Genomic DNA, 243,793 nt, shown 5'->3' with positions numbered 1-243,793 from the left:
CCAGACATACTCTATTATCATTTCTTTCTCTCACATTTCCCCCTAGGAGATACAAATATATGTTTGGGCTTTTTTAAAAAATCTTGTTTTGATGTACTTTTCTCTCTTTCCCACCCTTCTTTAATAAGGTCAATCTTCCCTGGGGACTTTTCTTCAGTTCTAATTTGATGAAGGTTGATTCCAGCTTTATTCCCTTTCCAACTCCATTTTTTGTTCTAGCTGGGATGAAATTTGTACATGACAGCTGTTAGTCCCAGTCACCTTCTGATGCATGATGGATGGGAACAGGAGGAGCAACTGTTTCCTAATATCAGTAATTGCAAGGTTTTTGCAGGCTCAAAATGCTAAGAACTGACAGTTGCTTCCAACTGTTCCCAGCTGTTAACTTGGTTGAAGTGGTAGGGATATGAGTGCCCTTTAGCAAACAATCTGGGACAGTGCCTGGCTCGCTGTACATCTTCTTTTACAGCCTTTGAGATGCTCTATTTTGAAGTTCTTTGCCCTAAAAGTAATAGTTCAGGGGCTGGGAAGGTGGCACAAACCCATTCCAGTGTCTGCTATCCATGACTAGCTATATTCCTGATAGGAGTAACTTATCTTTGTTACTGAGTTCACATCTACAAGATGGGGTTACCAGCTTCAACACTTTCAGCTGCTGCCCCCAAAAATTCCATAAAGAAAATGGGATCTGTTATGAATATAATGAATCCCAGTCCTCTCTTTCCCCCAAAGCTCTTAAAGCTTGAAGGAGTGAAAAAAAAATCTGACCATGATCCTGAAGCAATAGCTAATCTGCTCCTGGGAAGTTTAAGAGCAACTGCTAGAGTCTGCTGTCTTTGGGCTTTGAGTTTTTAAGAACTGCATGCCACAAACTGCAAAAAAGCTCTTCCAGCAGGGAATGTGGCTTAGTGGAAGAGTGCTTGCCTAGCATGCATGAAGCCCTGGGTTTGATTCCTCAGCACCACATACACAGAAAAAGCTGGAAGTAGCACTGTGGCTCAAGTGGTAGAGAGCTAACCTTGAGCAAAAAAGCAGCTCAGGGACAGTGCCCAGGCCCTGAGTTTAAGTCCCAAGACTGGCAAAAAAAAGTCCTTGTTCCATGTTATCCCAACCAAAACTCTGTTGAAATTTAATCATCATTGTAAGGTTTTAAGAGATGTGACCCGTAGGACCTTTATAGGTGATTAGATCATGATGGCTCTGCCCTAATGAATGGATGAGTCTGGGTAAATACAGAATGAAAGGCAAGTCTGGCAAAAAGAAGTCCTGACAGTTATCTGTGTTTTGAGTTGGCCTCACCCATCTTACCCACCTGGAACCATTGTGTAGTGATTGACCAAGACCACAAGTATTCCCTCCAGCTCAGAAAGAATAAAGGCAGGAGATAGCGGGTGCTTAGGGAGCTGGAACTGTTTTGCTTTTTCAATGTGATACTTGCTAAAATGGAGAGAATTCTTTCAGTGTTTGGTTTTTCACCACTAAATATGATGATTGAGGTAGGTTTTTAAAAACATTATATCAAGGTATTTATTGCTATATAACAAGCCTCTCCAAAACATAATAGTTTTAAATGACAAGCATTTATTATGTTTTATAATTTCATGAGTTAGCAGAAGGGCAGAATTGAGACTAACTAGCACCAACAGAGCTAGCTGCAGTTTGCATGGAAGAATCCAAGGTGCCTCGCTGCAGCTGAGCTGTCTGGAACACTGGGACTTTCCCTTCCTCATGGTCTGACTTCTTCCAAGACTTTTCCTTCCACACCATCTGTCCAGCAGCACCGGCTGGACTTTCTTAAATGACAGTTACTCCTTCCAAATAGATAAGGTGGAAGCTACAGGCTTCAAAGCCTAGATGAAGAATTATAACATTATGTTGGTCAATACTCTGGTTTCTCTTCAGATCATACAATTTTTTTGCCTTTTACATTATGTTGGTCAAAGCAAGTCATTAGAAAATCTCACCTTCAAGAAGGAAAATAGAGTGGACTACTTGATGGGAGGAGAAGCAAAATACTAAGTCCATGCTTTACCATGTTAACTTATAGCCTATCTCTGGCTGACTTACTTAGAATTGTGACTGTAAATTGCACTTTAGGTAATTCTTTATCTCTTGGAATAATCATATGAGTATTCTTTAACCATTAACTATGAACTATGCCAATTAATTTTTTTTTTTTTTTTTTTTGTCGGTTGTGGGGCTTGAACTCTGGGCCTGGGCGCTGTCCCTCAGCTCTTCAGCTCAAGGCGAGCGCTCTACCACTTGAGCTACAGCGCCACTTCCGGTTTTCTGGTGGTTTATTGGAGATAGGAGTCTCACAGTCTCTCCTGCCCGGGCTGGCTTTGAACCGCGATCCTCAGATCTCAGCCTCCTGAGTAGCTAGGATTACAGGTGTGAGCCACCAGCGCCCAGCTCGCCAATTAATTTTTTATATTAGTTTTGGATGTTGAATGCAAAGCCTCATTCATAAGCAGACAATCTAGCACTAAGCCACACCCCCAGCCCTCTTAATGGATATTCTAATCAGTGAAGCTATCTTATATTTCAGGGATAAATCTAAAATATTTGTTCAGTTACTAATGTAGTTTTTTTTTGGTGCTCATTCTAGGTCTTGAACTCAGGCCATGGGCTCTGTCCATGAGCTTTTGTGTTCAAGACTAGCACTCTATTACTTGACTCAGTGGTAGAGTGCTTGCTTTGCATGCATGAGGCCCTGGGTTTGATTCCTCAGCACCACATAAGCAGAAAAGGCCAGAAGTGGCACTGTGGCTCAAGTGGTAGAGTGCTAGCCTTGAGCTGGAGGGTTGAGGGACAGTGCCTAGGCCCAGAGTTCAGGCCCCATGACCAACAACAAAAAAAAAAAAGAAGAAAAAAAAAAGAATTACCTCTTCTGCTTCAAATGTTCTGAATTTTGAAGTTTCCATATGAATTCAACACCATATTTCTGACTTGAAGCTTTACCCTTAACAGTAATTTTTAATATAAAACAAAAATATAAAACATAATATAAATAAGTAATGCAATATAAAACAAAAATTCAAAAAAGAACAAGGATTTAAGATGTTTTCATTAAAGCATTAAGGATCTTTTTTGGGGGGGGGTCAGTTGTGGGGCTTGAACTCTGGGCCTGGGCACTGTCCCTCAGATCTTCAGCTCAAGGCAAGCACTCTACTACTTGAGCCACAACCCCATCTCTGGTTTTCTGGTGGTTTATTGGAGATAAGAGTCTCATGGACTTTTCTGCCTGGGCTGGCTTTGAATTGCTATCCTCAGGTCTCAGCCTCCAGAGTAGCTAGGATTACAGGCATGAGTCACCAGTGCCTGGCTTTGGTTTCTTGTTTTGTTGGTTTTTTAAAATTTGTTTGTTTATTTGTTTTTTGTCTAAGACAGGGACTCAGACTTGGTATCAGACACTTTTGCTCACTGGCTGGCACTCTACCACTTGAGCTATGCCTCCAACCTCCCTCCCCCATATGTGTGTTTTTAAAATAATTTGAGTTGGGTTTCTGGCACTTGCAACTGAAAGACTCCTGATAAGTACAGATGTCTTTCTAATTTATTCATAGATGCAACCATTAACTTTGGAAGTGAATATATTACAATGAAGTACATTAAAAGCACAGTTTGAGTATCACTTGAACCCAAACAATATATCACAGCAATTAAGAAGTAAGTTCTGGAGTCAAAATGTCTGCTTGTCTGCAGTCCAAAAGTCACCTGGGACTGAGAAACAGTTGCCACTCCACAGGGATGCATCCTCTCTGGTTGCCATAGAGACAGCACACCATGGAGCAACACTGAATTCCATACTGTAGCCTCTCTTTTAGGCATCTTATGGGAAGCATCAACCATCTCTCATAAACTTTTTTTTGTGTTCCAGTACTGGGTCTTGGTCTCAGGGCCTGGTTGCTGTCCCTGAGCTTTCTTGCTCAAGGTTGCACTCTATCACTTGAGTCACAGCTCCACTTCTAGCATTTTACTGGTCAATTGGGGATATGAGACTCATAGACTTTCCTGCCCAGGCTGGCTTCAAACCTGACCTTCAGCTCTCAGCTTCCTGAGTAGTTCGAATTAAAGACATAAACCAGCTGGGAGAGAGTCTTTCTTCTCTGTATACATGGGAAGAAAATGCTCATAGGTTGTGTGGGGAAAGAATACAATCTAGGCTGCATGATGAAATCACCATTTCCATTTCCATCACCGACCTGGGTCCTGCAGACGTTTGTAGCTTCCACCCTGGCCTGGTAGTTGCCCAAACCTACCTGACTGGCTCTTAAACTGCCTAAAGTGTTGAAACTCATTTGAGCTAGATGTAGATGTATTCTATTTGAAAGGCACAAATCCTTCTGGGATTAGCATGAGAACATAGGCTTCCTCTCAGACGGTCTCTATTCAAATTCTTGGCATAATGACCCAGTGCAAGTCATTTCACTTTTCTGTGTCTCAAGTTCCTCTTTGTGGCATCCACTAATAATATCACCTCCCTTACTGAGCTGCCCACTATCTAAAGATTTGACTCATGCATAAAATTGTGTCACATACCCAGGAAGCTCTCTGTCAACTTTTATTAAGTTTAGGTGTTTAAAGACTACTTAAGTAAGGTTTCTTTGTCACAAATCTAGCTGAGAACAGCTTTGCTGCAGTAGGACAGGTAGGGGCAGGGTAGAGATTACAGGGGGAATGGAGTGAAGGAGGAAGAGGGGAGGAGTGGGGCAGGTGGAGAGAAAAGAGAAAATGAATAATTTTGCAGAGGGAAACAGGTCTGCTACAGCAGACCTTGAATAAATGACATTTCTAAGATGGAAGAAAAGACACAGACAGGAAGTGGAAAGGGGCCAAAATAAATAGCACTCATTTCCAAGCTCTGTCTAGTGCTGACTTGCATCCAGTAAAGGAAGAAGAAAATCTTTTTTCTTCTCTTTTACTCTTGGATTGGTATCATGATTTAACTATATTATGAATGAAATGGATTGCTGTGGACAAATATGAGGCCTAACCATTATTTATAACGTCATTTCAACAGGAAACATTTTCTGAGGTCCAAATAATAAGCTTCAATGGTCTTTTGGAATGAAACTCATTTGTAAATTGGGGCCTGACTGTTTGCTGAGGGGAGGCTGCAGATGAGAAGGTCGTAATCAAACACTCAGGAGCTTGTGGTTGGTGGACTTGTCTGGACAAGTGACATATTTGGAACTAGAGCTCAGAATCCCTGTCTCCACATTTCCAGTTAATAAATCTCTCTTTTTTGTGTGTGGCCAATCCTGGAGACTGAATTCAGAGCCTGGGCACTGTCCCTGAGCTTCTTTTACTCAAGGCTAGCACCCTGCCACTTGAGCCACAGCACCACTTCCAGCTTTCTCTGTTTATGTGGTACAGAGGAATAGAACCCAGGGCTTCATGAATGCTAGACAAGTACTCTATCACTAAGCCACATTCCCAGCCCCAATAGTTTTATCTTATTATCAAAAATGACTTCATTGGATGTACAAGACAGTATGTTGAAAACGAACTTTACAACTTTGGTGGGGGGGGGGAGGAGAGGAGGGATGAAAGGGAGGCATTGGGGAGGTAGAGAGGAAAGGGATGGTAGGGGAAATATAAAGGAGGGTGTAACAATGCTCAATAAGAAACAGACTCATTACCTTGCTCATGTAACTGTAACCCCTCTATACAGTATCTTTACAATAAAAATATATATTAAAAAACGAAAAAAAAAATGACTTCATTGAACATATGTTTCATGTACCAAATGGCACAGTATGCCACTGAATGCAACAGAATCTGAATTTATTGGCCACCTAGAGTTTGAGAACTAGAGAGCTGTCTTGTCTTTTACATGAGCTGCATGGTAGGCGTGAAACAGAAGCTAGATGACATTTTGCCATTCTTTGTAGAGCAATCCAAATATCAAGTAGGAGGAGGTGGAGATGGGGAGGAAAGTGGGGAGACCCTCACTTCTCCAAAGGCAAAATGCTTTCATTCTACATTGCCTAATTTTAGAATTATAGTAAGAATAATCACTTGTCTTTTACCCATTGGTTATTGCAACAGACTAGATCATGGTTTTCTTCACTGACAAAGATCAATTTGTATAAGCTGGCCTAATTTGTTGGGAGTATGTAGGAACTAGAAAGAACTGCATTAGGCGAGATAGGGATGTGTTCATTGATTCTTTACTAGCAAGAAAAATCCCAAGATCAATATTGTATTGTTTACTTTGCTTGACAGCTGTGGGGCTACCCAAAGAAGGTGAAAGGATCATGACAAATCCACAAAAAAAAAAAAAATCACTGGAGAGACTTGAGAGCTAAAGAGATGATATATAATTCCATCAGGAAACTATCTTCAGTGATTAATGGGGCACCAGTATCAGTGTAGGTAATAATCTGATCAATTTAACAACAGCATAAGAAGCCAACATCACTGATAGTTTCAGTGACAGGACACGCCTTCCAGAATAACTCTTTGTCTCAACAATAACAATGCAAACTACAAGCAAAATAATAACAGTTAGTACTAATTCATCACATACTATGTGCCAGACACTGTGCTAATCACTTTATCAAATCTCTGAACTTCACACTAACCTGCTCATGACTTTTTACTCATCTTTCTGATGGAGAACAACATAGCCAAGTGTGATGGTACACAACTATAATCCTGACTACTTAGAAGGAAGAGATAGGAGGGTCATAGTTCAGGGTCAGCATGGGAAAGTTATTAAGGTCTATCTCAACAAACAAGTAATACATACTGGTAGTTCCAGCTACTGTGAAGGAGCAGGTAGGAAGAACTCACGCTTGAGGCTAACCCAGACAAAAGTGTGGGACCCTATCTGAAAAACAAACTAAAGTGGAAAGGGCTGGTTGGTGTGACTCAAATGATAGAATACAAGGTGAAGCCCTGAGTTCAAACCACATTGCAGAGAGAATGGGGCATGGGAGTAGAGTGGGGGAAGAAGGTAGAAAGCATCGTGGGAATGAAATGCCAGCTAGCAAAATTGCACATCTTTTTGTTGTTATTGTTGTTGTTAGTCATGAAGCTTGAACTCTAGGCCTAGGCACTGTCCCTCAGCTCTTCAGCTCAAAGTAAGCACTCTACCACTTGATCCACATCACTACTTCCAGTTTTCTGGTGGTTAATTGGAGATATGATTCTCATGGACTTTTCTGCCTGGGCTGGTTTTTTTTTTTTTTTTTGGCTGGTCATGGGGCCTGAACTCAGGCCTGGGCACTGTCCCTCAGCTCTTCAGCTCAAGGCTAGCACTCTACCATTTGAGCCACAGCGCCACTTCCAGCTTTTTCTGCTTATGTGGTACTCAGGAATCGAACCCAGGGCCTCATGCATGCAAGGCAAGCACTCTACCAATGAGCTACCTTCCCAGCCCCCTGGGCTGGCTTTGAACTGTGATCCTCAGATCTCAGCCTCCTGAGTAGCTAGGATTACAGGTGTGAGCCATCGGTGCCTGGCTCACTTCTTCTAAAATTAGATTATTTTGGGTTTTTTAGCCCAGATGCCAAATGTGATTATGGATGAATATGAAGGGAACTTTTCTTTTTGGAAGGGCCTCAGGTTATGATAGGGAGTGAGACTAGTTCTTCCTTGAATTTGCAGAATGAGAAATTTAATTAGGCTACTTAGCTGACAAGACTGCCATTAAATGAACAAGAGATGAGTCAGAATGAGAATTTATTAGACTATCCAAACAACAGGACTGATCCTTATTCGGTTCTTGATTCTCCTCTCTCCATCTCCTCTCATCAGGGGAATAAATTAGATTCCAAGAGATTTATGGGTGTAACATCAATATTTTCGAATCTAAGAATATTTATTTTACTACTCTTTGTGCGTGCGTGCGTGCGTGCGTGCGTGTGTGTGTGTGTGTGGTGGAGTTTGAACTCTGGGCCTGGGCACTGTCCCTCAGCTCTTCAGCTCAAGGCTAGTGCTCTACCACTTGAGACACAGCACCACTTCTAAGTGGTTTATTGGAGATAAGAGTCACATGGACTTTCCTGCCTGAGCTGGCTTTGCTCAGCCTCCTGAGTAGCCACCAGTGCTGGGCTTCCATGACTACTCTTGAGCCACACAATTAGTTTCTATACTCCTCTTTCTATGATGATACATTCTTTTCTTACTTGAAGATAAAATTTTTTAAATAAGTTTTTTATTGTGAAAATACCAGAGAGGTTACAATTACATGAAAAGGTAATGAGCACATTTCTTATCAAGCATTGTTGCCTTCTCCTTTGTTCTTCCCCTACCATCCCTGCCCTCCCATCTCCATGACTATACTCCCCCCCCCAATTTTTTTTACATGTTACCATTTCCAAGTTTCTAACTTATTTTACACTTGCTGCATTTTTAGTTTTTTCTTGATGACACCTAGAAATGAGTTTCTTTTGCCTGTAACAAGGCTTTAACTCAGGACCTCAAGCTATCTCAGTTTACTTCGCTCACAGCTGGTGCTTTACTACTTGAGCCATGTCTCCAGTGTGACTTTTTCTTTCTTTGCTGGTTAATAGAGATGGAGTCTCTTGGATTTATCAGCCCATGCTGGCTTTGATTTGCTAAATCCTATTAGAGGATGAGGTAGACTGGATGGCTTTTTATAGAAAGCAAATACTAATCTACTAGCTTATTTTTTTTCCTGAAGAGTCCATCATCTTCCTGACGTCTTTTCTACTTTTTGTCCTAGATCTTGAATACTATTTTTAAAAGTTCACCTGTTTGCAAATTATATAACAAATTTTATATGGTTAATTGACTAAGATTCATATCTCATTTGAAACCTAACTCATTTGTTGCTAAGCATCCATTTGGCTGACCCTAGGGGTTTATATGAAATCTGAGAAAATCATACTGGCTTCCTGCTTATTAGGAAATAGTTGGATTCAGGTAACATTAAATTGAAAATATCAAAGGAAAAGAAGTTGAGATAAACACATGGAGTTTTTTTTGTTGTTGTTTGTTTGTTTTGTTTGACGTGGGGCCTTAACTCTGGGCCTGGGCACTGTCCCTCAACTCTTCAGCTCAAGGCTAGCACCCTACCACTTGAACCATAGCCTCACTTCCGGCTTTTTCTGCTTATGTGGTGCTGAGGAATTGAACCCAGGGCCTCATGCATGCAAGGAAAGCACTCTACCACTGAGCCACCTTCCCAGCCCGAGATAAACACATGTTTGCAAGAAGAAGAATGTGAAAGAGCTTTATCTTTCATGAATGGGGAATGGTGATTATTCTTCTAGTAACATTAGGTGTAAGAGACCTTGCAGAAATGTAGCAGGAGAGAGAGATTTTACAAAATGCATTTGGAGTCTGCCATGGGGTTATATTGACATCTCTGAGAACAGTGAGGAGGGGGTTTTGAATAAATACTACTCTGGTGAGTTTATCTGAATTCTGTTGCTAGGCAAAGTGGACCCATTTAGTTTCCAGGAGTATAGCACCAACATGGGTAGGGCAGGGCTAGCTAGGGCTCAGCCAGAGAATTCCAAGGTATTTGAAGAATCTTGTCGAGGTACAAATCTGGGCAAATACAGCCCAGACAAAGCAAATGCTCTCACTGTCCTACGTAAAATCTAGAAACAAAAAGAATTAAATGGAGACACCAACGTCACTTTAGCAAGTTAGCTTCAACTCAGGGCCCTGAACTCACTGATCTTCTTTTGCTTTCAGTTGGCACTATACCACTTGAGCCATATATGGTTAATTGGGGATAAGTTTCTTGATTTGTCTGCCCAGGCTGGCTTCAAATCTTGATCCTCAAATCTCAGACTCCTGAATAGCTAGGGTTACAGGTGTGGGCCACTTACAATTGACACATAAAAATACTTTGGTTTTGGGCTGGGAAGGTGGCTCAGTGGTAGAGCGCTTGCCTTGCATGCCTGAGGCCCTGGGTTCGATTCCTCAGCACCACATAAGCAAAAAGAAAAAAGCCGGAAGTGGCACTGTGTCTCAAGTGGTAGAGCGCTAGCCTTGAGCTGAAGAGCTGAGGGACAGCGCCCACGCCCAGAGTTCAGGCCCCATGACCAGACCCCCCCCCCAAAAAAAGAATACTTTGGTTTTTTTGTTTTGTTTTGTTTTGTTTTGTTTTGTCGGTTGTGGGCCTGAACTCTGGGCCTGGGCACTGTCCCTCAGCTCTTCAGCTCAAGGTTAGCCCTCTACCACTTGAGCTACAGCGCCACTTCCAGCTCATAAAAATACTTTGTAGTTAATTTTGCTTCTGTAATATTGTTTTATCCCCAGAATTAAATAGAAATCCAAAGAAGAGAATTTAAGTATTGTCAAATTAGCCTTGAAGTAACAAGAACTAGATAAAAAAGATTGAAGCTAGGTGCTAATGGTTCACACCCATAATCCTAGCTACTCAGGAGGCTGAGATTGGAGAATTGTGGATGGAAACCAATGGGTAGAAAAATTTCCTAGACTCAATTACCAAAATAACTAGCAAAAAGGGGGTTGGAGGTGTAGGGCTCAAGGCTCAGTGGTAGAGTGCTTGCCTTGCATGCATGAGGCCCTGGGTTTGATTCCTACAGCCAGAAGTGGCCCTGTGGCTCAAGTGGTAGAGCGCTAGCCTTGAGCTGAAGAGCTGAGGGACAGCGCCCAGGCCCAGAGTTCAGGCTCCACAACCGACAAAAAAAAAAAAAAAGGAAGCCCGGTGGGCCTGGAATGGGAAACCTGGACTCCTTGGCCTCTGTCCTGCTCAGTCTTCTTGTTTTTTTAATATTATTGTCAAGGTGATATACAGAAGGGCTTCAGTTATATAAGGTAGTGAGTACATTTCTTGTCTAACTTGTTACCTCCTCCCTCATTTTTCTCCCACTTTCCCTTCCCACCCTTGTTCCTCCCCTCACCCCCAAGTTATAAAGATCATTTACTCACCCTTCTCTGCAAACTTTGTTTCCCTTCTTACTAGTCTCTTTATTTCCATACATGTAACCCTCCAGGCTGTTTTTCAGGATCCCTCACTAAATTCCCGGGGAAAGCAAGGAGTTTGCAAGTAGCCTCAAGCATAGCTCCTGAGAATGGGGGAGGAATGTTTACTGGCTCAGTTACTTCAGGCCATCATTTTATCAAAAGCTAAAGATAGTGAGCAAAATGGGATTAAGTGGAACGTGTATACAGCTGGGGCTGTAGCTCAGTAATGCAGTGCTTGCCTAGAATTTACAATTGTATCAGGACAATTTTAAAAAAAATAAAAGAGGGCTGGGAAGATGGCTCAGTGGTAGAGCGCTTGCCTTGCATGCATGAGGCCCTGGGTTCGATTCCTCAGCACCACATAAGCAAAAAGAAAAAAGCTGGAAGTGGCGCTGTGGCTCAAGTGGTAGAGCGCTAGCCTTGAGCTGAAAAGCTGAGGGACAGCGCCCAGGCCCAGAGTTCAGGCCCTATGACCAGACCCCAAAATTAAATAAATAAATAAATAAAATAGGAGGGCACTGGTGGCTCACGCCTGTAATCCTAGCTACTCAGAGGCTAAGATCTGAGGATCATAGTTCAAAGTCAGTCAGAGCAGGAAAGTCTGTTAAACTTTTTTTTTTTGGCTGGTTGTGGGTCTTGAACTCTAGGCCTGGGTCCTGTCTCTGAGCTTTTTATTGTTTTTGTTTTTTTATCAGTCATGGGGCTTGAACTCTAGGGATTGAACTCTGGGCACTGTCCCTCAGCTCTTCAGCTCAAGGAGAGCGCTCTACCACTTGAGCCACTGTGCCACTTCTGGTTTTCTGAGTGGTTTATTGGAGATAGGAGTCTCACGGTCTTTCCTTCCCCGGGCTGGCTTTGAACTGCAATCCTCACATCTCATCCTCCTGAGTTGCTAGGATTACAGGCATGAGCCACCAGTGCCTGGTTTCCCTGAGCTCTTTGCCCAGCCTCCTTTAAATAGTTAACTCCAATTGGAGCTGTGATTCAAGTGGTAGAGCACTAGCCTCGCGCAAGAAAAGCTCAGGGACAGTACCCAGACTCTGAGTTCAACAGGGGGTCACATATTGAGAAGTCTCTCAGCTAATAGTTCTCCTTATTGGAAGTAAACACCATTAATAGTTCTGTTCTATTCACCATGTCTTGCTTTTCTAAGTATGTATTATAAATCTATATGAGAGAGTGGGAGTGTAGCTCAAGCAGTAAAGTTCCTGACTAGCAAGTGAAATGACCGGAGTTCAAATCCCTGCTCCCATCGCCCGTTCTCTCCCAAAAAGGAAAAGGCTATTAGAACATTAGAAATCTAGCTCAGAGATAATGCACATGCCTAGAAATCATTCTATATCAAGTACAGCTAGAGAGACTTCATTCTAATGGCTACAGTGTTCCATTGTATGGATGCCATTTAGGGACCTGTTTCCTGTTAATGACATGAACTTTTTTTTTTCTTTTTCCTGATACTGGGGTTTGAACTCACAATCTTTCACTTACTCAGCCAGCTTGCTCAGCTGAGGCTAACCCCTTTGAACTACCTACAGACTTACTTTTTGCTAGATAGTTGTTGTTGTTGTTTTGTGGAGGGGCTTGAACTCTGGGCTTAGGTGCTGTCCCTGAGCTCTTCAGCTCAAGGCAAGCGCTCTAGCTCTACCACTTGAGCCACAGCACCACTGTTGATTTTCTGATTTTCTGGAGATAAGAGTTTAATGGACTTTCCTGCCCAGGCTGGCTTTGAACTGTGATCCTCAGATCTCAACCTCCTGAGTAGCTAGAATTACAGGCGTGAGCCACCCAGGTGCCCGATTTTGCTAGTTATTTTGAAGATAGTCTCTTGGCTTTTTCTGCCCTGGGATGATCTGGAATTGCAGTCCTCTAGTTCAGAGCCTCTGGAATAGTTAGGATTACAAGTGTGCGTCAACAGTGCCCAGATGACATTTGGTACAGTTCTAATCATCTATTGCTATCCTTTTATGTACCTCTTTTTATATATAAGTAGTGAAGGATAAAATTCCTGCAAATGGAATTTTAAACATTCTTTATTTCAAAAGAAATTGGAAACCTTCCTCAGTAGAAATTTACCAATATCTGTCCAGTCATTTATAATAGCACTGATTTAACCACATATTTAGCTTACAACAGAATTATATTATAGTAAAAGTCTAGAATCTTACTGAGAAACCTCTCAGTTTTATTTTCTAACCTCCTATTGGCATTTATATGTTGGTTTTGTGTTTTTAACCTATAAGAAGTTTTTTTTCTGTTTGAAATATTTTCATAGTATCCTAGTCTTGCTTCATGAATGCAATGTTGAAACAGGTGCCGGTGGCTCACGCCTATAAATCTAGCTACTCAGGAGGCTGAGATCGGAGGATCATGGTTCAAAGCCAGCCAGGGAAGTCAAGTCCATGAGATTCTTATCTCCAATACCACCAGGAGACTGGAAGTGGCACTGTGGCTCAAGTGGTAGAGCACTTGCCTTGAGCTAAAGAGTTGAGGGACAGTGCCCAGAGTTCAAGCCCTATGACCGACAAAAAATAAATGAATGCAATGTTATCTCTTTCTATAGATATTAAGCTTTTTTTTTTTTAATTTTGTGCCAATCCTGGGGCTTAAACTCAGGGCCTTGGCACTATTCCTGGGTCTTTTTGCTCAAGGTTAGCACTCTTCCACTTGAGTCACAAGTACACTTCAGGCTTTTTGCTAGTTAATTGGAGATGAGTCTCACGGGCTTTCCTGCCCAGGTTGGCTTCCAACTATGACCCTCAGATCTCAGCCTCCTGAATATCTAGGATTACAGGTGTGAGTCATCAGCATCCAGCTTAGATATTTTTTTTAAGTCCTCTTGTTCCTGCAGATATTTTAAGAAGATGGTGGAAGGCGAGTACAGGGTGTATGTGGAGAATCAGAGGATGTGATGCTTTAGCTATCATATTAGAGATTTTCCTAAAATGTTCGTTGAACCTTAGCAGCTCATTCATAAATTAAGAGTCAGGTAGCTCTCCTCATTCTTGTTAGTTTATTTATTTTTTTTGGGGGGGGGCGGTTTATGCATTACATGTTTAATTACCAAGAATGTTATTTCAAATTTACATTCTCAGCATGAAAATGATATTCTGTGATTTTTATGCCACAAACACAAGTTACGAGTTCATTTAATAGAAAACAAACTGTACTGACTTTTCCTGGTTTATATTCCATAGAGTCTGTTCTTTGAGTAAGAGTGGCGTGATAGCTTGAAGTGAGACAGAGGCTGAGCAGCCCACTGATGGTCTTTATACAGTTTTATCTAACCCTGTTTTTAGAGGAATTTCTCTTTCCTACATTCCTCAGGATTTGGGGTATCCAGTTCCTAAGTTATCTAGAGTTCTTTTGTGCAAATCAGCTGGCTTATTTTCACCTCTGAGAAAGAGTAGTTTATCTCATTTATCTTTCTTTAGCCAAATCAATTACTGTTTACCTGCCCCTAACTTTTAAAATCTCTCATTTGTTATCTCCTCATTCTATTTGCTCTTTATTATGATTTTAGGGAAGTGTAGATAATGTGTAGATAATATGTATCTTCAATTGACCAAAGAAAGTTTTCCTTTTTTTTTTTGGTCAGTCTTGGGGCTTGAACTCTGGGCTTGGGTGCTATCCCTGTGCTCTTCAGCTCAAGGTGAGCGCTCTACCACTTGAGCCACAGCACCACTTACGGTTTTCTAGTGGTTTATTGGAGATAAGAGTCTCAAGGACTTTTCTGCCTGGGCTGGCTTTGAACCGTGATCTCAGCCTCCATAGTAGCTAGGATTACAGGCAGGAGCCACTGGCACCCAGCCATATACTTTTTTTTTAATTTTGGGATGGGGTTTGAATATGTAGCACAAGCTACATATTTATACTATGATCTTCCTGCCTCAGCTTCCTGATTGCTGGAATTAAATTTGTTTTTAATCTCAGAATCATGCTTCTGTGTGGGTATGTTTCAAAATTAATAACATCCATCTGAAAGAAAAGTACTGAAGCATAAGTAAGTTTGTGCAAGTATTTATGTTTTGTTGTAATTCAGCCCAAGGCAATTAGTTTTAAAATGGTATTATTTCAGTGTCAATGTGTGTGCTGGTAAGATTTATATTACAGGGTTGAGAATGTGGCTTAGTGGTAGAGTACTTGCCTAGCATGCATGAAGCCCTGGGTTCAATTCCTCAGTACCATATAAACAGAAAAAAGAAGTGGCGCTGTAGCTCAAGTGGTAGAGGGCTAACCTTGAGCAAAAGTAGTTCAGGGACAGTGCCAAGGCTCTAAGTTCAAGCCCCAAGACTGGCAAAAAAAAAAAAAAAAAAAAAGATTTTTATTGCAGTATATATCAGGTGATATTTTTTTGAAAAATTAACGCATCAGGCTGTTTTTACTTCTGAAGTCATGTTAATTTTTCCCCTCCCCTCATTCTTCTCAGAAGTCTTTTTCTAACTGGAGTCACAGTTTGAAAATCAATTATAACTAAAAAATAACTGTAACCACTTTCACATCACTTAGGCTTCCCCAAGTATAATAATTTTAAATAATAATACAGGTTCTAGCTATATTTGCTTTTTAAAAAATATATTCAAAGTTTAGTCTTTCTTTTTTTGTTCACTTTTTATATTATTATTATAAAAGTGATGTACAGCGGGTTACAATTACATAAGTTAGGTAATTTGCTTTTAATAGCAAATACAATTGTCAGTAATCAGCAATGAACAACAAATCAGTGATAAGGTTATATCATAATTATAAAAGACTCGTTTGCTAATTGAAGCCTTAGTGACACCCCAATATATTCAATGCTTGCTTCTAATTTAAAAACAATTGAAATACGCCAAGTAAAAAATTACATGAAACCTCTTGGTTGATCTAAAAGAAGTACTTTAAAATGCTTATGTCACTAATTTCCAGAAAGATTAAGAACATTCCTTTCTGGAATTTAAAACCACAGATAGAATTGCATCCCTCCAGGGAAATGGGCTCAGTGGTTATGTAGTAAGCCTTTCCCATCTGTAATGTGATCACCAACCGTAATACTGTGTTACTTTGGTAGAAAATTATCTCCTGCAATATATTTTTAAAATTGGTGGGAAAAATAAGAAATTAGACCTCAAATCACGTTTTTTCCACGGAAATTTTAGGTGATTAGATTTTGGAAAGGTTCAACTCTTTGGAACTTTTTTTTTTTTTTTTTTTTGGCCAGTCCTGTGCTTGAACTCAAAGCCTGGGCACTGTCCCTGAGTTTCTTTTTTTTTTTTTTTCATTCTTTTTTTTTGGGGGGGGGGTTCGGTCGTGGGGCCTGAACTCTGGGCCTGGGCACTGTCCCTCAGCTCTTCAGCTCAAGGCTAGCGCTCTACCACTTGAGTCACTGAGCCACTTCCGGCTTTTTTTCTTTTTGCTTATGTGGTGCTGATGAATCAAACCCAGGGCCTCAGGCATGCAAGGCAAGCGCTCTATCACTGAGCCATCTTCCCAGCCCCCTGAGTTTCTTTTGATCAAGGCTAGCACTCTACCACAGGCCCACTTCTGGCTTTTTCTGCATATGTGGTACTGCAGAATGGAACCCAGGGCTTCATGCATGGGAGGCAAGAAATCTGCCACTAAGCCACATTCCCACCCCTCTTTGGGACTCTTAAACAAGATTCTATAACAAATAAATTATAGAAATTATGAGTTCGGGGCTGGGAAGGTAGCTCAGCGGTAGAGTGCATGTCTTGCAAGCATGAGGCCCTGGGTTCGATTCCTCAGCACCATATAAACAGAAAAAGCTGGAAGTGGTGCTGTGGCTCCAGTGGTAGAGCGCTAGCCTTGAGCTGAAGAGCTGAGGGACAGCGCCCAGGCCCAGAGTTCAGGCCCCATGACCAGCAAAAAAAAAAAAAAAGAAAGAAATTATGAGTTCCAAATTATATCAGAGGTCCTATTGTGGACTATTCTTTGTTAGTTCTGCAAGTCTTGTTGATATAAAGGTCTGCTCTTTATTGACAATGTATACAAGACTTAAGAGTTTTTTGTTTTGCCTTTGTGCAAGTTCCAGGGCTTGAACTCAGAGCCTGGGCACTGTCCTTGAGCTTTTGTGCTCAAGGCTAGTGTTGTATCTCTTGAGCCACAGCTTCACTTCTGGCTTTTGGTGTTTAATTAGAGATAAAAATTTTGTAGAGTTATTGGTCTAGGCTTGCCTGTGATCTTCAGATCTCAGCCTCGTGAGTAGCTAGGATTACAACCACGAGCCTCCCACCTCCACCCCAGCCCAACTAAAACCCAGTTTTATAAGGAGGCAACAAACAAGCAGACTATAAGTCAGGTAAGGAATCCTACTGAGCATACTTCTCTTCACCTTTGTGTGGTCTTGATCGGTACTCTATCACTTGAGCCACACACCCCATAGCTCTTTTTGCTTTTGTTATTTTTGAGACAGTCTCAACTGGGTGGACTTGGATCTTGATCTTTCCACATAGCTGAGATCATAGATGACCACCAATACACCCAACTCTTTTTTTTTGTTGAGAGGCAGTTTTGCTAGGGCTGGCCTCAGGCATCAGTCCTCCCACTATCTGTCTCCTGAGTGTTTGTGTGTGTGTGTGTGTGTGTGTGTGTGTGTGTGGAGGGTGGGGAAGGGGGGGCAAGAAGGGGGGGCAGGAAGGGGGTAGGGATTTCAGGTAGGAACCACTTAGCTGGGCCTCACATTTTTTTTCTTTTTCCCTTCTTACTGTTTATACAGGGGTATTTTTCTTTGCTGTAGGTGGCTCGTACCTGTAATCCTAGTTACTCAGCAGGCTGAGATCTGAGGATCATGGTTCAAAGCCAGCCCACTCAGAAAACCAGAAGTGGCACTGTGGCTCAAGTAGTAGAGCGATTACAGTGGAAGAGCTGAGGGACAGCACCCAGGCCCAGAGTTCAGGCCCCATGGCCGCCAAAGAAAAAAAAATTTAATGAACAGTCCTTTGTACATTGCATTAAATATTTCATAGTACCTTTGTAGGGTATTCATTTATGAAATGTTTAAACCAAAGACTATGCCCATTTAAACACCTTCTCTGTGCTGGCAAAGTGTCAAAGAAATATGCTTGCTGGGTGACAATGGCTCATGCCTGTAATCCTAGTTACTCAGGAGGCTGAGATCTGAGGATCATGGTTCAAAGCCAGTCTGGGCAGGAAAGTCTGTGAGACTCTTATCACCAAGTAATCATCAGAAAACCGGAAGTGGCACTGTGGCTCTAGAGGTAGAGAGCTAGCCTTGAGCTGAAGAGCTGAGGGAGAGTGCCCAGGCCCAGAGTTCAAGCCCCACACCTACAAAAAAAGAAAAAAGAAATGTGCTCATTTATACTTCCAAGGTATGAGAATCTGTTGCTCACATCCTTATTAAAATACAATATTATAACTCTTAATGAGTTGTCTGTTAATGCAAAAATGTAGCTTGTTTTAATGTGTATTTCTTAGATTATCAATAGGAATGAATGTATTTTCATAGATATTTTTCTGTTGGATATTGAAAATTTTCCTTTTAGAGTTATTTCAGTCTTCTAAGAGCAGAATGTCCTGGAAGCAATAAGATGTGGTCCAGACATCTAGGTGGGAATACCAGTGGAGCAGTGATAGTTGAAGCAGTAAGCTCATATGAGTTCTCAGTACACACATAAAAAAGTAAGAATGCAGGAGGTGAGATTAGTTGGGATACATTGTAAACATGCCAGGAACAGTCATGAGGAAATCCCACAATGTATACTTTGGAGGAGAAATCATATATATAATGTGGGAGGAGGGAGGAAGAAAAGAGGAAGGAGAAGGAAGGAGGGAAAAGGAGCGAGGGGGGAGGAAAAGGAGGAAAGGCTCTTAGGAAATTCAGAAGAGGGAGAAACTGCAGGGCATGGTGGCACATACCTGTAATCCCTGGTACTGTGATGCTCACAGTTTGAACCCAGCCCAGGCAGGAAAGTCCTTGAGACTCTTGTCTCCAGTTAACTAACAAAAATCCAGAAGTAGAGGTGTCTCAATTGTAGAGCACCAGTCTTGAGGGAAAAAAGCCAAGTGAGAGAGTAAGGCCCTGGGTTCCAACCTCAGTTCCAGCACCAAAAATTTACCAGAGAGGGGGTGGGAACGTGGCTCAGAGGTAGAGCGCTTGCCTTGCATGCATGAGGCCCTGGGTTCGATTCCTCAGCACCACATACACAGAAAAAGCTGGAAGTGGGTGCTATGGCTCAAGTGGTAGAGTGCTAGCCTTGAGCTGAAGCGCTCAGGACAGTGCCCAGGCCCAGAGTTCAAGCTCCACGACCAGCAAAAAAAAAAAAAAAAAATTTACCAGAGAGTGAAACTGATAGAAACTAAGTGGTAGCTGCTTAGCAGCTGTACTAGGATCTTGGATTTGATAACTACTAGTTCAAGGACCTTGAACCTTTCATCTCTAAGCCTGTTTGTTTATAAGTTGAATAAGATGACTCTTCAATTATATATTTCCTGTTTCTATCATTTTAGCCTAAGAGATGAGACAGTTTCATAGAAGTAATAAGAATTTTCAGAAAGTCTGTGGGACTTGTCAGTTACATGGTTAATTTAAAATTAGGATGTTGGGATTAGGGGTGTAGTTCAGTGGTATACTGCTTCCTTAGTATAAACAAAGCTTTGAGTTTGATCCATAGAATCACCAAAAAAACTTAAATTATGATATTATAGTGTAGGAATTTCTTTTTTCTTTTCTCTTTTCTCTCTCTCTCTCTCTCTCTCTCTCTCTCTCTCTCTTTTTTTACTTAGTCTTGGGGCCTAGACTCTGGGCCTGGGCACTATCCCTCAGCTCTTCAGCTCAAGGATAGCACTCTACCTACCACTTGAGCCTTTAACTTAATATGTAGCCCAAGTTTCCTAGAAGCCACAACCCCCGTTTCAGCCTCCTAAGTGCAGACATTACAATTGTATATCACCAGTACCTGGCTCAAATTCTAATTTGCCCATTTGTTTTTTGGGTACTAGGTTTTGAACTCAGGGCTTTATACTTGCTAGGAAAGTGCATTATTGCTTCAGTCACACCTTAGTTTTTTTTGCTTTAGTTAGTTTTCTGATAGGATCTTGGAATTTGCCCAGGGCTGGGTTTGGACTCAGTTTTTTCTGATCTCCATCTTAGCTGGAACATCTGGGGAGCTGCACCTGGCCTGGGCTTGGTTTGTTGAGATTGGGTCTTGATAACTTTTGCCTCAGGCTAGTCTTGAACCAAATTTTCCAGATTCTCATCTCTCTAGTAGCTAAGATTAAAGATGTGAGTTACCTTGTCTAGCCCTAATTCAAAACTTTTTTTAAACTTTTACTGGAATAAGTTAAAATTTATAGAAAGATTGCAAGAAATACTTGCTCTTTACCCAGGGACATACTGTTAATATATTATCATTTTAATTTTCTCTTTTGCTATATATGCTTTTATTTCCTGAGCCATATATACATCGTAGCATTTTGCATCTAAATACTTAAGTGTGTATTTCCTAATTCCAGTATTTACTAAGTTCGTGGTTTTTAACATAGATGAAATACTTTTATCTAATCAATTTCTATCAGTCTTCCCATTAATCCAATAATATCTTTTCAGAGCATTTTTTTTCCTTTTCCAGGAAAAGATACAGTCTAGTATTTCATATTTGTTGTCATGGTTTTTCACCTGGGATATTTTCATAGCCTCTGTCTTATTTGACATCTTAGAAGAATATAGTGCCTATTAAAAAAAACAAAACAAAACAGAACATTCCTCATTGGGGATCCATCTGACATTTCTTCATTTAGAAGATGTGTTTGGAGAATCATATCTGGAAGCAAATAATGTCCTTTTATTTCTTATCTATGATGTTAATTTTGATTACAGAGAGTTTTGTCTAATTTCTCCAATACTCCTTCCTTCCTGCAACAAGTAAGAAGTGTGTGTGAAAACACACTGTGACAATAACAAATATCTTCCCCCATTCTTCCTATATTTAGATCCTCCACTGATTCTTACTGTACCCCATCTTTGCCATAATGGTCACAAAATTATTACTGTTTCCAACTCCATCAGTGTGTCACCTTTCTTCCTTGAAAACATTTTCAGTCTGGTGTGGGTGATTCACACCTGTAATTCTAGCTACTCAGGAGGCTGAGATCTGAGGATGGTGGTCCTAAGCCAGCCTAAAAAATAAGATCTGAGACTTGTATCTCCAATTAATCACCCAAAAGCCCAAAATGCAGCCTTTGTTTTTGACAACTATGATGAGTTGAACTGTTTGTCAATTTGTTTCTTACAGTGGTGGTCTGTCTTTGACCTGATTATTCTAAATAGTTCTTTAGCTTGCTATTCAGAAATAATTTGGTATTAATAAAATTGTTCCATCATGGTGATTCTTCTGAAGTAACTTTTGGGCATATTGAATTTTTATTGATTTGTATTTTATATAATAGTACTTCTATTTTATACATTAGCATTTTGTTACACTAAGCCTTTTAGCTATTTCTTGTCTTTTGCCAAAAGCAAATTAGCTCCATAGAGCAACACAGAATTTAACTGCTCTAACTGCTCTGGTAAAGAAATTTTAGTGCTAGTAGTCTTTGCTTTCATTTATATAAAGGGCACTGAAATGAACTTTTTTGTATATTTTTAATACACAAATTCTTAATCAGGATTAGAAATTTGAACTTAACAAAACTCACAAAGTTAATAAAAGTATGATTTTACAGGTTATCCACATGAGAAACAGATTTGGGGTAATTACTTCAAACTCAGAAAATATGTAGGCACAAGAATTTAGTGTATCTGGGGCTGAGCTCCTGAATCAAATGGCTTCTCTTCAAAGTCCAAAGGAAAACTTCACTGCTTTTACAGTAAACTGTGAAAATTATTTGGAGCTGTAGGAACACAGGCACATTTGTTGTTATGAAACTCTAACTCAAGTTGAATTGCAAGACTTTGATACAGATATAATTCTGATGTTCCTCAGCTTTTAAAAAAATCTAATTTTGTTATTATTATAAAGGTGTTATACAGAGGAGCCATCATTTTATATAAGTCCAGTAGTGTACTATTTCTTAAGAGCAGTTAATTGTTTGTGGTAATGGTATCTCTCTATGCATATAAATCACTGTAGGTATTATTGTTGGCACATAGCCCACTCCCTATTCCTTAATCTCTTACTAACTTTGAAAAAAGAATAAGCATTTCCCCAACTCAATAACTAGGGGGATGCTTTCCAACTGCTAACTCATTTTGCTTATTGTTTCTTTTCGCCAGTCCTGGGGCTTGTGAACTCAGGGTCTTGGCACTGTCCCCTAGCTTTTGCTCAAGGATATAACTCCACTACTTTGAGCCACAGCACTACTTCTGGCTTTTTCTGCTTATGTGGTGCTGAGGAATGGAACTCAGGGGTTCATGCATGCTAGCACTTTACCACTTGAGCCACATTCCCAGCCTCTTATCATTTCTTTTTACCAATAGTTTACTCCTCTCCCTTCTTATTTTCATCTGAAATGTTTTTTTTTTTTTTTGTCGGTTGTGGGGCTTGAACTCTGCGCCTGGGTGTTGTATCTGAGCTCTTCAGCTCAAGGTGAGTGCTTTACCACTTGAGCCACAGCGCCACTTACGATTTTCTGGTGGTTTATTGGAGATGAGTCTCATGGACTTTCCTGCCTGGGCTGGCTTTGAACCTCAATCCTTAGCTCTCAGCTTCCTGAGTAGCTAGGATGACAGGCGTGAGCCACCGCTCTGCTCCTTTTGGTTTCTTTTGCCAGTCATTTCACTGAGGCTAGAAGCTGGCCAGGTACGGGTAGCTCAACTATAAAGTAGCTACTCAGAAGGTTGAGATCTGAGGATTCCCCATCGAAGGCAGTCAGAAAAGTTCCTGAGACTCTTATCTCAAGTTAATTAGTGAAAAGCTAGAAGTGGAGGTGTGATTCAAGTGGTAGAGTGCCAGCCTTGAGCAGAAAAAGACAAGGCCCTGAATTCAAGCTCCTGTGCCTGCACACGCAAACAACCGAAACATTGAACAATTAACCTATTCTTGTTTTGTGGCTGTTACCTTACCTTTGGAGGAGGCGAGTTAAGGAAGTAAGCCTACTTGAGAGAAGGGGGCTAAAAGGGTATTTTAGCTTCCTCAACTAGAGTAAAAGGCTGTGGCAGAAAGTAGCCAATGAGAAAATAGCCTTCTTCTTATACAGGAGGGATCAGTTTTTCAGTGGCTAGTAAAGGAAGGAAGAGAAACCAAATGGGTTTTAATGAAAATAAAGCCCTTTTGGGGTTTATTCTCAATGCAGACTCAAGTTTTCCTTCTACATGCTACTACACGATGCCTAGAGGAAAACAGGTCTGCAGGTCATCAAGTAACCCATCCATTTCCAACCTGCCTAGTGACAGCAGCTACAAAGGCGGCTCACGGAAAGCCTTCCACTGAAAGTCACACTGCCTCAAATGGTGATGTTAAGTAGGCCACCCGTGAGGACGGGTGCCCTGCGCAGCCTCCTCCCCCCGCATCTACCAAATGCACCCCCTTTTCCTTCGTAGGAATTGTTTCATATTTAAAAGAATCGTGTTCCTGCAGTGATGTGAAAAGACCCATCGCCTGGAACTCATGAACCCGAGGCAGGCGGATGCCAAACTGCCTAACACCTACAAAGGCGCACTTCCAACACTTCCGGAATCCTAATGGGGGGGGGGACTGATCCCCATAATCTATGACCCTGTGACGGTGAGGGGGGTGACTTCACGCGTGGAGCCCCCTTCCCGTGTGCAGCCTGAGCTGGATATTTGATCTGGGGACAAGTGCCTTAAAGGCGGGGTGCGGAGAGGCCAGGCGCCCAGGGGACTGCACCACGGAGGCCCGGGGCGGGAGAGGGGGCTGCAGCGACGCCCCACCTGTCCGTCGCCTAGAGCAGCCTCCCTCGGCCAGTGGAGCCACTCCCCGCGGCGGGCGCTGTGCGGTGGGGCTGCGGCGGGAGGCGCGCGGCGGGTAGGGGCGGCGGCGGTTGGTCTCGGCCGGCAGCCGCGCGGCGGCTGGGAAGCGCCCGGGAGAGACCCCGCAGGCTGGGCGCTCGGGTCGCCCGCGCTCGCGCTCGCGCTCGGCCGGTGGGCGCGCGCGCGCCCCCGCCCCTGCCCCGCCCCTCCCGCCGACGCGCGCCCCCGCCAGGCCCGCTCTCCTCCCCCACCCCCGCGCGGACGGGGTGGATCCCGCGCGCTCCCCTCCCCCGAGCGCCAGCGGCGGGCGCTGAATGAGAGACGCCGGCTGCTCCGCTCGCCCGGCGCTACCCTCGGCGGTTGCGGCGGTGGAACGCGAGGCCGGCGTCGCCCTTCCAGCCCTTGAGGTGGCGGCCGCGGCCGCACAGGTCGGTGCTGTTGCGGCGGGTGGTGCGGGGGAGGGAAGGTGGGCGCGCTGCGACCCCCCGGGCGGCGGCGCGGGGAATGGCGGCGGCTCGGGCGATGCGGCGCGGTGCGGTGCTGCTCTCCCGGCTGCGGGCCCCTCCGGCGCGGGAGGGCTGCGGAGCTTTGGCGGCGAGGGCCGCGCCTCCCGCTCTCCCAGTCCCGGGCGGCCGTGGGGAGCCGGCCGGTTGGCTCGGGCCTCGGGGCGCGGGCGACCCTCGGAGCCCGCCTCGCCCCGCTCTTCTCCCGAGTGGCGGAGGCTCCCGGCCGCCTCCCGCCGCTGCTGCCGGCGCCTCAGCCTCCCTTCAGGTGAGCCCGACCTCGGCCGCCCCGCCGGGACTCGCGGAGCCGGCCACACCCCCTCCCCTGGCCCGGGCGGCTACACCCCCGAGGCCGGGCCGCGGAGGTGGCGGCCGGTAGACGGCGGTCGTCGTGACCTGTTGCGGGGCGCCGCCGTCGCCGTGCGGACGCAGCCGGAGGTCGGCTCCGCCGCCGCCGCCGCCGCCGCGGGGAGCGCGGCGTGCAGACACCCGAGGAGATGCCGGACGCGTCCGGTCGCACACTGGCCCAGCCGCGCTCTCGGAGTGTAAATATCCGGGATTCCAGCGCAGTGTCGGGTTCGGCACGCTCCTAGACGCCGGGCTGCGGGGACGGTTTGGGAGCAGGACCCGAGCCTGGGCCCGTGCGCGGCGGACCCCCGCCGCCCCACCTGCTCCCTGGCGGCCCTCGCCCGAGGCCAGTTGAGGGTACGTGGGAGTGTTCGGGGAGACGCCGCGAGCGCACAGGAGGCACCTTCGTACGAAACTGGGCGGGGTGACGGAGAGGAAGAAAGGGCCCTGCTGGTGGCTGTGGAGGAGGAGCTGTGGAAACGAGAAATTTCTGCTCTGAAAGCGCTCCCAAAGAAGTGCCCAACGCCCATTGTTTAGGATCCTGAGGAGAAAACTGGGGGGAGCAATTAATGGAGCTTTATCTTGTATATTGCCCTGGATTCCGCCCACTTCCCCCTACTCCTTAGTTGCCATAGAGAGCTTTGTTTTCGTACTGGTGTTTGTGTTTGTCTGTGGATTGACTTTAAAAAATGTTTACCAGCAGTTGGACTCACGGTCAAGTGTCTTTGAAGATGACCATAAGAATTTCGCAATCTGTGCTTGTGGAGTATTGATGTGAGATGTAGATCATAGCTTGCGAACCGTGAATGAAGCCTGTTCCACCCAGATAATTATGCTTGTGAAGGCTGTAGAATCAAATATAATAAGTGTGTTAACTGCTGAATATCTTAGCCTAGACTTTAAAATTATGAGAGAAATTGCATACAAATACTATTTTTTTTTTGTCGGTCATAGGGCTTGAACTCTGGGCCTGGGCGCTGTCCCTCAGCTCTTCAGCTCAAGGCGAGCGCTCTACCACTTGAGCTACAGCACCACTTCCTACAAATAGTATTATTTTAATAAAAATAACCTCTAAGCTTTGTAGTCAAGAAGTTGATCATGTAGCTCTAAAGACTGGAAAATAACTTTTCTTAGCCAGATCTGTTAATCAAATGTACGGATATTCATTAGGTGTTATATTTGAATGTAATTATTTTTAGCTTAATATTGTGTTTTCAAATTGCAGCATAATAGTGAAATGGTAGGCCTGTCTTTTTCACATTATACTCCACCTTTCTTTGATTTAAGAAATTTTATGTTTCAAAATACTGTGGTGTGTCTTTGGAAATACTGTTCACTTTGCCTCTTTATAGCAGATTGCAACAGAAATTGAAGGTACTGCTTGCTTCTCAAAATTGTAATATACTTTCCTGATGCTATTTGTGTGTTAGAATACATCTAAATTTTCTGAAAAAATAATTTTACAACTAGCTCTGTGAATCAGATATATGTGAGTAATGCATTTGTGTGTATTTAAAGATCCTTTTCAGCTTACTATGTTAATACAGTTGAAAGAGTAATTCATTCTCTACATCGTTACTCTCTCTCTTGGAATGATGGCTGTATAGGTGAAATTGTTCTGTTAAACAGAGGTGTAGCTCATTGATTCATTTTGTGTTTGTGTATGTGCTCACTGGTGGCATGCTTGGGCTTGAACTCAAGCCCTCATTCTGGCTTAGCTTTTTCCACCCAAGGCTGATGGCTTTATCACTTGAGCCACACACCTTCACTTTGCTGTTTTGGGTTGTCTCATTGGAGACTAGAGACTCTTGGTTTCTTAGGTTGGCTGGCTTTGAACCTTGATAAACAGATTTCAGCCTTCTGGGTAGCTAGAAGCTAGAATTTCAGCCATGAACCACCATCTCCCCGCACTCATTTGTTCATTTTTATACATACTAAGGACCTACTTGGTGTTGGTCCTTAGATATTGGGGATACAGTGGGAGGAGATAACTATGCTTTTCATGGAGCTTAAATGGTAAGTGGGCAAATCTGTTTAAAAATTTAAGGAGTGGAAACTCTTCTGATGTCTTTTGATGAAGGAAGGGCATTGCTTGTGTTTTTTTCTTCTGAGAATAAAGGCAGAAGCAATAAGACAGTTTTAAAAATATGCTTCTGGGGATGGGAATGTGGCTTAGTGGTAAAGTGCTTGCCTAACATGCATGAAGCCTTGGGTTCTATTCCTCTGTACCACATAAACAGAAAAGGCTGGAAGTGGTGCTGTGGCTCAAGTGGTAGAGTGCTAGCCTTGAGCATAAGAAGCTCAGGGACAGTGCCCAGGCCCTGAGTTCACAAGCCCCAGGACTGTCCCCCCCCACCCCCCCCCCCCCAAAAAAAATAAAAAGCTTCTGCTTAATACACACTATTTGGTTTCAAAGCATACCAAAGATAAACATTCTACCTGAAGTCAGATGGTGTATTGCTTACAAGTGGTTAAACTGTGTATTATTTACATTTTATATAGGCGTTTATTGAAAATATTCTTTTGGAATATATAAATAAAGCAGGTCTTTTTTTTTAAGCTTAAAATTTAATTTAAACTTTTTTCTAGTAAACTATTGTTTCACAGAATTGGATAATCATTGTTTTTTGGGGGGGGTCCAGTGGTGGGGCCTGGGCGCTGTCCCTCAGCTCTTCAGCTCAAGGCTAGCGCTCTAGCACTTGAGTCACACCGCCACTTCCGGCTTTTTTCTTTTTGCTTATGTGGTGCTGAGGAATCGAACCCAGGACCTCAGGCATGCAAGCAAGTGCTCTACCACTGAGCCACCTTCCCAGCCCTGGATAATAATCATTGTTAAAACTAGAAAAAAATCTGGAAGTGGTTATTTTTCTATTGTGATTAACATATGACAAACATTGATAGAGATCTTTTCAGATTTGAAAACTTTTTAATGCTATTTGTACTTGAAATAGTTTGTACTTCCAGTTGGCAGGATTGTCAGTAAATAACATTGCCAATAAATAAGCATTATCATCTTCATGTTAGATGAGAAACTAAAGTTCAGAAATGGTGAGCAAGGGCTGGGAAGGTGGCTCAGTGGTAGCACTTGCCTTGCATGCCTGAGGCCCTGGGTTGGATTCCTCAGCACCACATAAGCAGAAAAGAAAAAAGCCGGAGGTGGCGCTGTGGCTCAAGTGGTGGAGTACTGGCCTTGAGCTGAAGAGCTGAGGGACAGTGCCCAGGCCCAGAGTTCAGGCCCCACGACTGGACCCCCTCCCCCCCCCCCCCAAAAAAAAAAAAAGAATTGGTGAGCAAGTTGCTTGTAAGCAACCAGTAATATCAACTCCAAATTCTGTACAAGAATGTGATGCTCTAATTCAAGTCATCTGTGATACACACACACACACATACACACACACATACACACATGTATGTATACATATATTAGCATTTAGTTCACCATTGTTTTCTTCCAGAAATTCCTCACCAGCTTTTAAGCCTTAAACCAAGCTATTTGTTGAATTTGAGTTTATTTTCTCTAAAAGTGCTACCTTTTTTTGCTATGTAAAATAAATGTTAGTAGCTTGAGTTTACTTTTAATGGTACAAGTTTTTGAGAATAAAATTTATTAACATGAATCCTATTTTTGAATATGAGATTTTGTATTGTCTATTGACTATATTTGAAATAAAATGGTCACTTTTAGCTGAATACAATTTTTTTTAGTTAATTTTTTTTTTTAAGCAAAAGACCATTAGATCGCTGAAACTCTCAGCCTGAATGAAGTCTTTTGGAAAGGAAAATAAATGTGTTGCATTTCCCTATAAACTTCTTTAAATTTCTGTTGACTTCTGTTTAATGAGAGCACAAAGACTGGTAAACTTTACCACCATGTAATTAATTTGAATTTTTTCTTTTTCTTTTTCTTTTTTCCTTTTCTTCTTTCTTTTTTCTTTTTTTTTTTGATGATACTAAGGTTTGAACACAGGCCCTTGTGCTTGCTAGCCAGGTATGCTGCCACTTGAGCTACACACTAACCCCCTTATTTGCTTTATATATATTTCAGATGGGTTCTTTGTGTTTTGCCAAGCTGGGCTTTGGATCATAATTCTCTTACCTGTGCCTCCCAGTAACTAGTACCTCAGGTATATGATACTGTGGTTGGCTTATTTGAGATGGAGTTTCAAAATTTTGCTGGCATAGAACTGTGCTCCTGATCTGTTTCCCTAGTAGTTCTAATTATGAGCTATTCAGCCTGGCCCAGGTAAATTACTTTTAATCCTTCCCTTCGTTGTCCTGGTAATTTGGACAGTTTAAATCTCCAGTTTTATTACTCTCTGCTCTTAGCAGGTACACACTGCCAGTCATAAACATTATTATTCAAATATTCTTTGTGAGCTATTTGAGTAACTTTTGGGGGGGGAAACAAGTACCTCAGCAGTTATGGTGATCTTCCTTTTGCTTTTGATTTTACAACCCTATCTACCAGATTCCCAATTTTTCTGTTCATTTTGATTCTCTAGGAGAAACTGCTCCTAATTAGCAGTACCCACCATTCTATCAGGGTTGGGAAAATATCTGCTGTATAAGTAGCCAGAAAAAAAATCATTTGGTACAGGACAAGACAGGCATGCTTCTTCTCCTTGTCTGTTCTCAGCCATCTACCTGTATTGGTAATTTTGTATGGCCTTTGGGTGGTGTTACAAATATCCAGATGGTCCTTAGCAGGAAAAAAGTTCCCTAACCCTGTGTGGGTTCAGTCCTGGGTCATCTTTAAAATAAGCTGCTCTTTCCCCTACTTGACCCCAAGCTTTTTCACACAAACCATGTCAGCAAGGAGGCAGAGAGACTATAATGGCATCTTGATTAATCTCTTGAGACCTTTGATTTGGGAAAACATTTAACTACCTAATAAGAATAAAACACTGGAATTTAAAATATCATACCACCGTCTCTGGAAAGAAAATATTTAGATGTAAATTTATCCAGTCATTTTAATGTTTTAGTGACTAGGGATACTAGGAGATGTGATGAAGATACATAGATATACAATACATTATCTGTATGATATACATCACTATTAGTGTAGTTTGAGAAGGAAAGGTTGTAATATCTGCCACTGTAGAAAACTTTTGGTACTGAGTGTTGAGTGTTAAATTGCTTTGGACTGTGAGAGGCTTAAAAATGAAATTTTTAAACTTTTTTTTTTTGTCGGTCGTGGGGCTTGAACTCTGGGCCTAGGTGCTGTCCCTCAGCTCTTCAGCTCAAGGCTAGCACTCTACCACGAGCTACAGCACCACTTCTGGTTTTCTGGTGGTTATTTGGAGATGAGTCTCATGGACCCTCCTATTCGGGCTGGCTTTGAACCAAGATCCTCAGATCTCAGCCTCCTGAGTAGCTAGGATTACAGGTGTGAGCCCCAAGCACGTGACTTTTCTTTAGTTCTTGAAGAGGCATTTTCTGAAAACCCTATCTAAGGAGCATTCTCATCACACTCTGTTCCCTTACTTTGCTTTTTCTTTTCCCACAGTATTGATTGACGTTACAGCATACCTTAAATTATTTATTATCTGCCTTCTTCTCTGAAGATATACTTCATGAGGGCAAGGACTTGGTTTTGTTTATTGCTTTTGTGTTCTAGCACGTATAAAAATGCTTGACACATAGACAGTAATGCTCAGGTATTTGTAGAGGAGTCAGTTAATTGCTAATTGATATTAAGTGCTAACATTTTTTATTTGTTTAATTTATGTTATATGGGAGGGGATTTTGTGGTTATATTCTTTTTTCTTTTTTTAAAACCCTCAGGTCCTGGGAGACTGTTTTTCTGCTCATGGCTAGCATTCTGCCATTTGAGCCACACTTCCAGGTCCAGCTTTTTTCTAGTTATTTGGATTTGTCTGCAGTTCTGGCTAGTTCCTATGATCCTCAGATTTCAGCCTCTTGAGCTTTTTGTGTGCCCTCCTCCTCTCGCTTTCTCTCTCTCTCTGCCTCTCTCATTAATACAACTCCATAAAAAGAATGTTATATGATTTATAATGAAAACTTTTGTTTCCTGCTTCATCTGTTCACAATCTTTCCCCCTTACTCTGAGCTTACTAATACTTTTAATTCTTTCTTCTGATCTGTCTTTTTTTGTTTTCAATTATGAATGCATGATTCTACTGTTTTTCAATTTTTAAATGTTATCTAATGGGGAAAGTCTGTTTTAAGATTCTTAATGTCACACTAAACTTTTCTCTGCCCTATATAGTTACATTTTTGACTTTTACAATATCTTAGAGTTAGTTTTCTATTTTCTATTTTCCCTTAGCTTTCTATTTGTCTATTGTCTGTCTCTGTCCAAACTTGTGTTTGGAGATATTTGCTTGAGCATCCTTCTTGAGAGTTTGCTCAAACCTGCACTGTTGCTTTGCACTTAGGCTATATGGCTTAAGCTTGTGACTCCATTATGCTTCTCTCTCTCTCTCTCTCTCTCTCTCTCTCTCTCTCTCTCTCTCTCCTCTCTCTCTCTCTCTTTTGTTGTTGTGGTTGGTTGGTTGGTTGGTTGCTGGTCTTGTGTTCAGGGCCTGGTACTATCCCTGAGTTTTTTGGTCAAGGCTAGCACTCTACAACTTGAGCCACAGTGCCACTTCGGCTTTTTCTGTTTATATAGTATTTAAGAATTGAGCCCACAGCTTCATGCCTGCCAGGCTAGCACTCTACCACTAATCCACATCCCATAGACTTTTTTTTTTTTTTTTGGTCAATCATGGGGCTTGAATTCTGGCCCTGGTGCTGTCTCTGAAATCTTCAGCTCAGGGCTAGCACTCTACCACTTGAATCACAGTGCCATTTCTGTTTTTCTGGTGGTTAATTGGAGATAGGAGTCTCATGGACTTTTCTGCCCAGGCTGGCTTTGAACCAAGATCCTCAGATCTCAGCCTCCTGAGTAGCTAGGATTACAGGCGTGAGCCTCTAGTGCCGGGCGATCTTCCTTTTCTTATGCAGGGAGCTTAGTGGGCCCAAGAACTAGTTTACTACAGAGAGCTAGATGATAAATATTTTAGGTGTCATAGGGAATATAGTTTTTTACTAATACAGTTTGGTTTTCTATCATGAAAACTACCATGGGTGGTTTTTTTATTCCCTGAGCTATACACAGGTAGGATTAGCATGTACTTTTTTAGGAATAGAGAGTTACTGTAGAAATGGAAGAGATGGTAGAATATCTAATTTGAAATATGATGGTAGTGGTTTGATTGTTTCTATTCTAGTTTATACAGGTATCAGGGTTGTTGAAAATAAGAATGGGAGTATATAACAGATTTGAGATAGAGAAAATAGCAGTAATCAAAGTCTGAAAGGGGGATTGAAATAGGGATATATATTGTGATTGTCATGGAACACTATATTTTCACTGGAGAGAGAAAACTCTGAAATTCCTGTTTATGGCTTTAATAGGACTACTTCTAAAACTTCATGAAGTATAATGTGTTACTATTGATTTTTAATACTAAAGATAACTTTAAGGTTTCTTAAAACTTAAGGCTTGAGGGCTGGGAAGGTGGCTCAGTGGTAGAGTGCTTGCCTTGTATGCATGAGGCCCTAGGTTCGATTCCTCAGCACCATATAAGCAAAAAGAAAAAAGCCGGAAGTGGCTCTGTGGCTCAGGTGGTAGAGCGTTAGCCTTGAGCTGAAGAGCTGAGGGACAGCGCCCAGGCCCAGAGTTCAGGCCCCATGGCCGGACCAAAAAAAAAAAAAAAACAATCAAAAACTTAAGGCTTGGGGCTGGGAAGGTGGCTCAGTGGTTAGAGTCCTTGCCTCGCATGCATGAGGCCCTGAGGCTCTAGTGGTAGAGCACTACCCTTGAGCTGAAGAGCTCAGAGACAGCACCTAGGTCCAGAGTTCAGGCCCCATGACTGGCAAAAAAAAAAAAAACCCAAAAAACAAAACTTAAGGCTTTTGATGGATCAATAAATACTTTCTAGTGTTTTCTGAGTTGTTTTTTTTTTTTTTTTTTGCTGGTCATGGGGCTTGAACCCTGAGCTTGGGTGCTGTCCCTCAGCTTCTTCAGCTCAAGGCTAGTGCTCTACCACTTGAGCCACAGCGCCACTTAACAGCTTTTTCTGCTTATGTGGTGCTGAGCAATCAAACCAAGGGCCTCATGCATGCCAGGCAAGCACTGTACCACTGAGCCTCCTTCTCAGCCCATGTTTTCTGAGTTTTTTGTTTTGTTTTGTTTTTGGTTGGTCCTGGGGCTTGGGTGCTGTCTCTGCACTCTTCAGCTCAAGGTGAGTGCTTTACCACTTGAGCCACAGCACCACTTCCTGTTTTCTAGTGGTTTATTGGAAATAAGAATCTCACAGACTTTCCTGCCCGGGCTGGCTTTGAACCGGTATCCTCAGATCTCAGCCTCCTGAGTCGCTAGGATTACAGGCATGAGCCACCGGTGCCCAGCGTTTTCTGAGGTTTTAAAGCAAATAAAAATAAGTGTTGAATTCAATTTTTGTTTGAATTTCAATTTTTCTGTATTGGTGTGCATGATCATATGTATTTTCTCCATTAATCTGCTAATAAGATGTTATATTAATAGATGTCTTATGAGTTAAACCCTACTTAGCTGTTATGCAGCTTCCCCTCTGTTAATGAATTTGATTTGCCAATATCTTTTTTTTAAATGTACATTTATACATGAATTTATATGTACATGTTTTGGTTTCAGGGTCCTCCCCGCCCCCCCCCCCCTTTTTTTGTCAGTCCTAGGGCTTGAACTCTGGTCCTGGGTGCTGTCCCTAGCTCTCCAGCTCAAGGGGAACACTCTACTACTTGAGCCACAGCGCCACTTCCGGTTTTCTAGTGGTTTATTGGAGATAAGAGTCTCACAGACTTTCCTGCCTGGACTGGCTTTGAACCTCAGTCCTCAGATCTCAGCCTCCTGAGTAGCTAGGATTACAGGCATGAGCCACCAGCACCCGGCCCTGCCTTGGACTCAGGGCCTGGGCCCTGTCCCTGAGCTCTTTTGCTAGCACTCTACCACTTTCAGCCACAGTACTACTTCCGGTTTTCTAGTAGTTCATAGGGGATGAGTCTAATGAGCTGTGTGTCCATGGCTCACGACTGTAATCCTAGCTACTCAGCTGAGATCTGAGGATTGTGGTTCAAAGTCAGCACGAGCAGGAAACTCCATGAGATTCTTAACCGCCAGAAAATTAGAAAAAAGTGGAGCAGTGGCTCAAGTGGTAGAAGCGCTCGCCTTTAACTAAAAAGATCAGGGACAGTACCCAGGCCCAAAGTTCAAGCCCCACGATTGGCAAAAAAAAAAAAAAAAAGAAAAGGAAAAATCTCATGGTCCCCAGCCTTGCTCCTCAGATCTCACCCTCCCAAGTAGTTAGGATTACAGGTGTGAGCCGCTAGCATCTAACTTTTTTTTCTCTTTTTCAAAAGGGTTATTATAAAAGTGATATACGGAGGGGTTACAGTTGTGTAAGTCAGGTAATAAGTACATTTCTTTTTGGACAATGTCACTTTCCCCTCCCCTCTCTCTCCCGGTTTTGTCTTCCTGTCCCCACCTGCAAGTTGTATAGTTGATTTCAACATAGTGTCTACTGAGTACTACTGATCACACTTTGTTCCTCCATTTATGTGCCACCTCCCTCCTTTTTCCCTCCCAAAGACAGATAAATGAACAAACAAGACAAAAAGGAAGAAAACAAAAACAGCAATGAAAAAAAAAAACTTGTTTCTAGTTCCTGGAGTTGATTTCAATAAATACTATTTTATATGGCCAGGTGCATATAGGCATTGTGCTTTTGTGTGTCTCTCCTAGGAATAACTTTCTTTTCTTTCATTTTTAACCAGTTGTGGGGCCTGAACTCTGGGCCTGGGCCTGGGCACTGTCCCTCAGCTCTTCAGCTCAAGGCTAGCCCTCTACCACTTGAGCCACAGTGCTACTTTTGACTTTTTCTGCTTATGTGGTGCTGAGGAATCGAACCCAGGGCCTCATGCATCCTAGGCAAGCACTCTACCACTGAGCCACCTTCCCAGCCCCAGGAATATCTTTCTTTAGTCTCACTGTGTGAATGTCTAGAGTCCTGTATAATTTATCATGTTTCAGTGTATGTTAGATCTAGCTTCTGCGTATGAGAGAAAATGTGTACGTTTATATTTCTGAGCTTGACTTCACTTAATATGATTTCTTCTACGTCCATTCATTCTGTACAAATAGGTACAGGTAACACTTACTTTGATCCATTCACCTATTGTAGGGCATCTGGGTTGTTTCCATAGCTTAGCTATTGTGAATGGTTACAGCAAGGGACATGAATGTGTAAGGGTCTTTATGGTATCCTGGCATGTCATGTTCTGGGTAGATGCCCAGGAATGGTATAGCTAGGTCATAGGAAAGATACATGTTTAGTTTTTTGAGGAACCTCCAGACTGCTGACCAGATTGGTTGTACTGGTTTACATTCCCACCAACTGTGCAATAGGGATTCTTTTTCCCCACAATTCCACAGGCCTTTGTAATTTTTTGAGTTCTCAATGTTGGCCAATCTAATTGGAGTGAGATGAACTCTTAAAGTTGTTTTGATTTACATGTTCTTTATGGCCGGGGATGTTGAACATTTTCTCATATGTTTATTTGCCATTGTTTCTTCTGAGAAGTTTGTTTAGCTCCTTTCCCATTTATTAATTGGTTTATTAGTTTCGGGAAAGGTTAATTTCTTGAGCTTCTTGTATGTTTTGGATATTTGGCCTTGGTCAGATGTATTCCTTATAAAGATAGTCTCTCAGTCTATTGGCCGTCTTTCTAGTTTAAGTAACTATGTCCTTTGCTGTGCAGAAACTTTTATTTTGCTGTAATCTCATTTGACATATCTTCTGTGTTTCTGGGAATCTTTTCAAAAAGTTTCTGTCTATACCTATGAGTTCTAGTAATTTCAGTTTGAAGTCTGACACTGAGGTCTTTGATCTAGTTTGAATTGATATTTGTGCATGGTGACAAACAGATCCACTTTTAGTTTTCTAGGAATATAGATGCCTAAAGTTTTCCCAACACCAATTATTGAAGAGGCTATTGTTTTTCCACTGTATATCTTAGGCTCCCTTATCAAAAACCAGATAACTGTTAAGTGTATGGTTTTATTTCCAGGTCTTCTAGTCTATTCCATTGATCTTTGGGTCTATTTTTATGCCAATACCAAGGTGTTTTTATTTTACTTTATTTTATATTTTGGTCGGTTGTGGGTATTGAACTCTGGACCTGGGAGCTGTCCCTGGGCTCTTCAGCTTATGGCTAGCTTTCTGCCACTTGAGCCACAGCACCACTTCTGGTTTTCTGGTGGTTGATTGGAGATTAATAGTCTCACGGACTTTTCCTGCCCTGGCTGGCTTTTGAACCATGATCCTCAGATCTCAGCTTCTTGAATAGCTAAGATTACAGGCATGAGCCACCGCTGTCTAAGGTGTTTTTATTATTATAGCTCTGTAGAAGCACTTGCAATCTGGGATTGTGATACCACCACCAGCATTGCTTTTTTTGTGTGTTTTTTTTTTTTTTTTTTTGTGCCTATAATGCTCTGGCTATTTGAAGTCTTTTATTCCATATAATTTTTTGGATCATTTTATTTTATATCGGTAACTTCATTGGGGATGATCATTGCATTAAATTTGTAGACCATTTTTGGCAGTATGGCCATTTTATCACTGTTCTACCTATCCATGAACATGGAAGGGCTTTCCATTTCCTGATAACTGCCTTTGATTTTTTTTTTTCTTTCAAATTTTCTAGTGTTTTACTTCCTTGGTGGTTAGATTTATTCCCAGATATATTTTTTGAGGCTATTGCAAATAGATTTGTTTTCCTGATTTTCCTCTCTGTTTATAAATTGTTGGTAAACAGAAAGGCTACTGATTTTTGTGTTTTGTTTTGTTTTGTTTTGTTGTCAGTCACGGGGCTTGAACTCTGGGCCTGGGTGCTGTCCCTCAGCTCTTCAGCTCAAGGCGAGCGTTCTACACGTGAGCCACTGCGCCACTTCGGTTTTTCTGAGTGGTTTATTGGAAATGAGTCTCACAGACTTTCCTGCCTGGGCTGGCTTTGAACCTTGATCCTCAGATCTCAGCCTCCTGAATAGCTAGGATTACAGGTGTGAGCTACCGGCGCCCCAAAGTGGGTGTTTTATTATTATTATTATTATTGTGAAAATATCATACGGAGGGGTTACAATTACATGAGCAAGGTAATGAGTACATTTCTTTCTCTTTTTTTGGGGTCCGGTCGTGGGGCCTGAACTCTGGGCCTGGGCGCTGTCCCTCAGCTCTTCAGCTCAAGGCTAGCGCTCTACCACTTGAGCCACAGCGCCACTTCCTGTTATTTTCTTTTTGCTTATGTGGTGCTGAGGAATTGAACCCAGGGTCTCATGCATGCAAGGCAAGCACTCTACCACTGAGCCACCTTCCCAGCCCCATGAGTACATTTCTTATCAAGCATTGTTGTCTCCTCCTTTGTTTCCCCTTCCCATCCCTTCCCATCTCCCCCTTCCCCTGTTTCTCCATCCCAACCCCCCCCCCCCCCCCCACCATCCCGGCACCAAAGTTGTAAAGTTCATTTTCAACATAATGTCTTGTACATCTCATTGTTGCAATGGGGCCACCTGTATTCCTATTTAAACAATTTGTTTTTTTCCTTCCCCTTCAACATCAAATACAGTGAAAAAAGGGGTTATACCGTGGGGGAGGGACATACAAAGCAACAAAGAAATCATAAATATGTTAGAAACAATAGCAAGGAAAAAAACAACCATTTGAGTCCTTATCTTGGGGTTCATTTCGCTTAACATCAACTTATCTGACTGTTTCTGCTTGTCTCAGACATAATTTTTTTTTTTTTTGTCGGTTGTGGGGCTTGAACTCTGGGCCTGAGCGCTGTCCCTCAGCTCTTCAGCTCAAGACGAGCACTCTATCATTTGAGCTACAGCGCCACTTCCTCAGACATAATTTTTTATCCTGTTTCTTTGTTAAGAGTTATTGATTAGCTTGGAGATGGAGTCTTCTGGGTCCTTTAGATTGTGCTATCCACAAAGAGGGATGGTTTGATTTCTTCTTCTCCTATGTATATACCTTTTATGTTTTGCCCTCCTTGTCTTACTGTTCTGGCTAGGAATTCTAGGAGTGGATTGAAGAGTGGAGAGTGGATATCCTTGCCTTGTTCCTTATTTTAGAGGAAATGGTTTTAGTTTTTTACCATTCATTATGATGCTGGCTGTTGATCTGTCAGATATATTATTTTGATGTATGTTCCTTATATATATTTATTCCTGGCTTCTCCAGAGCTTTTTTTTTTTTTTTGGGGGGTCCAGTCGTGGGGCCTGAACTCTGGGCCTGGGCGCTGTCCCTCAGCTCTTCAGCTCAAGGCGAGAGCTCTACCACTTGAGCCACAGCGCCACTTCCAGCTTTTTTCTTATGTGGTGCTGAGGAATCGAACCCAGGGCCTCAGGTATGCAAGGCAAGCGCTCTACCACTGAGCCACCTTCCCAGCCCCTTCTCCAGAGCTTTTAATATGAATGGTTGTTGGATTTTATTGAAGGCTTTTTCTGCATCTATTGAGATAATCACGTGATACTTGTCTTTGACTCTGTTAATGTGATGTATTATGTTCACTGATTATTTTGGGGATGGGGTCTCACTTCTACCTGGCTGCTTACTTATAGACTTCATGTCATCGGTGGGATTATAGGTGCTCACCATTGTGTCCAGCGTTTTTCCAGGAAGGTCAAGCCTTGTAAACTTATGTCTGGGCCAGCCTTGTATACCCTTATCCTCCCAATTTCAGATGGAATAAGCATGCACCATTTTACCCTGGATGTCTTTGCTCAGGCTAGCCATAAACCGTAGTCCTCTTTGTTCTCAGTCTCCCAAGTAGCTAGGATTATAGATATAAGCAACTGGCACATAACTTAAAGAATACAATTAAGACAACAAAAAAGGCAAATTATATATTGGAAAGGTGCAATGCTTAGCTCTGACATTGGACTTGTATTGAGAGACTATTTTTTAAAATACAAAATCATCATTACCAGGTGCTGGCTGCCTTTGAGGTGGTTTGATCTTGAAGTTGGATTCTGGTTGTTTTGGTGGGCCGTAGAGAGTGACTTTTTGTTATTATGTAGGCCACAAAGGCAAGTTCAGTTATAAGTTCCTAGAGTTTGAGTTCTGGCCTGATGGGAAGTTGTGTTATGCCAATGATAGCTTACAAAAATAATCCAAAAGAGGCTTATGTATACAAAAGTGTGATGGAGGAACTGCAGAAAATAATTGATGACAGTGAAATTACCAAAGAGGATGATGCTGATGAGAGTAGGCAACAAAAATCCGGAAGTCTTAATGAGTTTTTATTACTGTGTTTAGGATCTGAAGTGTTTGGTCTTCAGTCTTTTTTTTTTTTTTTTTGGTCGTGGGGCTTGAACTGGGCCTGGGCACTGTCTCTGGGCTCTTCAGCTCAAGGCGAGCGCTCTACCTCTAGCCACAGCGCCACTTCTGGTTTTCTAGTGGTTTATTGGAGATCAGAGTCTCACGGACTTTCCTTCCTGGGCTGGCTTTTAAGTGGGATCCTCAGATCTCAGCCTCCTAAGTAGCTATGATTACAGGCATGAGCCACCAGCACCTGGCTGGTCTTCAGTCTTAACTGGATTATACTTCAAGATTAAACCAGTCTAGACTGAATATTGGTGTGGATCTGTTTTTTTGGGGGTTAGTTCTTTTTAATGACCGTTAACAGGAAATTTTGTGTATATTGGGCTTTTTTTTTTTTTTTTTTTTTTTTTTTTTTTTTTTTTTTGTGGGTCGTGGGGCTTGAACTCTGGGCCTGGGTGCTGTCCCTGAGCTCTTCAGCTCAATGCTAGCACTCTACCACTTGAGCCACAGCGCCACTTCCTGGGAAAATTTTTATAGACTATAAGTGATTGTCTTTAAAAAATACATGATGAACTAAAAAAAGTACAAATCAATATAAAAAAGATACAGGCAACTCTGTTTTAAACCAGTGGGTGAAAGGCTGGACCAGGAATTTGCAAAAACAAATTGTCAAAGTGAAAAAGTATTTACAATGGCAAATTAAAATTACAGTGTAACCCTACTTCATACCTATTAATGTGGTATTAATGAAGAAGTCTGAAATGCAAAGTATTGACAAGTTATAGAGCAGTTGGAACTCTCAGACATTCCCAGTGGGTTTGAGGATAAGTATAACAATTTTGGAAAATTCTTTGTTCGTAGCTGTTGAAGTTATGTATAGTATGTGATCCAGCAATATTACTTCTAGATACATGTGTACCAATCAGCTGACTGTCTTTTTGTTCTCTCTGAATAGAAATCATTAAGTAGGCAAAGAGAAATTCCTATAGCATTGGTAGTCCTAAGTCCCTCAGTCCCCAAAGCTTAGGAGCAGAATTGGCAGACTCCAAGCCTTCAGTTCTAAGCCCAGAAAGCAAAGGCCCTATTATGTAAGGCTTTAACTACTAGTGGTCCTAACACTGGTAGCTTTTGAAATCCTTGGATTCTAGCACCTTTTTGTGATGAGTGCTATGGCTCTTAGGCATGCCATTAAATGTTACAGCTGTTAGCCTCAGGTTGATGGGATTTCTGGTCCTTAAGGCTTGTCAGCTTGCTAGAACTCTTGCAGAGACTAGGGCCCATCGTTATTTGTGTCTGTTCCACCACTTCTGCTTGCTGTCATTTCTGGGCAGTTCTCTGGATTTCTTTGCCACTTATTGCTATACTGCTGGTACCACTATAACTATAGATATCACTGTTGCCTCTACTGCTACCACCTTTAGCCTTTGTTGCTGCTGTAAGTCTGCCACTACTTCTCTTTGTTACCAACTTAGCCTGTTATTACCAATAATAAAGATCAAAAGTAGGCAAGAAAAGACTACTTCAGAAAGGCCTTTTAATGGGCCAATATTGCAACACAGCAGCATGATTCCTAGTTGATTTGAAGTGAACAGCTTGCTTATAGCAGGAAGAGGATGTGTATGGCAGGGGTATTTCCCACCAGTCATAGCACAATGAGGGGACTGTGTTTGTACTAATCACAGACCTTCTGCTAGGCCACCAGGAAGTGCTTCCCCTGGGGCCGAGTGAAAGTGGCTGCTAGAGTTCTCCAAGGCTTGTGATGGCATATAGTATGGTGCAATCTGCTTGAAACAGTTGTGGCTCAAAAAATGTCCTCTGGAGCTGAAGTTGTGCTTCTGTAGTAAGCAGCTGTGGGTAGTTGCTGTGTAGCTTCCTCAAGGTGTCTGTGGAATCTTTGAAAGCAACTGGGCTGCCATGAAAGCATTCTAGGAGTCTGTCAAAGAGGGGCTACTTGGCTGAAAAGTCTTTTCAAGGCAGCTGGGCACCAGGTTTAACACCTGTCAATTAGGGCACTAAATCCTCTATTCTTCAGCATCTTAGCTCATTTAAAGGCAAAATAAACATTAAAAGGGATAACTTTTAACAGTTTTTTTTAACAGTGTTCTACTTTTAGGAGAGTTGGGTCATTTTATTTGTCTCATATATCCGCAATAGAAATCAATGTAAGGTTGCGAATGTGGCTTAATGGTGGAGTTGCTTGCCTAGAATGCGTGAAGCCCTGGGTTCCATTCCTTAGTACCACATAAACAGAAAAAGCCAGAGGTGGCATTGTAGCTCATGTGGTAGAGAGCTAGCCTTGAGCAAAAGCAGCTCAGGTACAGTGCCCAGGCTCTGAGTTCAAGCCCCAGGACTGGCAAAAAAAAAAAAAAAAAAAGCAATGCATACTTCAGTTGAAAAACATATACGAGAAAATGAGCAAATCTTCATGATCTTGGAATAGCCATAGCGAGACAAAAAAAGATAAATTGGACTTGATCAAAAGTAAAAACTAGCTGGTTGCTGGTGGCTCATGCCTGTAATCCTAGCTACTCAGGAGGCTGAGATCTGAGGATTGTGGTTCAAAGCCAGCTCGGACAGGAAAGTCCGTGAGACTTTTTTCCCCTCAATCCTGGGGCTTGAACTCAGGGCCTGGGCACTGTCCCTGACCTTCTTTTGCTCAAAGCTAGCACTCTACCACTTGAGTCACAGCTCCCTTTTCTGTTTATGTGGTACTGAGGAATTAAACCTAGGGCTTTGTGCATGCTAGGCAAACACTCTACCACTAAGCCACATTCCCAGCTCTCCATGATATTCTTATCTCCAACTAATCACAGAAAAACTCAAGGACAGCATCCAGGTCCCTGAGTTCAAGTTCTAGGACCAGTGCAGGGGTTCATGTGCACACACATAAACACAAAGGTAAAACCTTTTGCTTCAGAGGGCACCATCAGGAAAATGAAAAGCTTCAGATGTGGTGACTGACATCTGAAATCATAAGCTATTAGGGGACAGAAGTCAGGAGAGCCATTCTTAGCAAAAAGATTATGAGACCCCCGACATACCCATCTCAATCAATAAAAAAGATCTTGTGGCCCTTGCTTTGTCCTTACAGCTACATGGAAAGATCATTGTTCTGGTGGCTGCCCAGGCAAAATGTGAAATCCTATTAAAAGAATAATGAGCCTGGTGCAGGTGGCTCACGCCTGTAATCCTAGCTACTCAGGAGGCTGAGAGCTGAGATCCGAGGATACCCATTCAAAGCCAGGCTGGGCAGGAAAGTCCATGAGATTCTTCCCCAGTTAACCACCAGAAAGCCAGAAGTGGCACTGCGGCTCAAGTGGTAGAGTGCTCACCTTGAGCTGATGAGTTTAGGGACAGTGCCTAGGCTCAGAGTTCAAGCCCCATGATTGACCCCCCTCAATAATGAAAGAGAAAGGGCTGGAGGAAAGTGGTAGAATAACTGCCTGGCAAGTGTGAGACAGAGGGTCATGGGGAGGGAGAGATGGTGGGAAAGGGAGAAGAGTAAATAAAAGAAATAGAAAGGGAAGGAAAGAGAGACTCAAAAAATGGGGGAAAAAAGCAATCTGATGAGACACATATTTAGAATATATAAAATATGTAAAAATGTTTCTCCAGAGAAGACATACAACAAGCATATAGAAATTTGCTTATGATTGCTAATTATCAAGGGAAATGAAATAAAATACTGATGAGATACCAATATCAATAAGATAGCAAAAAGAATCTTTAAGTAATAATAAGACAAGGATATTGAGAAATAGATATCTTCATATATCAATCAGAAAGTAAAATGATGCGCTTCATTTGGAATATGGCCCACCTCTTCAGATGATTAATCATACAGCTGCCACATGATGCAGTTCCTTTCTATGTTTATAACTAAGAGAAATGAAATCTTGTCACTATAAAAACTCATACTTCAGTGTTTTAGAAGAATTATTCATAATAGATAAAATATGGAAATAACCCAGATGTTCATCAACTGATGAATGGGCAGACAAAACATGGAACACTCATACAATGAAATATTTAGCTATATTAAAGAATGAAATATGGATTGATACATGAGTGACACAAATGATCTTGAAAACATTATGCTAGATGAAAAAAGCGAATTACAGAAGACCATGTATTATATGATTTTTTTTTTTTTATAGAAAATATATGTAGAACTAGCTACTCAGGAAGCTGAGATCTGAGGATTGCAGTTCAAAGTCAGCCTGGGAAGGAAAGTCCGTGAGACTCTCATCTCCAATCAACCACCAGAAAATGGGAAGTGGTGCTGTGGTTCAAGTGGTAGAGTGCTTGCCTTGAGCCGAAGAGCTGAGGGACAGTGCCCAGGCCCAGAGTTCACGGCCAACAACAACAACAAAAAAGAAAATATAGAGTCAGAAAGTACCTTAGTAGTAGCTTAGGGCTAGAACAGAGGGTATGAGGGACTAATAAAGGATAGGATTTCTTTTTAAGACATTGAAATGGCCTAAAATTAACTGTGGTTATAGTTTTACATATTTGACTACTCTGTAAATCATTGAGTTGAATAAATGGACAAATTACATGGTATGAATTAGATGTTATACTATATTGGAATAATAGTCATGAGTTGAAGTCTTATAAAATGGTGTAGTAGTTGCATGTAACCTATAAATGTCCTTCTGTATATCTGTTTAAATAATCTAGGTTACTTAAAATAATTGATAGCATGCAGATAATGGGTAGATAGTTGTTATACTGTAGTAACAGTGTAATAAAAAATTTGGACATGTTCAATATACACATACCTTAACTAGAGTATACAAACAGTACCTAAGGAGAACAGTGCTCAGATAGAAAGTTCTAGAGAGACCCAAAGATCTGTGTCTAGGAGGCGATAGCAGGGTATGCTAGTAGATCAGTTTATCTGCATGGACTCACATATGCGCTCTGTATGCAGGAAATTTAAAGCTTTTTGGAACTTTCTGGAATTTTATTCCTAATAATTTATACGTGGTTGGATGAATCTACAAAGCCAGAACCCATAGGTATGAAGAGTTGATTATATTAAGAAATCTTGGTTATAGCTGGGTGTCAGTGGCTCATAACTGTAACCTAGCTACTTAGGTGTGAGATCTGAAGATGGTGGTTCAGAGCCAGTTTGGGCAGAAAGTCCCTGAAGCTTTTATCTCCTACTTAACCACAAAAAAAGCTGGAAGTGGAGCTGTGGCTCAAGTGGTAGACAGCAACCAGTCTCGGAGTTCAATGAAACCCCAGGCACACACACACACAAAATCTTGGTTACATAGAATGATGTGTTATAACAAGCTGTTAATAATAGTTGTTTATGTGATGGGCTAGCAGATTTTTAAAAATAAATTAGTTCTGGGGTTTGTACTCAGGGCACTGTACTCGTAATGCTTTTTCCTCTTAAGTTTTGTATTTTACCACTTAAGCCATACCTCCAGATCCAGCTTGGATTTGTCTTCCCAGGCTGTCTTCTATGGAATAGGAGATTTTTAAAAAATCTTTTCTGGTTGTTTCATCCTCTCTGTTAATAAAACTATCTGAAATTAAGGAAATAAAAAAAAGTTTTGAAACCTTAAAAACCAGGTATGCATAAATAAAACTGTCCATAATAACTTCATTATTATTATTTTTGGGGGGCGGGGTCCGGTTGTGGGGCCTGAACTCTGGGCCTGGGCGCTGTCCCTCAGCTCTTCAGCTCAAGGCTAGCGCTCTATTGAGCCACAGCGCCACTTCCGGCTTTTTTTCTTTTTGCTTCTGTGGTGCTAAGGAATCGAACCCAGGGCCTCATGCAAGGCAAGCGTTCTACCACTGAGCCACCTTCCCAGCCCAATAACTTCATTATTAACACCAGCTGGAAAAGACTAAATGTTCACCAACAAAAACATGTATAAATAATTTGATGTAATCTTACAGTGGAACACTGTCCAGCAGTGAAGAAATAAATCGTAGCCATATTCAGCAATCCGGTAAATAATGACAAAAGGATGATTAAAAAAATATATGATCAAAAGAAACCTAACACAAGTCAGGTGCCTGTGGCTCATGCTTGTATTCCTAGCTACTCAGGAGGGTGAGATCTGAGGATCGGGGTTTGAAGCCAGCTGGAACAGGAAAGTCTGTGAGATTCTTCTAACAATTTACTCAGAAAGCAGGAAGTGCCACTGTGACTCAAGTGGTAGAGTGCTTGCCTTGAGCAAAGGAAGCTCACTCAGGGATGGCGCCCAGGCCCAGAGTTCAAGCCCCAGGACCTGCAGAAAAAGAAAAAGAAACCAGACACAAAAGATCATATACCATATGAATATATTAGGTAGAGTTCAGAAAAAAACTAACCTGTGTGATAGAAGTGAGGATTGTGTTTTTAAGAAGGACAAGAGGAAGGAATATGAGGGGCCTTCATGGATTTAATGGATGTTTATTTGGGTGTCTCCTAGAAAAAAGTCATCAAACTGTACTTGACTTGTTTGTTAAAATCAGTTTTTGATTAAAATATTTCCCCCAAACACAGACTATCAAAAGCTCTTTGGGTCCCGATGACTTCACAAGTAAATTCTACTAAACAGTTAAGAAAGAAAGAAAAGTCCATTCTATAAAACACTTCCAGAAGATGTAGAGAAAATATTTTGTTAAAGCTAGCTTTATACTCTTATATGCAATTAAACAAAGATACTCTGAGAAAAGAAGATCATACAGAAATAATCCCTATGAACAGAGATGCAAGATTTAAAAGCATGTTTTAACAAATTTATTGCAGTTTATCAAAAGAATCATGCCAAGTGAGTTTTATTTGAGGAAAACATGCACTGTCAAAGATGGAAGAGGGGAAACTGAAGGAAAGGATGAAATTGTTCAAAACAAGAAATGTACTCATTACCTGACTTATGAAATGGTAACCCCTCTGTTCAACGCGTTGATAATAACAATAACAATTTGTTTTAAAAAAGAAGACATTTAGTGTGACAGGCGCTGGTGGCTCATACCTGTAATCCTGGCCACTCAGGAGACTGAGATCTGAGGATTCAAAGCCAGCCTTGGCAAGAAAGCCTGAGACTGTTATCGCCAGTTAATTACCAAAGAAGCCAGAAGTAGTGGTAGAATGCTAGCCTTGATCAAAAAAGCTCAGACAGATCCCAGACCCTGAACTCAACCCCAGGACCAACACACATACAAGCATGCACGCATGCACTCACACACGCACACCCAGGACCAACACACACTTTGTTGTATGTGTTTTGGTACTGGTGTTTGAACTCAGGGCCAGCCTGGGCAGGAAAATCCCATGACACTCTTTTTTTGTTTGTTTGTTTGTTTGTTTGTTTGGGTCCAGTCGTGGGGCCTGAACTCTGGGCCTGGGCGCTGTCCCTCAGCTCTTCAGCTCAAGGCTAGCGCTCTACCACTTGAGCCACAGCACCACTTCTGGCTTTTTTCTTTTTGCTTATGTGGTGCTGAGGAATTGAACCCAGGGCCTCATGCATGCAAGGCAAGCACTCTACCACTGAGCCACCTTCCCAGCCCCCTCCCATGACACTCTTACCTCTAATTAACCACCAGAAAACCGGAAGTGGCACTGTGGCTCAAGTGGTAGAGTGCTCTACTTGAGCTGTGAAGAGCTCAGGGACAGCACCCAGGCTCAGAGTTCAAGCCCCAGGACCGACAAAAAAAAGTGTTTGTGCTTCAAAAAAGTGTTAGGTGGGCACTGTAATCTCAGGTTAGAAGCTAGTCTGAGCAAGAAAGTCTGTGAGACTCTTTATCCTAGTGGACATGTGGCTCAAGTGGTAGAGCACCAGTTATGATCAAAACAAAACAAAAAACCTAGGGATAGTGCCTAGGTTCTGAGTTCAAGCCTCAGTACCCTTATTCCCCCCAAAGGTAATATTGAGTGAAAAAACAGGTTGTATAATAGGAGAAAACTGTTTCCAAATCAACCACTGGATTAAGGATATATAAAAAATCACCAAACTCTCAGTACTAACCAACAACCTAACATCTAAAAATGTGAAAGGTTCAATAGACATTTCATTAAAAAATATATATACTAAATACATAAAATGTTTAGTTTCACATAGTATTATTCACTAAAGAGATGGAAGTTAAAATCACAATAAGCACCACTGTATAACTGAAAGACCATCATACCATACCAAATATTGCCAAAGATGTAAAATAACTGGAATTCTTTTTTTTGTTGTTGTTGGTCGTGGGGCCTGAACTCTGGGCCTGGGCACCTGTCCCTCAGCTCTTCAGCTCAGGGCTAGCACTCTACCACTTGAGCCACAGTGCTACTTCCTGCTTTTTCTGCTTATGTGGTGCTGAGGAAGCGAACCCAGGGCCTCATACATGCAAGACAGCCACTCTACCACTGAGCCACCTTCCCAGCCCAAAAGCTTTTTTTTCTTTTTTTTCTTTTTTCTTTTTTTTGGTCTGTTGTGGGGCTTGAACTCTGCACCTGGGCACTGTCCCCGTGCTCTTCAGCTTAAGGCGAGCGCTGTACCGCTTGAGCCACAGCACCACTTTTGTGGAATTCTGTTTTATTTTTCATGCCAATAATGGGACTTGAACTTAAGGTTTCATGCTTTCCCTCCGCTTTTTCACTCACAGCTGGTACTCTACCACTTGAGCCATACCTTTAGTCCAGGAACTAGAATTCTACACTTGGTTGTTTTCTTAAAGTGTTGCAGTGGTTACATTCCTAGATATTTGCTGAAGTAACAACTTGTATAAACTAACATTAACAGCAGCCTTTTTTTTATGATGGCTCCCAAGTGCCCAGGAATAGATAAGTAGATGATAATCTATCACAAATTTGAAGTATAGGACTTAGCCAGATAAGAAAGCATGAGCTATTTATAGACAAAGCAACAGATGAATATCAGATATGCTGAGTGTGCTCTGGGTGCAGCTAAATATATTCATTATCTTTATTAACATTTTTCATGGTTATATACTTAGAACATGTGCAGTTTGTTACAGGTCACCTATATATAAATAAAGCTGTTTTCAAGATGTTTTAAGAAGTTATACATCCAGTGTTGGTGGCTCACGTGTATAATCTTAGCCACTCAAGAAGCTGAGATCTGAGGATCGTAGTTCGATGCCCACATAAGCAGGAAAGTATGTGCATCTTCAATTAACTATCAAAAAAGCTGTGCTGGAGGTAGGGTTCAAAATTCCAACCCAAAAGTATATCCATGAGTTGAAGCTCTAGTAAAAACAAAGATATCCTGAGACTTGAACTCAGGGCTTTGGTGCTGTCCCTGAGTGAGCATCTTTTGCTCAAAGCAAGCCCTCTACCACTTGAGCCACAGCTCCACTTCCAGCCTTTTCTGTTTATATGGTGCTTAGGAATGGAACCCAGGGCCTAATGCATGTGAGGCAAGCAAGTACTCTACCACTGAGCCACATTCCCAGCCCCATCCCTAAGATTTTCTTTCTTTCTTTCTTTTTTTTTTTTTTTTTGCTCATGGCTGGCACTATATACTTGAGCCACAACTCCTCTTCCAGCTTTTTGGTGGTTATCTGTAGATGAGAGTGTTTCAAAGACTTTCTTGTCCATTTTAGCTTTGAACTATAATCCTCAGATCTAAGCCTTTTGAGTAGCTAGAATTATAGGCATGAGCCACTAGCACCCTGCTCAACAGCCTGTCTAATATACATCATTACTACACCTTTTATATAATCAATTTATTTGTTTGTTTGTTTATTTAGACTCCTGGTTTGAACTCTGGGCCTGGGCGCTGACCCTCAGCTCTCAGCTCAAGGTGAGCGCGCTTCCACTTGAGCCACAGTGCCTCTTCCTGTTTTCTGCTGGCTAATTGGAGATAAGAGTCTCCTGGACTTTCCTGACTTGGCTTTGAACCGTGATCCTCAGATCTCATCCTCCTGAGTAGCTAGGATTATAGGTGTGAGCCACCAGTGTCCGGCTTTATAATTATTTTAAATATGTACAAAACAGAAAACATTGAATGAAAATTTGTTCTTATAAACTATCAAAAAATTAGAGTTCATTTGGAGAACAGACTTTTAACTGGGGGCAATTAGTCTCCCTTGGAGACACATAACCATCACTGGCATCTAGTGAATGGATAGAAGTCTGATGTCCTGCCAAATAGCTTATAATAAAGAATTAGCCACTGTATGTTGAAATGCCATTGTTGGAAAACATTGAGATAGGGTATCTAATGACAATTTAGCTGCTTGACATTTGAATTCTGTTATACATTCATATGTTATTGGCAAAACAAAATACTAAACAACCTTTGTTAAGATTGTCTTATGCCTTTGGGAATATGTAAATTATGTGTTGTTACTTGCTTGTTACTGTTCATTCTTTTAGAAAAATCAATTACTAGCTATGCAACCAGAGACATGAATGTTTTCAATTGTGTGCTCATATATGTAATTTTTGAACTTTTGGAGAGTTGGAAAGTTCATGGCCCAGGAGTTTCACTCATGGTCTTTCAGTTAATAAATATTAATCTAGGGAATAATATCCATGCTTCTACCTGTGCTCTTGTTAGGTATTTTATGATCTCAAGGCTACCTTGCAGTTTTATCTTTCCTTTCTTACACATCTTGCTTTTTCTGCAGTGAATGAACCAACATTTCTCTTTGGCCTACCACTTTCTTCATCCTTACAGATTTGCAGACAGTAAATAATATTTCCTTTTACTGGAGCTGCCCTTAAATGTAAATTTCACCTCTATTCAGTTTCTATTTGTTAAAAGTCATCTCAGACATAAAATTATTTGAAGATATTCCTCATATCTCATTAGCTGACAAATAAGAAATTCTTAGCAAGTGAGACACGTAAGGGGAGCCTTTTTCCGATGAGATAGGAAAAGAATAGGAGAAAGAAGTTTCTAGGAAATAATTTCATTGCTCTTCTTGAAAACAACTTCCTCTTTTTTTGGGGGGGTGTCCGGTTTTGGGGCCTGAACTCTGGGCTTGGGCGTTGTCCCTCAGCTCTTCAGCTCAAGGCTAGCGCTCTACCACTTGAGACACAGCGCCACTTCTGGCTTTTTTCTTTTTGCTTATGTGGTGCTAAGGAATCAAACCCAGGGCCTCAGGCATGCAAGGCAAGTGCTCTACCACTGAGCTATCTTCCTAGCCCAAGCAACTTCCTCTTAACCTGTTGGAGCCAATTACCTAAGTTGAATATTAGAAATATTTATCTTAAAGTTTCATTAGAACAAATTGAAGAACGATATTCAGGTCCCCACAATACCTTAATATAATTATAAAGGAAACTACCTTCGCACTTGTTGCATGCCCCTGGAATTTGTGTAAGAGTAAAGACTCATAAGCTTGCTATGGTCAGCTCCCAATTAAATGTTCTTTTTTTTTTGGTCCATCCTGGGGTAGAACTCAGGGCCCAGGGATTGTCCCTGAACTACTTTTGCTCAAGGCTATCACTCTACCACCTGAGCCACAGTGCCACTTCCAGCCTTTTCTTTTTATGTGGTATTGAGGAATTGAACCCAGGGCTTCAGGCATGCTAGGCAATCACTTTACCACTAAACCACATTTCCAGGCACTAAATAAAATTTAAATGTCATATTTTCAAACAACGTATATACTTCTTCCTGCATACTTTAAATCTCTAGATTACTTATGTTCTTTAATTCAATGTAAATGTTATATAAATAGTCATACTGTGTTTAGAGAATAATGACAAAGCTATAAATGTTTAAAGTACATCTGGAATTTCCCTCCAAATTTATTTTTATTTGCAATTTGTTGAATTTGAATATGTGGAACACACACAAATGCATTGCTACTTTGAAGGTTTTTAATATTAGGTAGTGGAATCTGCTCTTTTTCTCTTTTCTGTTTGTGCACATGTGTATGTATGTCCGTGTGTGCACATGCGCATGCGAGGGCCTGCCAGAAATGGGACTTGAATTCAAGGTCTCTAGCTCTCCCTTTGCTTTGTCACTCATGGCTCTAGTATTTGAGATACATGTCTACTTCTGGCTTTTTGCTAGTTAATGGAGATTAACAGTCTTGTTCTGTCCAGGCTGGCTTTGAACCATGATACTTAGATCTCAGCCTTCTGAGTTAACTGGAAATAGAGGCCAGCACCTGTCAGCTAGTAGAATCTTTAATATTAGAGTACATAATATTTTGGCTAGTTAGTGCTGATAAGATTAAACTGTTAGCTTTCACAAATTAGCACTTGTGTTTTTCACTAGTCTGTGAGTATATGGAAGGGCTCATGACCTATGACAGTTGTAATTGTGCTAAACACAGATTTGATCCTAGTCTACCATCCAGTAGGCTCAAGTTAATATGATTTGTTAATCTACTATTCTGTGAGATAACTTTTGTTGACAGTACTACGTTCCTGCTGAAGGAGCTAACTTCTGGTGACCAAAGACAAGAAAATTGCATTAGTTGTAGAAGGAGAAATGTAGAGTAAAGAGAAAAATGGTAGGATTTATGTCAGTTTAAGTTGATGAAACAGTGAGTCTGTTTCATAAAGTATATGACAACATGAAATATAAATTCAGAATTTTAGGATCATTAAAAATCTGTAAGTAATTTATACATTAATGTTTTATGTGTCATGGTAGTCTTAAATTTTAAGATCTACAAGTTGTTGAAACATATCCCTCATAGTATCAAAGATTGGTTATACTTGAAGTTATCACATAGGTATACATTTGTTGAAACTTCTAGATTCAGTAGGAATGAGTGATACTAAATCTCTTCTGTGTGTATCTCCTCTTTCATTCCTCTGAACAAAACTTGGAAGATTTTTACAATTTAGTGGTCCATTTTTAAGGATTCGTCTTTTTTATTGTGTACAGGATAAAATATTAGCTTTCTTTTATTGTAACAAACATCACCCTTTGTGCCTATTTCTCTAGACTGATACATCTGTTTCTCCTGAAATTTCCCTCTATGCTGTACTCAAACACTTGGTGCACTTCTGTTGAGAAAGGAGTCCACCAGTCCTAACCTTTGTGCAAACTACTTTGTCATTTTGTTCACCTATTAAAACTATTACAAGTGTAGAGAAAGAAAATACTTATTCACCTCTGCCACACCCTCATTTCCCTAGTATTTAAACATTGAAATAAAAGTTGATAGGGAAAGGGAGTTCAGTGTTGTAGAATGCGCCAAGGATTAGCAAACAGAAGATGTGCAATTAAGATCTATCTGCCGTTAACTGGTTATGTGAGTTTGGCCAGATCACATGACTTCAGCTTGGATTGGTGTTCTTATATAAAACCTGGAGATTGGGATGAAGCAGTAAATTAGCAAGCTTGCCTTTTTTCCTTTCTCTCCTTTCCCCTTTACATTTTTCCTTCCTCTCTTTTCATATGGCCGATTTGAAAGCTATATTTTCTCATCACTTTACAGTAAATTCCTACAGCTATGCTTTTTGAAGACTAGGGGTGGGGCTAGGGATGTAGTCTAGTGGTAGAATGCTTGCCTAGCATGCATGAAGCCCTGCGTTCAGTTCTTTAGTACCACATACACAGAAAAAGCTGGAAGTGGTGCTGTGGCTCAAGTGGTAGAAAAAAAGAAGCTCAGAGACAGCACCAAGATCCTGAGTTCAAGCATCAGTACAGGAGAAAAAAAAGGACTAGAGGTAAAAAAGTAGTACCACCTTGGGATGAAGGGGGCAGTTAAATGAGGGAAGACCAGATATTTGAAATTGTTATCTTGAAAGTACATTCTGTCTCTGTCTCTTTTTTTGGGGGGGGGTCGGTCGTGGGGTTTGAACTCTGGGCCTGGGCACTGTCTCCCAGCTCTTTAGCTCAAGGCGAGTGCTCTACCACTTGAGCCACAGTGCCACTTCCGGTTTTCTAGTGGTTTATTGGAGATAAGAGTCTCATGGACTTTCCTTACCCAGGCTTGCTTTGATCCATGATCCTCAGATCTCAGCCTCCTCAGTAGCTAGGATTACAGGCATGAGGCACTGGAGCCCAGCCTACATTCTGTCTCTTAATCATTTTTTGCATTGTTTCTTATTTTTTCTTTTGGTATGATCAAAAATACTTGTATGTTTGTAGCTTTGTTCCAAAAAAGCTGTACTTGAGCCTAGTTTACGGCCCTCTGGTCCAGTGTCCACTATTGCCATCTGTTGGTAAGAGTTGTACCTTTTTTTTTTTTTTTTTTTGGTAGGTCGTGGGGCTTGAACTCTGGGCTTGGGCGCTATCCCTCAGCTCTTCAGCTCAAGGTGAGCGCTCTACCCACTTGAGCCACAGCTCCACTTCCGGTTTTCTAGTGGTTTATTGGAGATAAGAGTCTCATGTCCTTGCCCAGGCTGGCTTTGATCCGGGCTGGCTTTGATCCGTGATCCTCAGTTCTCAGCCTCCTGAGTAGCTAGGATTACAGGTGTGAGCCACCAGTGCCTGGCTCAAGAGTTGTACTTTTTATTAGATGTGTAGCATTCTCAGTTTTTGTAAAATTTTGCAAGTTTTGGGGTTCATGTATACTTCAGGAGAATTTAGACACCCTTCTTCAGTACTTATTTTAAAACAATTTTGAACTGGTAGTAAAGTTATGAGAACTGCATATTAGGGTTCTCTACAGAAACAACCAATAGGATGCACGTTCTATATGTATATATATATATATATATATATATATATATATATATATATATACACACACTCCTTTTATATAATACATGTATATATATATATAATTGGAATGTCATGATATACATACATGTAGTTATATTTCCTTTAAAATATAAATACATTATACATGTGTGTATATGTGTGTTTATAAAGAATTGGCTTACATGATTATAGAGGCTAGGAAGTTGCAAGATATGCAGTTGACAAGCTGGAGATGTGTAATTCAGCTCCCTTAACAATATGTTCCATTCTTTGACCATTTTTAGATCCACAATGGCACACTTCCATTAGATATTTAAAGCTTTCTGATTCAATTGGATTTTCATGTTTTGTTTATATAAGCATATTGGGCTTTTCCTTTTATTTCAGACATGTAATATAATGAATAAGATGTATTTTTCCCCCTTCTGGAATGGGGGCCTAAATCCAGGGCTTTGGACTCTTGCTTGGCTTTTTCCACTCAAGTTATACTTAAGCTATACTAATACTTCTGGCTTTTTAAAAACTTTGATATGGAAACTTTTAAGACACATTTTATTTTTCTAGCTGTTATTATAAAGGTGATATAGAGAGAGGGTTACAGTTAAGTTAGGTAAAGTGTACATTTCTTTTTGGACAGTGTCACCCCTTCCCTCACTTTTTCCTAGTTTTCCCCTCCTGTCCCTACCTACACATTGCATGGTTCATTTTACTTCTGGCTTAATGCTGTCTAATTGAAGATAAGAGTTTGGTGGACCTTCGATCTCAGCCTCCTTAGAAGGTAGGATTACAAGCCATAACCTTGGGCTTCCAAGTTTTAGTGTGGGGGGGGGGTTGGGGAGGGACCTGATCTGCTGCTTGAGCTACAGTGCCACTTCCAGTTTTCTGGTGGTTTATTGGAGATATGAGTCTCATGGACTTTCCTGCAAGGGCTGGCTTTGAAGGGATCCTCAGATCTCAGCCTCCTGAGTAGCTAGGATTACAGGCATGAGCCATCTGTGCCCCACTTCCACATTTTTTAAGGCCAATGATTTTAATCATGTTTTTCTGTGTATGATTGCAATTTTTTCATGTGAAGTTCTTGGAAAGTAATCTTTCTTAGTAATTGTTTAAACTTGGGTGTGTGCTTACAAAGTTGGTAGTAATTTTTTTATATTGTTAGTAGAACTTTATTTGTGGGATTGTCACATTACCTCTTCATCTCAAATTTTTTTTTTTACTATTTGTTTTAGGTTCTAGGAGTTTTGCTTGTGAATATATTTTATGTAAATTTCTTATTTTGAGGGCCTTGGACCATGCTAGTATTATAAATTTAAATTCTGTATCTGTATGAGAACATGCCTAGTATTATAAATTTTGGTGGTACATATAATTTTCCAGTCTCAATATTAAATCCAAGACAATACAGACTAGTTTTCTCACATTTTTGTATCAGGATACATTCCAAATGCCTTCATTTCTCCCACCTTCCACTGGAGGAACATCTTAATCACTGATAGATTAGATTCTGACCTCTCTTTTTTTTTTTTTTTTGTCAGTTGTGGGGCTTGAACTCTGAGCCTGGGCACTGTACCTCAGCTTTTCAGCTCAAGGCTAGTGCTCTACCACTTTGAGCCAAGTGCCACTTCCAGTTTTCTGGTGGTTAATTGGAGATAAGAGTCTCATAGATCTTCCTGCCCGGGGTTGGCTTTGAACCACTATCCTCAGATCTAGCCTCTTGAGTAGCTAGGATTACAGGCATGAGATACCAGTGCCTGGCTGACCTCTTTTAAAAAAATGTTTTTTTTTGTAAAGGTGATGTATAGCGGTTATTACAGTTACATAAGTCAGGTATTGAGTACATTTTTTGTTGTGAGCAATGTCACCCCTCCCTCATTTTCTTCTACTATTTTCTGTCCTGACTCCCCTCTCCAACCAAGTTGTATAGTTCAATTCCAATATAGTGTCTAATGATTATCACTACTGAATTAGTTCACCCTTTGTCCCACTATTTCTATGCTTCCCCTTCAGATAAATGCAAAACAAATAGGGTACAGAAATTAAAAAAAACAGTGGACCAAAGGGGAAATCCAAAAAAGAACCACAAAACGTAAAATTAAAAAAACCTCATTTCCATTTCTTGGAGTTCATTTTGATAAGCATCATTTTATAAGATCATATGCACATAGCTATTGAGCCCTTACAATCTTAAGAATATCCTCCTTTGGTCTCACTGTGTGAATATTTAGAGTCCTGTTTAACTTACCATGTCCAAGTGGACAAAAAAATGACACTGGGCTCTGATCTCTCTTGCCTTTACTTGAGGTAGATATGTATGAGCATGGAGGGGGGGAGAGTGTTTTAATTCCATTCTTCGGTCTTAGAGGCCTTTTTTCTCTCCATCTAGTATCAGAATTCAAGTTATTGTTCTAGATTTTGTTAGAGCACAAAGATTGTTTTGTCAGTCTTGCTGCTACATGTAGAAAGCCTCACCTTACTGTTAAGTCAGGTGACTGTCATTTAGTCTTGTGTGGATTTGAACAACATTCTTCTGTACTTTTGTCTTTGAGTTTCTAAACTTTGTTTATTCCTGTATTATTAGCCTGACACTCATTTTTTCAGCAAATACTGATTAAGTAATTGAAGGTCAAGTATTATGCTTTATATACCTGAATATAACGATGAAAGAGTATTTTATTGTTTCTTTTTTGTTGTTTCATTTTTTAAATACAGTCTTTTTATCTTTTGTCGGTTGTGGGACTTGAATTCTGGGCCTGGGTGCTGTCCCTCAGCTCTTCAGCTCAAGACTAGCACTCCATCACTTGAGCCAAAGCGCCACTTCTGGTTTTCTAGTGTTGGAGATAAAAAGTCTCATGGACTTTCCTGCCCCAGCTAGCTTTGAACTGCAGTCCTCAGATCTATTCTATCCTTAATCTATTCTGTCTTCTGTCATCTTTTGCTAGCCCTGGAACTTGAATTCTGAGTCTGCCCTGAGCTGCTTTTGCTCAAGATTAGCACTCTTAACACTTGAGCCACAGTACCACTTGGGGCTTTTTCTGAGTAGTTTACTGGGGATAAGAGTCTCAAGGAGGGGCTGGGAAGGTGGCTCAGTGGTGGCTCAGTGGTAGAGCGCTTACCTTGCATGCATGAGGTCCTAGGTTTGATTCCTCAGCACCACATAAGCAAAAAGAAAAAAGCCAGAAGTGGCGCTGTGGCTCAAGTGGTATAGCGCTAGCCTTGAGCTGAAGAGCTGAGGGACAGCGCCCAGGCCCCACGACTGGACCCAAAAAAAAAAAGAGTCTCATGGACTTTCCTTCACTGGTTGGCTTCTACCACTGTCCTCAGATTTCAGCCTCCTGAGTAGCATTACAGGTGTGAGCCACTGGTGCCTGGCTTTAATATTTAAATGTTACTCTGTGCTAACTTTTAAATATTGAATTGCAACTATGGTGTTTTAATTTTGTCTTTTTTTTCCTCTCAAAATTTTATAAGACTAGTACAGTAAGATTTAATTTCTATTTTTATGTCTGCCATTTTTATGTCTGTTGTGTAATTGTCCATTCAAACATTTTTAGATGTATGCCTTTTCTTTTTTCTGAAACCAAAACACAAATACTTTTTTGTTTATGTGATATATTTTACATCAGTTCTGTTAAAACCTGGAAGTAGTTTGTTATGCTCAGAGTAGGTGGCATAAGGTTATTTTTGTTAACTCAAGATCACACTTTTATGAATGTAATACAAATAAGACAACAAAGCATTTAGAGTTATAAGCTCCTTTAATGATAACTCTACTAGAAAGTTTTATTAACCATCAATCTACATTTCAATCTTATTTATATATACCCAACATTGTAGTCGGTTAATGATTTGTAGACATTTATTATATAACATACAAAAGAAGTAAGGATGAAATTTACAGCTAAAAACTGAGGACAAAAACTAATTTTTAAAGTTTTCTGTGTGAACTTCAGAGGCACTATTAAGAATGGAAATGGAGAGGCAACTAAAATCTTATTTTCAGAGTCTAGAGGTTAGATTTTTTTTTTTAAATTTGGAGTTGACACTAGTGAGTTTTTGTAGCAAATCACAGTTAAGTTTCTGACCTCTTACCCCCAGCAGATATCTAAAAAGCTGTGTTTCCTACCAAGTATTGCAATATGAAGTTCAAAGCACAAGAGAGAAAAAGAATAGACACATGCTAATGCCTTTTATACAAAGGTATTAAAGTTGCTTCTAATTTTACTATTGCAAATAGTATTCCTTTTGAAGTTTTATAAATGTTCCCAAAGAAAGCATACCAAAATTACATTTACTACCTGTTTTTTAAAACTGTTCTTCTGGAGTATGTTTTGTAAAACTATTACCTGGTTTTTTTTTAGCATAGTATATTAAATAATTATAGCATAAATTATCTTAGAAAAGGTGTGATTGATACCACAAAATAAGTTTAGTTGGTGAAGAATTCTTGCTTTAAATGTTTCCCTTGTTCTTTTTTTTTGGTTGGTTGTGAGGCTTGAACTCTGGGCCTGGGCACTGTCCCTCAGCTCTTCAGCTCAAGATTAGCCCTATACCACTTGAGCCATAGTACCACTTCCGGTTTTCTGGTGGTTTATTGAAGATGATAAGAGTCTCACGGACTTTCCTGAGCAGGCTGGCTTTGAACCACAATCCTCAGATCTCAGCCTCCTGAGTAAGCTAGGATTACACATGTGAGCCACCAGCGCCCGGCTCCCTTATTCATTTATTTAAAAAAAAACAATCATTGGCTTCTTGTTGGAATACTATTGTGAAGTATGCAGTTATGCTGAATGATTATACCTGAAATTACATAATTTATTTCTGTGAACCCAAGTACAGAAATGAATCTATAAAACATATATTTCAAGATTTAATGGTTTTGGATTATATTGCTTGGTAACAACCAATACCCCTGTTAGGGGATTTAAACCCAAAAGACAGCTAGAGTAACTATATTTAGAAGTTGAAAAGAGTTAAGTTCAAAGTAATAAATTTAAAAAGAAAATAGTTGAAATATGTCAGGGAATGTGGCTTAGTGGTAGAGTGCTTGCCTAGCATGCATGGAGCCCTGGGTTCAATTCCTCAGTACCATATAAACAGAAAAAGCTAGAAGTGGTGCTGTGTGGTTCAAGTGGTAGAGCACTAGCCTTGAGCACAGAGAGGCTCAGAGACAGAGCCCAGGCCCTGAGTTCAAGCCCTAGGACTGGAAAAAAAAGTAGTTGAAATGTTGATAGTCACTGTGAATGATTGTGCCATTTTATAGCATTACAATAGCTAAGCCACTAAAATATTTGTCTAATTTGTCTTGAAATACATGCTAAAAGAACAAACTCATGCTTCTTTTAGTACTTAAGTTTTTTATGTCATATGTTTATGTTCTTCAGTATTGTTAAATACTGTTTAATACAAAAATACATTTGCCAACAGTTCTGAGTGATTCTTTAAGGTGCGCTTTGCTGTTTCTTCTTCTTAATACATAATGAATTGTAATATCGCCTCTGTATTAATAGAATATTGGAATGACAGTTGCAAAGTAGACAGAGAAAACTTGATTATTATAATTTACAATCTGTTACCCAAATCTCTAAAATCTCTTCAGTAAATATTATAGTTTACATATTTAATGTGTAAAATAGGTTAAGGATGCAATACCTTTAACATTTAAATTAAAATCTTTTTCTTAGCACTAGGGGGCACTCTTGACTTACGAATTCCTGTCATGTAGTCTGCATGGAATATGAAATTATTTGAAAATATTTAACTATAAGTAATTACTGCCAGAATCAGAATTATCAAACTGGTTTTGTATAGCAGTGAAAATATAGCTGATCTCTAATACTAGTGTTGTAAGGATAACAAAGTGTATAGAATATGAGATAATATATATACATATTTATATGTGTATATGTGTCTATATTAGAAAGAAGGACAGTATTTCTGTGCTTTTTTTGGGGGGGGGGTCCAGTCGTGGGGCCTGAACTCTGGGCCTGGGCGCTGTCCCTCAGCTCTTCAGCTCAAGGCTAGCGCTCTACCACTAGAGCCACAGCGCCACTTCCGGCTTTTTTCTTTTTGCTCATGTGGTGCTGAGGAATCGAACCCAGGGCCTCATGCATGCAAGGCAAGCGCTCTACCACTGAGCCACCTTCCCAGCCCAGTATTTCTGTGCTTTATTTTCACACAGATTTTTTTTTGGGGGGGGAGGGTGCGGTCGTGGGGCCTGAACTCTGGGCCTGGGCGCTGTCCCTCAACTCTTCAGCTCAAGGCTAGTGCTCTACCACCTGAGCCACAGTGCCACTTCTGGCTTTTTTCATTTTGCTTATGTGGTGTTGAGGAATTGAACCCAGGGCCTCATGCATGCAAGGCAAGCGCTCTACCACTGAGCCACCTTCCCAGCCCCACACACAGATTTTTTTTTTTTTTTTGGGTCCGGTCCTGTGGCCTGAACCAGGGCCTCTGGGCCTGGGCGCTGTCCCTCAGCTCTTCAGCTCAAGGCTAGTGCTCTACCACTTGAGCCACAGTGCCACTTCTGGCTTTTTTCTTTTTTGCTTATGTGGTGCTGAAGAATTGAACCCAAAGCCTCAGGCATGCAAGGCAAGTGCTCTACCACTGAGCCACCTTCCCAGCCCCACACAGATTTTTTTTAAATGAGCTCTAAATTATTTGAAAACACAACTATTTCAAATATCATCTTTCTTTACAAATTCTATTATGAAGTTCTCCAAGCAGATGTTTAATTGGAAGAAATAGAGATAGATTTAAAGTGTGACTAAAGGATGTTCTCATTAGCAGTAATTTTTGAGCATTTGAAAACCAGGAGAACATTTTGCTTCATCTAGGACATATATTTAAGGTATTTACAAATAGGATTTTGTTGACAACAAATGTACTTCTGGTTGCCAAGAAAGATATTTCTAAGCTTTTTTCTCCCTCCCTCCCTCCCTCCCTCCCTCCTTTCCTCCCTCCCCTCCTTTCCTTCCTTCCTTCCTTCCAACCTTCCTACCTTCCTGCCTTCCTATCTTCCTATCTTCCTTCTGTCCATCCATCTGTCTGTCTGTCTCTCTCTGTCTGTCGGTCAGTTGGTTGTGGGGCTTGAACTCAGGGCCTGAGTGCTGTCCCTGAGCTTCTTTGTGCTCAAGGCTAGCACTCTACCACTTGAGCCACAATGCCGCTTCTGCTCGGCTTTTTGTCTTTTCTTCATTGTTGAGATGACTGCTAAATTTAAACTTCATGTCTTATTAAATAGATAACAAAGTCTACATCTTCACTGCATCATCAAAAGTAAACACTTAGCTGGGCTCCTGTGGCTCATGACTGTAATTGTAGCTATTCACGAGGCTGAGATCCTAGGATTATAGTTTGAAACAAGCCTGGGCAGGAAAGTTTGTAAGATTCTTAATCTCTAGTTACCCATCAAAAAGCTAAAAGTGTAGCTGTGGCTCACATGGTAAAGCACTTTGCTCAGAGACAGCACCCAGGCCCCAAGTTCATCCCCCTACCCCCACCAAAAAAATGTGCACACTTAAAATTTCTCTTGTAAAAGCAGTGTAGAAATTTAACACTGAAAAGGGGATCTTAAATTTTGTTCACTTCTATCATTTTACAGAGAGGAAATATATGTTTGAAAGGTAAATTAGGGCTGTATGGGAAGCTAATTTGTGGAAAATTAGAGATTTTGATTATAAAGTAGGAAGGAAGAAATGCAGGTCATGAAAAGAACATTTGACTAGGTTTTTAGATAGCTTGAGTTCTGAACTGGCTTCTCATTTAACCACTGTTTATTGCCAAACAATCTGTTTTTCCAGTTAATATGTCATATGTATAATATTACTAATTATTTTATCTTATTTTATTTTTGTTGGTCATGGGGCTTGAACTCTGGGCCTGGGCATTGTTTCTCAGCTCTTCAGCTCAAGGCTAGCGCTCTACCACTTGAGCCACAGTGCCACCTCCAGCTTTTTCTGCTTATGTGGTTCTGAGAAATTGAACCTCAATGCATGCAAGGCAAGCACTCTACCACTGAGCCACCTTCCCAGCCCTACTTTTTTTTTTTTTTCTTGAACCCTGGGCTTAGGTGCTGTCCCTGAGCTTCTTTTGCTCAGTGCTACTGTTCTACCACTTGAGCACCAGTGCCACTTCTGGCTTTTTTTTGAGTAGTCTATTAGAAATAGGGGGGCTGGGAAGTTGGCTCAGTGGTAGAGCGCTTGCCTTGCATGCCTGAGGCCCTGGTTTCAATTCCTCAGCACCACATAAGCAAAAAGAAAAAAGCCGGAAGAGGTGCTGTGGCTCAAGTGGTAGAGTGCTAGCCTTGAGCTGAAGAGCTGAGGGACATCGCCCAGGCCCAGAGTTCAGGCCCCAGGACCGGACCCCCCCTCCCCCCAAAAAAGAAAGAAATAGAGTCCCATGGACTTTTTTGTGTGTGCTTGCTTTGAACCACAATCCCCAGATCTCAGTCTTCTGAGTAGCTAGGATTTACAGGTGTGAGCGAGCGCTCTAATTACTTTTATTGGTACTTTCGAAAATCAGTGAGACAATAGATTGAGGCTAGTCAATAAATCTTATAGCCCTATACATATGGGTATATATTGTGGTATTTTTGTAACATGTCCAGTAAGCTTTTAAATATTATGATATGCTGGTAAACTTGGCCACTAGTAATTGGTTTTGAGGTGTTATTTGGACCTTAAAGAATTTACTGTCGGGCTGGGAAGGTGGCTCAGTGGTAGAGCGCTTGCCTTGCCTGCATGAGGCCCCTGGGTTCAATTTCTCAGCACCACATAAGCAAAAACAAAAAAGCCGGAAGTGGCGCTGTGGTTCAAGTGGTAGAGGGCTAGCCTTGAGCTGAAGAGCTGAGGGACAGCGTCCAGGCCCAGAGTTCAGGCCCCACGACCGGACCCCAAAAAAAAAAATTTACTGTGTATGGCATATGCTATCTTACCATGTGCCTTTTATACTTGTTATTTAGTTGTTCATGTTTTTTCTTTGTTGTTGTTGTTTCACAATTTCCACTTAGTGATTGAAAAAATAGTATTTCTACTTCACTTATAAACAATATAGCAGTAACTGCCCATTTGGTGTTTCTAATAGTTTTCTTCAACCTAGGTTTAGTCACTTAGCTAAAATAAAATTGTATTTAGAAATTTGTAATGAGTATGGATTTGTTTTCTTATACTCCAAGGAAGACATACATTCTAATTTTTCTGTTTTTTTTTTTTTCTAGGAATAATGTATTTGTGGCCTTGGACATGAAGTAATCAGTCCTCTGCTGTTTACATAGATCAGGGACTGATGAGAGAAGCATGGACCTAATGAACGGGCAGGCAAGCAATGTTAATATCCCAGCTACTGCTTCTGAGGTAAGATGTTCAAGAAACCTCATTTTAAAATTTCTTACCTGGCTTTCTGAATTTTCAAATATTGAGGTTGGTCACATTTTCAAACCAAAATGTGACAAAAGGATTGCTTGTTTGCTTGCTTGCTTGCTTGCTTGCTTGCTTGCTTGCTTCCTTCCTTCCTTCCTTCCTTCCTTTCTCTTTCTTCTTTCCTTCCTTCTTCCCTTTTTTACTTCCCCTTCCCCTTCCCCTGTCATAGACCTTGAACTTTGGGCTTGGGTGCTGTCCCTGAACTCTTCAGCTCAAGACAAGTGCTTTACTAATTGAAGCACAGCAACACTTCCAATTTTCTAGTGGTTATTGGAGATAAGAGTTTCATGGAGTGGGGTGGGGGGGAGTATGGGAAGGGATGGGAAGGGGAAACAAAGGAGGAGGCAACAGTGCTTGATAAGAAATGTACTCATTGGGGCTGGGAAGGTGGCTCAGTGGTAGAGTGTTTGCCTTGCAGGAGGCCTTGGGTTCGATTCCTCAGCACCACATAAGCAGAAAAAGCCGGAAGTGGCGCTATGGCTCAAATGGTAGAGCGCTAGCCTTGAGCTGAAGAGCTGAGGGACAGCGCCCAGCCCAGAATTCAGGCCCCACGACCAAAAAAAAAAAAAAAAGAAAGAAAAGAAAAGAAATGTACTCATTACCTTGCCCATGTAATTGTAACCCCTCTGTATGGTATTTTCACAATTAAAAAAATAAATAAAAAGTAAAAAAAAAAAAAAGTGTCGTGGACCTTCCTGCCTTGCCTGGGCTGGCTTTGAATTTTGATCCTCAGATCTCAGCCTCCTGAGTAGCTAGGATTATAGATGTAAGCCACCAGTGCCCAGCTAAATAAACCCTTACAGTTTATTTATTTATTTATTTATTTTTTATTTTTTTTTTCCGGTTGTGGAGCCTGAACTCTGGGCCTGAGCACTGTCCCTCAGCTCTTCAGCTCAAGGCTAGCGCTCTACCACTTGAGCCACAGCGCCACTTCCGGCTTTTTTCTTTTTGCTTATGTGGTGCTGAGGAATCGAACCCAGGGCCTCATGCATGCAAGGCAAGCACTCTACCACTGAGCCACCTTCCCAGCCCAAACCCTTACATTTTAAAGGCATATTTAACTTCCTATTTAATGCCTATTTAAGTTCTTATTACTCAATATATCATATCTTGCTTTCAGCAGAAAATAAAGAATGTTAAAAGGCAAGAGAAAAACATACAACAAATTAATAATGTAAGAAAGGATACCAAAACTTAAGAATTAAAAAGAAATACTAGAATTCACAAACATTGTGACAGAAGGGCAGAATGACTTTGGTGATCTCTTAGACATGTAGGCTTGAAGATAAGTTAGGAGAAACTTTGCGAATTGAAAGCCAAAGAGAAAATGGAATGAAAAAATGGAGGGAATAGCCTAGTGATAGCCTAGTGATAGCACATAATGGTAATGGAAGAGAAAAGAGTTGGAGAAAGTTGAGGCTAGCCTGCGCTATAGTGAAAACTTACTTCAAATAGAGAATATGTAAGCTGGGCGCTGGTGGCTCACGCCTGTAATCCTAGCTACTCAGGAAGCTGAGATCTGAGGATCGTGGTTCAAAGCCAGCCCGGGCAGGAAAGACCGTGAGACTATCTCCAATAACCCTCAGAAAACCAGAAGTGGCGCTGTAGCTCAAGTGGTAGAGCGCTTGCCTTGAGCTGAAGAGCTGAGGGACAGCGCCCAAGCCCAGAGTTCAAGCCCCATGACTGACAAAAAAAATTAATAAAAATAAATAAAAGATGATTGTAGATAAATAACCTTCTCTCTAACTTTCTTTTACTCCATTTGAAAATCATTAAACTGGGTAAAATCTTTTATTTCTATTGGAAATGATAAGATGTCTGGATAAAGGAACTGGCAGATAACAAAAAGACTCATTCAAGAACCTTTAATGCAATGTTAAATTTCCAATTAGCCAGACCTTTTATCTGTTATTTTTCTAAATAAACAGCATGCATGCTCTGCTCAGCTTTCTGTAGTATTCATTCACTCACATTCATTTATTCATTCATTCAAAAGCACCACATTCAGCTTTCTTGCTCATACCTAGCCCTTTACCACTTGAGCCACACCTCCAGCCTGGCACTTTGCTGATTAATTGGAGATGGATTCCATAAAATTTAACACTGATTATATTTTCTTACATTTTAACAGAAAAGTAGCAGCTCTGAATCCTTAAGTGACAAAGGTTCTGAATTGAAGAAAAGCTTTGATGCTGTGGTATTTGATGTTCTTAAGGTTACACCAGAAGAATATGCGGTAAGCCACCTGCCTCTTTGTGTGTCTGTGTGTCTGTGCTAGGATTTGAACAAAGGGCCCAGAAGCTGTCCCTGAACTTTTTTGCTCAGTGCTAGCACTCTACCACTTGTAACTCCTCTGTGTGGTATTCTCACAATAAAAAAAAACAGAAAAGAAAAAGAAAGATTAGCTTTTTGTTTAGAGCAGCTTTATAACTTACACCTTTAATATGATATTATGAAATAATTACTTTCATCACTGTGTGAACTGTTTCTCCAAACCAACTTATACTTTCTTTTTTTTTTTTTGTCGGTCGTGGGGCTTGAACTCTGGGCCTGGGCGCTGTCCCTCAGCTCTTCAGCTCAAGACGAGCACTCTACCACTTGAGCTACAGCGCCACTTCGGGTTTTCTGGTGGTTTATTGGAGATAGGAGTCTCACGGTCTTTCCTGCCTGGGCTGGCTTTGAACCACAATCCTCAGATCTCAGCCTGCTGAGTAGCTAGGATTACAGGCGTGAGCCACCAGCGCCCGGCTCCAACTTATACTTTCCAACAATCTTTCTTTTTCTTTTTTTGTTAGTTGGTCATAGGGCTTGAACTCTGGGCTTGGGCACTGTCCCTCAGCTCTTCAGCTCAAGATTAATGTTCTGAGTGGTTTATTGAAGATAAGAGTTTCAAGGCGCAAAGCTGTCATGAGATAATGAGAATTAACTATATCTAATGGCACAAGGACTAAATTTTCATTTTTCTTTGAGCCCTTATTAAATTGACTATTCAGTAAAATATTTAGAATATCATGTTACGGGGCTGAGAAGGTGGCTAAGTGGTATAGTGCTTGCCTTGCATGCATGAGGCCCTGTATTTGATTTCTCAGCACCACATAAGCAGAAAAAGCAAGAAGTGGCTCTGTGGCTCAAGTGATAGAGTGCTAGCCTTTTGCTGAAGAGATGAAGGACAGTGCCCAGGCCCAGTCTTCAGGCCCCATGACTGACAAGAAAGAAAGAAAAGGAAAGAGAGAAAGAAAGAAGAAAGAAAGAAAAGAATATTATGTTACATCATAGAGTTAGACAGGAGAAATTAACTTTAGTTTAAACTTTTTATTTCAGGGTCAGATAACACTAATGGATGTCCCAGTATTTAAAGCTATTCAACCAGATGTAAGTAATTTTAAGAATATTTTTCAAATATAGAAAGTAATTAATTATAGTATCCTAAATTAAATTTAAGAACTTCCAGGCTACATTTTATATTCATTTAAGAATGTTTAAAGCTTGATGATGTAACTTATCTATACCACTTAGGCCTTAGAAATTCACGTGGCTTCCATCACAGTATGTTATTGAGTCATAAATGGGTCTGTTTGAATCATTTTGGTTGATTTGGTTTCCTTACTGGATGAAGAAATAGACTTAGAGAAGTTGGATGTATAGCCTTGAAGCTTTTTAAAATGCTAAGTTAGCAGTTTAGAAACTTTCATAACTCACTTCAGTACATAGCACAGTAATAGCACATGTGACTATGTGCTATTACTTTAGATCAGAGAAAGGTACTAGAGACTACCTTACAAAAGTTGTGTTTTTTGGCTAATATGGGGCTTAAACTCAAAGCGTCATGCTTTCTTGGAGCACTTGATCAACTGGTGTTGAGCCACATATCCAGCCTAGGGTTTTGCTGATGATTTTAGAAATGGATGATGATGATGATTTAGCCATTTTGCTCAGGCTGACCTTAAATTACAGTCTTCCAGATTTCAGTCTTTTAGTAAGATTACTGAGGATTAGCTTATATCACTGGCTTAGTCTGTTTTGTGCTGCTATAACAAAAAGATGCTGAGTACTTAATACAGAAAAGAGGCTTATTTAGCTTACATTTTTGGTGGCTGAATGTCCAAGATCAAGAAGCTCTATCTTTTTGGTCTTGAGTAAGGGCCTCTGTAGCTGCTTCACAACATAGTAAAAAAGTAGAAAGGCTGCATGTAGCTGGGCCCAAGCCTGTGTGATAGCCTAATTTTGTAACAACTTGCTCTTGACAGAGCTAACTCACTTCTTGAAACTAAATTCCTTCTGTGGGTGGTACACCAATTACCTACCCACCTTCCATATGACTCTACCTCTTAAAACTTCTGTAACCCCCAAGACTACAAATACTGGAGAACAAGCTTCTAGCATATGAACGTTTGGGGAATGTACTCAAACTATATCCTGACTACAACCACACTAAGTATTGGAGCTGAGTTTTAAAACTGATGGCTTTTCTATTTTTTCCAAATAAAAATATAAATGTTTTTTGTTTCTTAAAGCTACCTGTAATCCTGAAACTTAGTAATGTAAGACAGATATTATGTCTGTTTTTAAAATAAAGTACAGTGTATTTATGTATGTAAATCTGTGCTGGCTTTTATGACTATAATGAGTTTCTTTGTACATCTTATGTGATATAAGAGTGTTTGATAGGAAAGTGCTTCAGTCAGAGGAACATCTGGCAAAGGCCATTGAGTATGGGTGGCATGGGGGATATATGGGAAGATGAACTGTAGAATAAGGGCTAGATGTACACATACAATACAAAGCCATTGAGGGTGCAAGGCCCTCAGTAAAGTGCCAGGATAGGCACAAAATTGAATAGTAAGATATGAATGAAGGAACTATTTTTGTTAATGTTAAACTGTGTGTGTGTGTTTGTGCACTGGTACTGGGGCTTGAACTCAGGGACTCAAGCTCTTTTCCTAGCTTATTGGCTCAAGGCTGGTGCTCTTCCCCTTAAGCCACACCTTCATTTCTGGCTTTTTGCTTATTAATTGGGAGAGTCTCATAGAGTTTACAACTTGAGCTGACTTCAAAACACTATCATCAGATCTCAGCCTCCTGAATACCTAGGATTACGGTCTTGAGCCTACAGCCCCTGGCTTACTAAATTTACAATATGGAAAAATAGCACATATATGATTTATTTTCATGATTCCATTATTCCAACATCTATTTTTCTATATGTAACTTCTTATAAAATTTTATAAAGTGTCTACATATACTTCATGAAACTCTTTCAAAGATCTTTAAGTTATACCAAAACTGTTAAAGCTCTCATTGTGTGTGTGTGTGTGTGTGTGTGTGTACGTTCATGCGTGTGTGTGTATTTTTCAGCCTTCCTTAACCATGGGTTCTGTGTTTGTATATTCAACCAAACATGAATTTTAAAATATTCAAAAAAAGGTGGATCTGTTCCTTGTTTCTTGACTTTACTTTCTTAAAAGTAGGATGTAACTGTTTATATAGTATTTACATTTTATTCAGTATTATAAGTAGTTTATTCATGATATAAAATATTGAGGTAGATATTCATACTTTGTGTACAAACACTATATTTTATACAAAGGATTTGAGCATATGGATTTTTGGTATTTGAAGTAGGTGGTGTCTTAGAACAGGTGCCCCACAGATAAGAAGAAGCTGTGCTGAACTTTATTTCACTGAAGTGATTTATTCACATTCACTATGAATAGTGATCCCCCTCATACAAATCACACTCCCTGTCATCAAAAATCGTGTCCCCTCTCATACAAAATCAGGCTGTTTAGCTATTTTTCTCCCCTTCCTATCAAGTTAGATGTTCTATGTTAGTGATGTAGACAAAACACAGTAAGGTAGCTCTAAGGGTGGTGATTACAAAGAAGGAAGGTTATAAGTAGTTCTGTCATATATGTTCAATCTTCATTAACACATCTTTATAATTCTTTATTTCCAGACAGTTGATCTTTCACTCGTTTTTCTTTTCAGTTGTTTTTCTTCCTGTAGCCTGGTTTGGGGTTAAATTGCTATGTTTTGTACCCCGTTTCCTTTTAAGTAGGTGTCCAGCATATGATTTTTGAGTGAGGGCTCAATTAATTCTTTCTTGCTTAATTTTATTTACTGAAAAAAGCAAACTCTTTGAATTATAAAATAAAATACTTTTAGTGTTAAAACTGTCCAGGGCAAAGGTCCAGAAGACTTGCCATTTGTGAATTGTGCATTTTTTTCTTATCTTTGGCTTAGCTGTGTGTGTGTGTGTGTGTGTGTGTGTGTGTGTGTGTGTGTGTGTGTGTGTGTGTGTGTGTGTGTGTGTGTGTGTGTGTGTGTGTGAGTGTGTGTGTGTGTGTGTGTGTGTGTGTGTGTGTGTGTGTTCGTTTGTTCTAGGGCTTGAACCAAGGTGTGTGTGTGTTCTAGGGCTTGAACCAAGGGCCTGGGTGCTTTCCCTGTGCTGCTTTTTTTTTTTTGGTTTTTTTTTTTTTGGGGGGGGGTCCGGTTGTGGGGCCTGAACTCTGGGCCTGGGCGCTGTCCCTCAGCTCTTCAGCTCAAGGCTAGCGCTCTACCACTTGAGCCACAGTGCCACTTCCAGCTTTTTTCTTTTTGCTTATGTGGTGCTAAGGAATCGAAACCAGGGCCTCATGTATGCAAGGCAAGCACTCTACCACTTAGCCACCTTCCCAGCCCCTCCCTGTGCTTTTTTGCTCAAGGTTGGTGCTGTACCACTTAAGCCCCAGCTCCACTTACAGCTTTTTGCTGGTTAATTGGAGATAAGCATCTCAATTGTTTGGGCTGGCTTTGAACCAAAAGATCCTCAGATCTCAGCCTCCTGAGTAGCTGGATTTCAGATGGGAGACATGGGTGCGTGGCTTTTTTTCTTTTCTTTTCTTTTCTTTTTTAAATCTTGGCAGTATTTGTATTTTGAACTCACAGGTGTCACTTTCCATTTGAGCCATGCCTGATTATGAGTGGTTGAGCTTTAAATTACCTTCTAGATCTTTGAGAAGTTACTGGGTAACTTTAGAATAAAAGATAATGTTGAGTAGTGTAGTTGCAAAGGCAATAAGAAATTATGATTAAAACTGGAGGAATCTTATTAGGTGATAAAGGTTAAGAAACAGTCACTACTTAAATGCTTACAAATTGGGGTGGTAAGCTAAATTACAAAAGGGCAGGAACCTTTGTTTCATTCTTTGAAACATATGCCTAGCATAATACTATTGCCTGGAATAATATCTATTAGCCTGTTCTGAAGTCAGGCTTGATAAGTTATCATTCCACTGTTCCACACTGTGTAGTTTACAGATTATCATTTCCTGTTGTTTACCATGAATAGACTAATTTCTGCAAAAGTTTTTAATAATTCAATATGGCTTTTGAAAAGTAACAGTCTTTCTGTAAATAGAATTTTTCTGCTTGTAATTTAGAATGTTTTCAAGCTTCTTTTCTAATGGTAATACAGCAGTTAAGCTAAGCTAAAGAGTTCATTTCATTCTATACATTTATTTCTTGTGTGACTCTTTTTTGTTTGTTTTTGGTCAGTTGTGGCACTTGATCTCTTTGCCTGGGTGCAGTCCTTGAGTTCTTCAGCTCAAGGATGGCACTCTGTCATTGAGCCACAGTGCCATTTCTGGTTTTCTGGTATTTAATTGGCGATAAGAGTCTCACAGATCTTCTTGCCCAGTCTGGCTTTGAACTGCAATCCTCAGATCTCAGCCTCCTGAGTAGCTAGTGTTACAGATGTGAGCCACTGGCACCCGGCATCTTCTGTGATTCTTTAAAAGATTTTAAGTAGTAATACAGAGGTTACAGTTCTATAATCTTAAATGATTGTGTGTGCGTGTGCATGTGTGTGTGTGGAGAGGAGGGGGGTCATGGGGCCTGAACTCTGTGCCTGGGTGCTGTCCCTCACCTCTTCAGCTCAAGGCTAGCACTCTACCGCTTGAGCCACAGCACCATTTCCAGCTTTTTTTTTTGCTTATGTGGTGCTGAGGAATCGAACCCAGGGCCTCATGCATGCAAGGCAAGCGCTCTACCACTGAGCCACCTTCCCAGGGAAGCCCCAAGGTCCCAAGCTTTTTAGATAAGGATTTTCAAACATGTATAAATTAAAACATGGTTGGATAGTAACACTTCACTGAAAATGAGAGTGAGAGTATAAATTTGTTTAAAAACCTTTTAGAAGAGTACACTTACTGATATTTGTCATCCCAAGGATTTCAGATAAGGTATATTCATGCATTTAGATAACATAGACATGGTTTGGGGTATTTTAAATAATCTAGATTCCTTATATACATAGAAAGCCCACCATAGTTTGTAGACATGTACTATTTTTTTTTTTTGTGGTCTGTTGTGGGGCTTGAACTCTGGGCCTGGGCACTGTCCCTCAACTCTTCAGCTCAAGGTTAGCACTCTACCACTTGAGCCACAGCGCCACCCAGTTTTCTGGTAGTTTATTGGAGATTAGAGTCTCATGGACTTTCCTGCCCAAGCTGGCTTTGAACCGTGATCCCAAGATCTCAGCCTTCTGAGTAACTAAGATTACACACATGACTGGTACTCTGCTGTGAGTACTATTTTATGATATCTGAGGGTAGTCTTGGTAACAGTTTGAGATAAGATTATAAGTAAGCACGTTAAATACAAAGTTAATTGTGAATCTTACTAAATGTTTCTGAAAAACATAAGACATTTCTTGCTTTCTGAATAAAAGAATTTCTATATTAAACCTCTTATGTTTGCCAATATCCAAAGGTCTAATACCAGGAATATCATAATTGTGTCATTTTATTTTTTTTATTTTTTATTTTTTGGGTCCGGTCGTGGGGCTTGAACTCTGGGCCTGGGTGCTGTCCCTCAGCTCTTCAGCTCGAGGCTAGCACTCTACCACTTGAGCCATAGCGCCACTTCCGGCTTTTTTCTTTTTGCTTATGTGGTGCTGAGGAATTGAACCCAGGGCCTCATGCATGCAAGGCAAGCGCTCTACCACTGAGCCAACTTCCCAGCCCATAATTGTGTCATTTTAGTGCAAGTTAGTGCATTAAAATTAAGATTTAAACCATGAACATAATAAGAGATTTATTTTTTAAAATTTTATTATTATTATTATCTTTAAGTACTTGTACAAAGAAGTTCCCATTCTACAAAACAGTATATAAATACAAGGTGTCTGACAACATTGTCACCCATCCCTCCTAAACCTTCCCTTCTCCCACTTTTTTTTTTTAAATTGAGATAGGTGATTACATAAATTTCACATATTTCACAGTATGGTGGAATAGTGATACTTAGTTAAAGTCACAAACACATTTTAACCTTCACAAGGCAAATTATCATTATCATGGCATAGTAAGATATTTAAATGTAGTCAAGATGTCAGTTTGAAACTTTGTTTGAGCAAGATGTAACTATTTTTGTCAGGTTTGTGTTATTGCTGTTCATGACCATGGAAGTGTAATATATAGTAAGAAAAGGGTTAGATTAGGACTAGAGAAAGTGAAGATGAAAGTTGTTTTCGAGAGTAAATATATTACGGCATCTATGGAAGGAGAAGGTAGCTAGCTGTTGTCTTATTGGATATCATTATAAAGTCTCAGGTATAATGTATTAAGACAAGATTGGAAGAGATATATATTAGAAAAGAGAAGGATTTTTTGGGGGGTGGGGGGAAAGTCAGTCATGGGGCTTGAACTCTGAGCTTGGGCACTATCCTTCAGCTCTTCAGCTCAAGGCTAGCGCTCTACCACTTGAGCCACAGCACCACTTACGGGTTTTCTGGTAGCTTGTTGGAGATAAGAGTCTTATGTACTTTACTACCCAGCCTGGCTTTGAAAAATGATCCTCAAATCTCAGCCTCCTGAATAGGTAGGATTACAGGTATGAGCCACCGACACCCAACAAGAAGGAATATTTTAAAACTAATTTTAATGTTTTTTTCTTTTAATTTTTGTTTGTTTGTCCATGAAGTAGCAAGGAACTGAACCCAGGGCCTCATGCATGCTAGGCAAGCACTCTATCTACCACTGAGCCACATTCCCAGCCTGAAAGGGGTCATTTTCATTTATTCGATTACATTGGAGTTGTATAGTTTCAAAGTACATTTTGTGGACTAGAAATACATCATCTTTGGCAGAGACTTCTTTCCTTCTTTCTTTCTACCTAATCATATAATCTGGATGCAAATGGATGAATTGTATCCCTTTAAAGATGTCCACTTTTGAGCATAAAATTACCTCAGCAGTAATTATCTTTTCATGAGGATACCCTGTCCCAAGCGTTATTCCCACCTCAGTCTTTTGGATTCTACCACTTTTCCTTTCCTCCCTTGATCTCTGTCTATATGCTGGTCTATATTGGCCTTTTCTCTTCTTCTGTCTATAGGTATCCCTACATCATCACCCTTAGAACAGTCCTTTTAAGAGTGTTGGCACCTACAAGAGGAAATTTAGACCAAGAATTTCACTTTACAGATCAAACCTACAAGACGTAAGAGAAGCTGTGACTCCTGTGAGTTCTGTAATTCTTTCATAGGGTAGGTGGTCATCAGTTGTGGGGGTTTTCCTTCCCATGTGCTTCTAAAATAAATGCAACTGAAAATTGTGCTTAATAGTGTCATGGTTCAAAATGAATCCATGAATATTCTTTCAAATACTTGTCAGTAACTGTTAAGAAATTACTTTTATATATTTGAGTTGTTACCTTTACCACATTCAAAATTACAAGCTAAACCCATTGGAACACAATTTAAGGGGTGTGAAGGGCAGTGAATTTCATTTCATGAAGGCTTGTTTACATAATATATTTAGAATAGTCTTATTCTTAAATTATATCCTATATGAAGGCGTTTTTGAGTCATTAACTGCACTAGTTTATTTTAGTGTTCATGTGAGATGTTTTGATACATGATAGCTTGTGACAAGGATGACGTTGTTGATATAAAGATGATAGTTGTGTCAGATTTTATTCCTTAAATTGCATTCTAGCATGTGTTATGTCTTAAATGGAAGGTCTTAGAATCTGAGAAAAAAGATGCAGAACAATAGGAGAATTTAAAATTTTCTCTTTTCCTTCCGAAGGTTCAATGATTTCAGTGTGTGAAATGAACTGATAGTATATAGATTGAGAAGAAAAACTAAATGAGAGCCACCCATAAAGTATGGCACTCTAGGAAAGGCTAGGTGATTGATGTTTCTATACTATCTTGCTTTACACACAAAGGAATATGGATTTGGGGCCAGAGAGAACATGAGACATGGGAGGTTCCGCACAGTCCCCAAATGCTATCTATCTTGACACCAGGAAAACTTTTATCTATGTGCTAACTTTTAGAAGACCACCATTGTAATCTCTGGTTGGTCCAAGTATTGAGTCCCAATCTCTTCCTGTGAAAACATGTCTTTTTGGCAAAAAGAGAATCTTAAAGCTTCTGCCTGCAGCCAGTGCTTTCTTTCCTAGTAGATAATCTAGCTATGTTGGCCAGGTTACCTTTGAACTCCTGGGCTCAAGTGATCCTCCTGCCTTAGCCTCCCAAATAGCTGGAACTACCAGGATACCCCACTGCACTCAGCTCTCTCTCTCTCTCTCTCTCTCTCTCTTTTTTTTTTTTTTTTTTTTTTTGGCCAGTTCTGGGGCTTGAACTCTGGGCCTGGAGGCTGTCCCTGAGCTCTTCAGCTCAAGACAAGTGCTCTACTAATTGAAGCACAGTGCCACTTCCAGTTTTTTCGTGGTTAATTGGAGATAAGATTCTCATAGACTTTCTGCCCAGTCTGGCTTTGAACTGCGATCCTCAAATCTCAGCCTCCTGAGTAGCTAGGATTACAGATGTGAGTCACAGGTGCCTAGTTCATTAAAAGAAATTATTGCATAAAATTTGTTTTGAAACACAAAAAGATAACCTTTCAGAGCCATTCATTCCTATGACTTTAGAGATCTTCATTTTCTCTGAATAACCAACTTGAAATATACCAAAGAAACATATTTACGATGACCTGTCTTGATTTCCCTCAGCAAAGACAAGCAATTTTCTTTACATAAAAATCAAATAACTGATGGGAGGTAGAGGTGAAGTAGAGCAAGTTTCCTTTAAGACCCCGTTGAAGAGGAAAGTAGTAAGTGAGCTCCTGGAGTCCCGGTTTAATTTTAGCTTCACACCTCATTAAATGGGATTTTGCTTTTTTTGGGGGGGGGGTCCATTCATGGGCCTGAACTCTGGGCCTGGGCGCTGTCCCTCAGCTCTTCAGCTCAAGGCTAGTGCTTTACCACTCGAGCCACAGCACCACTTCCAGTTTTTTTTTCCCCTGCTTATATGGTGCTGAGGAATCGAACCCTGGGCCTCATGCATGCAAGGCAAGCTCTCTGCCACTGAGCCACCTTCCTAGCCCCTATTTTTGTATTTTTAAATCTTTTATTTTGGGCTGGGAAGGTAGCTCAGTGGTAGAATGCTTGCCTTGCATACATGAAGCCCAGGGTACAATTCCTCAGCACCACATAAGCCAAAAAAGCTGGAAGTGGAACTGTGGCTCAAGTGGTAGAGCACTAGCCTTGAGCTGAGGAGCTCAGGGACAGTGCCCAGACCCAGAGTTCAGGCCCCATGACCAACCCCGCCCCCCCTCCAAAAAAAACCCTTTTGTTTTGAGATAACTAGGTATTCTAAGATTGCAAAAAAGCCCCATTAATGTTTTTCTCAGCAATCACATCTTAACTGTGTAAAATACCAAAATCAGGAAATTCACATTGTTGCATGTCTCTGTAGTTCTATATTTTATTAACACACACACACACACACACACACAGAGACACACACACACAGACACACACACACACACACACACAAGAGCTCTTGCTTTATGTTGCAACCATCCCACTTTCCCTCACACCTTGTCATCCTTAACCCCTGACAACTAATCCATCCTCCATTTTTCTTACTTTGTTGTTATATCAGCATAGTAATGCAACTTATTTCAAATAGGGAAAGATTTCTGAAGCAGCATTACAACTTTCTTGGTTTTTTGTTTGTTTGTTTGTTTTGGTCAGTCGTGGGGCTTGAACTCTAGGCCTGGGCCGCTGTCCTTGAGCTCTTCAGCTCTACCACTTGAGCCACAACACCACTTCAGCCTTTTCTGCTTATGTGGTGTTGAGGAATTGAGCCCAGGGCCTCATGCATGCAAGGCAAGCACTCTACCACTGAGCCCCTTCCCAGCCCCAGAGTTGTTTTTTTTTTTTTTTTTTTAACTCAGGTTTTTAAATTATAAATGTCTTTAGAATAGAGACCTAAAGTGGTACTTTAAACCATTTGTTCCCAAATAATATGACTGTACATGTCTTTTCTTTTCCAAGAAAACAACAGTTTTCTTGAAGTGAGAAAACATTTTTCATTAAATAAATTATGCTGAAATGTTCTAGAGTTGGATGGATTTTCCAAAAACAGTATCAGTTATTAGAGGAATCAGAAAAGCATTATAAAGGGATTAGGGATGTAAATCCATTGAAGAGTGCTTTCTTAACCTACATGAACCCTGCATTTGGTCAGGCATTATTTTAAAAAAGGAGAAAAGGATTCTTTAAAGAAAAATGTTAAAAAGGAAGTCATAGACAGATACAGTGATGTACACCTGTGATCCTAGAAGGTTGAGGCAGCAGGATTGTGAGTTCAAGACCACCTTTGGTTACATGTGATACCTTGTCTCTAAAATGGTCATTATTTGCAATGCTTTTGTCTAGGTTTCTTATTTATCATGACACATGATAAAGATAAGGATCGAATGAGTATGTAAAAACAAATTAATGTATAATAATTTCTGTATTAGGTCTAACTTGTTGCTGTTATTGTTATCTAGTCTCAGGATGGGAAAGATTTATGGGCAGGATAGTAAGATTGGTTTCTTTAAACAGATAATAAGCAGCCCCAAATATGCCCATGTGGAAGACTGGGAATATGGTTCTATATGTTTTATTTGAGTGGTGGACTTAGTGATATTTTACAGCCCTCTACTTACTGTATACTCTGTTTAGCAGCAAACAATTTTTATAGTTGGGGTAGTTAAGGCAGAGGTAGTTAAGAAAGAGAAAAAAATGCCTAATTATCAAAGCCTTGAAAAAGTTAATTTTCTTTGATTTAGTCATTTCATTCTTAGGACTTTTTTTTTTGGCGGGGGTGGGGGGGGTGGGGGGTCCAGTCGTGGGGCCTGAACTCTGGGCCTGGGCGCTGTCCCTCAGCTCTTCAGCCCAAGGCTAGCGCTCTACCACTTGAGCCACAGAACCACTTCCGGCTTTTTTTCTCTTTGCTTATGTGGTGCTGGGGAATCGAACCCAGGGCCTCATGCATGCAAGACAAGCACTCTACCACTGAGCCACCTTCCCAGCCCCAGGACTTTTATTTTTAGGAAATGGTTAGAAATATCAGAAAATGTGTAACAATATTCATTATTTATAGCATAACATTGCTTATAGCAGGAAAATGCAATGAATCTGTGTAAATGACTGACTACAATTGGGATTGAATTCTATGTCAAGTGGGTACTTTGAATGGTTTGATAAATTTAATTGATACACTTGTTAATAAGTTTGATATACTGATGTACTTCCATTATAGCGTTAATATGAAGTTGATCATAATACTTTATCTAAGTTTTTTATTTACCATAATAAATTATAAATTATAATGATAATGATTAGACCAAATGAATTGCTTCATACTAAGAACTTAGATTGCCATGTAGTAATTATCTCTAGCTGTTCTTTCAGGGTTAAATCTGTTCTGGGAAGAATTTACCAATATTGACTATGAAATAGAAATTTTCCTATGTTCTGCTAATCATATTCATTTTAAAATAAAGCTTGCCGTTGTTATTTTACAGAATGCCTATATTGTTAGCTAATTTTGTATGTACCTTTTGAATAAAGTCATTGAAAAAAAGAACACAGGAAAAAGAAAAAAAGAAAAAAACACAGGGAAAATGTTGGAAGGGGTTGACACTGATCAAGATGCATTGCCCTCATAAATTGACATGTTGAAACTTCTTTGTACAACTATTTAAACATAATAAAATAAAAAATTAGAATGGAAATACACTGAGATGTTTTTATATTTAATTTTTACCTTATTTTTCTAGGAGCTTTCAAGTTGTGGGTGGAATAAAAAAGAAAAATACAGTTCTGCACCAAATGCAGTTGCCTTCACCAGAAGATTTAATCATGTGAGTTGTGTAAAATTTCGATCTTCAAGTTTCTGAAATTCATTTCCTCAGTGTATACTTATTTTCATCAAGGAACAGTATTGATTGCAAATATTTTCAGCTGATACCTCTGCAAATACTGTCTGTTTTCATGATCTGTTTTTTCTCCTGTAATTGCTATTACAACCAATTAATTGCTATTCCAATGGTTGAAAGTTGACATTCTTTCTTGTCTCTTAATCTTTTATAAGAATTGGATATGCAGGTATTCATCTTGTATGTTGGTTTACCACTCTGCTGGATATGTGCCAAGAGGGTAGAGCAAGGTCCTAAAGTGGTTCTCATTTTACTTTTTCTTTGTTCTTTGGTTTGTTTTTGTTTTTTTCTTTTCTGTGAGGAGTTTGAAATCAGGGCCTCACAAATAGACAGAATTTTTTATATTTATGTTTTTATTATCTTCTCACTATTTTCTTTCTCTAATGAATATCTTGCACCCATCCAGTGGGTTGTCTCTTGATTCTGGTAACTGCTTCCTTTGATATGTAGAAGCTTTCGATTGAATGAAATCCCATTTGTGAATTTGTCGTTTTTCTTTCCTGAGAAATGTAAGACCTCTTTAGAAAATATGGCCTGTGCTTATATCTTCAAGGTTTTTTGGCTTTGATTTTGCCGCTTGTGGGGCTTGAACTTAGAGCCTTGGTGGTGTCCTTGAGCTTTTTCACTCAAGGCTAGCACTCTACCACTTAAAGCCACAGTGCAGCTTCCAGCTTTCTGGTGATAATTGGAGATAAGAGTCTCTGCACAGGATGGCTTCAAACCGCAGTCCTCAGATCTCAGCCTCCTGAGTCACTAAGATTAAAGGCATGAGTCACCAGTACCCAGCTTCTTCAGGTTTTTTTATTCTACCTTCTTCTGTTGTATTTTCAAAGTTTTGTACTGTACATTAAGGTCTTTGAGGTTTTTGGTCAGTGCTGCTGTTGTTAGTTTTTTTTGCCTGAATCATGCTGTCACTATTGTGTTATAGTATAATTTGAAGTTTAGCACTAGGATATCTGCAGCATTACTGTTTTTTCTGTAATGCTTTTGCTCCTCAAGGTTTTTTATGTTTCCATACGATAAATTTTTTTTTTTGGGGGGGGGGGTCAGTCGTGAGGCTAGAACTCTGGGCCTGGGAGCTGTCCCTCATCTCTTCAGCCTCTTCAGCTCAAGGCAAGTATTCTATCACCTGAGCCACAGCACAATTTCTGGTTTCCTGCCTGAGCTGGCTTTGATCCATTATCCTCAGATCTCAGCCTCCTGAGTAGCTAGGGTTACAGAAGTGAGCCACCAACACCTGGCTCCAAGGGGGGTCTTTCTATTTTCTAGTGTCTTCAATTTCTTTTTTCAATGTTTATTATTTAAGGTGTTTGTTTGTTTCTTTTTTTGGTCGGTCATGGGGCCTAAACTCGGCCTGGGCACTGTCCCTCACGTCTTCAGCTCAAGGCTAGTACTGTACCACTTGAGCCACAGCACCACTTCTGGCTTTTTCTGCTTATGTGGTGCTGAGGAATGGAACCCAGGGCCTCATACATGCAAGGCAAGCACTCTCACTGAGCCACCTTCCAAGCCCCCTATAATTTTAAGTTTTAAAGATCTTTTACCTCTTTAGTTAAATTTATTTCTCTCTCTCTCTCTCTCTCTCTCTCTCTCTCTCTCTCTCTCTCTCTCTCTCTCTCTCTCTGTGTGTGTGTGTGTGTGTGTGTGTGTGTGTGTGTGTGTGTGTGTGTGTGTGTGTGTGTGTGTGTGTGTGTGTGTGTGTGTGTGTGTGTGTGTGTGTGTGTGTGTGTGTGTGTGTGTGTGTGTGTGTGTGTGTGTGTGTGTGTGTTTCCTGATTTCAGCTTATTCATTTCCGGTATATATAAAAGCTACTAATTTCTGTATGAAGTCTTTAGACTTCTAAGTATGGGATCATATGATCTGTACAAGTGATCATTTAACTTCTTCCTTTTTTAGTAGGGTTTCTTTTTTTTTTTCTCTTGACTTAATGTTTTGAATTCTAGTACTATACTGAATAACTGAATATTCTTGTTTCATTCCTGAATTTAGAAGAAATTGTTTCAGCTTTTGCTTATTTAATTTGATGGTGATAGGTTGTCATATCTTTTTTTATTGTAAAGAGATAAATTCCTTCTATCCCTGGGTTTTTTCAATAAACTTGAATCCTGAAAGGATGTTAAATTTGTCAAAGGCTTTTTCTTGCATCTATTGAGATGTTCGTGTGAATTTTATCTTTGATTCCAATGGTGATTGTATTACATTTGTTGATTTAAAATGTTGAGCTACCCTCAAATACTTGGAGTAAAAACGGCTTAATCAAGGTGTGTGGTCTTTTTAATGTGTTGTTGAATTTGGTTTGTAAGTATTTCATTCAGAATTTTTCTGTGTTCATCAAGGAAATTGGTCTATCATTTTTGTTGTCTCCTTGTTGGCTTCATAAGATGAGTTCAGAAGTGTTCTTTTCTGTTTTGTGATATTGTTTGGGTAATAGTACTGGTCTTAGTTGTTCTTTAAAGTCCCAGTAGAATTTGGCAGTAAATCTATCAGGCTTCGTGGGGGCTGAACTCTGGGCCTGGGCACTGTCCCTCAGCAATTTAGCTCTAGGCTAGAGCCCTACCACTTGAGCCACAGCACCTCTGCCAGCTTTTTTCTGCTTATGCAGTGCTGAGGAATCGCACACAGGTCCTCATGCTACTGAGCCAATTTCCCAGCTCCTCCCTCCCTCCCTTCTTCCTTCCTTCCTTCCTTCCTTCCTTCCTCTCTCTCTCTCTCTCTCTCTCTCTCTCTCTCCCCTTTCTCTCCTTTCTCTCCTTTCTCTCTTTCTCTGCTCTTTCTCTCTTTTTCTCTTTTGTTCTTTTTTTATATTGGTCATGGAGCTTGAACTGGGGCTTGGACACTGTCCCTGAGCTCTTTTGCTCAAAGCCAGCACTCAACCACAGTACTACTTCATTTTCTAGTGGTTAATTAGACATGAGTCTCACGGACTTTCTTGCCTGAGCTCGCTTTGAACCAGGATCCTCAGACCTCAGCTTTCTGAGTAGCTAGGATTATAGGCATGAGCCTCTTGACACTCAGCTCAGAATTTTTTCCCCTCCCTCCCTCCCTCCCCTCCTTCTTTCCTTCCTTCCTTCCTTCCTTCCTCCCTCCCTTCCTTCCTTCTCTCCTTTCCTCCTTTATTTTTTTTTGTTGCTGTTCATGGGACTTGAACTGAGGCTGAGCTTTTTTGCTCAAGGCTAGTGCTCAATCACACTTTGAGCCATAGCCACACTTCTGGTTTCCTGGCCTTTAATTGAGGATAAGTGTCTCTTGGACTTTCCTGCTCAGGCTGGCTTTGAACCACGATCCTCAGATCTCAGCCTCCTGAGTAACTAGGATTACTGGGGTGAGCCACCTGTGCATAGTTTTTTTTTAATCTTTATTATCTTCAAGTAGTTGAATAAAGGAAGTACGATTTTACAAAGCAGTTTAGGAATACAATGCATCTTGAATCAGTATCATCACCCCTTCAACATCCTCATCCCGCTTAGACCCACCCTTTCCCTTACTCTTCTTAATTTTGTGGTATATATAATAAATTCTTAGCCAGGCACTGGTGGCTCATGCCTGTAATCCTAGCTACTCAGGAGGCTGAGATCTGAGGATCACGGTTCAAAGCCAGCCCAGGCAGGAAAGACCATGAGACTCCTATCTCCAATAAATCACCAGAAAACCGGAAGTGGCGCTGTAGCTCAAGTGGTAGAGCGCTCGCCTTGAGCTGAAGAGCTGAGGGACAGCGCCCAGGCCCAGAGTTCAAGACCCACGACCGACAAAAAAAAAAATTCTTGGCTACATCCCCACCCCTTTCACTCTTTATTCTTCTACCCTCTCTCCCCTTGGTCTTATACCCTTCCTCTCCCCCACCCCCTTCTTGCATGTATCCATTCTCTAGTGCTGATTTTGGTGGGCTTTGACCTTTCTTATTGCTTCAATCTCATTGTTTTTTCTTTCTTTCTTTCTTTCTTTCTTTCTTTCTTTCTTTCTTTCTTTCTTTCTTTCTTTTTCTTTCTTTCCTTCCTTCCTTTCTCCCTCCCTCTCTCCCTCCCTCCCCTTCCTTCCTTCCTTCCTTCCTTCACTTCCTTCCTTCCTTCCTTCACTTCTTTCTTTCTTTCTTTCTTTCTTTCTTTCTTTCTTTCTTTCTTTCTTTCTTTCTTTCTTTCTTTCTTTCTTCCTTTCTTTCTTCCTTTCTTCCTTTCTTCTTCTTTCTTTCTTCCTTTCTTTCTTTCTTCCTTTCTTTCTTTCTTCCTTTCTTCCTTCCTTTCTTCCTTCCTTTCTTCCTTCCTTTCTTCCTTCCTTTCTTCCTTCCTTTCTTCCTTCCTTTCTTCCTTCCTTTCTTCCTTCCTTCCTTTCTTCCTTCCTTTCTTCCTTTCTTTCTTCCTTTCTTTCTTCCTTCCTTTCTTCCTTTCTTTCTTCCTTCCTTCCTTTCTTTCTTTCTTTCTTCCTTCCTTCCTTCCTTCCTTCCTTCCTTCCTTTCTTTCTTTCTTTCTTTCTTTCTTTCTTTCTTTCTTTCTTTCTTTCTTTCTTTCTTTCTTTCTTTCTTTCTTTCTTTCTTTCTTTCTTCTTTCTTTCTTTTGTCCGGCTTAAACTCTGAGCCTGGGTCCTGTCCCTCAGCTCTTCAGCTCAAGGCTAGTGCTCTACTACTAGAGCCATGATGCCACTTTCGGCTTTTTCTGCTTATGTGGTGCTGAGGAAACGAATCCAGGGCCTCATGCATGCAAGGCAAGCACTTTACCACTGAGCCACCTTCCCAGCCCTGTTTATGTGGTTTATATCCTAAGTTTGAGTTAGCCTTCCCCTCCCCCCAAAGGACTTGAGAGGCGCATCATAGGTGATTTTTAAATTTTTCTTCTAATTTTGGTTGGATGTCTGTATTGATGATAGGGGTATACCTGCTGTTGCTTTCTTTCTATTTCAATTTGCTTGGAAAACCTTTTTCCAGATAATGATTGATTTTTCTGTTTTTGAAGGAAATAAAGGAGTTGGTTTTATTTCTAATTGACTGAACCTAAATGTACTAGAAAAATTTTGAAATGTAGGATTAATTTGAGAAATGTAGGATTAATGTATGACATGAATATATACTTTTAGTTATACCTTACAGCCACAGAAAACTACTGGTATCGTGAACAACATCTGAATATAGATCTTATTACCTAATTGTGTCCATTACCTAATTGTGTCCATTTAAAAGAAAAATGGTTAATCCACTGGGTTTTTTTTTCTTTCTTCTTTCTTTTTTTTTTAGATCTGAGACTGGGACATGAACTCAGTATCTGCTACTTTTCTCATTGGCTAGAGCTCTACCAACTGAGTCATGCCTCCAATCCCTCCCTTGTTTGTTTTTTTATTGTGCTCATTTTTTTCCTTTACAAAGCTCTTTTTCTGAAAATTTTCTGTTAACTTTTGCATATTAGTGAAGTTGTATCTAAAGAATATTTTTCTGAGCCAGGTGCCAGTGACTGTAATCCTTAGCTACTCAGGAGGCTGTGATCTGAGGACTGCTATTCGAAGCCAGCTCAAATGAGACTCTTATGATAAGTTAACTACCAAAAAAGCCAGAGGGAGCTGTGACTCAAATGGTAGAGCACTAGCCTTGAGCAAAAAAGTTTAGAGATGGGCTAGGGAATGTGGCTTCGTGGTAGATTGCTTGCCTAGCAAGCATGAAGCACTAATTTTTTATTCCTTCCAAATAAATAGGAAGAGCCAGAAGTGGCACTGTGACTCATGTGGTAGAACACTAGCCTTGAGCAAAAAGAAGCTCAGGCTTCTTCTGCCCAAGTTCTGAATTCAAGCCCCAGGACTGACTAAAAAGAAGTTCAAGGACAGCACCTAGGCCCTGAATTGAAGCCCTAGGAAAGATACCAAAAAAGGAGAGGGGGAGAGGATTTTTCTTTTCTTTTTTTTTCCCTTCATTTTTCTTGTGTGTACAGAGAATACAGTATTTGAAGATTGGTGATGTCTTGGTGATAAGGTAACATGAAAACTTTTTAACAATATGGGAAGTTCATCAAATATTTTTATTAGTTTGATACTACTAAGTACATAAGCTTGTCCTTCAACTATTTTAATTTTTTTTTCAGGTAAGCTTTTGGGTTGTGAGAGAGATTCTTCATGCTCAAACATTAAAAATTAGAGCAGAAGTTTTGAGCCATTATATTAAAACTGCTAAGGTAAGTAAAACACTTTATAGTTCAACTCAAAGTATTTTCAGTGACTATTTGCTTGTGATATTTTATTACTCCTAATTTTGATACTGGAAAATAAGGCTTATTTACTGAGTAAGCCTCAAACTTTCTATCTCCTTGTTTAAGCCTCTTGAATGCTAGGGTTAAAGACATGTGCCACCATAAGCAGCTTCAGTTTTTGTTTTCTTTTTAATTGAAAGCCTATTTTCTCTTCCTTTTCCTGTATTTCTCTTAATTTCCTCTTTTATCTCCTTCCTCCTCCTTTCTGAGTCACTAAATTATAGTATATGACACTTCTAGATAATAGACTATTCTGAAAACCATATATAGGATTAAGTAATAAAATATACAGCAGGTCTTTGTTTGCTTGCTTCTTAAATAGATCACCCCATATACTGAAAAATATACTCAATATTTCTAAAAGAATTGTATATGTGATGTTTACAACTATGTAAATAGAGAAGTTACTGTGTGACCTAGATAAAAGTATAGAAAAAAAACAGAGTTTGAATTTCAAGGATAATCAGCATTTAGAGAAAATTGTGAAATAGTACAGTCTACAAAAAGACAACTAAGATAAATCTGTAACAACTCCAGATTCGTAAGTTCACTAAAAAGTATTGTAATCATAGCCACATTCATCTGTTAGGATTCTTGTAACATATAACTTCACTTGTGAATGAAAAATAGTAAAGTGAACATACCAGGCTTACAATAGTTTTATGTTGCATTTTCTTTCATCATATAAAACCAGGTATATTCTAACATTTTGTAGCACTAGATGGCAGAATTAGCTTATACAAATAGATACTTTGCAGAAGTATCATAAAGTGTTTTTTTATTGTGAAAATACTGTATAGAGGGGTTACAATTACATGGGCAAGATAATGAGTACATTTCTTACCAAGCATTATAGCCTCCTCCTTTGTTTCCCCTTCCCATCCCTTCCCATCCCCCCCCCCGCCCCACCACCCAGTCCTCCCCGCTACTCCTCAACCCTCCCCCCCCCCCCCCCCCCCCGCACCAAAGTTGTCATAAAAAGCTTTGAAACATTCTCTGTGACACTTTAGATACTGGGTTTTTAGCTAATTGAAATCAATTACATTTCTCATCAACTCTGAATTTCTATTACTGTTTTCTAATATTTTTGGTAGTTAAAAAATACTTCTGAGTTTTAGCCCTATCTTTCTCATCATATCACTTCATTCCTATTCAGACTTCTAGTATATAATGGCAACTTTCAAAATTATTTTTTCCTGCCTGTTAATTATCTCTATTCTGTATTTGCTTTGTTATAAAGCTAGCTATTATATTCCTTCTTTTAAAAGATTATTCCACAGACAGAATCAGTAGCATTGTGTATCAACACCTGTAAAGAGATAAGAGCAATAGGACCAAATTATCATTGGTGATAGTTGCTGAAAATGAAAACTCTTGGAGGAGTTGAGGCAGTAGTATCAAAGCAGAATTTTTTTTTCTTTATAGTTCTTTTCATTTTTGGCATATATAGAGTATAAAATGTATTTAGTCCATTATAAATGTTTAACATTTATTTGTTGAGTGAATTTTCCCAACTAGACTATATAACTTTCCTATGTAAAGATTTATATACTGTTTTATACTTATTATTGTGTGTTTATTTGCTTTCTTTGGGTTTTCAATTAAGTGTGCCACTCTTAGCATTTTTTTTTGCCTCAAGCTTTTCTAGTAACATAGTTGGAATATTTATAAAATAACTGATTTTTTTAGGACAGTACCTTTGTGATATAAATATCATTTAGTATGACAAATCTAGAAATTAGCAATAATAAATGTTGAGTGTATTTCTTGGAAAACTAATGGAGTATAGTCTTAGATAAGTGTTTCCTGGATCAGAGTATAAAAATAATATCTCAGAATGAATGAGAAACATTCAGTCAGGAAGAAGCATGAGTTCTGTGAAGAGGTTTTTGAACTCCATACTTAGAAAGATAGGAGTTTTAGGCAGAAGACCAGATGAGTATTCTAAAGAAACCCTTTCTTTAAACTGTAACATAAGCTTAGAAATATGACAGTATAAAAAAAGTTTGGTTAGAGGTAAATGAGAGCATACTTAAAAAAAAGAACAACAACAAAAATTCCAGTTAGAGATAAATTTATTTCCCTGAGCTGGGGAACATCAAAGTAGATATGGAAGTTTTATTGGGGGAGCCCACTTTACTTTAAACATAGTAGGTACTCTAAATGACAGATCTGAACAATGAAGGTAATAAATATATATGGAATATTACCAATTTCCTAAATTGCATGTTATCTATATTTTTCTTATACCCATTAAAATTTTTTTTCCTTCTCCCCTTTTCTTAAATCTTTAGAAGTTGTATGAGCTTAATAACCTTCACGCACTCATGGCAGTGGTTTCTGGCTTACAGAGTGCCCCGATTTTCAGGTTGACTAAAACATGGGCGGTGAGTAATCTTCCTTAGTTAATCAAAGTTAGGCTTCTGGTAAGAAGTAAAGCAATATTAGTTCTTTTGTACTTACTAAGACTAATGTTATTACAATAGATGAGAATTTAAAAATTATTTTGTACTTAGTTCTCTCCTTAAACATTCTATCCGCTTTGCCATGTAACTTATGAGTAGAATCGTTTATTGCTTGTTTAGTTTTGGGATTTTTTTTTGTAACCTCTAAGCATTTTTTACAATCAGTTTTCATGTCATAGGGAAGTATGAATGTTAAAAAGTTACATTTAATCAAGATTGTGCATTTAGTAAGATTGCATATCTAAACTGGGCTTTCAGAAATTTTCCTGATGTCATTACCTTTTTTTTTTTTTTGGGTCCGGTTGTGGGGCCTGAACTCTGGGCCTGGGCGCTGTCCCTCAGCTCTTCAGCTCAAGGCTAGCGCTCTACCACTTGAGCCAGAGCACCACTTCCGGCTTTTTTCTTTTTTTGCTTATGTGGTGCTGAGGAATCGAACCCAGGGCCTCGAGCATGCAAGGCAAGCGCTCTACCACTGAGCCACCTTCCCAGCCCTCATTACTTTTAAAAATAATGGAAGAGGGACTGGGAAGGTAGCTGAGTGGTAGAGCGCTTACCTTGCATGCATGAGGCCCTGGGTTCGATTCCTCAGCACCACATAAGCAAAAAAAAAAAACAAAAACCTGAAGTGGCACTGTGGCTCAAGTGGTAGAGTGCTAGCTTGAGCTGAATTGCTGAGGGACAGCACCCAGGCCAAGTTCAGGCCCCACGACCGACGGAAAAAAAAAAAGAAAGAGGAAGATCTGTAGTAAATAAGGAATTATGTGATGTTGCTGTATATTCTGATATTAACATATTTCAGTGTATTACTTTGACAAGAAAGATAAAAATTTTGACACATACAAATGTTTAAATATTTAATGAACATTTTGACACTCATGTTTGAGTGACATGATACTGTACACAGTCTTTCAGGTATTTTTAAATTTAGATTACACAGGTAAAACTTTATAGACTCAGCTAAATTTGTTTGTATTTAATACTTTAAAGCTGGGTACCAGTGGCTCACGCCTGTAATCCTAGCTACTGAGGAGGCTGAGATCTGAGGATTGTGGTTCAAAGCCAGCCCAGGCAGGAAAGTCCATGAGACTTTCCAGTTAATCATAAGAAAACCGGAAGTGGCGCTGTGGCTTAAGTGGTAGAGCTCTTGCCTTGAGCTGATAGAGCTGAGGGACAGCATCCAGGCCCAGAGTTCAAGCTTACAAATGACTGAAAAAAAAAAAAAAGGAAATTATAAATGTAAAGTTGTTCTCAGTAGAAACAGAGTAAAAGGGTAGATTGTAGGGGTTTGGAGAAGCTGGGAGGTGTACAGTAGGCACAAAATTTCATTATGTGGAACGGATGTTACTGAAATTTAATATATAACATGATTATAGTTAATAATTTTATATTTATACATAAAATTTGCTGAAAGAATATATCTGAAATGTTCCTACTGATCCATACACACAAATTGTAATTGTGAAATGATGGCATTATTAATTATATGTATATATCACAACCCATTGTGTGCCTTAAATATATGCAATTTTAACTTCTCATTTATGTCCTAGTAATGCTTGGAGGAAAGATCAATTATAAAATTTATATTGAAATGTACAGGTTTAAGAATAGCCAAGACATCCTGAAGAAGAAAACAGGAATGAGGACATGAGTACTTGCCTGTACAGATATTAAAACTATTGTATACCTTGAACAGATTTAGCTATATCTATCAACAAAACCAAATATACTCATCAACAAGAAATGTACTCATTATCTTAATCTATATAACTATAATCCCTCTGTACATGACCTTGACAATAACATTAAATTTAAAAAATCAAATATAGACCTAGAAGTAGAAAATTTTTTCTTTAGAACTCTGAAATATGACAATGGAACTAGTATAAACTGGTGAAGAAATGAGTGGCCATTTATTTATTGGAGCTTCAAAATAGGTTATTAGTTTGGAGAAAAGTAAATTGAGCCCATATGCCATTTACAGAAATGACTGTCAGATTAATTCAAGACTTAAATGCAAAATGCAAAATCAGAGTTGTTAGAAGGAAAAATAAGAATGACTATTTGGTATGGCACAAATGGATCTCTTGCTTGGTATATGTAAGGATTTTTTCAGATAAGATGCTAAAAGTTTAGATAAGATGCTAAAATGAGAGTAAAGATGATGTGTTGGTATATGTCAAACTATATCAAACCAGTTTTGCAATATTAAAGACTTTCTATCAAAAGATACTTGAAAACCAGGTGTTGGTGGTTCACACCTGTAATCTTAAATATTCAGGAGGCTGAAATCTAAGGATCGTTGTTGGAAGCTAGCCCTGGCAGAAAACTTCTGTGAGACTCTAACACAGGAGGTATAACTCAACTGGTAGATCATTAGCTTTGAGTGAAAATGCCAAGAGAACTTGAGGCCCAGAAAATTAAAAAAGAAAAACAATTGAAAAAACAAAGCAAAAGAAATCAGAAGTGGCACTGTGGCTCAAGTGGTAGAGCACTAGCCTTGAATACAGAGAGGCTCAAGGACAATGTACAGCCCTGAGTTAAAGCTCCAGGACTGGCCAAAAAAAAAAAAAAAAAAAAAAAATCAGAAAAAATTTTAGATAATCGCAGTAAAGATGTTTTACAGGTGAAATAATGTGTAAGCAATGGAAATGAGTGAACTATAGCTATTTAGAACTTCATGAGTAAAACTTTAGAATATCAAATGTTAAGTAAACAAAACAGTTATCAGGCTAAGGCTATAACTCAATGCTAGAATGTGCACTTACCATGCTTCAGCCTGTGGATTCCCAACACTACCAAAATGAAAAAACAAAAACAAAAAACCAAAATGAAAAAAAAAACAGCAAACATTTGTCAGGATTGGAGACATGGCTCAGTAGAGTGATAGCCATAGAGCAAAAGTATGAGAAGAAGCTGGGTGCTGGTGGCTCACGCCTGTAATCCTAGCTACTCAGGAGGCTGAGATCTGAGGATCATGGTCCAAAGCCAGCCTGGGCAGGAAAGTCCATGAGACTATCTCCAATAAACCACCAGAAAACCAGAAGTGGCTCAGTGGCTCAAGTGGTAGAGCGCTGGCCTTGAGCTACAGAACTGAGAGACAGCACCCAGGCCCAGAGTTCAAGCCCCATGACCCCCCCCCAAATCAGAAGACTATAAATAATACTCTTCAGATAAATAAAACCCAAAGAAATGACAAACCCCAAATTTAGGATAGTGGTTACTGCTTATTTCTTAAAGACAGAAAGGGAATTAGGTATGGAAGGATAAAAGGTTTGTTATTGATATGAAGTTCTTAGATTAGGAGGTAATTCATTTATATTAGTTACAAAGTTGAAAATTAACCAATTTAATATAGTCATAGCAGGGACAGATAATTGTCATGATGTAAAGAATCACCAGTCTGTACCTTAGGTATATAATAAGTAAATGTTTGCTTAGGCAAATGAATGCATTTGCATATACCATTGGAAATGCATATCAAAAATGAGTAGTCTGAGAATTTTGCATTTTCAGTGGTGACTTTCAAGTTCGTGAAGCAGTGTAGAACTAGCCAGGAACATGTGGAAATCTGTCGGGGAGTCTTCCTTCATTAATACCAATAAAGCATTTTGAGCTTTGCCAAAAGTTTTATACTCTGAGCTACAAGACTTTTGGGACTCTGGTCCTAAAATTGTGGCGTTAGAACATTATGAAGCACATATTCTTTCTTTTTTTAAAATGTAGAATATAATAAAATGACCTGTAAAGATAATACTAATAGTAGAAAAAGATTTGAGAAAAAAACAAGAATCCTCAACTTTCTGCTGTCACTAAGGAAAATAACCTATAATGGACAGCTAATTAGTTCTTTATATCTGTGTACTTATTATAAATAATCCTCCCACATCTCAAAATGGATTTTACTAATCTAGTTGTTCTTTATGGAAATTATAAAATATAAATTGCATATATATTAGACCATGTAGTTCTTTACATGCCAGGAAAAGTTAAGAGGGCCAAGAAATTAGTTTCTCTCTCTCTTTCTTTCTTTATTTTTTTGGTGGTCATGGGGCCTGAACTCTGGACCCTGGGCACTGTCCCTCAGCTCTTCAGCTCAAGGTTACTGCTCTACCACTTGAACCACAGAGCTACTTCGGTTTGTTTTGGCTTATGTGGTGCTGAGGAATGGAACCCAGGGCCTCATGCATGCAAGGCAAGCACTCTATCACTGAGCCACCTGCCCAGCCACTAAATTTTTTTTATTGTTATTATAAAGGTGATATACAGATGGGTCACAGTTCCGTAAGTTAGGTAATGAGTGTAGTTTCTCTTTTAACAGCAGGTTTTTCTGTTTGTGTTTTAGCTCTTAAGTCGAAAAGACAAAGCTACCTTTGAAAAATTAGAATATGTAATGAGTAAAGAAGATAACTACAAAAGACTCAGAGACTATATAAGTAGCTTAAAGATGACACCTTGCATTCCCTATTTAGGTGAGTTAATGTCACTGTGTGTTTTTTATATCACTGTGTGTTGCTCTTTATTAATCAGTAATTTGTATGAAACTCAGTTATAAATATATGTATTCTTTTTTAAAATTTTTTAAATTTTTATTTTTTGTCAGTTGTGGGGTTTGAACTCTGGGCTTGGGCACTGTCCATGCACTCTTCAACTCAAGGCGAGCACTCTACCACTTGAGCCACAGTGCCACTTCCGGTTTTCTAGTGGTTTATTGGAGATAAGAGTCTCACGGACTTTCCTGCCGGGGCTGGCTTTGAACCTCAATCCTTGGATCTCAGCCTCCTGAGTAGCTAGGATTACAAGCGTGAGCCACTAGCACCTGGCTTAAATATATGTATTCTTAAATCACTGCAAGGTTTCTAAGCTGAAAAATTAGTGGTTTTTACCTTAATATTTGAGATGTACTTTAATATGAATTAGCCTTTTGCCATTCAGGTTTTTCTTAAACTTAGGTTTACTTAGCAGTGGGCCATCTTTTAAAATGACAGTGTTTCAGCCATTTTGGTAATGCTTTTAAGGAATGGAAGAGTAGGTTGCAATGAAGTTTAATACATTAGCTGAAGACATTGATCAAAGTTCTTTTGTAGTTGGCAGATGTTTTAATATGAATTTTGAAGAGTAGTTCAAATGGATGTTGATGGAATTGTTTGCCTGGTTGACATTATTTAACTGGAGATTGTTTAGTACTAAGACAGTTCTATATTTTATATATAATTTGGCTAAGGATTTATCACCTTATTCTATACTTTACAGCATTTATAAATGTCAAGAATGATTTAACCAATAATGTATTATTATTTTCAGCAAAATATGAATAATTTTTAGGTATTTAAATGAAAAGAAACCCCAAATGAACTGTTCATTATATTTAATAATTTGTATCTTATAGAAAAACAAGAATTTTTTTAATTAGCTGAGAAAATGACAAATCCTAATGCTATGATATCTAACTCGGAGATCTTTTCTTTTCTTTTCTTTCCTTTTTTTTTAATTTAATTTTATTTTATTTGAGAACATACTGTACAGAGGGGCTACAATTACATGGGCAGGATAATGCATACATTTCTTACCAAGCATTGCAGCCTCCTCCTTTGTTTACCCTTCACCTCCCTTCCCAGCCTCCCCCCTCCCCCCACCCAATTATATCCCCCCCCCACACACACACACCGACATTGTAAAGCTGGTTTTGACATGACATTTTGTACTTCTCATTGTTGGAACAGGTCCACCTGAATCCTTAAACGACTTGTTTGTCCCCATCTCCTCCACATGTTATACTGACATCAAATATAGTGAAAGCGGGGGTTACACTGTGGGGGAGGGACATACAAAGCAACAAAGAAATAATCTTATAAATGCGTTAGAAACACATGCATGAAAGAAACAAAAACATTAAAATACATATTTAGGGGTTCATTTTCCTAACATCACATTATCTGACCTTTTCCGCTTGACTCATACCTATACTAGATATTGCAAATAAGGGAAACCATGGGACCTATGCTTCTTTGGGCCTGGCTTACTTCACTTAATATAATTTTTTCCAAACCTTTCCATTTCCTAACAAATGGGGAAATGTCATTCTTTCTGATGGAGGCATAGAATTCCATTGTGTATATATACCACATTTTCTTGATCCATTCATCTACTGAGGGGCATCTGGGTTGGTTCCATATCTTAGCTATGGTAAATAATGCTGCAATAAACATAGTTGTGCTGGTAGCTTTAGTGTGGTCTTGTTTGTAAACATTTGGGTAAATGCCCAAAAGTGGGATTGCTGGATCATAGGGGAGATCTATGTGAAGTCTTTTGAGGAACCTCCATACTGCTTTCCAAAGTGGTTGAACAAGTTTACATTCCCACCAACAATGAAGTAAGGTTCCTTTCTGTCCACATCCCCTCCAGCATCTGTTGTTGTTAGAGTTCTTGATTTTTGCTGTTCTAACTGGAGTGAGGTGATATCTCAATGTTGTTTTGATTTGCATTTCTTTTATGGCTAGGGATGTTGAACATTTCTTCATGTGTCTATTGGCCATCCTTCTTTCTTCTTCAGAGAAGCTTCTCTTTAAGTCTTTCACCCACTTATTTATTGGGCAGTTGTTTCTTTGAGGATTTGTTGTTGGGTGGTTTAATTTTTTGAGTTCCAAGTATATTTTAGATATGAGACCCTTGTCCGTTGTATGACTAGTAAAGATCTTCTCCCAATCGGTGGGCTTTCTATTGATCTTGCTAGCTATGTCATTTGCCCTGCAGAAGCTCTGCAATCTTATGCAATCCCATTTGTCCAACCTTTCTTTGATTTGTTGTGCTTCCGGGTCTCTATTCAGAAAATTTCGGCCTGAGCCAAGGAGACCTAGGGTTTTTCCTATTCCATCCTGTAATGTTTTCAGAGTGTCTGCTTTGAGTTCAAGGTCTTTGATCCATTTGGAGTTGAGATCTTTTCTTTTTATTGTTCAGCTTGGTATAGATCTAGTTCTCTGTATGTGTTTGTGTAGATAGAGAGAAAGAATGGGAGGGAACCACTAGCAAAGTTGTTTAGTGGAATCTGGAAAGGTTTTCTGTGAATGTCTATATTTTCTCTTTGGCAGTTGTGGAAGAAACATGGTTCCTCTTTTGAGTTAAAGTAGATGAGGCAAACATTGAGAGGTAGCTGTTAATTTGGAGAAAGTATTAGATCTTCATTTTGATTTCTAATGACTTTATTTCAGTTCTCTTTGTCCTCATGACTTAGAATCTTATTCTTCACTGTCTTCACATATTTTACTTGGTACCCTGTTCTCTCTTTTTTGCTCAGCATGCTATTACCTCATTCTCTGCTCAAAAGAAATTTGGTCCTCACTGACCTCATAGCTCTCAATTTGGTGATTAAGGTGTTAGTACCAGTACCAGTATCTCTTGGGCATATCGTCTGCACTGGCTTTTGTTTTATTGGTCCTCTATCTCTGCCTTTCTCTTAAATGTATTCTTTTTTTTTTTTGGGTCCGGTCGTGGGGCCTGAACTCTGGGCCTGGGCGCTGTCCCTCAGCTCTTCAGCTCAAGGCTAGCGTTCTACCACTTGAGCCATAGCGCCACTTCCGGCTTTTTTCATTTTGCTTATGTGGTGCTGAGGAATCGAACCCAGGGCCTCAGGCATGCAAGGCAAGCGCACTACCACTGAGCCACCTTCCCAGCCCTCTTTTTTTTTTTTTTTGTCGGTTGTGGGATCTGAACTCTGGGCTGGGTGCTGTCCCTCAGCTCTTCAGCTCAAGACAAGCACTATACCACTTGAGCCAATGCCACTTCCAGTTTTCTGGTGGTTTATTGGAGATAAGAGTTTCATAGACTTTCCTGCCTGGGGCTGGCTTTAAACCATGATCCTCAGATCTCAGCCTTCTGAGTAGCTAAGATTACAGGTGGGAGTCACTGATGCCCGGCCTCTTAAACGTATTCTTAAGAAGGCATTTGTCTACTTTAAAAAAAAATCTCAGTGGAGTAGTCTCTTTCAGGTTTTTCTAACCTGTTGCTTAATGACACACATCTAGCCTTATCTGTCTGTCTAGCTATTTACCGTATTCTTAGGGCATCATAACATTTTATATGCTAAACTATTGATTGAGACTAATCTATTGCTTGACTACAATAAAATGTGCAGAAATGAACTAATCTAATCTTTCCTTTTGTCCCAACTGGATCCTTATCTTACCATAGCTTAAGTGAGCAGCTTGTCAATAGAGCATGATAAGCTTATTTTTTATTATAGAAGAAAGCATTTAATATTTGTTGGTTAATCTAATTAAATGATCCCTTTTGGGCTTTCCTATTGCCATAGTAACTGTTTTAGTTTCTGTTTAAATACAGTCAGTGTATTTGGATGGCATATTTGCACAGGTCAACTCTTCATTGCTATCCCTAGTAACTCAGCTGGCACCATTATTTGCTTCATACTGTGCTTGGTGGTGGGGTGGTGGTGGTGGTGTGTGTGTGTGTGTGTGTGTGTGTGTGTGAGAGAGAGAGAGAGAGGGAGGGTGGGAGGGAGAGAAAGAAAAATGAATTTTGTCCAGGACTAACTGGAATTTAACAAAACTTAACCTGTGAACCTGGTGTTTTTTGTTGTTGTTGTTGTTGTTTTTACATTTTTCCTCCCCCTAATCTGCCTTTTGGGTTCTCTAGTAAAATGAGACACATATGTGTGAGGATTATCCAAGAATTAAAGACCAAAAGAGGGAAAATGGTAAAAACTTAATGAGATGAGAAAATGAGAAGCATATACTAAAAGCATCTACATAATTCTATATTTTGGTAATCTTCACATGTTTCATCTATGTACTATTTTGCAAAGAGTTTCTAGATTGTGAGATGATGGACCATTTGGCACAAACATGATAGACTTGAAAAAAATGGAATATTTGTTAGATAAGTAAAAAATCATCCTTTTGATGTAGTGACATTTGGTTTTGTAACAAACCCACCAAGTGAATTAAGTCTGTCGAGCCAGAATTGCTTTTCTTAAGAAAATACAAAACAAATTTCTTACACAATTTACTGACTGCTTGAGTTACATCATACGCAGATGTTCATTCTTTTCATTCTTCATTTTTATGCTGAAGTGTGTTGAAGAATTAAAGATATAATACCAATTTCCATCCTGTTAATTTGACTTTTTCATTTCCCATTCATATGAAAATAGGCCAAGTGTAGTTGCCAAAAAAACTGAACATTTTTATGATGCTATACATGTCAAGGGACAGAACTTGGCTTGAAGACATTTGAAAAATAATCCTATGAAAATCGATAGTTTCATTTAACTTTTTCATCATGAATACAGAATTTACACAGTGCTATCCTTTATCCATTTTGTCTGTAGAGATTCTTAGAAAAAAGAATGTATCAGTTGAAAACATGTATATATAGTACATAGGAAAAGGTCAACCATTTGTTTCTTAACGTGAGAGAAGTGGTCCAAACTGTTTCCTCTGCTAAAATATTAATCGAAACTACCCATTCTTTGTGAAGTTTTAGACAGGTGGGATAGTTGTTTATGTAATAATAAAACTCATTTCTACACTGCTGATTTATTTATAATTCAATGTGGATTAAATTAGAAGTAGAAGAAATATTTTTTGGCTTTCCACTAGTCATCCTTTAAAAAAAATTGTATCTTCTCTTTTGGTTTGCATTCAAGGTAAAAATTAGTCAGCTTGGACAATATAGTGAAAAATTCTTAGAACAAGGATGAAGTTTGTCTAGAGAGGCATAGCTTTGGCAGATCTCAAGGAAAAATGTTTTATATGAGAAATCATTGCTTTAAATCTGAAAATCATTAACAGCAGTCATTTGTTCTTGTCATTGGAGAAAATTTAAGGGTTTGGTTTGAGAAGTTTTGCTTTGCTACAGAGAAAGCTAGAACAATACAAAAATAATTTATTTGTATAAAGTATGGTAAATACTCTTTATTTTCTAAACCTTATTTCTGTGTAATGGCTCAAGCAGATGAGAATGCTAACTGGGAAAAAGAACATAGCTTTTAAACTATGAAAAAATAAGCGGGGGGGGGGGGGAGGGAAGGGGGAGGAAGGAGAAGGATTGGGATTGGGGGGGAGGGGGGAGGCTGGGAAGGGATGTGAAGGGTAAACAAAGGAGGAGGCTGCAATGCTTGGTAAGAAATGTATGCATTATCCTGCCCATGTAATTGTAACCCCTCTGTACAGTATGTTCACAAATAAAATTAAATTAAATTAAAAAAAAAAGAAAAACAAGCAAATTGTTGCAGTATGATCTTACTTCCTATTAAGTAAAATAGGATGTTACGGTTAGTTTTTGTAAAATCCTCTAGTCATTCCATGGGATTTATAAAAACTTGCCCTTATAATACAACTTTCTCCTCTTTCTCTTTTAATTTTCAGTTTGAAATAATCAGAGAACTAGAGGTGTAGCTCAAGAAATAGAGCACCAGCCCTTAGCAAAAAAGCCATGCAAGGGCGAGGAAGGTGGCTCAGTGGTAGAGCGCTTGCCTGGCATGCATGAGGCCCTGGGTTCGATTCCTCAGCACCACATAAGCAAAAAAAAAAAACAAAAACCTGAAGTGGCACTGTGGCTCAAGTGGTAGAGTGCTAGCCTTGAGCTGAAGAGCTGAGGGACAGCGTCCAGGCCCAGAGTTCAGGCCCCATGACCAGACCAAAAAAAAAAAGCCAAACAAGACTGCAAAGCAATACTGGCACAAAAGTTAAATTGAAAAGTAGAGTAAAATATAAATTAAAATACAGTTAGGTTAAGACAAAGGGAATCTTTATAATCTGCAGTATTACCTTCTACCTCTCTGAAAAAATATATACTATCTTTTGCTTGTTTGTTTGTTTTCCCCCATTAGTGGGGCTTGAATTCAGGGCCTGAGCTTTTTCACTAAAGGCTAGTGCTCTACCACTTTGAACCACAGCACCACGTCTGGTTTTCTGGTAGTGAATTGGAGATAAGATTCTCATGGACTTTTCCTGCCCAGGCCGGCTTTGAACCTCAATCCCCAAATCTCACCCTCCTGAGTAGTTAAGATTACAGGCATGAGCCACTGGCACCCAGCTTTTTGTTTGTTTGCTTGTTTTTGCTTTTTGTTGGTCATTTGGCTTGAACTCTGGGCCTGGGTGCTGTCCCTCAGCTCTTCAGCTCAAGGCTAGCGCCTCTTGAGCTCTATAGTGCCACTTCCGATTTATTGGAGATAAGAGTCTCATGGACTGTCCTGCTTGGGCTGGCCTTGAACCTCGATCCTTAGATCTCAGCTGCCTGAGTAGCTAGGATTACAGGTGTGAGCCACTGGCATCTGGCTTTCCCAGCTTATACTATGTTTTATTTCTAAATTTTGCTTGATTTGTCTCACTGAAGAGTATAAGCCTTTATTTGCCTTCTTCAAGGCTTTATAGCATATAAAGTAAGCATTCAATAGTTATACCTAGTTAAATGATCTCTCTCTGGATTTTCTCATTATGCTGGAAACTTACTTTTTCTTCCTTTCTTATTTATTTGTGTTGGTACTGGGGCTTGAATTGAGGGCCAAGATGTTCTCCCTTAGCTTTTTCTTTACAAGGCTAGTGGTGTTCTACCACTTGAAGCATACCTCTACTTCTGGCTTTTTATGGTTAATTGGAGATAAGTCTCTCAGATTTGTCTACAAGCCCAGGCTGGTTTTGAATTTCATTCCTCAGATCTTAGCCTCTCAAGTAACTAAAATTATGGGCAGGAACCACCATTGCTTGGTATAACTTTTAATTTTCATTTGAATATAATGAATGGATTTGTATGGTTCAAGTTTTTAAATATCCTAGTCTATTTTTCGCACCTCAGCTGGCAAACCAGCATTTGCTCAGCACTGCTTGGTGCTCAGTTCCTAACCAGGAATTAAATGGACTGTTGCTGCCTCTATAAAACTTATTGGGGCTTTAATAAGAGAGGTAGAGGTTAGTATCTTTATCTCCTGAATGACTCATTGTCATTTATTGACATTGTCATCAGAAGCATGAATCTTTTTTTTTTTTTTTTTTTAATGTCAGTTGTGGGGCCTGGACTCTGGGCCTGCGTACTGTCCCTCAGCTCTTCAGCTCAAGTCTAGCACTCTACCACTTGAGCCACAGTACCACCTCTAGCTTTTTCTGCTTGTGTGGTTCTGAGGAATTGAACCCACGGCTTCATGCATGCACTGAGCTACCTTCCAAGCCCAGAAACATGAATCTTTGCATTACATTGTTAAATAGTTGGCACAGTTAATGAAGATTTCAAAACATATATAAATTTATAGTCTTTTTCAGACTATCTGAATTATTTTTATTTTTCTGTTGTTTTTACATACAAAAGACAGGGTGAATACTGATCTCAAAATAGATTTAAGTCATATTAGTTTTAGAAATTTCTACTCACTCATATACAATTATTACCCAAAATGATAATTCGGAGTAGTCACATTTCTATTTAGGTAATTTCAACGACATTCTAAGGCTTTCTTCAATTCTGTATGGACTAAAGGGACTTTTTCCTTTTCCTTCACTGGCATAAGTAAGAAAACACTGACAGTGATTTCAAAATACCTAATGGAAAAATCCCATTGGCTTTTAATATTTTCAAAGATTTCCATTTCTGTTTATTTAATTTGTTAGACAGTTTATATTACAGATTACCAGTTATTTTGATTATTTATTTGTTATGTGGTATATGCTCATACAGCAATGGAATGTGCTCAATTTCTTTTGGATCCTGAAAATGAGCTCTGATCAAATGGCAGCTAGCCCTAGCTTTTTCCTTAGCCAAAATAACATCCCTATTTTCCATTATATCACACTTCTGTCCTCTGTTTTTTTTTAACCTGACTTTTCTCTATTCTTAAAACTCCTCTAGTATCTTTTTGATATATTTTCTTTACTTTTGACTAAAGATATGCAATATGAGTAGAAGATGTTCATGCTGTTTTTTGTTTTTGTTTTTTGTTTTGTTGGTCATGGGGCCTCAACTTTGGGCCTAGGCACTGTCCTTGAGCTCTTCAGCTCAAGGCTAGCGCCCTACCATTTGAGCCATAGCACCACTTCCGGCTTTTTCTGCTTATGTGGTACTGAGGAATCAAACCCAGGGCCTCATGCATGCAAGGCAAGCACTCTACCACTGAGCCACCTTCCCAGCCCCTGTTCATGGTGTTTTAAAGAACTTACATTTCAATAAAATAGAAAGCAGCAGGCTGGGATGTAGGTTAGTGGCAAAGCACTTGCTTAGCAAGTATAACATCCTGGGTTCAGTCCTCTGTTTAACCCCCCCCCCCCCCCCCAAATAAAAGAGAAAGCAGCTTTACATGCCTACATGCTAATCAAAAGCTGCATCAGATTCACCAAATTTAACAGCTTTGGTGGTGGTGCTGCCAATTACCAATATTAATAAAATATGCAAGATTATTTTATAATCTTTTTGAGTATACACTACCAGAAAAATAATTTTAACTTAACATTAATTTAATCATGTTAGTAGCCAGGCACTCACTGGTGGCACGTGCCTATAATCGTAGTTACTCAGGAGGCTGAGGTCTGAAGATTGCTGTTCAAAGCCAGCCTAGACAGTCTGTGAGACTCTTATCACCAGTTAACCACTCAGAAAACCAGAAGTGGCACTGTGGCTCAAGTGGTAGCACGCTTGCCTTGAGCTGAAGAGCTGAGGGGCAGCACCCAGGCCCAGAGTTCAAGCCCCACAATTGACCAAAAAAAAAAAATGTTAGCAACACTCAGCATTTAACTAAATGTGCCTGATACATGGTACTTTACATATATTGAATACATAACAATATTATAAAATAGTTGACTAATTATGTTTTATACTCAAAGAAACTGATGTAAAACAGGTTAAGTTGACTTGCTGTACACATGTGTATAATGACTTTTATATGAAAATATTACATTAACATTGAAAATTTTTGGTTAGTTAACTTTGAGTTTATTCATCATTTCCTATCATTTTTTATAGAATTATAACTTAATAATAGTTAACGCTGATCAAATTGAAAAGTGAGATTATTCTTAGCTAACATTTTTTTAAAGAAATTATCATCTAAAAAAAATCTCAAAGTGGTGCCTAATTTGAACAATATCCAGAATAAGAATTTTTAAAAATCTACAGGCTTCATGCCTGTGATTGCAGCTACTCAGGAGGTTGAGATGTAGAGGATTACAATTTGAGGCTAGTCCTTCAAAAAGTTAGCAAGGCATTATATCACAAGTGAAGCAGATGCTGTGGATCACTCTGTAATGCCAGCTATGAAGTCTGGGACTGACCCAAGATAAAAACAAAACCAAAAAATACAAAAAGCAAACAAGTACTAGAGGTGGGCACAAGTAACAGAGTACCTAGGAAGCTCAAAGTCCTGAGTTAAACCACATGTACAAAATTAAAAATTAAAAAATCTGCTTTAGTTAGACAAGTTTGCTAGATGTTAATGCTCTTCTATTTTATACAGACCAAAATTTAAGTCTTTTGAAGGGTTGATAAATGAAAGTGTCTGATAAACTAACTTGAAGGTAAAGTTATAAGTTCATTCTTAACCACAACTAAGACAATTTCTTTCTTTTTCTTTTTTTTTGGGGGGGGGGGCTCTGGTCATGGGGCCTGAACTCTGGGCCTGGGTGCTGTCCCTCAGCTCTTCAGCTCAAGGCTAGCACTCTACCACTTGAGCCACAGCGCCACTTCTGGCTTTTTTCTTTTTGCTTATGTGGTGCTGAAGAATCAAACCCAGGGCCTCATGGATACAAGGCAAGTGCTCTACCACTGGGCCACCTTCCCAGCCCCAACTAAGACAATTTCTACAATTCTGTTCCTAGGTTACTTGCCAAGTTGGTAAGGCATTCCTTATATGCCATACAAGTGACCTAACCTATTATCTTCTAATACTTGATTTAAACTGAAACTCCTCTCACTATTCTTACTTACCTTCACTTCCATTTTTTAAAAATTACCTGCTGTAACAGCTACATTGCACTAAGATTTGCAGGTAAAGGTCATGGATCAATGTAAATTCAAACCTATAAATTAAGCAAAGTGTCATTGATTCAGAAGATGTTGCACTAAGCTTTCTGGGAAACATGCAGCAGAGCCATAGCAGTTCTATGTCGGAGAACAGAATGGGTCTGCTGGCTAAGGCAGTTAAGCATTCAGCCTGCTATTCTAATTTGTATGTGAAATGTTGTATTCTAAGCGAAATGCTTATGATGTCCTGTCCAGTAAATGGATACCTCTGTGAAGTTTTATTCAGCTAAGATTTAGAACTGTGTGATGCTTAATTCCCCAAAATTTGGTAGCAGAATTTTTCTCCCAATTCTGGGGATAGGGTGGAAAGAAGGATCTCAAAAGTAGTTTTAAGAAAACTAGAGCCATGTGCCCAGTGGCTCATGCCTATAATCCTAGCTACTCAGAACATAAGAAGTGGGCTGTGGCTCAAGTGGTAGAGCACTAGCCTTGAGCTGAAGAGCTCAGGGATAGCCCCCAGGCCGAGTTCAAGCCCCATGACTGACCAAAAAAAAAGAAGATGATAACTAGGTAAAGTGAAGAACAGTAATCTAATAATCAGGTTGCAACTTTTCACTTTTAAGATGTGATACCCGAAAAACTTGCCTTGATGATGAACTTGAATTGTTCAAATAGTTATCTTCCCATTATACCATTCTTGTCTCAGATTTCTTTTAAATTTTAACTTAACAGGTGAATTAAAGGAATGTCAGCTATAAGCAATGAATTTATTTCTGGGAGACAGGTGTGTTATAAGATCCCTAATAAAGATATGAGTTGCAAAGCATTAGGACCTATGTCCTTCTCTCTTCCCTCCTTCCTATCTTCCCTCCCTCGTCTCTCATTTTCTTGTATATATTCCTCTGTCCCCAACCCCCTCCATTACTCTCTCCATGAAATTAGAGTTTGGACTAGCCAGGCCTCTGTGTTTTTTGCTCTGAAGCGATTGAATCCTCTATATTGTGAAAACACCTTGAACAATTCCTTGACATTGTTTTAGTGTCATCTGTAAATATACACTAATGCTACTACAGCTACCCAAGTTCTCTGCCTTGAATAGCAATGAGATTTTTTTCCCCCCAAGTACTGGAGATCAAACCCAGGACCCCTTACTTTCTAGACAAGCACTCTACCATTGAACTATATCCTCAGTCTGAAAACAAGATTTTTTTCTAAAATAAAGATTGGTAAGTTAGGAGAAAAAGAATAAATAAATTCACTTAGAATGAACTATATAAAACATTGGCACTTTGGTTGTAGAATTATATTAAACAGTATAACTATATAAAATAGTTGTACTAACTTTGCTATATAAACTGCATTTCAGAGGTTTTAGTAGTCAGCATATCATATAAATATTGATAACATTTGTGTGTTTAATAAATTTACCATGCAAATAAGCATTAGTATTTATATTTCTTAATTAAAAATGATATGCACTTTAATATTCTAAGTCACCGTTCTTTGGGGGGTGGGAAATCATTAACAGTTCAGATTCAGTCATTAAATGTAAAAGACAAATATGATTTGAAATTTTCTCAAATTTTTATTCAGTGAAAAATTTTTTTACAGCAAAACTAGAGATTTCTCTAATTTCTTGTCTATTTTTATAAATAAAATGCATTACTTGGCTGAAATCTTAAAATTACTTTTGCAAGTTAGAATAATTTCATAATTTTTAAATAAATGGTTAAGAATCTTGAGCATGTATTGTTTTGACTTAAAGCTAAGATTTGATTTGTTTTGTGACACATATTTACATTTTAGAAAATAGACTTTACCTGTATTCAATCAATATAACTTTAAAAAATAAGTAGGATATTCATACAAATCATTTTGAGCAGAATTTTGAAGGAAGATGAAACTACATTCATAAATCCTTTTTATAGTTAGGGTAAAATTCATTTTACAAATTCTTTGTTTAGAAATACATTGTGCAAAGTTAGAGACATAAAACATATTTTCGGGGAACTAAAATTACATATTCTGTGCCATTTATGTTGGACTGTCTCTCATCAGTCAATAGGCTTGATCATCATCTGAACGGCTCTTAAGGAGTATGACCCGCCTCTGTATTCAGCCCAAAAAATTCCATCTTGGTGCTTGCTTCTGTAATGACCTCCTCTGTACCATACTCCATTGAGGTTAGAATGTGCACAGGCATTGTACCACCAGCCTCCTTTATGAAAGTGAGCGCAGTTTCCTTGGAGGAAAAACACAGATGTCAAAGTTTCTTACCAGCAGTTAAAAACTTGTACATTCAGAACAGTTTTAATTTGAACTTTCCGTACTGAATTGTTACCTTTAGTAGGTTTATTTCACTTACTCTACTGTTATTGTATCCTCTACTTGAAAGAGCACTTGAATTGCCCTTTTTATTTATCTTTTTGATGTAAGATTACTTTTTTTTTTAAGCATTCAGTCTTCTAGCCAACAGGGTAAAGGAAATACAGTGTTCATGAGAGATATACAGAGAAAAATATTAGGAAAGGAAAGGTAGAGAATTGGTTAAAGCAGAGGGTAAAGTTTGAGAAAAACTGAATTTCAAAATAGCAAAAGAAAAAAAAATCTACCTGGGCCCTCCTCTAATCCCAGCCCATGGGAGGGAGGAAATAGAAAAACTATAACATTTGATGCTAGCCCAGCAAAAACTGAGAGAGTCAGAAAATGACCATTTGAGGCTAGCACAGGCAAAAAGAAGACCCCTCCCTCTAAACAGTAAACAAACAAAACGGCTGTAATGATGTTGTATATTACTACTTCCCAGTTATATGGGGAAGCACAGGTAGGAGCATCGTGGTCCAACTGCAGGCAAAAATGTATACCCTATCTGAAAAATAACTAAAGCAAAAAGGGCTCATGTGGTAGACCAGCTACCTAACAAGCACCACCAGAAAATAAATATAAAAGTAAGTAGCATAGCTCATCCAGTAATTAAATGAGTTTCTGTAAACAAAAAAGAATATGTATGGTCACATTCTCTCTCTTTTGCCATCATAAAGTAGATTAAAAGAGAAACCTATATCCAGCCAAAAATTTTTCCTTTGGTGATGCTTGGATTTGAACTTAGCTTCTTGCATTTGCTGGGTAGACAGGCTCTCCACCATTTGAACCGTACATCCAGCTTTTGTGCTTTCATTACTTTTCAAATAGTGTCTTCATTTTTCTGCCTAATAGGCCTAATTGTGCCTTCTCACAGTAGCTTTTTTGGCTAGCCCATTTTACCACCTACCACAGGCCCTGATACCCACCACTTTCTTTTGGTTATTTGATTTTAATTTCCTTAGAGCAATCTATCAACACCCGATAAATCTCTTTAGATGTAAGCTCCAAAGGAAGAGAAACTTTCTTAACTGTGTTGTCTCCAGCACTTTCAGCAGAGTCTGGCAGCATATGTCAGATATCTAGGTTGTATATTCATTTGAAGGAAGTTTCATTTTTTCATGAATGTGGCTTGGTTTTGTTTTTCTCTAGATCCTTGTTCTTCCCCAATATCATACTTTAAGAAAACCTTATAGAAGAGATCCTAAAAGCTATGTTCACAATGACTGTTCATATGACCTTTCTAAAACGATTTTACTAGCATAAACTTCAATAACTAGGTGCTACGTAATGCACAGAAAGTGGCAACTATACAAATAAGTTTTCTTACCTGCATACATATCTTTGTCTCTGTCCAGTGTGGTGAATTGTTTACCATTATGCCACATCATAGAATCCCCTGCATTTCCCTGGTAAGTTCCCAGGCGCAGTCTATAGAATTCACTTTCAGGTTCCAGCCGAAAGCTACTATATTCTGCATACACCTTTTTATCACTCCAGTCTTCTAATTCAATCAACAATTTATAATTATCTTGATTACTAAGCTTATAGATATTTTCCAGTCCAAGCCAGTATTCTCCATCAATGTTTCCAAACCCTTTCTGTCAATAAACAGAGATGAATGCATAAGTAAATGTAAAGACAGTAAACATAATTACAGAAAAATAAATGTTCAGTAGTATACAGATATTGGCTATTTAAGTGGTAATATGAACTTGGTTTTAGTAGATCACCTGGTTTTCATATGTTCTACATTGTCACTTTGTTTTGTTTTGCTTTAATATGTCATTGGTTACATAGCTGTTTAGAAATCCTGTGAGTAAACAAAGGCCAAAGACCAAAGTTTATTTCTGGCTAGTAAAAACAGGAACTGGTAAACTATAATAGATTTGTGAAAAGGAATCCCAATCTCATACTGCTCCAAGAAGCACTTTTCCCCCGCTTAGTATAATATATGGATATTGTTCCCACCTTACTCCAACAAAGGATATCTAATATTATTATTAAAGCCTTTAATTAAAGCACTACCAGGTATTTTAGAACAGGTTACCTTTTGTAGTTCTAAGTAAAATTAAGAAAAGGTAAAGTACTAATCTTCCAAGAGTCGTCTTTGAAAAACTAAAATACTTGGGCTGGGAAGGTGGCTTAGTGGTAGAGTGCATGCCTTGCATGCATGAGCCCCTGGGTTCGATTCCTCAGTACCACATAAGCAAAAGAAGCTCAGGGACAGTGCCCTGAGTTCAAGCCCCAGGACTGGCAAAAAATAAATAAATAAATAACTTGAAAAATGAGTTAAATGAGTTAATTAAATGAATTATGGTTTCAATAAGAATTCTGACATTTTAGGTATGCATCAATATAGATTTAGGAAGCCTGATCTTAACACTGTATTTCCAAGAAGATTGTGTTAGAGGATTTTTTTTCTCCTATCTTTTGTGCTACTTGTTCAGAGATGTTACATCATTTTTGACATGGATATATTGACTGACAATAAAATTTCACATAGGAGTTAGAGTAAGCTTGCCTTATTCATGGATTTAATATGTGTGGTTTTGACAAGCTGTGTAAAATTTAAAAAAAATTTTTTTTAATGAGGTGGAAACTGGTGGCTCACACCTGTAATCGTACCTACTCAGGAGGCTGAGATCTGAGGATCACAGTTCAAAGCCAGCCCTGGCAGGAAAATCTGTGAGACTCTGATCTCCAATAAACCATTCAAGACCAGAAGTGACGCTGTAGCTCAAGTGGGTAGAACACTAGCCTTGAGCTGAAGAACTCAGGAACAGCGCCCAGGCCGAGTTCAAGCCCCACAACTGATCCCCCCCACCCCTCCCACCCCCCAAAAAAAATCAATGAAAGAAAAAATCAAAGCCAGGGTTCTGGTTGCTTACATCTGTTATGCTAGTTGCTCAGGAGGATCACAGTTCAAAGCCAACCTTGGCAGAAAAGTCCTTGAAACTTTTTTTGGGGGGGTGGAGGGGGAAGGAGTCAGTAATGGCCTTGAACTCAGGGCCTAGAGCTATGTCTGAGCTCTTCTGCTCAAGGCTAGCTCTCTACCACTTTGATCCATAGCTCCACTTTCAGTTTTCTGGTGACTAATTGAGCCACCAGCACTGATACAAGACTCTTTTTTTTTTTTTTTTTTTTTCTTTTTTGGGGTCTGGTCGTGGGGCCTGAACTCTGGGCCTGGGCATTGTCCCTCAGCTCTTCAGCTCACTTGAGCCACAGCGCCACTTCCAACTTTTTTTCTTTTTGCTTATGTGGTGCTGAGGAATCAAACCCAGGGCCTCATGCATGCAAGGCAAGCACTCTACCACTGAGACACCTCCCCAGCCCTGATATAAGACTCTTAACTCTGATTAATCATCCAAAAAAGCCTAGAATAGAGCTATGGCTTAAGTGGTAGAACACTAGCCTTGAACAAAAACCAAAACAACAACAAAGTCCCCTCAGAGACAGCTCAGGCCTGAGTTCAAGCCCTAGGACAGGAATTTAAAAAAAAAAATTCTGGCATTTACATTACACTGTTTGGTTGTCTATCTTGTGTTTTGGTCATTTTTGGTTACATTGTTGTGTGATCTGCTGAGTGTTTCCTTGCTCTTAATTTTCTGAAATATGCCTCTCAAAAAGTAAAGGAAATACTAGATTTGTTCAAAAGCAGCATGTCTTTAGTGGAAGTTGGATATATTTATGGGAAAAATGAATCGGGCATCTGCAGTACTATGTTGGATTTATTGTATCCTGAGCATGTATGGAACGATATACCCTGAAATATCAGGGGTCTACCTTGTGTACATTTGACTTCAGTTTTGCATGAGGGATTAGCCATCTAGAATATATAGTCTTTCTTGCCATCTTTAAACTGAAAGAAATATATATGTGTATATTTCATTCATTCATTCATAAATTTAACATTTCATCAAAACTATTAGGAAAGACAACTTGTTTTACTTTTTCCAAGTTGATAATACATGTTCTAGTTCTAAATGAATATCTAGTTGTTTATCATTACCCTCCCCCCCCCCCAACAGCATGTCTTGTGTCATAAACTTAAAACATGGTTATCAGAAGTAATTTAAGAAAGGGAGACCTTTTTCCATTCCTATATATATATTTATTGCCAAATATGTTTGATGTTACAAATGTGATCATAGGAGTGGAATTAAGTATCTTTGCAAATTACATGTCTGTGTATGAGTTAGTCATCCAGACTGAAAAGGAGACATTTTAAATTATATCTTCAGTTAACTTTTTACATTTCAATTTTTAATTTAAAAATGGAAAATAATATATCTGACATGTAGATGATGAAAATCTCATGGATAGTTGTATATATCTTCTTTACTACTGCAAAAGCTACCTGGCAACCTCTCCTAAGTCTGAACTCAGTGATTTACCTTATAATTTTCCCAGTTTCTGAAGAAGTTAACAGAGCCATCTGTCCTTTTCTGAATGACAGTCCAACCCCCAGGATCCAAACTGTTCTCACACCATAACTGCATTGGTCCATTGCTGTTTTCAGGCTTAATCATGTAAATCCCACTGACTGAATGTCCAGCTTCTTTTGCGTGCTGACAGTCTTTGAATGGTCCTGTAATTTAAGTATTATTAATTACCAGAAAACGTAATATAAAATAAAGGAGTAATTTAGTGAAGTTTCCTACCTTTGTTTTTTATAGAAACCACTTTCTATAGTATACATAATACCAAATAAGTTGAGGTAAATTTTAAAAAGTAAATAAAAGCATTACACCAGTCACACTATTAATAAAAGCATTGATTTGTTTGTTCCATTCTTCTCTGCTTTATCCAGAGACATGTTTGGTATAATCCTAAAATAGGTAGAAATTTTGATTGACTTTTTGGGAGCTAATCCTGAGGCTTAAAAATCAGGGCCTGGGTTCTGCTGTCCCTAAGCTTTTTTGCTCTAGGCTAGCACTCATAAGATTTGCACCACAGCTCCACTTCTATTTGGTGGTTAATTGGAGATAAGATTCTAACTGAGTTGGCTTTGAACTGCAGTCATCAGATCTCAGCCTTCTGAGTATCTAGGATTACAAGGAAAACTAGCACCTGGCAGATTGTATCTTTAATTTCTGTGAAGTTACACTCTCTCTCTCTCCATACTAGCCTTATAATAGCTGTATAATGACTAATGCCATCAATACATCAATGTTTCTTCTATCATTGGATTTTTGTTCTTAAAATTAATACTGTACAAAGTGACGTCATTCTTACTGACTTTATTTTTCATATTTAATTATACAAATGCTATGAAATGGAATTGACTTGGATTAAAGAGGTATCAGCATACTTTAGAGTTTCTGAATTCTATTTTGGTGAAAAGTACTAGTCTTGGGCTGGGAAGGTGGCTCAGTGGTAGAGCGCTTGCCTTGCATGCATGAGGCCCTGGGTTCGATTCCTCAGCACCACATAAGCAAAAAGAAAAAAGCCGGAAGTGACGTTGTGGCTCAAGTGGTAGATCGCTAGCCTTGAGCTGAAGAGCTGAGGGACAGTGCCCAGGCCCAGAGTTCAGGCCCCACGACTGGACCCCCCCCTCCTCCCCCCCCCAAAAAAAGAAAAGTACTAGTCTTACTCAGTGAATTTTGACAGTCTAGTAAGTTTTAGAAATGCTAAATATTAGATTTTCCTTTTGAAAACACACAACATACATTTGTTTAATAAAGACTGAGAAACCCTGAAACAAAGAAACCAGATTTTCCCAAACTTACATTATCTCATTTTCCCTATACAATACTTAACAGGCCATATGAAAACATTTCAGGAATCTTGGCCTGAATGGCTTTCCAAAGCATATTAGTTCATGACTACTTTTTATGACTATTTTTTAATCATATTTGTACAGTGATTTTGTGATAGTTTACAGATGTTCTACTGATATAATAGCTAAAATGTGTATCTTAGATGGTGATAACCTTACTCTTCTACCCATTTCTTTCTATTCCTCATGTCTTTGCTTAGCGCTACTGTGCTGCATTTGCCCTATAGTTATTTCACAGTCCTAAATATTCTCTGTGTTTTTAATCAGCTATTAAATTTCTTTCTCCTCTCCTCTCTTTCTCCCTTCTTCCCTTAATTCCTCTCTTTTCTTTTTCTCCTCTTTTCCCCCTTTGTCTCTCCTCCTCCCAATGCTTATTAGAGTTTGAATGCAGGGTCTCATGCTTACTAGGCAAGTACTCTACCACTGAGCCATACCTATAGTCTCTCACTATTTTTTAAATGACAACTCATTTTGTAAAATAATTTGTAGGGTGTCATTCGTATGCTGTATTTTAAGATACATAGAATGACAGCTAAACATCTTTCACCAGTGATTTTTATTTGAGTCTGTTTTTAGTTTTGTTTCTGTTCTAGGCTTGGGGCTTGAACTGAAGACCCTGCATGCTGTCCCTGAGCTTTTTTGCTCAAAGCTAATGCTCTACCACTTGAGCCACACTTCCACTTTTGGCTTTTTGTGGTTAATTGGGAATAAGAGTCTCAAGGACTTCCCTGCCCATGCTGGCTTTGAACTGTGATCTTCATATCTCAGTCTTCAGAGTAACTAGGATTAAAGGAGTGAGCCACCAGCACCTAGCTGAGTCTGGTGTGTGCGGGCATGTACACACACACACACACACACACACACACACACACACACACTCACACACACTCCAAAACAAGATGGTGTGTGCGTGCATGTACACACACACACACACACACACACACACTCCAAAACAAGATGGTGTGTGCGTGCATGTACACACACACACACACACACACACACACACACACACACACACACACACACACACACACACACACACACACACACACACACACACACACACACACACACACACACACACTCCAAAACAAGAATTGCCCTGCTCTTACTAAAACAAAAGTATAAAAAGTCAAGTTGTCAAATTGTATGTTAGAAAATTTCAAATTTTGATAAGTATAATCTTTAAATTTGATGGAAATAAAGTTTTAGGTACAGTTCTTAAAAGAATTTCTACTCTGGATAATAGGATGGTTGAATTTTTGAGAAATTGTTTTATACTATGCCAAGAACATAGTGTTTCTTTGGAGTTTTATTAAGATAGAATTAATCTCATTTAATAAATACTTATACCGCTATCATTATAAGGAATGTAGAATGTGAGCTCTTCTTTATAGATTGCGCCTTGAGGATAGATACCATTTTTGTTTTCCTTCTGTATGTTTTCCTATCTTTAGTCCTAGGTCATCAGTAGTTTTTGTTAAATGAATTATTCTTCTTTCTCATTTTATTATTTATTGGTTGCTTGTGGGACTTTAATTCAGGGCCTGGGGCTGACCCCAAGCTCTTTTGCTCAAGGCTAATTCTCTACCACTTTGAGCCACAGCATCACTTACAGTTTTCTGGAGGTTAATTGGAGGTAAGAGTCTCACATACTTTCTTGCACTGGCTGGCTCTGTATCTCCATCCTCAGATCTCTCTTGGGTTTTTTTTTTGTTTTTTTTTTTTTTTTTGGTACTAGGTATCAGACCCAGGATGCTTTGCCATTAAGCTACATCCTAGCCCTTCTTTTTTTTTTTTTTTTTAATACAAGAAAGATTTGTTTCATAGATAAGTCACTGGTTCAGATTTTTAAAAATATTCAAACAGTGTCCATAAAGCACTATAAATTTCTGGCAAAAATATACAACACTGAAGGATAAATGGTATCTTTCTTGGATTATATTACCTTTTCTCTTCAGAGATTTTCTTTTCATTATTAAGGCTTGAAAGTAACTATAATTATTTAATTTTTTTTCTTTATATCCCTAGTTTGCTGACAGGTTTTGTTGTTGTTGTTGTTGTTGTTGTTGTTTGGTTGTTTTTGGTTACTGGTTTGGGTTCTTTTTGTTGCTCATCCTGGGGCTTAAACTCAGGACCTGAACACTGTCTCTAAGCTTGTTTTCATTAAGGTTATAGCTTTACCACTTGAGCCACAGCTCCACTCTGGCTTTTGGGGGGAGAAGTGGGGGGGAAGAGAGAGAGAGAGAGAGAGGAGAGAGAGAGAGAATGTGTGTTTTCTCTGGGTTGTTCATGTTTTTGTTTTGAGACAAGTCTCCATAGTGCACATAGTCTTGATCATCCTGCCTCATTTCTCAAGTGTTATGATTATAAGTATATACTACCACACCAGCTTTGGGTTTTTTTGGTTTTAAATCGTGAGTAGATTTAAAACTTTTTTTTCAAAAGCTTTTTCTGTGTGTCCTGAGTTGATGATGCTAGGGTTTTTCTTATTTGCTAAATGAATTATATTTTGTATTGCTGGGATAAATTTATCTTGATCACAGTATTCCAAGCTTTCTCACCACTTCTTCTATAACACACAGCTCCCCCCCGCCCCCTCCCACTTATGAAGCTTAGGCTGCACTGGATCTCAATATTCTCCTGCCTGCCTCACTTCATGGGTGCTGGGATTGCAGGTGTGTTACCACCATGCTCAGCTCAATTCAGCTTAAAGTAATCATCACTGATTATCATTAGTTCTTTTTTTATTTCATTCTTGGTTTTGACATAGGAATGAATCTTAGGTAATGACTTAAGTGGTACTTAATACACATGTGCCTATTTAATTAATAAACTTAATGTGTCTATTTGATGAAGAAACTACTTGACAAATGTGCAGTCATTTCAAACTGTCACATTCTGCAGATATGTACCCTAATAGCTGATTTTAGCTGTTTTTTGTGTTTAGCTAACCTTACATATAACACTAAACATTAATATGCTTGGGCAAAATCTCAGGCAAACCAATATTACCTCTTTTACTGATGTTCTCCTTTTTTCTTCTTTCAAAAGTGAATCATCTTATATTACAGAAGCACATATGACCTTTCAGTCAGAGAAAGGTGGACAGCCTGTATTTCAGTTCTGTAAATTTCTTCTTGGGAGTGAAATGGGAGGGAAAGGGAAGAAGGACTCCAAAACCCATGTTGAGGCTATTTTGTGTAGTACAGGCTTTGGTGTGCATCCATAGTTTGAGTCCACTTAGGCACTCATATTTGTTGAATTATTGGGGTTTGATTTTAGGAGCTCAAGTTTGCCAGGCGTGTGTTCTGTTTGGCACACCTGCCTGTCTGCTATAGTTATCCATCTATTGTCTCTCTGTCTATTTGATATTGAGGTTTCAGTTCAGGAGTTTGCACCTAGTAGGCAAGCACTGTTGCACTTGAGCTACACTTCCAGTCCTCATCAGAGAGTTTGATCTGACAGAGCAGTTGCAAGTTCCTTATGTCTGAAATGAATTAACTGATGATGTTTAGAATTCTTCAGATAGACCTTGTTAGCAATGTGGAATCTTCTGAGATTTTTTTTCTTTCCTTAATTTTTTTTTTTATTTGCCAGTCATGGGGCTTGAACTCAGGGCCTGGGATCTGTCCCTGAGCCTCTGTGTGGTCAAGGTTCATGCTCTACCTGAGCCACAGCGCCACTTCCAGCCATTTCTGTTTATGTGGCACTGAGGAGTCAAACCCAGGGCTTCATGCATGCTAGGCAAGCACTCTACCACTAAGCAACATGCCCAGCCTTGAGGCAATTCTTTTAATAAGGGTGTAAATCAACTAGAGGATAAATCTGTCAGCATAATTGCTCAGCTACAAGTTTCAGGAAAGTACTTTATATTAGAGAATCTTGATATTGGTATCCCACTGAAACCAATTGTACCTAAAATTTGAAGTAATAGGAAGCATTCCAAATTGTAAAATGTTAAATATTCTGTAATTTAAAGTAAGCCTGACACAATAGAACACACATTTAATTTCTGATTGCTATGTTTCAAGTTTAACTTCGTTTTTTGTTGTTGTTGCTGTTTGTTTTTGTTTTGGGGGTTGGGTTTTTTTTGGTGCCTGTCATTGGGCTTGAATTCAGGGCTTGGGCACTGTCCCTTGCTCAAAGCTAGCACTGTGAGCTACAGCTCAGCTTCTGGTTTCTTTTTTTCCTTGGTAGTTAATTGGAGATAAAAGTCTCAGACTTTCTTTCCCAGGCTGGCTTCAAACTGTTAGGATTATGGATGTGAGCCACCAATGCCTGGCTCAATTTTAATGTTTTTTTTTGTTGTTTTGTTTTGTTTTGTTGTTTTGGGTTTTTTTTTTTTTTTTTTGGTTGGTCATGGGGCCTGAACTCTGAGCCTGGGTATTGTCCCTGAGCTCTTCAGCTCAAGCCCATCATTTGAGCCACAGCGCCACTTCCACCCTTTTCTGTTGATGTGGTGCTGAGGAATCAAACCCAGGGCTTCATGCATGCAAGGCGAGCATTCTACCACTGAACCACCTTCCCAGCCCTCAATTTTAACTTTTATGCTTACTTTTCGCATCTCTGTCTATCATGACAAGTAAAGGCACATAAAAAGAAATATACCCCAAAATGTAAGAAGTATAAATGGTCAGACTATATATAATACCACACCATGTATTCTGTACTTTCATACATCACCTTATTCAGTCAACCAACAACCTCTGTCAAAAAATAAAATGCCAGAAGTGGCACTGTGGCTCAAGTGGTAGAGCACTTGCCTTGAGCCAAAGAAGCTCAGAGATAGCGTGCCTAGGCCCCAAGTTCAAACCACAGGATCAGCAAAAAATAAAAATAAAATTTCCACCAGAGAGGCAAATAGGTATTAGAAAAACCTGGCTAGAACATAGATTTCCTGAAAATCAGAGCTATATCTTAGACTGTGAAGCTGTGTCTTAGAACCCAAGGAACGAACTTTTTGTAGTAATAGTAGTAGTAGTATACCACCACACTCAGCTTCTTCATTGAGAATGGGGTATCATATATCTTTTTCCCCAATATGAGCCTGTCACTTAACTATAATAACAGAAATGTGCCACAATGTTTAAATATTAGTTGGAAAGGTTATCACTTGGGCAGAGGTCTCTAGAACTTTTCCACCTAAGCTGACCTCAACCCATCATCCTCTTGATGTCAACCTTCCAGTAAGTAGGACTACAAGCATGAGCCACTTGCACCTGGCTAATTAAGTTATATCCTTGGCCTGTTAATACTGTTGGGCCTATTTATACTGAAAGGAAACTAGCAGGATATAATGTATTAAATACTTTATTGAAGGTCTTTGCAATGAAAATGTAATCAAATTAGCTATCATTTATTTGGCATCTACCAGTGTCAGACAATATCTGTACTAAGAAGGAATTTATAATAGAAAGTATTTACTTAAATTACCAGGTATACACATAAAGGTAACTGATAAGTCAAGAGGAAATATGGAAAATAATGTTGCATGTATATTACAGAATGTAGGGGTGTATTCATAGATATTAACAGGCCCTTCAAGCCTTAGGAGTCAACAAGGGCTTGAAGGAAGATTTTTAGTGAGAATCATTCAGTCTAAGTCATCACTTGAGTGGCAAAAGTCATGAAAAACATTCAGGAGAAAATGAGTAGATGCATTGTATTGAAGCATATGGTTTTTGTGATGAGTCTTTTGCTAGTGTAGAATGTATTTTGGAAAAAGTCAACTTAGACCAGTTGGCAGGCATTACACAGTTCTTAGGAAAGACTAGCAGTTTGGGTGACAGGAACTGTTGTAAGCATTGAAGTGTTAAACTCTAAAGCACTATTGCTAGTCCCCAATTACAAATAAGGAAACTGAAACACAAGAAAACTACCCACCCCAGTTACATAATCAGTGACACAGAAATTCTCTTTTTAGTTAATCTCATAGGTAATTTGAATATAAGTTACGGATCTGGCTCAGAATTAGAAATGAGAAATACAGGTAGAATTCATGCAGGTCACTGCATGTATAAGGTAAGTGTTAAGTGTCAAGGATGGGCCAAGTTAATTTAGATATGATTGATAACAAAATCAAAGTAGAAAAACCTGTTTGATTTTTCAGTTTTGCTTATAGAAATTTATTCTAAGAATATTACCACATAAAAATAAAAAGGAGGAAAAAAATGGCTGGTGCAGGTGGCTCATACCTGTAATCCTAACTACTCAGGAGGCTGAGATCTGAGGATCAAGGTTTGAAGCCAGTTCAGGCAGAACAGTTTGTAGGACACTTGTCTTCAAAAATAACACTGAAGACAAAACAAAAAAAAGCCAGAAGTAGAGCTATGGGCCAACTAGAAGAGTGCTAACCTTGAGCACAAAAGCTCAGGGACAGTGTCCAAGGCCTGAGTTCCAGCCTCATGACTAGCACAAAACAAAGGGGAGGCAGTCGGGGGGAGGAGCAGAAGAACACCTTTAAAAAGTTGCAAGAATATTACAATGTTTATGAGAAAATAAACACAACTTGAATGCTATTACCAAATGTTAACAACTGATTATATCTGAGTATTTGGCCTATCTCATGAAAAAAATTTTAAAAGATGATTGTTGCTTTGTAGATTTTCTTTAGTAAATAAGTATTTTGCAGTGGGTGGTTTGCTTGCTTGCTTATTTGAAGATGTATCTTACTGTGTACCCCAGAATGGCCTTGCTTGATCAGGGTACTCCTGCCTCACCCTTTCAGGTGCAGGGTTACAGGAGTAGACCATCATGCTCAGCTTGTATTATTTATGTAGTGATATTTTCTTTATTTCTAAGAGGGAATGCTAGTTTGGAGATAAGATTATTTTAGGATTTATTTACTAAGTCAGTCCATTCATCGAGTGCCTTCAATATGATGAGCAGAAGATGCTAAATTTGGATCTGGCTAAGTGTCAAGATGGAATAATGAATATTAAGGTCACTGTCTTACAGAAATATTAGACTATCAGCACTCATGGTTTGGGGAAAGAACTACATTAAGTATGCTTGTTTGAATCTGGAAGGCACAACATTAGCCTCAGAAGCCTTCAGGTTAGCCTTAATCTGCAAAATTGACAGGGATTCATACTAGGGGAGCCAGTGGTAGAATGTCAATAGCTGACATCCAGATTTAGTTCAAAACAGGAAGGAGAGCTTCATTCAGAAGTCATCTGAGCAGTGGTAGTACTTGAGCCTTGAAGCTGTATAAAACCTCTAAAAATAGAGTATCTTCAGAAAGATTTCCAATGAAACTAGACAAGTAGAAGGAATCACAATATTACATCAGGGAAGCCCAGGAAAGCAGAGATGTGAGTGGACACTGGTATCAACAGCTGCAGAGAGACACTCATTTTGTGTGTATTTTTACCCTGCTTTTATGTTTTTGACATTTAAAGTTATTTCATAGTTTATGTATAGTTTTATATACCAACTTTTCAGTAAGTGAATAAATGTGATTTACTTAAATTTTTTCTTTTGGATATTTGGATTTTCCCTTTTTTAAAGAAGCAAATTCACTTATAAAGGGTTCAGGAAGAATAGCATATGAGAAAATGAATGCAAGTATAAAATAAAAGTATTCATTTAGAAAGTTAGTAGTGAAGCTAGGTATTATGGCTCATGTCTGCAATCCTAGCAACTCATGAAGCTAAGTTATGAAGATTGAGGTTAGAAGCCAGCCTAAGCAAAAAAGTATCTGAGACTCTTATCTCTTGTTAACCACCAAAAAGCCAGAAGTGGAGCTGTGGCTAAGTGGTAGAGTGCTAGCCTTGAGCAAAAAAAGGTAAGGAACAGTTAGGAGGCCATGAGTTCCAGCTCTAGTACTGATACCAAAAAAAAAGGGGGGGGTCCCCTCAGAAAGTTGCCGGTGAGTATACTAAAGTGAAACAAAGAGGAATTAATTATTCATCCATTTTCTGGGCACTTAGGTCCAGGACTGATAATGAAAAGGAAGGAATGATAGGGGTTTTAATATTAATTCAGGGGTGTTTTTTTATGGCAATAAAAACTTACATTTATCTGGTTATAGGAGATTGTTGTTTAACTCCTGACATTAAACATTTTAATTACATCTATATTATCACCACAGAAATGGAACAAGTATTTATTATGAGCATTATTTCCTAATTACTAAAATACATATACTCTCATACTTTCACTTTTACCAATAAGAGGTAACTCACCTTCATTGATGAAAGTTATAGGTGGTATCTTGAAAGGGCTTTTGGTGGGAGAAGTTGCCAGGTCAGGCGGTGGCATTAAGTCTCTGGGATAACCTGGGTCCCTCTGTATTTCATTGCCTCCCAACAGACCAGGAGTGTAGTGATGACTGGTAGGTATGTGTTGTGGCACTACCTGGACAAGAGGGGGAGACGCATGGGTGTCTTGTCGGGAAAATATCCTCATGCACTGCTCCTCCAGCAGAGTGATCATCACAGACTGGTTATTGACAAGATGAGTCAAGGAGGCATATTTGACTTCTAATTCCCTGTACCTTGTTGCCATCTTCAACATTTCTGTGGTGACATTGAGGATTTTATTTTCCAGTTGGGAAAGTTCAAGTGAATTGTCCCTCTTACGGATAATCTCATGTAATAGTTGCATATAGAGTTGGGTAACACGAGAGTTCATGTTACGACTTTCTTTTCTCAGCAGCTTTACCTCATTGACAATGTTTCCATCTACATCCACCACCAGTTGCAAAACATCTATCTCTCGCTTCTGCCTGGAGAGCACATCCTTCAGGTTTTCAAGATCCATCCTGGTGATCATGTCTTTAATGGTACCTGAATCTTGCCCTTTGGTATTGACACAAATTGGTCCTGTTATTTTTTGTTCAGGTACCAGGAATGTGTATGCACATTTCTTTGTTTCCTCTTTACCATCTGTGGCACGAGGGTATCTCCTCTGGGTTATTTTTTTAATTTTGAACTGTCCTCCTCTGCAATGTCCAGTGCCCATTAGAAGGAAGAATAGTACACCTAGGGTCCAAATAAAAGCCTTCATTTCGAAATGAAGTTGTATAACGATGTCTTTTGAAAAGCAAATCAATGAAGGGAAAAGATTAAAAAAGAATTTATATTAATCTACATTTAAGTCGGTAATAGAAAAGCATCTAAGGAAAAAAGTATTTAATAGATGTTAATAAATTAGAATTTATTAATTTCTTAATATTAAGATATAGTACTTTAACAGCTGTTCAAAGATCAGATTTCAGAGAACAGTTCTGCCAGTTACCATCTTACAATTAATGCTTTTTGTTTCCAATTTCATTGAGCAGATTTTTTTCATACCCATCCTATGCAAAGGCACACTGCCAGGTACTTTTGAAACCTAATAAAATACCTTTATTTAGAAAGCTCACTTTAGACTATCTCTTATGGCTATAAAAATGTTACACAATGTTTATAAAGTATTAATTAAAACATTCTTGCCAAACTAGCATTTCAGTTACCAGGTAGCTTTACTAGCCAATGTTTTAGGTTTCCACCATGAAGTATCAAATAAATTGGTCCTCTGAAAAAAAATTATGCATTTTCTACATATGAAATTAAATAGTTTAGACAAATATGAAATCCATTTTGCATCTTGAAAATTTTTGTTTTTGTAGTGTCTGCTTTGAGACAGACAACAGGTTTAAGAACGATAGAATGAATGCTTTCAGTCATTATTGTGGGTAATTGTGTTTCCTGAGCTATAATCATATATACACTTTAAGCTTATAGATGATTTAGTAGATGTATTCTATTGAGAGGTTCAGAGTTGTATTATATTGTAAAATATTAATAACTTTGCACAGGTATTATCGAATAATACGTACACCCATGTGCGTGTTTCTAATATTAGAAACAGGTTCAGAACTAAGTTTCCCTGGCCTTCAGTATTTATAGCAGCAGCACATTTGCCAAATGTATACTTGGAATGTTTTATGTTCAGTGTAGAGGATGAAAAATGCTTGTTCTTTATAGTCTTAATTCTTCTGAGGAAACACTGGAACTAGTTCCAAGAGCTAAGAGTAGGAACAATAGATGGGGAAGCTGGGTTTCTTCACTCAGGATTGTAAGCAACTGCTGTATTATATCAACTCCTCAACTCTTATAAACTTGATTCTATTTACTGTGGGGTTTTTTTGTTTTTTATTTTGGTGTGTGTGTGTGTGTGTGTGTGTTTTGGTGTGTGTGTGTGTGTTTTGGTGTGTGTGTGTGTGTGTGTGTGTGTGTGTGTGTGTGTGTGTGTGTGTGTGTGTGTGTGTGTGTGTGTGTGTGTGTGTGTGTGTGTGTGTGTGTGTGTGTGTGTGTGTGTGTGTGTGTGTGTGTGTGTGTGTGTGTCCGTCCCCGTCCATTGTGGGGCTTGAACTCTGGCCTGGGTTCTGTTTTTGTTTTTTGTTTTGGTGTGTGTGTGTGTGTGTTTTGTGTGTGTGTGTGTGTGTGTGTTCTGTTTTTGTTTTTTGTTTTGTGTGTGTGTGTGTGTGTGTGTTGTTTTGTGTGTGTGTGTGTGTGTGTGTGTGTGTGTGTGTCCATTGTGGGGCTTGAACTCTGGCCTGGGTTCTGTCCCTCATCTCTACCACTTGAGCCAGAGTACCACTTCCAGTTTTCTGAGTGGTTTATTGGAGATAAGAGACTTATGGGCTTTCCTGCCCTGGCTCACTTTGAACCATGATCCTCAGATCTCAGCCTCCTGAGTAGCTAGGATTACAGGCATGAGCCACCAGCACCCGGCTCCAAAGTTGATACTTTTTTCAAGCACTACCTATGTGTCACCATAGTCTAAGATACTGTCTTTCAAGAGTATCATAACAATCCCTGGCATTTATGAAGTGCTTAAGACATTTTAACTGTTGGCATTCATAATAATATAAAATAAATTCTGTATCATTTTACAAAAGAATAATAAAGTCTTAGATTAAAACATGCATAGCATTAAAAGTTTCTATTCCTGCCTTTTCTAGACCTCTCATTCTAGTTATGCCATTACTACACAGGAATCTTCTTGTGTTTTTCTTCTTGTTGTAATCTTTTTCTGGCTTGTGCCTATTTTTGTTGATCCATTACTTAATTATATAAAGTACTTAGAAGACATTTTTGTTAGATTGTTTCCATCAATTCAATAACCCGTTTTTTCTTTTTTTCTTTTTTACTGTCATTCCTTTCCCTTCATCTGTATTCTATCAGCTCATGTTTGTATGATCTAATTTGCTTTATCAGTGAATCAATATATATTTTGGGGGGGGGGGGTCCGGTCGTGGGTCCTGAACTCTGGGCCTGGGTGCTGTCCTTCAGCTCTTCAGCTCAAGGCTAGCACTCTACCACTTGAGCCACAGCGCCACTTCCAGCTTTTTTTCTTTTTGATTATGTGGTGCTGAGGAATTGAACCCAGGGCCTCATGCATGCAAGGCAAGCGCTCTACCACTGAGCCACCTTCCCAGCCCTGAATCAATTTTTTTTTTTCTCGGTCGTGGGGCCTGAACTCTGGGCCTGGGCGCTGTCCCTCAGCTCTTCAGCTCAAGGCTAGCGCTCTACCACTTGAGCCATAGCGCCACTTCCGGTTTTTTTCTTTTTGCTTATGTGGTGCTGAGGAGTCGAACCCAGGGCCTCAGGCATGCAAGGCAAGCGCTCTACCACTGAGCCACCTTCCCAGCCCCTGAATCAATATTTTTAACTGTAATTGTAAAGACTGTTGCTACTTGCTTTGTCAAAAAGCACATTTTATTTTTTGGTGTTTTCAATTGAGTAGTATGTTCAGAATGGGTTGAGAATGAAAGTAGAGAATGGAATGAATATGGAGTATTATTTTTCTTTTATTCAACCAAGACAGGGAGGATGAAGATAATACAACATTTATATCATAGCCTTCTATTGTTGACTGATAACCAAAAGCTTTCTTTAAAACTACTTTTAACTTTCAATATTTTTATACTTGGCCATTTTAAAGACATAATTCTGATTTGTTAAAGAGTTGTTTTATTATGCAAGAGTTGCTTAGACTAAAACAAAATTGGTAAAAGATTTCTTGCTATAACTAGATTCGTGGAATTTAGCTGTAGTTTATATTTTTTTTTAAAAAACTGAGAACAGTAAAAAAGCTGTGTCCTATCAGCTTCCTGGGTTAAATGTATACTATTTTTTCTATATAGTTAACTTAGTACTGAAATCCATGTGTTTTAATTTTAATAATAGAATGGAAATTCTTGATCACAAAATTATTTAAATAATTTCTTCAATAAAACAGACTACCAAAACAAAGAAAGTTCAGAAAGTTTCATGGAACTAAAAGAATGATACCCAGCATGTATTAATGTCAGACACAAATTTTAAGGAACAGCTAAGGATTATTGTCCAAGACTGCATCAGTGTCATTGGAAAACAACAAAATCAAAATGCTAATCTTGATTAAAATTAAAGAACTTATTTTGTATATTGCTTTAGATCATTATGGTTCCTGTAAAATTAAGTCCTAAGAAGTTAGTATGTAAAGTAGGAAACTAAGCATTGTTTCTTATTTTTAAATAAGTACCTTTATCTTTTCAAAAATATTTTGATTCTTAAAACATAGCAAAAGAGCCACATTGCTTAAGTAGTAGACTAGCTATGTCATTAGTAAAGAACTTTTTAAATGTACTATTACATTTTCTAAAAATAATTCTTATTTAATATTTTTCCACATATGTTCAGTTTTAAAAGTGAAAGACCCATAAATCTGTGTTACCTCATAAAACCTTCCTGTATATGTTAAATTTTTCCTAGGTCCCAAGAGAATGTCATAAATTAGTTACCGTATACTTGTTTAAATCTGTGTCTTTTCTTGGCTGGTTTTAGGAAAGGGAAAAAAAAGCACTATACATTTGGATTAATTTTCTTAGTACTCTTTCTTTTCATAGTTGCCACATTGCCAGCTGTTAGAGAAAATAAAAGCCAGGATCCTACTTCCCTTCAGATGGTAAACTCATAGAGTTATTTAATTGGCTGTGTCATGCTCTGAAAACAGCATGAGGCAGTGAGGTTAAATTCACTGAAGTTATGTTAGATGAAGAACTTATAGATTGTGGAATGTGCTGTAGGCAGATTGGAGAACAGTTTCATACTCTGGATACATTTCAGAAAGGAGTTAATTATTATTTGTATTGTTAGGTTTCAGGTTGATGTTTGGCTAAGGCAATGTGAACAACTGAAGTTTATGTGAGTTCTTAAACTTTTCATAGCAAGAACAGACAGGGAAAGAGACCATTATTTTGTGTCTTGTATGGCTTTGGTATTTTATCTCAATCCTTTGTAAAATAGTGTTTAACAGAACTCTTCCCAATATTTTAGAGTTTTAAATCTTTAAGCAAAGAATATGAAAACAGAATTTTAAAAAATGTAACATGATTACTTGTTTGCTAAAATTCTTATTGTTAAAAGGTCAGTGTTTTCAAATCATAACAAACTGAATGAAGTATTTAGATTAGTACTGATAACTAATTTTATATTTTTAACAATTCTTATAATAAAGCCCCCAGATAGAATATTAATAGACAATTCTTTTGTATGGTTACCAGAATTACTTCTATCTAAAAGTAGTTATTAACTTTATATCATCATAAGTAATTATATATTCTGGCCTCATATTTTCTATTGTTAATGCTGAATACTTAACCTAACTTTTCATCAGTTCCAACTTTTAAGGTTGAGATTTTTGTAGGTGTATAATAAACTTTTCCAAGTAATTACAGTTTTAATACTCAAATTACTATTACATGTAAACTTCAACATCTTTAAAATTCTGGATTATTGCAAGAAAAACCATAGATTTATCTTAAATCTGATTAAGAATTTGGCTTAGTATTTGGTATGTTATAACTGATGTTTATATGCAACCCCTTTTACTTATTTTTATATGTTTTTAGCTTTGTTTTGTAACTGTACTTTGAAGTCCAACTGTTTAAGTAATTATAAGAAAAACTAATCATGTTTACAGCTATTTTATTTAGTTTATATCGCTTTGTTGTTCATTCTTATGTTAACTCTTCAATATATAATCTGTTACTAATTAAAATTTTTTTCTAGTGTCACTAGACCATTTGTTTAGAAACCCAGCATATATATATATATATATATATATATATATATATATATATCTGTTTATAATGATATACGAGATTGAACATCAGATAATCCATTAACCATCATAACTAATACTTACATGAAATTGAAAAACAGGCTTTTTAAAAATAAGATAAATTATAAATATTTTAAAGTTCTTCAATAGATTTTGAAGTTACTACAAACATTCATTTTCATTTTAATACATACACATAGAGTATTTGGAATAAAAATAAAAGAAATATTAAAATACCTTTTTATGTTGTTGATAAATTGAATCCAGAAAGTTGCTGCCCTTTTTCTTGATTTTAAAAAATCAGTGTAGACGTTGGTTCATCTCTGACTTCAATGGCAACTGCATTTTTTTTGGTGAGGATTGTTGTTGAATCCAACCACTAATAAGGACCTTTTCTTTTTACAATACTAATTGATTGAATTTGACAAGCCACCTATGTAACTTTTAAGTAGTGTAGTGAAGTTCTGGTCTGTGGGCTGTCTCTAATCCAGCAGTGAAAGCATTGTGGCTGCGCTCTGTCTGCCACATGGAGAAGAAGTGCAGTAACCAGCTGCAGCTGACACGAGCTGCATACACAGTACCCTTGAATACTGATTCCCTCTTTTTCCTGGTAGGCTGAAGTTCAGCCCACATATTACGTCATCAAAAATTTGCTGGAGACTAGCTGGGGAAATCTCCTCCTTAGGATTTCCTCTCTGTAGCTTTAAATAGGGTGGGGGTAGTGGGATCAGCGGGAGATTGAGTAGCTCTGAACAAGGGGAGATTGTGTGTAGGTTGAAGGAAGGGCACCATCTGGAAACAGACTATCATAGTTTAGCAGGCAATTATAAAACAAACATTTTAGTCTGTTGGCTAGAGAGCTTTTAAATTGAATACTGGGGGAAAACAGTTCTTGACTTTATTTTAGAAGTAATTGCAAGCTGATGAGTTTTTTGTTGGGATGAAAAAGAACTAGATTTGTCAAGAGGCAACAACCTAAACAATTCTTTATAGACCAGAAAAGGTTTTAAACATTTTACTTCCTGAGTTGGTATTTCAGAAGATTTTAAACTTACAAGAAAGTTGTTGGTAAACCTTATCTTATTATGTAATGTTTCTTCAGCTAAAACTGCTTTTATATATACAAATGGATCCCTCTTGTCTAAATATGGTCATTCTTGTTATTACTTGATATGTTGTGATTTGAAAACAGATGAACCCTGAAGGGAACAAAAAACCAGAGGTCCCATTAACTGTACTTACACCAATCTTCACCCTTTTCTGGCTGGGTTTCTTCTGTATAAATACAATTCTAGAGAGGGAACAAGTATTGAATACCAACTATGCTTTTACATTTCATCAAATCAAGAAATATTAATTCAGTGGAATATGAGGAAACAGTAACTTGGCTTTGATAAGCAGTACAATTAAGATTCAAACCTCAAACTATTCTTTCATTTCATTGGGTTACATACTTGCTGAATGCTGCTTCCAGGTACAATTTTGGACTTCTACTTCTGATAGACACCAGGTGCTTTCCTCTTGCATTAGTTTGTGTTTTTCTCATAGATGCCATCGATTCATATACTTTATTTAAAGTTGTTTTGGGGGGAGGAGGGGAGGTCTGCTTCATGGGCCTGAACTCTGGGCCTGGGTGCTGTCCCACAGCTCTCAGCTCAAGGCTAGCACTCTACCACTTGAGCCACAGTGCCACTTCCAGCTTTTTTTCTTGTTTCCTGCTTATGTGATGCTGAGGAATCAAACCCAGGGCCTCATGCATGCAAGGCAAGCACTCTACCACTGAGCCACCTTCCCAGCCCCTTAAAGTTTTGAGCTTAATTTCTACCTTTATTATAGAATTGTTTTCTTAAATTCCTATGTCATACATTTTAAAAGTAGGCCTGTAAAGGTAAATACACAAAATAAGAATGAAGCAGCTTATATGAATAAGTGAAATAGACCAAAAGGTAACAGGAAGATGAAGGTTATGATTGGCATTGTAATGGTTTATTTTTTAAGGAATCAGCTGTTCTGGGGGTTCCTCATTATGAACATGAAGGATTAGAAGACAGTTTTATAAGTTACTCCCATTTCTCAGGAAAAGATGGTCATTTGGATTTTTCCTATGTTCTTTTCCTGATTTTAAAAGTATTGGAACAGATGGGCAGCCAGCCTCTAACCTCTGATAGAATATATTGTTCATCATTCAGTGATTGTTTTTATTCACCAGTTTAACTTGGGTAAAAGATGAGGTAGTAAAATACCTTTTTAATTTGGGCACTTTGGGGGCTTTCTAACTTAAGCAGTGAATACTGTGAATAACCAACATAGGAAATTGGAATGGCAGATATTTCAGAACAAATGATTGGTTTAGCTTGTTAATTTGAAAAATGAAATCTGGCAACTCAGTTTTACACAGAGATTTAAAAGATCAGAGACGACAAGTTAGGTAGTAGCTGAAGCTACAGAACCAAGATTTTGTAGAGAGATTACATGTTTAACTGTGCAGATATGACAGACCATGGAAAATCAGGACAGAGAAGAATCAAAGGACTAAAAGGTTATGGAAGTTCAATCTGTAAAAACCAAGAAGGGAATGATTAAAATACTATTGAAAGGCTTAGAGGAGAACAAGAATGTTTAAAGACTTATAATGAGAAGGTCATCAATGCCTATGCGAGAGTAAGATTAAGTATCATAATAAAGAGATCAGAGTGTTTTGTGAATGGAAGAGTGACTAGATAAAACATAACAAATCAGTCAGTGTCCACAGTATGTTCAAAAGAAATTAGATTCCCATTTCCTGCATGAGAACAGAAATATTCACTATCTTTCTCCACTATTTCCTGTTGTACTGCAATAAATCCTTGTATCTTAAACAAAATAGAACTAATAACAAGAAGACAAGAATGGGCAAAAACTGGAATGTCACTAATCATGGAATGAAAATTGATATGAAGATATATCATTTTAAACAATATTTATTTCCTAAAAGTAAGATTAATGATAAGAAGATAGCACAAAAATATTTTTCTGTTGAAATTTATATACTGGCAAAAGGAGTGTTGAGTTGGCACTATTAAACATAAATTATACCTTAGAACCTTACCAGTTTGGTCTCAGGAATGAATTTGGGTGTGGAAAGGTGGGTATCCTCTAGAAATTCTGTCTGGGTGTGGGTTTGGGTTTGGGCTTGGGTTTGGGTTTGGGTGGGTGGGTGGTAGGAAACATACACAAGAAATGTCTGTAGAACATGGAGGGAGAAAGGAAGCAACTTCAAAATCTATCACGTAAAATGAGTAAATTGTGGTATAGTCACAGATTGATTTACTTTAAGGATTTACAAATGCCTTTAACCACAGAAACAAGTAACAAAACATGACTAACATTCAAAAAGCATCATCCTTTAAAAAAAAATCTAGTGAATGCTCATGTCACCTAGAATATAGCGGGCATTTTTCTAAAATTCTACCTACCTAAAATGTGATTATCTTTGTTGTCATTTTTGCTGATACTAAGGTTTGAATTCTTTTGCTTAACTTCCTTGATGGCAAACTACCACTTGAGCCATGCTTCCAGGCTGGCTTTTTGCTAGTTAATTGGAGATGCAGTCTTTTACACTTTTATGCCAATTCTGGCTTCAAACTGTGGTCCTAGGTACCCAGTTTGAGTCCCAGTCTTGGACCAGTCCCACACACACGCCCAAAAAAAGAAAAAAGAAAGAAAGAAATAACCAGCAGTAAGCAAAAGTAAATAATGCATTGTGGAAGGATATAGATATGCCTTGGAAAAAATAAGAATATTCTTAAAATTTAGAATAGTAATGGAGGTAGGGAGGATATAACAGTACTGGTGATGTTACAGGTTGGGAGGGGGGTTAAATTGTTTTTTTTTTTTAATTGGAAGTGTTGGGGATTAAAATCAGGTCCTCCCATTTGCAATGCCTCTAGACTTTTTTTTTTTTCACTTTGTTATCAATACTGCATTTACCCAGCCAGCTTTGGAATGTAGTACTTCTGTGTCTTCCTATCAGTTAGCTGGAGTTATAGGTGTCTACCAACACAGCCTGCTTGTTTTTAAGAGAGTCTATAACTTGTACTGGGTTGGCCTCAATCCTTGATGATGTGCTATCTCCAACTCCTGTGTAGCTGTGATTTACAGGCATAGACCAAAACATCTAGTTGTAATTCATTTTTAAAAGTCAAATTTTATTTAAACACATTACCAATTGTGAGTTAATATATTCAGAATACTTAGTTGTCACATATGGCAGTGACTGTCATATCGGACAGCACTGTTATAGAGAGTGAGTATTAACAGCTTGGATTTAATGATAAGGTAGAAGAATGGCATGTATTGACACACTGAGTGAAAGCTTAAATCCCACTCTGCATCAGATTCTTCCATAGTCTCATCAGCAGGGAATGACATTTTCATGCACAGAATCTTTGTGAAACTTCGATGCCACTTTTTCTTTTTTCTTTTTTTTTGTCCAAGACCAGGGTTTGAGCTCAGTATCTGCTTTTGCTCATTGGCTGGCACTTTACCATCTGAATCACACTTCCAACCCATGAAATCACTTTTAATACATCTTTTGTTGATGTACATGTGCAGTGTACCTCAAGGAACCTCTTAGGTCTTCTTAGGGATGCTTCAATCCTTAAATTGTCCAGTCTTTCACAAAAATTGACAGATATTGCATTAGCTGAAGGATAATGTATACTTTTCAATAAAAATCAAGACATGTCAATTTTTATTTAAATCATGAAATTTACGAGGGAGATAAAACCATTTCTAGAGATCATTTATAATAACAATACACATATAAGTAGTTAAGTTTCAGTGAACTTACAGTAGACCAGATACAAAATTGGTCAACATCTATGGGCCAATAGTCAGTAGACATGTGTAATTCATTGGCAGTGTTTCGGTCAGTGAGTAATAATAGTTAATAATTTGTATCATTACTGTCTTCACCAAGTTTCAAAATATGGAAACACTGAAGACAGCGTAGGTAGTATTTTCCCCCATTTTAAAGTCTTTCACAATTTTTCCTGACCCATATGGAGTTTATGTATGTCAGATATTATATTAAAAGTACAGTAAGTAATAAACAAGCATACCACTCCATGTTTCTCTTTCAAGGTGTTTGTTGAAGGGAGATCACAAGGGTCTTTAGAAGGGGATCAGAATTGAAAGAATTGCTTTGACTCTAAAATAGGATGATTTGATGGGAGTATTGACTCTGGGGCTGAATGGTAGAAAAGACTACATGATACGTTTGGAAAAAAGCAATAGCAATTACACCCCAAATCACAATATGTACTTGAAGAGAGAGAAAGGTTTATTTCTAAGATTAGAAGTGGGAAAGACTTTGGCTCTTGGTTCATTTGAAGATAGGGAGAAATAGATATTTAGGATCTATGGCTTAAGAATCTTGTACTTAGTAAAAAGAAATACTACTATAGGATAAGTTAAAGGATTGCCATGGTAACCTTTTATATTGTATTAAGTGCCACTTGTGTTTTTTTGTTTGTTTTTTTGGGTCCGGTTGTGGGGCCTGAACTCTGGGCCTGGGTGCTGTCCCTCAGCTCTTCATCTCAAGGCTAGCACTCTACCACTTGAGCCACAGTGCCACTACCGGCTTTTTTCTTTTTGCTTATGTGGTGCTGAGGAATTGAACCCAGGGCATCAGGCATGCAAGGCAAGCGCTCTACCACTGAGCCACCTTCCAAGCCCCAGTGCCACTTGTTTTAAAGATATAATACACAAGATTTTCTTCAAGTAGAGCAAAGTTGCTCTGCTTCTTCAAAGCAGAGCAACTGCCATAAATGAGCTTCTAGATTGAACATGTGAAATGTTATAAGAAAATTTAAATAGACAGTATAAGATCATAAAAGTGAATGTTACAGATAATATGTATGCTTATAATGTAATTTTATTTTAAACCTAGGCTACAAGTATATCTAGGAATACAGGATGATCTACTGCATCCTGACAGGTTACATGGCATTAGACACATGCTTAAAATATCTGTAGATTTTAGGTTCCTCATCTATAAAATGTTTCTTTGTCTGTCTGTCTCAGTATGAACTTGGTTTTGAGCTTGCTAGACAAGACTACTGCTTGAGCCATGCCTCCCTTTATACTAGACAATTTCTAAATTCCTGTCTTAGAATTTGTAAGAAAAGTAGAAAATAGTAGACACTAAACTGTCTATGTAAGATCCTAGATTTGAATGGATGTAGATGTGTCTAGAAAACACTCTAGGGAGAAAATGACAAACATAAACCATGGCTTTATGGATGTGTACTTTCAGTTCCACTTACAGAGAGCTCATGGGAGTAGAATAATAAGGGAAAAGTACAGAAGTATATACAGAAGTATATACTTTTTTCTCCAACTATAGTGCTTTCATACATTTTACAAGTGCATATAGTGAAAACTTAGATAATATTTTTAAATGAGTGACCTCATGTTCAAGACTAGCACAGCCAAATTATTTTAGGTCATCTGTATAGGTACCAAGAACATACAAAGATTGGAAAGGTTAACTTCAACTTGTAGTCATATTAATGATTTCAGAAATCCAATTGTATATCTTTAAATTGTATGCTATTGCTACCAGATGGAGACAATTTTCAAAGTAGTTAAGACTTAAATGTCATAATAATCCTCTATCCAAGGGTATATAACTAAATTACTTCCCCTTGCTAGGCTACTTAACTTATTCCATGTAGGTGATGGTTGAATAGATGTAAAAAGATGGAGAGATTAAAATGACTGTCTCTACCAAAATAACAAAGGTAGAACTAGTTCAGTGATTCAGCTTCTTTCCATTAAGTCCCATATGTGCTAAGGTTATTCTAATTGCAGCTAAAAATATAAGAATTTATTAGGCACGTTGTTTATAAATGTGAACCTAACTCTGGAAATCTAAGCCCTGATTGGTCATATTGATATGTTAATAACTGTATTCTTTTATGGCATGTTTTAAAATATATGTATAAATGAGTTTTCTCTCCCTGATTCGCTTACAAGTAAGAAAACATATAATTTTGTTTCAGGTATCTATTTATCAGATTTAACGTACATTGATTCAGCATACCCATCAACTGGCAGCATTCTAGAAAATGAGCAGAGATCAAATTTAATGAATAACATCCTAAGAATAATTTCTGATTTACAGCAATCCTGTGAATATGGTAAGTTTCTGGGAGATGATTCTAAGCTATTATGCTATGAATTTCATGATAAATCTCATTGGCCACTTTTCATACTGCAGAGAATATGACTTTCTTATTTCAGCATGTACTGGTTAGTTTTCCTTCTCTTTTTTCTGGTTGTTGTTTTTTTATGTTGAGCAGTTGACTTCTAACTCCTAGGTGCAAGTGATCTTTTTGCTTCATCTTCCTGAGTAATGCATGTATCACTGTGCCTTGCATAAAGTGCTTTTTAGGATGTTCTTAAGGACTGAAATGTTTTATATTTAAATTTTGATGTTGAAAAATACTGAATTCATATTATCTAAAATATTTCAAGCTAACTTTGCACATGTACATCTGTACTTGTAAGAAACTTATTTAAAGTGTGGAAGAGATGATAGACTCTTACTGAAAGTTAAAAATTCTTTAATTCTGCCTTGTTTTGTGTGTGCCAGACCTGTGGCTTGAATTCAGGGCCTGGGTAGTGTCCTTAAGTTTTTTTGTTCAAGGCCAGTGCTCTAACCACTTGAGTCACAGCTCCACTTCTACTTTTAGGTGGTTAATTGGAAATAAGTCTCCAGAAGTTTCTTTCTTTTTTTTTTTTTTTTTTTGTTCGTGGGGCCTGAACTCTGGGTTTGGATGCTGTCGCTCAGCTTTTCAGCTCAAAGCCTAGTGCTCTACCACTTGAGTCACAGTGCCACTTCCAGCTTTTTCTGCTTATGTGGTGCTGCGGAATCGAACTCAGGGCCTCATGTATTCAAGGCAAACACTCTATCATTGAGCCAACTTCCCAGCCCTCCAGGAGTTTCTTTTCCGGGCCAACTTCAAATCACAATAGTCAGAAGTAAGCCTCCTGAGTAGCTAGGATTATAGCTCCTGCCTTATTCCAATGCCAGTTTCCATGCTAACTTAAATCTTTTTTGAAATTCATAATGAGTAGTGACCCACAGAGCTGAAAAACAAGTTGTTTAAAAGAAAAATTAAGCCAGGTACTGGTGACCTATAATCCTAGCCACTCAGGAGGCTAAGATATGAAGATCATGGTTCAAAGCCAACCAGAGCAAGAAAGTCTGTGAAACTTTTTTTTGGCTGGTCTTGGAGCCTGAACTCTGGGCCTGGGCACGTCCCTCAGCTCTAGTGCTCTACCACTTGAGCCACAGCACCACTTCTGGCCTTTTCTGCTTAGGTGGTACTGAGGAATCAAACCTAGGGCCTCATGCATGCAAGGCAAACACTCTACCACTGAGCCAATTTTCCAGCCCATCTGTGAAACTCTTATTTCCAATTAACCACCAGAAAATCAGAAGTGGTGGTGTGGCTTAGATCGGGTAGAGTACTAGCCTTGAGCAGAAAGAGCTCAGGGAGAGTGCCCAAGCCCTAAGTTCAAGCCCCACAACTGACCAAAAAAGAAAAATTAAATGCCTTCACTTATTATACAGATTTTATGCTTAAGTATAATCATATTGAAGTCTCTGATTTTTTTTTTACATCATGGAAAATTGGGAAGTCGCTGATTTTTTTTACTATGAAATTTCTTAAATATGTGGAACTTCCTAATTGGAGTCCTTTAAGAAAAAGTCTGTCTTTTAAATTTCTGGTTAAGATACACTTTATTGGATAATTACTTATGACATTTTGCCTAGATATTCCAATGTTGCCTCATGTCCAAAAATACCTGAACTCGGTCCAATACATAGAAGAACTACAAAAGTTTGTGGAAGACGATAATTACAAGTAGGTTGGATCTTCAAAATTGGTTTGTACTTTGTCCTATCCTTCATTCTTCCATATCCATGTATTTAAACATCTAAGTCCTACATCTACACAAGTGCCTAATCCAGTGTTACATTAACCAAATCATATTTCCTTTTAGTCACTTGTTATAATTGAGTCAAACATACAAATATTCATCATTGCTCCTTTATTAAAGAGTATTATATCTTTATCAAACTGTAGACAGCTGTTCGATAATTCAGATTCCCCTATATATTTAGTCAATCTTTATGGAAATATATCTTTTAATGAACAAATTAATGAAACAGCTTATAAAATAGAAAAATTGCTCCTTTTAATGGTAATTTTTAGACACATCTCAGAGATTGTTTTCACGGATTGCAGCACTATTAAACTTCTTGTCTCTGAGTTACTGTTTATTTTTCCAATACAGCACTGTACTTACCTTCTCTTCTGTATTAAAGATTTTAAAAATCTAGACCAGGCACTGGTAGCTCACATCTGTAATCCTAACTAGTAACAGAGGTAGGGAGGATTGCAGTTCAAGGAAATACCCCACCCACATCAATAGCTGTTATCCCAGTTACAAAGAAGACAGAGAAGCTGCATGCCAGTGGCTCACACCTGTAACTCTAGCTACTCAGGAAGCTGAGATCTGAGGATTGTGGTTCAAAGCCAGCTGGGGCAGGAAAGTCTGTGAGACTCTTATCTCCAATAAACCACTAGAAAACCAGAAGTAGTACTGTGGCTCAAGTGGTAGAAAGCTAGCCTTGAGCTGAAGAGCTGAGGGACAGTGCCCAGGCCCAGAGATCAAGCCCCACAACCTGCAGAAAAAACAAAGACAAAGATGGAGATGCTTGTGGTTCCAGACCAGTCAAAACAAGTTCTGGAAGCATGGCTAAAGCAAAGAACATCTGCCTAGCAAAGCATAAAGCTCAGAGTTCAAACCCGTTAACTCCCCTAACTCCTACCCCCTGTGCAGATAGCTGATACCTATGTCTCTCTGTTTACTATGCCAGTTTTGCCCAGCACAGGGCTTGTTTTTGTAAAATTAACCTTTTTTTTTTCATCTTTCAGTTTTAGTGTTTTATATCATGACTACCAGTTTCCTTTCAGTAGGCAGGGGAAAAGAACTTACTTTTCATGAGGTTTTACAACTTTGATTTGTTAATAAAATTTGTTTTATCTTTGAGATTTTTTAACAGGGATATGTTCTGTTTTTCTAGTTAGTCTCAACTCTTGAGTTAAAGCCTGCAGAGTATCTGGGACTCTAGGCACTTTTCACCAGGCCCAGATTTTTCCTTAGCTTTATACTGTCAGTTGTTTTCAAGCTTTCAAATTGAATTTGTTGCCTTCTGGCATAAAGAACCAAAACGAAAGCTGTTGATCAATAGTGTGTTAGGGGAGAAGGGAGGAAGAGAAAGACATAGAGAGGGTTATTGTAAGTGTGTGCATGTCTGAAACACCATAGTAAAATCCACTAGTGAAATTAATGTACATTAAAAACATAAATTTGATGTCTTCCAAAAATATTTTTCCAGATAAAAGGCATATTTAAAATTTTCTGTCAAAGTGAAAAATTAATGTTTTTCAGAATAAAATATTTCCTTAACCTTTTTGATTGATTATTAACTTCCTTATTCATAGGTTTTTAGCAATCTTTTTTTTTTAATTCTGTGGAACAGAATCCTATTGAAACACTAGAAAATTACAAAAGAAAAGCTAGAAATTGACTTTTCTTCAGTATTAAGTATTTCAAGAGGTTCTAAATGTGTTTAAATTTTATTAATGTTTGTGACAGGTAATTCTTTTTTTTTTTTTTTTTTTCTTGCTTGAACTCAGGGCCTGGGCACTGTCCCTGAGCTTCTTTTCCTTCAAGGCTAGAACTCAATGACTTGAGCCTCAGTACCACTTCCAGCTTTTTCTGTGTATGTGGTACTGAGGAATCAAACCCAGGGCTTCATGTATGCTAGTCCAGCACTCTACCACTAAGCCACCTTCCCAGCCCAAAATTTTATTAATGTTTGTAAACAACTTTATTGCCATCTTTATCTCTATCCCATAATATTAACCCTTTATAGTCCATAGCAACTTTTATTTTATAAAACTTTTTTTGTATGTGCCAGTATTGGGACTTGAACTCAGAGTCTTGGCTCTTGCTTAGCCTTTTAGATTGTGGCTAGCACTCTGCCACGTTAGCCATACCTCTATTTCCCATTTTTTGCCAGTTACTTGGAGATAAGAGTCTCATGGATTTTTTGCTTAGGCTAGCTTAAAACCAAAATCCTCAGATCTCAGCCTCCTTCCTGAGTAGCAAGGATTGTATATGTGAGTAACTGGCACCCACTTATAAAACATTTTTACATAGTATATCACTTGGGGGCTGGGAAGGTGGCTCAGTGGTAGAGTGCTTGCCGTGCATGCACAAGCCCCTGGGTTCAATTCCTCAGTACCACATAAGCAGAAAAGGCTGGAAGTGGCACTGGGGCTCAAGGGGTAAATCGCTATCCTAGAGACGAAAGCTGAGGGACAGCGCCCAGGCCCAGAGTTCAGGTCCCACAACCAACAACAAAAAACCATAGTATATCCCTTGGGTTGAATTGTACTAGGATTTGAAAAGGCCTTGCACTTGCTAGGCAGGTTCCCTACTGCTCAAGCCATACCTATAGCCATACTTTTTTGTTTTTAGTTATTGTTCAAATAAGAGTCCCATATTTATGACCAGGCTGACCTGGACTGCAATCCTCCTTATTTAAACTTTGCACGGAACTAAACTTACAGTTACATGCCACCACTTTTAGTTGCAGAACTTGAGACGGGGTCAATCCTCCTGATCTCAGCTTCCTCAGTAACTAGGATTAGCATGAACTACTCTGCCAATCCCCCAACCCTTTTTTATATGTCTGCCAGTACTAGGGCTCTTGTGCTCTTAGGTAGCTAGTTTTCTGACGGCAGACATACTACTACTTAGTCTTGCCTCCAGCACTACTTTTTGCTGGTTAATGGGACTTTTCAGCTCAGGTTGGCTTCAAACTATGACCCTCCATGTCTCCATCTCCTGAGTAGCTAAGGTTACAGTGATGTGCCACCAGACCCCAGCTAGTGAAATATATAAGACCCTTCAGTGATGAGCTTTTTAAGGCCAGAGTTCTTTCACAAATGTCTTGCCCTCTGTTGTAAGCTTTTCAAGTTTGATGAACTGTCATATTTACCACTTCATATTTTTCCATCTTTCTAGTTACTCGTTCAGAACTCTTACCTAATATTTATATTTTGTCCAGTAAGACAGACAGACATCTTAATACTTGACATGTTTACCTATTTAAAAATTATTCTTCCTACTCAGGAATCTAACTGGATTTCTTTTTTTTTTCTAACTGGATTTCTTTAAGTTAAAAGTTTATTAAATTGAAGGGTGATGTCTTAAAAAAATTTCACAATTATATTTGATGATAAATTTTTACTGAATACAGTAAAAGTATTTGTTAAGAAAATTCTTACATTTTACTGACTTGTCCATTGAAGCCATTAAGTAGTTCTTATCACAAATGGACAGTATAAGGTAATTTTATAGGAAGGCTAATATTATGCTGATTTTGTTTGCATAAGTGGCTAGAACCAGAACAACTTTTTCACTGTATTCACTTCATAATGATAAAGTTTTTTGATATAGGTCAGTTAGTATTCTAGTTACTGGGATTATCATAATAAAATGATTGTTCATCCCTTCAAGAGGCTCAGTCTAATGCAAGGAACATATACAAATCAAATGGTTTCAGAACTATCTAATATAGAACAGTAGTAGAGATGTGCCCAGGGTACTTAAGGAACCTAGATAGGGGGATATGTAGTCCAACTTATAAGTGAAAATCAAACACAAGAGATGCATGAACAACTCAGGAGTCAGTGTCACCTGAGGCAGCATCTGAATAGGTAAGTATGACTTAGCGTCATGCAGAAGGTAGTTAGGCTTTCCAGGGATGCAGTGGAACCAGAAACAGTGTGTTTGCCTGAGACAGTATGTCATGTGGTAGTGTTGGAGCATCATAAAAAACTAGAAACATTGATTCTCTTAAAATGCAATTGTGTGGACTAGGCACTGGTGCCTCATGCCTGTAATCCTAGCTACTCAGGAGGCTAAGACCTGAGGATCACAGTTCAAAGCCAGCTTGGGCAGGAAAGTCCATGAGACTCTTACTTCCAATTAACCACATGAAAAAAACAGAAGTGGTGCTGTGGTTCCAAGTTGTGGAGCAGGGCTGGGAAAGTGGCTCAGTGGTAGAGTGCTTGCCTTGCATGCCTGAGGCCCTGGGTTTGATTCCTCAGCACCACATAAGCAAAATAAAGAAAAAAGCCGGAAGTGGCTCTGTGGCTCAAATGGTAGAGCGCTAGCCTTGAGCTGAATAGCTGAGGGACAGCGCTCAGGCCCAGAATTCAGGTCCCACTACTGGACCCAAAACAAAAACAAAAAACAACAAAAAAAAGTTGTAGAGCACTAGCTTTGAGCAAAAGAGCTCAGGGACAGTGCCCAGGCCCTGAGTTCAAGCCCCATGACTGACCCCCCAAAAAAGCAATTGTGTGCTGTAAGCCCAACTAAATAGTGTGGGAAGTTAAAGAAAATAGTTAAGAAGTTGGTGTCTTAGATCAGTGTTAGAGTACTTGGCTAGTGCAAGGCCCTGGGTTCAATACTCAGCAACACCACCAAAAATTAAATATGGTTCTGTGTATGTGTGTGTGCGTGGGCACCAATCCTGGGGCTTGAACTCAGGGCCGAGGTCTTCTCCCTGAACTTTTTTTTGCTCAGCTAGTACTCTTCCATTTGTGCCATGGTTCCAATTTTGTCTTTTTGGTAGTTAATTGGAGATACGAGTCTTATGGACAATCTTTCCTGGGCTGGCCTTGTACCTCAATCCTTAGGTGCCCCACTACACCTTTCTTTCTAAAAGTTGAGTTAATTAATTAGTTGAATGGTTAGTTCTGAATAACATGTTTTTGAAATTTGCAGTGTTGCAGTTAAATCCATACTCATCCAGTAACTAAATGTATATTAAATAATATACGTGATTGTTCCTGAATTTTTTGTTTTTATTTTTTAAATAGTTACACAAAGGGGTTTCAGTTCCACAAGTCTGATTATGAGTTTAATTTATCTTGATCAGTGTCATCCCTTTCATCATGCTCTCCTCCATTCCAACTCATTGTCCCTGAATGTGAATGTCTACTATTAAGTGTATTATAGGAACTTAGATCATCTTTTAGTTGATCACCACATCTCTTTAAATATATTGAATTATTTGATACCTTTGGTGTTGTTAAAGAGACTTTTGTGACCCGTTTTATGTTGAAGATTCCTCATTAGCATATATTACAAAATGGAGGTTTTCTTGTCCTCCTTCTATATATACCCCATCAACCTTACTCCCTCATTTTCCTTTGTTCCCCTTTTGCCTCTTCCTAAGACAACTTCAATAGATTTCCTTTTTTTGGGAGGGCTCCAGTCGTGGGGCCTGAACTCTGGGCCTGGGCGCTGTCCCTCAGCTATTCAGCTCAAGGCTAGCGCTCTACCACTTGAGCCACAGCGCCACTTCTGGCTTTTTCCTTTTTGCTTGTGGTGCTGAGGAATCAAACCCAGGGCCTCATGCATGCAAGGCAAGCACTCTACCACTGAGCCACCTTCCCAGCCCTCAATAGATTTCTTTATTCTAGTTTCATACATGCATATAAAGTACTTCAATGTTATTTTATTTTTATTTTTTCACCAGTCCTGGGGCTTGAACTCAGGGCCTAGGCACTATCCCTGAGGGTTTTTTTTTTTTTTTTTTGGAGGGGGGATGTTTGTTTGTGCTCAAGACTAACACATTATTACTTGAGCCACAGAGACACTTCAGTACTTCAGTTGTATATTTTCCCTCTTTATTGACCTTTTCCCCCTTCCCATTATTACCTGTGACTTGTGTTAAACATTTTAATGTCTTCCTCCCTTCTTCAGTATTTCCTAGAATGACCATAAGATTAGCTTTCAATGAAAAAAGCAGAAGGTTTAACACCTTCAAGGGAGTAGAGTGTCTCTAGGGCTTGAATTTAGAGCCTGTCCCTGTCCCTGAGAGAGAGAGAGTGTTGTTGTTGTTGTTGTTGATGATGCTCAAGGCTAGCACATTATCACTTGAGCTATAGTACCAATTCTCGTTTTTGGTGGTTATTGGAGATTCAGAGTGTCATGGACTTTCCTGCCTAATCCTCAGTGCTCAACCTCCTAAGTTAAGATTACAGGCATGAGCCACTGGTGCCCAGCAAGATATAACCATCTTTAAGATTACTCTGAACTGAGCGCTATCTACTTAGGAAGCTGAGATCAAAAGGATCATGGTTTGAGGCCAGCCTGGACAAAAGTCTGAAAGACTATTTCCAGAATGACCAGTAAAAAGTCAGGCTGGAGATGTGGCTAAAGAAGAACACTATTCAAGCAAGTGAACAAATTGAAAAAGACCTTGGAGTTAAAATCCAAACACCTCAAACAACAAGCTCATGAATTATTCATGAAGAAAAATATACAGCTCAATTGTTTTATTAAAATGCTTTTAGTTTTTTGTGTGAAAATAACATGATTTTCATATTATTTTATCAAATGATAATCACCTTATGTGTGTGTTTTCTTTTTTAAAATTCAGGCTGTCATTAAAGATAGAACCAGGAACAAGCACACCACGTTCTGCTGCTTCCAGGGAAGATTTAGTAGGTTAGTGCATAGTTTCTTTCTCATTACCAATTAATAATCCAAATAATTTCAAAGCAGGTAACTTCAAAGTACAGCTTATGTTCAGAATTTTACTCAGTCCTGAGTATTTTGGTTTTTAATTAAAAAGTAACTTGCAGGTTATTAATGATTATTAATAAATATTATTTAATCAAGGAGAGCATGCAACATGTTAATAAGAATTTATAAATATTCTATTCATTTAAGAATTATTAGTGTTCTACTCAGTGAAGGTTGATTACACTAGAAATGTATGTTGTCTATGTGGGATATTCTGTTTTTTTTATATTACTGAGACTATTTTAGCAATTAATTTTAAGTTTATTTCAGTATTGGGACAAGGACTAAAAATATAAAAATCAAATCATAGTCCATGCTGTTGCTTTCTAATGGTGATGTTACTTGGGAGGAGATACTTATACTACAATTTAAAAAAATATTGAGAAGTACCTATTTAAAATTGCTAATACAGACTGTCAAAATAACCTTTCTATTGTATATTCTAAAAAACATTTGAAGGCTTAGCTGATATATGAGGAATCAAGGAAACATTTTGACAGTTTGGATGAGGAAAAGCCTTCCAAGTAGATGAAAATACTTTAAGGTCATTTCTTATTTGGCGCTTTCCTTTTCCTTTAATGGAGTTTGAACACAAAGCATCACACTTGCTAGACTGACACTTTTATCACTTAAGCCATGTCTCCAGCTTTGAATTTTGATGGTTATTTTGGAAATGGAGTCTAGCAAACAGCAGCCAATTGGCCTGGACTGCCCTCAAATTTTGATCCTCCAAGTCACAGCTTCCTAAGTAGCTAGAATTGCAGGCATGTGCCACTGGCTCCCAGTCAAATTTAAATCTCTTAAATGTGCTTTTTATTTTGATTTTGTGATACAGAGCAAGCTGTCCTCAAGCTCAAAGTCCTACTCTATTCCCTTCCCCAGTGCTGGTATTACAGGTTTTAGCCACAGTGCCCAGCTTTTTTTTTTTTTTTTTTTTTCATCCTTAGAGTGATAGATTGCAAAGCTATGTACTTTAGAGTTTTTTTATTTCCATAAGCTTGAACAATATCAGTACAGATAATAATTTTTAATATATCCTACATATTTTTTACATAAAAAGAAGCTGAAACCATGAGTAAAGAAGCATGTATAAGTTCAGTGCCAGGGGCTGGGGGTTTAGCTTAGCGGAAGAGCGCCTGCAAGTGGCTCATGCCTGTAATCCAACTACTCAGGAGGCTGAGGTCTAAGAAGTGCCATTCAAAGCCAGCTCAGGCAGGAAAGTCTGAGACTGTTATCTCCAATAAACTACTCAAAATAAGCCACAAGTGGAGATGTAAATCAAGTGGTAGCACATTAATGAGCCTTGAGCAAAGGAATCTCAGGAAAGCACCCAGACCCTGAGTGACAGCCCCAGGACCAACACAAGGAAAGAAAGAGAGAGAGAGGGAGGAAGGAAGGAAAGAAAGAAAGGAAGGAAGGAAGGAAGGAAAGAAAGAAAGAAAGAAAAGAAAAGAAAGAAACTGTGTAAAATCAAAAGCACTGAGAGCCAGGCCCCAGTGGCTCATGCCTGTAATCCTAGCTACTCAGGAGGCTGAAATCTGAGGATCACAGTTCAAAGCCAGCCCGGGCAGGAAAGTCCATGAGACTCGTCTCCAATAAACCGCTAGAAAACTGGAAGTGGCCCTGTAGCTCAAGTGGTACAGTGCTTGCCTTGAGCTGAAGAGCTGAGGGACAGTTCCCAGGTCCAGAGTTCAAGCACCATGACCTACCAAAAAAAAAAAAGCACTGAACCTAGGACTCAGAATTCTTGGATAGCCCAGATTTTGTCTGTGAGGTAAGATCCTGAGATGTCTTCTAATTCTTCTGTCTTCCTATATAAATAGAAAAGATATTTATACATGTAAGTTAGATAGAAATTAATGTATTTTTGTATGGCTTGAGATTCTTTGTTGTACAACTTTGAAAATAACTCATGAAGTTAAATCAGTTAAGCAGAAGCAAACATTATTATTACCTTAAAATTTAAACCACACTTAATATTTTATTATTGTCACAGTATTAAAAATAAAATAAACCTTTAAGACAATGTAAAATTTTCCTTCCCCCCTCCATCCCTCCCTCTCTGTTTTAATGTTCAGGTCCTGAAGTAGGAGCATCACCACAGAGTGGTAGGAAGAGTGTGGCTGCAGAAGGAGCCCTGCTCCCTCAGACACCCCCGTCCCCTCGGAGCCTGATTCCACATGGACACAGGAAGTGCCATAGCCTGGGCTATAAGTCAGCATCTGAATTTTGTTTGTGGTTGGAATTATTTATTAATTAGTAAATAAATTCTATATGTTTATTAAATAGAAAATAGTGATTTTGCTAACAACACTAGTAAAACATCTTGTTTGCCCACAAGCATTTTATTTCTTCATTTGCTTAAATTTGTAAATAAGCTGTTCGCAACAGTGCCTTTGTTTCCTTTATAGTCATAAACAGTTGTCTTAAGTAAAATAATAAAATCCAGGGGCGGGGTGGGGGGAAAAATCCAAAGAGTTATTCTCACTAAATATAAAGAAAGGAAAACTGATTTGTTGTTGTTATTTAACTTCATTAATTGTATAAAAATGTATTCTCAAAAAGGGATCCATGCTTACCTGTGTATGGTTTTTGTGAGATTTTAACAATTCTATACAAATGAATGTTAAAACAATGTTGTTCATGGACCTGAGATTCCAGATGAAATTAAAGTATATGATAGTTATATAAGTAGATGTGATGAGGTTTCATATACAATTTTCTTTACACTGTTAGTTTGAGTCTTTCTTGGAGGCAACTACATGTTTGTTCTTATAAAAGTTGAGAGTTTAAGATAGAAGATAAATCTTTTTAATCTTCAAGTAGTTGTACAGCAGGGTTTCAGTTCAACCAGAAATGTTTATATCCTGAATTTTTCATATAAAAGTACTTTTTATATCCTAAATTAGTAATATAGTAAAAGCTATGAAAAATTTTTCTTTTTATTTCCAGTTTTATTCATAAAATGAACACAGCAGAGTTTAAGAGTGCAACATTCCCAAATGCAGGCCCAAGACATCTGTTAGATGATAGCGTCATGGAACCCCATGCTCCATCCCGAGGCCAAGCTGAAAGCTCTACTCTTTCCAGTGGAATATCAATAGGTGAGAAACATTTCTCAGAGTGCTCCTATTTGCAGAAGGTGAAAAGTTAAACAAAACTCAGTTGAGAAGGAAGTCATAGCCAGGTTTCAGTGGCTTGTGTCTATCATTCTAACTATTCAGGAGGCTGAGATCTAAGGATCTTGGTTGGAAGTCAGCCTAGGCAGAAAAGTCCATGAGACTCCTATCTGCAGTTAACCAAAAAAAAAAAAAGCCAGAAGTGAAGCTGTGGCTTAAGGGGTAGAGCACTAGCCTTGAGCAAAAAAGAGCTCAGAGACAGTGCCCAGGCCCTGAGTACATGCCCCAGGACCAAGAAAAAATGGGGGGTTGGGGACAGGAAGGAGGATGAACTGTTGAAGGAAACAGTAAGACTGATAAGGAAGAAGAAGGGAAAGGTATCACAGATACCGAGTGTCTCAAAGAAGAGGGAAATGCTAAATTATCAGTATCAGGCACAAAAATGAGAATGAAAACACTGCATTAGCATTCCTTCACTATAACAAATACTGGAGATAAATCAGCTTATAAAGTGAAAGGGTTTATTGTTTTAGAGGATTTAGTCCATGATCAGTTGGCCTTCTTGCATCACATCCAAACAGAAGCATGTAACATAGCAAGATTGCTCACCACATGGTCAGAAACTAAAAGAAGAGATTAGAGTCCCATCATGACCCCCTGTAACAAAGACTAATTTCAGGCTGGAGACCAGGCTTTTAGTACATGTTTTAGTACATGTTATCTTTGGGTAACATTCCATTCAAACTAACAAATTGGCACACATCTCAAATCCCTGCACTCTGGAGAGTAAGGCAGGAAGATTTCAAATTGGAGGCCAGAATGAGCTATACAAAGGTGTCTTAAAAAAAAACAGAACTTGCTGGGCGCTGGTAGCTCATGCCTATAATCCTAGTTACTGAGGATCAAGGTTCAAATTAATATTCTCAGCATGTGTTAAATAGCCTGTGTGCAAATACAATCTCAGTTCTAAAAGTAATAATACACAGAATTGTTTTGCAAATTGTTTTTCCTAGTTTGTTGTATTATGGAATTTAGCATGCTACTTAGAACAAAAATTAATTTTTTAAATTACAGCATTGGGTTACAGCTTTTATTTCTTTGCTGTACCATCCCTGTATGATACAAAAACTTATGCCATGCCAAATGCATTGGAGAAGTTTCCTATTATTATTGTTAGCAAATATTATTTGTACAATATACTTGTTCATTATGACCTTTCCATATCCTACGGTGTATCCCGATCAAACTCACTTCCTAACACTCTCTTACTCCATTCTCCTTTAAAACCATTTTAATAAATTTCATTTTTCTATTTTCATACAAGCATTTACTCTCTTCTCCCACTAATACTCAAACCTCCTCAACCCATCAGAGCCTTTTTTACTACTTCCTGTCATTTTTTTAGTATGTACTAACAGTAACAAAGAGGTTTATACCATGGTATTTCAGATGTGTATATATTATATTATGATCAGAATAATCCTCCCTACTGCTTTCTCTTTCTCCACCCCACAAAGGCCCCCTACTGCTAACAGCTTCCATTGAGATTCATAAAAGAGTATTAATCAGTCACTTATAATTGACACTTTATAGTATTAGAGTTTGAGTCTCTTAAGGAACCATGGTTGTAAAAGTTTGGTGGAGAATTCAACTTGACATTAGTTTTAATTTTATTGAGGGCCAAAATTATCTTTAACTTACACTAATCTTCAAATTCATCCTCCTCAGGTTTTTTTCCCCACCTAACTAAGTTTCTGTTTGAAGACCATTTTAACTGATGACACAGCAATAGAGGAAATTGTCTTTTGTCTATAGAAAAATTTGAAAATATTAGAGATCCTATCTTTTTCAGTCTCATTTCTAAGACAACTTAATTTCATTAAGCTTTTTATCCTTAGGGTAAGTACAAACTTGAAATAAGTATGCCTTGAACTTCTTGGGATTCTATCATTATTTTATTCCTGAGTTGGGACAAACTGAAAAAGAAAAATTGTGTAATATATACATTCTCTGGTAGAAATACTGTTCTTTGGTTTTGGTTTTGTTTTTTTGTTTTTTTTTTTGTTTTTTGTGCTAGTCCTGGGGTTGAACTCAGGGCCTGAGTACTGTCCCTGGTCTTTTATGCTAAAGGTTAGAGCTCTACCACTTGAGCCACAGCTCCATTTCTGGGTTTTTTTGGTGTTTAATTAGAGATAAGAGTCTCAGGAATTTTCCTGCCTGGACTAGCTTCAAACTTGATCCTTAGGTCTGAGCCTCCTAAGTAGCTAGGATTACAAGAGTGAGCCTCTGGTGTCCAGTAGAAATATTGTCTTTTAATGTAATAAACGTAAGCTATAATTAGGCATGAAAAAATGTTACTTTGTTACCTTAGTCTTGTCAACTATACTCTAATGTATTGCAAATAAACTTAACAGCAGTAATACTAGAATAATAATATATAAATGATAGACTAAAATGAAGATTATCATTTTATAGCACCAGTGAAAATGTATTTTTAAATTATAAAATCCAAACTGAAAAAAACAATTCTGATGTTGAAAAACTAGAATAACTTTTGATTTTAGGTAGCAGTGATGGTTCTGAACTAAGTGAAGAGACCTCATGGCCTGCTTTTGAAAGGTAAGAGAAATTGTTAAACTGCTTGGAATTTATTTTGTATGTCCCAAAGGATATGATAAAATGAATTTGAAGAAGCATTTATTACGTGTCTCTGACTAAAGGTTCTTGCCAACAGAAGAAGTTAGTTATTGATACTTAAGTCTAGGATTGTAAGTAATGAGAATGGCTCTTGGTAGTCTGTTAATTTGGTGTCTTTACATGTGCACTTGAATTTTAAGTACATTTTATTTGTAAGTTAATTTTTTCAATAATTTAAATGCTAACAGTTTCAATAATAAGATAGTTAACTTCTGTTATAAAATTATTACTTTAGGTCTTGATAACTCAAGAAATTTTAAAACACTTAGGGGAATGATCAACTTTGCTGCTTTGTCAAAGGCAAAATGAGTTGGCAAATTTTAAAGTATATGATATTTGAATTAAGTAGTCATTAATTGAAATTGTACCGAGTATATATTATAGTAGCTTATAAAGAAATAATATAATTTGTACTTTTTTTTTTTTGGTCATGGGGGCTTGAACTCTGGGCCTGAATGCTGTCCCTCAGCTCTTCAGCACAAGAGCTCTACCACATGAGCTACAACACCACTGCTGGTTTTCTGGAGATAAGAGTTTGACGGCCTTTCTTGCCCGGGCTAGCTTTGAACCGTGATCCTCAGATCTCCAGCCTCCTGAGTAGCTAGGATTACGGGTGTGAACCACCAGTGCCCAGCATAATTTGTAGTCTGTTCTCCTGTTTTTTTGTTTTTGTTTTTGTTTTGGGGGGGGGGGTCCGGTTGTGGGGCCTGAACTCTGGGCCTGGGCGCTGTCCCTCAGCTATTCAGCTCAAGGCTAGCGCTCTACCATTTGAACCACAGCGCCACTTCCAGCTTTTTTCTTTTTGCTTATGTGGTGCTGAGGAATCAAACCCAGGGCCTCATGCATACAAGGCAAGCACTCTACCACTGAGCCACCTTCCCAGCCCCTGTTCTCCTGTTATTTTGAGCTATAAAACTCATCAGTGTGAAGAAACTTTAGTATATTGATCTTCAAATACAAATGCTCCTTGAGAGTGTATCAAAAAATTCCAAAAAATTATATATGTGTAACTCTGACTACTTTCAGTATTACCATTCTTAGACTCCTAAGAGATTTGGCCTTTTTTTTTTTTTTTTTTTCATTTTTGGTGCCATTATGGGGGCTTTGAACTCAGGTCTTGAGCTCTCAGTCAGCTTTTTTGCTCACAGCTGACACTCCCATATGAACCATACCGCCAGTTCCAAACATTTGACTCTTAACCAAAACATTGCTCCATTTTGGGTATAAGCTAAGCAACTAAGGGTTGTGGATATAATATAGCTCAGTGATAAGTGCACTTGGCCTAGCACATGCAAGGCTCTGGATTTGATCCTTAGTACTACAAGAGAGTGGGGTGGGCCTAAGCAAGAGGTGATACTGAGTAATTGAAGCAAGCGGTATGCTACTGAGCAATGCCTTCAGCCCTTAACATTATTATTTAGATTAAATGTTAATGTCATATGTTTAGTTATATAACTCCCATCAATCACTTTTTGAGAGAAAACCATTTCAAATTGAATTATCTTAATTTGTTGAGTTCAAGCTTTTAATTGGAAAAAATATATTAATGTTGCTAATGAAAATACATAAAGATCTGTCAGCATTTTGTGATTAAGGTTTTATTCATGAGGTCTTTATTACTTCAGTGTACTTTTTAAAATCCTTTCTACTCTAATTATAAATGTTTCCAAGTTCTTTTTATTAGGGGATTCTTAAAAATTTGTTTTAAATTTTGTTTCTCTTCTAACCTTCACTTTTGTTCTCTTACTTGGGTTTTCTTGAAATGAGGAAAACACAAAAGTTACCCTAGATGTGTTCTGAATTTGTACAAATTATCTTTCCCCTTAAGAAAAAGCAGAATACCATCATCAGATCTTGATTTTAGAGTGTATAAATTTTTAGATTGACAGTATTAACAAAGTTGTTGGTTAGATTGCTTGAGTTGTAAATAACCCAGAATAGTATTGCGCTCATCTGTTCTCATCCTAGCAAGTTACCTACAGAGACAGTCATTAATGATGTTGCCTTCACGCCTCAAAACAATACTTTTCTTGTATGACAAATGTTTTACTTTGCAGACATTTGCAGCCAAAAAAAAAAAAAAAAGTGTTCTTGTGCCAAGTTTTAACCAGTGGCTTTTGGAATATTTTGAGAACCTTTGTGTGAATGCTTATTTCTTGTGAAATAAGAAGTAAATTACAACTAAGATCTAAAATACTATCTGTGGACAGTGAACTTGAAGATAACACTGATATTTTGAGTGGCCAGGGTGGGAATGCAGAGGGAGGGATCAAATACTGGGCTACTTCCCGGACCCCCAAAAATAGCACTCTGAATTTTGATCCCACCATATTTCTCCTCTTATTTCCTAAGGAAACAGATACATCATTGCTTAAGTTGCTAAAATAATTCTTTTTTTTTTTAGATATCATTTGTCACCAATGCCACTTTTGGCTTTTCCCAGGCAAAGAAGTATCAGTGTTTCTATGTGTATGCACACATAGGCGGGTTGGCATGAATTTATTTCCTTTTTAAAGCATAGCATTTCAGTTTGGACAAAATTCCACTCATAACCATCCCGTTTGCTTATTGGCTTTCTCAATTCATGCTGAAATAAAATGACTAAGTTTGTTATTTAATTTTCTTCCTTTATTAGTCTTTGATTTACTATCAAAGATAGAGGTTTTCCTCCTTTGTTTTAACTTTAGAAGCCATGTTGCTTTTAGGTGTCTTCATAGGGACATATAATAAATACTTTCATATTTAAATTGGAATCCAAGAAGTAAAGTTAGAAACAAAAGGCTTTTGAATTATCTTTCACATTTATATAATTAGCCATAAATTGCTCTTTAATTCTTTTAGCAGATTTATGAAAGATAATGTATGTGAAACTGTATAGTAGGTACTAAATACTATATTTGTAGTCAATAATTTTGAAAAACTTGCTGCATGCTTTGAAAAAGAAAGAGGAACTATTATATACTGTCCTTTTGATTTAGAAAGCTATATTGGACAAAAAAAACAAGTGTACTCTTCTAGGTATTGATGATTTTGTGAATAAAGTATATGTAATACATACAATTTATAATGGAATCCAACAGGAACAGATTATACCATTCTCTCGGCCCGGTGACAAGAGTGGCACGAAATGGCTATCGAAGCCACATGAAGGCCAGCAGGTACAATTCCCCTGCAAATCAGGGGGGTCTCAGAACTCCTTTTGGTGTTGGTGATTCGCTTATATGGGTGTGGTCTGACATTATCTCTATTCTTTCTCAACTAATTGATTTTAATACAAATTACCCCCAAATCTTTCCTTCCAAGATTTAATACAGAGATAGGTTTGAGCTATTCTTTTTGATCCACAGAGCTAATTGCTAAAACTTACATCTTTTTATTACATTTTCCAAATGCTTCTCTAAGATGGTGGCATTTTAACTGCATAGGTCTTTCAGCTGTTGCTAGTCCTTGAATGATCACTTTATTGTTAAGCTACAGTATGTTTATTTTCAGTTTTTTTTAAAGAATTTTTTCAGATAAACCATAGAATTTAGACAAATGTATTTCATCAAATAGTTTTTATGTATTTCGACTCATACTCAGTTCTTCATCTAGTTAAACTATCTCCTTTTCCTTTCATATTACCTGTAGAAGAAACTAAAGATGGATTTATTGTGGATGTAGAAATGGGTAACCAGTTCAGAATACAGCAAAATAGTAGAAAGTACACTCATTCGGTGTCTGATCTTCTTTTGCATACCTCCCTGGTTATGGAAAGCTATAGCATGAAATTTCTTAGGTTAAGTCGCTTTGAAGACACCTAAATAGTCATAAAGGAATAAACTGGAAAACTTCTGTTTTTCTTTGCTTCTGTAGGAATTCTACATCTCATCAAATCACCAGTGATTGTCATTTTTATAATGTATTTGTTTTAATTGATTCATATATAAATCATTTTTGGGGAATGATTGGGAAACATTGTACAGTGGTTATTGTGTGATCTTTTTTTAAGATATATGAAAAGGGGAATTTTGATCTGGGGAATTTTTCCTTTCTTGGAGGGCTGTTAAGTCATAATTGAGCATTTACACATTAGCAGCATTTAAATGTTATTAAAACTCATTGCAAAAAGCCAGTTTTGAAAAATGTTACTACTCTTTGCTTTTTTTAAAAAAACTTGTTTTACAATTAAAATAAGCATAAATTTTCTTTTTTTTTTCTTTCTGGTCTTTTGCTATTTTCAGTTTTATGTACTTAATAATTCTAACATAAAATTATCTCTCCTACCAGGACTTAAAGTTTCTAATGGGGAAAAATAAAGTTACAGTAATGATGCAGCATGGCATGTTAAGAAGACAAAGCCAAATTTAGTCATTATATTTGTTCAAATAATTAATAGTTTTTTAACCATCTTCTGATTTTAATAGCTTCCTAACTTTGACTGCTTACAAATTTCAAATCAGTAAACATTTTAAATTATCAGTGTCTTCTTGGCTCTGGACAAAGTAAAGTTTTTAAATTAAGAATAATATTTAAGTATAAAGACTGTAGACAAAAGCTCTAACTTGTGTTTTTCTTTATTTCATTTGTAGTTCTGCAGAGTCAGAAGATTTGGCAGTACATTTATATCCAGGAGCTGTTACTATTCAGGGTGTTCTCAGGAGGAAAACTTTGTTAAAAGAAGGCAAAAAACCTACAGTAAGATTCCATTACATTTATTTTAATACACATCTAAGAATGTGAATGCCTAAGACACTAAAAAATAAGTGGAAAGAAAAGACAAAAGTAATGTACTTTGATATAATTTAAAATTATAAAAAAATGTGCATTTTCCTCATGGGATTTAGTAACAAAGTATTCTATCAGCCATCTAGATTTCAGCTAAATCCCTTGTAAAGTATGTTTACATAAAGACAATCCTATACTTCTCTATACTCATTAAGGTAAATTGTACACAAAACTATTTAAGAGAACCCTAAAGTACTTCATTAAGAAAAATTACAATGGTTGGGCACAGTGGTACATGCCTGTAATTCCAGCTAATTCAAAGGGCATGGTTTGAGGCCAACCATGTCAAAATGTTAGTGACACCTCATCTCTACAAATGAGCTGGTGATGGTGGTTCACACCTGTAATTCTAACTATATGGAAGTCATAAGTAGGTGGATAATGGTCAGAAGTCAGCCCCTGGAGAGAAACATGAGACTAACCAAAAAAAAAAAAAAAAAAAAAACTACAGCAAATATGAGCTGGTAATGTGGCTCAAGTGGTAAAGAGCCTTCTTAACAATCATGAGGCCCCAAGTTCAAAATCTCAGTACTGCCAAGGAATGGAAGGAGGAAGAGAGGGAAGATGGGTTATATAGAAATAGAATATTCATACATGTGTTTGAGAACAATTGCTTAGTAAAACAAAGCTTTTTGTGTGTAACAGTTTGTATTTCCCAGTACCAGTATAGTAGTTTACTAAAACATAAATTTTCTCAAATAACTTTATGGTTTATCTAATTAAATATAAATCCATCCACACTTAAACCTCTTGAAAATAGGAAGGTTTCTTAAAATACAAAGGTGATTTCTATTTAAGTAATCTTACTTTGCTCTTACATTACAGTAAAGCAAAGGCACAAACAATTAAGAATCTGTACTAGACCATGCAGTGAATGCAGAATAGTATGTCCCTTGAGGGGTCACTGTGCCCACTGTGTGCAGTGAACAGTAGCACAGGGTGACTGTCTCATGGATATACATTCCACTGAGGAGACCCAGAGAGGAATCCTTTAAGATGATGAGATAGCAAGGCATTTGCATTGCCATCTGTGAAAGGTGTTAGCTTTGTGCAGCTCTAAAGACCAAGAGCCCTAAAGGTCCTGTGTTGTTGAAGCATGGAAAATGGAGAAAGTAGAGAAAATAAAGTCAGAGTAGACTTGGTTGTTGATATTTTACATGATGTATAAGAGAAATAATGGAAATGAAAATAACTTACGGGTTTGAGGGTTAAGCTTAAGTAGATGTTGGGAACATTATTTTGTTTATAGTTCCAAGTTCAGTTTAACTAGTGAAATAAAGGGATGGTGTTAGACATGGTGTTTTGGGAGTCATTAGCATACAGATAATAATCCCAAACTTCAAATACTCTCTTTGAAGAAAGTACTAACTGGGGAAAGAGAATGAGTTCTGTGAAGCATCAAGTCAGCTGTATGAAAAAATGTAAAGTAAAACTTAAGGAGCTTGTTATCCCACAGCTTAAGTTAAAGTACTCGAAGAAAGTTAAGAAGCAGTGATATTAGCTGAAAGTAATAAAGATACTTGAGATTAAAGATTTCAAAAGTGCTACAACGCTAAGGTTAAGAAAGTGGGTCATTGTCACTAAGAAGGTAAACTGAGAAGCCAGTGACATTTTAATATGTGTTTATCATATGAATATGTTATATTCATGTGTTTATCAATTCCAGGTAGCATCTTGGACAAAATATTGGGCAGCCTTGTCTGGAACACAACTTTTTTACTATGCTGCCAAATCTCTGAAGGCTACAGAAAGAAAACATGTGAGTATTCCTCCTCCGACTTCAGTACTGGATCACAGCCTCTTCTTCATAGTTGTAAAGAAAATAGTCCTTATAGGAGGAAAGGTTTTATTCCATATTCCAGCACAGAAATTTTTACACTTGTTATTGGTATGAATACTATAATGGACTCATCTTTATTAAGACCATTCCAAGGAGGTCTTGGAATAATAGCCTCTATATTTTTAGGTCTCTTTTGAATATCATTATTCTATAGCAAATGTCAAAAAACATTACAAATATCTTGGCATCAGTGCCTTTTCAACCCTGAGTTTTCTCATTCAGAACATAGCTCAGAACTATTACCTTTGAATCTCAGTTTCTAATAAGTAAAATGTGAAAAATTGGGACCAGCATCTAAAGTTCTTTCCATCTCAGTCTCTGCTGCAGTAACACTTTCAGTAATGGAAGAATGAGAGTAATTACTATAAGGTGCTTCCTTGTGCTTCATCTTAAAAGAATCTTCCAGTGTTCTTTTTCTCTGTTTAGAATATTGCTGTAAATTTTTTGCCTGTTGTTCTTACATGACAGTGATAATATGGAAGAAAAATTTCCTGTGCTACATTAACAAAATCACTTTGAGGAAGTGGTAGAATGTTAATCTTGAGCAAAAAAGCTAAAAGACAGCACCCAGCCTATGAGTCCAAGCCCCAGTACCAGCACTCCTCTCACCAAAAAAAAAAAAAATTAAAAATTAAAATTCCCTTAAGAGGAATTTTATTTCTAAATCATATATTGAGGAGAGACAATTAAATGGCATACTACACTGGGGAAAGTTAAGAACAATATAAGTAAGTCCTCTTAGTACTTAAAACTTTACTAATGACACTGCCTAATTGAGAGAAGCTCTGCTTACAGTTTTCACCCTTTAATCAAACCAGTTATAGAAGAGGATATTTTTGGTTTAAATGTGGGAAATGCCATTAGATCACATTGCCTGCTTTATCAGTATTCCCACTACCCATCACTGTCCTAAATTTCATATTAATCATTGCTCACCTTTCTTTAGGATGTTACCATTTCCCAAATTAATACATTTCAGGGGTGGGGGTTGTAGATTTTCAGGGGGGTTTTTTTGTTGTTAGTTTGCTTTTCTTTTTTTTTTTTTAACTTTTTAACTGTTATTATAAAGGTGATATACAGAGGATTTACAGTTGTATAAGTCAGGTAAAGAGTATATTTCTTTTTGGACAATGTCACCATTTCTGGGTTTTTAATACTATAGATTGAACCCAGAGCTGTACCAGCTCCTGAAATCATTTTTGGTTTTTGTTTTGTTGAATGGCTGCTATTGAGACAGGCTCTCACTATGTAGCTCAGGCTGGCCTCAAACTCGAGATATTTCCCCTCAGCTTCTCAAGTGCTGGTTTTACATCTGTGTATCATCATGCCAGACTGGAATTACAAATTCTTAAGCATTGACTTCCTTACTATTATAATTGTTTACATAACTCTTGTACTGATGTAAAAAAGAAAAAAAAGTAACATTCCATTCTATGCATATTGATTTTTGTACCCTATCTATTTTGTGTAGTCAGCATACTCTGAAACATAACATTTGTAGTAGTAGCAGACATATACTCTTCAAAATTATTCTAATTTTACTGAAACATTTTGCATTGATTGTCCCTAGTTAGTATTACTATGCTTTATAGTGAGAAAGAAAGGTTGATATGGTTAAATTAAGTCCTTTAGGACTTAACTTTTCTTTTTTTGTCTGTCATGGGGCTTGAACTCTGGGCCTGAGTGCTGTCTTACCAGTTCTTCAGCTCAAGGCAAGCGCTCTGCCACTTGAGCCACAGTGACACTTCCAGTTTTTTGGTGGTTTATTGGAGATAAGAGTCTTATGGACTTTCCTGTCCGGGTTGCCTTTGAACTGCAGTCCTCAGATCTCAGCCTCCTGAGTAGCTAGGATTACAGGAGTGAGCCACCAGCACCCAGCAGGACTTAATTTTTTCAGGCTATCTAAAGAGGGCATGCTAGATGCATCTTAGTAGTAAAAGGTCTGAAGCTGACCTGAACTAACATGAAATCTCAAATCTTATCTTTCATTAGGAGGACCTGAAATTCTTACATAAGAATTAACCATAAAACTCATGAGTTTTACTTTTTAATTTTAGTTTTAGTTTTATTAATAAATTTATCATTTCATCTCAGTTCAAATCAACATCAAATAAGAACGTCTCTGTAGTCGGATGGATGGTGATGATGGCTGATGACCCAGAACATCCAGACCTCTTCTTATTGACTGACTCTGAGAAAGGTGACTTATTAGAACTAAGACAAGAGCTTAAAGTACTATGGATGCATAACATTTTAGAAAGCCCAAAATCCAGTTTAATTGGAATTCTAAACAGAGGAAATGTTTGTGTAGCTTTACCTTTGAAGGAACTATTTTTCAAACATATTTCAGTGAACCAGTATTTTTATAGTTTGTTTTCTTTACCACTTAGAGCTTAAAAATTGAAAGCTCAAGTAATTCTTAGAAGGATAATAGGTGGTAGGGGTTGGGAATTTGAGAATATAGCCCATTGTTACTTAAAAATTTCAGAAATTATACCCTTAATTGAAAGTGCTAGTATTCCTTTAATTTTTATTCTGTTACTTTAATTGGTTATTTGGCTCAAATCCCTTTCTACATTAATTTAAATACTTTACATATACAGAAATTTATCAGTCCCATAATTGGCTATTAGCCTAATTTAGAGTTTGTGAAGTAAATGAGAAAAATTGGAGAGTGAGCTACGTATGACCACATCATTACCCCCTGACCTTCCCTTTATCTTCTGTGAACACTACAGGGACCATCAGAAAAGACTCTGGAGCAGTTGTTGCTTTTACTTTATAACAACTGCCAGCACTTGGCAAGTACCACAGAGGAGACCCAAAAAGAAATGCACATCTGCCCAGAGTTCCTTACTACCGCAGCTTACAAGTGATGTAGTCAAGTTCTGAGTCCTTTGAATATACTATAAAGGGGAGGGGGAAAAAATAAAAACCTGAGACAGTGAAGACAAAGTTAAACTTAAAGTAAGGATAATACATGAATGCTGGTTTATTTTCTATTTACCTTAATATATGCAGCCAAATAAAATGTTCTTAGTATGAATTTTTTTTGTCATATACCAAATGAAAATAAAAGAGCTACTGTGGCACTTGATAATTTCTCGTTTCTAAAAGAGAAAAGATTTTTCCATAGATTTTTCCAGGGAGCCCATAGAACAACTGGAAATCTACCATAATCATGGCCAGTGTGTTGTAACTAAAGGCTAAAAGTATAACTAATAGCCTTAATTATGTTACATAACTGATGTTTATTAACCATATTGAAATATGCAAATACTTAATTGTTAACTTGTAATATTTAGGTTAAATACTATTAACATATTTTACATTCTTATCTAGATAGACAAATCTAGTAAGCCATATAGTTATTTTACTTAGATACTATTTCTAAAAACAATTAAACCATCTTTTTTTTCTAGTTTAAAACCAGCAAAACAGTGGCTTTGTGAATATGAATATAAAATAGCATGTTAATGATTTACATAAACCAAATCTTTGTTCATACTGGAAAGTCATGCAGTCAGTAAATAGAATTCTGAAACTGAGAACTCTAGACATATGCATCACTGTAATATCTAGTAGAGTTTTAACATGGAATGTTCCTTAAATTTTTCTTATTTTCCACTTGCTTTTTGTAATTTTAGGAAATTCATACAAGTTTCAAGCTGGCAGTAGGATGAATGCAATGCTGTGGTTTAAACATTTGAGTGCAGCCTGCCAAAGTAACAAACAACCGGTAAGCATTTTTCTTCATTCTCAGCATAATCCATAACTTGGGAATATATTGAAGAGTTCCAAGAAAAGTGAGTAGAAATATTGTCTTTCTTTCCAGACAGGTTTCATAGCTTAGGCTGCTTGGAACTCACGAGGGTAGCCAGGCTTCTCTCAACCCTGCAAACCTCTTGCCTCAGCCTCCCTAGTGCTGAGATTACAATGTGTAATCCTTTGCCCAGTTGACTAGAAGAACTAGGAAAATGGTATGGTTTTAATGTCTTGTTAACAACAATCTGTAAGACATGAAGCACATTTTAATAAGGATCTAGACAACAGACAGAATTTCAAATAGTAAGAGTTACACAAAATAAATTATAGAAACAACTTTAGATAAAGTGTACAGGGGAGCTATCTTAAAAATGAGACCATTACCAGGCACCAGTGGCTCACGCCTGTAATCCTAGCTACTCAGGAGGCTGAGATCTGAGAATCGCAGTTCAAAGCCAGCCCGGGCAAGAAAGACTGTGAAACTCTTATCGCCAATAAACCACTCCTGTATTTGCAACAAAACCAGACTTTCCTTATGTTTTTGTTTTACTGAAACAGTGTTTTGAGGCGTTATTTTGGTTTAATATTTTTTATTATAAAGATGCTGTACAGAGGGGCTACAGTTACAAAATTAAGGTAATAAGTACATTTCCTGTCAAACATTGTTACCCCCTCCTTTGTTTTCCCCCTACTATCCCTTCTCTTCCTACCTCCCCAACTCTTCCCTCCCCCACCTTATAACAAGAATTTTTTTTTAAGTGAAAGGCTTTCAGCTACAAAGGCAAAAGAATCTCTCCAGTTTTCTCCAGGTCTTGTTACAGTAGTAACATAAACAACTTAGAGCTGTAGGTTTTCTAGAACCTTTTGACAAGCATGAATTTAGGATATTCATAGGACAAAAGTTTACAATGACTACTATCAGCAGCTAATTTTGAAAAGTAAAATGTATTATAAAAGTTCAAAGGAGGAGGCAACAATACTCAATAGGAAATGTACTCATTACCTTGCTCGTGTAACTATAACCCCTCTATACAGCATTTTTACAATAAAAAACGTACCAAAAAAAAGTTCAAAATGCTTGCCTGGTGCTAAGAGTTTATGCCTATAATCCTATCTACTCAGGAGGCAGGAAAGTCCATGAGACTCTTATCTTCAGTTACCCTCCAGAAAACCCAAAATGGTTCTGTGGCTCAAAGTGGTAGAGCACTAGCCTTGATCAAAAAAAAGCTGAGGGGACAGCACCCAGGCCCTGAGTTCAAGCCCTACGACCAACAAAAAAGACAGTATTTGCATAGTATAAGAGAGGTTCAATGTTTTTACTAGTACAGCTGCCTGCTAAACAAGTAAGCAGATTTACATAAGTAGGGGTTTTGTTGTTGTTGTTGTTGTTGTTGTTGTTTCTATATCTGTCACACCATGGAAACAAATTTATAAGTAAAACCTGTGAAACTTGACAATTTTTAGAAGACTGGTTCAAATATAAAATAATCTAATAAATCATAAACAACTTAAGAAATGAGACATTTACTTAAGTAAGATAGAGAATTTAAAAGCAACTTACATATTTCATTTACAATTGTATTCAGAGGGATTTTATATGTGTCAGTACTGGGACTTGAACTCAGGGCTTGGCACTATCCCTAAGCTGCTTTTGCTCAAGGTTAGCACTCTACTACTTGAACCACTGCTCCATTTCTGACTTTTGAGTGGTTGTTGGAGATAAGAATCTCACAAACTTTCCTGCCCAGTCTTGCTTCAAATCTTGATCCTCAGATCTCAAATTCCTGAGTAGCTGGTATTAAAGGCATGAGCCCCTGGTGCCTGGCTCCCAATGGGATTTTTTTATTCAGAAGCTAACATAAAAGTGTTCCTGGTTTTGAATGTAACAAGTTTCAGAAAGACTGCTGGTATGTGAGAGCTGTTGAGCCAGATTAAAGAATGAGGTAGACCAAGTGCTGGTGGCTTATACCTGTAATCCTAGTTACTCAGAGGCTGAGATCTGAGGATTGGAGGTTTGAAGACAGCGGGGCAGGAAATGCCATATTATCTCCAATTCACCACCAGAAAACCAGAAATGGTTCAAAGTGGTAAAGAGCTAGCTTTGAGCAAAAAAGCTCAAGGATTTTGCCGAGGCCCTGAGATCAAGCCAGCAACCAAAAAAAAAAAAGGCAGACCAGTGTCTTCTGAATAGCTCTGCTAACACAACTTTGGAAACCTGCTTTAAGAATTGGGAATGTTTTCTTTTAGGATGAAACTGACTTTAGTCCTTTAACTAGAAAATTCAAGTACTTTTTTAAAATAGAAAGTATTTCAGAGGTTACTCTAGAATTTCAGTCTTAAAATTAATCAAATTAAGTTCAGTACAACCTATTATGTGTTGTTTTTTTCTGAGTCACAAGGTGTCAGATCAGAATTTAATAATGAAATTTGCTCTTTCAGACTTACTTCCAAAATGGTTATGCAGAGAAGTCCTTAATATTGTTATAGTAATCATCTATGTTGTTTTCAAAATGTGCCTGCAGCAATTCCTTGTGATTCTTATACACATTGCCCTTTCTTCCTGTCCACATATCAGTTTACTTGAAAGAGTTTATTAACTTATCTCAGTAATGTTCTCTTTAAAAATGTTCTATTAATATGTCTTATTAATTGTAAATACTGAAATTCCTCTCGAGTAATATTCAAGTCTAAAAGATTTGGGCTTGCCTAAATGACAAGGAAAGGTTTTTAATGCACTTTGTAATTGGTTAACTTTTTTAGGTTCCTACGAACTTGATGACTTTCGAGTAAAAGCCTAAGAGAAAGTGAAGGTAAACCATTAGGACCTGAGGAAACGGCGCCAGCTGCAAACCATCCTGTGCCAGGAAGAGCCCTGAGCTGCATCAGCCTTTGGAGTTCTGAACCAAAAAAGCACTAATTTCAGGGAATGAAGTGAAATATTCCCAGAGAACAATTTGGAGTTGCAAAAAAAAAAAAAAAAAAAAAAAACTGCCATAAACCATGCTTCTTAACTCAAACTGACTTGTGGAAACCACTGCCTTAAAAGAATGAAAGGAAAACCAACATGAAACACCAAATAGTGTGTGTGAATCTTCTGGCGGTGCTGTGCTTGGAATAGATGGTAGCTAAGTTGCATTTCTTTTAATTTTGTAATAATTTTGGAGGGGGAACCACCTTTTTAGATACACTTTAAAAAGGAAAAACGTATTTCTTAGGGATTATATGAGGAGCTGGTTTTGAACTGCAGCTGACACATTTAATTTCGTAGGGACTATACCAGCAGCCCACCTATAGTGTGTGCACTCTCCTTTGTTTTCGCACTGCAAGAGTATAGAAATGGGAAATGTTAGTAAGTCATGTGAGTTATCAGGGTTTGGTTGGGATAAGGGGCTTGTTTTGTGTTGAATGAGGGAAGATCTTTTTAAACTGTAAACTTTGGAAATTAGTACCTTGTAGGGAACATTATTTCCACAGGAGACACAAAAGCTGAGTGTTCATATGCCAGAGTATTTTTAAGTAGGCTCCAGAACACACGGTTGCTTCTAACTAAGGTTAATGCTTAGTTTCATTTATGAAGTCATTGTTCAGCCATAGATCTGCTTAATAGAAAACTATAATCCCAAACTAAAGTTTCCTGAGATCTTAGAATAACTAGATTTTTTTTCAAGTTAATCGAATTATCTCTTTTAGTCACAGTTTTTTTTTTAAACATTAAGGGTGATACTGATATTTTGCCAGGATACTTTCTTTTACAGTGTTTATTGTGCATAATGCCAGAGTTATTTTTTTATTCATTTTTGTTAAGTATGAAAGTCAAGACCTATTTGTTTAAAAGATACTTCATATATGTATTTCACCTTAAGACAAAATAATCATAAGGATAAAGGCTGAATTTGAGGTTCTAGGAATTTTAGCCCTTTCCTCCTTATGTGACTCACCATTTTTCTGAAAGCTTACTATAGGTCTCTGACATAAACCTTATTTTTCTGTAATTGACCAAGCCATTTTGAGAGAGCTAGTCTATGCAATAGTGCATTTTAATTTCTAAAATAAGTATTGACCTTAAGAAGTCTTGAAGGTGAGATACCTTGGGATTTTTTAACAAGAAATAACTCTTGAATAAAGATTCTATGTTGAATGTTACAGATTTGTAAGGCATCATAAATTTTACTAATGGCCCAGAGTAAGAATGTTTTTTGACTAATACCTGCTAATAGACTTGTGTTATTTTCAGTCTCACATGAAATTTGCATACTTTTTTAAAAATTGCAAGTATTTTAGCCTCAAGTCCATTAAACTTAAGTAGAAAATACTGCATATACAATAATTAGCTAAAACTGTGTCCAAAGAAAAACATGAGAACTTTCTGTATTTTTGGTTTAAAGAGTTCAAATATGTTTCTCGTAGAACAATTAGAAATACACTGTTTCCAGGTTTTAGTGACATAGGCTGGAGGGGTAAATGTTGCCTATGCTGAATGATTTTGCAGTCAGTGATCTAAGCTTAACCCATGTTGGGTACACATAGAAAGACACCATCTGCATAGCCAGCAGTATTATTGTGTAGACCTTGTACATCTTTCTTTTGTTTTACATTTTTAAAAGTTCCTTAATTTGATTATTATTTTTAGAAATAATGTTTTGATAGTATATATGCTTTTTATAAAATATTGTGAATTAGAACCCTGTGGATTTTTTTGTCATGAATAAGCTAAGGTGTAGATACATTGTAAGTTAACCATATCTATAGAGATAGGTAACTGAAAGTGAGAGGCGACATCACACAATTTTGCCAAAGAGCAAGCACTAAGATGGAAGATGTGTTTGACATTTTCAAGCTATAAACATTCATAGTTGCTTTATAGAGTAAAAATACTGTTCAAATTTGGTTAACCAGTCCAACTAACAGTTTGGTAGGAATCTTCATTTTCTCTTGTTAAATGTACTTATTCAAAAGATTAGCTATTACATTCTAAGATTATTTCATCATTTGAAACAAATTGAAACCAGTGAGAAATGAATTAGTGTATGTGAGGGGTTTTTTTTACTCTATAATTCACAAAATGTAAGTCACCAAATTATATTAAATATTTTAAGTAGCTTACTACTTGAAAGATAAATCCTTTTCTGCCTTAAGCTAAAAATTAGTGACCCAGAAGTTCAAAATTTCCTAGGTAAGAGGAAATTACTCAGAATTTGGTTGTAATTTAAATAGCTAGTTTATGAACATATTGATTAGCATGTCATATGCTGGTATGGTAAGTGTGCATATAAAATAAACTACGTAATGATCTTCCTAAAGCACTGCTTTGTTTCATACCCCCTCTGTTTTCAGGTTTTATTTTTCAAAATATCTTTCATTATAACCTCGAAGTTACAAGAATTGAATTGATCAAACACATCTTCCTTTTCCATTTTCTTCAGTTTATAAATGCTGCTTAAGCATTACAAAAAGGGATCCAAACAATCTTGAGTGGGTTTTTTTTTTAATTCTCTCTCAGCATGTGCTTCAAGGACAACTTTTTCCTGTGTGAAAAATTCTATACAACTATTGCACAACCTTCTGAATAGAGTGTTGATATTAGGTTTTATGTCCAGAATCGGGGTGCTTATAGTTGCAACAGTTTTATAAATGGCTTTTCAATCTTCTAGAAGATTTACAAAAGAGCACAAGAAGCGCTATTACTATAGAAGAAAAAAGACTGGGAGAAATGTTTACAGTCTAGCATATCTATGTTACTTGAAATTCAGCCCTCTGAGATGAGCCAGTCTCAGAATTACTAGCATTTACTTTACTAATGACTTTAGCATAAGTGTTATCCCCCTCTAAGGTTAAATCTGTAAGCTATATACATTTATTACTGAAAATAAAATTGAACAGCATCATTCTATTTCGAAATCAATACTAATAGTAGATTTAACCCATTGGCTTTTTAAGACTATAGATTGACTGTTGATACCTTCCTGGTTTTGAGGCATATTCCTTTAAAACTAGTATTTATTTAAACCACCATGTATCTTATGCCAACAGGGGATATCAGTGTTACTTTATAAGATAATCTTGAATAAAAAGAAGTCTTTTGTCTCAAATGCTTCTAATTGGATCCCTTTTTGAAAGATAAATACTGACTGTATTTGGTAGAATAGTACTACTGTTGCCTGATACCAAGCAAGTGATGAGGTTTGTTTGGCTTCTTTTAGTGACCTTTTAGGAGTTTGCTTTTTTCTTTTATAATTTCTTTCAAACTTTTCATGATTTCACAGTTATATATTCTGAGATTTTTTTTCTAAAATTGAGATACAGTTATTAAATCCCATTGGTGACAATTTCTTTCCATGTAAACCTTCTCAAAATGATTTAAGTACCTTTAGTTTTCCTCCCCTAAAAAATGGCTTTCTATTTAGAGGGTTCTAAAGAAAAAGATCTGTGCTTAAAACCCTTCCACTTACTGAAAGCAATTTCCTTTCACCTGCATCTCTAGTTGTAGTCTGGAGAAATTTGATCAGTGCCTTAGCAGTTTGAAGACCAATTTTTAGAGCATTGAGTATGACAGTGATCATTTGCCCCTTTACCTCAGGAGTATGCTGACTCTCTCTACCAGCAAGTCTAAGGTAGTCTATACTGATATCTCTGGGTATTTGAGGCTGTTGCCCTTGGTTCTTGAGGTCTTTTTCAAATAAACACTCTCCCTGTGCTCTTTTCTTTCTGGGCAAGAGATACAAAGTAAATCCACTCAAATCAACCATTAGATAAGCCTCTGAAAAAATAACTTTGAAGAGCATTCATTCATCTCAGTTAATTTTTATTTTGTTATAGTTGTAATGAAAAAGCCCTTTACAAAATCCCTAGAAGAGTAGAATTTGTTGGAGCTTATTTTATTAGAGCTACTGAAATCTTGGAATGATGCCCTTTGGCGGCCAAAAATGAAATTTAGTTTGTTCTTATGGATAAGATATCACTTAACTTACCAGTTACTGTTTACTTGAAAATAACTATGGCAAGAAAGTGATAACAGCCTGTAAGTATATAAAAGACTAAACTATCTTTCTTGATAGAAGCAAAGTTTGGGAATATTGCTTCTCTAAAAGTATTGGAAGCTTCTGTTATTTGTTTGAGTTAGGATGCTATGTTCACATTCTTTATAAAGGTCATGTGTTCCACTGTAGACAGGTAGACATAAATGGTGTTGAAGCTCAAATGATAGGGTTAAGTGGTCCTTGAGGCTTATTAGCAGAATTTAAATCTGGATTCTAGTTATTCAGACTGCAAAGCAGTGATGGGGTTATGAGAATACAGAGCGTGTGCTTTGGGATGGAACTTTTGATTTCTTAATAGAAAAATGAAGAAATCACAAATAAGAACTGTTTTGCATAAAAGGTAACAAATACTGTTTCCTCCAAAAAAACCACCTACTAGAACTGCTCACAAAATAGTCCTGTAATTATTAATATAATAGATAAAATAGCTGGTAAGTCACTAAACTCTCAAAGTGTTTGAACACCTTAATTGTTGACATTTGTTGTTTATCAGCCTACCAAAGTATATTGCAAGGGAAGGGGAATCTGGTTCACAATATAATCTAAAGGAGAGCAAAACCAGTAGGGATAAAGTACCCAATGTGTTTTACTGAAACACAAGCCATTTTTATTCTTTATCACAGTTAACTTGAGGTACTCTAATGATGAAGCACTCAATTGCACTATGACCTCCTGGAGTGATGTGCAACTTGGTTCCTCTCTTTTCCTTTTAATATGAAAATGTGAATGTGTGATCTTCAGTGTGTTTGCATAAGCTAACTTTAAATGAATCTAAGAAGTTTTCTGAAAAAAAAATATTTCTAATCTATTGAAATAAATCACTTAAAATTATAGATTGTGTGAAGATCTTTTGTTACATAATTAACTTTTTGTGTGTGTCAGTCCAGGGGCTCAAACTCAAGACCTGGGTGCTATCCCTGAGCTTTCCTTCCCCACCCCACCTGCCTCAAGGTTAGTACTCTATCACTTGAGCAACAGCTCTACTACTGGTTTTTGGGTGGTTAGAGATAATGTTTCAAAGACTCCCCCAACCTTTACTGGCCGCGCGGCAGTGCGCCAAGCCGCCGGCCAGCCGGCCCGGCGGGGGCTGCGGGAGCCCCAAGCGACACAGCAGAGACACAGGGGGCCGCTTTCAGATCACCAGGTACTGGTTTACAGAACAGCGGATCGCCAGGAACAGAGAAGCCTACCAGCCGGGAGTCTCCACGAGGATCCCACCCCCACCCCTCACTCTCCACCTGAGCAGAGAGGCTCCATCCCGCCAAAGCCGCTCGGCACCAGCAGCGCACCCGCCCGATCGCGATTGCAACGACCCGGCACTCTCCACCCGAGCAGAGAGGTTCCATCCCGCCAAAACCGCCAGCAGCGCGCAAAGGGAACTGTCTGCAGACCACCCACCCGCCCGCCCGATCACGATCGCAACGACCCGGCGGGGCCACTCGGGCCCCAGAGGTACCGCGAAGAAGCTGTCTGAGCGGGGACACTCTTGACCCGACAGCTTCGACAGAGGCAGAGACAGAAAAGAATCACACAGAGCCACCACCGCCCAACCCAGCCCGGATTGCAACAACAACTGACGACCTACACCACACAGAAACAACCAGCTCCAGGGTGAGTACCCCACAGGGGAAGTGTATCCCTCAAGGGAGACCAGAGCTGGAGGGAATCCCCAGACCCTGACCTAGACTCCCTACCCCAACACCCGGACCACAGGACCCACTAAAACTGGGAACTGTTTGAGAGCTCCACCAGCCCGTGGAGCACACTCAGCTGGCCAGGCTAGAGCAAGAGCACCCCTGGAAGGGAGCTTAAATGCCCAAGCCAGGAACAGCGCCCCTGGGTCAAGACTACCAACAGTAGAAGAAATTTGAACTGTGTCCCCCAGGCTGTATAACCTAGGTGGTATACACATCAGCACAGGCCTAACGAGTGCGCTCCAGGCTGCATAACCTAGGTGGTATACACATCAGCACAGGCCTAACAAGCGCGCTCCAGGCTGGGGCCGGAACCAGGCCCGGGGATCCGGCGCCTGAACAACACAACCAACTCCTCCCAATTGAAGTAAAAAGCTGAGCATACGCCTCAACAGAGGGGAGAAAACCAGGAAACAACACTCCCCCGGGAAGCACGCCTGTGACAACAAAAGACCTGGAGGCCCAGGACAAGAGAAGCCCAAACCCCACCAAAACTCCACCCATATACCCTAGACTGGGAATTGGGCAACACAGGCTGCCAGCACCTGATAGTAAGCAGGAGCTCAGACTGTTAAGGCGGCTCAGCAATAGAGTGATAGTCTTGGATGTATGAGGCCCTGGATCTGATTCCTCAGCATCACAAAAGCAAAAAGGGTCAGAAGTGGTGCTGTGGCTCAAACGGTAGGGTGCCAGCCTTGAGCTGAAAAGCTGAGGGACAGCACCCAAACCTAGAGTTCAAGCCCACAACCAGCCCAAAACAAACAAACAAAAACACATCAGGAGCCCATAGCAGACTCCAGCATTTGGGAGAGTGCATCCAGAGCATCTGTTCTTCACAAGAGCACCCGTAGGAGCAAACACAAGCAGTCTAGGCTGCTCAACCCTTCCAAAGGCGGGAACTGCCAGCAATCTACAGCAGAGAGCTGAGAATCCTAAGTAAGACAGAATAGCAGCTGGAAATAGGCTCCCAACAGAACCCAGATCAGGCACAGACTCTCTCTACCAATACAGAATCAGCAACCAAGCAAAGACAGACAGACACACCAAAACAAAATTGAAGAGCAGTCTCCTGAACCTCCATGCGAAAATCACAGAGAAAAATCACAAGGTTTACTACCACCCAGGACAGCAAGCTCACTTCAAAAGCCAGCAGCCACACAGGGGAGAGCCCCAGTGGGAGCAAAGCAGGAATGGAAGACAAAGGCTACTTCCAAGGGTTGCTGGAGGCAATGACTCAAGAAATAAAGCGAGAAATTGATCAGAAATTGAAAGAGCACAAGGATGATCTATCCAAAGAGATACAGGGTATCAAACAAGAGATGCATGCAAAAATAGAAGCTGCACAAACCTCAGTAAGAAGTGAGATAAACGCCAAATTAGAGGTAATGCATACCTCATTGAGAGGTGAGATCAGTACTCTGAGAACCAACATTGAATCCATAAAGGGATCCATTTCCTCCATGCAAACCACAATAGAAGCCACTGTCAACAGAGTGAATGAAATGGAAGGTCGAGTGTCAGATACAGAAGACAGAATACACCAACTGGACCAAAAAGTGACAGATATGGAAAAATTACTCAAATTAAACCAAAGGGATATTCAAGAGCAAGCAGATAATGCTAAAAAATTTAACCTTCGCATAATTGGAGTGGACGAAGGTGAGGAATTCCAGAGCAAGGGAATGCACCACCTATTTAACAATATAATCAATGAAAATTTTCCCCACCTCAAAAACGACCATCTTAACTACATCACAAAAGCTTATCGAACACCCAACAAGCAAGACCCCAGGAGAAACACTTCTAGACACATTATAGTAAAAATGATAGATCTGAATAATAAGGAAACAATCCTGCATGCAGCAAAAATGAAGAAGGAGCTATACTACAATGGGAAAAAAATAAGAATTACTGCAGATCTCTCCACACAAACAATGAATGCAAGAAAAGCCTGGGAAAGCACCATACGAGCCCTGAGAGCCAATAACTGCCAACCCAGACTGATCTACCCGGCAAAGCTAGCATTCACATTTGATGGAGAACTGAAAACTTTTAATAGCAAAGAAAAACTAAATGAATACATAAACATTAAGCCAGCATTACAAAGAATTCTAAGAGGGGGGACACAACCTGAAGAAAGCAGCCAGGAACTGGGGCCTGCCCCAAACAGGCGTTACTCAAAGTCTAACTGAGCAAGCACAGGAGGAAAGGAAAAAAGAAAAACTTAGGAAAACGGAATGGCAGGGACAACAATGCATCTCTCTATACTTTCTCTTAATATAAATGGGCTGAATTCACCAATTAAAAGAAAACGAACTGAGGACTGGATAAGAAAACAAGACCCATCCATCTGTTGCCTTCAGGAGACCCACCTCTCAGCCAAACATACAAACAAACTCAGAGTGAAGGGGTGGAAAAGGATCTACCAATCAAACGCCCCCAGTAAGAAAGCAGGTGTAGCTATCCTGATATCTGACAAAATAAACTTTTCATTAAAATCAGTACAGAAAGACAAGGACGGACACTACATATTAATAAAGGGAACAATCCAAGAGGAGGATATAACCATCATCAACTTATATGCCCCAAATATTGGTGCACCCAGATATGTCAAACAAATGCTCTCAAACTTACAGAATAAAATAGATCCCAATACGATAATACTAGGAGACTTTAACACACCACTCTCACCAAAGGACAGGTCTACCAACCAGAGGATTGGCAAAGAAGCTACCGAATTAAGAGAGGCCATACTGCAAGCGGAATTAACTGACATCTACCGAGTATTTCACCCTAAAACAACACAGTACACATTCTTCTCAGCAGCTCATGGAACTTTCTCCAAAATAGACCATATCATAGTTCATGCAAGGAACTTAAGCAAATACAAAGGGATCGACATAATCCCCTGTATCCTATCTGACCACAGTGGAATCAAGCTAGCTCTCAATAACAAAGCATACCGCAGAAATTTCTCCAATACATGGAAATTGAACAGCACACTCCTTAACAATGCCTGGATAACAGAAGAGATCAGAGAAGAAATAAAGCATTTCCTACAACTCAATGAAAATGAAAACACCTCACAAAGAAACTTGTGGGACACAGCAAAAGCAGTCCTGAGGGGCAAATTTATTGCCCTCAGTGCCCACATCAAGAGAATGGAGACAGACCAAGTAAATAATCTCATGTTGCAATTAAAACAGCTAGAAAAACAGGAAAAAATGGGACCTAAAGCTACTAGAAGAAGCCAGATAACCAAATTAAAAGCAGAGATTAACCAATTAGAAAATCAGAAAACCATAACCAAAATAAACCAAACAAAAAGCTGGTTCTTTGAAAAAATAAACAAAATTGATGGCCCATTGGCTAGATTAATTAAAAAAAGAAGAGAGGAAACCCATATTAATAGGATTAGGGATGCCACGGGAAACATCACCACACGTACCCAAGATATCCAAACAATTCTAACAGACTACTTTCAAAAGCTATACTCTCTAAAGGAAGAAAATCGGGCAGAAATGGATGCATTTTTAGAGAAATACAAGTTGCCCAAACTGAGCAAAGAAGAAGTTAACCAATTAAATAAGCCAATATCCTATAATGAGATACAGGAAGCTATCAAAAGTCTTCCAACAAAAAAAAGCCCAGGACCAGATGGATTCACAGCAGAATTCTATAAGACCTTCAAACAAGAACTAATACCCATACTCCTCAAGCTCTTCAGAGAAACAGAGAAGGAAGGAGCTATCCCAAACTCATTCTACGAAGCCAATATCACACTCATCCCCAAACCAGGCAAAGACCCAACCAAAAAGGAGAATTACAGGCCAATCTCCTTGATGAACACAGATGCAAAGATCCTTAACAAGATTCTAGCTAACAGAATCCAGAAACACATAAAAAAAATAATTCACTATGACCAGGTAGGCTTCATCCCAGAGACACAGGGATGGTTTAACATACGTAAGTCAATAAATGTAATCCAACATATCAACAGAGCCAAGGTCAAGAATCACATGATTATCGCTACAGATGCAGAAAAGGCCTTTGACAAAATTCAACATTCATTCATGCTAAAAGCTCTGGAGAAAATAGGAATAGAAGGAACATTTCTAAAAACAATAAAAGCCATTTATGACAGACCAATAGCCAATATTATACTTAATGGGGAAAAGCTACAACCAATTCTCCTAAAATCAGGAACAAGGCAAGGATGCCCACTGTCTCCACTCCTCTTCAATATAGTCCTAGAACCCTTAGCCAGGGCAATAAGGCAAGAAAAAGACATTAAAGGGATCCGCATAGGAAAAGAAGAAGTTAAACTATCCCTTTTTGCAGACGACATGATACTATACCTCCAAGATCCCAAAAACTCCATCCCCAAACTCTTAGAAATCATAAATCACTTTGGCAAAATAGCAGGATACAAAATAAACCCACAAAAATCAGTTGCCTTCCTATACACTGATAATGTACAGGAAGAGAGGGAAATAAAGGGAGCAACCCCATTCACAATAACCTCCCGAAAAATAAAATATTTAGGAATTAACCTAACCAAAGATGTAAAAGAACTATTTAATGAGAACTATAAAAAGTTAAAGAAAGAAATTGCAGAAGACACTAGGAAATGGAAAGACCTCCCATGCTCCTGGATAGGCCGACTTAATATAGTAAAGATGGTAATACTTCCAAAACTAATATACAAATTCAACGCAATTCCTATTAAAATCCCAATGACGTACATCTCTGAAATACAGAAAACAGTCCAAAAATTCATATGGAACAACAAAAGACCTAGAATAGCCAAAACAATTCTAGGGGATAAAGACAATATGGGAGGGCTATCCATGCCGAACTTCAAACTCTACTACAGAGCTATAATAACAAAGACAGCATGGTACTGGCACAAAAACAGACCCGAAGACCAATGGAACAGAATAGAAGATCCAGAAATAAATCCACAGGCCTACAGCCAGCTGATATTCGACAAAGGAGCCAAAGACATACAATGGAAGAAACACAGCCTCTTCAACCGCTGGTGCTGGGAAAACTGGGCAGCCACATGCAGAAAACTAAAAGTGGACCCCAGCCTATCACCATGCACCAACATCAACTCAAAATGGATTAAAGACCTTAACATTAAACCTGAATCTCTGAAACTACTGCAGGACAGAGTAGGAGAGACACTTGAACTAATAGGCACAGGAAGGAACTTCCTGAACAGAGTCCCAGGGTCACAACAAATTGGAGAGAGACTCGACAAATGGGACTACCTTAAAATAAAAAGCTTCTGCACAGATAAAGCTATCACAACCAAGCTAGAAAGACAACCAACTAATTGGGAAAAAATATTTACCAGCAATATATCAGACAAGGGGTTAACATCCTGTATATACAGGGAACTCAAGAAACTAATCCCTCCCAAACCTAACAAACCAATTACTAAATGGGCAAGGGAACTAAAGAGGGACTTCTCAAATGAAGAAATAAAAATGGCAAAGAAACACATGAGGAAATGTTCATCATCCCTGGTGGTGAAGGAAATGCAAATAAAGACAACCCTGAGATACCACCTTACCCCAGTCAGAATGTCCCACATCCACAAATCAGCCAACGACAAATGCTGGAGGGGATGTGGAGAACGAGGAACGCTATTACACTGCTGGTGGGAATGTACACTCATACAACCACTTTGGAAAGCAGTCTGGAGGGTCCTTAGAAAGCTAAAGATTGACCTCCCTTACGACCCAGTCATACCACTTCTAGGCATCTACCCTGAACAACAGGAACCAATATACAAAGACACGTGCACCTCCATGTTTATTGCAGCACTGTTCACAATAGCTAGGATATGGAAACAACCTAGATGCCCCACCACAGATGAATGGATCCAAAAATTGTGGTATCTATACACAATGGAATATTATGCAGCCATTAGAAATGACAAAATAATGGCATTTGCAGGGAAATGGATGGAGCTAGAAGGAATCATGTTGAGCGAGGTAAGCCAAGAACGAAGAGACAAACAGTACATGGTCTCCCTGATAAGCGGATGATAAATCCAAAATGTTAGGTGATATGACAAAACTAACAGGACTTAAGAAACAAAGAACTCCCACTCATCTGGTTGAACCACTACTAAATATCCCCATGCTGCTGATCACGTGTATGGTATATAACATATGAACACCGTTATATATTACAGACTGTGATAGACAATTTGCTCCAGGAAAGTTAGAATGAACGTGTGACTTTAAATGAGCATCATTATTCCACAATACTGTGAATTTCCGGAAATTAAGTAATCACTTAATCACAATCAAAAAAAAAAAAAAAAGAACCTTGGGGAAGGGAGGGAGGGAGGGGATGGTAGGGAGAAAACAATGGAGGGGGTAAAAAAAAAAAAAAAAAAAAAAAAAAAAGTAGTCAAGAAGGATTGATTGCTGGTACGGGATCTGTCTGAGTAAATTTTATTCTTATGAAACCCATGGTGAGAATGTGCCTTGTCACATGGTACATTGATAGTCTAGGCCTAGTTACTCAGAAGGCTGAGATGTAGAGGACCGCAGTTTGAAGTCAATCTGGGCAGAAAATTAAGTCAGACTTCATTTCCAAAATAACCAGGTTGTGCTGATGCCATGGACTCAAGTGGTAGATTGTCAGCCAAGCAAATTTGAGGTCCTGAGTTAAACCCCAATACCACAAATCAAAACAAAAAAAAAAGAAAAAATTTTAGTTAATAGATTTTGTTGGAATTAAGTCACAAGAACAATTGTTTCTTCCAATGTTTAATCTTACCTATTTTTCTTGTCTTAATTTGTCTGGGATTCCAGAGCAATATTGAGTTAGATGCAACTATATATAGTATGTCAAAGAATTTACTCATTCTCAAAAGAGTGTGTGTGTGAGAGGAATTTTCTGCCTTTGATTTAAAGCCCAGTTTCTTTTTGTGGGAGCATGTTTACACTTTTAGGCAGAAAATGAGTGGTCATTTACACCCAGCTACCACTGGTCATCAAATGCCAATAGTATTTATAATACTCAGCCACAGAATGTGCAAAAATCTAAAGTGCCAGCAAGTAATTAAATTTCTTTCTGAATGCCACTTGTTCGTAATTTGTCAGTGTCTAGAGATAGCTGGTTGTCTTAACTGAGAGAAGGTTCCTCTAGCACTTAGGTGGTAGAGGCAAGGGATGCTGATGGGCATCCTGCAGTAGGATTACTGAAATGTCAGTAGCACCAGGACTCAGACTCTGCCTCGTGTAATTGAGTTACATCCCATAAATTCACTATGTTGATCTTGACTCTAGGAAAGAGTTTATGTTTGAACTCTTCCTTTCCAGAAACATTCAAGTAATACAAAATCTACAGAGTGAAAGTTGGATGTCCACCTGCCCAACTCTCCACTCTGTATTTAATAAACCATTGTCTTTGTTCTGTAACCCTAGCTGAAGTTCTTTCTGACTCAGGCTCTAGAGGCTTTTTGATTTTCTACCTCTCTAAAGACAAGACTATCACATATATTCTAGTCACAAAAGTATTAAAGCAACAGTAAGTCATTTCAGATGTCAAAATTATTTAGCTAACATACAAGATAAGCTATATGAGATTGTTAGTATTTAACCACGTTGGCCTATAAAATGGCAACTTCATATAGTACACCCTAGTATTTTCCTGAAAGATCAAAATAAGTCACATCACTATTCTTAACGTTTTTAAAAATCAGTTGCATGTGTAATTCTACTCAGGAGGCTGAAATACAGAAGATGGTACAAAGCCAATCTGGGCAGAAAAGTTTGAGAGATTTCCTCAAACCCACAAGAAGCAAGGCTAGGGACCTGGGTCAAGTAAAGCACCATCTAAGCAAGCCCTAGGTCCTGAATTCAAACCTCAAAACCCTAGGGGCTGAGGAGGGAATCTTGGAAACATTTGACTGTAATAAGTACAATGCCTCCAAATTTGAGGAAGAGAAACATCATGTTTTCATCTTTGTTTGGACTTAACTACTAAAAGCTGAAAATTAGCTGTTTTATCCCTTAGTTCTAATTTTAAATATTTGGTTTTTCTCACTTTCCTTGCCTTCTCTCTTCTCTCTTTGATTCGTTAGCTTTGAATATATCTACCAAAGTGGTATATATTCTCCAGTGCTTTTGTTTTCATTCCCTGAGTTAGAACATCAAAATCAAACCAGCCATGGAATATGATTCTGGGAGTGTAATTGTGTATATGGATTTACCCATGTTTCATTCATCCTTGTGCCCTCAGCAACTGGAAGAATGTATAACATTCAGTAAGTGTTAAATGCTAAAAAGCTTAAATGAGGCACAGGATCCCACCAGACTCCAGTGATTTCTGTGACTATAGAAGAATTTTACAGCTGGGCACTGGGGGTTCACACCTGCTAGCTACTCGTGGTTCAAAGCCATCCCAGTCTGTGAGACTTATCTCCAATTAAATCACAGAAAAAGCTGTGACCCTGTAGCTCAAGTGGTGGAGTGCTACTCTTGAACAAAAGGAGCTCAGGGAAAGCACCCAGGCCCAGAGTTCAAGCCACAGGACCAACCAAAAAACAAAAAAGGAAAAGAAAGAAAAAAGAAAACAAATGGCTTATAATTACTTTATAGGTGGATTCACCTTCCTAGTCAAAAGGCAGTGGGTAAACACATGATTAAATAAGACTTCATACCAGCAACACTTCTTCATACCAGAAAGACAAATAGGTTGGAAGTAGAACAATAAGAATTTTCATACAAATAGTAACCAAAAGAGAATGAGTTTTATGTTACTGTCAGTTAAATCCTTTAAATCAAAAAAATTACAAAAAATTAAGGTGATGGGTCAAGTGATAAAGTACCATTGAGTGGCCTGTAATCCTTGCTACTTGAAGGATGAGAGGGAGGATTGAAGTTCAAGGCTAACCTGAGCTGGAGAGCTAAGGGACCGCGCCCAAGCCCAGAGTTCAAGCCCCATGACTGACCAAAAAAATAAATAAATAAAAAGACTTCAAACCAGATACTACATCACTTTCATTAAGGTGACTTCTAAAAAATAGTGAATGTTGATGAGAATATGAAAAATTTGGGGAACTTTTGTATACTGTGGTGGGAACAGGGAATGAAAAATGGTAGCTATGTATGTAAAATTTTGCTGGTAAAACAGTATGGCAGTTACTCTAAAAACTGCCACATAATCTAGCAGTTCTAAGTTTTTATACCCAAAAGAATTGAAAATAAGGTCATAAGGAACTATTTGTATATCCAGCTTCAAACAATGTGTTTAGGAAATCTGAAGAGAAGCTAAGTGAATGAGTTGGTGAAGTGTGGTGTATACCTATGATGGATATTAAGTAGGTCTGAGGAAGAAAAAGCTCGTAAATGCCACAACACGGATAAACCTTGAGGATGTTGTGCCAAAAGAAATCCAGTCCAAGTTCAGTCTGCTTTCTAGGGTACTTAGGTAGTCAGTAAAACAGTGATTGCCAGGAGTTAGAGGAGAGGGAAATGGGGAATCATTGTTTAATAAGCATAGAATCTCAGCTTAATAAGATGAGAAGAGTTAAAGAAATGGATAGTGGGGCTGATTACACAACAAAATAAATGTTTAAAACCACTGAGCTTTACACTGAAGTTGTGAGCATGGGAAAGTGTTATTTTGCCACAGTAAGAAAGTAAGAATGAGAAAAGCAATAAATGTGACCTTGTAAGATGTTAGCAGCAGCACGCACCATAAGAGGTGTAATACATGTTGCTCTGAACATTTGCTGGCTGTGGAGAAAAGGCCCCAGTGTAATGACATACCCCTGTAATCCCAAATACTAGGTAGGCTAAGGCAGAAGGATCATGAGTTCAAGGCCAGCCCAGGCAAAGTTAGTGAGACAATACCCATCTCAGAAACAAAATGCAAACAAGAAGGTACTATTCAGGTTGTCAAGCACCTTCCTGGCAAGCAGGAGATTCTGGCTTCAATCCCCAGTACTGGGAGGGGTTGGGGAGAAATCTTCAATTCATATATTATTAAAAGTAATATTTTACCCATCTGGGTTAGAATGGGGGGGCAGGACTATTTAAAATGCAAGCTTCTCAGGGCTGGGAATGTGGCTTTGTGTTAGTGCTTACCTAGCATGCATGAAGCCCTGGGTTCCATTCTTCAGTACCACATGAACAGAAAAAGCTGGAGGTGGTGCTGTGGTTCAAATTGTTACAGTACTAGCCTTGAGTAAAGAGAAGCTCAGGGACTGTGCTCAGGCCCTGAATTCAAGCCCCAGGACTGGCAGAAAATAAAAATAAAATGCAGGCTACTGAATCAGCTAAGGCAGGAGCTGTGGACACTGCCTGGCTGGTGCACAGTGGAATTGAAATGAACCCAACTTGTTCTCTGAGGGCAGAAAAGTAACAATTGCTTAATTTGTCAAAGCCAAGCTTGTCAGTTTGGTTCAGAAAGGATCAGCATCTGTCTTTCTTTTGCAACAACTTACATGCAAACAAGTTGCTATTTTTGTTGCCAGCAACTACTACAAGGTTTTAATGTGAAAACAGGACCCTTTTCCATTAGATATGGAAGAGATTTACAAACAACAAACTATAGATTCAGTTGGTGGTCCCTGGCCAGACAGTAAGTCCTCTAGTTGCCAGCCTTATTTTATACAACCTGAATCATGTTTAACAGTTAATTCCTGGGCTGCAATTTCCTTTTTGTAAGAGAAAGGGCTATGTAACCATTTCATGTCTCCCAGGAATTTTGAGTTAGACAATCTAAGAAGTCCAGAGTATGTCTGGCATGATTTGAATGGAGACTGATCTAGTTAAGATTAAGGTGGGCTGGGAAGGTGGCTCAGTGGTAGAGCGCTCCCCTTGCATGCCTGAGGCCCTGGGTTCGATTCCTCAGCACCACATAAGCAAAAAGAAAAAAGCCGGAAGTGGTGCTGTGGCTCAAGTGGTAGAGCGCTAGCCTTGAGCTGAGGAACTGAGGGACAGCGCCCAGGCCCAGAGTTCAGGCCACACAACTGGACCCCCCCCAAAAAAAAAATATTAAGGTGACTGCACCTGATAATATAGGTTAGGTTCCATGGGAGCCCTTGCTTTTACTTGAATTAAAACTGCTCCCCTATGGGGCTGGGAAGGTGGCTCAGTGGTAGAGCGCTTGCCTTGCATGCATGAGGCCCTGGGTTCGATTCCTCAGCATCACATAAGCAAAAAGAAAAAAGCCAGAAATGGCGCTGTGGCTCAAGTGGTAGAGTGGCTAGCCTCGAGCTGAAGAGCTGAGGGACAGTGCCCAGGCCCCACGACCGGACCCCCCAGACAGAAACTGCTCCCCTAGCCTGCCCCCCAGCCCCCACCCCTATCATCACTTTGGCAAGAGGTTTATATTCTGTTTGCATAGTTGAGTAAAATAGTAATTGACCCCCTTTTTTTTTTTAAGCTCAAGACCTAGGTGCTGTCCCTTTAGTTGTTTTTTTAGTAGGATTTTCCTGCCCCAGCTGGCTTTGAACTACAACCTTTCAGATCTCAGCCTCCTGAGTGGCTAGGATTACAGGCCTGAGCCACTGGTGCCTGCTTGCCTCCTGACCATTTTTAAAGCTGACTGACTGCAGGATAACTTCTTCAGGGATCCCCATCGAACAAGTACAGTTCCTGCTTCCTCTAGCTGAACCCACAGCAAGGAGAAAAGAGTTATGGGAACATATCAAATGATGACTGTGTCTCAGAGTGAAGCTATGTTTTGAAGCAATAAATAGGATTTTCCTGTAACACTAACCCACAGCAACTTAGAACTGTTCCTCGAGAAGGTAATGAGATTTCCAGCCTAATTGAAATCTGGGAATGAGGCAGTGCTAATAAATAGTATCTAACTCAAGTAATCTATTTTTAAGCATGTAATTCTTCATGGTAGCCTTTTTTTCTTTTTCCATTCCTTGTCAAAGTGTGCACCACTTTTGGATTTTTTAAGTTTTATTGTAAAGATGGTGTGCAGAGTGACTTTCGGATTTCTACCTCATCTTTCCTACATAGTGCAGTTGGCTCCCTTCACATGCACTTAGATCACTGGTCCTCAGCTTCAGGTTAGAATCTCCTGGAGGAACTTTTCAAAATTCTAAGTCTCAGGCTGCACAGATCAACTACCTCAGAATTTGGAGGTCAGAGGCCAGACTAGGCCCCAGCCATTAATGATTCTTTTGAAAGCTCACCCTGTGACTTGAAGTTGCAGACCAGATGAAGTGGCAGGATTTAGATTGCCAGTCTCTACCTATTATAAAGAGCTTCCTTTAGGACCTGGGTTCTCAAACTACAGAAAGCTAGCACCCTCACAGGAAGGGGGTGGGGAGAGTGAGTTAGATGCCATGTCTTGGTCAAAAGGGTTAAGGAGAGGCTCCAAACAAGCTCCTAGGCAGCACTTGACACTGCTTCTCTGAAAATTACAATGAATGATACTGTAGAGGGCATGGTCATAGGAGCTCAGTCATAGGAGTACACAAAAGAAGTCCTTACCCAAATCAAGACACCAGGAGTTTGCTGACGAGACACCAGGGCTCGTGGCTGGGCAGCAAGTCTCCCCAGCAGTGGTGGGCCAGCAGGTGGAGAGGCTGGCTTGAGAACCCCTGACCCCCCATGGGATGTGGAGCAGACTACCCAGCCTCCCTGACACTTGGTGCTGATGTCTGCAACACTGGAGCAGTTGTGTGTCAATTGCTTGCAGCAACATGTTTGCAAATGAATTGTCTCCAGACACCTAGCAATAATAAAACATTTTGAAGCAAGAGGAACAACTGGCAGAGCCCTTCGTCCTCCCCACTCTGATTCCTTAACACCTAGGTGTTGTAGCACAAAACTCCTGTTTTCTAGCTGAGGGAAGTAAGCCTGAGCCCAGAGCTGTTCCTCGGACGCCAGAGGGAAAGCCAGAAGATCCTAGCTTCTCAGTGTTTTCCCTGCGCTGCCACCCAATGTCATGGTCTAAGTCTGGCTTCTAGACTTCTTTAGTACAAGGACAAGCTTTCTAAACTCAAGACCTCATGGTCTTGCCACACTTCCAGTGACAGTCTTTTCAAAGAAGAAGAAAAAGGAAATACAGGTGCAGGAAAGGAAAACGAAGAGGAAAAGGAAAGAGGAGAGAAAACCAGGGTAGCTAGGATTATAGGCATGCGCAGCTGCTGGTGGCTGGCACTGATGTATAACAATTTTAAAGCATAGTCAGGTCGTATTGATCCAAACAGGGGAAACAAGCACCCATTTCTTGTGATTCTTTTTCCTAGTCATGAATGGGAAGATGAAACCTCCCAAGGCAAACTGGGCCACACTGTGAGTCAGTGATGCCCTAGGCAAGCTGTGTCCTTCCCCATCTAGAGGGAGCCCTGGCCCACACTCCACCCCAGACTCCCTGTCCATAGTATCTCTGCTGAACATGGGACACTGTGTTCATTTGCTTTGGCAAACCAGACTCAAGCCTTCACTGCTTCTGGAGTTGCCTGGGAGGTGGGTACACTGTCTTCAGGGTCTGGGGGAGCACGTGGGCCCTGGGTGGCAGCCAGCCCCTCTGCTCCCTGGGAACAGTGTCAGTTCTTCAGAGAGGCTGGATTCTTAAATGATTAAAGCCAGATCACTTTCCTCTCTGCTTTTGTTTTGATGTGTCTTAAAATAATTAAGCTTCTCCCCTCAAATGTTCCCAGCCTGCAACACAGGCAAAGCAGCATCTCACTAACTGCACGCCAGGGCAAGGCAAGGCGCTACTATGGTATCCAGTAAACACTTGCCAAACAAAGCCAAAGTTCTTGCTCAAGTCAAGCTCTCGTTTGTACTCGCTGCTCTCCCATCTACGCAGGCCTGTACGATGACTGTCCAAAACTGCGACCTCCCTGCGCGGCTCTGCTGAGTTTGGTTTGAGAAAAGTAGCCCCTTGAATGATTGCCAGTGGCTTCTTTGCAACATCTTACTTATCCAGCTGTTGGTTAGCAAGTTCATCGAGAAGGAATTTCTGCTCCTTTTATTCTTGGAAAGTTTGCGCTTGAGAATGTCAAATAAAACCCAATGAACTCCTGCCCTGTGCAGCTACTAGGGAGCTGCTGGAGGTCAGGATGTCACAGTCAGAGGGAACACAAGATGGAGAAGCAACAACCAGAAAGCTGCAACCACCGAGTGCTGGGTGAGTGCCACTTGCCTGAGACAGACAGCATGTGTCACCCAGCAGATGAGTGAGACAAGGGTGTGTCCCCTGAGGTCACTGAAAACAAGGAGCAGCCTTCCTGTTGCAGTAGCAACCTGCCCAGCACCCATCTCCGCACCTGGAGTACCAGCTCCCCCTATGCAAAGGTGCTGAGGCCGTTGGTCATACTGTCCAGCTCATCTCTCTCTGCCTTAGATTACTAGGCCCCATTCTAAATTCCAAGTGTGTTAGCTAATTTGATTCAGCATATATCCATGGATGCATTGGCTCTATTCTGATTCATGGTGCATATGATATCACACTTATTCCTTACAACCATCCTTTCAGGGTGTAGTTTCCTACTGTAACTCAAAAAGAATTACCCTCTAAAGCTCAGAGAAGCTTAGGAGTTTGTGGTGACCCAGCAAAGAAGTAAGAGCCAGGATTCAACCCTAATCCTGTTCTCAACCCTAGGAGATACTGGGTTTCAGAGCCATCACTTAGAATATCCAGAACTAGTAGCATAGAAACTCTTGTTATTAATTATGTAACTCACAAAAGGAATACCCTATCAGCTTCCTATACTAACTTGGTCTTCTAATAATGATTTCTAACTGGTAAAACTCACGTCCTGTTAACATGTGCAACTTTGGGTTCTTTGTTGTTGTTGTTGTTTATAAACCACGCAGCCTCTGGTCCTGGAGTTCCACAACCCCTATACTAATACAAAACACTGAGTGAGGGGCTGGGAAGGTGGCTCAGTGGTAGAGCGCTTGCCTTGCATGCCTGAGGCCCTGGGTTCGATTCCCCAGCACCACATAAGCAAAAAGAAAAAAAAAAAGCTGGAAATGGCACTATGGCTCACGTGGTAGAGCACTAGCCTTGACAAGCTGAAGAGCTGAGGGACAGCGCCCAGGCCCAGAGTTCAGGCCCCACGACCGGACCCAAAAAAAAAAACACTGAGTGATTAGCACAAGAAATCCTGAACTGCATGGCTGAGCAGCGTTCCATGCTGGACTAGGAAAGCTGTGCACATTCAGGAGGTAGGCTACAAGCTAGAGGGACAGGGGAGGGTGTCTGGAAGAGGGGAGATTGCAGGTGGTCATTAGGACTTAGGGCCAGTCATTTCTTGACTACAAGAAATGAAGTAGATTGTTGAGGCTGGGAAGAGTTCGCACTGGCATACAGCAGGGCACAGAATCAGAAAAGTGGCAGTCGCACTGTGGCTCAAGTGGTAAAGTGCTAGCCTTGAGCACAAAGAGGCTCAGGGACAACACTCAGGCCCTGAGTTCAAGCCCCACAATCAAAAAATAAAAAGTCAAAGGGCTGGGAATGTGGTTCAGTGGTAGAGTGCTTGCCTCACATTTATGAAGCCCTGGGTTCGATTCCTCAGAACCACATACAGAAAAAGCCAGAATTGGTGCTGTGGCTCAAGGGGTGGAGTGCTAGCCTTGAGCCAAAGAAGCTCAAGGACAGTGCCCAGGCCCTGAGTTCAATCCCTAAGACTGGAAAAAAAAAATCAGAAAAGTAGATTGGAGTCAGCATCCTCAACTACCAGGGTGAAGGGTTGAGAAGATGCTGGAGTCCAGGCCGCAAGGCAGAGATAACAGGCTTGCCCTAAAGTGAGAGTAGGAATAAAAGAGAAGAGACCCGCTGAAGGATGACTGGACCTCTGATTTACATGCCCGGGAACGGATGGACTGGCCTGTCAGCAAGACATGCTGGCCCTTACTAACCACATGGGGGCACTGTCTAAAGAAAGAGCGGGCTGGGCTCTGGTGGCTCACACCTGTCATCCTAGCTACTTAGGAGGCTGAGATCTGAAGATCTCGCTTCAAAGCCAGCCAGGGCAAGGAAAGTCTGTGAGACTCTTATCTCCAATAAACCACCAGAAAACAGAAAGTGGTGCTGTGGCTCAAGTGTTAGAGCACTTGCCTTGAGCTGAAGTACTCAGGGACAGCGCCCAGGCCCAGAGTTCAAGCCCCATGACCCAAAAAAGAAAGAAAGAGTGGGATTCCAATTCTCACTGCCTGCCATGTTTAGCAGCCTCTGCCACTGGACTCTGAATCCTCCCAATCCCGTTCTTCATCTTTAAAAACAGCATGAAGTCAGGCATTAGTGGCTAATGCCTATAGTCCTAGCTTCCCAGGAGGCTGAGATCTGAAGATAGAAGTTCAAAGCTAGCTCAAGGCCAGAAAAATCAATATGTTTTATATCCAAATAGCCACCAAAAAGCTGGAAGTGGAGCTGTTCTGCTCACAAGTGTTAGAGCACCAGCCTTAAGGGGAAAAAAAGAGAGAGACAGTACCCTGGCCCTGAGTTCAAGCCCCAGGACTTGCTCTGAAACAACAACAAAAAGAGCATGAGCTGTTTCCTCCTGGCAGACAGAGGTTGCTGTAAGGTTAAATGAGATGATGGATGGCAAATTCAAAGCCCAGAGCCTGATATTGGAAAGAACTCAGCAGATAGCAGCCACTAGTGTGAATACTCTGCTCCTGCGTCCGCTGGCACTAACACCCACAGAGCCAGTCACAGGTTTAGGTGAATGTGCCCTCTATTAAAAGTGGCGATCCTGCTCTTTCTGATGATTGGCTGAAAGTGAATCAAGTTCAAAGTAGAATCACTCTGCAGAGCTTCCTGTCAGATAAATCCGACATAGCTTTCTAACAACAGGGCCAGACATTGTTCTGTGTTGCTGGTGAAGCTTGACTTCCCAGTTCCTAATTTTATAACACTATGTGCATACATACCTCCCTTCACCCTATCTGTTTATACTATTGTGTCCTGTTGTGTCCTATATTCATGCTGTAACAGAAGCCCTGGATAGGAACTTCAGATGCTTTGGGATCCTTTTGTGAAGACAAAGAACTTAGAATTCACACAAGATTTTCCAGCATTTATTCTGTCTTCCCAAGCACTGGGCACAGACAGAAAGAGAAATCTTCTGTCCAAACGCCAGACAGTGTGCCATGCATGTGGCATGTCATGGTATCCAAATTTTATGTATGTGGGAAATCCAGACTTCAACCCAGAGACAGACTGTAGATTGCAACACTGGCTAGATGCATTTGGCAACACTCTCTAAGCAGAATTCTAACCATTGCAATGTTTATCCACATTGTTTTAAATGAGAAAATAGAATTCTGCTTAGTCTTCTCAAATGCTTCTAGCCAGTGTTGCAATCTATAGTCTGTCTCTTGGTTAACGTTGGATTTCCCACATATATCCTCCTCCTAGTCACTACTGGGCCTTGTGGTAAGGCTGACACTGACTTCCAAGCTCAGCAATTTTTCTGTTGTTATTGTCACAGGAGGGTTAAAGGTGTATAGCTCCATAGTGGTGCTTAGTAATAATAAATACCTATAATTATATAGAAGGAACACTGCAACCTCTAATGAGCCTCAGATAGCATCATATTTAGTGGCAAATAGAGAACAGGTTAAATGAAAACAAAGCCACATGCCAGCCAGGCACAGTGGCTCCAGCCTGTAATCCTAGCTACTACACAAATATTGGTGAATTGCACTTCAAGGCTAGCCTACGCATATTAGATCTCAAGACTCCATCTCTGAATCAATAGTTTGGCATGTTGGTGTACACATGCCATTCCAGCAACAAAAGGAAGTATAAATAAAAGAATTGAAGTCCAAGTCATCCTGGGAATAAATCTATGCCTGGTAAAAAGAGACTACAGGAGTAACTCACCTAACAAGTGCTTAGCAAGCATGAGGCCCCAAATACAAACCCTAGTACTGCCGATACATGCACACAATCAAAGGACTGAGGATAGAAAGGTGTGGTGAATGAAATGCCCTGCTTGTCTCTGAAGGAAGTAGCATGGAATGGCAAGTCAGTTTAGTAGAAACCAAAGATGGCACAACATATTTAGCTCCTGTTTTAAATTTTCACACTTGAATTCCAAAGAAGCTAAATAAATTACGCATCCAATTCTCGCCATTTCAACAATTTTTTTTTTTTTTTGTCAGTCGTGGGGTCTGAACTCTGGGCCTGGGCGCTGTCCCTCAGCTCTATCAGCTCAAGGCGAGCACTCTACCACTTGAGCCATAGTACCACCATTTCAAAGATCTTTGCTTACAAAACTATTCAGCCATTTGCTGAGTATCCTTGTGGTTAAGATCCTACACATTTAATGTATAAAGGAGAAATAGTGCTCTGGGGCAGCAAGCTGAACAATCTGAGGGAGGAGAGAGGTTAGTCTTTAAGGAGGATCAAGATTCAAAGCCAACGGAGGCAAAAGCATGAGACCCTATGTAAAAAAAATACAGCAAAATGGACTGAGTGTGTGGCTTAAGTGGTAAAGTGCTTGTCTAGGAAGCTTGAGCCACCGAATTCAATCTCTAGTACCACTAGAAAACGAGGGGGAGGGGAAGAGAGCAGGAGGAGAAAGAGGAGGATGAGAAAAATAAAAATAAAAACAAAGAATACACAAAGTAATACTAGATCGCAGTTTTGGTGTTTGAACTCAAGGCCTCGTGCTTGCTAGACAGGTGCTCCACCACTTATGCCATGCCCCCCTTTTTGCTTTAGTTATTTTTCAAACAGGGTCCCACATTCATGTCCAGGTAGTCCTGGACCATGATCTTCCTATTTATACTTCCTGTACAGCTGATATGACAGGCATATGCAGCTTTTATTGGCTAAAACGGGAAGGAAAATCTCACAAACATTTGCATAGACTGACCTTGAACCCCAATCCTCTGGATCTCCTCTTCTTGAGGCACTAAGATTATAAGTGTGAACCACTGGTGCCCAATCATATAAAGTAAGAGCAGGTGGGATCTCTGACAGCTAGCTGCAGCCGTGAGCTTCCCTGCCACAAGGTGAGCCTCAAGTGACATTTGTGATTGCGTACAAGTCTTAGGTCAGATATGGCCCTAACCTCCAAGTTTCAGAAACTCAAGCATTAGTCTTCAGAGGGTAATCAGGCCCCAAAGAATAGACCCTTGCCAAGCAAACTCTCACAGTGGACTTCTGGGGAGAACTAATGTACTATGTGGTACACATCTTTTCAGTTACTAGCAAGGGCTCCTCTTTCTGCTGTGCATGTATGAGAGAGGATGGAAGGCACTAGAAACAGAGGAAGCTGGAGTCTCCACCATGCGCTCAACACTCCTCAATACACACCACCAGCTCAATCCTTACTCTTCACTTCTTACCACGCTTCACACAGGATCTTCCCAGCCCATCCACTCTAATTCTCAAACCGATTCTACAACTTCCTTTATCACTGCATGTAATTTACATTTCAGTATACTTTGGGTTATCTTGATGTGGCAAACTCTGAAATCCTGGCCATGCGTTGCTCAACCTTTTCTGCAGGTGTTTAGCTCAGTTATATTTCGAGTAGTCTTACAGCCTCCCTCTTAAAGCCTGACACTATTATTCTACTTTGCCCCTGAATCCTGAGCTCTCAATTACTCAGACAACACAGTTGATAGATTGTAGAAGTACTAGAAGATTCTAGAAGAAAAGAATTGAACCCATATTGGTATGAAACAGACTATACAGTAGAGCTGGCCCCATATCAGTCCTCAAATACGGTTCAAATGTAGAGATGCCTCATCCTTGGAGCTCATGAACAGAGAACCCCCTACCTACTTCTATTCTGTCTTAATCAGCTTGGGTTAAGTAGCTTAAATAATAAATAACAGAATGCCTCTCAAAATCCTGGAAAGTCCAAGATCAAGATAGCGTCAGATACTGTTCTCCTTCTCTATGCCTCACATGATAGAGACAAAGAAAGCTCTAGACTCTTAAGAACACTAGTCATGAAGGCCCCATCCGCATGACCCCCAAATACCATCTCCAAATACATTACACTGGGCTTCAGCATTTGAATTTGGAAGGACATATTGGTCTGCAGTAAATATCCGCTGAGCATTTTCACTCCTGATATTTTTTACTAAGTGGGGAAAAGGCAGTTTTCAGTAGGTACATTGTTTGGGAATGGAATCCCCAAAAGTGACAGAAAGTTTCTAACCAGCTCATTAACTGAGTGTCAGGAAGAGGGTAAAGGAGATTTATGGCCCTAGATATAGGGACATGATTTACTGAGGCTGGTTCAGGGTCTTTTCAGGCCACAATTAGAGACAAGACCAGACCTTTCCATTCTTCATCTGCTCTGCTGGACTCCAAAACAGTGCCTTCCTCCAAAAGAAAAAAAGAAAGAAAGAAAATTAAAAACACAAAACTCTCAAGTGGTTTGATATAATTCAGCCTAGCAAATTTTTACTTTCCATTAAAAGTCACCAGCTGTCATGTGCTTAGCTTTAAATGGAAACAACGTGCTCTCAAAGAACATTTTTCACTTGATGTCAGTTGTGAGTTTTATTTTCTCCTAGTGAAAAATGGATTTGCATTCATGTGGCTTTGGTGACAGGAAGCCCCTGGACAGAGGCCTGCCTTGGAGATCTGCCCCTGCCCTGAGGACAGCTAATGGTTCTCCCATCCAGCCTGGGAAGATGGACACTCTGCCCAGAAGGGGTTTGGCAGAAATACAGAGGCGGTGGTGATAAAGCTCTGCGGGCTTGCAGGAAGAGTCCCACCACGCGTCCTTCCATCAGACAAACAAGAGAAAAAAAGGTTATTTTAAGTGTTGGAGAGGTTTTGGAGAGAGGATTAAATATTATAGTATGATTAATATTTTTCAGAGAGGCGATCCTGCTGGGCCTCTGGTGCACACGTTCCCAGAGCCTGGCACCTTGGAGGCCCAGTCCCTCCCAGGTCTCTGCTCAGAAGTCTCCAGGTGGTCCCCTGTGTACACAGGCCCCCTAGCACCTCCTCCTGTCTCTGGCAGTTGGAACAATCTCTTCTTACTCTTTTTGTTTTTGGTCGGTCGTGGGACTTGAACTCTGGGCCTGGGCTCTGTCCTTCAGCTCAAGGTGAGTGCTCTACCACTTGAGCCACAGTGCCGCCACTTCTGGTTTTCTGGTGGTTTATTGGAGATAAGAGTCTCACTGACTTTCCTGCACCGGCCGGCTTTGAACCGTGATCCGCAGATCTCAGCCTCCTGAGTAGCTAGGATTACAGGCGTGAGCCACCGGTGCCCATCTCTTCATTACTCTTAAGAACAAAGTAAAACTCAAAGTCCCCCTAGACTGAAGCTCCCTGGAGCCTGAACTGTGCCTGTATTGTAGGCAGGACTCTGATTGGGCTCTGAGACGGTCCTGCCAACCAGCAGGAAAAGAATGGTCTGAAGGCCCAGAGACATGGGAGTCCTAAACTAGGTAACACAGAGCTGGGCGCTAATGAGCAGCATGCACTGCCCCCCAATGCTGGAGATGAACTTGAAACTGTCCTGAGGCAATCTCACCTCCCCCTGGCTTTTACCTGTGAGTACACACATGTACAGACACACACATGGCTGCCAAGGTGCACACATGAGCACCGCATGCCCACCTCTGGAGATCTCTAAAGAGCAGCATTCAAACCGAGGGCTCTACTCAAGGGGCAGCTCAGCCCAGCCCAGCCCAGGCCAACTTCTCCCCAGCCCCTGTCGCTAGCTCCCAGCAAGGGCTTCAAAGTGTCCAAGAATTTGTGAATAATGTGTTTGACAGACACCAAAGTTTTTTCCTCCTCCTGCGTGTGGAGAGCTGGGGCTGCCCCCAGGGAAGATTCCCCTGGCAGCTCCTGTCTGAGCAGCTGGGGCCAGCGCCAGGAACACTAAATTCTGGCTGCATTTCTAGCCAAGGCCTGGTTACTTTAGAATCCCTCTCCTCCCCCTCGCCTTGCAAGCAGGAGCCAGCCAAGGTATTCGTCATAGTCCCAGCTACCCTGCCGCTCGATTTATGCACACGCAGGGCAGAGGTCCATGCTCCGGGGTGAATGGGGGCACTGGACTCCCCCATCCCTCTAGAGGTCACCCAAAGGGTCCCTGGCTTTAGGATCAACTCTTCACTCAGCTCAGGGCGAAGGAATGCACAGACTCCACAAGCCAGAGATAAGCACATCTCCCCTTGTATTCTTTCATTCCGTGTCTCTGTCTTGTCTCTATCTCTCCTTCCCTCCCTCTTCCCCTTTCTCCCCCCCATCTGTCTGTCTCCATCTGTCTTTGTCTGTCCCTCTCTCTCCCCCCTCTGCCATAAAAGGAATGAAGCTTCACTGTTGCGTTCACTGGGCTTCACCTAAAAGGCCTTCCCAGAAAGTTTCCAGCCTTTCCCTTCAGGACATTGGATGTGGTCTCTTTGGCCAAAGAGAAAACGAGGAACAGATGAAGCCCTAGCAAGGAACGTGGAGGCCAAAACTGAAATGTTAATCACCTCAAAATATGCGCCACTCCCTCCAACCTCGCCTGGTCTCCTCAAGGTTCTTTGCTTGGAGACTTTTCCCAGGGGGCGGGGGGCTGCCATAGACGTTGGGAAACACATCTGTGGGTCTAACTGCAGTGTCAGGATGATGGTCAGGCAGCGTGGTTAATGTGCCTGTTGTGGTGACTGTGACCGGCTGTTAGCTTAGGGTTAGCCTCAGACTTCCACAGCATTCTACAAACACAGGACGCTGTCATCCAAGGCGAATAAAAATGCCTCTTTTTATTCCACTGTGTATAAAAACATGAGCTCATTGGAATATATTTAGAGTGAGATTTGGCAGCCTGAGCATGTTTACAGTTCTTGGATTTGATGCTCTAATGTGAATCTGAAGCTGCTCACCTTCTATTCTTTTTTTTCCCTCAGAATGCCAATTCTGAGCGTTTACGCTCTTTCTCTAGGGTAGTACCCAACATTGACCTTGCTAAGTGATTAGCACATCCTCAGTGCCAATGGCCAGCGAGGAAACCTCAGGCTTGGGAGACACATGCAGCTACACCACTGCGGGAGGGGTATCGCCCCTCCTGTGCGTGACGCGGCGTCCACAGAGCCTGAGCCTATCACCCGAGAATGCAAATGCCATCATCTTCCCAGCCTTTGCATCTGATCTGTTGGGAAGACATCTGAACACCAGTGGTCACTTCACACAACTTCAGATGCCTTCTGGGGCCTTCAGAAATACTGGGAAAGCAACACAGGCTGCCTCTGTGCATCGGCCCAGCTCTAAGGCACGGGTTAGAACCAGGGGGAAAATTCTAAGCCATACCCTCTACTTGGTCTCTGGTCCCCAGAGCTGCAGTACAACTGAACATCAGAAAGGTTCAAAAGAATTGAACTTGATTCCTAGCTGGGTTTTAAAACATTGTATTATACATTGTATAATACATCTTAAAAACAGATTTGGCACAACTATGTCCATTGCAGTACTCTTCACCATAGTCAAAGGATGGAATCAGCCCAGCTGCCCCTCAATGGACGAATGGCTCAAGAAAATATGTGTTATATATACACAATGGAATTTTACTCATCCATTATAAAGAATAATAGTGTATCTTTTTGTAGAAAACAAATGGAAAGATCTGGAAAAAGTCAGGCCCAGAGAGACAAAGGTTGCATGTTTTCCCTCATATGTGGAAGCTAGAATTCGATTATAAATAAATTCATTAGGTGGCATGCAAATGTATGCAAATGTATTAACTGAAATGTGGAAGGTTGAAGGGAGAACTCAAATAGTGTAACTTCTTAGACAAAGGCAAAGTTTGACAAAATAAACACAAGAAACGGGCACATGAAATGCATGAGGTGGGGTCAAGGGGAAAGGGGTAGACAAATGAAGAGAAGATGCCTTCAAGAATTCAATATATATCCTAAAAGATTAAGTAGTGTGAGGGAAGGGGTGAGTTGGGAGGGATGGGTGAGAATGTGGAAAGGCATGATATCAATGAAGACATCAATCAAGTTTATGTATTCATAAACTGCTTTGTTAAATGGCAACTCCCTTGTACAACTACTTAAAAATTAAAAAACAAATAGTTTTGGAAGAACATTCACCAATATATTCATTAACTACCTCTGACAGAATTCAGAGGAACTTTTAGTCCCTTATATACTTTTCTGTGTCCAAAAATATATATATATTTGGGAGACAACAAAACAAATTACAATGGAACAAATGATTACTATAAAGGGTTGGAGGAGCTCCTTCCTACATAAAAGGAAAGACGTTTGGAAGTGGCGCAGTGGCTCAAGTCGTAGAGCACTCACCTTGAGCTGAAGAGCTCAGGGACAGTGCCCAGGCCTAGAGTTCAAGCCCCACAGCCAACCAACCAACCAGCCAACCAACAACAACAACAAAAAAGACATTCAAGATACCCCAAACTCATCTTTCTCTATGGCAGCCCTAGCTCTGAAATGGCGCCCACTCGTCCCTATCTACCTACTCCCCGCTTCCTTCCTCCCTAAATCCACTTATCTGCTACTCACACAGTCACGACACTCAAGCCTTCTTTTTGTGCCAGTACTAGGGCTTGAACTCAGGGCCTGCTCTCTGTCCCTTAGCTTTTTCACTCAAGGTTGGGGTTCATGGACTTCCTTGAACTTTGATCCTCAGATCTCAGCCTTCTGAGTGTCTAGGATTCCAGGCCACTGGTACTCAACGATCTTAAATACTTTTCTGGTTGCTCTGCGCCTCTCCACACAGGTGCCAATCACTGCTCCCTCCGTCTGGGCTCCCATTCTCTTGCTTCCTTCCATGTGGATGGAGGGGGTCCTCTCCAGGTTTGGAGGTTGCGGAGCAATGCGTCTCCACCTGGTTACATGCTGCAGCCACGCAGTCTTCCCAGAACTCCATGCTGGCTCCTGTCTCTGGCCTGCTTAAAAACCTTCAATGGCTCCTACTTTCCAGAGCCCTCACCAAGCATTCGGCAGGGCTTGCAGGCCCTCTATGATCCAATCCTCCTCTCTTTAGTGTCTCTGGCCTCACAGGCCCTTCGCCCTGCTCATGAAGTACAACCGTTGGAAGTCCCCAAAAGTCTCCCCATCTTCACTCAAAGCCCTGACCTGGGCTGTTCCTGGCTTCCCTCCCATGTGAGATCCATGGAGGCCTCCTCCTTCTCCTCCATCCTGTCTCTCCTTTGCCTGCCCCTCGATGCCCTGTCTGTTCATTCCTTGCTCCTGCCTGCTTTCTTGCCTGGCTTTGACTAGCATGGCTTATTCCTTCCATCTGATGTTCCGTCCGCCTTCTGCTCTCGACTCTCTGGGGGTTTGAAACTTTCATTTGTGTGCCCAGTGCCATCCACACAGCCCGCATTTCACAGGCACCCGATCATGGAATCCGCAGTGAATGAATAATGCTGATTCTTTACATTCATACAACTCTATGAGTTTTCCAGCATACTTTGCTGTGTGCTTCGGGGTTGGATTTTCCTGCTCTCAAAATTGTCTCCATGTTTTGCCTGCACCATGCACATTCTGTCTGTGGCCAAGTGAGGAGCCAGGAGTGGAGGTTAAAGCGAGGTAGGAGATCCTGCAGCCCAGGTCTCTCAGCCCTGCAAGGAAAATCCGAGTCTCTTCCTGGCTTTCCAGTCTCCACATCTCATTCCTCCTACCTGTTAGCTCCCTGGGCTGGCTCCAGAGTCAGCACTGGGTTGTTGCCCATAGAGAAACGGAGCCTGTCAACCACTTAAAATCTTGCCTTCCTCTATTTTCCACACATGCCTTCAAACCAAGGAATAGAACACAGAACCATGCTTTGGCGTAAGATGAGCTACTTTGGGCTGGGCAATATCATCAACAACAGTTGCTAGAGAGACACCAGACTCAAGATGTGTCGATTTCACATCTCTGGAGAAAATATAAATTTACTAATCCCCTTCCACTTTAATCAAGCCTGGGAGGGAAGAGCTGCCAGGGGATCTTTTCCAGAATGTAATCAGAGGGAGAAATGCAAAGCCACCTGCTTCTGACTTGCTGGCCCACAGACCATATCCTTAGACTGTTCACAAGGCAGTGGCCAAACTTGTGGCTCTTAGCTCTGCCAATCAAGTCAGATTTGTGGATTGTTTCTCTGGAGTAGAATAGCATGCATAGGCTCAGGCCGTGGCACATGCGTACTCATCCTCACTTTATACATCCGCGTAGTCTGGCCCAACTCAGGCTCTTGGGGCCCTATCCATTCAACAAGGGCAGAGGTACATCTCCACTCTCCTTCCCGCGGTTTGCAGGGCTAGGGCTCCCAGTGCCTACTCAGAATGTCCTATAAACTAGACTAAGAAGCACTGAGCGGACACTGCCCCAGAAGAAATAGCTGATCTCAGTTACCTTTCCAGATATGCTAAGATCTCATCAGGAGGCATGTGTTCAACATGGGAGCGCTGGGGGTTCACACCTGTAATCCCAGCTACTCAGGAGACTGAGATCTGATAACCACAGTTCCAACCCAAGTAACCAGCAAAGAGTTGGAACTGGAGCTGTGGCTGAAGTGGTAGAGGGCCAACCAAACAATAGTACAAGGCCCTATATACAGGCCCCACTACAGAGAAGATTGCCCAAGGTAGACTTCACACTGCAGTCAGACTGACTTTACAATCAGGCTTCACAATCAGAGAAAGGCAGGGTTGTATCTGAGTCAGTAAGATCTGAGTTGAAATCATGGCTTTACTTAGGAGCTGCATGACCAGCTTCATAACTTTCTGAGCCTTATTCTTCCTACCTGGAAAAATGGTCTTCATAATTCTCCTTCCTCGCAGGATCATAGAGATGATTAAAATGGATTGTGCCTTTGTGTAACTCAGTACAACCCATGATCCCTAGGACACTTTTAATAGTGGTTTGCAGGGTTACAACTTACATGAAGAGGCTCGAGAGTACTGAGCGAGAATGCCAGCCCCTCCAACTTAAGGTACTTGCACCTTTTGCCTTAGTTTGATGGTGTGAGCAGGGCTTGGGAGGTATTGCTTAGCTTTTTCTGCTCATAGCCAACATTCTACCACTTGAGCCACAGCTGCACTTCTGGCTTTTTAAAATGGTTAATTGGAGATAAGAGTCTCATGGGCTTTCCTGTGAAGGCTGGCTTCAAACAGAAATCCTCAGCTCTCAGCCTCCTGAGCAGCTAGGTGTGTGCCACTGATGCCCAGCTGTCTGCGCCCATTTTGATGGGGGTGCCTGTATTTCAGCACCTATCTGAGTCATCACAGATGGCAAAAAGAAGACACGGGAGCGGATGTTGTGAGTCTCGCCAGCTAGGACAAAAATAACAGGGTCCCAGCCATTCATGTTTGCAGCCCTCAGAACAAACCTGCTAAGGAGTTCTGTGGCCACAGGTATGTCCTAGCAGATGAGCCAGACTCAGAGGCCACTCTTTTCCATCAACCCTCATGGAGTGGCGCTGGAGAACTCTCTGCTCATATCTGCAATGGGCAGAAGAGGCTCAGGGAAGCAGAGGCACTGGGCTTTCCAGGAACAGGAATCTGGCCCCAGAAGGGAAAATCTAAAATGCCAGAGGCCAGGTGCTGAGCATGCATCCTGGCCAGAAGGCCCAAGGTCAGGACAGACATGGAGGCATGGCCTTCTAGCTGCCCCGGCCAGTGGTAGCTGAGCTCATCCATCGTTTCATCCTAAAGCACTCTCCTGCTAGGCTCGGGCCACGTCCTCCACCATCGGCAAGACTGGCGTGGTGGTTTTCTAATGATTGCCAATAAGAATTGTAAAGCATACAGGCGGACCTGTTGCAACAATGAGAAGTACAAGTTGTCATGTCCAAAACGAGCTTTACAACGTCGGTGCGGGGGGGGGGGGGGGGGGGAAGGGGGGAAGGAGAAGGATTGGGATTGGGGGGGAGGGGGGAAGCTGGGAAAGGATGTGAAGGGTAAACAAAGGAGGAGGCTGCAATGCTTGGTAAGAAATGTACGCATTATCCTGCCCATGTAATTGTAACCCCTCTGTACAGTATGTTCACAAATAAAATAAAATTAAATTAAAAAAAAAAAGAATTGTAAAGCAGGGCTGGGAATCTGGCTTAGTGGTAGAGTGCTTGCTAGCACGCATGAAGCCCTGGGTTTGATTACTCAGTACCACATACACAGAAAAGGCCAGAAGTGGCGCTGTGGCTCAAGTGGTAGAGTGCCAGCCTTGAGTAAAAGTAGCTCAGGGACAGTGCCCAGGCCCTGAGTTCAAGTCCCAGGACTGCCAAAAAAAAAAAAAAAGTAAAACATCATTAAGAATTCTAACATAAGCAGGATTTGTAATGGGAGCTCTGCTTTAAGTAAGAGACAGTGTTTTTCCTAGCATTTCATTAAAAAAAAAAACTCATATAAGGCATGCATCGAGTAACCAACTTCTAAAAATAGGAAAGGTTCATGCCACATCACATAAAATATTAAACTCTTCCCTTCCTTAATCTTTTTCCTCACTCCCCTGCTGGAACCCCTCCTTGCTACCTTCTTGGAGTCTGTCAGATCCCCACAAATGGAGGGGACAGAGGGCACAGAGTGGGCTCTCTCAGCGGGCTATGGCACTGACTCGCCTGGTATCTTTCCATTTTCTCTTCATCCTAAACACACTTGCCTCTGTGCCCAAGAAAGAATGGGTGGCGTAAGGGCAAGAGCCAGTGCAAAGGCCATGGGGCAGCATCAACGTTCGGGAAGACACGAGCTTCCTTAACACCCTGAGCAGCTGTTGTGTCGCCACCCTAAAACTTTCCCCTGCAGTTTGCCATTTTGCTGTTGTTGTTCCAGTCACCATTTCCAGTGCTGCTGACACAGAGGCTCTGGCCCAAAGCAGCCGCAGCAACCGCTGCTTGCTGAGCCTTGGCCTGGTGCATAGACACATACTGGGCTCCTTCCTCCTCACAGCGGCGAGGCGCTGCAGGGCTCAGCAGTGTGGAAGGGGACATTCTTTTCATTTGTGGTCCCTGTCTTTGTCAGCACGCCCTTCCCTTCCTGGCCATCACCTTTTTTCCTAGGGAGGAGCTGCCGAGTTTTCCTCTCCCCAGCCGCACAGGGCCCCACTGTCAACAGTCCCTGAGACACTCGGAGGGGTCCGTTCTGCAGCTGCTTCCAGATGGCTCCACCCCAGGCTCTTCTAATTCAGAAATGAGCCCATCTGTAGGCCAGGTGCAGAAGGATCTCAAACTGCAAGGGAGAGGCTGGGAGGGGACAGCAGCGAAGGCTGGAGCCTGGGGTGGAGCCTTCCCCAGGAGATGACCTTGAGTTGCATCTTAAAAACCAGGAAGGAGCCAGGGAAGGAGGAGAAGTACCTGTAATCCCAGTTATTCAAGAGGCACTGTAAGAGGAGGGTGCCCCAAGCCATAGTGAGCAGCACAAGACTTACCTGAAAAACAACTAAAAAGCAAAAGGGCTGGGGCCTAGTGGCTCAAAGGGGAGGGGTAGGTGGGGAGGGGGGAGATGGGAAGGGATGGGAAGGGGAAACAAAGGAAGAGGCAACAATGCTTGATAAGAAATGTCCTCATTACCTTGCCCGTGTAATTTGTACCTACCAGGTACAAAGCTCTGGGTTCAATTCCCAGTACTGCCAGAAAAAGGGGAGGACAGCATTTTCAAAAAGCCAAGAGAAAGAAACGGACTCTATCGGCTTTTCTGACTGTGAAAGCAGGAAGTGATTGGATCCAGAGAAAAGAAGCCAAAGAAGAATTGGCCTCATTGACCACACTAGGCCAGCAAATGCTTTTCAAGTGCCTGCAGGGGTGTGGGGAGGGGGGTAGAGGATGGGGTAGCAGAGGGCGAGCTGCTGAGCTGTAATGTCGGTGTCAATTTCTGTGTAAACTCTTCTTACCATTTAAGGTTTCAGTCTATCAGTGGTTTAATGTCCAACTCATACCAAACATGTAACCATTAGCTTGTGTGCTGGTAAGAGCCAGCTCCAGAACTCCACTGCATGAGAACCGTCACTTACCCTTTTTCTGTCATAGAATTCATTCCTGTGCAGTCCTTAGGGTGAGAAAACCATGTTAATTGAGTGACTTCAGCCTCATTCACCTTGACCTCCCAATGTTTGTTGTGTCTTTACTCCTACACACAGGTACAAATGTTTTTCCTAGAGTTTCATAAAAACCATTCGTATGGCTGGGAAGGTGGCTCAGTGGTAGAGTGCTCACCTGGCATGCATGAAGCCCTGGGTTTGATTCCTCATACTCGGGTGGGTGGGGGGACCTGGAGTGGTGCTATGGCTCAAGTGGTAAAGTGCTAGCCTTGAACAAAAGAGGCTCAGGGACAGCGCCTAAGCCCTGAGTTCAAGCTCCACAACTGACCAAAAATGAAAAACAAACATTCTTACAAGGCATGCATAGGGTAACTAACTTCTAAACATGGAGAAGGTTCATGTCACATCAAACAAAATATTATACCCTTCCCATCTTTAATTTTTTCCTCAGCCCTTTCTACCATCCTGGGCTTTGGTCTGCCATATTATTTTGTTCTCTCTCAAACTTTATTGAGTTCTCCTCTGTCAATAGCTACCTCTAGTAGAGAACACCTTCAGCCACTGTACTGTTGGTGTGTATTCAAGGACCCTACTGGTTATCTGATGTCTGAAGGGTTCTAATTTAGCTATTAACATAGATGATAAATTTAAAAATAAAATTTAAAACCACCAGCTATCACAACATACTTAGAATAGCCAAAATCCCAAACACCAAATGTTGGCAACAATATGAAACAATGGGAATCTCATTGCTGTGGGACTGAAAAATGATACAACCACATGAGGAAACACTTTAGTGGCTTCTTACAAAACTTAACAGAGTCTTACTAGAAAATTCAGTAATCAGGATCCTTGCTATTACACAGATGAACTGAAAAATCCCCACAAAAACCTCTACATAGATGTTGACAGCAGCTTTATTCATAATTGCCAAGACTAACAAGTAACCAAGATGCCCTTCAAGTAAGCTAATAAACACCCAAACAACGCAGTATTATTCAGTGCTAAAAATAAATGAACTATCAGCCAGGCACCAGTGGCTCATACCTGTAATCCTAGCTACTCAGGAGGCTGAGATGTAGAAAAATCTTGGTTCAAAGCCAGTCCAGACAGAAAAGTTGCAAGACTCAATCTCTAATCAACTAGCAAAATACAGGGCTGGAGGCATGTTTCAAGTGGTAATGTACCAGCTGTGAGCAGGAAAGTTGAGCAAGCTCAAGAAGTCCTGAATTTAATCACACACACACACACACACACACACACACACACACACACACACACACACACACACACACACACACAATATCAATCAATCAAGTATTGAAAAGACATGGAAGAAACTAAAATGGTATATTCATTCTTAGATGAAAGCAGCCAATCAGAAAAGGTTCTTTCTATAGGTTTCCAACTCTATGATATTCTGGAAAAGAAAACTACAGATACAGTAAAAAAGATGGGGAGTTGGCAGAGGCTAGTGTGGAGGGGTACGTGAAGTGTTGGTGCCCAGACAATTTGGGGCAGGGAAGCTATCAAGGTGCATATGGTCTTTATATATTTGTACAAATCCACAGAACGCATGACACCAAGCATAAAGCCCAGTGCAAACTCTGGGTTCTGGGTGATCAGGATGCTTTTGTCTAGGCACCCTGTCATCACGGAAGTTGTGAGTAGGAGAGGTTGAGGGGAGGAGAACAGTGTCATATAGGAACTCTTTATACTTTCTTCTTAATGTTGCTGGAAGCTGAAAACTGCTCTAAAAATGCAGTCTTAAAAATGTCACTGATTCAGCAAATGGGATTTTCACAAACATTTAGCATTGATTGCAAACTTAAACCAACACCTCCAAATACTTAATTAAATTTATAAACAGCAGTTTGTCTTAAATACTCCACATGCATTAAATACACAAACCAAAAAAAAAATTATGATTCCAAAGCTGTTTAAAACCTTCATGCTAAAACCTGTTATAAAAGCACTAAGAGCAAGGAGGTCACCTTTTTTCTTATTCTAAATTCCACACCTTCCCAGGGCGCCAATTTTCACACCTTCTTAGGATTTCAGTGACTTATTACCAAATACTATTTTTACTCTTCGGTCTTTAAAAAAAAATCTTCCCCAACCTCAAAAAAAAATAGAATAAAGAGGCATCTCCAGCTGCTTGGGCTGCAAAGTTGGGATGGTTGCGTAGGGCTGATTCTAAGTCAGAATGTGAGGCCAGGCTGCAGAGATAAATGGGAGAGCTTTCAGTGTGTAATTAAACTCTGTTACTTCAGTAAGACTATAAATCCTCACCGTCAGGAATGGCGTTTGGCATTGGCAACATTAGACTTCTCCCTGAAATGAGATGAGCTCGTAGTAGGCCTGTGTGACTTAACCCATTGCCCGGCATGACCAGGTACTGCCCCATTGTCAGCACCATTAAACCGTGTGTGTCCTCCAGTCCTGACCTTTAACTTGTAGGCCTACTGGGAAGTTCTGTTGTCTGTGTAGTTAGGGTTCCTCCCTAGACCACTGGGGGACACCGGGGAGCCGCCTCCTTTCAGTCCATGCTCTGTCCTGGGACGATGCCTACTTTTCCCCCAAGTTGGGTGACTCAGGGTCCCTGAAATACACAGATAAAAGTGAGCACATGCATGATGAAAATGCTTATCCTTTGTAAACAAAATATATAATAGAAGAACAATGCTGTGTACAGGAATGCCCTACCTACTAAAGTCAGTACATGGGAACATATTCCATTCTATTCACACCGCCTTTCATCCCTAACCATTTCACTGGATATATCAAGCTTTTTTTAAAAAAAAATATTTTTTTCGATTTTTAATAGATATTTTTTATTGTAAAGGTACTGTACAGAGGGGTTGCAGTTGTATGAGTAAAGTAATGAATACATTTCCTATCGAGAATTGTTACCCCCTCCTTTGTTTTTCCCCTACCATCCCTTCCCTCCCCACATCCCCAACTTCTCCCCCTCATTTCCCTTCCCCCCCACGCCTGAATAAAAAAAATATATTTTTAATAAGCCTATAGTCTTTCTGTGGCTCCGCTGGTTCTAATGAATGCCCCAAGCATCTGGGTTCCGCCCAGGAGCCTCTGTGGCTGGCTCTGTGACCCTGACACTCCTGAGAGATCATTCTTACTCTCTGGCAACAACAAGACATTCCAGGCCCATCCTGAGTTTTCCCTACACAGCACCAGCTGTCCTCCAAGAAATCCTCACCCCTTTGGTGGAAAGCGATATTAAGGACCTTGTCTGGGGCTGGGGGTGGGCGGCTGGGACTGGGAGGGGCTGGGGAGGGGAGGCTGGGACTGGGAGGGGATGGGTGAGGGCCAGGTGCTGTGGGTCTGGTGAAACAGACAGAAAGGTATTTGTCTTACCGTGTGGCTCATACTTCTCTTTCCTACTTAACACAACACCATGCTTCTACTTTGTCTGCACAATGATTTCTAAGACTTTCTCTACCCTGACCTAAACAGTAAGCCATAGATTCAGCTTCCTGCCGATTCTCCCCACCCATGCCTGCAAGCGAGCTGAAAAGAGATTTATTTCCCGACTAACAGAAACTCCATCACCACCTCCCTCGCTGAATGCTTTGATTCTCAATGGTTCCTTCCAGCATGCTGGATGGATTCCTGGCAGAGAGGTAAGGCTGGTTTTGAGAGTGGGTGAGATAGAGGTCAAAGAGTATGTTGGGGGGGGGGTGTTTGCAAACTCTGATTCTGAACAAGAGCCTTGAACTCAGGGGAGAGGACTCAGAGCTGGGGATCATTTGCTGAGAGCCAAGAGCTTGGAGGTGCTGCCCCTACCCCCCTATCTGGTTCTGTTCTCCGGGGCCTGGTAGTACTGGAGACTCACCCATGTGAGGGGACAGGGGGCGCTGGGCCTTGATCTGTTGAGCGCGAGGTGTTTCCTTGCTGATGGAAACATCTACAGGTCTGTCGTTGGTATCCATTTGCGTTTCTAACATGAACCACAGGCACAGAAAGCTTCCCAGGCTCGGGGCAGGTGGCTCGGGGCTGGGCACGTGCCAGGGGCTGCTCTCCAGAGGTGAGCCACAGCGTGGGCTGTTTGCTTTCACTGCCTGGGAAGACTTGGAGCCTCTTCTGTTTTCCTAATTCTCGTTCTGTCTGAGTTCTTGCCAGGAATCCCTGATGTTTTCACTTCACACCAGACTTCCAACCCAAATTAGCAAACAGCCCAGGAGGCTGGGCCCTGGAGCGCCCCTGACCACTCTTTTCTCTTGCCAACCCTAGAGAACAGGGAAGGGCGCTGGAGACACAGATCCCAGGCCGCAGAGGTTGTCGGAGCAAGTCCTGGCCGTTCCAAAAAATGCTCTCAGCATCCCAGTTTTGTCTGGTAGGTTCCAGGGCTACTGGGAAGACAGCTGAACCCAAGGAGAGAGGGGAAGGGGACTGTGCACAAGACCCTGCGCTTCCTTCACAGCTACCATGTGGCTGTGCTGTCGGGAGAGGCTAGCCTGAGTACTACCTGCCCCCAGGACTCAGCCAAGGGAGACCGAGCCCCAGGCTCAGAGAAGACAGGGCTGCCTTCTCCATGCAGCAGCCGCAGGCCTTGTGCTCAGCTGGGAGTTGTGCTGCTTGAGCTGAAACAGGCCCCGGACAGCCTGCTTTCACTCAGCGCCTGGACTCAGCCTCTTGGGTCGTAGTTGTTTACCTAATCTAGTATTAGGTTATTTTTCTTCCTCCTCTTCTGATGACTAGAAAAGTGCCAGATGCAATCAGCCCCCGCCGTGCAACCACTGTGCTCTGCACTGGGCCAGAGAAACTCTGCCTGGAAAAAAGGTTCACTGCCCAGGACAGAGCTGGTCCAGGAGCCTTGTCTCCAGCCTTCCTCCTCGCTTTCCACTAACCTAGACCCAGCCTACTGGTCTCGCTTATCCCTCCCCCATCAGACACACTCTGCTCATTCCTAACTCCCATCCCCCTCCTCAACTCCCCTTTCCAGTTATACCGTAGGGGACCCCAGCTCTGTCTCCAAGCTGAGCTCAACTGCCATTGCTTCCAGCCACATGATCCTCATGAACTCTGAAGAAAAAAGGACAATGTGTCATAGACCCTGCCTTCCAACAGCTTCTTTCACAAAAGCCAATAATATATATGTGCTTAAAAAAAAAAAAAAAAGACAACTAAGCTAGGCACTGATGTCTCATGCCTGTAATCCTATCAGGAGGCTAAGCTCTGAGACTCAGGTTTGAAGCTAGCCTAGTCAGACAAATCTGAGCAATTCTTTTTTTTTGGGGGGGGGTCCAGTTGTGGGGCCTGAACTCTGGGCCTGGGCGCTGTCCCTCAGCTCTTCAGCTCAAGGCTAGTGCTCTACCACTTGAGCCACAGTGCCACTTCCGGCTTTTTTCTTTTTGCTTATGTGGTGCTGAGGAATCGAACCCAAGGCCTCATGCATGCAAGGCAAGCGCTCTACCACTGAGCCACCTTCCCAGCCCTGAAATCTGAGCAATTCTTATCTCCAAATAACCAGCAAAAATCTAGAAGTAGAGGTATAGCTCAAATGGTAGAGCACCAGTCTTGAAAGAAAAAAGCTAAGTAAGGATATGAAGCCCTGAGTTCAAGCCCCAGTGGCAACACAATAAACATATAAGCAAAATAGACTATGAGAAAGCAATGTCTAATCCCCCTGACTAGAACATTATATGGTATATTCATGCATTCAATCAGCAGATGATTGCATCTGTATGTACATTTTTTTGTGGCAGTCCTGAGGCCTAAACTCAGGGCCTAGGTTTTTATGTTTTTTTATTTTTCTCAAGGCTAGTCCTCTACTACCTGAGCCACAGCTCTGATTCCAGTTTTCTGGTGGTGAATTGGACTTAAGAGTCTCAAGGACTTTCCTGCCCAGGGTGGCTTCCAAGTATGAGCCTCAGAGCTCAGCCTCCTGGGTAGCTAGGATTACAGGCGTGAGCCACTGGCGCCTGGCAAGTATATACAATTCCATGTATCATTAAAAATAAAAGGAGAAAAGATGTTGTCCTTGAGCATGTAAAAAAAAAATCTTCAAGTACACCTGGCCCTCTGCCCCCCTGGTTCTTTCGGGAGCTCTGGCTGTCACCTCACGATGGCCTCCTCCCTGCCCTACAACCCCCACCTCTTCCAGTGTGGCTGGGCTATGCGCGAGCGTGTGACCAGGCTATTGGGAAATGACAGCTTTTGCTGAGTTTGGTCTCCATCACTCACTAGGGTGTGGATTCCCCACCTGCTAACACCTCAAAAGTGTGTGCAACCTTCCTGAACTTCAGTCCTTTATCTGCAAAATATTGACCTCGTTGCACGCGTGCCCGGGGGGGGGGAGTCCACAGTCATTTCTATTTAGTATCTAGTATTTAATATCTGGCATGCAGTACATATTCAATAAATGAAAGCTACCATCACTCTATTACATCCCATCCCCAACCACTACCTAAAAGAATGCTTTATGACCCTCTTCCTTTTTTAAAGTGCGTGTGTGTGCGCGTGCACACGCACACAGTTTCCTACTCATGGCACTACATAAATATCTTCCTCATGATCAAGGTTTACTAATTCAGGCAGGAAAGAAAGTAAGGATTTTCAAAGCCAGTGCTAGCAGGGAAGTTCCTCCTGATGCCTGCAGCACAACTGCCTATTGGGTATGGCTGGGAAGCAAAAGTTGTTTGTGTGTTTTTCCTGCCCTCTCCCATCCCTCTCTCAGCCAACCTGCTCCTTCCAATTGCCCTGCCTCTCACCCCCTCACCACTTCTGGCTCCTCTGCCCCTTCAATGGAGAACTAGTTCCATAAGGAGGAGGAGGCAAAGGAGGAGGAGGAAGATCTTTATAAAGATGTTCATCACATATTATAAGATGAGGCTGGGCTGGGAATGTGGCTTAGTGGTAGAGTGCTTGCCTTGCATGCATCAGGCTCTGGGTTCAATTCCTAAACAATTTTTTAAAAGATGAGCCTCAATCTTCCACTATTGTGGAACAATTTAACTGATGCACAAAAATCTGAAAAAGAAAACATTACAGATGTTAGAATAGATCAGCAGGAAGACAAGAGATCAACAGAAAAGAATTGTGTTTATAAGCCGCTGCTAAGTAAAATAAGCAAACACAAAATAGCTTACAAACCCCGTGATAAAACTAAATTTAAAAAATGTGCACTTCTCTGGTTAATTATTAGAAAAGGCACAAATAAGTGAAAATGATGTGAGAAGAGTAGATGGGATTATGCATTGGCTTTTTCCCCTTCCAATTTTTTTAATGTTATTGTAAGGTCATGTTAATAATAAAAATGTCATATAAAATTAAGAGTGCCAATACACTGTTTTATTCCAAATAAATTCATGTCAAGAGGATCATGGCTTGCAGTTACTTTCCCCTGGTTATATACTTGGATCTGAAGGAAGGATCCTGGGAAGCAGACCTCTTAAATGGAAGAGGAATCTAGGAAATGAGGTCTTGGGCGGGCAGAGTGGAGCAAGGTCTCTGCTGCATCTACCTTCCCTGTTACAGGGACCTAGGTGGCCGTAGAACTCTTTCTGAGAGCCGGGACCTCAAGGGTCAAATGGTTAGTGACAAATGATACCCACCTCCTGGGAGTCCTATGCCATCAAGTAGACAGACTAGCATTAATCCAGGCTGTGGTATGGGTTTCAAAGGCAGAAAAGAGGTGCAGAGGTATGGGAAGAGCAGAATGTGTGTGGTGGTGGGAGGGTGGGGAGGGTAGAAGGGTATGTGGATAGATAGGTAGACAGGTAGGAAGGTACTGGGACTTAAACTCAGGAACTAGGTGCTGTTCCTTACATTTTTCACTCAAGGCTAGCACCCTACCATTTTAATCAGAGTTCCATGTCTGGCTTTTGGATGGTTAATTGGAAGTAAGAAACTCATGGATTTACTGCCTGTTGCTGGTTTTGAACTGGAATCCCTGTATCTCAGCCTCCTGAGTAGCTAAGATTATAGGTATGAGCCACCAACACCTGACCAAGCAAGGTGATTTTTAACAGATGAAGATGAAGAGTTTGGAGTTGAAAAACTGACTTGAGTGAGGCCTATGCGGAGAATCAGTGCTCCAAGAAAGTGTCAACTTTGCAGACACAATTTTATATTCTTAGTCATTACAAATTCATTATGCATTAGGAAGCTAAACCTAAAAACCTAACAGCATTATTTTTTTTAAAGATAGGTTATCTGTTCATAGCAGAACAAGTTTCAAAGTAGGTTTCCTTTCAAATATATTCAGTCCAGACTCAGTTTAGATCCTGGTTCCAGCACTTGCTGCCCAAGTGTTCTGGAGAAATCTGTTCATCTCTCCAGCCTTACTTTTCTCTCCTGTGAAATGGGTATTTAACGATGCCCCACCTGAGCATGAAGGAGGCAAGGACTTGAAAATATAGCTGCCCACACATGGCAAGGAGAGAAAATGACAGGTGTTAGGTGGTCTGCCCAATACTTATTTTTGGTGCAGCAGAAGAGAACCCAGACAATTTATACCCAAGTCCATAATGTTCCCAGTGAGCCGCATGATGGATGGGGGAGGAAGACAGAGGCACAGAGGAGTTGGAGTGCAGTTCAATGGTAGAGCACTTGTTTTGCATGCACAAGGTTCTGGGTTTGATCCTCAGACACAGATGCACACACGTACGTGTGCATGCACACACATGTGCACACATACACAGAGGGGTAGGAACCCCAGGCGGATTCCAGGAGGCATTGAGATAACTCCTTTGTATGATTCCTTCTTCCAGATACTTTTTATTCACCAAGTGTAAGTTCCAGTGTATTATACCTCTCTATCAGTATCTATGTCATGAGAACTCTAAAGTCTGTCCCCAAAGTTAGGTACCATGGCTCTGGAGGACTTAGCCTCTTGGGTTTGACAGCGATGGGGAGGGGTTACTCTGTACAAGCTCTCTGATCAAAGTCAAGGGAAATTTTGCAAACTGTCTTGACTAAGTGTGCCAACCCAACATTAAATCCTGAAATGAATAACTAGGAGTCCCTGTGGATGTCATCCATGTGAAAGAAAATGGTCTCCGACCATTGGAGTGAGTCAGCCACCTGCTCTGCTCTGGTCTCCTCTGGTCTGCTCAACAGATCAAAGCAAAGTGGAGTTCCATCACAGTAACTAAGGTCTTGATCAATAACTAACTTGTAACTAGTGACTGACTAAACTGTAACAAAATAAGTTGTCCTCTGCGCCCCACTCTCTCATTTTTGTAAATGCTGTCTGCTCATGTTGATGATCTGAGTTCTCACTAGCTGCCTTGATACTAGGAGTATTCTTGTTCACAAATCATTTTTCTTTGGCTAAATTCTATCGAATTCAGTTAGCATAAAACAAGTTTTCCTTTCATTTCTTCCCTGTGTGATAGGAAGAGCACTGGATTAAGATTCAGGACCTCAGAGCTGAGTTTGTACCCTGGTTTTGTTGTGCATTACATGTTGTTGGGGTAAATACTTTGGCCACTCTGGGCCCTACACCCCTCAATCAGCTAGTGAGGGCTTCGGGCTCGACTCGCTGCATCCGCACACACCAGGATCACCTGGAACACTATCAAAACTAAGCAAAATGATGCTCAGGCATCAGAGCTTAATCAACTCATTTGGGGAAGGGGGGTGTTCTTTTTTGGTTTTTAAGTCCAAGACCAGGACTCAAACTCAGTACCTCATATTTTCAATCATTGGTACTCTACCAACTAAGCCATGCCTCCAACCCTTAAAATTTCCTAGAACACTAGTTTTCAACTTTGGCTACATATTCGAATCACCTGATATGTCAGTCAGCTCTGCATCATTGTAATAAATACTTGAGACAATAAACCTTAAGAGAGGAAGTGTTTAGCTTGAGTATGGGGGCTGAAGCTACTTTGAAAGATTGTAGTTCAAGGCCAGACTAGGCCACAGTTCTGTGTATAGGACTCACATTAGGCACCTTCTGCCCTGCACAGCTGAGGTTGGATGTGTGTCCAGATGGAAACAGGCTTTGTAGGACTTTGTGTCTGGGGCCCTTCTCCCTCTGGTAGCAGCTACAGAAGCCATGAGACAGAGTAGACAGGCAGAGAACTGGCTGTTGCTGCTTCCAGACTTGGGGTTGGGACTTGCATACTGGATGAACCAGCATAAGGCATGTTTCCTATCACTTATTCACTTCTTTTTTTTATTTTTTACTTTATTAATCATTAATATTTAATTATTGATTTTCTTTATTTGTATCATTGTTTTCCTTATAATATAATACAACTTTTTTTAAGTCATCATTAAGAGGTACTTTGAGGATATTAATGGGATTGCCACAGCATTTTTTATAGGTGCACGTGAATTTACAAAGAGCAAAATTAAGAACAAAATATTGATTAAAAATTTTATCAAGGCTAGTGATACCACTTGATGCACAGCACCACTTCCATCTTTTTCTGCATATGTGGTGCTGAGGAATCAAACCCAGGGCCTCATGCATTTAAGGCAAGTACTCTACCACTGAGCCACCTTCCCAGCACCTGAGATACTGTGTTTTAAAAAATCAACTAAACAACATTTGCTTTCTACTTTGGGTTATATAATGAAATACATGACTTATTCACTTCTTACACAAGCTTTCCACCAACATTCATCAAGAGTGTCTGACCCGAGGGGCAGGATGATGCTGAGTGTGCATGTGTGTGCGTGAGTGTGTGTGCCTGCCAGCACTGGGGCTTGAACTCAGGGCCCATGCTCCTACCTGGCTTTTTGCTCAAGGCTGAGCTCTGCCACTTGCGCTATCCCTCCACTTTGGGCTTTTTGGTGGTTAATTGGAGATAAGAGTCTATGGACTTTCCTGCCCTGGCTGGCTTTGAACTATGATCCTTAGGTTTCAGCCCTTTCAAGTAGCTAGGATTACAGCTGTGAGCCACTAGCATCAGGCTTAGGGGTATGCTTTTAAGGAGCCTATTGTAGATGCAAAGCCAGGTTACAAGTTGGCTCACCAGGAGGGAGGGTCCTGTTGCATCAAAACACATCAAAAAGGCCACCAGTGGAGGTCGAAGCTGAGGTTTGAAGGTTAAGGCATCGCATGTGTATCAGGCGCCTGTGGAAGGGGTCATATGGGGTGGGAACAGTGTGGGTCAAAGCACAGAGCTGTAGATGGTAGCACGGGATGGTACAGGAGATTGAGAGAAACGAACAGGCAGCCGGCCCTGCCTCTGTGCCATGCTCAAGACTCTACCTTGGTGATCCAGCTACCCATGCCCATGAGTTTAAGGTAAACCAGGCATGTCACTATGGGACCCCCACTTCAATGCAGAAGAACTCTCAGAAGGTACAGGAGTATATACCACGTTCTGAGGCAGAACTTGGTCCCATCCCCCCAAGGTGTCTACTGCTAAGTAAGTGTTCCCTACAACCCAAGAAGGGACCCAGGACACTGTGGTACTGAGGTGTCTCCATGCTGTACCTCATTATATGCCCTCAGTGCTGAGTGCCTAATGAGCTTGTAGAGAATTCACTCCTTCCTTTCTGTGTCCAGGCCTTCCTATCAGAATTCTCCAGAAGTATTCACAGCCATCCCTGTCTTTGGGAGAATCTGCCCAAGATCGGCCTGCCCTTTCTTCCTCTGGAAGGTCCCATGACCCCTCCTAGAAATGACCCCACAGAAACCCCGGCATCCAGGATTCAGAGACCCACATGTCCTCGTGTACTATTGGGCAAACTCCCAAGACAGAAAGTTCAGCTAGACAGTTACACCATCTATGCTCCTTGTCAGAGAATGTATGGGAAGCTGGAAATTCATTTGTCACCCTTAAGATTTGAGCAGCTCAGCCTCTTGGACATCAGGACCTCAGGAGACTTGCAGCTCGTCTGGAAGCCCGGGATCGCTGGAGTGCCCATTCCACAGATGAATGGAATTGAGGCTCAGAGAGATGAGACAATTTACCCGAGTTGCAGACCTGGGACAGGGAATCCGAATCCATGTTTTCTGGCTGCAGAAGATTGCTGGCTATATCCAGCTGCTGACAGCATTTCTAAACCAATGAAGTGTTACGCAAATGTTGAGCATTAGTAATTATTATTGCTTCCACCTCCTGGAGTTTGGCTTGAACCTCTGCGCAGGCATTGCATGTTCCCCCTTCCCTGACTACCCCTATATGAAGGGCCACCATGGGGAGGAGAGGAGAGAGCTATGGTGAGACTCTCGGGGGGCCAGTAAAATGTGAGACCCTGCCCCAGTTTCACTGTCTGGCCGTCCTGACCACAGTGAACATGGGAAAATGAGGTCTTGCAAGCGGGGTTGAAGGTGATACTGAGAAGTAGGAGCACTTGGGCTGCTGGGGGCTTGCAGCCTGTGTTTGAGGCTGGGAGGGGGTGACGGGCCGGGGGGCAGCTCTTTGGGCATCTTGGGGACCCAGTGCCACTCATGTTTCCCAGGGCCCAGTCTTAACAGTCCCTCAAGATTTGCTTTTGCCAATGTCAATTCCTGTGTGGTTTTGAGTGTGAGGAGAGAAGGGATAATGCAAAAGACAGGAAAGGAGGAAAAGAGAGAAGGGCTCTGAAAATTCTGGAAGTCATATACTCCCTAGAAACTCTTCAACGTATGAAAGACTGAGAAACATATGGATTGAATTTTCCCAAAGAATACACATGGATTCAAACATTTAAGGGCAGGGTTTGGGTTGAGTTTTTTTTTTTTTTTTTTAAATGATGATGATGATGATGATTGGCTCTTTTCCTTCCTCAAAGCACATTTTGGGGAATTTTACTGGCAGCCAAACCACTTTAAACATCCTGAGATGTTAACCAGACATGGAGTCATCCAGGTGACCCATCAACCCAGCTTGGTGGAGCAGCGAGCTGTCTGCAGGAACATTCGGTCCTGCTCCATCTCCTCCAGAGGCTGCACGCAAAGGCGAGCAAAGGGCCAAGGTAGGTGCTCCCACCACCAGGCTGCCCACCTTCACGGTGGCCTGTGCAGGGTTGTTGCTTGCCTGAGCTCACTCCTGGATGTTGATTAAGGCCAAGTAGAATCCAGTGAGTCCGCTGCTAACCTCTTAACCTCTCTGGATCACAACTTCCTCACCTGAAAAAGATGGCATTCATCCGGTAGGGTAACTGGGAGGCTTAAAGAGACCTGGACATGCAAAATGCTTCATCCATGCTTTGCAAACTTCAGAAAATAGTAAGCAGAGTAATTTTAGATGTTAAATGCATGCCAATATCTATGGTGGTATTCTGTAACCCAGGACTTTACACAGATGATAAAAGGAATCTTTGACTATTTAGTCAGTGACTATTGGTTGAGGGGTGAGTCACTGCTGTCTCAGTCAGGATCAGACAGGTTTCTCTGCAGTAACAAACATCCCTAGCATCACCAAGACTCAGAACAACAAGGTCTCTTTCTTGTCACTCTCCCTGGGAATCCCAAGTGGCAAAGACTGCAATCCTGAAGCTGTCTCTAGTCCCCAGTGAGGGACAAGGTCTGGCATAGCCCCTACCTGCTGATGCTGCCGGTCACCACGGCAAATTCAAGGGTAATTCCGACAAGTCATGCACCAGTGCTTAAGTGTTCTTTTAGGAAGTCACCTTTTATTCATTGTACCAGACAGAGGAAATAGTTTAGTGACATAAAGACTTACACAAGTGTGTGACACAACAGCTAGATCAGGGGTCCATTCATTGAGCTTCTCCTACAAAGCCCTGAGCTCTCCTGCTAACCAAGCCAACCGCGGCAGTTCAAGTAACTCTTCCATAAACACATCCGTGTCCATGCTACAAGGTATTAATTGAAATGTTGAATGTGATAGGCCAGACTTATCACATTATCATATTAGGTGTCCCCAATCTCAGCCCACTCCTGTGACAGAATTCCCTTAGCAAACACTCTAAAACCTTTACTTGCTTGGTGCTGGTGGCTCATGCCTGTCATCCTAGCTAGCTAGTCAGAAGGCTGAGATCTGAGGATCATGGTTCATAGTCAGCCTGGGCAGGAAAGTCCATGAGACTCTTATCTCCAATGAACCACCAGAAAACTGGAAGTGGCGCTGTGGCTCAAAGTGGTAGAGCACTCGCCTTGAGCAAAAAAGCTCAGGGACGGCACCTAGGCCCTGAGTTCAAGCCGTATGACCACCACCAACAAAACTACTTACAAACACATCTAAGTAGTTCTCATCTGTGCTTTTCTCCACTTCAACCTTGAGGATGTATCAAGAATCTTCATGAAGGTCATGTTACAATCCAGAATCTCCCAGATCCTCCAGTCTGGTGACCCCATTATTAAAGGAAGTGAGGCCATTTCCTGTGGTCAGAGCTCACAAATGGCTTGTTTTATAATCTCTAGGAAAGGTGTGGCCAAGATTCCAGTCTGTCTTTGGAATCTCCCAGTTTTTCCATTAAAAAAAAAAAAAACTAACAGTCCAACATTTGCTAGGCTCTTGGTAGCTCCTGCCTTCTCCAAGATGCCTCATGGAGTTTGGAAAAGTCCTTTCCAGGTGCTCCTCAAGTTGTAAGACGTGTGTGAACTGGTTTAAGGGTAGGCACGCTCATCCATGTGGGCAGGATAATTTCTTCAATGAATGTGAGTTCTCTTTCCACCTCCCGTCTCGCCCTCTCCTCTCCCTCTGTCTCTCTCCTCTCTCTGTCTCTCTGTCCGTCTGTCTCTCTCTTCTTCCTCCCACCCCCACCTCTCTCTCATGCCTTGTCCTCAAGACAAGCAAAATCACCTAAGTCTTTATGTATTTGTTCCCTCCCATGAGCCATTTTTGTACAATGAGGCCGCCTTGGTAGTCTGTTCACTAAAGATGGTAAGTATTCTTTTAGCAGCAACTGGAAGAGTATGAGACAAAATTCCAGTGAGGTAGTGTGGTGCATGTCTGTGATCTCAGCTACTCAGGAGGCTGAGATCTGAGGATCTTAGTTTGGAGCCGACTTGGGCAGGAAAGTCCATAAGACTCATCTCCAATTAAACAGTGGAGCTGTGGCTCAAGTGGTAGAGTGCCAGCTTTGGGCAAAAAAGCTAAGGGACCGTGCAGTGTCTAGGTCCTGAGTTCAAGCCCTAGCACCACCATGAACAAATGCCAGATACCAGTAGCTCATACCTGTAATCCTTGGAGTTTGAGATCTGGAGTATTTCAGTTCAAAGCCAGCCCAAGTTTAAAAAAAAAGAAGTCTTTGAGACCCCATCTCCAAAATAACCAACAAAAAGCCAGACTAGAGACATAGCACAAGTGGCAGAGCACCAGCCAAGCAAGCAAGCCAAAGAAAGTACAAGGTACTGAGTTTAAACCTCACCACTGCCCAAAAAGAAACAAAAAGTAATAACAAGAGCCAAAAAGCTGCCGGTAGAGCAGTTGACTAGGATGAGCGAGGCTTGTTATTCAATCCCAAGTGTGATGAAGGAGGAGAAGATGGCAGGGATGAGACCAAAAGAAAAGAAAAAGTCATCAGTCTATCAATCTGAATGGCAGCGTAGGACTGAGCAGACCGAGGTTGGTGGCCGTGTCGTACCCCTGGAGGGTCAGGGCTGAGGCACCAGGGTGCAAAAATGTTCACATCCCCGGGCTGGGAAGGTGGCTCAGTGGTAGAGCGCTTGCCTTGCATGTTCAAGGACCTGGGTTCAATTCCTCAGCACCACATAAGCAGAAAAAAAGCCGGAAGTGGCGCTGTGGCTCAAGTGGTAGAGCGCTAGCCTTGAGCTGAAGAGCTGAGGGACAGCGCCCAGGCCCAGAGTTCAGGCCCCACGACCGGACCCAAAAAAAAAAAATGTTCACATCCCCTTATATGGCATTGAAATAGAAAACTCTCAAAGGCCTGGCCTGGGCTTCAATGAGGATAGCAGCCCCAGCGATAATAATCTTGTGTTGTAGGCACGTTCTAGAACCATTCTGGGCTTCAGTTTCCTCATCTATAATACAAGGGTGCTGGTTTACTTGTCTCAGCAGTGTTGTGAGAATGAAACAAGTCAGTACTTCCAAATACTTAGAACAGCGCCTGGCACACAGCATTGTGTTGTCCTTCATGATTGATTGTTTTATAGCCCTGAATTCTGGAGAAAGGACAGAACCTTGGTAATAATTTAAACTGAATTTCCTGCCAAGTTGGCAGGGTAGCAGCTTGGACTCAGGTTAAAGTCAACTGGAAGAAAACAGAGAAATGTGACCTTTCTTCCACACGTGGATTTATTATGAACCAATGTTCTCTTCTGCTAAGTTATCTCCTGCATCAAGCTGTGATTTCCCCTTAAAATTGCTGGTCTTACCATCCTGCTACAGACTAACATCTCCCACTTCTCCCAGCCCTGGGTCTACCTTTCTTTGTCATCTTTCTTACTTCTTACACACAAAACTATGACCACCCAGAGATGTTCACATCCTGACCCCAGGGTCTGTGGGTGAATGTGTTACACCATGAAGAATATGGGTGAAGTTAGAGAATATAAGGTGCTAATTAGCTATCCTTAAAATAGGACTCACCTGGATAGGTGAGTCTGAAGGAAACACAAGAGGATTGAAAATCAGAAAAAAGAGGGGAGAACCAGTAGAAAGGCAGAGTGAGAAAGACATAGCACCATGTTTTCCTGGCCCTGAAGTTGGAGAATGGGCCAAAACCTACGGAATATGGGCAGACCAGAAGACAAGATCTTCCCTCGACTCGCCAGAAAGAACCAGCGCTGTCATATCTTGACTTTGAGCCTAGGATACATGTTGAACTTCTTCCCTTCACAACTGTCAGATTATAAATCTGTATTGTCTTCAGCCTCTGAAGTCTGTAGCAATTGATTATAGCAGCAGTAGGAAATGAATATACAAAACAAACAACAATGTCAATACAAAAATAAAAGTCAATCATGAATCAATACAATTAAATGAAAGCATTAGTTTTTGCAAAGCTCAGCATTATTTGCCAGCGCAGAGTTGCCTCTGTGTTAGTTGCCTCTGCCCAGAAAGCATGAGTATCCTTTCACATAAGAGACGTTAGGAACACTGTGCCCTGGTTATGCAGATGTGTGCTCCCTCTTCACTGAGGTCACCCTTGGCTAGCCTCTGGAGGATACATTTCAGAGCCGCCTGCCCTCTCTTACATCAGATTTCCGTTCCATTACTGCTCCTGGGGTCACACTTGCTTTTCCCAAAATGTTTTCTAAGGTCAAGTTCATGCAGTTGACAAATTAAGACTCAGTGCCTGGTACCAAAAACACCAAGCTGCAAGCCTGGCACTGGTGACTCATGCCTGTAATCCTAGCTACTCAGGAGGCTGAAATCGGAGGCTTGTTATTCAAAGCCAGCCCAGGCAGAAAGCCAGAAGTAGCACTGTGACTCAAGTGGTAGAGCAGGACCTCAGGGACTGCACTCAGGCCCGGAGTTCAAGCCCAAGAATTGACTTAAAACAAAAACACCAAGATGCAGCCACTCACAATCTATTGACTGGAACTACATGGATTTGCCTCCTGAATTTTTCTTTAAGTCGAGTATGAGTAAATCATAAGCAAGAAGACATAAACAACTACAAGTCTGAGACTACAATAGAGGCAGAAGCAAATGAAAGGGGCATCAAATACCATGGCAGTGAGCAATGAGGAACTGCTCCTCAGTGGAACACAGCAGGTGCCACTTGGGGCTGGTGCCCAGAGTAGCCTGTGACCTGCACGCACCCTGCAGAAGGCTTGGGAAGCCCAATGGAGACGTAGGAAGAATAGAGGTTTAGCTCATTCACTATGGCGTCAGTGTGGGGCTTGTGGTGGCATCCCCACCCTGTGAAGTCTCTCCCCATTGACTCTGATCTGGGCCTATAGCTCTTCTGTTGTTGTTGTTGTTGTTGTTCATGGGGCTTGAACTCTGGGCCTGGGAGCTGTCCCTCAGCTCTTCAGTTCAAGGCTAGAGCTCTATCACTTGAGCCACAGCACCACTTCCGGTTTTCTGGTGGATTATTGGAGATAAGAGTCTCTCAGAGTTTCCTGCCTGGGCTGGCTTTGAACCTTGATCCTCAGATCTCAGCCTCCTGAGTAGCTAGGATTTCAGGTATGATTCCCCAATGCCCAGCCTGTAGCTCTTTTTGACCAATAGGCTCTGGCAAAAGATACTCTGTGCAGCGATGCCCAGGCCTGAGGAGCAAGAAGGCCCAGCAGCCCCTGCTTCGCACCTTTCAGTCCTGAGCCACCTTGGAAGTCTGGTTGTCCTGCCAGTGTCAACATCTAGATCCCAAATTCTTTTCTCAAAAGGAATTCTTTCCTCCAAAAGAAATTCTGTACACATTAAGCGTCACCCTTTTCTCCATTCCCTCCAGCTCCTGGCAACCACTACTTTGCTTTCTGTTTCTGTGGATTTACGTAGCCTGAATATTTCATAGGAACGGAAGCGTACCACACGTGACCTTTTGTTCTGGCTTCTTCACTTAGCCTCAGATCATTCGTATTGCCACGTGGTTCAGTACTTCATTCCCTCTGGTGGCTGAATAGCATTCCATTATTTAGCTAGACCATATTTTGTTTATTCATGCATCAAACATGGGACATTCCGGGATGTTTCCACCTTCTGGCTTCTGCTTTAGACATTTGTGTGCAGTTTTTGTGTGAATAGCTGTGTCTGAATCTTTAGGGTACGCCCAGAGGAGCAGAATTGCTGGGTCACACGGTGGTCTGCGACCAGACGTTTCTCTGTAGCTGCCACAGCACTATGTACTCGTCCTGGTGACATGCAAAGGCACCATGTCATCATTAACATTTGTTATCTTCCCAGTTCTTTTCCATTATTATAACTATTCTTGTAGGTGCCAAATATCTCCTTGTGGTTTTAGTTTTCATTTCCCTAATGGAGGATAGTGTTAAGCATCTGTCCATGTGCCTGTCCGCCATTCATGTATCTTTTTGGGAGATATGTCCATTCAGGGCCCTGGTAGAGGCATGGCTCAGTAGTAGAGCACCTGCCTAGCCAGCAGGTCAATTCCCAGTAAAGGAAAGAAGGAAGGAAGGAAGGAAGGAAGGAAGGAAGGAAGGAAGGAAGGAAGGAAGGAAGGAAGGAAGGAAGGAAGGGACGGAGGGACGGAGGGACGGAGGGAGGAGGGATGGAAGGGACAAAGGGAGGAGGGATGGAAGGGAAGGAGGGAGGAAAGAGAGGGAGGGAAAGGCTGAGGTTTCTTCTAGACAAAGAAGCTGAGGCCAGGACAGGCTGAGCTGCCCCAACTCTAACCAGTGATAGGAGTCAGAGTATGCCTAACCCTGAAGTTCATACCATGCCCCCTCCAGCTTTCAAGTGCTGTGCCTGCTGAGAACCGCAAAGACCTACAGGGTGTGGAGGAGGGGTGAGCACCAACAAACTGGCGTCTCCACGGAGGTGCTCAGATGGACGAGGGGAATGGTTCCATGTGGGTTTGGAGTGACAGATCAGGTCAAAGCACTAGAGAACGATGGGGGCAGGGGGCAGGGGACACTGAAGGGAACTGGTTTGTCTGCCCTAGAGGACATAGTTGCTGGGTTCCATGAAGATCCCTGGTGGAGGTCACCCAGTTTTCATGCTCCGAGTGCCCTGTGGCCCAGGAATTCCCCAAACATGGCTGTATTTGGCTCCTTCTTCAGATCCTGAGACAGACATGGACAAACCCAGCCTCACCCAGGGTGGCACAAATAGAGGGACAAGGCCAGGCCCTGGCCAGGTAGTCCCTGTACCACAGGGACCCGGGAGGTGGGAGATGATCTTTCTGTTAGATAATCAGCTTCGTCAGAAACCAGTGCTGGAAAATGTCTTCCCAGCTATGTGCTCTGTGTGTGTGTGTGTGTGTGTGTGTGTGTGTGTGTGTGTGTGTGTGTGTGTGTGTGTGTGTGTGTGTGTGTGTGTGTGTGTGTACCAATTAAAAGCTAGCTGATACCTCTGAGAGATATTGAGAGATATACAAAGTGAGATGGGGGGGGTGGGGAAAGGGACAGAATTGTGAGAGTCTGAGGCTGGAGGAGAAATGAGGAGCAGAGCTGCCCTGGGCTTGGCAGGCAGCCTTCACCTCTGGAACTGATGCTGGAGTATTTCTGCCTCTCTCTTCTCCTGGGGCTTCCTGTTTCCTATTTGGTCTCTGGTTTCCAGGCAACACTGAATACCCCCAAACTCCTGAAATGTGCAGGTCTCCAAGAGTCCCTCTCTCTGAAGCTCACATGTGTAATGAGTTTTCCATCTGCAGGGTCTCCCAGGGCAGTCCGTCCATTCTGCTGCCTCCAGAGTACCAAAGCAATTGAAGATGTTCTGTGGTTTGAAGTGTGTGCGTGTTTCCGCCTTTGTAGGCTCCTCGGGTTTAATGAATCTGCTTGCAAAGTCACACTGGCTGGGCTGGGGGGGGCGGGTGGGATTTAAAGTTTCTGCTTTGATTTAGTAAAGCCGGGTCTGGTAGGCGCTCAGCAGCTCAGAAGCAGGTGGGAACTTTCTGGTCCCAAGGAAGAGGTGATCGGACAAGCCTGGCGAACTGATTCCTGAAGGCAGAGGTCCTGTGTGAGGACAATGCAAACTTGGAGGACGCAGAGTCTTTGAACGTTTGCCGTTCATTCTTTATTAGCATTATATTACAGCTATGCATCGTTTCCAAAGTGAAATATTACTTCCGTGCACAGCACAAATACACGAGGCCTACCTGCCCCTGACGCTGAACCCCAGGGGACCATCCTTTATTTTCTTTGGCTCTTTAAAAAATGCTACCTTCATATTTATTTAAAAGGCTATGAATCTTGATTTTAAAATTCTTTATTGATTGCAATCAGAAAAGATAAGGTTTAAGGCTGGGAATGTGGCTTAGTGGTAGAGTGCTTGCCTAGCATGCATGAAGCCCTGGGTTCGATTCCTCAGTACCACATAAACAGAAAAAGCCGGAAGTGGCACCGTGGCTCAAGTGGTAAAGTGCCTTGAGGAAAAGAAGCTCAGGGACAGTGCCCAGGCCCTGAGTTCAAGTCCTAGGACCTCAGCTCTTCAGCTCAAGGCTAGCACTCTACCATGTGAGCCACAGTGCTACTTCTGGCTTTTTTCTTTTTGCTTATGTGGTGCTGAGGATTCGAACCCAGGGCCTCATGCATGCAAAGCAAGCACTCTACCACTGAGCCACCTTCCCAGCCCCAATATACACCTTTTTAAAAGTTATTTAAGCAATCATAAAGGAGTTGCCATTCAACAGAGCAGTTTATGAATGAAATGAAATCTTTTTAAAATTTATTGTTATGATCTTTAAGTAGTTGTACAAAAGGGATTTCAATTCAATATATCAATTTGAGTACAGTGCATCTTTTTTTTTTTTTTTTGGTCAGTCGTGCAGCTTGAACGCTGGGCCTGGGCACTGTCCCTGAGCTCTTCAGCTCAAGGCAAGTGCTCTACCAGTTGAGCCACAGCACCACTTCCACTTTCCTGCCCAGGCTGGCTGTGACCCATGACCCACAGATCTCAGCCTCCTGAGTAGCCAGAATTACAGATGTGAGCTATGGGCATTTACACAAACCTTCCGTCTCCCAGGAACAATATGCACACACTTCTATTCTCCACATACCTACACTTCTCATAGTAAGCTGTAGGACAACAGAGGGGGTGGATAATGGATACCCAAATATAGCCAGAGAGCTAGGAAAAGTAGTTCTAATGCTCTACAGCACAATAGGGCAACTATAATCTACCACAATTATCTACATAGTTCCTAGAGCTAGAGAAAAGTTTGACCATCCCAAGCACACAAAAATGATATTTAAGGAGGTAGAAATGCTAATGACCTTCATATGTTCATTACACATGGTATACATGTATCAAGCTATAACATGTACCCCATAAGTCAGTATAATTTTATACTTATCTTTATTTTTAATAAAAATATAAAAATAGTAACACTGTGTCAAAATATCACACTGCACCCATGAATATGTACAATTATTGCATAGTAATTTAAAAATAATGTTGGCAGTTAGATGCTGGTAGTTCATACCAATAATCTTAACTACTCAGGATGTTGAGATCAGGAGGATTATGGTTCAAGGCCAACCCAAGCAAAACAAGTTGAAAGATTCCATCTCAACAACAAAATGGGTGTGGTGGTGTGTGTCTGTCATCACAGTTACGGCAAGAAGCCTAAATGGAGATCCTGGTTCAGACTATCTGCCTACACGAGGCTCTGGTTAAAAATAGCCAGAGCACAATGAATTACAGGCATGGCTTAAGTGGTGGAAAGCCTGCCTACCAAGCATAAAGCCCTGAGTTCAAACTTCATTATTACCCAAAGATATCTAGATGGAAACAGAGGGGAGGGAAGGAGGGAGCAGAGAGGGGGGAAGAGAGAGAGAAAGAAGATAGGAGTTAAATAATACCAATGAAAGTGACTATTCAGTATTGGTTATTATTTAGTAAGAACGATCCTCACCTCTGTTCTATCCCCACACTAAGAATTGCCTTCGGGGCTGGGAAGGTGGCTCAGTGGTAGAGCGCTTGCCTTGCATGCATGAGGCCCTGGGTTCGATTCCTCAGCACCACATAAGCAAAAAGAAAAAAAGCCGGAAGTGGCGCTGTGGCTCAAGTGGTAGAGTGGTAGCCTTGAGCTGAAGAGCTGAGGGACAGTGCCTAGGCCCAGAGTTCAGGCCCCACAGCCGGACCCAAAAAAAAAAACAAAAACTAAGAATTGCCTTCTCTGCTTTGCTCTATTCTCTTGGGTACCTCGCATGGTTGCCTCCGCCCTGCCACCGCTATGACCCACACAGAATAATGGGATGGTCTCATTCTTTTCTTTCTTTCTTTTTTTTCTGAGATCTCCTTCCTTCCCCATCCCTCAGGCCCCTGCGCTGATCTCTGCATCTGCTGACTCCGCATCCAGGAGTTCCCTTCATCCTTATCCTGGAAATTTCCATCTCTCTCCTCAGAGCCTTTTCTCCCTTAACCTTTCACTGTCTTGGTCTAACTCCTGCCCCAGCAGCTCCTGAGCAAAGCATGCGTGAGGGTGAATCATTTCCAAGTCTAACACTGTATAAATGCCTTTAATCTGATTCTAAGCCTGTTTGGAATAGAACTCAAGACTGGAAGGCATTGCCCTGTGATTTTTTTTAAATTTTTTATTGTGAAAATACTGTACAGAGGGGTTACAATTACACGAGCAAGGTAATGAGGACATTTCTTATCAAGCATTGTTGCCTCCTCTTTTGTTTCCCCTTCCCATCCCTCCCATCTACCCCCCCCCCACCCTGTGATTCTGAATGCACTGTTGCCTGGTCCCCTAACTCTCAATGCACAGATGGGAAGCTCTGTCTAGCCCCGCTGCTGGTCTTCGCATGTAACGCTCCTGTTCATTCAGCTAGCTGTGGGGTCGTCTCTGTGAGCTTGATGTTCAGACAACCCAAGATTAAACACTTTGGGGTGGGTCTTTTTTCAGCCTTCCTGCTGTGTATTCCACACGCGCCTTCGTACTGATGATTTATGTCCTCACTGCTGAAAATCTTCCTCATCTTAGCTTGCTGCTACTGTCCGCTCATTCTCTGGTCTCTCCCACTGGAATCACTTCTGTATGATACTTGACCTTAATTATTTTCTATCACTTGGATTTTTTTTCTCTACTTCCTGGGAGATTTCCTATTTTGACTATTAGATTCTAAATTTCCAAGAGCTGTTTCTTGTTCACTGGGCATTTTTTAAAAAAATCATTATCCTATTTTTAAAAATAGAAGCATCCTATTTTTAAAAATAGAACTTGATCTTTCTGAAGATCATTATGATTAAAGACTTTACTACATGCTACTTTGGGGTATTTTTGTCTTTAATGTTGAGGATTGTATGGTATGGATAAAGATGCATAAGCCAAAGAAAAGCAAAACAATTTTTTTAAATACATAAACTTCCCCTTGGGAAAAGCAGCAGTTATTTTTTAAGTAAAATGCTTTGCTAGGAACCTCATTTTCATAAAACAAAAAATATCAGATTGCATTTTTCTTTATACCATATTTTCCAAACTGTATTTTAGAAACTCCTGACACCCAAAAAGTAATAAGGAACAAACATTTGCATTAAAACTTGTTTTTAATGTAAGAAACACATGGTACACAGCCCCATTGTTGAATTAGTTACCAGATTTGAGGAATATTATTTAGATAATTAGCATTTCTCAAAAACCCACATCTATGCAACTAATATGAATGATTCAAAGCTGGCTATTTACTTATTTGTTTACTAATTTTCTCCCAGTCTGGTGTCCCTAAGGCTGGTGGGATTGTGTGGAGCGCATGGGGACAGGACAGGAATCCTGCTGGATTTCTCCACAGTGTGACAAGGCTCAAGACTTATTCTACTGAGGAAATCCAAACTGCACTCACTTATGTCTTTTCCCTTGAGCTGATCAGGTTTTTTATTTGTTTGGTTTTTGGTTTTTTTGTTGTTGGTGGTGGTGGTGGTTGTGGGGCTTGAACTCTGGGTCTAGGAATTATCTCTCACCTCTTCAGCTTAAGGCTAGTACTCTACCACTTGAGCCACAGCACCACTTCCAGTCTTCTGAGTAGTTTATTGGAGATAAGAGTCTCACGGACTTTCCTGCGTGGGCTGGCTTTGAACCGCAATCCTCAGATCTCACCTCCTGAGTAGCTGAAATTACAGGTGTGATCCACCGACGCCCAGCAGAGCTGATCAGTTTTTACAGAGATACTCCTCCGACCTCCCCCCTGGAAGGTAGCAGGTGCTCCTCAGAACCAAATGGAGGAGGGCCACTGGGGCCGTGGGTCTCAGGATGACCCTGCAGAAGTTGTCTTGACTTCAGGGCATGGCTTTCTCCACCTTCCCCTGTACCCTGTGCCCTGGAAAGTCTGCTCGGTCTGTTTCTCCAGAGCGTAAACTTGCTGCCACCTACCTGGAGTGGTAGGAGGAGTGGTGGCTGTTCCTGCTGTTCCTGGGCCCGTGTCCATCGTGTCCATCGTGCTCTCCCATTGAGAGTGCCCCCCCCCCGCTTGACTCAGACACTCAGTTCCCACTCATTCTGCTCTACCTTCTAAACATCCCTTGTTTCATCACTGAGTTTGTATCTTATTTATTTGTGTTAATTAATTCAATTGTTTGTATTAATTTATTTAGTGGCACTAAGGCCTTATGCTTGCTAGAACAAGAGCTCTCCCACTTGAACTCCTTTTTTTGAACTGATTTTTAGTTTGTTTTTCAGAGTAGGTCTGGATACATTTTGCCCAGGCTGACCTTGAACTTGAACCTGTCTTCCTATCTCTGTCTTCCAAGTAGCTTGGATTACACGTGCATGTCATTACACTCAAACCAACTTTCTTTCTTTGTTTCATACTTTCCATTATTCTTGCTTGCTCGCTTGCTTTTCTTTTCTTTTTTTCAGTTGGCACCATGGTTTGAACCCAGGTCCTCTTGTTCTCATTCGCCTTTTTTTTTTTTTTGCTCAGAGTGATCACTCTATGAACTTGATCCAAGTGTCCAGTTCTGGCTTTTTACTGATTAATTAGAGACAAAAGTCCCTAGGATTTTTCTTTCCAGGCTAGCTCTGAAACATGATCCTCAAACCTCAGCTACTTGAATAGCTTGGTATAAGCTGCCTGCTTCCATTTATCTCCTAATAAACTTTTCAAGTGCGCGTATGAAGGGCAGAGAGCTACAATGGTGATACAAATCCATCAATCTATCTTTTTTTTACCTGTCAGTCGTGGGGCTTGACAGCAGGTCCTGAGTGATGTCCCTGAGCCTCTTTGTGCTCAACACTAATGCTCTACCAATTGAGCCACAACACCACTTCCAGTTTATGAATGGTTAATTGGAGATTAGAGTTTCATGGGGACTCTTCTGCCTAGGCTGGCTTCAAATGACGATCCTCAGATCTCAGCCTCCTGACTAGCTGGGATTATAGGTGTGAGCCACCAGCACCTGGCTCAGTCCATCTTTTGTGAAAACCAGAGATGATGCATGAGTCAGGCACCAGTTCCTTCATAAGAACCTTCCCAATCATTCCTGTCTTCAATTTGCTATTTATTTGTTTGACCAAGATTTCTTCAGTGTCTCATGCTGGCTTCACCTCCAGTTGAAATAGTCTTGTACTGAGACTCTGCAGGGCCTGGTAGGTTAAATCCTACAGTGGGAAGATCCAGAACTTAGATCGGAGGTTTTAATCAGGCCCCACACTCTCTCCCAGATAGGAAACCAAGTTAAAGGAACACATTCTACTTCCTAAGGCCCTGACCTGAGAAAGATAAAAGAAATGGGCTGCTCTGGGAGGAGGTAAGCTCTCTCCCTGCAGGGTCAGGGGCTCCCCTGGGCATCCTGGATAAAGAAAATGACTAGGTGGCCATGGGTCCTGGCTGTTCTACACGCCCCCTGCATGCCTACGTCACTGGCCCGCCATTGTGATCCCCTCTGATTCTCAGCTTCCTAATTCAGTGATTTTAGCTTCCCAACCCAAATGTATTTATATTTGTGCTCAGGGAAAAAACATCACCTTTCCAGAGACCCTGAGTGGAGCTGGAAGGTTCCACAGCTGGCTTCCTCATCACAGAAAACTTGATTCTCTCAGTGGGTTAATTCAGAACTGGATCCGCCTAGAAGCTAGAGCAACGCTTCCAAACTTCTGCTATTTACCTAAGGGTGAGAAATCAGAACGGCTGGGAAGTCTAAGAAACTCTTCAAACTATGTTACTCTCAAAACACTCCCAACAATCTTCATAATCATCGCTTCTCATTTCGCATACCTTAAGTTTGTTTGGTATATAAGCACGATCAAGGTTAACGATGGTGACAATGCACTGCTGCCCACAGGGAACACTGGAAAACTCCACAAATATGTTTGGGATGTATTTTGGGGATGCATAGCTTTTTCAGCAAAGGGAATGGAACAGCATGGCACAGAACCCTTGTTTGAAATGATCAATTCAAGAATTTGTCTTTTGCTTTCCTAACATGTTTCTTAGAATTCTACTTATGAAAGTTATACAAAGTATATGCCATGATATAAACCTATAGCATATGTCATGCATAAATGTATCATTAAGGGTTAGGATGTAGCTCAGTAGTAGAGCTCTGGGTGCAAGCCACAAAAAGCAAAACCAAAGAACTCATAGCTCCACATAGCTTCACATGGGCAAACAATCACAAACTGTAACAGCTGTACACAAGGGTTATTATGTATAATCATGACCATGTCTGTCCTATGGGCTTCTGTCCTTGTTCCCTAAAATGTTGACTTTATCCTTCAACTTGGGCTTGTCAGCATTTTCCTGCTCCAGACTTGGACTCCATGTCAGCAGAAGCCTTCAAACCACTGACATTTCTATGCTGGGAGTAAAGTTTCAGTGCTCACAGGAGAATTCTAATATTTCTCATCTTTTCCCAATTGATATTTCCTAGGATTCAGGATTATGGAAAACATCTATTTTTTCTAAAAATGACTAAAAGAGATTCCCTCATAGAAACACTAGACTAGGGTTTGGAGGCGTGGCTCAGGTGGTAGAATGCCAGCTAAGGATCGAGAGCAAGCATCAGACACTGAGTTCAAGTCCTTGTTTCAGAAAAGAAGGAGGAGGAGGAGGAGGAAGAGGAGGGGGGAAGAGGAGAGGAGGAGGAGGAGGGGAAGGAGGAGGAGGAAGGAAGGAAGGAAGGAAGGAAGGAAGGAAGGAAGGAAGGAAGGAAGGAAAGAAGGAAGGAAGGAAAGAAGGAAGGAAGGAAGGAAGGAAGAGACTAGAGGAGAGTTGGTCTTTGCCTAGTTGCTCTTCACCCCAGAGCTTCAACCTGAATTCACTCCAAGGATGAGAGGCTGTTTTCCTCCAAAATATAACAACCATCTTCAGCCCCATGGTCACAGCTAAGTGTATGTTCTATACTTCTGCGTGTGACTTCATGACTCTGTGGCACCTGAATGAGAAGTAAGAGCAGGTTAGAAGAGTCTGTTTGGCGTTAGGCATAGTAGCACATGCTAGTAATGCAATTACTCAGGAGATGGAGGTAGAATCATCACATCCTGAGGCAAGCCAAGGCAAAAGTGCGAGACCCTATGTGAAAACCAAACTAAAAGGACTGGAGCCATGACTCAAGCGCTAGAGTGCTTTCCCAGCAAATGGGAGGCCCCGAGTACTAGCTCTTTTTAAAAGGTCTGTTTCTCTAGCTGTCTAATAACCAATGGAAAGCTTAGAAGGCTGCATGTCCTCGGAAGGAAAGACAATAGCTTGGAGAGACTAGGAAATGAGGCTGCTCTGCTTTCCTTCCGGAAGCGGGGAGGGGGAATTTCTTTATCAGAAACAACACAAGTGGGGATAGCAGAGAGATAAGGAGGCTGATCTATCCCTAGAGGAGGAGGAAAGAGCCGGCACCAGGCATGGTAAATTCAGCACCTGGCTAATGAAGCTTAACCCTTAGGACTTCTTGTTTGCAAGGACCCTTCCAGGTCCCCAGGGGAGACAGGCCATTAGTAATTTTTTTGTTGTTGGTGGTGGTCGTGGGGCTTGAGCTCTGGGCCTTGGTGCTGCCCCTAAACTCTTCAGCTCAAGGCTAGGGCTCTACTACCACTTGAGCCACAACGCCACTTCCAGTTTTCTGGTAGTTAATTGGAGATAAGAGTCTCATGGACTTTCCTGCCTGGGCTGGCTTTGAACCATGATCCTCAGATCTCAGCCTCCTGAGTAGCAGGGATTACAGGCATGAGCCATTGGTGCCCGGCTAGCAATTGGTTTTAAATGGATAAAACTGAACAACTGTGATATATCAGCTACAAACAATTAACAACACAGTCATTTTCCCACTCATAATTGCACAGATTATGAGGGAGGGAGGGACTGTGGATGTCTTTAGTCTCCAGTTAAGAGAAAACTTAGTTGAAAGTCATTTACTTATAATGATTTGCATTCAGCTTCTGTTAATCAAAATCAGGCCTGACAACGCCTCTGTACTTGAGTTCTTATGTAGCAAACTGTGATCCTCCAGATCTCAGTCTCCCAAAAAGCGAGTGTTACAGGTATAAACCACAGTGTTTGGCACAATATTACACAAGTTTTAATTAGGCATGTTAGAAGAAAGACTGAAAGTGAAATTACAAAATTGTTAGCCTATCAACTAAGTTATTCTGAGTATAGAGCCAAAAATGTATCCAAAATATTACAGAAGTGTATTGAGTAATTTAAAATGTTATTTTTCTGGAACTTGTGATGCTTGTGGTATTTATATGACTTTAAAGTTTAGAATTTTCTGGGCACAGGTGGCTTGTACCTGTATTCCAAGCTACTCAGAAGGCTGAGATCTGAGGATCACAGTTTGAAGCCAGCCCAGTCAGGAAAACCTGTGAGAGTCTTGTCTCCAATTAACTACTAAAAAGCCAGAAATGGAGACATGCCTCAAGAGTTAGAGTGTTACCACTTGAGCAAAAAAGTTCAGGGACAGCACCCAGGCCCTGAGTTCAAGTTCTAGGACCAGCGCGATCGCCCACCCCCACCCCCCCACACACAGAGTCTGTAATTTGATGTACTCTATTTTTTTACTCCAAATAAGTGTTTTCTTTAACACCTAACTTTTTACTTGTAATTTTATGTTAATTTTCTTCAAGAGAATTCCAAGTTGTATAAGCTTCAAATGGTTCAAGCCCTAGACCTGTTTTCTAAAAAGCCATAAAGTGCCAAGCTATGCAGGGCAATGCTCCTTTCAGATAAACAACATGGCTGAGCAAACCACGTGCTGCTTTTCTCCCTTACCTTCTCCCTTGGTCCTAGTGGCATAAAGGGCCATGTTGCTTCCAACCTCAGCTAAATTTTGAACACCTAGTCGAACCTATAGAAAGATTGCGGAAAAAGCTGTGTTCTCCAATCCTTCCAATGCCTCCATCAAGCCTGAAAGGACACTGCCCCCATGTGGTCACATGTAGAAGTGCAACATGGAGAAAGGAAAAAGGCTCTACAAGGTCCTTTGACCCTTTGACCTGAACCTCTTAAGTAACCCCTTCATGCCCTCCCTTACCAAACCAGCTCTGTCCCTAGTCACAGCACAGGATCCCCGAGAAGGGACCTGGTCCCAGCAGGGCCTGCTGTTCTGTTCTTTGGCAATATATCCCAATCAAGCACACTCATTTCTGTGCTGTAATTGTAGAATGGCTCAACAGTCATTTGAGCTTATCTGAAGGTAAGCAAGAGAAGTATGATGGCGGGGGAGATGAGGGGAGAGAACAACAAGAAATGAACTCAAACAACAAGCTGGATTTTGACAGGCTGTGAGGAAGACCGTGATTGTGTCTCACTCACCACAGAGTGCTCCTTTAATGATGTGGATTTTGCTCAGTGCTTGCATACCCACATTCCAAGTAAAGGCCTACATAGGCAGTCAAGAAAGAAGCCTGCAGCAGAGCCAGAGGGAGCTTCTGCTCAGCATAGGTTTGGGGTTAGATGGAACACGGCATTGAGTTGTAGAAGAAACATGAGTTTCTAGTCCCAGTTTTAAGCTGGAGCCCCCTATCTGTGGAGGAAGGGCCCTGAGTTCTTCAATCTGGCCCTGAGGGAAGGGTCAAGAGAGAGCCCAATAGTTGTTGTCTTTCCAATTCCTAATCAAAATCAAGTCGATTCTAGGTATGTAGTTTCCACTGGTCTTGTGGGAAAGTTTCAATAAGTAGAAATCACCATGGCTGGGACAAAGGAGGGAAGAGAGACTCAGCAAAGTTAAATAGCTATGTCTCAATTCACAGCCACTCAAGTTTGTAGGAAGACAAGCTGGGTTTTGACCAACACAATGAAAACAGCTGGTGGATCACACCTGCAATCCTAGCTAATCAGGAGGTAGAGGTCTGAGGATCCTGATTCAAAGCCCATCTAGGCAGAAAACACTGAGATCCAGCTGTTTGCCACCAAACAGCTAGATGTGGAGATGTAGCCCAAGTAATAGAGCTCCAGCCTCGAGTGAGAAAAGCTAAGCAACACTGTGAAGTCCTGAGTTTAAGCCAACCTCAGTTCTGGTATGCGCACGCGCGCGCGCGCGTGCACACACACACACACACACACACACACACACACACATACACACACACACAGGCAATGGAGGTCTTTGATAATACATCTTTGACTCAGAATAGCAAAACTTACATATGTATGATTTTGTGTTTAAAGGTGGGCTGATTTCCACTATACATAAAATGAGCTAGGCCCATTTGTCCATTTCTATAGGCCAAGTCCCTACCATAGTATCTAATTCAAAGTAGGCATGGGTCAGTATTTACAAGGAAAAAAGAAAATCAGTGAGCATGCTTGGGACAGGTGCTGTTTTCTGCTTTGCCTCCAAGATAGAATGGATAATTGAGCTCTGTCATATTCCATGTTCTTATTACTGTCGTAGTTACTGTGCTTATATAGCATGTAATAACTTTCAAGCTCTCCAAATTTTTAGAGAGATTTGCAGTTCTGTTAATGAGGCAAATTTCCCCTTGATTGTTTTCTGTGAGAAGTCACCCACAGTTCACATCTGGTGGCCTCCACAAAGTCCTTGTCATCAATGGGATTGTATATATGTTCTCCTTCCTTCCTGCTTAATCCAGACTGTAGAGAAACAGACCTTCCTCATTTTTCCATTCAGAGGAAGTTTAGTCTCACCTTGGATTTGGTTGGAAGGGCCTGATTTTTTTATAGGCAAGGCAGACTTTAGCAAAATAAGCAGGGCAAGAGGCCTCCATTGTTTGGAGTGATCCAGGTCTAGAGGTAGGAACAGTCTTTAGATGCAAGCGTGCCTTGGAGACATTGCCTGGCTCTGGCCTGGCAGGTCTGTATCTTAGTCTTCCTCACTAGCTGCTCCATCCTTTCTTCCCACATTCTCCACAGGGCTGCGTCCCTGCTCTCCCCTCTTCTCTCTGCACAGCCCCACTGCGCATTTATTTAGCTCTCTGCCACATTCTTGCCACTCAACAATTGGGTCTTCATGACTGCAAATTCAAGAGCAGTGGCAATCCAATGCCTGTTCTGCAATATTCATTCATTCAACATGTATTGGGCTCCCAATATGTACCTAGTACTGTTCTGGGTGCTGGAACACAGTGGCAAACCAGGCTAACTTCCAGCCTCATTCAGCATGCGTTGCAAAGGGAGTATGCTTTATTGTTGCTAACAAATGAACATTTCCAGAACTCGGGCCACATGCAGAGAGGGCCCATCACTAAGGGAGCATTGTTTACTCCACTTCTGTCATTATCCAACAACTTGAAACAAGGAAAGCCTATTCCTCATGAACCCCTGTACAATAAACATCACAGCAATGGCTCCCATTAATCATGTACACTGCCACCTGTAGTCCTCGCAATAATCCTGCGCAGTAGTCACTGCTAGTATTAGACCACTTCCAGGATGAGAAAACAGAGCCTACGAGAGATTCATCAAGTGGCCAAGCTCACACAGTTGTGCTTTGGCAAAGCTGGGATTTGAACTGTTTGGCAGCCGCTCTTGTGTACTTCATTCAAATGCTACACTTCCCAGGGACAGAAGAGAATATGGTCTCATTAAGAGGGTCCCATTGGAGGGAATGAGGGGGGTGTGGGAGTCCTGATCCTCCTTCAGAAATGACTGTGTTTCCACACATGCACTGTAGGATGCATGTGCACCCAGGACCCAGCAACCATGCCTTCTCTGCAGTCATTGCTGATCCTTGCTCCTGAAGCTGGGATGAGAAGTGAACCCTCAGCTGATTGGCTGCTGCACAAGCCAATGGGACAGCTCTACTACATGACATTTACAAGATGAGTGTAACAGTTATTTGAAGTAACTATCTTTATATCTAGGATGATCTAGGATGCCATGATTGCTAATGGAAACTAACTAAACATATATTATGTCCCAGTCATTATTATGGGCCCATTGAAATCAGAATTACCTATTATTTGGGGAAGGCTCATCTGAGACCTTAACATGTTCAAGAGTGCTTGCCAAGTCCAGGATCCAACCTGTTTAGCGACACTGCTTATATTTGTGTTCCATTTATGAATTAAATTGTAATTTCAAGATCACTGTTCATGGGTGGGCAGAATTACCAGAGGTACAAGTGAGTATAAGTGGTATAAATGAGGTTGAACATCTCCCAACTTGTATGAGTGAAATGTGTGTGTGTGTGCATCAAGTGACATGCAGAACAAGGTTTATAATAGCACCTTGGTAATAACCCAAACTAGAAATAACACAAATGTCCAGCAACAGTGGCTTGGGATGGATAGACTTACAATATAAACTGAATGTGCAAATAATCTTTTCACCTGGAAAGCAACAGCTCCACCTATAGGTACCTCCTGAGAATGCCCTCTGCCTCTAGTCACTAAGACTGAGATGAGCTCATCTACCAATCTACAAAAAGGTAAATAAATCTGTGTGAACCACTGGAATTCCTGGATAGGTCATTACGGTGGTCCCCAGTAAAGTGCTATTTTAAACAAATAAGAGAACAACTGCCCTAAAAAGAAACAATGCCTCTTAAGGCAAGAAGATCTGAAAGGAACTCAGACTTTATGATGACACATGCTCATGGGGGCCATATGGCTGGCAACAAGGACATCAAATATAACCAAGAAATCCTGACTCCAGTAAGGCTGCGGTAGAACCAAAGCAAGGGCAATTGTACATTGCCCAGGCCACGAGAAGTTGGAAGCCTGCATCACACAAGAGAATGGCTGCTGATAAAGCAGCTAAGTTGGCCACAAATGCAAGCCATTTCTTTGGGACCTGACACCACAATTGTACCGAGATCAATACAAGCCTCAATTCTCCAAGAAAGAGGGGTGAACTATGGGATGGGGTTGCAATGGGTAGGACTTATACTGCTATCCAAGGCACTAATCCAGTCACTAGTTAAAGTGTCTACATAAGCCATGAATTAGGGTCAGGATGCATTACAGAATTCATCCAGTTTGGGGCTGGGAAGGTGGCTCAGTGGTAGAGCGCTTGCCTTGCATGCCTGAAGCCCTGGGTTTGATTCCTCAGCACCACATAAGCAAAAAGAATAAAGCCAGAAGTGGCACTGTGGCTCAAGTGGTAGAGTGCTAGCCTTGAGCTGAAGAGCTGAGGGACAGTGTCCAGGCCCAGAATTCAGGCCCCACGACCGGACACCCCCCCCAAAAAAAGAATTCATCCAGTTTTACTTCTAGGAGCCCTAGTTACAACAGTAGATGCAACAGGTCACTCAAACTGTCTCTTATGTGTTTGATTTAATTCTATGACAGAAAGCAAATCACTGAAGAAGGGACCTCAATACAGAGTAACAACATCCCTTTGAAGAATGGAGAGTGGATTTCAAACTCAGCTGCCAAAGACTACTGGAAACTTTGAACACCTGTTATTGCTACTAGGTACTCTTGCTGATTAGGTCGAGGTCTACCCCATCCACACTTAGACCCTTCAGAGCTAGTTGCCGTGCTCAAACCTGTGATCCTAGCTACTCAAGAAGCTGAAATCAGATTCAAATCCAGCCTGGGCAAGAAAGTCCATGAGACTCTTATCTCCAGTTAATTACTAAAAATTGGAGTTGTAGCAGCTCAAGGGGTAGAGCACCCACCTTAAGTAAAACAAGAAAAGAAATAAAAGCTAAGAGATAGCACTCAGGCCCTGAATTCAAGTCCCAGTACCAGCACAAAAAAAAATTTTTTTAAAGAAAAAGAAAAAAATCAGTGATGACAAAAGATCTTGCTAAAAGAGTTTGCTCTAAGACAAGGACTCCATCTTCAATTCCGAATGACAACAGACCTTCCATCATGGCAGAAGATAACCAAAAAGCAAATAAAATCTTAAGCATTTAATGGAAGTTACATGCATCAAGGAGACCTGAATCTACTGGAAAAACTGAGGGTACATCCACAAAAAGAATGATAGCCAAACTCTGTTAAAAAAGAAAAAGAAGAAAGGCAGAATGTTGTCAGTTGCCTCTTTTGTCACACAGGTGTCCCTTAGAAGTGGACCCAGGTTGAGTCCTTAGGTATAGTTACAGAAAGACCCTTCTTAGCCCCTCAGGTAAAAATAGAAGCATAAAAGAAGAATCTAGCCAGATATATACCACAAACAACAGCATGGAGTCTCAGATGAGTTATGCTGACTCCAGATGTTACACACTGTATTATATATAATTTCTGGAAAAGGATAAAAGCAAAGGAACAAGGGACAGATCAGTAGTTGTCAGGGTTTAGGGGTACTGAAAAGATCTGGATACAGGGGATTTCTCAAGAGAAAACTTTTTGCCTGCAGTGGTACTCATGAAAATCTGCATATATATATAAATGCATATGTGGTACACTAAAAAGTTAATTTACTATATGCAAATTCAAAATTTTTAAATAAAGAAAATCCACACACCACCCAACAGAAACTCTGGTCCTCCTTGGAGCATCTCAATGACTAAACCAAGCATGGTACTTCATATCTGTGATCCTAGTTACACAGGAGGTACGGGGGACAGGGGGGTGGGAATCATGGTTAGAGGCTGGTCCCCTAGCAAAAAGCCCAAGACACTATCTGAAAAATGATTAAAGCAAAAATGGGCTGGGAGTGTGGCTGAGGCTTGAGGACTTGAGTTGAAATCTCAAACTGAGAAAGAAAAAAATGAGAAAGAACCCACAAGCCAACTGCTCACAGTGCACAGCTCACTGAAGGGCAGAGGAGACAGACAGATGCCACCTTGGTGCCTACTTGGCTAGAGGCAGCCAAATCTCAGGGAGGGCCTGGCTGCCTCCGTCAGCCTCCTGCCCAAGGGACTAAAACACAAGAGAAAAAATACCTGTCATCCTTGCTACTCACGAGGCGGAGACCTGAAGATCTCAGTTCAAAGCCAGCCCAGGCAGGAAAGTCTGTGAGACTCTTATCTCCAATAGAACCACCAGAAAACTGGAAGGGGTGCTGTGGCTCAAGTGGTAGAGCCTTGAGCTGCAGAGCTGAGAGACAGCGCCCAGGCCCAGAGTTCAAGCCCCACAACCAACTAACTAACTCAATAAATAAATAATGATGATAATGATGATGATTTGCTGAAATTTGTAGTAATATGGAAAAATGACGTTTTTTTTTTTCAATCTTCTAAGCTGTGTAAATAAAAGCATGTTTGGAACATTCAACCCTATCTAGAGTCTGCAGCATGTAGCCTAAGAAGACGCTGCTCTACTCAAGTTCCCTGGCTATTCTAGTTCCAGCAAGCTGGACTCTCCGCCCCTGCCCTGGTGGACCCACGGGGCTGGCGCAATAGCTGGCTGGCAGGTGACTGGTAGTTGAGCAAGTGGCAGGCCATGGTTGTATCAAGGTTCTGTGTCTAGGCCTGGGATCCCGTGGGCAGCAGTGGAGCCCAACTGTCCCAGGAATGGGAGCTGCAAACCTCTCAGGCGCAGCAGCATGGAGCCAGGCACTTTCAAAGCCGCCAGCTCAGCAGGCTTCCTAGGAAAGAGTCTCACCCACATGTCCTCTGGAGGTCAGCGACAGGCAGGGCGCGCCTCTTCCAGCAAGGTTGGCAGCCCCCCCCCCCAAGCCTGGTGAATAGGCCCAGTCTTCACTACCATTCATGAAAGGAGCCCTGTCCAGCCCCGGCAGCCACTGCCCCTGTTGGCCTCAACCCCAAGGGCGAGCCTTGTGTGATCTACCTCTTCTGAGCTCTGCCAGGGACAAGGAAAGGCACTGTATGAACTGTTGAATTTCTGGGTTTTTTTTGTAACTACTGATGGTTGAAAACCTTGCATTTACTTGTGAATTGCCTGTCTGTATTTGTGTATGGAGAAGGGTAAAGACTTGAAGGGTCAACATTGTTTTCATTTGCTGTGAAAGTTCTCCAGTACTTGAACACCCTGTATTTATTTCTGTGTCATGACATCATTGTTCCATAACCCAAGGTGTCAAAAGCCGCCTTCTTTCATGCTGTGTGCAGCAGACAGATGGCTCGGGGACCTGCCACAGCATCCACCAGAAGTTAGACTGGGACCCTCGATGCCAACACAGACGTAGCTCAGAGAGGGAACATAGAATTCTCGTGGGTAACGGTGTCAAAGATGAATTCAAAGACAGAAATTGGTTACTAGCACATTGCTTGCTTGTAAGCAAGGGAAACTTGGCAAAAAATTTCCCCTTGGAAAAGGCAAAGTGAGGAGAAAAATGTAAGAAAGGAGAGAAGGAAAAAGTGCAGGCCAGTTGAACGTAGTGAGCTTCGCCCTTTCTTGGCTATGGCGCCGATCAGCAGGCAGCTGGCTAAGAAAGCAGGCAAGAAGCTCAGCCTTGACATAGATTATCATCACAGAAGAGAATGCCAGTTGCTTATGAAGTGTAACAGTGCTGTGTGTGTGGCAGGCCGCCTCTGTGTCCTGCCTGCAGGGTCCTGGTACAGCCCTACCATCTCTGTGAGGCAAGTGTTCATAACCTTTACAAAACTTCTCAATAGCAAGCAAATGCAAACCGCCTATGTGTCCAATAAAAGGACACAGGCTAAATAAGTTACAAGGTAGCCTCAGTGTAGAATAACAAAGACGTTCAAATGTGCTGTAGTAATTTAAGAAAACGTTGTAGTGAGCTAAACATGGTGATGCACAACCACAATCCTAGCACTTGGGGAGCTCAGACAGGAGAATCTTGTGTTGGAGGCCAATCTGGGCTATGTATTGAGACCTTATCTCAACACATACACACACACATACACACACACACACACACACACACACACACACACACACACACACACACAGATATGTAATAAGGTGGCACATTGTTCATTGTTCATGATATACTATTAAGTTGGAAATCACGGGTTGATTTTAGGACTGGGGATGTGGCTCAGAGGTAGATCACTTCCCTAGAATGTACAAGGCCCTGAGTTCAATTCCCAGCAAAACAAAATAAAAAACAATAGACTTCAAAAGAAGATATAGCTGGATACTGTTCACAAACCTGTTCCAGACTAGCCAGGGCGACATACAGAATCCCTGTCAAAAAGGAAAAAAAAAAAAAAGAATATATACAGAAAATCACTCAGAAATGATAGCAGAATAAACATCCGTTTATACTTCTGCTTCCTTCCCAAACCCCATTAAAATAATTTTAAAAATTAGTGACATTAATAAATGCAAATTCTCTATAACGCACAGCAAATAAATAAACACACTTTAAAATAAGACAATAAAACATAAACCTAAGCTAAATGTAGTGGCGATGCCTGTGTTCCGAGCTACTGGGGAGGCAGAGGCAGGAGGATCTCAAGTTCAAGGCCAGCCCCAAAGGTAGTGATGAGTCTGTCTCAAAGGCAAAATAAAAAAAGAAAGGGCTTGCGGGTCTAGCTCAAGTGGTAGAATGATCAGTGCTTACCTACCGAGCAAGAGACCCTTGCTTCAATCCAAATACTCACACAAAAATGTAAACCTAGCCGGGCGCTGGTGGCTCACGCCTGTAATCCTAGCTACTCAGGAGGCTGAGATCTGAGGATCGCGGTTCAAAGCCAGCCCGGGCAGGAGAGACCGTGAGACTCCTATCTCCAATAAAACCACCAGAAAACCGGAAGTGGCGCTGTAGCTCAAGTGGTAGAGCGCTCGCCTTGAGCTGAAGAGCTAAGGGACAACGCCCAGGCCCAGAGTTCAAGCCCCACGACCGACAAAAAAAAAAAAAAAAAAAAATGTAAACCTATACTTGTAACTAGAGCTCAAAGAATTGTGTGTGTGGCCGGGCACTGGTGGCTCCCGCCTGTAATCCTAGCTACTCAGGAGGCTGAGATCTGAGAATCGCGATTCAAAGCCAGCCCGGGCAGGAAAGACCGTGAGACTCCTATCTCCAATAAACCACTAGAAAACCGGAAGTGGCGCTGTAGCTCAAGTGGTAGAGCGCTCGCCTTGAGGTGAAGAGCTGAGGGACAGCGCCCAGGCCCAGAGTTCAAGCCCCATTACCGACAAAAAAAAAAAAAAGAAGTGTGTGTGTGTGTGTGTGTGTGTGTGTGTGTGTGTGTGTGTGTGTGTGTGTGTGTGTGTGTGTGTGTGTTCCTGGGGCTTGGGCACCGTTCCTGAGCTTTGGTGCTCAGGCTAGCACCCTACCATTTGAGCCACAGCTCTACTTCCAGCCTTTTTGATAGTTAATTGAAGATAAGATTTGTATGGGCCTTCTTCCCCGGCCTGGCTTTGAATTGACATCCTCAGATCTTCGTCTCCTGAGTAGCTAGGATAACAATGTGAGCCACCCACCACAAGAGACTTAGAGGAAGAAAGAGAAACAAAAGTAATGGAATGTGGATGCACATGGTGAGTGAGCCACACGGGAGAAGAGAAAACCCCAGTGTGAGCAGATGAGGAAGGCAACCAGGCTATGTGGAGGCAAGTGTGCATGGACCAAGAAAAGATGGCAGAAAGAAGATGACATCGATAGGATAAGCACTATGTTCGTACTTAGCAGTAGTGGTCACGAGCTCCCAAGGCTGAGATCTGGACCTCCCCTTCCTTCAGGGCTGAGGTGCAAATGCAGACATGAAATGTTGGAGGGGAACAGTTAGGAGTTAGTGGGAGAGGAATTAGGGTGGTGTCAAGATGGTGGAGCTTGCTGGAAATCACTAAACATGTTCAAAATCCTCCCTCTAGGAAGCTAGGGGAAGCCACTATGGAGAGGTGTCTCAACAGGAACATAGAGTGGGAGACTAACTGGCTGCCGGACATGACAGGAACTAGTCACTAGAAATGTTGACTTTGGGTCATTTGAGAGGAGCATATCTGAATGCAGGAAAGCCTGCTCCTCCGTGGTTTGTCTTTAGCGCCCCCTACTGTTAAGGCTTAACTCCGTGCCAGCTGCAAAGGAAAAATAAGAGCCAGCTGTCCCACATCTTTGGATTACACCAATCAGGGATTAGAAATGTTGTGGGAAAGTAGTGTGTGCTGAATATGCAGACTTGTCTTTAGTCATTATTCCCTAAAGAATATAGGACAATAAATTATCTACTTATCAACCACTTTGCGTTAGGTGTTACATGCAATCTAGAAAGGATGATGGATGTGTGTAGGTCATGAGCTAGTTTTATAGAATGAACTTGAGCATCCATACACTCTGGTATGGGCAGGAGGTTCTGGAACATAGTCCCTGCACTTATTGAGAGATGACCATAGTTCAAAGGTCCAATGCCATTTGTACAGAGCAGAGCTGAGAGTCTAAATCTTTAGTACACGGACCCGTTATGGTTATAGTGAGCTGAGAATGAGGTCATGCACATGATGATCTTGACACATGGGCTTGTCAAACAAAATGAGTTCTCCGTTGTGGTCCTAAAATTGGTGATTTGTTAGCTGTAAGATACATGGGTTAAATACTATACATTTACTTCTCACCATTCAAGAAGTTGCGGAGCTGGGATTACAAAGCCAAGGGGCCAGCAGATATCAGGAATCTAGGAAGAGCCCACTTCCTTGCCTTGGTGAGTTCTTCCCTGGCAAAGAGGAAGAAGAGATCATCTTTTTCATGTCTCTTCTTCCTTCTTTAAATTTTTATCGACATATTTCAATAGTATAAGGGGATTTATGGTAATAACTCCATAGGTGGATAGAGTGTACTTTGAACAAGCTCACCATTCATTGCCAGTATTTTCCCTGTCACCTCATTCTCCTGCTCACTTTTAAAGCAGTATATAGTAAGTTTAATTATCCTCTCTTTATATATGCAACATACTTAATCTTCTTCACTCCCCAATATCTTCTCCCCCACTATTGATAGTCCCTTTTTAGACTCATGACCTATTATCATTATCATCATTGTTTTATGTCTAGATCACAAATATGAATGAAAATGTGCAATATAGAGGTTTTGAGCTTGGCTTGTTTTTTTCAATATGACAATCTCTAGTTCAACCCATTTTCTCAAAATTGATATTTATTTCATTTTTATGGCTAAATAATATATCATGGTGTTCGTATATCACATTTTCTTCATCAGTTATTGGGCACAAAAGCTGATTCCACAACGTAGCTATCGTGGATAGTGCTGCAGTAGATACACAGCTGTCTCTCTTGTATGTTGATTTAGACTTCTTTGGATATGTGCCCAAAAGTGGTATAGTAGGGCCTTAAGGTAGATTTAATTGCTGTTTTTTGTAAACTTCTGCTAATTTCCATAGCAATCATACTAGCATTCTCCCCAGGATTGATTGCTTGTTCTCTTCATCAGGGCCATTCTGACAAGATGAGATATAATCTCAGTGTTGTTTTGTTTGTTGGTTTAATGCCTGAACTCAGCACCTCCTGATCTCAGTTGGCTCTTTCTTTTTTGGGGGGGTCCGGTCATGGGGCCTGAACTCTGGGCCTGGGCGCTGTCCCTCAGCTCTTCAGCTCAAGGCTAGCGCACTACCACTTGAGCCACAGCACCACTTCCGGCTTTTTTCTTTTTGCTTATGTGGTGCTGAGGAATCCAACGCAGGGCTTCATGCTTGCAAAGCAAGCACTCTACCACTGAGCCACCTTCCCAGCCCTCAGTTGGCTCTTTCATTTACATCTGGAGCTCTACATTTTGACCAACAGATTAATTGGAGATGGAATCTCACAGACTTTTCTACCTAGGCTGGCTGCAAACTTCTCACAGTTCAGAAGGCTGAGAGAATGCTAACTCATAGCAGATATATGGGAAGGGTCCAGTTCCTCTCAGCAGATGGTCATGGAACTTCTTTTGTTGCTAAAATCAAATGATCACCCAACTATCAGGATTAAATGCTTTCTCTTTTGGTGTTTTTGAGGTTAGTTTGCTTCTCTTGGAAGGTACTTTTAAATGGACCATTCATTCTCAAAACACCTTCCCACATTTCTCACAATAATTACTGAACACACCTAGCAGACTCCACCAGGAAGCGAGTCTTCCTCTGCTCCCTCCCCAATGTGCATATAAAGCAGTTACCAAATGTTCTTGTTTGTTTGTTTATGGAGCTTAAAGTGTTCCATTAGGCTATTTGAGATCTCACTCTTTTTTTCTTTTTCTTTTTTTGCCTGTCCTGGGGCTTGAACTCAGGGCTTGGACACTGTCCTTAAGCTTCTTTTTTGCTCAAGGCTAGCACTCTACCGCTTGAGCCACAGCGCCACTTCTGGCTTTTTCTGTTTATGTGGTACTGAGGAATCAAACCAGGGCCTCATGCATGCTAGGCAAGCATTTTACCACCAAGCCACATTCCCAGTCCCAAGATCTCACTCATTTTTTATATAAGTACTTCTCTATAAGATTTCCTCTTTGCAAGACTTTTGCTGTATCCTAGAGGTTCTAGATAATTCTGTTTTAATTTTCATTAAATAATAGGAAACCTTCAGATTTCTCCCTTTTTCTTCAATGACACGCTGGTCATTCACCAACGTATTGTTCAGGCTCCATGTGTTTGAACATTTTCTGTAGTTTCTATTGGGTTGACTTCTAGTTCTATTTAATTGTAACCTGATAGAAAACAGAAGCGTATTTCAATTTTCTTATGATTGCTAAGACTTCCTTCATGCCCTAAAATCTATTCTACTTTGGCAAAAGTTCCATGGACTCCTAAGAAGAATGTGTATTGAGCAGCTACAGTACATAACGTGAAGTTTCTTTGTTGAGTTTTTATCTGGATGGCCTCTTTGTGGGAGACTATTAAAGTTTCTCACCATTATAGTGTTGCAGTCTATATGTTTGTAAATACAGTGTGTTTGTTTAGTGAAATTGGATATACTGAAATTTGGCACATATGTGTTAACAACTGTTATCTACTTTTGATGGATTTGTTTATTAATATAAAGTGACCTTCTCTGTCTCTTTTGACTCGTTTTGATATGAAGACTCTCTCTACTTTTTCATCTGAGACTGGGACTTAAACTCACTATCTGACACTTGCTTTTTGTTCATCAGCTGGCACTCTACCACCTGAGTCATACCTCCAACCCAAGCATTAGATATGAGTATAGCTATGTTTGTTTTTCAGGGTCCATTTTCTTGGAAATTCTTTTTCCATACTTTTACCCTAAGGCAATGTTTTGACTGACAATGTCTTTGTCATACTGAAGTACTCATTATAAGCAACAAATTGAGTCTTACTTTAAAGTCTAACTTGTCATTCTATGTCTTTGAGTATTGAAACCATTATGTTAATATTGGAAAGTATATAGCCTTTCCTGTACTTTTTGTTTTGTGATTTTTTTTCTTTTCTAACCCTCATTTGATAATTTACTCATCTAGTGTGATTTATTCTTTCCTGTATTTTCCTGGTTACATTTATCTTATTTGTCTGTGTTAGTATGTCTCTAAGTAAATTACACAGTGTTCATTTAGTGGCCATGAATTCCTTTAGTTGTCATTTAATTATGAAGGATAGCTTTTCTGGATACCTTAATCTAGTTTGACAGTAGTTTTAGAGCAATAAAAACTCCTGCTTTTAGAGAAAAGCAAAAAAAGTCTGTTGTTGCTTTGATGAGTCTACCTTTATACGTTATTGCCTCTCTTCTGAAGCTTTCAATATTCGTAATTTGTTCTGTAGTTAGTGCTTTAACGATAATACGTATGGGAATTTTTCTTATCTTGCCACCTTGCTGTTCCGAAAGCCGCTTGTTGAGATGACTTTCTGTTCTCAAGACTGGGAAAGTTTTCTGCTATTATTTTGTTGACAATGTTTTCTATGCCTTTAGCTTGTAGCTTTTCTCCTTCTTTTTGTCTGTGGTGGGGCTTGAACTCAAGGCCTGTGAACTGTCTCTAAGCTTTTGCACTCAAGACTAGTGCTCTACCACTTTGAACCACAGCCCCACTTCTGATTTTCTGGTGATTAATTAGAGATGAATCACACGGACTTGCCTGCCTAGGCTGGCTTCTAACTGCAATCCTCAAATCTCAACTTCCTGAGTAGCTAGTTAGTATTACAGGCTTGAGTCAGTCGCACCCAGCGTCTTTTCCTTTCTTAATATCTGTAATTCATAAGTTTGTTCTTTTGAAAGCATCCCAAACGTCTTGCATGCTCCATTTGTATTTTTCCAGTATTTTTTCTTTGCCTTTATTTTCCCAACTTTGTCTTTGATTTCCTGACACCTTATTTTCATCTTGTTCCATTACATTAGTATGTCTTTCAACTGAGATTTTATTTGGGTTATTAAACTTTTACTCGAGAACTTCAATCTGATTCTTTTTTCAAGATTTCTATATCTTTATCGAATTCCTCTTTCATATCCTACATTGTCTCATTTCATTCAGCTGTTTGAATTCTCTCTGAGTTCTCTTTAATTCTCTTTGACTTCAGCTGTTTATTTGAATTCTTTTTTAATTCATTCAGGTGCGTATGCATGTCCTCCTTAATGCCAATGCTCATTTTTATTTTTCTTTTGCATTTTTTGTTTGAAATTTCATACCCTTCACTATTGTTCCTTTATTGTGGAATTGTTGGCTTTGGGAGGAGACAGGTTGCTTTCTTTTCTCATATTACTTATGTTTCTGCATTGAGATTTTTTTTAATCTCAAGTAAGTCATTGGTTGAAAGTTTTAATCCCTTACATTCTTTAAGTGAAATAATGTTTAGGCAAAACAGTAGTGTCTGGATTGAGGTGATATTTCTATTGGACTGGGAGTTCAGTAGCCAAGCGTTTGTCCACATATTCATGGTATCAGGCCTGATCCCCAACACAAGTCAGATTGAGGGAAACTGGCTGGAGTCTCTTGTAGAAGGGTCAACTGTCCACTTCTGGGTCCCTTTTACTATAGAAACTTCCCTTCTTTGTGTATTGGGAGCCACTATTGGCTTCAGGGAGTTCTACAGCCTGTGGGATGGGCAAGTTTCCACTTTCTCCACATACACCTCCATTGTGTTACCGGGTGCAACCAGTATCTAAGCCTTCGGCTGAACACTGAGTACATCAGGGAGTAGGGGATAAAACACAGCACTGAGTTCTGTCCTAGCTGGGGGGAAAATTGAGGGGCCAACTCACTCTTTATGGCCTTAATGCTTATCTAATCCAGATCCGGTCTAGTAGTTCATCTCCCCACAAAGAGGAAGAGACTGTAGAAGCTGTGTTATTCAATGGGTCTGGACTCTGGACCCTCACAACTGACTATCAGCAAATATATGCCAAGTGTATCATTCTGAGGGGGAGATCTAGGTGCTTTCAATTCACCTTCTTGTGTGTGGGGGGGGGGAGGGATAAGGGGGTTGTTGGTAGCATGTGATTCAAAGGTTTAGGCAAAGGGGCCATGAGGTACCTAGCAGTCAATGCAAGCAGTCAGGAGGCAGGCCCTGTAAGTACTCCTAAGGCTTGGTGCTTTGTTTCTTCCCAAGTCCCAAGTAATGAGACTTGTTCCTGGCTAAGGAACAAGTCGGTCCTTGAACCACTGTCCATCACAGTGGTCTCCGCTGATGACAGAGTTTCTGCTGTTTGAAATTCCTTGAAGGACCATGTTGATCCCTCTTTATTTCCTTGATCATTTGTCATGTCCACCTAGTCTCTATTCTGGGTATTATTCTGGAGAACAGAGTCTTTCCCAGGTATTCTGGAGACCTGCTGAGCCATGAGTGTTCCTTGCTTTGAGTCCCTCCCCCCAAGCACCTTAGTCTTAAATAATAGGCCTTCTCTCAAGATGGTGCCTTGCTATTGCCCTTTGACAAGGGGGGGGGGGGTGACAGTGTCTTTCTACACTGAGGCTAGATTTCCACACAGGAGCAATTACCATCCCACAAATCCCCACACTGGGTTTAAGTCTTGTGGGAAATGTGGACTTGCCCTGCAGCTAGCATTGCCACTCGGTCACCAGGGCCACCTGTCTTTCCTTGTGATCGTATCTTGGGCAGCCCTTCTCCTCCAGGAAGCTGGGGACAGATTTGGAGCTTTTTGCTGCTTTTCTCTGTTGCTTCAGTTTCTCTTTGCTCTTCCGTCATGTTGCTACCGCTTTTGTCATCTACAATGCTCTTCTTCCTTTCTTTCTCTTCAGAATGTTGTTTCTCCTGTGTATATGGCTCTTCTAATCTGCATCTTGCCTCAGCTCCCAGGTTTCTCTTCATGTCTCTTTTTTTTTGTCAGTTGTGGGGCTTGAACTCTGGGCCTGGGCGCTGTCCCTCAGCTCTTCAGCTTAAGGAGCACACTACCGCTTGAGCCACAGCACCACTTCTGGTTTTCTAGTGGTTTATTGGAGATAAGAGTCTCACAGACTTTCCTGCCCTGGCTGGCTTTGAACCGCGATCCTCAGATCTCAACCTCCTGAGTAGCTAGGATTACAGGAGTGAGCCACCAGCACCCAGCTTCCTCATGTCTCTTCTAAAGCCACTAGTCCCAGTCATGACAGTTGCATGACAGTTGTACACGTATGACCTAAGGACCTAAGGACCCAGGGACCACACCTCCAATTCTCATCCTATTGGGGATTTAAGGGTTAGATTTGAATTTGGGAGGATGGTACGAACATTTACTGTACCATTAGAACTGGATTAGTCAGAGTCCTTCAGATAATTGGATATGTCTAGACACATACAAATACATGCACACACATAGATATAGATAAGTGGAAGAGATTTATTACAAGGTATTGGCTCATGCAATTAGGAAAGCTGAGAAGTCCCATTATATACTATCTATAAACAAAGAATCCAGAAAAGCAAATGTTGCAGTTTGAGGAGCTGAGAGCTAGAGAGCTGATGGTGTAGATTTCGAGTTAGATGATAAGGCCTGTGAGCAAGGAGTGCTGAGGAGAAGATGATCAATGTCTCAACTCAAGTGGCCAGGCAGCCAACAAATTCAACCTTCTTCTTTTTGTTCTATTCAGATCTTCAACGAGGTAGATGGAGCCCTCTACATGGGTGAGGACGACCAGCTTTACTCAATCTACAAATTCAAATGCTAAAGCCTTCTGGAAATATTTTCATAAATCCACTCAGAGACAGTATTTAGCCAGATGTCTGGGCACCCAGTAGCCCAGTCAAGCTGACACAGAAAATTAACTATTGATATAATCCAGGGGAAAGGAAAGCTGAAAGGCGTGTCATGATATGATATAGCAGCCACAGTTTGCAGAACTTGGTACTGATCGCAGATAGGGTAAGCAAAGTGGGACTGAGACAACTGGACTCTCTGGTTTGCCTGAGTGGGAGTCACATTAAACAAGAACCAGGACCAGTTGTGGCGGTGGTACACGCCTGAGCCAATGATTGGGTGATTGGGGTTTGAGGCAAACCTTGGCAAAAAGCCAGTGAGATTCCCATCTCAGCAAAGAAGAAGCTGGGTATGGTGGTACATGCCTGTGATCCTAGCTACAAAGTAGGCACAAGTAGGAGGATTGCAGTCTGAGGCTTGCCTGGAGCAAAAGTTGGAGACTGCACCTGAAAAATAACTAAAGGAAACAGGGGTGTAAAGTGGTATAATGCCTGCTAGCAAAACTGAGGACCTATGTTCAAACTCCAGTACCACCAGAAACAGACAGCTAGGGACAGAGACAAAAGGGGAAAGGGAGAGGGAGGGAGAGAGAGAGAGAGAGAGAGAGAAAATGAGAACTTGAATACAGAGAGGAGAAACAGGAGAGTATCTTAAGCTTTCTTCTCTCTTTCTCCCTTATCTCATCATTGCTGTAGAGGAAATACCAGTTGGTGTTATCATTTTTTTTTCAGGACTCTGAAAATCTTTGTACAGACTTGTATGTGCTCTCTTGTCCCAGGAACCTCCCTGCCCACATGCCATGCTGCCTCTTTCTCCCATGTGGTCCTAAAAGGGCACACTCAGCATAGCAATGAGATATTGGCTCCCTCTTCCCTTGGCTTATTGTCCCACTGTAGGAAGCATCTTGTATCTCTTTGTTCCACAAGCATTCGCCTTTTAGAATGGGGCCATAAATTCTAGGATTGAGGAATGGATTTCAACTTGTAGATATGTTTTATTTGGCCACCTCAGTATTCATTTACATATATACACACATAATACCTCCCTACCTACACACATACATACAGTGATGTGCCACATTATGATGTTTCAATCAACAATAGACTGCATATACCACAGTAATCCCTTAGCCTATAGTGATGTCTAAATGCACTCTGTGGTGCTTGCACAGTGATGAGATCACCTAACACATTTATCAGACCTGTTCCAATTACGGTATGCATGTGTGTGTATGTGTGCATGTGTATGTGCACTAAATGCACACACACACTTTGGAGAGAAGGCCAGATTCTCTGATTCCTCCTGTTTCCTAACACTTATAGTTGACTTACTCTTAGCCTGCCTTGACTCTTCCCATTGTGCTTGGCCATCCCAGCCTTCTGAATGTTTGGGCCCCACTGAAAGGAATGATGTAGGGGCCTGCTCAACCAACAGGAAGCATTTTGACCGAACAGGGCACTGGCTTCCTGTCATATCTTTCTCATTGTCACTCACTGCAAGACGCATTACTCAGCAGATAAATGACTGATTTTTCTGTAGAAGGTCTTCCAAAACACCTCCTCCACCCAAAAGAAAAACCAATTGCCAATTTATTAGATGGAACTGTTTAAAATCACCAATGTTCAGCTTGTCTTTACCCTTTAATGATGGCAATGCTACACAATTAAACCAATGACTGCAATCCTGGCTCAGTTAGTAGTAGGATGGTGGTCTTAAGCTTTTGCTGCAAACTAGAATAAACCAAGAGTTTAAAAAAAATACCTTCACTGGGTCCCCAACCCAGGACAAATAAATTTGAATATCTGAGGACTTGGGCAGGTGTTAAAGCACTCAAATAATCCCACACAGCCAACAGGAGAACTGTAGCTTCAGCATCCTTCCAGCACAGCCTCCTGCTGGGCTCTACCGTATGCCTGGCCTTGAGGAAGTGTGAGGAATTCTTAAACTTCCATGTGACTGCAATACTTCATGCAGTAATGCATGCAAATATTTCATGCATTTAATTGAGCTAATAAAAAGTAAAGTGCTTCAATCACGCATACACACAATGTGTATTAACTATCCATGGGCATATGGTACCATCCAAGGCAGGTTACAAACTTACTGCCTTGTGAGACTTAATGGCCTGGAATTTGCAGAATATATCTGCTCAACCAACCCATGAAAGTCATTCAAGAAAGACACATCACAGTGGAAAACGTTCAGAGATGTAGCCCTGCACATTTACTGAGGAGTACACAGTGCTGCCAAGTATACATTTTGGAGTGGTTCATTACACTCCTGTTGCCCTATACAGTAGTTAAATGAAGCACAATTTAGACAGTCACAATGCCTTTGCATTCTCACCAACTCTAGCACTTCAGCTTTCTCCTTAGTATATTTTTC

General features: G+C 40.5%; 2 protein-coding genes and 1 long non-coding RNA gene across 10 annotated transcripts; 1 reads left to right on the top strand and 2 right to left on the bottom strand.

Moving 5' to 3' along the window:
* Window positions 1-1,646: 1,646 nt before the first annotated feature.
* On the bottom strand, window positions 1,647-23,812 carry LOC138835653 (uncharacterized). The gene is made up of 3 exons (XR_011374680.1): window positions 23,765-23,812; window positions 2,886-2,962; window positions 1,647-1,850 (listed from the first exon to the last, which is right to left on the bottom strand). It is a non-coding gene; the product is annotated as an uncharacterized lncRNA (long non-coding RNA).
* Window positions 23,813-24,111: 299 nt separating this feature from the next.
* On the top strand, window positions 24,112-163,301 carry Ralgps2 (Ral GEF with PH domain and SH3 binding motif 2). Of its 7 annotated transcripts, XM_070034381.1 has the most exons (21): window positions 24,112-24,231; window positions 48,732-48,784; window positions 62,817-62,952; window positions 65,150-65,254; window positions 66,340-66,390; window positions 78,126-78,209; window positions 84,341-84,430; window positions 86,800-86,892; window positions 91,316-91,442; window positions 131,218-131,355; window positions 132,999-133,089; window positions 139,758-139,825; window positions 141,982-142,141; window positions 142,856-143,007; window positions 145,587-145,641; window positions 148,800-148,877; window positions 150,291-150,396; window positions 152,153-152,245; window positions 154,421-154,526; window positions 155,974-156,065; window positions 158,852-163,301. In XM_070034381.1, the coding sequence occupies exons 3-21, from the start codon at window positions 62,896-62,898 to the stop codon at window positions 158,879-158,881; spliced, it is 1,776 nt and encodes a 591-aa protein (XP_069890482.1). In that variant the 5' UTR covers window positions 24,112-24,231; window positions 48,732-48,784; window positions 62,817-62,895; the 3' UTR covers window positions 158,882-163,301. The 7 variants fall into 7 exon arrangements, with proteins under 7 accessions (XP_069890482.1, XP_069890481.1, XP_069890486.1 ...); XM_070034380.1 differs by lacking the exon at window positions 48,732-48,784; XM_070034384.1 differs by lacking the exon at window positions 48,732-48,784 and having other exon boundaries at window positions 24,113-24,231; window positions 141,982-142,117.
* Window positions 103,667-124,713, bottom strand: Angptl1 (angiopoietin like 1). 2 transcript variants are annotated; one of them, XM_070034378.1, is made up of 5 exons: window positions 124,409-124,713; window positions 118,261-119,109; window positions 108,687-108,880; window positions 105,620-105,890; window positions 103,667-104,170 (listed from the first exon to the last, which is right to left on the bottom strand). In XM_070034378.1, the coding sequence occupies exons 2-5, from the start codon at window positions 119,081-119,083 to the stop codon at window positions 103,983-103,985; spliced, it is 1,476 nt and encodes a 491-aa protein (XP_069890479.1). In that variant the 5' UTR covers window positions 119,084-119,109; window positions 124,409-124,713; the 3' UTR covers window positions 103,667-103,982. The 2 variants fall into 2 exon arrangements, with proteins under 2 accessions (XP_069890479.1, XP_069890480.1); XM_070034379.1 differs by having other exon boundaries at window positions 118,261-119,058.
* Window positions 163,302-243,793: the final 80,492 nt, after the last annotated feature.

This window comes from Dipodomys merriami, unplaced genomic scaffold, assembly GCF_024711535.1.
Source record: "Dipodomys merriami isolate MVZ:Mamm:240054 unplaced genomic scaffold, mDipMer1.0.p SCAF_24, whole genome shotgun sequence".
NCBI lineage: Eukaryota > Metazoa > Chordata > Mammalia > Rodentia > Heteromyidae > Dipodomys > Dipodomys merriami.
The sequence above is the reverse complement of the archived record's forward strand: the minus strand, read 5'-3'. Positions and strand labels throughout refer to the sequence as shown.

What these genes read in the sequence shown, in the direction of transcription:
- Ralgps2 (XM_070034380.1), top strand. Translation starts at nt 62,896, where the DNA reads ATGGACCTAATGAACGGGCAGGCAAGCAATGTTAATATCCCAGCTACT. An exon ending in GCATCTGAATTTTGTTTGTG is followed by an intron (nt 142,142 to 142,855) that starts GTTGGAATTATT and finishes TTTTATTTCCAG; the next exon opens with TTTTATTCATAAAATGAACA. An exon ending in GCCAAAGTAACAAACAACCG is followed by an intron (nt 156,066 to 158,851) that starts GTAAGCATTTTT and finishes TAACTTTTTTAG; the next exon opens with GTTCCTACGAACTTGATGAC.
- Angptl1 (XM_070034378.1), bottom strand. Translation starts at nt 119,083, where the DNA reads ATGAAGGCTTTTATTTGGACCCTAGGTGTACTATTCTTCCTTCTAATG. An exon ending in GAAACTGGGAAAATTATAAG is followed by an intron (nt 105,891 to 108,686) that starts GTAAATCACTGA and finishes GTTTATTGACAG; the next exon opens with AAAGGGTTTGGAAACATTGA. An exon ending in AGACAAAGATATGTATGCAG is followed by an intron (nt 104,171 to 105,619) that starts GTAAGAAAACTT and finishes TTTTCCTCCAAG; the next exon opens with GAAACTGCGCTCACTTTCAT.